The 229,878-nt window shown below is 43.1% G+C and overlaps 2 protein-coding genes and 1 long non-coding RNA gene across 23 annotated transcripts; 1 reads left to right on the top strand and 2 right to left on the bottom strand.

Annotated features, from left to right (window-relative positions):
• The first annotated feature begins 10,046 nt into the window (after window positions 1-10,046).
• Window positions 10,047-158,451, top strand: NUMB (NUMB endocytic adaptor protein). Of its 20 annotated transcripts, XM_043515689.1 has the most exons (13): window positions 10,156-10,238; window positions 19,520-19,621; window positions 101,546-101,651; window positions 107,599-107,741; window positions 124,001-124,075; window positions 130,501-130,578; window positions 144,112-144,186; window positions 144,781-144,921; window positions 146,282-146,483; window positions 148,748-149,050; window positions 151,591-151,740; window positions 152,692-152,835; window positions 156,539-158,451. In XM_043515689.1, the coding sequence occupies exons 4-13, from the start codon at window positions 107,616-107,618 to the stop codon at window positions 157,237-157,239; spliced, it is 1,995 nt and encodes a 664-aa protein (XP_043371624.1). In that variant the 5' UTR covers window positions 10,156-10,238; window positions 19,520-19,621; window positions 101,546-101,651; window positions 107,599-107,615; the 3' UTR covers window positions 157,240-158,451. The 20 variants fall into 20 exon arrangements, with proteins under 20 accessions (XP_038260356.1, XP_038260355.1, XP_038260352.1 ...); XM_038404423.2 differs by lacking the exon at window positions 101,546-101,651 and having other exon boundaries at window positions 130,546-130,578; XM_038404416.2 differs by lacking the exon at window positions 101,546-101,651.
• Window positions 154,796-155,821, bottom strand: LOC122460500. Its single transcript, XR_006281828.1, has 2 exons — window positions 154,970-155,821; window positions 154,796-154,931 (listed from the first exon to the last, which is right to left on the bottom strand). It is a non-coding gene; the product is annotated as an uncharacterized LOC122460500 (long non-coding RNA).
• A 3,583-nt stretch (window positions 158,452-162,034) lies between the features above and the next one.
• PAPLN (papilin, proteoglycan like sulfated glycoprotein) lies at window positions 162,035-228,033 on the bottom strand. Of its 2 annotated transcripts, XM_038404413.2 has the most exons (28): window positions 227,910-228,033; window positions 216,558-216,620; window positions 201,464-201,579; window positions 198,181-198,241; window positions 197,270-197,372; window positions 196,216-196,346; window positions 195,731-195,854; window positions 194,795-194,875; window positions 193,457-193,629; window positions 192,636-192,759; window positions 191,095-191,221; window positions 189,967-190,032; window positions 185,049-185,256; window positions 181,125-181,301; window positions 179,787-179,943; window positions 178,428-178,514; window positions 177,072-177,342; window positions 176,822-176,939; window positions 175,544-175,670; window positions 173,448-174,162; window positions 172,134-172,271; window positions 171,096-171,220; window positions 167,846-167,960; window positions 166,102-166,239; window positions 165,249-165,376; window positions 164,620-164,728; window positions 163,133-163,308; window positions 162,035-162,278 (listed from the first exon to the last, which is right to left on the bottom strand). In XM_038404413.2, exons 1-28 carry the CDS (start codon window positions 227,916-227,918, stop codon window positions 162,118-162,120), a joined length of 4,128 nt encoding a protein of 1,375 aa, XP_038260341.1. In that variant the 5' UTR covers window positions 227,919-228,033; the 3' UTR covers window positions 162,035-162,117. The 2 variants fall into 2 exon arrangements, with proteins under 2 accessions (XP_038260341.1, XP_038260343.1); XM_038404415.2 differs by lacking the exon at window positions 189,967-190,032.
• Window positions 228,034-229,878: the final 1,845 nt, after the last annotated feature.

Here is a 229,878-nt window from a genome sequence, read left to right as displayed (position 1 = left end):
ATACTATATCTGAATTAAAAGAATTTTATTAGCCTCTTGCAGTCGTGAATACCAAAGTCACTCACATACACAATAAACAGCTAAAGTTCATAAAAGTATACAGGACTCTTGTGTAGGATACTTATCAGGAGAGAGAGGCCCAAGATGCAAAATTCAGGGGTGAAATCCTGGCCCCACTGGAATCAGTTTTGCCATTGACTTCAGTGGGGCCAAGACTGCACCCCAGGTCTGTATCCAGAACTACACTTCCCCAAATTTCAGGGATGTTCAGAGCAGGAATAATGATTTAGTCCAATACAGAGATAAGATCTAGCTGCAAAATTTAAATCCAGATCTGGATCCAAAGTTCTTCATAATTCGGGGTTGTTGGGACTGAATCAAAACCCTAGATCCAATCTCTAATCAGAACAGATTACAATATGTTGTACTAGCAATATACATATAAAAGTCAAATTGTGCTTTATTTTGGTGTGTAAAGTCAAATGATGGGAAGTTTCAGCTTAAATTCATCTCATGATGACATTTCTGTCACTGTATGATGAAGCCAGTTAGAGTATCCACAAGGAGCTTCTGTCACAGTGAACAGTAAAGGCATAATTTCTGATACATATTTGTTGTTTGAAAAACAAATGTCAGCCAACAAACTTATGTCAGGTGTGATTGTAGGATAGCATTGTGAATACCATGGTCACTTATCAATGGCTAGTCCCAAACCATGCTACTTCAGCTGTGATATTTCTGACTTCCCAGTTCCACCAGTTCAGGAAACTGCCCTTGTTTATCAACAGTCACCGGTGATTTCAGATGTGCCCCAGAAAGCCTTGTGCTGGCTGCTACTGTGACCAGCCCAAAGGAATCTAGAGTGTATTTGAGAATTCTTAAGACACCTGCTGCAGTGAATGGAGCAAAAACAAGAATCACATTCTAGAAACAGAAATGACAAATAAGAGACCAAATGGGTTGTAAAGCTGCTTTAGAGAAGCGAGGGGATCAGAGGTAGGCAATTGTCTTCTTTGCTTAGAGCACTAGAAAAGATCTCATCTGTCTGTTCTGCCATATCCAGACACAGGTTTTGTACAAGTATAATTATTTCAGTTAGGGGTGTAATTTTTTACCAAAGTGGTTATACCAATACAACACCTAGTGTTATACTGATATAGAGGTGCCTTATATTGGTATAGCTTATTCTCCTCCCCAAACAGGAATAGTTGTACCAGTATAAAGATCCTTTATACTGACATAACTGCATCTATTCCAGGAGAATTGTACAGTAACTTCTCATTTAACGTTGTAGTTATGTTCCTGAAAAGTGCAACTTTAAGTGAAACAACGTTAAACAAATCCAATTTCCCCATAAGATTTAATGTAAATGCGGAGGGTTAGGTTCCAAGGAAATTTTTTTGGGGGCAGACAAAAGGCATTATATACTGTACAGTACTGTACTGTACTGTGGTTGGGAAGTGCCCCTGGCTTACCCCATACAGGCACAGACCGCTGCAGGCAAGGACACTAGGAAGTACCTTCGCAGCAGCAGTGGCAGCTTACCCAGAGAAGAACGGGCTCCAACTTTGCCGGGGGATGCTTCAGCATGTTCCCTAATTGAGAAGCGATGTAACTTTGAAACAACATTAAGCGGGAGGACATTAAGTGAGGAGTTACTGTACTGCTTTAACTGTATTGGTATAGCTAAAGCAGTACAATTTTTATGTGTAGACAAAACCTTAGTTTTGTCTGTAAGCTTGTTAATTTTCTGGATGTTTGAGGCCTTGCCTCTAGGTGGCAGATCAAGAATAATATTTCACACACTTCTTTGGTAGTCTATTCCCAGAATGTTTGAACACAATTCTTAGACCATTTTATATATATATATATAAATATATATATTTATTTAAACTTTCTTGGCAGGGCTGATAGTTTGCCTTGAAATCTGAGTGTCATGAAGGTGAAAGCAATGTGTGTGTGTGTGTATAACATTATATGGTTTTATAGCATGGTGAATACTGAATGTAGATGACAGCTAAGTATAGATCTATAGGAGGACATTTAAAAATCTCACCACCTAGATTATTATGTGGGAATTACTGCTGGAATTAGTCTAGTGTAATTGATTCTTCTGCAGAATAAGAAGAAATCTAGAGTACCTTTAATGAGTACATTGAAGTTACTCTAGATACCACTGTAACTGAGATCAGAACCTAGCTTCTCAGCTCTAACATTAATGTACATGTCATTTTCTACCACCATAGCTCTCAACTCTCCAAGACCCAAACCGATTGACACAGGCCTTTTTAATGTATGACCAAGACCCAAAATGAGGGCTATAATGAAATATAATAGAGGTGGAAGCTTGAAATTGATAGGGAGCTCTTGTCTTTAGTGGTGTAATGTTTTCTATGACCTGGTTTCAAGATTTTGCCTTTCTGATGTCAATAATTGACAGAAATAAAGAGGGAGTTAACTAGTTCTCTATGGGACAGAGGAAAATGTGAACCTTAGTTGAGGCTCAGTTTTACCTGCTGCATCTTCCTGATGGCTAAATGCCTTATACTTTTAATGTTGGCTATGGCGTGTAGATATAGTGGTTCAAACTCATCTGGAATGAATTTGGCCCTGTATTTCTGGCAACCTTTTCAGGCGACTGTACCAGTTCACCTAAAAAAATTCAGTTGTATCACTCAGTAGCATCCTATGCATCATTTGTGCGCACTCATATCTTCAAATGACCTTGTGCTGCTCCAGAGCTAGTCTCACATGAGGGTTTTGAGTAACCCTGGCTTCATAAAAGGTGGACAGCAGGAACACAAGATCCATCACAGAGGCTCATCATTAAGGACCAAAGTCTGCCTGCTCCTCTGTGTCATAGAAAGCTCCAGATGCAGCGGAACCAGTGGCTATCCAGGAGGACAAAGTTTATGGAGGTCACTAAGGGATCTGCACTCACTCTATGGTGTGGAGCTCATTTTATGGGGATATCCCCTTTTTTCTTGTGCAGCAGGGTTTGGGTGGGAACAGGAATGAGCCAGGTAAGAATTAGGAGTGGGACTAGATAATCCACCGCTACAGAGTTTCACCATGCGGCTTGACTCTCTGCAGCTGGAGAGTGGTTACAACTAGCGTGGTTGGAACCGGACAGCCATTGAAATGACTTGGTGCAGGAGAGATCATTTTGGTTTCAGGCAGGGAAAGGGAGCCTAGAGAACCAGTCACAAAAGCTGTGAACACTAATACTGGTGTAGGTATGAGTGGCTAAGAACCATAAACTCAGAGTTGGTTTTGCTGTTTTCATTCATATGCTGATATTTCAAGAAAAGTGGTTAAAGGGAAAGAATAACGTAACTTAAAGCTTTTTAAATAAATAGAGGGAAAGGAGCACAAAATTCCTGTGAATGAATAGGTAGTCCTCAGCTGTTGCTTGTACATACATACTGGCAACAGGAGTTTCAATTAAACATTCTAATTAGAGCTTAGCACAATGTTACTCCAATTTTACCGGCATATCAGCCACATTGCCAAGAGCCACACACATTTTATTTAAGAGGACGTAAAAGCATGTTGAGTAACTACTTATTAAAGAGCCACAAGTGGCTTCTGAACAGAAATAAATGACACTTCAAAGAGATTTAGATCTTTTAAAAACTCTATTCAATGTGTTCTCCTGAGAATTGAAATCTTGAGTTTTAAAATGCAACACTTAGCTCCCAGGGAGCCTGATCTCGCCAGGGTATGAGTGCCCTTCTCTAATGGGAGTGAAAATGCTTATATCTTGCAGGATTGGGCTCATGATCAGTCTAATTTTTTACTTCTTTATACACTGGAAGACCATCCTCTTTAGGGTCAAAATGCATTTGACAGGCCCAAAGTAAGCTTTATTTTTCCATGCCATAAAAGCCCTACTCAGCTCACTATAGAGCAAATGGCCTGGCACTTTCTCTTTGTTTCTGGCAAACAGTCACTTTTAGGAAGTCAAATTAAATTACATTCTTTTTCTCATTCTTACTTTGTTAGCAACCTGCACCCTACGCTATCATTTTTGCTCTGGCATCAAAAGCAACACCCACTATGGAAGAAGAACATTTCAAGCCTGCTGCAGTAGGTTTCCATAAACTAGAGCCCTGACAATCCTTTCCATTCAACCCAATGACACCCGCTGTGTCAGCACTGTAAGGACACTGGGCAGGATTGTGAAATCTGCTCCTTATTGTTGTCGCTGTAAAGTCCACAGCCAGATAACAAGACTAAGAGCTAATTCACAAGCCTGTTTCTCAAGAGCTATTCAGTAATTTCCACCCCCCCCCCCACAATCATATGAATGCACTCACTCAGTGAAGCATCTCTTACCAGTAATCTTGGCCTATCTCCAGCTGCATTTCTCTCTCTTAGGGATTTTTCTTATCCTCTGTTAGTTTGTGGTCTGTAATCCTGGTTATCTTGTACACAGCCCCAGCAAGAAAATAGGTTTTCCCTAAATTTGAACAATACAATTAAAATAAATTAAGAGAAATAATAATTAAAAGGGCCAGGGTCACTGTGAAATAACCAGATGGAAGAGGAGAGAAGTCTAAACAACTTCTTCCCCCCATCAAAAAGAAATACGTAAAAACTTGCAAGATAAAGCTGAAATTGTGCAAAAGATGTGAGCAGGATCCCCAGTTGAGTTGTCATGTCTCATTCCCAGTGGGATCCTGCAGTCTATTTTATTGGGATTTATTAAGGTTATTTTTATGCTCACAATACAGCCCATCCAAGGCTTGGTAATATTGAACAGATACCATCTGCAGTGTCTCTATAGCAAATGTGTAAACACAAAGCTGCAGACTCCCAGACTCCAGCCTTCTTGCTTTTCATGGGAGGGAGGAGGAGTATGTGTGCATGAGGGGGAAATCCACATAATAAAATGAAAGAGAAGAGAATCTGGAAGAAGTAATTGCACTATAGGATTACCTATATGCACAATTTAGACACAGGGTACAATCTAGCTGACCCCACCTCCATCCCACATCTAATATCAGCACAATAGACTTTTAATGTGCACAACGCATGTTCTTTACAAGCTATTTGGGCAAGGCTTTTTCTCCCAATAACTATGTTAAAGGCAATGGTTTCAGACCATGTGACGGGGGTTCCAGGGAGCCATGCTGAGGTTATTCAATTAGGGTGAACTGCAAAGAATGGGGTAGACAATCCCCAAAGCTGGTGGATATTCTAATACTTAGATTTACCAAACCAGCACAAAACAGCTTCTGTAATACCTTACTGGTTACCCAGAAGCTAACAACATAGTTTCCTTAAAGCAACCCAGCCTCAGGCCTCCACCCAGCCACCCAAGTCAACTATGATGAGGATTACTGAAAATCTTATTCATCATATAAGAAAGTTCTACCAATCCCAAAGGATCGGACACATTACCTCCCAGGTTAATGAATATTTCAGATCTTACCGAAATACATGCTTACAGCCAATCCTTATTATCTAAACTAAAGTTTTATTAAAAAGAAAAGAGAGAGAGAGTATTGGTTAAAAGATCAGTATAGATATAGACATGAATACAGTTCTGAGATCAGATTCATAGTAGTGATGGTGAGCTTTGTAGTTGCAAAGATTTCTTTTAGAATTAATCCATAGGTTATAGTCCAATGTTCATATTCAGGGTGATCCAGATAGAACTGGAGATCTCAGCCTTACAACTTAAGCTTCCCCTGCATGAAGCATCAAGCAGATTTGAGATAAAAAGAATTAGGACTCAAGGGTTTTTATACAGTTCCAGGCCTTCTTTTGACAGCTCGGAGTCCTTAGGCAAACAATAGACAATCAGGGAGACTTCGAAGTAGACCTGTTTTCTAAGCATCACCAGTAATTAGCTACAGGGGTTAACATAAGGCAATTGCCTGTTTTCCACCATTTGCAGGTGATTTGCTATACAATTCAAAGAGGGATGAATACAGTGATATCACTATTTTTACAATTCATTTAGATGTTAGGATTTCCTTTTGATCTCTGAATTAGCAGAATACAGCATAGATAGGGACTTCTCAATTACACTGTTAACCTCTAACAATATATATGTAAGCACACAAAAATCTACCAATATGTCCCTAAAGGTTGAATCTGGGTCAATTAGCCTGAAAGCTGCTTAACCCTTTCTGGCCATGCATCACAGACCGTTTTTTATCCTATCCCATGGAGGACATAAAAAGAGGAGCCCAGGATAGATAGGGATAGAAAAGTTTTGTTTATGCCTTAAGCAATGTCTCATGGCACAGGAATTATTCAAATTCCTTCTGTATTAACAATGACCAATTGCTGTATAGCAATTTATCATTCACTCTTTAAGCAAGTTTCTTAAGATGAAAACATCCTATGATTTTAGTGATCTCTGTTTTGACATGACTGCTGGACTATAAGATCTTTCACACATTAAGTAAGGATTTTCTGAAATCCTCCCACCACCCCTCTAGCATCAGTGCAGCTCCACCAGTTGTAGAAGTGTAAATGGGATGCTAGTGTTTTAACCACCATATCATCTAGATTTGAGCACAGCACAGTTCAATGCCATGGTGGTAAAAATGTCTGCTTACACAATGCTTACACCTTCGCTAACATCGGTGGAGCTGCTCTAGGGCTAGAGGAACAGTCAGAAATTTTGAAAAATTCTCACTGCTTATTCACACACATGAGTTGTACCATTTGAACTATACCAGTATAGTCAAAGTGGTACAACATTTCCCCCCTGCTCACCCTGTAGCGTGAACACAGTTATACTGGTATAAAGGTGTTTTCATTAGTTACATTATTCCTTACTGGAATACGCTTAAGTCCTTGCCCCATTACACTATTCATAATGTAATTAAAGAACTCAGATTTATGTAGTAACAATTCAGAATCAGAGTCAATAGAAGTATAGGTCTGGAAGGGACTTCAAGAGGTCATTTAGTCCAGCCCTCTGCACTGAGGCAGGACCAAGTACACTACTATATACTATACTGAGGTGAGTCATTTGGGCATCTAGCATACTGCAGTGAGAATATGGAGCTTGTACAATATGTTCATGCAGTTTTAATAAATTTGTGCAAATATTCTAAAGACCTTGGGGACAGGGTACAAATCTTACCTCTTCCTCTGTAACCAAGGAGTGCCCTGGCTGGAATGGAATTTAATCAAAGTACTTCCACTGGGTAGAAAAGGGCAGGATTTAAGGAGTGCCTAGTCCACATCACCTGCATGTCACATGGAGCCCTGTTGTGCAGGGATTACTCCTGGAGTGAGGTTTGGGGGACAAGACTAGGGACACTAGGGGTTGGGCTTTTAGATCTTCTGCTATGCAGACTTTACCAGTCATTAATTATCCCTAGAAACCATAAGCAATTGCAACTTCAGAACTTTGCTCCCAACCTGAGCCTTGAGGGTAGATTCCTTTCTCCCTCATCTGTGGAAGTCCTCTATATAAAGCTTGGCTACATGCTGCAGGAATTTGCTCTTGGACCACTGCGTGAGTGAAAGTGCAATTCTATGAAAGACTCCCTTTATAGCCATCTTTCTTCCTCCATCATATCCTCTCTTCCCCTTCTCTGTCATAAAACACTACATAGGGGAGCACAGTTCAACACCTGGTGGCACCAGCAGAGCCAAGAAGAGAAGCAGCAGTGAGTTAATTTAAAATCTAAAGACTGGCTTCAAGATAGATAGTTGTATAAATTGAATATAACCATAGTGTATATTTGGGCTTTTTTTTTTTTACATCTGATAGCAATACCCTTGATTTATACTTACCAACTAAATATGACATCACCTATGGAAGTGAAAGTCACCCCATGACATAAAGATAATATATTCCTTTGGAGTCCAGATTTAAAACTCAATGTTTAATCTCAAATTCTATGTTAGTGATAGTTAGTCCAGAGTCTGGCTTCAGTACATTGGATGTAGAACGCAAAACCAAAGCCACTTGGAACATACCATATTTGAGGGACGTCAGGTCAGAATTGACTTTAGATTTTGTAAAAATAAGATTTAAAAAAAATAAGATCAATAGATTAGTTTCCATGATTTATTAAAATTTCAGCTGAAACATCTAAAATATATGTTAACACATGTCCTTGGAATCCAAACCATTGGTTTATTGTGTTAGTGTATCAGAATAGCAACGTGAAAGTGACTAGAAGCTGACTGTAAAAAGTGAACTAACTAGTTGTTTTCACTCTCCAAGCAGAGTGATCCGCAAAGCGATAGTGAAAAAATAAGACTTTTTTCAGTGTTAGCACTGAAATGTTAATAATTAATGTTATTATGTAATTATGTTATTATTTATATAATAATAATAATGTTAATAAAATAATAATTTTGTGGTTAAGGCATTGCACTGAGGGTCAGGAAGTCAGAGTTCACTTCTCCCTTCTTCCACAGACTTCCTATGTGACTGTGGGCACCTAATTTAGCACAAAATTTTCATAAACCATCACTAATTTTAATTCTCATTTTTGGATGCCCATTTTGAGACCCTGTGGGCCTGATTGCTCCAGTCCTATACCTCATTCAGAAAAAAGTGGTGGGTGAGTTGCTTTAAATAACTTTTTCACTTCTTCTATTCTTGGGGCAGCTGGAGGCTCTGGGTTGCTGTAATTTATATTTTGGCTGAAATAGCCTCCGAGAAGACTTCAATAGATGAGAATAGCTACCGCACAATGTATTCTGGCCCTACCCCTCCCAAGTGTGTGGATCAGTTGGACACTGCATGCAAAACATTACCACATGTCACTTCTGCTTGATTTTTTGTCTCCTTGCTGAATAACACAGCTGCTACTCTGAAACTTGCTGAATTTAGCAACCGAAGATTGCAGGGAGGGACACTGGTTTTTGCTTCCTCAATTTAGGTGAGGAACTAGAGAGAACAGTGTCTTGAAAATGCAGAATCAAAAGGGTTAATCTACCAGTGGGGTGAATATGTAGTATTCCCTCTTGATCATACAGGCCTGGTCACAATGTATGTCAAGATCTGTCCTCTGGATTAATGGCTTCTTTGTTTAAAAGTATTCTATAGAATTTGTTATTGTGTTATCAAAACAGTTCATAATGCCCCTATGAGGTAGAGAAGTCTTATTATCTCCATTTTATAGATGGGGAAATGGAGACACCACTTATGTAACCTGTCATTCAGGAAGCCTTTGGTAGAGATAGGAATAGAACTCCGATACAGTACTTCCCAGTACTGTGCCTAAAGCACAATACAAAACTCCCTTTGAAGGTGGCTGCTATCTAGCGCATGCTGAGTCAGGCATGGTGACTCCTACTTTGAGAAAAATATGGCTACAAGTAGAAATGTACAAAATGGGCAACATTTTCTGTGAACTTTAATATGCGAGTGATCAGTTTCATTTTAGAATTCTTGCACCTCAAACATTTTTTTTTTTATTGCACAATTTGGTTTTGACAAAATAACTAGTTTGGTATCAAAAGCAAGTGATAATTAAAATTCCAGATCTGAAGCCCCTTTTGGTGGACAAGTGTCCCCTTTCAGAGTGAAAATTGAGAGAAACACGGCAAATTGTTTTGGGTGAATGGGCTGTTATTTGAGTTCATACATGTGAAACCCTTTATATTTTAATAGTTTCACCTTGCCTAGTGAATTTGAAACCCATCTAGAGCTCGACACCTTCCCCCCACCCCGCGAATTAAAACGGGTTGGAGATTTAATCCAGGAGCACATTAATATACTTAAAACCTCCATGAGCAGCCATAGCTCTGTGGGGACAGAGGAATTGCTTGAGCGAAGTGTCTCCCGCAAACAGATAGTTAATTATGTCCAGGTACTTTCTTCTCTCTCCTCCTGCCGCCCTGTCCCTCCCTGCTGTGCAACCAAACTCAGCAGAAGGAAAGTACACACACCTCTACTGCAGAGGAGGGAGGGAGGCAGGTGGGCGCATCGCAGCAGCTGGCATCCCTACCATCCTATCCTAACTCTCAGTCTCAACAGTTTGAGCCAATCAGGAAGACGTGGGGGAGGGTTCCAAACTCTAGAGTGAATAAAATACTGAGGGTGGGGTGGGGGGGTCGAGACCTTGACAGGCATCTGTTTTCCCCAATCACAATCAGCATTTGCGGCGCGGGCGGCCAATGGGATGTGAGGATGGGCGCGGAGGGCATTAGGGCGGGACTGGTTGTTAGGGACGGGAGGGGGCTGCTGCGCTGCTTGGTGGCGACCGGCGGCCGAGGCGGCGCGGAAGGGAGGAGGCTGCGGGCGGCAGGTGAGAGCGGCAGGGCCTGAGAAACTGGGAGGGGCCGGGGGCTCGGGGTGGGGAGCGGACCCCGCAGCCGGGGGAGGTGAGAAGGGAGGGTGAGACCAGGGGGGCTGAGGGAGGCCCTGAGCCCAGGGAAGGGGCAGAGGTGCCCCGGGACCGGGCGGGGCTAAGGGCCGGAGTCCGAGGCGGGTTGGCCAGAGCAGCTGGGGGAGGTTAGGGCCTGAGCTCCCGCGGCAGAGCGGCGGGGTTGGCTTGAAAAACTGGGGTGCGGGGGGCGCCCCGGTTTGCGCTCCAGCGCAGGGGGCGAAGCGCCTGATCCTCCGGGGGGAGGGGGTGAGTCTGAGGAAAGTGGGGGTCGAAGAGGGAGGGGACGAGAGTCCTGGGGAAGAAGGGGGGCGTTGAGCCCCCCCAGAGATAGGGAGGAAGTGGAGGGCCCCGGTCGCCGAGCCCCAGGCACCAAACCCATCAGCTTAGTTAGAAGAGTTACCCAGTTGGGAGTGTTTCAACTTCCTGATTCTCTCCTAGGGTTGCCTGGCACTTGGCTTTCTTTTGGGCCCTGAGTTCTGCCCATCTCTAGGCTTTGTGAAGGGGGCTTTTCCCAGTAACATTAGCCAGAGGGGCGCCTCTAAGGGTGTGTGCTTATGCCCTGCACTCACTCCGTGTGTGTGTGTGTGTGTGTGTGTGTGAAATGTTTCTGGATTCTAAGTTTTAGTACTTGGGAGGTCTAGGGTAGGGGGAGAAAAAGGCAAGTAACTTGGTTGTACTTGAATCTAGAGGAATATGTTCTCCCCCCCCCCCTTTTTCTTTGACTGTGGTTGTGGTTGTAAGAAGGGAGGTTAGAATATGCTTTGATAAATCTGAGATTAAAATCTTTTAAACCCTTCTGGTGAGAGCGATATAAAAATATTGGTGTCTGAGATAATGTAAAGCTGACTAGATTTCAAAATGTGTGTATCCCTGTAAGGGAGAGCATTGTTCTTGACTTCATAATTAACTCGTTTCTGTCACCTGTTTGTGTTCATGTAATAAATAGGCTGCAAGATGGTGCAGAAACATGTACAGGGTATTTTTATTTTTCATACAAAATGTAGCAGAAATTGAGGTACAGAGTGCATAATATTTAAAGGTTTCAGAGTAGCAGCCGTGTTAGTCTGTATTTGCAAAAAGAAAAGGAGTACTTGTGGCACCTTAGAGACTAACAAATTTATTAGAGCATAAGCTTTCGTGAGCATCCGATGAAGTGAGCTGTAGCTCACAAAAGCTTATGCTCTAATAAATTTGTTAGTCTCTAAGGTGCCACAAGTACTCCTTTTCTTTTTGCATAATATTTAAGACTTCTTTAAGTACTCTATGAACACTATTTCCTGATGTAACTCTTTTGATTATTAACCAATTAGCTACTGGAAACTTTAAGTCAAGGGTTAAATGCAGCATCTGTTTCAAGGAATTAATTTATTTTATTGTGGTATTAATGAAAGTGAACAGTCTTGAAGAATGAAAGGATATGTCTTCCTAGCTACAGCTAACATGTCTTGCAGCAGCTGTCATCTAAAACTCTGCTAATCCTCAAGATTTATGTAACCTGCTCATTAATGTTTTATGAAACTGTAAGGGAGCTTCTGGTTATTTCTCTTCTGTTTAATGAGTGCATTGTTATGTTTTCCAAGGTTAATCTTTGTCTTTGTTAAGTATCTGGTTATAACAAATGGTTGCTTAAATGTTTTGTGGTCTTCCTGCCTGTACCCATGTCCTCATCAGCACAGAGACCATTATAATGGGAGACAAGTTCATACAGTCCAGCTACGGTATTGCTTGTAGCATAAAATGTAAACTTAAATGGGTTAACTGACTTTATTACTTTTCCCACTCAATATAGGTCATCCATTTCTTCATTTATTGGCCATTTTTGGAAACTCTCAAAAAAAAATTTAAATGATATCAAATCATGTGAACAAAATTTAAACAAGTTGAATTAGGAGTGTGAGATCAATCATCCTTGCTGATTATCCTTAAACGGTTCTGCTTATCTCATCCTACAATGAACTTCATTAATTTATACTTGAATAAAATAGTGGCTTTAAGCATCAGTGAAAACTTTGATTTGCGGAACAAGACTGTAACAAAACTCAAAGATCACATAACAAAGAATGGATCCGATGAAGTGAGCTGTAGCTCACAAAAGCTTATTCTCAAATAAATGTTAGCCTCTAAAGTGCCACAAGTACTCCTTTTTCTTTTTGTGAATACAGATTAACACAGCTGCTACTCTGAAACATAACACAGAATGCTTTTTCAGGTAAGAAATGCAATTAGCATCAAGCATTTAAATCTGTTCACATTGGCAGTTCCTGCACAAAATACATTTTTCACACTGAGTTTTATTTCCTGAATTCTTAGGCCTGGCCTATACCTAAAACTTAAGTCGACCTAGCTACATTGCTCAGGATTGTGGATAATTTCACACCCTGATGCAGTTAGATTGACCTAACCCTCAGTGTTATCATTTGTCTATACTGCGGCTGGGAGCATGCCTCCTAGCCTGGGTAGACAGACATTTGCTAGCTCTGTTTGCTGTTTTTAGCACTTTCGCTTAGTGTGGACATGGTGGCAGAGATTAGCCATAAGCTTGCTCTGTTTGAGCTAGTGCTCTAAAAATAGCTCCGTGGATGTTGCTGGCAGAAGCTAGCCACCTGATTACAGACCCAGGGGATTGGGTGCTCTTGTACTTGGGTCACTAGCTTGTGCTGCAATGTCCATGCTGCGCTTTTTTTTTTTTAGTATGTTAGCTTGACCCTTATACTGTTCTTCTTTCCCATCTCTGCTAAGTTAGACATGGGGAAAATGAAGGTGTATCTAAACTAGAGAGTGTAGTCCTGTCTTTTAGTAATGGGGTAAATGCTAGTGTAGACAGCATTCTGATATCTTTTTGTCACTATGTCATAAAAAGGTTTTCATGGTACTATGGTAGCAGTTGCCAACCCCAGACATTCAAAAATCATGTCTGGCTCCTAAAAAAAAAAAAAAAAAAAAAAAAGAAAAAAAAATCTTAAGACTGAAATGGCAAAGGTTGATTTGCCTTCTGGTTTCTGAACTTTTGGGATTGACTCAAGTTATGTTTTCAGGCTCTTCTCTACAGTTATGAGGGCTAGAATTTTTTTTAACAAAAGCTGAAATTCTTGTATAATCACTTGCATTGTGGAGTTAGGGCCTTAAAAACCACTCAATGTTCTGAGTCTTGTGATAAAACTACAAGAATTGGCAACACTGCAATGGTAAGATCTCTTGAATCCTGCATACAGTTGTTCTTGTTCCATTTCCAGCACTGATGCAGTACTGGAAAACCAGTACTTTCCTAATGTAGACAAAGCCTTAATGTAGCTTCTGCCTTTTCAAAAAAGTAGGTTTCAGAATCTCTGAAGTTCATTTTTCAGTCTTCTGTGAAAATCCAGTCAGCTGAAAAAGGACTCATGTAAAGTATTTTGGACTATTCCTTTAAATCTAGTAAATGGTCTTTGGGCATAACCTTTGTCCCAGGCAGGTAACAGCCATGTCCATTCTAGGAAAATATAAGTATTTGTGTTAGCTTGTGGAGGTAAAGTCTAGGGTTTACCTTGACATTCTAACATTAAAACTATAACTGCCTTGTCTGCTAGGATCTTAATACTTGCTAGCTAATGTTTGGTGAAGACAAGACCAATATGTTTGATCAAATTACTGTAATTCCACAGTGCATTGGGGACCACTTTAGGACTGAAATGTCTGCTGTTCCTTGTTCTTGCAGTAGAGACAGCAGATGTTGATTAGAAAAGATTTTTCTTCCATTAACTTCCGATTTTTGCTTTGATGCTCAGGAGGAGACACAGCCCTATTTACTTTAATTGATTCAGAGTTTGTTCTGATAAGTTACTAACACTTGTAAGGTTTCTAGGGGTCATCTGGCATTTCATGGAATCTGGAGAAGCTCGTAACTTTATAGGACTTTCACAGCTTACTCTCTGATGTAGTCTCTGTTTGGCAGACCTTTAAGTCCATGAAAACTTGAGTCAGCTGTCAACAATCTGGGGAAAGCTTTGTATCTATTTATTTATTTTTTGGATTAAAGGCTGACCAGCACATGATCCTTAATATGTAACACACTGGAGAGTTCTGATGTCTTGGAGTTACCTTGTCTGCATCAAACCAATTCTGGACAGTGACTTATGTCCACTCCCTCTTTCCTTCAGGCCCATTGTTTTGAAGCATTGTGATTAAAAATGTCTGAGGAAGCAGTTTCTGTAGTAGAGGACAAATGCCCTGTACACCAACAACTGATTGGGGTTGCAAATGTCACAGTCTAAATCCCCTTTCTTGTTGAAGGTCTGGAGCTGAGCAATTGTCTTCCTCAGGCTCTAGAGAGGAAACAAACCACCTTAGTTATTCTAGATCCCTAAATGGCCCCCTCAAGGATTGAACTCACAACCCTGGGTTTAGCAGGCCAATGCTCAACCACTGAGTTCTCTCCCCTCCATCAGCCAATTCTGACCTCAACTCAACCACTTTTCCTAGTCAAAACAAACTAAGAGTAGATTGGGGGTGGGAAGAGTGCTTTTTTTTTTTCTTTTCTTTTTAAAAAAGAAGTTAGCTTAACAGTCTTAAAGGTGCTAAATTGTTAATCAAGTTAGCCTTGGTTCCATGCTAGGTAGATAACTTTTTTTTTTTTAAAAATTCCATTTCCTCTAATCCATACAGACCCTGAGAGATTTTGATTTTCCAAAGGCTACATGCCAAGTCAAGAGCAGAGGTGGGTCTGGAACCCAGCTTTTCTCATTCCGTGTGCCTAATCCGTGATCCTGCCTCTCAACTTAGGGCTTGTTTACACTTGAAAACAAAGTGGTGGTTTTCAACCTTTTTTTTGTTTGTGGACCCCTGACATTTTTGAAGGGAGGTGCGGACCCCTTTGGAAATCTTAGACATAGTCTAGCTACAGAGGCACAGCTACACAGTTTGAATACGCATTATCTATGTCAATGGAAGGGGGTTCTCCTGCTGGCACAGGTAATCCATCTCCCTGGGAAGCAGTAGCTAGGTTAATGGAAGAATTCTTCAGTTGACCTAGCACTGTTTACACTGGGGGTTAGCTCATTTTAATTACATCCCTTGGGTGTGGATTTTTTGTTCCTGAGTGAAATAGCAGGGTCAACCTAATTTTTTAGTGTAGGCCAGGCCTGAGTCTTTCCAGTAACAGTTGACAACTTGTAGCTCTAGCTAACCTAGATGCTAAGTTAATTTCTTTGGGAGTTGTTTACCTGAGATCATAGTGAAGATTGTCTTTGCAGACAGGCTTTCTTCCATCTATTTCAAAAGTAAAATTTTGTGTAGAAGGTTATGAAATTCCTCTCTCTCACTACAGAGTAATGATACAAAATAGCTTCTTGTTGCACAACTGGTGAGTTGGTACTGTTTTTGTTGGAAGCTGCCATAGAAACGTGAGCTCGAGGGAACTTTGTTTTACTTCTGTACCTATTTGATTCTTGATGGTATAACTTTTTTGAAGATCTTGAGGAAAAAGTAAAGTCCCTTGTAGTTTAGCTGTATAGTGTTGTAACTTTTGTTTTGGACTTTTCTGATATTTGAGCTTGGTATCATTAGAATATGTAGGTGAAGCATGTGGCTTGCCAAGTAAAAAACAAGTTCCCTCAGATCAGGTTGCTATATTGACTTTTTGCTACACTCCTTCCCCCGTCTCTTTTGTTCCTCAGAAAGAGCTGAACTAAGTTCTGTGGAAAATCACTAAATCAACTAATTCTTTTTCCTTGTGCAAATATGGTATGCATTTGACTTGTACTGACTTATGTGGTTTTGTGGCTGTAGAGTTCAGTATTTCTCAAGTAAGGTATTTTTTGGGAGCGGAGGAGGTTGGGTTTGTGGTCTGCTCACTTTTCTTAACTTTGATTTAAAATCATTTTGAATCACTTTGATGGGCAATATCCTTGGTGTGTTATATGAGGGTAGGTGTGTAGGTTTCCTTTTGCAGAGTTGACATGTTCTATGGTTAACTTGCAAGTCTGCTTTACAAGACTTTCTGTTCTGTTATCTATTTTTTTGTTTGTGAGAAGTTGTGATAAATGCCTTTACTAAACATTAGTAAGTATGTTGTAGAGATAATCTACTTCGTTTGTATAGTATGGGGTACGACTAGTATTTTAGGTTAGAATTCTGTTCTCATTTCTTGTTTCAAAATGTGTACAGAAACTTGCATCTGTGTTTTATGCAGGTAACCATCTGAGACACCCAGGGATGAGTTTAGAGACCAAAAATGAACACACATTTGAATTCCATATGGTTCTGTAGTTAGTTGTCTAATGACTTATGAGCTGTGTTTGAGTTTAAGCCTCAGTATGTGATCAGAATGTATGTATTTGGATCATAAATAGCACTGATTTGAAGGAAGTCAGTGACTGCAGCATTGCCTTTTACTGTTCTTCTAGCAAATGTTTAAGTACTTGATTTTTTTTTGTTTAAATTATTTGTTAGGATTATTTTTTCCTACTGTACAGGTATTTGCTTTAGTTTTACATGCTGTCGTTGTACCTTTTCATAAACTGGCATCTTCAGTAACAATGATTTGTCCTGTGAATTCTATCTGTAGTTAGATCACTCTTACTTCATCTACATAAACTGTTTTTTATATTTATAACAACTTATTTATTTAGAAGGTTGCAAATCATTGCCCAGTAAATGTCAACCAAAACCTATTTTGCTTAGAGAAACATTGTGCAGAAATCAAATCTTTCTGCTTAACATAGTGGTGATATATTACAGTATGCCACCCAGGATATATTTCTGGTAATTTTATTAAGTTGAGTGAAACTACTGACTCTACTCATATTTACTAAACCAGGTGTGTCTATCAATATTTTAAAAATTGACAGGCATGCTGGTTTTTCTGCAGGTGAATGTACTTTGTCTGAGTACTGAACAAATAGTAATTCATTTCTTGGGTGTATACACTTCCACTAGGAAGCCCTATAAAGATTACCAAAGGATGCTTTGTTGTGATATCCCACGGTCTGTGATATCTGGTACAAATCACATCAGTATTCTGGTCATGTCCACTACACATGCATAAAATCGTCTTTACCAGAGTTTCTTCAGCATTTATTCTCATTCTTCTTGGAGTAATTTGTCTGTCCAAACCACTTTCTATATTGTCATTCATATGGAAATATTTTTTTGTTAGGAAAGTTGTCTGCAAAGATTGATATAAATTAGTTATTTTTTGTTGTAATCATCCAGAAGTCATCACTTGTAATTAAAGTTAACTTTAGTACATAACTTTCCTAGAGAAGTTGAGAAACATAGTGCCTAACTTGAAGGTACTGGTACCATTTGAGAGTGAGTGAGTTAGTTAGTTAGTTTTTTTGCTATCTAAATAAGATAGAAAAGTTTCTTTGAACAGGTGGCCAACCATATGTAGTCCAAGGCTCTCCTAGGCCTTAACATTCTGACTTTTTTATTTGTATTTGCTTATGGGTTTATCTTAGTGGAACTATGATCATAATAATTTAAAAATTGTTGCATTCAGGTAAACATCCTGAGTAATCATCTCTAACAAGCTTAATTTTCTTCAACACTTTTATACTTGAGCAGATCAGATACTCTTCCTGTCTGTATACACTTTGGTGTTTGTTAAAACTGAAATTGGAACCTACAATGTGTAATTGGTAAATACAGGCAATATTATAAAAGAAAACTGGAATAACTGAGTACAGCATAGCAGCGCTAGATTAAATATATTCCTAGAATTGACTATGTATGGCCAGGCAAGGCCCTGATCTGACTTTGGGCCTCTAGGCCCTATGACAATGGGTAAATAGTCTCTATTGAATGGGTTAATGGGAAGTTGGGACTACTACTAGTTAAACTGAGGTACCAGTGTAAACCCACCTAAAACATAAGACACATCTTGCACATATACATGTTGAGAGCATAGGCAAGTAGTGCATCATGAGAATTCTTCAGTTTTCCTCTTTGCATTTGAGCAGCTTCAGCACTCCACCATGGATCCAGTTGTAGTAAAGAAAGCTCCAGAGGTTATCTGTGGGTTATGATGTCCAGGTAATGAAAGGTCACTAGAATCACTGGGTCACTAGTTCTTTCAGTACTACGAAGACTCAAAATTACCCAAGGCAGTTCAAGGAAAAATAGCTATGCAAAGTGAAAGGTTGTAAGATTAATTTGGCAGAAATGTATTTTAGGTAAAATGGTGGGGGGGGTTTTAAATATTTATTTAGACGGTAAACTCCCTCTCAGGTAGGGAATGTGTCTCTGCTGTATAAATGTATAATGCTACAAAAATTTTTAACTTAAAAATGCAAAGTCTGATTCTCAGAAATGACACTTGCTGTTTGAAAACTATATTTTTAGATAGTTATTGACATGGACAAGATTGAACTTCATGACAGTGCCCTCGCATGACAGCACACTGTCGGAAGCAGAAAATTAAATTAAAACACATTAATTATATTAAAATACTGCTTGTATTCCACTACTTGTGGATAACTGAATCTTGCTTCTGTGGACATGACACTTGCATGCAAGAGAAAAGGTTTTCAAAATAATCAGGATCCAGATAGACAAGACACTAATGGTTTGTCTACACTAGTGTACTTAGCCCATGTTGAAAAACTTAGCATAGCTTATATCTGCCTTTAGTTTGTTTAAAATGCCATATTTTTTAAATGTAGGAGACGATGCAATAAATATGATTACAAAGACAGCAGTATTTTTGTGATTGGCTCAGATAAATCAAACTGAGTCTGTTCCATGTAAATGATAAATGAAAATGCTGATCTATCAAAACTTTTTGGTGCTGTAGAACTCAGTCCTACCCACTTTCTTCCTAGACCCTCAGTGTGTCTGATGTATCCCATCACTATAATATCTGAATGCCTCACAAATACTAACCGATGTGGCCACCCAAAATCCATGTGAACTGAGAATAATCGGATGGTTAAGATGTGTCCACAAAGGTTAAGAGACATGGCTAAGGTTACACAGTCTTCAACAGAACCAGGAACTGAACCTTGATCTCTTGAATGTTTACCTTAACCATAAGACCATTTTTTGTCTCCTGGTTGGTCTCGCTATGGATTGAATTACAAAAGTATAATTTCTGCATCTCTGAAAGAGATGAGAATGTTACTTTACATGTGATGGAAGGAAGATCAACCAAGAGGTGGGGGAAAGGGAGGGAGTTTCTAAATTGCAGAGAGCTATTTGGGTCTGTTTGTGTCTCCTACCCACAGGAATTTGAACCATCAGGTGAGACAATCACAGAAACTTGTACCTGTGCTTTGCACCTCCTGCAGTTTACAAACCTGTTTGGGCCACTCAAGTCCACGGAAGAGGTAGGAAACTCTTGGTCTCTAACTTGTTAGATGTAGCCCTACTTCCACCCTTGCTTAGCCTCATTAAATGTGTTGAGCATTTCATGAGTTCTAGACCTATCCCATTTGACCTGGTTATTGTTATCTTTGTCTTAGCTCTGTGGAAAGAAATATAGACTCCTGGTTACTACTAGGTATGTAAATGTTGTTTAAAAAGTTAACCATTTAAACAATTACAAAATCTTTTGTTTAAACAGTTAACCAATTAAAGGGCTGGCTGGCATAGCTGAGGCTGCTCCGGCTGGGGGGGGGGTTAATGGTTAAGGCGGGTTACACAGTAAGACTAATGCTTACTGTTTAACATTTTACATCCCTAGTTACTACATGGCTTCTTAGAGTGAGTCAAAATGGTCAAAGCCATTTGGTTTAGGAGATTGGCAAAGCTCTGAATATCTTTAGGACCTCTCCTAGAAAAACAGCACCATACAAAAGGGTCACTACACTTACAGGGGTCTTCCAATATCCTATCTAAAGGCCATGCTTCTAACTTTTTAACAGTCTGGAATTTTCTAGGTTTTTTTTTTTTTCACATCTGGACAATATGCACCTGAAGCATCTTTTTTTCTATCATGGCAGCTGATGTAATCGCCTATTAAAGAGATCTCTGGAACATGACTTGTCTATAGTGAATACAGATACCAGTCTGTCGTAGGGACAGGTTCAAGCTGTCTAATTCTACAAGAAAAAAATATCCTTTTGGAGAAAAGGAAGTATATAAGTTAATCGGGATTGGGGGGAGGAGGTGCTTTAGCCTTCAAAGTCCTTGGTAGAGAAGACAATACTTTAGTTTCCCTGTCTGAACAAAAGCCTTTTCTACAGAGCTGGATCAATTTTATCTCTGTCAGAGAAAATTGTTATGAAGACTAATGATCATGCAGGTGCGACAATGCCTATATGATCTTCTATTGCTCGAACTGAAAGGACCAGGCCTATTGGTTCAAAGGTGGTAAAGACTGGCAAAGGTGGCAAAGCTCTAATATGGTCTAGCCACTAGAGCAGCATTTCTCAAATGTGGCCACTAGCAGACTTTTTGTGTGGCCACCACAGCCTCCAAAGTGCCCCAAAAATCACTGAGATGTTAAGTATTAAAGTTACCTTGTAAATGCCATAAATCATAATGCACACTCATTCTCTTCTAAGTATTATGGTACTGTGCAGGCAGAGCTGAACTACATAGGCTTGGTTTTCTTTCAAGTCACAAAGTGTATACATTGGCTAGTTACTGTTTACATCTCGTACTACTGTAGCTCTGTAGGCAACTACTGGCCAACGTCATCGTTGGCAAGATCACTGCATGGTGTTTGGGTAGGTTGAGATTGTTCGTGGCAGAAGGTTAAAGAGTTAAAAACACGAATGGATATAAGAAAAATTTCCCAAAAAATAAGTACCAGAAAATGACTCTGAATGTGATAGAGACCCTCCCAGAGGAGCCACCTGCTGCTAAGAAAGCAGAACATGGAAAGAAGAAAAACAAACATTTCAGGACCAGAGGGAAATGCAGTTTCTTGTGGTTCTGAAGCCATCTGATTTAGTTTCCAAGTTGCAATGTGCACTGTTTGTAAGAGTGAAATTCATCAAATTAGAATTAACACAATGCAATGTCATTATAGCATTCATGCAGGGGAAGTTGAACAGAATTACTACGGTGAGTTTCAGAGGCACAAGCTGTCAAATGATGCAAAAACAGTTTGGAAGGCCACGATGGCTCAGATTTTTTGAATAAAGTGGATCAGATACAAGTGGCTACTTTTAAAGTTGCACTACTTTTGGGAAAAGCAAGAAAACCGAAGAATTTCTGAAGAAAATTGTGCTGGCCATACAACCAGAAAATATGCTGGTAGAGAGATACCACTGAGCAACGACACATTGCAGAGGGAACACGAGATCGGGTGAATTTTTTCTACAAAATGAAATAGCTGAAAAAGTCTCGGAGAGCCCTTTCTACAGCCTGTGCTTGGATGAGAGCCTTGATGTCGCAAGGAATCCCAAGATAATCGTATGCGCTCTCTTTTTTTGACTGTGATTGCCGTTATTTTTCTGAAGGTGTTTTATGTCAGTTTCTCCATGACAGGCCAACTAGGAAACTCATTTTTAGGCGAGAAAGGAGGAGTGCCCCCATTCACTTTGATGGTCTGTGCAGCTTGACAGCTGCTGGGGCAATGGTTTTGCAAGGTACGTGAGTAGGGGTGCTGAACCGCTTCCAAGAAAGAGCAAACTTTGTTATACTGTCTTGCCCACCAAGAAGTACTTGCCATCAGGGCTTCAATGAAAAGTATGAATGAGGTTGGATCCATAGTGAAAAAGTGCATCAATGCTGTCAAAGCCAGCAGTCAATAAAGGGAGATACAAAACTGGCTGCGAGTCACAGGGTGCTGCTGAATTATAATTATCCAGTCTGCTGGCTTAATTTTAATGATGGTGTACAGGCTGTTTGAGCTCCAGGAAGAACTCGTTGAGGTTTTGAACATAGTTTCACTGGAACTGTCCCAAAAGTTGCAAGATCCAGAAGTACATGGTTGTGTGCTCCTTTTGAAAGAGTTTTTACCAAAGCTTGCTTTCTTGAATCTGGAGCTTCAGAAACCTCAGCAAATATTTGACAGTATTGAAATAATACATTCAGAATGACAATTGCTGACATTGTCCCACATCTACAAGAGGAACAGGACTTTTCAGTTTTTTACGAGCTTGGTCAGTTTCTCAGCTGTCAGGATGAGAATGTGAGCGAAAGCTCTAATGGAATACCAGAGTATCCTCTCGGAGGATCTTGAAAATAGTTTCAGTGAGAAACTCTTTCCATCAGTACCTCTTTCTGACTGACCCATTCAGCAATTCTGGTTCAGGTTTTTTGGCTGAAAACAAGCTGTCTTGCATGACAGATTAGCTTCCTTAGACTCTTTGGATTTAAGCAATCTCGGGTACCTCATGCTGCCAAATGCACAATGATGCAAGAATGAAAACATACTTCAGTCAGCCTGGTGTTACAGTAGAGGAGCTCTGGAGTAATGTGTACCTGTTTGAGGACACCCACAAGCCCCTAGCTAAAGTTGCTTTCCTTTTCTTGTCCCTGTTTTCTGCTACTCTAGAACTCCTGCATTAGAGGATAATGCTACCATGTTTTAGCATGGGATGGATGCACAGGGAAATCAAATAACTGATATTACACAAATGTCAACTTCACTTTTGAAAATGATAAAACTAAAATGTGGGTAATTAAGTGTCCTTTGAGAATTTTTCTCCCCCCCCCACCCCCATTTGTAATATCAAAGATGCCCAATGGGACATGCATGGGTTTGAGCACTAGTACCAGGCATTGTTTTGGAGCATATTCTCCCCCCCATGTGCTCCTGTTGAGTGACACTCATTAGATTTCCTTTGTTAGCAGGACAGGTTTGTATGAATAATTCTCTCTTCCCAAAGCCCCCAGGGAATAAAGATAATCTTCCACCATGCCCTTTGAAATCCCATAGGTGCTCCTTGTACCCAAGAGTAATTTTCTCTTGCCATTTCTCCAAGCACCTTCTGCCAGGTCTTAACTTCTTCTAAACAAAGCTGGGAGTGAAGACTTGCTATTGCTTCTGTACTCTTAGCCCTGGTCTGTACAGGGGCTGGGATCGATCTAAGTTACGCAACTTCAGCTATGTGAATAATGTAGCTGAAGTTGACTTACTCGGATCGACTTACCGTGGTGTCTTCAATGCGGTGAGTCAACTGCTGCCGCTCTCCCATCGACTCCCTGCGCCTCTCATGGTGCTGGAGTACCAGAGTCGACGGGAGAGTGCTCGGGTAGATTTATTGAGTCTATACTAGACACGATAAATCAGTTCCCGCTGGATCGATCGCTGTCTGCTGATCCAGCGGGTAGTGAAGCCATACCCTTACTGAGCCTGGCTGCTCAGTACTACCAGACTATGTTGCTAACACTGCTTTGTCAGCTGAGTGGAGGGGTCAAGAGAAGTCTAGAGGCTCTGCTGTACCCTGGCTTTATTTTCCTCCTAATTGTATGGACACCTGTCTGATCTTGCTCCTTTATCTGGCTTCTGTGGGGATATGAGGCCTGATGTACACCTAAAAATTAGATTGACCTAGCCAGGGTGGATTTGATTTAAATCAAATTGATTTAAATCACTAGTCTGGAAGACTCGATTTAATCATGGATTTCTACATAAAAGTGTATTCTTGTTGGTTGTTATAACCTTAATACATATTCTTCACAACTCACAGATGTAGGTTTCATTTTTAGAAGGTACACACTGTACATTTTTAAAGTGATTTATTTTGAAAACTTTTCAGATTAGTGTTACAGCTATATCAGAAAATGAATGATTGGTTATTTCAATTACCAAAGGTAATTGAAGCAGATATTTATCAAGTCATTGGGATGTGAACTATCTCCAATTCAACTGGCTAATCATTAACATTTGGAGGATTTTCTTGCCATGCTGTATTAGGAGGAGAACATCACTAGACAGACATCTACATTTTTATTTAACTAAAACGTTATATATTCAACAACAAACATAATTTAACAAAACAAGCATATGAATTTTTGAATTTAGTTAAACATTCAAGTTTTTTAAAATTAGGTTTGTTTTTAACTAAAATAGTTAAATGAAATATTTAAACAAAAAAACCCAAAAAATTAAATGGGCTGTCAGCCAGGTCAACTTAAAATATTGGCTTCTGCAGCTAACTCGGTCATCTTCACCTTCATTTTCCTATTTGTTCATAATCTGGAAAAGAAAAACAAGCTCTTCTGCTTTTTCAGGTCCCAAACGGTTTCTGAATTTGGAATGAATTAGTTCAAAGGAAGAAAATATTCTTTCTACACTGGCAGAAGAAGCTACTGCTGTTAAGTGAGATTATCACTTCAACAGTCTCTGAATCCAAGTGCTTAAGCGACTTTCACCAGTTTACTTGTGTGACTTTCTTAGCATCACCAGGAAACATGTATTTCTTGAATGGTTCACCCTTCGCTCTGAAGCTTATTATAGTTGGCATTATGGAGGGAGGATTGCTGGATGTCCATGTCATAGCCAACTCCTCTTCAGCAGTTAAGGTTTGACCCTGGTACCGAGTATTGAGAATATTAGTGCTTATCCCATTCGTTTTTTTTAATGCTTGTAATTTAACTCTGTCATTGCATATTTCTCTTTTTAAGATCTCACTCAGTTCCTTCCAGATTTCAACAGCGTCAGCAATAAAACAGCTATTTCCCTGCATTTTGTTCAAGGCTACAGAAATAGGCTTCAGGATACTCAGCATGTGTTGAATATTTCTCTTAAGCCCAATGTTGAGAACTTTGGCTAGGACAGTACCATCTATTTTTTCACGGTTTTTTGTTCACAAACTGTCATCAGATTAGGCCAGTTCTTGATCTAGTGCTCAACACAGTCCACTACTGAGTTCCATCACGTGTCTTGTGGGAGAGTTAGCTTGGTTCCTCCATTTTTTTCAGAGCGGCTGCTGCAAAATGGTTGTTACGGAAGTATTTTGCAATTTCAACAACAGTCTTTATTTCTGGAACACTGAAGTCTTTGGCTAGGAGGCGCATCAGATGAGCACTGCAACCGTATGTTGTTAGCTTGGGACTCTCTTCTAAATTTCTTATCTTGGGTGCGTTGTCTGTGACCAAGCTGTGTACTAAACATTTGAATTTTTTTTCCACAGTTTATTATAGCTTTTACTGCTGCTACTTGTAAGTATTCTGTGTGTGCATTTCCTGATGTATCAATTGTTTCTGTAAGGAAGATATTCCCTTCTGTTGTCCTATAAGCACATACAATAGGATCATTGTGGACATTGCTTCGCCCATCAAGACTCAGGTTAACAATTTCACCCTCTAGACCTTTTGCACACTACTCAATTTCTCTTTCATACACTTTATCCAGCAATTTGCCTGTGACATCTGCTTTGTTGGGTGGACTGTATCCTGGTCTTAATGACTGAACTATGTTAATGAAGTGTGGGTTCTCAATCCTACAGAAAGGAGAGTTTGTTGCATAAACAAACCTGGTAATTTTTTCATCAATTACCTCTTTTTTTGTAATCTGCTGGTTCTTATCACAAACTTATCTCTGTTTGTTTCCGGATGATGGAGATTTTTTTTTCTTTTTGCCACAGGTAATATACTGTGGCTATGTGACGTACATGATGCGACTGAAACACTATCATTGGCAGATAATTCTGAAACTAGAGAAAATGATGGTGATCTTGAAGGTGGATAGTTTTCAGAATCCTGTATGTTAAGGATGGATTCTCCTAAACAAAATAAGTCCGTGCAGTTATTTATTACCATACTGCTCATTTAGTATTACTCATTGCATTCACTGACACTCAGTACTAATTTAAAGGTTAATTTGTAAAAGGAAGATCTGCCTATTTCAGCTATTTATTTTTATCACAACTGCATCTAAAATGATAGTACCACAGGGTAACAACTATATTTGCTCAAACATGAGAATTCAAGAATAGTCCAGAAGGAAGAAGGCAGTCTGTAAAGAAATATGAAATAAAAAAGTGTTTACCAACCTGAAGATCCTGCATGTTCAGACATGTTCCTTTCATTATCTTCAACACAGCTTCCTCCTGAGAAGGAACACGTCTCATGATGTTTCATTTGGGCAACCAGGCCTTGCATTTTTTTATTGCACTGTTTGCATTTTGCACACATGCCTGACTGACCCATACCTAGATGAACTTCATTTAAAATATTCCCAAACTGGGTCTCTTTTACAGCCTGCTGCCATTACAGGTTTTCCCTTCTAGTGAGAGAATGGTATGATAGATCTCAAATCAATGAAGGCTACATTGGGAGAGACCTCAAGACTTCTGGAATGTGCTGCTCAAACAGTTTCACTTTTGTTTCTACTGCCTGCCCCTGCCTTCTCACATTTATCACGAGACTTTTGTCCAGATCTATTCCGGCTCCAACAATCTTCTTCTTCTTCATTGAACTTTTTGAAACTTTGCACTTTTAGAGAGGTAAGGGTTTGACTCTGTGTACACAAATTTGCAGAGGGACAATAGGGTTGAGGTCCGTTATTTCTCACCTCTCTATATATAATTTATTTAAAAACGTTGCTGTTAACAAGCATGTTATCTTGGGAGATGCAAATCCCAGTTTGAGAACTGCAAAACTAAGCATCTCTGGTATCTTCTAGACGGAGCACTGAGTCCCACTGGGTAGCTAGAAGGATTAACCTAAATCTATACAGAAGTCCCTGGAACCCCATTAAGATTGGGTCCCTAATCCATGAACTATTGGAACTCATTAACAAAACTTTTCTTAAACATTACATGAATATATTGTCTCATTATAGAATTAGAATGTATAATCGATATTCCATGATGAGAGCTTTTGAGCTATAATATATCTTTAGATAGGTTTTTTGTGTCAAAAAGTATTTTATAAAAAAAAAAAAGATTTTTATCCACTCTGGACCTAGCTACATTATGCAGAGCTGTGAAAAATGTTGTGCCCTGTGCTACGTATTTGGGTCAACCTAACCTCTGTTGTAGATGCAGCTAGGTCTACAGAAGAATTCTTCTGTTGATTGAGGGCTACTGCCTCTTGGAGAGGGGGATTTCCTACATCAACAGAAAACCTCTTCTGTGGACGTAAGAAGCATCTATATGACAGCTGCAGTGCCATAACTGTGCTACTGTAATGTACACATACCCTTACAGGGTTGAACGCTTTCCTTGGCTCCTATAGATATTCTGGTGGTTGGGAGCAGTGCTGTTGGTTCCCATCCCAGACACCTACAATACCCATAAATATTGCATGATGGTCTTTCTAAAAAAACAAAACAAATTTTGGATATAAGAGCCCAATTTCAGGCATGTGGGTTTTCATGATTTGTCTAGAAAGTTCATGTCATGGTAGCGCATGAGATTAAAGGCTTGTCTACACAAACATTTAATTTGCAGCGAGCTGGGCTGTAACTCTATCCTGCACTAACTTGCCGCACACTAAGTGTCAGTGTGGGCCCTATTGATACCCGCTAAAAGGTCGCTAGAGCACTTTGATCTACCCTTGATTAAAGTGCAGTACAGAGCTTTTAGTGTGCAGCAGCCTGGTCCGTGTGGCACTCTAGGGTATGTCTACACTTAAACTGCAACAGCAGCACAGCTGCAGCGCCATATTTGTGCCTTTGTAATGTAGACATACTCTTAGGCAGCTCTTCATTGTAGACATTACTGGACACACGCTGACAGGAGGCATTCTCCTGTCAGTGTAGGTAATCCACCTCCCTGAATGGTGATAGCTTGGTCGACAGAAAAATTCTTCTGTCAATCTAGCGCTGTCTACATTGTGGGTTAGGTCAGCATAGCTATATTTCTCAGGGGTGTGAATTTTTGTAAGTTCCCAGTGCAGACCGGCGGGGTAGAGTTACACCCCATCTTGCTGTGAACTAAGAGCTGGTTTATCCTGGGAATTTACATTGTCATAGCTGTGTGTCTCCAGGGGATGAAAAATCTAAACCCCGAGAGAGGTAGCTATCCTGATCTAACCCTTGATATATACAGTGCTAGGTTGATGGAAAAATTATTCTATTGCCTTAGCTACTGCTTCTCAGGGAGATGGATTACCTATGCTGACAGGAAAACCCCTTCAATTGGCATAGATAGTATCTATGCTCAAGTGCTGAGGGTATGTCTGCATTACAAAGGCACAACTGTAGGGCTGCAGCTGTCATTCTAGTGCTATATAATAGACACTTACTACTTTGATAGAAGGGTTCTTTTTGTCAAGGTAACTAATCCACGTCTCTGTGGGGTGGGGGGGGCGGCTCGAGGTTCTGCCACTGCTGGTGGGGGGTGCGCGGCCTGGGGTTTCATTGTTGCTGCTGCTGCTCTGAGTGTGGGGTGGTGGGCCGGGGCACTGCTGCTGCTCCCAGATCACTGCTCCAGGGCAGTGCCCAGGAAGAGCTGCATGGGACCATCGGAGCAGCAGCCGCCGGTGTGACTGTTCCTGGGGCCACCTCAGCTACTACAGCCCTGGGGTCAGCTGCATTGGCCACTGCAGAAATCATGGAGGTCACGGAAATCACGGATTCCATGAGTTTCCGGGAAAGACTTGCAGCCTTAGTTACAGTTAACAATAGTTACTAAAAAAAAAAAGCCAGACGAATACGACCTTTATTTTTCCCTCATGAAAAACGAAGGTCTCTTCCAGCTATAGGGAAGAAAGCTGGATAGAGACCTGGAAACAGTCTCTCTAGTATAGTACGTGTTCTGAAATGCCAAATATATTGGCCCTAAATTCCTCCTCAACTACAGTGCAACAAAGTACAGAACATTCTATGAGGTGTAATATTGCAAAATTACTTAAGAGGAAACAGCTGTTTAACCTTCTGTGTCATACTTATTCCTTATGGTAGAACAAAACTAACATTTTGTTGGCAGGTTTCAGAGTAGCAGCCGTGTTAGTCTGTATCTGCAAAAAGAAAAGGAGTACTTGTGGCACCTTAGAGACTAACTAATGCTCAGATAAATTTGTTAATCTCTAAGGTGCCACAGGTACTCCTTTTCATTTTGTTGGCAGTTGACTGACTCCCTGTGACACTTATTTGCCAAGGACTTTCAAAATGGAGAACCTTTCTTAATCTTGCATCTGAAGTTTCAGATACAGTAGTGTTTCTTCCTGTGCTAGCATCTTTAAATTTTCTGTGAATAGCAGAAGCTTTGCCTGTGGTCCTGGGCACAAGGGCTAATATCTTTTGGGGGTGGGGCAGAGAGAATACTCTTGCTTACAGTAAACTGATCATTCTTATTTTCAGCAGTGCCTCCCATGTTCTAGTTCTTTTTCAAGCATAAAAAGCATGGCCCCTGTTCCAAGGATCTTGTAGTCTAAAAGACAAATGGTAGGGGAAGGATCTGTCTTGAATATCTGAGGTCGGGTCAACATTAAAAAGTTAGATTGACTCAGCTACGTTGCTCAGGGTTGAAAAATCCACACACCTGAATGAGGTATTTAAACTGACTAACTGCTGGATCAACAGAATTATTCTATCAATTTAGGTGCTGCCTCTTAGTGAAGTGAAGTTACCTATGCCAATGGGAGAACCCTTCTTGTCACTGTAGTGAGTAGCTACATTGAAGTGCTACAGCAGTGCAGTTGTGTTGCTGTAGTGGTTTAAGTGTAGAGGGAGCCTGATATCTGATAAAATTAAAACTGAGTCATGGTTGTTCACTTTATAATGAGCTTAGAAGCATCCTTTTGTAAGGGATTGGCTAAACATCCCTTTCTAGGTCTGAAATGCAACTATCTCTAAAAAGCAACTGGTTTTGCTTCCTCACCCTCTAGTAAACAAATGGCCGTAATTCCTTTTTGAAAGGGTTTAATTCTCAATATTTTGTAAACTCTTGAAGCTCTTTTCTTTCTCAACTCAGTAGAGTTGCTCACCTTTTATCTTGAGTCCTCCTTGGTTACAGTTGAGTCTCAGGATATGTCTACATTTAAACTGCTACTGTGGCACACCTGTAGTGGTTTAAGTGTAGACCCTATCTATGCTGACAGGAGGGGTAGGGTCTTGGGACCCTTACTAAAGTTCCTGCAGGTCAATGGAAGAATTCTTCTCTTGGCCTAGCACTACCCACATTGGGGATTAGGTTGCCGTAGTTGCATCTCTCAGGATGTGGATTTTTCAAACCCTGAGAGAAGTAGCTATGCCAATGTAAGTTACCAGTGTACACCAGCATTCTCACTCCATTATAAATTCAATTTTGCCACTTCCAAAGTCTTGAATAATGTGGCTGAGCTTCTAGTCTTGTCTTTAGCTTAGTGACTCTTTGCCTGGGATCTATTTTTTCCAAGAAATGTTGCATAGAAGTCAGGAGGTTCTGGTGAATAAGGGTGCACCTGAGCTTCTGCCACTAGTGGGTCGGTGGTGAAAAACCTACAGCAGGCATTGTTTGCCTTTTCCCACCTCCACGCTGTTTAAAGGCATTCTGCAAAGGAATAAACAAAACTGGGCTTTTACCTTTTTTGCTTTATTATACATAAAGGAGATCTGGAAATTTTTTTCTCTTCAAACTTTCTGCTTTTCCAATATTAGAAATGATTATCTTACCTATCCTAGAACATTTTGGAAGAAACTAGAAAGATTATGGCAACACAGCTACCAAAGAAGTGAAACCAGAATTTATTGTAAGGGGAATTTATTTTTCTCTGGACTGTTCAAAACTTTTTAAATTAAGTTAGTGGTAAACATTAAGGATTCAACAATCTTACCCCTTCAATTAACAGCACTGCTTATTGCTCATTTTTGAGTCATCCAGTATGTTCTCAGGCAAGAAGAAAATACTGGTTATGCTTGATTTGTTTAAAAGGGGGGGGGAAACCTTTTTATTACTGCAGAAGCAAAACCCCACACACCTGGTTTATTTTGTTGCAGGTAAGCTTTTAAAAATCTTTGATTCTCAAGGTAGCTTGCAAATGATTCAGAATTCTTTTTTGATATACAGCAAAGGGATATTTTCTTTCTGTTACTTTGGGATGAATCATATGGCTGAAAGCAAGTACAGGATGAATTTAAATTCACATCTACTGGACCTATATTGGACATAGTTCACTGAAACTATACTCACTTAAAACTCCACCCTGCTGTTACAAGTTATATTAATATTGGTAATACAACACAAACTGTAATCACTTTTTACGTATCCCCGTAATCTAAAATAGACTTTCTCAAACTCTAAAGTGGTGCTCCACTTTCTAATGATGGTGTGACAGGTTCCCCTGGGTGTGCCACCTGGAACTGGGATACCACGGAGCCTTCTGACCCACCAGCCTGCGCTCCTTCTCACACTGTTCTGATGCGACAAGTTGCAAAGCCCTCCAAGCTTTCACTTTCATCAGCATTCACATGGGTAGGGACACACCCAGCTGCAGTCACATGCGGGTTATCTAACCACCAGCCTAGGATCTCAGAGCAGTACCATCCTGCTCTGGTCAAATCTGGCCAGTATATGGGTTTAACACCCAGTCCGCCTCTCCCTTAGTATGAAGAGGACTATGCACACTTGTGGTAACCACGCTGAGATTTTCCCCAGACACCTTAATCAAATGCACCCTGGTTTGGATTAAAACATGAAATAAGTTTATTAACTACAAAAGGATAGATTTAAAGTGATTATAAGTGATAGCAAACAGATCAAAGCAGGTTACCTAGTAAATAAACAAAACCACAAACTGATCTTAACGTACTAGATAAGTAAGATATGAATTAGCAAATTCGCACCCTGAGAGAGAAACAGACTGGCAGATTCTTAAGGCATAAACTGCCTTGGCTTTTCAGCTTGGGTTTCCCAGGTTTTCATACACAAGCTAGAAATCCCTTTAGTCTGGGGACCATCAATTCCCCCAGTTCAGTCTTTATTCCTCAGGTGTTTCCAGGTATGCTTGTTTTGTAGGGAGAGTGAGGTTCCCCCCATGATGTCATTTTCCCCCTTTTATATCTTCTTCCCACTCACTGGAAAGCTCTTCTGCTGTGACCTGGGTCAAATAGTTCCCATTGTATAGTTCTATCTCTGAGAGGTTTCTGTTGTACACAGTTCCTGGGGTAATCCTTGTGTTTGTGTGCACTTCCTCGATAAGCCATTAACATTTTACCTGAAAGGCTGCTTGCGGGTGTGTTTCAGCCTCACATGTTTCAGTAACACATGCATAGCCAAACTTCATAACTTCACGTACGACAATAGCACATACAATCCAATGAGATATTACTGTCTAGCAGATCAGGACTTTTAGAATTATACTTCACAAGGCATACTTTGTATAAGACATATCCTAATTACATGACAGTAGTGAATATTGGAGTGCCAGGGTGTTACGGATGGCTTTTCCTCACTCCCATAAATTTGCACTGACAGCTAAAAATTAATAAATTCTTCCTTAATACCATTTTGCCATGTAAACAGTTGGTGGACACACATGAGACCGAACAGAGGTGGTCCATGGGTTTGCATATGAGATGTTGGCCATAACGTGAATAAGTTTGATAAGCCTTGCTTTAAAATAACTGCCTGACCTATTCACCCTGCCTGGCATGATCACTGAAATGTCATGTTTTTGTGTTTGACGTTTCATGTATCTAAATATTTGCTCTGCACAGTTTTTTGGAGTGCATCAAAACTAGACATCAAAGAATTATTACTCTGTCTACCTACTCATCGCTTCTGAGGAAGATGGATTTCCTATGGTGATGGAAGAACTTCTCCTATCTGTTTAGTCAATATCTACACTGAAGCGCTACAGTGTAGCATTTCAAGTGTAGACAAGCCCTAGGAGAAAGTCACTTCAATCTGCAAAATGGGGATAATCCTTTCTTCCATTGTCTTTCTCTTTTCTACTCTGATATAAGACAAAAGTAAGTTCTTAATGGCAAACTGCCTCTTCTTTTGTATTTGTACAGTATTTAGCACAATGGGTGCTGATCTCAACTGGAGCCTCAAGGTACTATCCTAATCTTAATTTTAATCTTAAAAGCTTCCCCCCCCCAACTTGAAATCAATCTTTAGGGATACAGCAGCTGAGTCAGAGCTCTGCTTAGAGAAGGCTAGCAGCCAGCAATTGCAACTCTCAAATGTGCCCAAGGATATATGGGTACAACACACTTTGTCGTGTTGCAGTCAGTTCATAAAATGGCTCAGATTGCTGCATCCATTTGACTGTTAGAGATAATAAACTCTAATTCTTCTAATCTTAGTCCCATCTACACAGGGTCAGCTGTTCAAGTCCTTCTCCATTCCTTTCTGTCTTGAAGCTGTTGGAAAAGCCACAGCTAATCAAACTAATGCTTAACTCTGAGACCTCTAATTCATTAGACAAAAGATGGAAAAATAACTGCTTTGTAAGCATAACAAATGACTGCAGCAAATCTTGTAAGATTCTCCCAAGTTATCTCTTGGCCTTGAGCAACAGGTAAACACCTTGATGTAATAGCCCTCTTTTGTAGTGCATGGGCATCATGTTATCAAATAACTCCTATCTTAGTAGCAAATGGGATGTAGATATATCATGGTGGTTACTTGTGAATCAGACCTGCCAGTAGAGAACAGAGTTTCTGAAATGTGTAGCAGTTGTTAGTTTTATGCAGCTCTGGCATGGATACATAAGGCAAAAATGAGCCTACTTGGTTTTAATTAAGCCTTGGAAGTTTCAAAGCTAACTTCTCTTTTAGTGGAGCAACTGGCAATGTCTGTCTTGAGGTGCAAATCAATTTTAGCACTTGAAGCAGAAGTATGATACATCAGTTGCACACTCTACAGAGTGTGCACTACGTGTGTTAGGTGCGAAGGAAGCATTTAATTTCAATCTGTACTCTGATAAGCTTCTGCTCTGTTGTATGAAGCAAACATTTCAGGTTGAATCATAGTTTTTAAAACTTCAAGATGTTTGTGTTAATTGCATTTGCTGCTTTGCCTATTTATAAACTTTGTGTGTAATCATATTTTAGTTGTTTATCCTTCATATTTTTGCATTATATTTTCTAACCCAGTTCATAGTTCATTACTCTAGCTGCATATTGGGGAAAGTCAGAATTGCACAAAAAGCAACATTTGAAATGTGTAGCTTCAAGCTTTTAATTGTTTCCACATTTTTTTGCTGTGAATGCAGCTGATTTAGAAACCCTAACAGGTTTGTATTTAATTATATTCATAATTAGGAAGGTAGACTTGGTTTGATTAAGATGGTGATATTTTGCCAAAAATTTCTCATTTCCCACCATAGTTATTCCAGGTTCAGCTCTACCACTGGTAGCAATGGTAGAAGTACTAGTTGACAGGCTTCTGGCATGCTAATCACTGTCCTCTAACCTTATTGACTGTGTCTAAAAGGCTAGCAGAATTTTTTTTCAGTGCTAGTGCTCCCACTGATATTGGCATGAGTGAAACTGACCTTGTATTAGCAATGGTCAAATCTTTTTTAGAAGTGTTAGTGTGAAGACTCATAGCTCAAAATTCTTATTTTTTCATTTTTACTTGCTGATATCTGACAATGCAGGCACACTTATTTGCTTTTTGCTATAGATAGGAACCAAAACCAGTACTGTCGTCTTGAATTTGTCCAGTTAATTCTGCATTACTATATAACTCAGTTACTTAAGTCAGCAAGGTGTTTAATGTGTAAAATAGCATATACTTGGGCACAAAAGTAGGTACTTAAGTTTGTACCAGTGCAAGCTAGCTTGGACAGTGAAACAGAAAACCCACCTTTAGACCTGGGCTTAGTTTTACAGATGTGGCTCTAAAGTTTGAGAATTAAAGATGCATCTGCCAGGTGTCTGGGGGAAGGTGCAGGTGCTATAACTTTTTGAGCAGCAATTTTAAGCAAAGGACAAATTCACAGGATAATGTGGTAGTGGATAGATCTCAATTTTCTTAAGACATCTTTGTCCCACTTCAAAAAATGAATGGATAGATAAAAACCCCATCTGAGGTAGCGAAGAATGTAGTGAGTATGAAAGCAATTCATTTTAAAAAATACACTGAGGCCAGTTTCATTTTTCTAAGTTTCACTTAAAAACATTTAATTTGAAATTCTGGTTCAGGTTGCAGCACCTCTAAGGTGAGTCACTGTGGTAAAGGGTCACACCTTTGCTGCTGGACTGGAAAATGTTTGCAAGATGGAGATGTGTCCAAGTTTTGTAATGGAAAGTTTGAAATGGTAAAAGCTTATAGAGACTCATTAAAAGGAAAACTTAAACTTAGAAGGATCTTTTGAATTGTTGGGAGTTTCCTATATCTTCAGTTTTTCAATAGTCCTGACAATGTCTTGTACTCATTAAAGGTAACCTGCAAAGCTTTTTAAATTTATTCATGTTTTCAGCCCATGAAAATGCACTCTGTCAAAACCCTTGTCTTTATTATTCTTAACTTTAAACAGTGGTTCAGAACCCCAAACTCCTAGAGAAACTGAGTGACTGTCACTGCTTACTTAGCCTTTACAGAGAGGTAGCAATATTTAAGTCTTCGTCAACAGCGTTAACTCGGGCTCTTATTTGAGTGTGGCCCCTAACCTCTCTCCTATCTTTGGTGGTGCTTTCAGTCTGAGCTATCTGGCCCATCGTGGGGCATTGGTTAAAGATTAGGGTTTCACTTGGATTGGTAACTTGCCCACTGAATTTTCAGCAAGGATGTAGGTTAAATTAGAGTGCTGATAGTCCTCTGATGCCTTTCCACAATTCCAGTATGTGCCCAAAAGGACAGACAAGTTCTCCCACAATTAACTGGGAAAGAATCAGAGTGGCTCAGGTTACTGTGACACAAAGAACCATGGGATAGGAGCCCAGAAGTCCAGTCAATTCAGGATGCAGAGTTTGGGTATGGCTGCTCAGACCTGGGCTATGCTGATCTGGGTGCTCAGATCTGGGTGCCAGTCATCTGAGTTGCTTCTGAAATGAAGACAACCCAGAGTGCGGTAAGAGGAAAAAACTTGGACTTCTAGGAACTCTGACTACTGCTCTATGATTAGTGTGTGTATGGGGTCTTTGATATTTCTATTTTGTGAGCATAAAAAGGTGTGTACAAAATGCAAACTTTAAGGAATTAACTTATAAGTTTCTTGTCTTTAATTTGGGTCACTTGAACAAATGTTAACATATAAGGGTTATCTCTTATTTCAGTAAAGCTTTACAGATCATGGTTAATGGATACAAAAGTCATAAGATCTATCCTGATGCTTTAAAGATCTGTTTTTTGGATCACAAATGGGAGAAATTACTTGAGTCATGACTAATTGTGAAACCTACATGCAAGTTTACTCTTGTGATTAGTTGAAGTCATGTCAGCTGAAGCTTTTTAATCCAATAAATTTCAGTGTGCATATTTAACCATGTACAATTCCTGAAATACTGCATCATCTGGTTAAGGTATGTAGGAAACTGAAACTCTGGTGCAGTTATGGCGTAACTCATTGGTTCTTCACTGGGGGTCCGAGAGCCCTTTCAGGGAGGATGCAGGGCCCCACAGCTAAAACACAGTGCCCTGAGCCACGATGCCCCCCCTTTTCCTGCAGGGCTGAAGCCAGGAGCCCTGGTGGTCCCCCTCTTCCTCCCTGTCGGAAGCCGGGAGCAGTGAGGGACTGAAGCCCTGAGCCCATGGGCAGAGTTGGTGGGGGAGTGAGTACAAAAGTGTTGCCCCCACAAACTGCAGTGCCTTACCCAGAGTGGGGCAGTCTGGGGACAGCTCTGCCCCTCAACCTCCTCCTCTACCCCAGCTCTCTCAGGCAAGCCTATGGCCAGGTTGTTGCGGGGACACCAGAGCCAGGCAGTGCAGGACAGGTGCTTCTCTGGCTGCTGGTGCCATGGAGTGTGCAGCCATGGCATTTCCCCATCTGCAGCTGCTGCCCGGGGTTGCAGCTGCTCCTCAGCTCCCCAGCCCCCTTTGACGGCTTATGCAGCCAGTAAGAGCTACCTGGGTGGGGGGGACCTGTTTCTGTGGTTGGCAGAGCCCTCAGGGAGCTGCCAACACAGGGGAGACCTCCCTGCACACAACCCCTAGCTACCCCTCTCCCTGCACTGTGAGTGGTTTTCAAACTTTCTGAGCTGAGTCCCCCTTTGAGTTGTATTTTTTTCAGTTGTGTCCTCCCACAACCCAGATGGGCTAAGTGGCCTGCTGAGGGGAGTCAGGGGGTGGAGGTGGCACATTCTGCTTTGACCTAACTATGCGGAGTTGGCCCGAGTCCCACCGGCCCTTGGCCGCCTCCCCCCCAAATCAAACTATGCCTATGCCCAAGGGTCCCTCCAGGCTTGGAGCCCTGAGTCTCCCCTCTCCACTCTGGAGTTTTTATAGCATGTGGGGGGGAGGGGGGGCTCAGAAAGAAAAAGTTTGACAATCCCTGACTTAACTGACATAGAGGTTAGGACCATCCGACCAAGTGGCGTGATTCTTGAATGCTGGGGACCCTGGGGAATCAAAATTGTAAATTAGCAACATTTTTTAATCTAAAATTTCTTCTATGAAAGTGCTATAGACCTTGTTTTAAGTCCTGCTTATATAAATAAATGTTGCCTCTCAACTCAAACAAGGAGAAAGTTTAAAAATAATTTTTAAAACTTAGGTGGTATTCATTGTCACAAGATTACTGAGTCCTAGAATTTAGCAAGAGTCAAAAATATTATTTTAGGACCTAAGATTCCTTAACACAGCAGCTTTTGGGGAAACTTCCTACTTTTGCAATTCTGCCAGTAGCAGTAATGAGGTAAGCATTGGTACAGATCAGCTGATTGCATTTTTACCCTGCTGCCCTCTAATTCTGAGCAGGTCTGTATAATAGTACAAATAGTGGCCACCAGTCTGCTGTAGTGATTCTATCATTGCTGCCACTTGGTAGTGCAGTGGTGGGAGACTGCTTGAAAATATTCAATATGTAAAAGAATTAGCTGTGTTTTTAGGAGGACTGTCACCTTCTTCTGAAGTATAGATACCAGGTTTTGTGTAGCTCTGTATATGGCAAATTTATGAAAACTAATGACCTAACTTTCATATTGGTAAATTTGCATATAGCCATAGACACTTAATCTTCAAAGTGTGCCTTTACTGCTTGTGAAAGGGGTTGTTTTGACAGCCTTGGTAAAATAAAAAACACTCAGCAGCAGGACAAACTTCCTACGACTTGGTGGTGCTGGCAGGGCAACTTCGTTTAGGGTCAGTTCAGTCTCTGGCCCTTGCAGGACTTTACCTGTCTGAATCTGCCAGTTATTACTAAGTGTGGTGACATGGGACAAAGTTTGACTAAGGAGGTAAATTGAGACCCACCAAATGCCCTATAGATGGGAGCAACTTTGAATCCCTTCTGAGTTGGTCTGGATTGGTGATCTCCAGGAGAGAGGCTATAACTAGTTGAGGGATCCAGTGCCCTGATAAGTGCTAATGTTTCCTCCTCAAGAATTAGGGTATGTCTTCACTACCTGGCGGGCAGCGATCGATCCAGTGGGGATCGATTTATTGCATCTAGACTAGATGCAATAAATTGATCCCCGAGCGTTCTCCTGTCAACTCCTGTACTCCAGCGCCGCAAGAGGCGCAGGCAGAGTTGATGGGAGAATGGCTGCAGTCAACTCACCGCAGTGGAGACACCATGGTAAGTCTATCTAAGTATGTCGACTTCAGCTACGTTATTCACATAGCTGAAGCTGCGTATTTAGATCGATTCTCCCTCTCCCCCCCCCCCCCAGTGTAGACCAGGGCTAAGACTTGCTTTTTGGAAAGACAAGCTTCTAAATTCTGGTCTCTTTGGAGCTTACACACATGATCTTCTCTTCTTTGGACATATGGGCAAAGATTCCCTCGCACTGTACAATTAAGTAGCTCACAGTGGTCTTAAAGGGACTAACAATACAAACCATTAAAAATACACTAAAACGTTTAACACAACATCCTAATTCATTTTTTAAAGTGTTTTCAATATAAAATTACTAACAATTACTATTATTCCAGGGTCTTTACACTTAGGGGTCATTTTATAGAGGGAGACTTACATAAAAATTCCCCATTTTTTGTGGAGGAGATGGGCATAAGCAGGATTTGAATCTGTAGTATGGACCCATTTCCCTCTGGTAGTAGAAGCAGGCTGTTTATCCTATATGGGTATGTATACACTTCAAGCTGGGAGTGCAGTTCCCTCTAGCGCTCATCAAGATAGCATGGTAAAACTAGTGTAACTGTAGTGGTGGGACGTGCTAGCTGCTCTGAATAAATGCGTAGGGTCTTAGGTGGGTGTGCACTTGGGGCTGCTAGCCCATCCTGCTACTTGTGCTTCCATAGGATGCATTCTGTTTGTAGCATGCTAGGTCTGAAAGCTAATATGAGTGTGTCTCCTTGAGCTGGGAGTTGCACCCTGAGCTCAAAGTGTAGACATAACTTCTGTGCACCCATCTGTAGAGGGAAATGTAACCCACTTTGCCAGCGGGTTACAAAACTGTGTGCGCACATTATGGGAATTAGGATTTTCATCATGCTACCTAATTTAAAAGCAATTGAATTTTCCCCAGTTCTGCTGACTTCATCTCCAGCAAGTTTCCTTTATTTGCCTCGTTCAGTTTGATATTGAAAGCTACACCCTACTTAAGCACAGATGCATTGTAGGATGAGTTTCAGTAATAGCATTAGTAACACAAAAAAAGGAATGAAGTTTCATTTACTTTTAATCTAGCTTCATGGGCACACTAATGCAGTCTTCCATCTAACTTTCTTCTTTCATTTCCTTTAATTTATTTGACATGGATTTTTCTAAACCAAGTAACGCAGTAGTATTGTTCAAGTTTAGTTTTTGAAATTCTTGTATTGATAATGTAACCAAAAAAATAATCTCTCACAATGTGATCTGCCCTGCTCACTGTGCTAAATGGTGTAATATGTCTTGTAAATTTCACCTCGTTATTTCCTGAGTCTAGTGCTGAGTTTTCAAACACCAGTCTGAGGACTATGACCAAATACCTTAAACAGCTATTATTTCTTCTCTAGTGTGGGGATCTGCCTTGATCACAGCAACTGGGGGCAATATCTATGTAGCTCTCTATTGGACCAACATCTAGAATTGCAGCTTTGTCTATTTAGAGCAGTTCACCCTGGTTTCAAAGTTTGCCTAATTACGGTTGGGGTAGAAATATTCTGCTGGCTGTAAGTGAGGCAGGTTCAGACTGCACTAGCAAAATATTTAATCCAAAGAACAATGCTGGATTACTACCTCATCTTGACACTGTGCATGGACATTTTGTTCTAGTCTGAGTGTAACTTGCAAGATTGGTAGGCTTGTGGCTATTTTCTGGAGCTTTCTGAAAAGATGCAACTAAGGGTATGTCTACACTACGAAATTAAGTCCATTTTATAGAAGTCAAGTTTTAGAAGTCTATTTTATACAGTCGATTGCATATTTCCACACTAAGCGCATTAAATCAGTGGCATGTGTCCTCACTACTGTGGCTAGCATCAATTTACAGAGCGGTGCACTGTGGGTAGTTATTCCACAGTTTCCGCGGTCTCCGCTGCCCATTGGAATTCTGGGTTAAGCTCCCAATACCTGATGGGGCAAAAACTTTGTCACGGGTGGTTTTGGGTACATGTCAGCCCCCCTCCCTCTCTCTGTGAAAGTAACAGCAGACAATCGTTTTGCACCTTTATTCTGGGGTCCCGTCCACCATCCCCGCTCAGCCCGCTGCCTGCCTGGATGATCGGAACCCCAGGCAGGCAGTGGGCTGAGCGGGGACGGCGGACGGAGCCCCAGCTCCTGTCAGCCGGTGTCCTGGCTGCCGGCCCCGCTTACCCCGCTGCCATGCTTGCTATACCACAGCAAGCATGGAGCCCGCTCAGCTCACTATCACCGTATGTCTCCTGGGTACTGCTGGCAGACGCGGTACTACATTGGTACACAGCAGCAGCTCCTTGCCTTCGCGGCAGACAGTGCAGTAGGACTGATAGTCATCGTACGTCTCCTGGGTGCTCCTGGCAGACTTCGGTGAGGTCGATCAGGGGCTCCTGGACAGACATGGCTACCCTCCTCTTAGAGCACAGAATGGGAGTGACTCCAGTTGTTCTCCAAGTTTCATCTCAACGGAATATCATGCGAGCTGGAGGTTTCTGCCTTTAAGCTGCTCTCCCAACCGGCAGCACCGCGCGGTCACACCTATCCCAGCCTGCCCCTTGCTCCCATGGCTCATGAAGTCTGGACAGTAGTAAGGAGCAGTTCAACTTGTGGAATGACAAATCCATAACGAAGGATTGCACTCTATGGACCATGATAAGATTATTTTAGAGTCCTAGATAGCATTTCGTCCCTATAAGACTTCATGAAAATTTTCCCCCACCCCTAAGAAAAATGTTAATTTATCAGAGCAGCTGAAAGGGTAAGGAACCCAGGACTATAACTTAGAGACTGCTTCCATATTATTTAACTCAAAATTGATGATATAATTCAAAGTTAAAATTTCACAGTGCGGTCTGTTTAAGACTAAATACAGGAGGGGAGTCGGAAAAAGGAACAGTGACCTGTTTCCACCCGGTTTTGAACCAGGGACCTTTCGTGTGTTAGAAGAACATGATGATCACTACACTACAGAAACCCAACTTGAATGTATCCATTGCGTGGTCCCTATTATACTTTATGTAATGTGTAATTGTGTATTAATAGTTTGGTGTGTCATGGGGCTTCTTTTTTTGCCACAGACTTTGCCAAATGCACAGGAATGTTTTCTCTAGCTACAGAAGCTACCTAATGCAATGTCTATATCTATGGCCTTCCTGCAGAGAAAGCTGTCATGTCCCCGTCCAAGGCTGACACAGCGACCTGACTCGGACAGGATCACTAGCAAGGCATGATACTTTTGCTGTTAAGCAAACACAGCAATTCTTTCCTGGCCTCTGCCACTGAATGCCTCCATGCATTAAACTGTGCCCTATCAGTGCGGGAGGACTGCATGAGCTTGGAAAACATGTCATCGCGAGTGCGGTTTTTTTTCGCCTTCTAATCTGCGATAAGCTTAGGGATGGAGATGATAGGGGGAGTGTAGAAACATTCTATGCTCTATGATCCTGGGGGGACTGCATGGTCACCTGTGCTGCCAAGTTCGCCATATTGACCAAACAGGAAATGAAATTGAAAAGTTCCTAGGGATTTTCCTGTGTACCTGGCTAGTACATCGGAGTTCAAAGTGCTGTCCAGAGCGGTCACAATGGAACACTCTGGGTAGCTCCTGGAGGCCAATATCGTTGAATTGCATCCACACTACCCCAAATTTGACCCAGCAATGTCAATTTCAGTGCTAATCCCCTTGTCGGGGAGGTGTACAGACATCTGTTTTAAGAGCCCTTTAAGTCGACAAAAATGACTTCATCGTGTGAACGGGTGCAGGGTTAAATCTGCTAAATGCTGCTAAATTTGACCTAAACTTGTAGGGTAGACCAGGGCTTAATTGCTGTTTGTTCCAGATATATTAGGCTGTTGGAGGCTTAAGTCTATCAAAGCCTATTGACTGTGCCATGTAGGAGTTACCTTCTCATCATCTTTCTGTCAGACTGTAAAAATCACTTAATATTGTAGTCTCATCTCCAATCCAGTGGGATGAGATGGTGGGGAGTTTTTTTTTTCTTCACTGAATTATGGAAGATCTTAGCAGATAAGAACATAAGAATGGCCATACTGGGTCAGACCAAAGGTCCATCCAGCCCAGTATCCTGTCTACCGACAGTGGCCAATGCCAGGTGCCCCAGAAGGAGTGAACCTAACAAGTAATGATCAAGTGATCTCTCTCCTGCCATCCATTTCTACCCTGTGACAAACAGAGGCTAAGGACACCATTCCTTACCCATCCTGGCTAATGGCCATTAATGGACTTAACCTCCATGAATTTATCCAGTTCTCTCTTAAACCCTGTTATAGTCCTAGACTTCACAATCTCCTCAGACAAGGAGTTCCACAGGTTGACTGTGCGCTGTGTGAAGAACTACTTCCTTTTCTTTGTTTTAAACTGCTGCCCATTAATTTCATTTGGTGGCCCCTAGTTCTTATATTATGGGAACAAGTATATAACTTTTCCTTATTCACTTTCTCCACACCACCCATGATTTTTTTTTATACCTCTATCATATTCCCCCCTGTCTCCTTTTTTCCAAGCTGAAAAGTCCTAGCCTCTTTAATCTCTCCTCATATGGGATCCGTTCCAAACCCCTAATCATTTTAGTTGTCCTTTTCTGAACCTTTTCTAATGCCAGTATATCGTTTTGGAGATGAGGGGACCACATCTGTATGTAGTATTCAAGATGTGGGCGTACCATGGATTTATATAAGGGCAATAAGATAGTCTCAGTTTTATTCTCTGTTCCTTTTTTAATGATTCCGAACATCCCGTTTGCTTTTTTGACTGCCTCTGCACACTGCGTGATCGTCTTCAGAGAACTATCTACGATGATTCCAAGATCTTTCTCCTAATTAGCTGTAGCTAAATTAGCCCCCATTATATTGTATGTATAGTTGGGGTTATCTTTTCAAATGTGCATTACTTTACATTTGTGCACATTAAATTTCATTTGCCGTTTTGTTGCCCAATCACTTAGTTTTATGAGATCTTTTTGAAGTTCTTCACAGTCTGTTTAGCTCTTAACTATCTTGAGCAGTTTAGTATCATCTGCAAACTTTGCTACCTCACTGTTTACCCCTTTCTCCAGATCATTTATGAATAAGTTGATTAGGATTGGTCCTAGGACTGACCCTTGGTAAAGACCACTAGTTACCCCTCTCCATTCTGAAAATTTACCATTTATTCCTACCCTTTGTTCCCTGTCTTTTAACCAGTTCTCAATCCGTGAAAGGATCTTCCCTCTTATCCCATGACGACTTAATTTACGTAAGAGCCTTTGGTGAGGGACCTTGTCAAAGGCTTTCTGTAAATGTAACTACACTATGTCCACTGGATTCCCCCCTTGTCCACATCTTTGACCCCCTCAAAGAGCTCTAATAGATTAGTAAAACATGACATCCCTTTACAGAAGCTATGTTGACTTTTACGCAGCAGTTTGTTCTTCTATGTGTCTGACAATTTTATTCTTTACTGTTGATTCAACTAATTTGCCCAGTACTGATGTTAGACTTGCCAGGATCACCTCTAGAGCCCTTCTTAAATATTGGCGCTAATTAGCTATTTTCCAGTCATTGGGTACAGTAGCTGATTTAAAGGATAGGTTACAAACCATAGTTCCGCAATTTCACATTTGAGTTCTTTCAGAACTCTTGGGTGAATGCCATCTGGTCCCAGTGACTTGTTGTTAAATTTCTCAATTAATTCCAAAACCTCCTATAATGACACTTCAATCTGTGATGATTCCTCAGATTAGTTACCTACAAAAGACAAAGATTTTTGTCTAATTCTTAGCTTTTAAAATCTTGTAAAGTAAGGATAATTGCCTATTTTGGGGTGGAGGGAAATCAGTGGAATATTTTTTGTTAGCTCTGTTATGCTAAAGTTTTAATGAACAAATATTCTGTTTATAATCTGGAAACTTTCAGCTAACTATCCTTTTCTAATCAGATTTTTGATGCAGGGTTTTCTCATTTCAAATCCATAGCTTTGGTCACAGATCAAAATGAGTTTGGGCTGGCATCTCATAAATCCTAGAGAAATATTGTCCTATATTGCAAAAAATGATGCAATTGACTACTTTCCTAAAGTTTCCTATGCTTGTAGATTAAAACTGCTTGGATTGTGCAACCGAATGACGCTAGCCAATATCTCCAGTCCTAGACACAACCCTAGAAACCTCCGATATGTACCAGGCTTGTTATCCCAAGGGGATATGCTTCAAATGCACTGCTTCAGGTAGAATAAACAAATGAATGTATTAACTACAAATGATAGATTTTAAGTCATTATAAGTCAAAGCACAAGAATTCAGATTTGGTCAAATGAAATAAAAGCAAAATGCATTCTAAGCTGACATCAACACTTTCAGTGCCCTTACAAATTTAGATGCTTCTCACCACAGGCTGACGGTTGCCTTTCAGCCAGGCTCTCCCCTTTGATCAGTGCTTCAGTCTCTTGGTGGTGGTCTCTGTAGATGGGAGAGAGAGCATGGCAAACGTCTCTCCCTTTTTATCATGTTCTTTCTTCCCTCTTGGCTCCACCCTCCCCCCCTTCAGAGTTAGGTGAGCATTACCTCATCGTAGTCCCAAACTGATGAAGGGAAGGGGGGTGACTCACTCGAGAGTCCAACAGATCCTTTTTTTGCTGCCTAGGCCAGTGTCCTTTGTTCCTGTGAGGCTGGGCTGGGTTTGTCCTATACATGCCCTGATGAGGTGTGAACTGCTCCTGGAGAGTTTTGCCTGGGCTTGTTTTAAACCCTGAGGACACATTTTCAGCCTCATAACTATATACATAAAATTACAACCTATAACATTACTATAGCAACAATGCTCAGTGCATTATGAGCCTTCTGAAGACACCTGATGTGACAAACTTTGCATTGGATACCACACAATCATATTCTCAGGATGAACATGGGGGTGCGGGGTGCTCTCCCGAGGTACAGAGTGTCACAGGTGGTCAATGACAAAACAGCTTTTTTAAGAGAAATATTTTGGTTTTAGCTGTAGGATCAAAGCAATTAAAAAGACTTTTTTTAAACCTGCCAGCGTGCACAGGTCTTTCTGTCCTGGCATTGTCTCTTCTCCTTCAAATGATTGAGGAGAAATGGCTTGTCTCTTTGTTTCCTGAACGTTTTTCCCTGGTATCCCATATTAAACTGAACCAATATATTCATATGTTAAATCTCTTAACCAGATCAACATACATTATTCATAAATTATTACAGAGCAGCTCCACTTCATCACAATTACCAGTGGTTCTCAACCTATTTACCATTGTGAGCCGCATCCAGTGCTACCTGTATGGCCCTGAGGCTATCACATGGGCCGCAGCTCTGTGCTGATTGGGCCGCAAATGGCTGGTGGGCTTCAGGTAGAGAACCATTGATCTAGATTGATTTGTATAATGTAAAGCAAAGTATATCACCTATTAATTTCTGCATCAGGGCTGTAGTTTGAGCTATTACATACTTTTAAGAAGATGGCCAGTTGTGATTTAAAGATTTAAAGTGAAGGAGAATCTATTACATCCCCAGGTAAGTTGTTCCAATGGCTGATTCCCTCACTGTTAAGTTCAAACTGAAAATAAAGTGCAAAGTTTTTGTCAAGCTGCAACTTCCAACCACGGGATCGTATTGTGCCTCTCTGGCAGATTAAAGAGCCACCTACTACTTGAAATCCCTTCCCCATGTAGAAACTTGTAGATCGAGGTTGGCAACCTTTGAGAAGTGGTGTGCCAAGGCTTCATTAATTTAAGGTTTTGCATGCCAGTAATAAATTTTTATATTTACAGGGGCCCCCCAACAGAACCCCAGACTGGCAGAAAGCTGAGTGGTACCAGTGGCCAAGACCCCGGCCGGCAGGGGCCGGCGGCCAGAACCTCAGACGGGCAGCAGGCTGAGCCGCTCAGCATGCTGCCGGTCTGGGGTTCCGTCTGCCACTGGCACCGCTCATTCTGCTGCTGGCCTGGATGGACGGAACCTCAGGCCAGCAGTGGGCTGAGCAGGGCTGGTGGCGGGACCGCAGTTGGCAGGGGCCGGTGGACAGAACTCCAGACCGGCAGCACACTGAGCCGCTCAGCCTGCTGCCAGTTTGGGGTTCCATCCGCTGGTCTGGCTGCCAGCCCCACTCAGCCTGCTGCCAGCCCGGGGTTCCATCCATCCAGGCCGGCAGTGGGCTGAGCGGGGCAGGGACCCTGGCTGATAGCAGTGTGCCACTAAAAATCAGCTCGCGTGCTGCCTTTGGCATGCATGCTGCAGGTTGCCAACCCCTGTTGTAGATCATGGTCAAGTTGTTTAGGTAAACTAAATTGAGTTTCTTAAGTCTCACTATAATATGGTATATTTTTTTCAGAACTTGAATAATTTTTGTAGCTGTCTTCTGAACCTTTTGCAGCATCCTCTTTGAAGCATGAACATTTGAACTGGAGGCAGTATTTTCAGTAATGGTCCCATTAATACCTTATCCAGAGGTAATAAGTCTTCTCTGCTGTTGCTTGACATTCCCCTACTTATACGACAAAGGATTATGTTCTCCCTCTTAACTGCAGCATTACATTGAGAACTCCTATTCAGTTGGCTGTCATTTCCCTGAAGTACTTTCCACTGTCACTGGATTCCCAGCGTGACTTGCATTCTTTGTTTCTAGACATATATATTTACATTTGGCTATATTAAAATGCATGTTGTTCAAATGACTACATTTAAAAAGTGATCCAGATTAGTCAACATAACTCCTCTGTCCGCATGGTTTACCTCTCCAGTTTTTGTCATCTGCAAATCTTAATAGCAATTCTGTACTCCAGATCACTGATTGCTATTGAATAGCATTGGACCAAGAACTATTGGATGACTGTTCTCCATTTACAATTACTTTTTGCAGTCTGTCAGTTAACCAGTGTCTAGCCATTTAATATGGGCTGTTCTGGAACAATTGACATGAAGATGTGATGGATTCTTCAGTTTGAGTCTTTAAGATTGGATATCTTTCTAAAAGGTATGATCTAGCTGAATAAGAAGCAATATATGAATTACTGAGTGAACGTTATGGCCTGTGCGTTGTTGGATGTCAGACATAGTGATCATGATGGTCACTTCTGGCCTTAAAAATCTCTAGGACTTTCTCTTCACTATTAAAAGACTAGCAAAATTGTAGGCCAGGGCAGAAGTGCATTGGGTAAAGTTCTTTTGGCTGGTGCGGGGAGGAGAGGCTCTGAGGGACATGGGAGGAAAACAAAAGGAAGTGTTTCAGTGCCTGCCAGCACATGGTTTTGTTAATTCTTGTACTATTAACATGAGAAACAAATGTAAAAATAGGCACCTTCTTTATTTGACAGATATTGAATATAGTGTGATATTAAAATGTTGCTACAGGAGCTTTTCAAAAATATGAAGCAAATATATGAACCTGCAAAATGAGCCACCTTATTGCATATTTCATTCTCAATAAATGTAAGGTTCTATATACATCAGAAAAAGTGGTGTTTGAAAACTAGTTTCAGTCAGCTTACCAGGTAGCTTGTACAGATCTTGGTGAATTGTGTTCACCAGTTAAAGTCTACTCTAGGAGTGCTTCTACACATGTGTATAGTGTATCTTATGAATCTCGTGTAGTGTACAGTTCAAACTGATCCACTTAAGTTGGTTAAGGGGAATAGAACTGAGCAGTATTCTGAAGCTGTTTTACAAATTTTCAATTTCTCACTCTTCCAGAAGTAGAAAGGGCTAAGTCAAAATCAAAGTTAAAGCGCAAAATACATTCCAGTCTGTTTCAAAATCAGGCAAAAAACAGAAAACCAAAATGACACACAATGCTTTCAGACCTAAGGAATGAAATGTTGGGAATGTTACAAACCAAAACGTCAGTGGGCATGCTCCAATTAAAAGTAATAGTGAAGCAAACTAGTTTCAAAGCATTATCTGTAGTATTACTTACCCCAACCAAACTTCTGGGGCATGGGGTGGGTGGAGAAGATTTATTCTACATCTAAACTACTGCATGCATTAATAGTTTTCATATGAAATTACTAACCTGGTAAAATGTCCAGAGACAACTTTGGCAAGCTGTAACCCCATACACTGCTTCCTCCTATTAGGAACCTTTGTCTCCATGCACCTGTCAGCTAAAAAGAGAATAGTCTTTTGTTCATAAAGATTTCAGAGCCTGTCACCCAGATCTCAATTTGGTATAGGGCTAAATTTCTTCTTTAATGACAGATTCCGGAAATAGCAAAATCCTCACACTTCAGCTCTACTTCTGTTAAATAGGAAAAAGTGAAATCTTCAAAAATTAAATCAGGAGCTATAGGAAAACTGTATTGATGCAAGTATGATATCTACTGGGTGTAGGTTAACTGATATGGTGTATGCGTGGATACATTTTTGTGGATTAAGAGAAACCGTTCTCATTGCTGATGTGGAAGACTACAGTTGGGTAAACTCCAAATTTGAGACTGATGTCTCAGCTAACAGTGAAAGTGTCTGTCAACCTTTCCAGACTTCTATACCCCTTTAAGGAGTCTGATTTGTCTTGTGTATCCTAAGTTTCATCTCACTTAAAAACTACTTGCTTACAAAATCAGACATAAATATAAAAGTGTCACACTGCACTATTACTGAAAAATTGATTACTTTCTCATTTTTACCATGTAATAAAATAAATCAATGGAATATAAATATTGTACGTATATTTTAGTGTATCGTACTATATAAACAAGTTGTATGAAATTTTAGTTTGTAATGACTTTGCTAGTGCTTTTTATGTAGCCTGTTGTATAACTAGGCAAATATTTAGATGAGTTGATGTACTCCCTGGAAGACTCTGCGTACCCCCAGGGGTATGCATACCCCTGGTTGAGGACCGCTGATGTAGACTGTTTAGAAAGGAGGATCTTAGTAAATATCAACTACACCCACAGCCTTAATTCAGGAGGTGCAGTAGTCCATGTTGAATACCTGTGTGGTGGAATTGAGGAGTACAATAAGGCCTTGTCTAAACTATTCATATTTTTAAAACCTTTTCTGATAGAATTTTTAAAAACATTCCTACATGGTGTCTGGAGCCCAAACATTACAATTCTGTACTAGTGTATAAGAGCGTAGTCTGATCAATGAAAATCTAAGGGGGGGGGGGGGAAGACACCATAAAGGAAAATTTTATTTCTAAGAAGCTACAGTAGAAATCACAAAATAGATAGAAATTTTTAAGTAACCTAATCTGATGCTCTCTCCCTTTAAAAATAACTAAGCTATACCACTGTAACTGGTACTATAAGTACAAAAAAACTTGGTGTTTAACGTGGTTTTACAATATGTTCAAATATATCTCTATCAATATTTTAAAAGCTTGGTTATATATATTGTATAGTTGTGTCCAAAACAAATAGTAAACCCCAACACAGTCTAACAGGTTAAAAGGCCAATTAATTCATGGGATGTTTCTGACTTGTGGTTTGAAAGGATGCTGTCAGGTAGGTTAGGACCAATATTTTGATGGCTAATTTTATGCAACGTGTTTAAAGAAACATTACTAGTGCACTACTGTTCAAATATTTCCTTTATACTAGTTATAAGATTAGTGAATTAGAATTAACAAAAATGACTAAATGAAGCTAGTTTAGTTTTACTGACTTAAGTGAAGTGTAAAAGCAAAATGCCATATAGGGTAAACTAGATACCTTCAGAATTCCCTTTTTATATCTTCAGTTTTCAACTAATCATTGGAAGATCAGCAGGAAATTTAGCTGTAGTAGATATAGCTTGAAGATGCAAGTGTCTCTTGGTCTTGTAGTTCACTTTATGAAGGCTGCAGATTCTTATTTTTTAAGTAGTGATGATGGCCTTTCCACAGGTAAGGAAAACTGTTCAAAAATCTCTTGACATGGCTGCACAAACATCTTTTGGACCTGTATTGTGTATATTTGAAAGTAATTAATATAATCAATAAATACATCTCTGCCAACCATATTGCTTGATATTTACAAAGTACTGCTCTTCAGAACTAGCATTTCAGAATTTTTGGGAATGGGCACCCCAGGTGTTCCTGTGATATTAGCCAGTTGGCATTCCCGTCCTCGGTATTTCAAATTTGTAATTGCTGGTCCCTTTAGTGCTGTTTAGTATCAAATGTTTTTGTATCTGAAACAGAGTGGCTATTTAACGAAGTTGACTGTAAAACAAGTCTGGCTGCTTTAAGACAAAGATGAGATTTAAACTAGTGGTGGTAGATATGATGGAAAAGAAGGGGGGAAAATGGGGAACTTCTACACTGCCTCTGTAGGTAAAATATCGGAACTGTGCTGCCATGCTGATAACCTGACATCTTAGTTGGTAACAGGCAACTTCTAAACATTCAGTCTTGAAAATTCTATGGTACCTCATCCTTGCAGTATTTAGATCAGATTTACATTGGAAATGCTGCTACAGCAGCACAGCTGTTGTGTAGACACTTAATGCATTGACAGGGGTTCTTTTGTCGCTATAGTAAATCCACCTCTTCAAGAGGCGATAGCCTAGTCTATATAGAAGAAATCTTCCTTTGACCTAGCGATGTCTGTGTTAGGGCTTTCGCAGCCCTGAGAGAAGTAGTTGGGCTGACCTAACTTTGTAGTGTAGACCAGGCCTTAGCTTAGAGGGACTATTTACTGGAGCTGTAGAGTCACAAACTGGAGCAGCATCATGATACAAGCATCGCAGAACACAGGGTTGCTTCAACATGCAGTTTGATGCAAAAACTGTCATGTTAACACACCATGATTTTAGAGCACTTTTACTTTTAGGCATAGTGTTAATAAGTAATTCAATTTTGACTTTTATGCAGTGGATTGTAATGATGGAAGGTGATACGACATTTACACTGCTGTGCATATTTCTAAAGAAGAAAATCTTGAATGACTTTGTTGCCACAAAACTATAAGCTGTTCACTATTGTGCCTATACTCCGGTCATTTCCCTGTTTGCTCTATTATGAATAAGTTGTGATACTATAACTCACTGGTTCTCAACATCTGTTGGAGCCCCTCTTAGATAACTCATCTCTTGACCCAGTTGCTGTCTTCTCTCCCTTTTTTTTCCCTGCTCCTCTTTTCCATCTTTATTACATGATTTTTCTGACTCTACCATTTACCAGAAGACACTTTTGGATGGTGGTGAGGGCATTCATTTGTGTTGTCCAAAATTGAGGTGAGTGCTGTGGCAGCAGAAATGCCCAGGCTGATGCTGAGTCTGCAGTTTTGCATATGTGAACTGTTCATGCAGTCAACTACAAAGGCAACTTCTTTAAAGCAACCTCTCCTTGTCTTCCTGTTTTGGCCAGTCTCTTTACTTGCAGACATGCGAGTATATGAGGAGGAGGAATGGGGTAGGTGGTGGATCTGGAGTTCCTGCAGCTTCTGTCTCCACAATGAATCCTGTTCTTTGCCTCTCATTTGCTCTCCACCATGGGAGGTTCTACTATACTCTAAGGCAGTGGTTTTCAGACTACGGTATGTGAGTTCTTATCGGGGGGTACATGATAAAAATCCTGTAATGGCAGAAAACACGTTTTATTTAGTAAGACTTGGCGATCTAATAAGTATATTATGACCCTATCTCAGATGGGGGTACGTGGTGTACTACATTATTTGGAAAGGGGTATGCAGCCTAAAAACTTTGAAAACCACTGCTCTAAATGTATGTCTACAGGGCAGTGTAAGCCCAAGGTTTGAACTAGCGCTCAAGACTAATCCCCTTCCAGCTACACATACATCCCGATAACTCAGGGCTTAGATAGAGGGTCCCAGGTCTCTCTTCCACTTAGTAAAGTGGAGGGTGTGAGCCTGAGTCAAACCAGGACCCAGGGTTCAAGCCCTATTGCTTTGCAGTGTAAGTGTTTAACCCTCTGGACTTGTGCTCTGGGAGGCCATCAAAAGCATCCCACAGGATGACTTTGTCCTCTGGACAGTCAAGTTTGGTGGACAGTAAAGTTTTCTGACACTGCATCGTGAACAAAGGGTTAGAGCAGCCACATTTTGGGAAGGTGCTAGGAAATCTGGGATATGGGTAGTTGGACTCAGTCAGGCCTGCATAATTCAGTGTAGATGCTGGAGGCCCAGGTTACGACCCAGGATACAACAGTTACACTCATTTGTAACCCAAAGTTAGTAAAATCTCAAGCCAGGTTAACAAATCCAGGGTCTGTTAAGAGTTCTACTAACTCTGGGCTTACATTGCAGTGTAGAAATAGTCTGAGTCCTTTGAATTTTAATTGTTACCACATGTCATGAATTCATTATATGAAGTTGAAAATGTGGCATTGCTGTCTGTTCCATTCTTTCATGGTAGTATCTTTCACTCCCTGCCTCCTAGGCATCAAAGTTCTTATTCTTGTTAGAAATGTTAGAATCTACAGCTGCAGTTGAAAAGATTTTATACTAGTTAAATATTCCCAGGCCATTTCTGTTTGGTTCTGGAGCAAATCTAGCTTTGTCTTTTCCAGGACTTTTCTGTTTTGTTTTTTTTCTCTGCTGTCTAAGGGGTTGACTAGATGAAAGGGATGGCACTTTGAAACTGGAATAGATCAAAGCACACTAAGGTACTTCTAGTGCATGGTAGGAGCATACACATGGACAGATAATGTACAGCATTCTAGTATGGTGTAGATTTACACCCCAGCTTGTCATGCACCAACTAGTCATCTAGATGAGCCCTTAGTTTATTTACCATAGATTAAGAGCCACTACCCTAGTCGTCTGTTTTCAGAGAATTTATCATTAAGTATGTAACAAGTGACATTACAGTCATGGATCTTCAAAGATGTTGACATATCTGTTCATCTTAATAAAGTTAGCTTATAGAAGCATTGTACACCCTATAAGGACCAAAAAACCCTATTTTTGTGTATCCAAGGCAACACCAGCTTTGTTCAGTGGTAACTAATGGAATACAGTAAAGGGGTGCACTTATATCACGTGAGTACCCCCTGGCTGCGTGTGTACCTACAGGTTTTTTTCCTCAGTTTTTTTCCCTCTGCTCACAGTGCCCCCCGTTGGTTGCTCTGCTTGTCAGGGGGGTTTTGGTGACTCAGCCTTCTGGCCAAGTCGCGCACAGTTCATATTGAAAATAAACAAATCACTTCCAAAACGTCCTGCAGCCCTTCCCAGGCTCAGTCCTTTAAAAGTCCAGTTGGGCCCATCACTGTACCCCTCTGTTGGCAATGTTTCTGTTGCTCTCCCTGGGTTCAGTCCTCAGTCTGACTAACAGGGCCTATCTCAGTACTCGGCCAGCTTATGTGGAAAGGTTCCTGCTCTGGGGTGGAGCAGCACTCCCAGGACTTCCTCCCTGGAGGCTCTTTGCCTGTCCTTTAGTCCTCTGACCCTGGCTTTCCAGCTGGGTCAGTCTCAATTCAGCCCTTACAGCTCCTGCAGCCAGCCTGGAGCACCTCTTGCTCCCTTGGTCCCTGCCAGCAGACTGAACTCGCTCTGTCCCTGCAGCTCCTTTTTATATGAGCCTGCTGAGACCTGATTGGCTGCTCCCTGCAGCCTCTTTCATGATTGACTGCATCTCACACAGGTGCTCTAGGCAGGTTAGATGACCTCTCCACTGTCCTTTTCTAAGGCAGGGGACAGCAGGGCCACGAAGCATCCAGCAGGAAGTTTTAGGGCCTAATCCACCCCATTACAAATAAACTCCCTCCATCTTTGTGATCCGTTTTCATTTGCCTCAAGTACTGTATAGTATAAACATGTGCTAAACATTGACACTAACATGATGGCTCATTTGATACTCACCTAATTGTACAGCAGAGTGCATTCTTCTTCCCTGCCCCCCCATTTCTGTTTGCAAAACTACAGTGGCGAATCACAAGGGATCCAAATTTCTTTAGAACTGTCCCCTAGCACTATATTGTAATGTAAATTGCCTAGAGTAACTCCTCACTTGTTATAGTTATGTTCCTGAAAAATGTGACTTTATGTGAAACTATGTTAAGAGAATCCAATTTCCCCATAAGAATTAATGTAAATGGGGGGGGGGGGGGGAAGGTTAGGTTCCAGGGAGTTTTTTTTGCCAGTCAAGACACATGCATATACAGTATAAGTTTTAAACCATTTTAAACAAACAGTTTACTGTTGTACACAACAATGAATGATTGTGAAGCTTGGTGGAGTAAGAGGGTGGAATATTTCACAGGGAATGCCTTGCTGCTAAATGAACTAGCACTTGGCTGAGCCCTCAAGGGCTAATACACTGTTAATGTAGCCTCACGCTCTACAAGGCAGCATGGACTAAGGTAGGAGGGAGGAAATACAATAGATGCAGGGCAGTAGCTGCAAACACTTCCCTGCAAAAACTGAACATGATGATGAGCCCACACTATCCAGCAGGAGTGCACCACTCTCTCCTCCTGACAGAACATGCACAGGTGCTGACTTTCCAGAGTGTTGGGGGTATGCATGCATGAGTGAGAGAGAGAGAGAGAGAGAGAGAGATGTGCATTGCCCCTTTAAGTACGCTGACCCCACTTCAAGTACATTGCTGTTTTAAGCAGATCAGACAGGAACCAACAGCTTCCAGAAAGCTCCCTCCTTTCTGTTCCTGAGCCCTGTCCCCCCTCCTCCGCTTTATGGAGAGGGGGGATGGAGCGGGGGGGGGGGATGGGACAGGAACAGGGGGACATCCTGATTTCAGCACCCCTCTTCTCTTCCTCCCCCCCATCCCCCCAGCAAGCAGGAAGCTCCCAGGAACAGCTCCAAGGCAGAGGGCAGGACAGGAGCAGCAGGACCGTGGGGGGAAGGCCACCTGATCTGCTGCTGGGCAACTGCTGAGCCCCACATCTTACAGGGAATTTAGGGGAGCTGATGGGGGGGGGCTGCTGGCTCCCCCCCGTTCTAATCCCCACAAGAGGGCGCTGCTCTTCCAGAGAATCCTGCAAGCAGCGGACAAAGGGAGTGTTGTGCAACTTTAAACGAGCTTGTTCCCTAATAGATCATCAGCGAGACGTTAAGTGAGGAGTTACTGTATCTTAATTCTTCAAACTTTTATATTATGACTTACCACCTGCTACTTTAGGTACCTTTTGACTTTTAAACAGTACTACAAAAACAAAACCAGCAGTACTTTTCTGGAGAGATTCTAGTAAACTCAGTATATTGGAATTAAAGATCCTAAGTTGTCTTTTCCTCCCTGCAAATTTCTGTTGCCATTCCTCTTCCATTTGAACTCTTCACTCCACACGAGTGCAGTGTGACTTTACCTTAATGCAGGCAGGTAACCTAGTGGGAACACAAGTTGAAATACTTACAGTAGGATGTCCTGGCCATGTCTGAATCTCTCCATAGCGACTACCTGCTGCCATATGGTAAAACTGAACTCCCTGAATATAGCCTCTCGCTGAAATTCTGTGACTTGAAGGGTTGAGCAAAGTTTTCATTGCCCAATTAAAGCCATTCCTGATAGCCTATCTGGGTTGTCATGTGTGTGGGTGGGGCGGGGGGGAGAACCCTATTGCATTTCCAGTTCTTGAGAAAAGCTAGAGTTCTGGATACTTTTACTGTAACTGAAAATATAGAAATGCTCAGGATTAACAAGTGTTCATTAATGTCACAGCTTGAGTCATTAATTACATCATTACTGAACTATTGCTGGGCCCATTAAGTCTTAATTTTCTGGGTGACATTTTTTATCAGCAATATAGTAGTAAAGACAAATAGCAGAAATAATGAAACCCATTCTTTAAAATTTTTGTTACAGCTTAGTTTTTTTTTCTTTTGGCCTGTAACATAACATGTCTGGGGAGATGAATCTTTTCTTTCTGTGATGCAGACCATTTGCTGTAGCTGAAGTATTCTGGGTAGCTTGAGGTCCCTACATATAAAGTTCTTTTATTTGAAAAAGATATGTAATGCTGCAAGGCTGTTCACATCCACAATATAAAAGCAACTTTTCATACAGTTTTGAAAATTTTAACCCAGACAGTTGGTAGTAACATGGATGCTAAACTAAATTACTTGAATCTTTTTATTAGCAGAGTGCAAGTGATTCTATTTTTCAAGTTGTACATCTCTTAAACCACTGGCTAATACCAATCACTGGAAGGCATAGATGCTTTTAATAGTTTCAAAAGAAGTGTTTTTTCTTGACACATATGGGTTTTAGTAGAATGCTGGTTAGGTCTGATAAAGAAATTTTTGCACAGATTGTACAATTGATTCCAGATATCTTAATACTAAAAGAAATGCTCTCACATTGCTACTGCAAGGCAGAGCTTTTGTGAGGGATAAATTGATAAAAATGTTTCCTGTAAACATTCATGAAACTTGACTCATGCAGTTAAAATTTTTCTAAAGTTAATGAAGCCACTTGCCCTGTCCATGCCCAGCTGATGCATTGAGACGGAGGAAGTGCTAAGTTATCTGATTCTGTTCCTGTTTCCCTTGGAGGATCACAAGGGCAATTTGGTCAGAAATAACTGATAGGGTATTGCTAGTACTGGTCTCTGATGTTTGACTTCATCAGCAGTCTTGGCCAAAATTACTCCTGACCAGAGTTAAGAGGTCTTGGTTAGTTCAATACAAAACTTAATGAAGTTTAATATAAAGACTGCAATTTCACTTCACTTATTGGCAAGATTGCCAACAGTGAGGAGCCGCTTTTCATTGCTGGCTTCTATGAAATTGTATCTTTTTATATTATTGTTGAATATATGGAAGTTTAAGGTGCCTAATACAATAACTTCCTCTACAATTGAAATGTGTTAAATTTGTTAAAGATCCCTTATACTTTTTTGAATATTGATTCTAGTATCCATTCCAGGGAGCTTCAGACCATCCAGACCCACAATTGGAAATGGCATAATTGGGCAAATTCACTAGTAAAAATTGTGCATGACCAAGTATTTCTATTTTGCCAGTCCCCATAAAAAGCTTAAAAGCTTCTAATTCTGTCTTCCTTCCTGCATTATAAGAAGAAAACTTACTGAGAGTGAAAGTTAGGAAAGCATTTTATCTATAATTCTGTTCTTGTTGGGTTGGCTGCTTGAAATCTAGCCACTGTGGATCTAGTTAAGCAGTTCACTGTGGCCAGTGTGTTGTGGGGTCAAAGACCAGAAAAGCAGTAACTGTTGTGAAAAGTAAGAGAGCTTCACTGTGCTGCTGCTACGTAAATGTTCCTGGTAAAACTGTGCGTAGTCCTTATGATACGCAATTGTCTCTGAATGGAGCATTGAAAGTCCTCAATTTCCTTTCTTCAAAAGATTATTTGATCAAAATATTTAAAATTGTTAACCAGTGGTTCTCAAACTGTAGTTCGTAGGATGCTGGCTGATAACAATGGTGGTGTTCCTCTTCTTCCTAGCTGTTAAAGATGTTCAATCTACTTATGCCAGATGAGAACCTGGAGGTCTATAAAAGGAGCCTTATTAGGAGATGTTGACACAACTGGATTTGCACTCCTGAAAGGAGTGGACTTTCCAAGGGACAAAGGAGCTGGGCAGGATCTCCAGGGGAGTAGGAACAAAAATAACTATGGCTTGGCAGCATGTACTGGAGGGAGAGGAGCTTTGGGAGAGGAACATTCATAATGTATTAAAGACAGTTAAAATACAATTGCTATAGCTTCCACGGGCATGTCTTGTGAATGACTGGGAGGGAGAAAGGTCATGGCTTGGAGCCCTGTGGGGCACTCTACTCAGGGTTTTGCTATGTTGAAAATTGGCCATATATTCCTCCTTTTTTGTCTTAAGCGGTTTGTAATGTTAGTATTTTACCTTGTATTCCATGACTAGTTTTCTTAATAGCTTCTGTCAAGTTTTTGAGAGTTAAATATATCAGCTGTTTTTTATCAGCTATTTAGTTGATATGTTTAAAGAATCCGAATAGATTATTAAGGGAATTATTATTGTTATTATTATTATTATTATTTATTATCTTTATTTTAGAGAGGCTGTACTAGTGTGTCCCCTGTCATATCACAATTCTATTTTTAATGTTCAGTTTTTAATCTAATTTTTCATTTTGTCTTGTACTGAAATAAAGGTCATTGATCTAATTCCCAGGGATCTTTCCTGGCGCCTTTTAGACATAGGCAGACCACTTGCTATCCCCTGGAGTAGTGGCGGACTTTAATATGTGCACATTTGTTAGTAGCTCAGCCATTTCATTAAGTATAGTCAGAGCTTATTAATGCATACCATCTAGACCTGGTGATTTTTTTTCTTTAATATATTAGTTTATTCCCACACCTCCTTTTGATACCTCTGTGTGACAATGCCATGTCCTAATCATAGGCTGGGTAGCATTATTCAGGTATAGGGAGAAATAAGATATTTAAGGCTGTCTCTGCTACAGCTCTTATGATTCTATAATGAGCAAGAGGCATAATTACTAGGGTTGTCAAGCGAACAAAACAAATTAATCGCGTGATTAATTGTAATTTTACTGTTAATAGAATACCATTTATTAAATTTTTGGATGTTTTCTACATTTTCAAAATATTGATTTCAGTTACAACACAGAATACAAAGTGTACAGTGCTCACTTTTTTATTACAAATTTGTGCTGTAAAAAACAGAAGAAATAGTATTTTTAATTCTCCTAATACAAGTACTGTAGTGCAATCTGTTTATCATAAAAGTTGAACTTACAAATGTAGAATTATGTACAAAAAATAACTGCATTCAGAAATAAAATCTAAAACTTTAGAGCCTACAAGTCCCCTTAGTCCTTCTTCTTGTTCAGCCAGTCACTCAAACAAGTTTGTGTACATTTGCAGGAGATAATGCTGCCCGCTTCTTGTTTACAGTGTCACCTGAAAGTGAGAACAGATGTTTGCATGGCATTGTTGTAGCTGGCATCGCAAGACATTTACGTGCCAGATGTGTTAGATTCATGTCCCTTCATCTTCAACCATCATTCCAGTCCATGCTGATGACTGGTTCTGCTCTATAATGATCCAAAGCAGTGCAGGCTGATGCATGTTCACTTTCATCTGAGTCGGATGCCACCAGCAGAAGGTTGATTTTTTTTTTGATAGTTCTTGTTTTGTAGTTTCTGCATCGGAGTGCTGCTCTTTTAAGACTTCTGAAAGCATGCTCCACACCTTGCCTCTCAGATTTTGAAAGGCACTTCAGATTTTTAAGCCTGGGGTCAAGTGCTGTAGCTTTCTTTAGAAATCTCACATTGGTACCTTTTTTGCATTTTGTCAGATCTGCAGTGAAAGTGTTCTTAAAACGAACGACATTGCTGGGTCATCGTCCGAGACTGCTATAATGTGAAATACATGGCAGAATGTGGGCAAAACAGAGCAGGAGGCATACTATTCTCCCCCAAGGCATTCAGTCAAAATTTAATAAATTTATTTTTTTAACGAGCGTCATCAGGATGGAAGTACATCCTCTGGAATGGTGGCCGAAGCATGAAGGGGCATATGAATATTAGCATATCTAGCACATAAATATCTTTCAATGCCGACTACAGAAGTGCCATGTGTATGTCTGTTCTCACTTTCAGGTGACATTGTAAATAAAAAGCCGGCAGCATTATCTCCTGTACGTGTAAAGAAGCTTGTTTGTTTTAGCGATTGGCTGAATAAGAAGTAGGTCTGAGTGGACTTGTAGGCTCTAAAGTTTTACATTGTTTTGTTTTTTTGAGTGCAGTTATGTAACAAAACAAATCTACATTGGTAAGTTGCACTTTCACCATAAAGAGATTGCGTTATGTACTTGTATGAAGTGAAATGAAAAATACTATTTCTTTTGTTTGTTTTACAGTGCAAATATTTGTAATAAAAATGAGTACTGTACACTTATAATTTAAATCAATATATTTGAAAATGTAGAAAAAATCCAAAAATGGTTAATTTCAATTGGTATTCTATTTAACAGTGCAATTTAATTGCAATTTTTTTTAATCACGATTAATTTTTTGAATTAATTGCATGAGTTAACTGCAATTAATCGACAGCCCTAATTTCCTTAGCTGGCTAAAAGTAACAGTTCAATTTTCAGAAACAGAAGTTTTGCCATCATAACCACATGTGCACAGCTATCTAACAGTGTTTGTATCTGTATATTCTGCCTGTTTGTGGTGCAAAAAATGTGCTGAACTGGTTACAAAAAACCACTAAGTGCCAGCTATACCACTAGCTGATTACAGATGGTTTTGACATGCTCTTGCTGTGTTACAAATGCTTATACTTAAATAGAACATAACATGCATGTCAGTAATCTTTAATTGCTATTTCATTTGTTTTCAGTTTGATGGAACAGGATGGGGGTATAGCTTCTGGCTGGGTTTGTAGAAAAATGACACCAGGACAGTGGTCTTCATGTAATTCAGGAATCACGAGGTCAGGAGTAACTTTGGAGCTTGTTTCAGACTATTGGAAAGTGACTATTATAGGCTCATGACTCCCATATATTTTTAGTTTTTCAGGGAAGTATTGCTAAATCACACTGTATTGAGAGTGTGAATGCCTATAATAGACATTTTTTGAGAGCTGGGGGTTTAAAGTAAAATATGGCACCAGGATGGTAGGATATGATGATTATGGTAGCCATTTTTTCGGGGGTTTGGAACGGAGGTCAGAGCAGCTCCAAAGCAGTGGAACTGCAGGTTTTTGCCTGGAGCAGAGCCGGAGCACAGCTCCGAAGCCCTGCATTTTTTAATAGGTCACTTTCAGATTGTCTCTAGATAGAAAGAGGAGCACTGCACTAAGTTAGAGGAACTAACCCTGTTTCTGTGATGTTCTTTCCTTTCTCTGGAGAACAGAATACATATAACTGTGCTTTGACATGTAGGTAAAACTTAGTGGTATGGTAGTGCCTAGACACCCGTCCCCCTCAACTGAGATCAGGGCTCATTGTGGTAAGCAGTATACAAACATGTAGTAAAACATGGCCTCTGTCCCAAAGATCTTAGAATCTAAGTAGAGTAAGAGATAAGGGCAGAAGAGGTGCAATAACTTTCCCAAGGTCATACAGGAGGTCTGTGGCCCAGTTATGGCTAGAACCCAGGGCTCCTGAGTCTGGGCAAGAGCTGTATCCAGTGGAGCAGTACTGATTCTGTTCAGTCCTGAATCAGTGCCATGGAATCCCCTGCAGATCTGAGGGACCAATGACAATTTTAAGGTCTAAATATCTAGCTAACAGAGCTAGAAACAATGCTACAGAATACCATTGGAAAGTAGATTCTAGGTCTTCAGTTGGGTGCATATCGTGTTTCTAGTCCTGATGACTTCAGACCTTACAGCACTAACCAGAGTAGTGCAGTATCTTTCCTTGCTACCAAATTCCAACTTGAGTTTTTTACTAGCTGCTGTAGCAAAAACAGGTATGCCTAGAAACCAGTGTTTTATACAAATGTAAATTCCAGCTTTCATAGATTCTAAGCCCACAAGGGACCATTATGACTGCCTGAATTTTGCAGAAGATCAGATTAGATAGTTTTGCACAGTAATTGCTGCATTGACTCCAGTATCTTGTAATTGAAGTAGTGGAAAGCTGTATTCTATAAATACACAAACACAGTATTGTCAATTATGGTTAATCTACACAGAGCTAATACAAACTAAAAAGAGGAAATGAAAAATTAAAGCAACCAATAGTGCATGCTTTGCTCTTCCATTCAAACACTTTGCTGAAAGCACGATCGCCATACATAGACCTTTTCATAGACCTTTTCATAGAATATCATCATAGAGAAGGCTCAGATTTTTGTCAGTTATTTTTAGTAAAAGTCACAAGCAATAAACAAAAATTCATGGAAACTGTGACTTGTCCTTGACTTTTACTAAAAATAACTGACAAAATGGGGAGTGGGGGGATCCAGCACCTAAGGCAGCTGCTGCTGCTTCATAGTGTCCCCTGCCACTGTGGTGGCTGGGAGCTGTGAGGTTCCCCCTTCTCCACCAGTGGATGGAAGCTGCCATGGGGGGCCCCTCCACCCACAGCAGCTGGGAGCTGCAGGTTGACCGTATTTCCAAAGAGAAAATGGGACACGCACAGCCACTTGCCAGAGGGCCCTCCCACTCAGGAGGCTGTCGCCTGTTGCTGAAACCCAGCTCCAGTCCCGCAGCCCCTGGAGCTGAAGCAGAAAATGTTAGAGGTCTCTGGAGGTCACGGATTCCATGACTTCATGACATAAACGTAGCCTAATCATAGAGAATACACCACCATCTTAACTCTCACCCAATAAGTATGCTAGCTTTCCAGCACCCACCTCTCCAAATTCCATTGTCCCCACTACCATGCAGTTCAGACTCTCCAACCCTTCTGCACAGTTCTGAGACTACATTCCCTCAGGTTTGTGCAAGAGGATGCTTTTTGACTAATAAAAATTAGGTTTTAACACTAATCAGCTTGAACAAGGTGTTCTCATCTGTTTATAAAATTCTGGTTTTACCATTGTATTCTATTCCAGAAGATTTTGTTATAGGTATTTGAAGTGCTAGTGGAATGCTGTGCAACTGAGTGGGTAAGGTTCCATAGAGCTATATCAATTCTGAGGTAATATCAAACACTGAAGTTTGCTATCTTCATGGTTCTTTGGATCTGTAATCAGTTGGTTATTAGATGAGAAAGCAGTCAAATCTTGTAAGTACTTGGAGTATATATTCTTTGTTCCCAAATGGTACAGAAATTAGAGCAAATTTAAGGATTTTGTAATCTAAACAAGTGTACCAAAAATCCCTATTTTGTTTGAAAAGTTCTTAATCTTTGTGTCAATTTCTCTAGAAGACTAGTCTTGTCCTAATTTAGGACAACGACTGAAAAATCCAGACTTGCATGTCTTCCGCATCCATTAAAATACAGTTTACAAAATTTCAAGTGCTGAGAAACATACCACACTAAACAATTTAAGAGCTATCAAAGACAAAAGACACTGGAGGGAAGTTTAGTTAAAGGACATAAGAGAAATTGCTTTAAGTGAGTTTCATGGAAGGACTTGGCAGAGGAGAGGATTGTTCCAGGTATGTAGGATAGCATGATAAAAGAGAAGTAGAGTATGTGAGGGGATAAAGGAGCTAGTAAGGATGTGAATGAGAAAATGTTTAAAATGCTCTGAATGTTAATGGTGCTGTATAAATAAGCCATAATGGGGAGATAGCTGGAGCAGAGCAGTAGGTTGCAGGGGGTGGGGGTGAGGGGGGTCAAGATCACATAGGAATTTGTAAGTGAAGAACATTAACTTGTTGTGGAAAGAGATTCAAGGAGAGTGACCTGGATTGTTCGCTGTATCTAATACTTACAAAAGAAGTGATAGTTGCTTAATTTTGTCTGGAAGGTTTCCATATTTCTGTTTTCAGACAACATTCTGATCTTGTCAGTGCCCCAAGGGACTTTGATCAGCAATATTGCTAGTGTCAACATTGAGAAACAAATGTATGAGCGACCAACTCTAGGACAAAGGATGATGATTTTTGGAGAGCTTTGACACTACACACAGGAAGTAGTGGTCCTATCAGGCAGAATAGAGCAATAGGATGCCTTTAAATAAGGTTGAACATGAGTCTGCTGTAATATGTCCATGTAATAGGCCAGGTGAGACCAAATGACGCCTATGGATCTCTTTTAGCAGTGCAACATCTAACATTAGAAAGGACCGACTTTATCAAATGAACTATAACATCTCTAGAGTGGTGGTGCTCAGGAGTGTGCTTGAGGCAAGGTATTCCTTAGAGAGCAGAGTAATGGTGTGATTCTGCAGAGAAAAACATGAATGGCACCTCGCTAATCAATAGGTCTAATTCATGCATATGCAATCCTATCTGACTATATTTTTACTCTTATTAGTCCTGCAGAGAATGAGCTAAGAATGAGTGGATTCTGTTCCTTCTTGTGCATTACCAGCAGATGTGTTTAAGATCAATCAATCAGGTAATCAGGCTGCAGAGGTGTCAGTGAGCGCAGATAATATACTTTTAGAGAGAATACAGTCTTCAACAGAACAGCTGTTTGGGAACATCTGCTTTGGTCTAGCCAGGCTTTCAGGCTTACTTTTTCCCCAACCTTGAGCCTAGGATCAAAGGGGACACTAAACTTTTAAGTACTCTGTCCTAGAGAGGAAGGGGGTGAGTAGGAAGCAATGGCTGGAGGGAGAGATTTGATCACTCTGAGAATGCTGCAGGGGTTGTCTTGTCTCTCGCAGCTAAGCAGTAAGGATATCTGGGGTGAGTGGAAGTTACTTAAACTTCATTCTTTTCTTGCAAATTTGGGGCAAGATTATTATGCGTAAGCCTTTTTTGTTGTTAACCCATTTCTCTGACTGCTATGTTCCTGTTGAAGAATAAATGTGTCCATTTTTTTTAAAAGCTGAACTGTGTTGCTGCAAACATTTTCTGGTTACAAAGCTCCCAAGAGAAAAGGCTTCTGTATGGAGCCAAGCCAAACTGGCCCTGTTAAAGAAGTCATGGTGAGAAATGAGTGTGGAAGCCTAGGGATTCAGTTTATAGGTTTCTGGATCCCCCTTGACTTAAGTGAGGCTCAAGCCTATCACTACTAGGGGAATGGTGCACTCATGAGACTGCAGAGGAACACACAGCGTAGCACACCTTGTGATCCATGACTGTTAAAGAAGCTGTCAAAACACTACATCTCAGATCATGCCATGCTTCAGAATTCACTTTTTAGACAAATACACTTAATATACCAATTGGTTCTCTAAAGTAGATGCTGTAATTTTGTCCTGGGATTTTAATACTCTTTGATGTAGGGGTGTATTTTAGAGACATTTGATTATGGAACAAAGACTCAGACTATTGAATTGGGTTTTTGTCTCTTCAGCATCTGGTGTAGGATTTCTGTATGTAATGGTAAACTGTCCTTTCTCAGTTCTAAAGGCTTTTTTTGGGGTGAGGTGGGGATAGGGATGTTTATTTCCAGACAAGATCTCTACTACATCAGGTGAGATCTGGGGAGAACGTTGTCTCTCTAGTGAGAACTTTTTGTTTCAGTGCTTGTCTAAATACAGAAATTGCACCAATTCTGTTTTTAAATCAGTTTACTTAAATTTGTATAGCACTCTTGTGTTATGCTGTTAGAGCAATATTTGCTGGTCTTAAATCAATATTTGCTACTTTTAAACCGATTTATCTTTGGCTCACTGAATTAAGCTAAATCGATATAAGGCACTCTTAAACCTCTAGCATTATCTACGGTGGGGTTTTGCCTTGATTGCAGCCATTTGTGGCCACCATTGGGGTAGCAGCACTCGTATCTAGATCGGCCTAGTTACTATTTGTACTAGTGGTGCTCCACTGTAATAGGCAACCACAACTCCATGGAGTGATGCTGGGAGAGCCAGGTGCTCAACACTTCCAAAATCAGGCCAGTTATATTTTTTTAGGATTAAAATCGCTTTGAGATAACACCTCAGATGCCTTAAAGGCAGAAGGCATGTATATATTCATGAAAGAGGCACCTCTACTGTCTTGTGAACATAAATTGGTTCTTATACTATTTAAATTAGGCTGCCACTTGAAATTGCTGGAAATAAATCTTGCAATGATATCAGGATAGCAGGCATTTGACACAGTTTGGTAGGCATCTGGGAGTGGAATGGTCACTCCAGGCAACCAAATCTTGAAAATTTGCTCCAAAGGTAATTGCCTAGATTGGTCCCTTGAATATATATTACTCCTGGGGGAATTCTGCACCACTGCACATGTGGAGAATTTGTCCCCTGCATATTTCTTTGCTTCCCCACAGAAAAATGACTTTCTGACGGGGAAGCAAAGGGAAGCCACAAGAGTGGCCATGTGACCCTCACCAGCAATATGTTTTGGGGGCCTAGGGAAGCCAGCAGAGAAGTAAATCACTGTGGGGCAGGAGGCTGAACTGTGGAAGACATGGCTGGTGGTTCCTACCCTGCGCCAGGCTCAGCTGCTAGTCCTGGCTGGGCTGGGAGGACAGGACTTCCTCTTCCTTTGCATGGCATCTGGGGCTGGGGTCAGACCAACCCAGATTTCTCTCCCAGCTGAAGGAAGGTCTGCAAACTTCCCCCCCACCCCCTGCTTCCTGCACCCATCGCTCCTCAGTTGCAGGGGGAGGGATCCCTGTATAGGGAGCTGCTCTCCCATCCACCCAAGCCCTTTGCATCCAGACCCTTCTGCCAAGCCTCATTCCCCCTGCACTCAGAACCACCCTCCAATGAGTCCCACTCCCTCTACACCTGGACCACCTGGACAAGCCACCCGGATCCCCACCCCACCAAGCCTCAACCAGCTGTATCTGGACCCCCTACTAAGCACCCTCACACCCATACCCCCCAACTCAGCTCTCCCCCACACCCAGGCTCCCTACACTGAACCCCAATCACCTTCACCTGGTCCCCCCCACAGAATCCCTTTACCATTGCACCCAGAACCCCCCAATAAGCTCCTGTGCATCCAGATCCTCCACTGAGCTGCCTGCACTGATTTCCCCATGCAGAACCCCCTCAATCCACACCTGGATCCTCTCACACTAAGCCTGTCCACACTTGGATCCTGTCTTGCTGAGCCTGCCTGCCCACACCTGGTGCACCTGGCACAGAGGGGCCAGGGTCCTGGGGTGTTCGTGTCAGGGTAGGGTGCAGCCTCACCGCAGAGTCCGTGTCCTGGGGAGAGCTGCACAGTGATCTCCCATCTCCCACAGGGCCTGTGCCCCTGAATGCCATGGTGGCGCCTCCACATTCATTTGACAAATACAATGTGCAGAATTTTAAAATATTGTACAAAATTTTTTATTTTTTTGGAGAGAATTCCCGCAGGAGTAGTCTATGTATAGATTTAGATGCCTTCCTTGTGTTCTGATCCAAGTTCTGAAAATGTTTGCATATGTGTTCTAAAAACTCATTCTTTAGTTTTCTTTGGCTTTGATCCTGGAGCTTAAGACCTGTCTGTCAGGGAACAGTTAAGAAAAATAGCTATACAGAGATGGCTGTAAGGTTGTTCCTTGTTGAATATATCTGATTTCCAGATGCACAGACCTAAGCATAAATTATCCAGGTTTGAATGCCTTCTTTAAGGGATTATGATTAAGGCTATGTTTTAGTCACAGGTATTTTTAGTAAAAGCCATGGACAGGTCACGGGTAGTAAACCGGGGTACCCCCCAGAGCATGCACTGTGCCCTGGTTACCCCCCCAAGTTTTAGTTAGGGGTATATAATACAAGCCATGGACAGGTCACGGCACATCTTTGCATCTCATTATGCCATTACCCAACAGGCTTGAGACAACACCAGGTTTGGAAGAGCAGTGTTGCAGTCGGCATGTCCATGTACTCAGAACCCATCTCCTGAGGTACTGCTTGTGAGTCACCTAATGCGGAATGGACATGAGCAAGCACTTGAGGGGGGGGGGAAGGTTACTAACCTTCCATAACTGTTGTTCTTCAAGATGTGGTGCTCATGTCCATTCCATGACCAACAGAGGAGTAAGGAGGGTGGGTCAGAGTTGTCTGGCCAGAAGGAACTGAGAGGGTGCGTGGTTGGTGGCACTCTTTATGCTGGCACATGAGTGTTCAGCTCCAGAGGATGCTAGAGCCGGTCTGATGGATAGATGAGAGAAAAACCTCCAGCAACAGTGCACACGGCACAGACACCTAACATGAAATGGACAAGAGCAATACATCTCAAAGAACAACAATTATGGAAAGTTAGTAACCATTTTTTTTGTTAAAAAAAACATGTCAACTCTAAGAATGTTTGTTTTCCCAGGGGCTGTAAATTGGGAACCCCTTGTTCAAATGGCTCCAAATTTGGATTGCTGAACAAACTCTGGGCAATCTGAATACCTGTACAGATTTTAGAACACTTAGAGTTCAGCTGAATACCGAACTCTCGTCATATCCTTAACTTCAACACAGCTCTTCTATAGTGCAGCACTACACAGGAATAAGTAGTAGACTATAATCAATGTAGAATATTTCCTCTGCTGAACTAAGACCAAGAAATACAACTACAGTAGAACCCTGGAGTTATGAACACCTTGGGAAAGGAGGTTGTTCGTAACTCTGAAATGTTCATAACTCTGAACAAAACGTTATGGTGGTTCTTTCAAAAGTTTACAACTGAACATTGATTTAATACAGCTTTGGAACTTTATTATGCAGAAGAAAATGGTGCTTTTAACCATCTTAATTTAAATGAAAAGCATTGACAAGGAAATGTAATCTTTTTAACACTTTCCCTTTATTTTTTTATTAGTTTATAATTAACACAGTACTGTACTGTATCTGCTTTTCTGTGTATGTGTGTCTACTGTTGCCTGCTTGCGTACTTCCAGTTCCAAATGAGGTGTGTGGTTAACTGGTCTGTTTGTAATTCTGATAGTCTACTGTATTCAAAACAAACTTCAGTGTCGCAATTCAGAGGCATACCATTCTTGGTTCCCTTCAGCAGCAGGAAGTAAGAGCATTCTCCACAAGTTGCATCAGAGTAAGCAATGTACCCACATTCCCAGCTCATAATAATCTTTCTGGACAAAAGAAATAGCCTGCAGAATAATGTTGTCAATTTCTTCTCTTTTTTACTCACCTCTGCCCCCTTTTACTGCCTCCCATCCCACACCTTTATTACTTCCCTGGCAAACTATTTTGTAGGTTTAAGGGTGTGACTTTTTAATGGAAATGCTGGTATTTGCACTACGAATGAAATATCTTATGTTTTACAGTGTTGCAATGTTGAGATATAGCTGTCTGATAGTAAGTGCACTGTTAACAGGAATACTTACTTAGAAAGGCATTTGAGGAAGTAGCAAAAGGTATCACTGTGAAAGTCTAAAAGTTCACCAAATGTGGAATGTGTTCAAAACTCACTTCAGGAAAAAATTTCTATAAGAAGACCTTTGTCCTGTTCAGTTTAACACCTCCCATCTCTTAGTGGATGTAGCTATATTGTAGAACATGTTTAGCCTGCTCCATTTGAAGCAGCCAACCAAATTAAAATAAACTAGCAAGTCAGTCTTTCAGATCCTCACTTTGTTTTATATCCTTCACCTCTACATAGTCTGGCTAAAAGAAAAGGAGTACTTGTGGCACCTTAGAGACTAACAAATTTATTAGAGCATAAGCTTTCGTGAGCTACAGCTCACTTCATCGGATGCATTTGGTGGAAAATCCGATGAAGTGAGCTGTAGCTCACGAAAGCTTATGCTCTAATAAATTTGTTAGTCTCTAAGGTGCCACAAGTACTCCTTTTCTTTTTGCGAATACAGACTAACACGGCTGCTACTCTGAAAATAGTCTGGCTAGTAAGACTGTTACTGGCTTTATAACTACTTTTGGCTTTGAATGTATAAGTTGTAGCTTGATGTTAGAATACATCTCTTCAGGGAAGACTGGAATAAATCTGAAGAAATGTGATGTCAGAGGACTCCTCTGGCAGACTTTTTTGAATTGGAGGGTGTGGGCTCTAATCAAGATACTTTTCTTATGTGCAGGAACTGTAAGAGGAACTCACCACTTCCTTTGGGAATGTTCTTTCTTTCGGTGTTGGGTGGGATGAGAGAGATTACTAAATAATGCTACTTCTTGATTAATGGAATTCTCTCACTTCTGCAGCTGAGTGGAGTGGTACTAGTCTTATTTCAGTGAGTCTTTCAGTAAGACTTCTGAGAAGATTTTAGGGGCTATCTGACACACATAATACAGTACTACCTGGAATAATCAAGATAAAGCTCACTTTCTAGCTATAACCCCAAGAATTCTGAAAGGCAGAAAGGCAGTTTGAAAAGCGTGTACAGTTTCTAAGGTGTAGCTGTGTTATGGTGTGCATGGATTTGCACATAATGTCTTGAAAATGTTGTTTAAGGTCATATCTACACTTAAAAGCTTACAGTGGCACAGCTGTAAGAGCACTCGTGTAGCTGCATTATGCCAATGATAGACAGCTCTCCCATCAGCATAATAAAACCAACTCAACGAACAGCGGTAGCTATGTCGGTGGGAGAGCGCCTCCCACCAACAGCACTGTACATGCCAGCGCTTATGCTGGCAAAACGTACATCACTCGGGGTGCGGGTTTTTTTCACACCCCTGAGCGACAAAAGCTTTGCTGACATAAGTGCTAGTGGCCTAAGAAAGCTTAATCATGTTCTGCCTATAAGGTGACTGTCCTAATGAAACAGGCTTTCAGACAAATGTAGGGGAGCTGCCTTAACTAAACTCAGATGAAGGGATTTTGAATGATTTGTGTATCTAAATCATCAGAAACAAGATTTACAAGTGCTAAGCTTTCTTTTCTCCAAGTGATATAAAACGCTATGGTGTAGTACATTTAGTTATATTGGCATGTCCTGTGATTGAATAGCCATGAAGGAAATAAGGGAAAGTACAAAGTAGTATGCCTTTACCAAAAGGAGTAGCTACTCTATTCAAGCAGTAGAATATAGTAACAAAATGCCCATTAGAGCAGAAAATTGAACCACTGACTGCTAATACAAAACTAAGAGGATCGGCTGTAAGCTGGCCATTTATTTTTTGAAAGAAAGCTGCACACCTATTTTGCTTAGTGTAAAAATTACATATTTGTGCAGCAAGAAGTATTATCGCTTTATATATTTAACAGCTGAAGCTAAAATTTTCAAACCTGGGTGCTTAAAATAAGGCTCCTGCAATCCGTTTTGAAACGCTCAGCTGATTTTTTTGTAAACAAATCGGTGATGAATGCTCACAAAAATTGTGAAATCAGAGACAATGTCCTTTTAATAAATTGTGACTTAGTTTGCAAATATTAGACTACAATGTGTTTTAAGCCTTTTACCCTGGACATGGCTATATGCATATGCTATACTTTGGCACTGCACACTTCTTAGGAGTTTTACTAATAAAACTAAGCAGAAAGTGTCAATGGATACCTTGGGGAAATCTTTTTTTTGTTTTTGTTTTTGTATTTTAAGGAAATTGATCCAGTAATATTTGTATGCACTTGCTTAAAGCTACTATAAGCAATCTTTAAAAACACTCCTTCAGACTTAAGTATTTCTACAATATAGCTGCTGGTTAAGTGAAGTGTTGTCTGTACTGATGGAATCTTAATCCTGTTAGTAACTTGATGGGGGTTTATAGTTGTGATTTCCTATTGGAAGGAAATAATAACTTTGATATTGGCTCATGCAAGAGGGAAGAGGATGCCTTTCAGTGAGCCTTTCTGAAATATATAAGTAAAATGTTGGATCTTCCTTACTGGACTGATGCTGATTCTTGGATAAAGACAGTCCTTTCTGAAACATCAACTACTTTTCCCACTGATACTGAATGAAAATTAAGATTGAGAGGCAAATATTTCAAATGATCAAATAGCTGCATCTCTTTTTCCAGGCTTGGAGCTTGTTTTTGGTGCATGCCTTCCACAGTATCGATATCTTTGCTGTAGAGAGAGCCTGGGTGATTGGCAATTGGGTCTGAGCCTAGTCTGGATGTGAGCAGCCACACTGCAAGGCCATACACGAGTTTGTTTCCTCACTGGTGCTGCATTCTACTTTGTGTGTTGCCATGACTTTTAGGGGCATACTGTTATACAGTAAACTGAGGCACTTTGATTCTTTCCCAGTGAATTGTGGGAGAATGTCTTTCCTTTTGGGCACACTGCAGGGATGGGTAATTCTGGGATGGTATTGGAGGACGAGTAGCATGTGAGTGATCTAACCTGTGTCCTTACTGCAATATGAGTGACTTACCAATCTGAGTGAAAGTGGATTCCAGGTACTAACCCAGATCTCTAACTCTGCTAGCTAGCCCGGGTTGAAAGCACCACTTAATTCCAGTAAATGATTTTTGTGTATGGATGAAAGGAGGGCTAGGTGCTATACCCAGGTAAGAGCCCTAACTGTAGTGAAGACATCCTCAGTTGTAAATCCACATAGCATGGATATATTTTTGACCAAAACCTACTTTCTATCTTTTATGTATAAACACTGCTGACACAGAAGCCAAGGATCCTTTAATCTTTTGTTTACATAATAAACTATATCTGGTTAGATGTTATGCTCTAAAAAGCCAAAATTATATTTAAGTAGCCCCTCCTCTAGGATACAAATGAGAAATATTGGTTCCTACCTGTTTTGGATTGCAGGTGTGGTATCATTAATGATTCCGTCTCAGTGTTGTGTAGTTGCACAGATTCATTCAATAGAAATCACTTGTTTTCTTTCTCAAGCGCTTGGCTTTCTTTAAGATGTCTGGGAAATAAATGAATGCTGCTGTTGATCATTACACAGATGGGGAGGATGTTCCAAGTTGTACTTAGAACTGCAAAGTTTTCTTCCTGTTTCCATTATCTCTTATAAACATTTCATGATGAATGAGTTCTCTTCAGACTTCAGTATAAAATGCAACTTTTAGCATGCAATTAAATAGTAATTGGTGCTAGCAAAAGTATTTCCTGATTATTTAATGATGGGCTAGAATTAAGTGCTCTCAATCTAGTCAGTCATTACTGACCAGGCAATGCTTAACCTAGAGTTGATTTATTGTAGTTACCTAAAATGTTTTTGACCCAGTGTCTGTGTCAACGGTATGCTCTGAGGCATTTGCTTTTAATGCATTCTTGGTCTAGTGGCTAGAGTAGAACTGGCAGTTATGTACAGGTGGTGTTCTTTGTTACCCAAGATCACACATCTGTAGGAGAAGTCACTTCTCCAACTGTAAAATGGAAAGGCTTGACTATTTCCAAAGGTGGAGGCTAAATTCAGTTACTTTAAATTGCTTTTGGGTCCTCAGATGGATGTTACCATATCCTAGTCTTTTCCTAGGTGACTTGTATAATAATCAATAGGAAGCTGGGATTTCATTCTAAATTATATGTACTTTAGACAGGTTTGAGGAAGTTTGAGAGATCTGATAAGTTTGAAAGTTGAACCTGTTAATTCTTGGGGGAGAGTGTGTTTTTCTGTATGTGCCTAATGGCTTAGCCTGTAAACATCACTTAGAAAAGATCAGTTGACAGGTGCTCCAAATCCTGACATCTCTAATTTACAAATTGAGGCAGTGTGCCCGGTGTCCTTTCCACTGCTGATAAAGGTTTATAGCATGTAGTATTAAACTACTACTCTTTTGTTCATGAAAGTGGGCAAATGTATCCAACTGGCTACAATGCTTGTGGTCAAGGTGGGGAAGAAGAGCATTTTAAAAGAGCTTAGTCAGTTTGTTTTTGATAGAGAAGTTATCCTGCTGAGCTCCTGTAAAGCATTATCAGCATTCTGATGTGACGAGTTAGCTTGCTTTGGAGTCTATTAGTGAACTTACTTTAAGAAATCTTGCAGTTTAAAATATTGGCAAGGCTAAAACAAAATGTTGCTTGGGAACAGCATCATCAATTCCCTTCATACTACTATAAGTACTAGGTCACTCCAAATGGCAAGGCATGCCTCTTGGGTGGTGGTGGGGGGAACCTTGGTGCAGCTGGGTATATGCCTGTTGTATTCAGGCATTAATCTGGTTTTCTGTTTGGACCAAAGCACCAAACACTTCATAAGACATTCCCAAAATATACTGATCTGCCTAATATGTAGGCTGTCATTGCTAGCCTGTCTTATGCCCAAAGTATTTTTATTACAGAGGTCATTCCTTTTATTTTACTACATGTTAAAGAATTACATTGGTTGGATTTTATTCTTTAAAATGCATGTTATTGGTGGTGTTTGGTCAGGTGTTAATTGGAAAGGTTTTTTTGTCTTTACTACTCCAAAGTTAGAAGCATTTTTTTAAGTGACAGGCTAAATTCTGCAGAAGCTGATAAACCAGCTCCCATGCTTGTCAGATAAACCTTACCACTGAGTTTATTTTTCAAGCCCTGGATTTACTGGCCTCAAATTGTGGTGTGATAAACATTTTGTTAGTACTCTGTTCTCGGTCAGAGTTGCTCTGACCTTGTTTTTCTTGCAAAGTAGTCTTTACACCACTGCTTCCTTTGACCAGATGAGCAGTGTGAGGATCGTCCTCTAACTTACTCCTGGGGGAATTCTGCGCCACTGTGCATGTGCAGAATTTGTTCCCTGCAGATTTCTTGGCTTCCTCGCAGAAAAATTACTTTCTGTTGGGGAAGCAAAGGGAAGCCACAAGGGCGGCCATGCTACCCTTCCCAGCAGTATGTTTTTTGGGTGCCCAGGGCAGCTGGTAGAGAGGTAAATCACTATGGGGCAGGACTGGGGAAGACCCGGTTGGTGGCTCCTATCCTTGTGCCAGGCTCAGCTGCTAGTCCCAACTGGGCTGGGAGGACAGTACTTCCTCTTCCTCTGCACGGCATCCGGGGCCAGGTCAGACCCACCCCAGATTTCTTCCCCCAGCTGCAGGAATCTCTGCAAACTCTCTTCTTCCCTCCCCCGCCCCCGTGCTTCCTGCATGCATCACTCCTCAGCTGCAGTGGGAGGGATTCCTGTACAGGAAGCTGCTCCCCCATCTGCCCAAGCCCCTGCATCCAGACCCCCTCATACCCAGACCCTCCCACCAAGCCTCATCCCTGCCCCCCCCACAGAACCACCTCCCGATGAGCCCCACTCCCCCTGCACCTGGATCACCCCGGCGATCCACCCGTACCCAGATCCCCACCCCACCAAGCCCCAGCCAGCTGCACTGGATCCCAACCCCACTGAGCTCCCCACACCCAGACACCCCTGCCAAGCTCTATTCCCCCCCAACCCACACACCCCCCCCCACTGAGCCTCAACCACCTGAATCCCCTTCTGAGTCCCATTACTGTTTCACCCAGAGCCCCACAACAAGCCATTGTGCACCCAGATCCCCCACTGAGCTTCCTGCACCCAGATTGCCCCATACAAACCCCCTGAACTCACACCTGGATTCCCCCCCACATTAAGCCCCTCCACACTTGGATCTTGCCTTGCAGAGCCTGCCTGTGCACACCTGGTGCACCTGGCACAGAGGGGCGGGCACTGGGGTGTTTCTGGCCGTCTGTCTCAGATGACCCAGCACATGTTCATTTTAAGAACACTTTCACTGCAGATTTGACAAAACGCAAAGAAGGTACTGATGTGAGATTTCTATGTATAGCTACAGCACTTGACCCAAGGTTTAAGAATCTGAAGTGCCTTCAAAAATCTGAGAAGGACAAGGTGTGGAGCATGCTTTCATATGTCTTAAAAGAGCAACACTTTGATGTGGAAACTACAGAACCCGAGACATCAAAAAAGAACAACCTTCTGCAGGTGGTATCTGACTCAGATGATGAAAGTGAACATGCGTTGGTCTGCACTGCTTTGGGTCGTTATCAAGCCGAACCTGTCTTCAGCATGGACACATGCCCTCTGGAATGGTGGTTGAAGATGAAGGGACATATGAATCTTTAGTACATCTGGCATGGCTACGACACCAGCCACGACAGTGCCATGTGAACGCCTGTTCTCACTTTCAGGTGACATTGTAAACAAGAAGCGGGCAGTATTATCTTCTGCAAATGTAAACAAACTTGTTTGTCTGAGCAATTGGCTGAAGAAATAGGACTGAGTTGACTTATGGGCTCTAAAGTTTTACATTGTTTTATTTTTGAATGCAGTTATTTTTGTACATAATTCTACAGTTGTAAGTTCAGCTTTCCTGATAAAGAGCTTGCAGTACAGCACTCGTAATTTGGGAGTTGAAAGACTATTTTGTTTTTTACAGTGCAAATATTTGTAATAAAAATATTAAGTGAACACTGTACACTTTGTATTCTGTTGTTGAAATCAATATATTTGAAAATGAAGCAAACATTCAAAAATATTTAAATAAATGGTGGTATATTTAACAGCCTGATTAATCGCATGATTAATCACTTATTTTTTTTAATCGCTTGACAGCCCTAATTCTGAGATTCTTGCCAACTTCACAAAAGTACATTTAGGTTTCTGTACTCAACAGAATTTTCAATCTCGTTTTTCCTCTGAGGAAGAAGTCTTACAATTGTGTCCTGTGTATTTTGATTCTCTTAAGAGCTCTAGATTTCTGAGTTTTTACTGTCCAAATGTTTGTTGTTGCATGCATCTTGTAAGGACTTACCTGGGGGTACATCAACAGAGCTAGAGATTTGCCTAATTTCACAACGGGCTACTTTAAAAGAACTAGGCAAGTCAGTACAACCTAAAATTTCATACATGAAATGACTTGTTTATGCTGCTCTATATACTATACACTGAAATGCAAGTACAATATTCCAGTTTTTTTATAATTATATGGTAAAAATGAGAATAAGCAATTTTTCAGTATAAGTGCCCTGTCACACTTGTATTTTTGTCTGGTTTTGAGGGTACACAAGACAAATCAGACTCCAGAAGGGGTACAGTAGTCTGGAAAGGTTGAGAGCCACTGTACTAAAGGACCTCTTTAAAAGTAAGAGTGGTTAGGAACTTCTGTCTGAGCAGAAGAGTCACTTACTTTACATCTGTGGAGAGGACTAGAATCAGTAAAATGTCTGGGTTCAAATGTGTTCTCCATATGTGGTTGTTAGGTCACACATGAAACATGCATAGACAAAAACCTGAGCAGAGCAGTGAAGTTCAACTGATTGTCTATGAAGCTAACTTACCCATTCAACCAACACTGACTTAAATCTTGCTTCAGTGATGGGAGAGCAAATCTCCAGTCTCAATTTAAATTGAATCTTGCTCAGAGGATTTAATTTGCTAACTGACATATCTGATCACTGGATTCTTCTTGGTGCTTTGGCTCAGTTAAATAATGGGGGGAGGGGAGAAATTGGACCAGCTGATCAATATTAACTCTATCCTACCACTTTTAAATGCTAAGTTGCAAAAAATTAACTCCACCCTAAACTCTTGCAGCAACCACTGACTCGGGGTATGGCTACACTTGCAGATGTAGAGTGCTGTGAGTTACACCAGCCTTCGGAGAGCACAGTAGGGAAAGTGCTGCAGTGTGCTCTCACTGTCAGCTGCAAGCACACTGGCATGGCCACATTTGCAGCACTTGCAGTAGCATTGGGAGCAGTGCATTATGGGCAGCTATCCCACAGAGCACCTCTTCCCATGCTGGCGCTGTAGCTTGTGGGAAGAGGCGGGAGGGCAGGGCATTCTGGGTCCTGTCCCAACACCCCGTGATGCATCGCTTTGCATCCCAGCAATCCCTGTGCTTCCGTCCACATTTGGCACCATCTTTCAAAGTTTTTCGTACTGCTCGCTCTGTCTTCTCTTTCGGTCTGCGGGAATGGAGCCCAAAGTGCTGAGGAATATGCTGATGAATCTCGCCAGCATGTCACAGTCAAGTTACTCCTTATGCTACAGACTGACAGTGAGGACTCTGACGATGTCGACTCACATAATGAATATGACACGAGATTGCTTGTGGCATTCATGGACGTACTCACCACTGTGGAACGCTGCTTTTGGGCTTGGGAAACGAGCACTGAGTGGTGGGATCACATAGTCATGCAAGTCTAGGATGATGAGCAGTGGTTGCAGAACCTTTGGATGAGAAAAGCCACTTTCATGGGACTGTATGATGAGCTTGCCCCCACCCTGCGGTGCAAGGACATGAGATTGAGAGCTGCCCTGCCAGTGGAGAAGCGGGTGGCTATTGCAATCTGGAATCTGGCAACTCCAGATAGCTACTGATTGGTTGCTAACCAGTGTGGAGTGGGAAAGTTGACCATTGGAATCGTGTTGATGCAAGTTTGCAGGGCCATTAATTGCATCCTGCTCAGAAGAACTGTGACTCTGGGTAACGTGCATGACATTGTGGCTGACTTTGCACAAATGGGTTTCCCTAACTGCAGAAGGGCGATAGATGGGACGCATATTCCAATTCTGGCACCAGCCCACCTAGCCTCAGAGTACATTAATCGGAAGGGGTATTTCTCTATGGTTCTCCAGGTGCTGTGGATCACCATCAGCATTTCATTGACATTAACGCAGGGTGGCCCAGAAAGGTGCATGACGCACGCATCTTTCGGAACACTGGCCTGTTCAGGAAGCTGCAAGCTGTGACTTTCTTCCCAGACCAGAAGATCACCGTAGGGGAAGTCAAAATACTCATTGTGATCCTTGGAAACCCTGCTTACCCTCTAATGCTGTGGCTCATGAAACCCTACACAGGAGTCTTGACAGCAGCAAGGAGTGGTTTGACAACGGGCTGAGTCAGTGCAGAATGACTGTGGAGTGTGCTTTTGGCTGTTTAAAGGACTGCTGGCGCTGTCTGTATGGGAAGTTGGACCTGGCCTCCCCACGGTTATGTCCGCATGCTATACCCTCCATAATTGTGAAAGGTTCACTCAGACGTGGAACTCGGTGGTTCAACACCTGGAGACTGAATTTGAACAGCCAGAGAGCAGGGCTGTTAAAGGGGCCCAGCGCGGGGCTGCAAGGATTAGGAATGTCTTGAGCGAGCAGTTTGAGGCTGAAAACCACCAGTAATGTTTGGTGCCCTGCATGGGAGTGAAGAGCGGTGGTGCCAATGTTAGTAGGAATCTGTGTTTGCTATACAGACTTGCAGTGCCTGTTGCTTTCCTGGGCTAAGGTATTGTTTACTTAATGCAATAATAAAGAATGTTTTCAAAGCCAAAAAATCAATTTATTGAAAAGAAAATTAATTTATTGAGAAGAAATACAACTGCCTGGGAAACAAAGGGCAAGGGGGTGGGGTGGGGAATGATTCAATCACAGATTTGCATATGTCCTATTAGCATACTCTGCCTTCCTGTGTGGAGTGCGGTGCAATGAGTGCTGCACTTCAGGCTGGCTAAAATGCATGGTGATGGGGATTGAGTGCAATGGGTAAGGGTCATAGTTTGCAGGGCTGGGTGGTGAAGCTTCAGGAGTTGGAGGCAGCTGGTGGCAATAACCTGGATATGCGGGAAAGTGGGTTAGAGGTGACATGGGGGCACAAGGGAAAGTTTTGGGACAAGGGCTGAGGGGGATCCGGGGGTGGGGAGAGAGACATACAGTAGTGCTCTGCCTGCATGGCTACAAGTACCTGTATCGAGTCCGTTTGGCACTCCATAATGCTAGCAGCCGCTCCTTGCTTTGGTGCCGGCTATTCGCATTTTGATTTTCATTAAGGGACTGCTGCATTACTTCATGCAGCATGACCTCTGTTTCTATGTGGCCTCTTCCTAATTCTTTGGAGTCTTTCGGGCCAGTGATAACATGGACGGCTGAGATCTCCAAGGTTGCATCTGTAAAGGCAAAATGCAACACTTAACAGTGTTCACACCAGACAGAGCAATGATTCACCCCCTACTTAAAGACCAGCACAGTCTACGCAATAGCAGAATTTGCCCATCCCAAAGCAAGTGCACATAACCCATAGGAGCCCAAAAATCGTGAGTAAGCACAGGGCAAGGGGGACTGATTGTTTCACAGCCGTACTGCCCTCTGGGGTTCTGTGCCTTGGGGAGAGCTAACAGCTGCAGGGGGCCCCTATACTGAACACTTTCCCCACATTTTCCACAGAAGTTCGTCCTGGAAGATATCTGGCTGCTGAGGATGACCTGGGTAGCAGGGGAGGGCCTTCTACTACAATGCGGCTTCTGCCCTGGCCCATATGCAGCTTGCCTGTGTGCAGCAGTGGTTTTCCCCCCGCCCCTCACGGCACAATGGCATGGATATGTTGGCCTTACTGGGACAAGGAGGACAGTAGCTCTCCCAAGAAACCTGTGCAAGCGCATTGGCCAGCTTCCCCATAAGACCTTTGAAGAGATCACTGAGGCCGATTATGGCGATGTGAGAGAGCACATCAACACCCTATTCCGCATCTAGGAATGCATGCAGCCCTAACCCTCCTCACCCCAAGAGCCCACACCAAACAACTTCCTTCCCAAAATACAAGCTGCTTACTGGGCACCTCCTCTGGGTATGTTTGTCCTTCCCCAAGTACTGGCCGTTGCGACTGGCTACCTTCCTCCTGGCTTGAGAACAGCTCCTAGCTGCATGCATCTGGGGATGCCGGGGTGTCTCCCTCCTCCTCAACACCTTTGCTCCCACTTTCCTCCTCCTCCTCCTGACTTGTTGAACTGGGCTCTGAGGTGTCTATGGTGATCCTCTGAGTGGAGGTGGGGTCACCCCCCAAGTATTGCGTCCAGCTCTTTGTAGAAACGGCAGGTTGTGAGGGCAGCACTGGAGCGGCAGTTTGCTTCCGGGGCTTTGTGGTAAGCATTCCGCAGCTCCTTTACTTTAACCCTGCACCGCTGTGCATCCCAGTCATGGCCCCTTTCCATCATGTCCCTTGTTATCGCCTGAAGGTATCGTAATTCCTATGGCTGGAGTGCAACTGGGACTGGACAGCTTCCTCCCCCCCAAACACTGATGAGGTCCAGCACCTTGCCATTGCTCTATACTGGGGATTGCCTGGTGCATGGAGGCATGGTCACCTGGAAAGATTTGCTGAGAGCACTCGAAGCCTTGCTGAGCAAACAGGAAGGGGATTTTCAAAATTCCCAGAAAATTTAAAGGGTGGGTCTGATGGTTGGTCACCTAAGGGCAGGGCAGTAGAGTTCAAAATGATGGCCACAGTGGCTAGAACAGGCATTGTGGGACACTTCTGGAGGCCAATCAGAACGCATTAGAGCAGGGCATCCACACTGGCGCTGCGGCGCTCCAGCTGGGGCGCAGCAAGTGTTATGTCTGTCTTCAAAGTGGATTACCAGGAGCGCTCCAGCTGCAGAGTCCAGGCGCTCTACATGCCTTGCCAAGTGTGGACATTGTGAGTTAAGGCGCCTGGGGCTGCTTTACTGTGCTCTAACTTGCAAGTGTAACCAAGCCCTCAGGAGAATTGTCAGAAGGTTAACATAGTTTATATTTTTAGTTGAACAGTTCTAGGCATTATTAGTTCAGCAACCCATACTTTGATTTCTTACTGCAATAGTAGAATAGTGATCTTCTGTTTCCACTGTTGCAGCCGTAGTCCCACTCTGGACTAGACAAGAGAATTAAGAACTTTTTATTTTTGCAGAGTTGGGTCTATAATAAAGAGAATGAAAGACTGCTAGTCACCCTACCTAGCCCCACATACAATTCCTAGGAAACCGTGCTCTAATTGTTCTGTAAGGCAGTTTGCCACTAGATGACTAGACCAATTACCTCCCAAATCTTCTCCTCAGCCTTAATTTTATATTACTGCCTCACATTGCTTTATATACAGCTGTTTTTTGAGCTTATGTACAGATAATGAGCCAAAGGGTCGTTTCTATACAGTTAGAGGTTTACATCAAATGATTAACCAGAAGTGCACAATTTCATGGTAAAAGCAACTGATTCTGTACCCTAGTATCCTTCCTGTCAAGCCCAGGACAGTGACCAACTGTTGAATTTTGGCAAACATTATACTCAAGAGTGTAGTTCTAGAGAAGGCAGATAGCTTCAGTCATCTTGGCTCCATTACAACAATCAGTCACAGTTTATAAATACAAATTGTAGGCTATGAAAAAGCTTTTCATTCCAGGATATGAAATTGGTATGAACCTGCATTCCTTTTTTGCCTCAAAACCTCTTCGCATATAAAAAAATCCAGCTTTTTCTGTCATGTAATACTTTACTTTATTTGCAGTTTGCAAACCCCCAATTCTGCAGGGCAGAATTTTTTCTCCCCCGGGGGGCGAGGGGAGCATAGTAGAGGGGCCAGGATTCATTACGACTAGAGTTTGAGGGGATATTTTAATATCATTCTCAAGCATCTCTCTAATAACCTGCAATAGTAAATTAGGCTGCTGTGATTTAGTTTTCTTTTTTTAATATTGCTAAATGGGAGTCGGTGCTTTCCCTAGTTCCCATACTTCAGCAGGTAGCGTAAAAAAAAAAAGCTCACCCACTGTCCTTTAGAAGAGGGATCTCTCTTCATAGTAATAATTCTCTTTTCAATATGATTTATGCATCTCCACATAAAGCTTAAATTCTTCTCTTCCCCATTGCCCTTCTATCACTGAACATGAGCATGGAAGTAGAAATCAATCCAAATATTTGTCTGCAAGCACCATACAGAGAAGATATTGCTGTGCAGATCATCTCTGTGGAAAGGATTTCCAGAGCAGCACTCAAACCAAATTCAGTGAACAGTAATATTATGGGTATGTCCTCATTGCAGAGTGAGCTCAGGATTGCCTAGTCCTCATGAAGTGGTCCTGCTATGAAACCCTTCCTGTGCCAGACTCATGGAGCTGCATCCACACTGATGCTGTACTAACCCATGTACTTGGCTGGGCTTTTCGTGGGGTATCCCTTGGCTCTTAGTACAATGCCAAGGTGCACTGCTCTGTTAATTTAATTTGCAGTGTAAGATGAGAAAACTTGTCTTTCCTTTTTAGCTCCTGTGTGAAAATGCTCTTAGCCTGTGAACTCAGTACATTAAATCACTGGTGGCAAGACATGTATTCCACGTGTTTGTTCAAGTCACATTTCAAGAAAAAAGGGAGATAGAGGACATTTCCATATCGGCTTGTCACCCTGAGAAGGTAGCAGCATGCCTTGCTAAGCAGCGATTGCAGTCTGTGTGCAGATGTGGAACAGTAGAGACTAATGATGCAGATTTTAATAGCGCTGGAATGCTTCTATGCTGGCTGGAGTTCTGGACCGCAAGCACAAAGTGGTGGGATTACATTGTCATGCAGACCTGGAATGACTGGGAGTTGCTCCAGAACTTCTGAATGAAAAAGGCCACCTTTTGGGGAGCTGTGTGAGGCATTTGCCCCAGGCCTTCAGTGCGAGGTCACGGTAGCAGAAAAGGTCTTCTAGTGCACATGTGGGTTGCTGTTACCACCTGGAAACTGGCGACCCCAGACTACTATGTATCAGGTTGGCGTTAGTTAGCACGTCAACTGTCAGTGCTGTGGTGCTGGAGATTTGCAAGCAAATTACTGCTCTGGTTTATCTGTGTGTGGTGAAGGTTGCTAGTGTTCCCAAAGTCACTCTGGACATTGAGTGAATAGACTTCCATTATGTCCACAGCCTGCTCCCAGTGCTTCATATACATAAGCCAGAAAAGATATTACAGGGAGTCCTTGGACTTACAACGCTATTCGTTCCTCAGAATTGCATTGTAAGTCAAAACGGCTTTTAACATGGGAATCAATAGTATGAAGGGGGGATTGGTTCCTGAACCAAAGCTAGATACACTATTTTCATCGCAATAACCCAGTTTTTTGTACTAAATGAATTATAGATGAATGTTGCAACATTCATGTATTTACTGTACACTGTTTTGTAAACAGCATTCGACTAAACATATAAACTCTCATGCTGCTCAGAATGCTGGCGGCAACAGGCTCAGAAAGCCAGGGAGAATGGCACACATGCTGACCCTCAGCCAATCACAGTTCAAGCTTTCTGATTGGCTGAGCCAGGGGTCAGGAGCCAGTCAAAAACAAGCAGCAACCTATTGCCTGATCTGTGCCACAACATTTGACTTAGTTGAAAAGTAGCTGGGTAATGACCTTTTTCTCTTATGTGCTCAGATATTTTCTTGTCTGAGATGTACATGGCAGATTTCATGGAAAGATTTATCCATGTTTGGTTATAAGTAACTCAGTTGTCTGCTAACTTTATGTATAATCATACTGGAATTTACATTTTTGGAAGCTGGTGAGAGATCTTACATTAAATAGATGAAGCTGAGAAATATACTGTCATAGAAAAAACTGGTTTAATGCCTTAACTTGGGAGCCTTGTGGTTTTGAACTGTTGGTTTAAATCTCGGCTGCAATACAGTTCAGATGTTGTTGATCCAGTCATAAAATTGAGTGGCTGGGTAGTCATTCCAGATCAGAAACCTGACCAGTGTAGTTTATTATGCAGTCCACTCCTTCCCCCTATGTAGAGAGGACTCTCACTGGCCTTTGTAAACTGAGCTGAGATTTCCCAAGCACTTTGACCAAAACACACTGTTATAGGTAAAATATAAAACAGATTTATTAACTACAGAAAGATGGATTTTAAGTGATTATAAGTGGTAGTTACCAAAGAAAATGTAAGTGCATAATCTAAATGTTAAACATTATTATGAACTATTATTTGATTATAATTATATTATATTATATATATTATAATTATGGTGATATTTGAATCAAGCAGTTTTCTCACCCCACTGGACATTGCAGGTAGGTTATAGTTCTTAATACACAGGCTTTTCCTTTAAGCCTGGGACCAGTCTCTCTTCCGTTAGTCTGTCTTCCTGGCATTCTTGTTGCTTTCAGCGTAGGTGAGGGAGGAGAAAGGTAAAAGCATGATGCCACTGTCACTTATTTTAGATCCTCAGTCCATGTGCCTGGAAAACATTAGCTCAAACTTGTCCTGGTGGGTTTTGCTGAGTCAGAGTTGAGCAATCCCCCATTATGTGATTCTTGTGCAGCCCTCTTATATTATTGTGAATCCCTTGTTTGCAACTCCCTTGCTGAATAATGGGAGTGGCAGTAGAGACTCTCAGATTTACAACTTATTTCAGTAACAACCATGCAGCAAAATCTCCTAACTTCATACACTAGGGTTGCCAACTTTCTATTTGCAGAAAACTTAACACCCCAGCCCCACCCCTGCCTGCCCCTTCCGCAAGGCCATGCTCCCTGCTCACTCCATCCCCCCCCTCCTTCTGTCGCTTGCTCTCTCCCATCCTTGCTCACTCATTTTCAATAGGCTGGGGTAGGAGGTTGGGGTGCAGGAGGGTGTGAGGGCTCTGGCTGGGGGTGACTTCTGGGGTGGAGCCAGGGATGAGGGCTTTGGGGTGTGGGAGGGGACTGGGGAAGCTGGGTGCGGACTCTGGGGTGGGGCCAGAAATGAGGAGTTGAGTGTGCGGGTGGGGGTGAGGGCTCTGACTTAGGGTGTGGACTCTGGGGTGGGGCTGGGGATGAGGGGTTTGAGGTGTAGGAAGGGGCTCTGGGTTGAGACGGGGTGTGGGAGCATGCGAGGTGCAGGCTCAGGGAGGGAGTTTGGGTGTGGGAGGGAGCTCAGAGCTGGGGCTTGGGGTGCAGCAGGGTCTTCAGGGTGTGGGCTCTGGGTGATGCTCACCTCAAGCAGTTCCAGAAAGCAGCAACATGTCCCCCTGGCTCCTAGGCACAAACGCTGCCCAGGTGGCAATGTGCCCTTCCCCCCCCTCCCCGCAGCTCCCATTGGCCACAGCTGCAGAGACTGGGGGGGTGGGGCGAGGGCAGTGTCCAGAGCCTCCCTGGCTGCCCCTGCATTTAGGAGCCAGAGGAGCATGTTGCCGCTTCCAGGAGCTGCGCAGAGCTGGGTAGGGAGCCTGCTTGCACCACAACGGGACTTTTAACGGCCCAGTCAGCAGCGATCCAGTCGCAACCTGGACACCTGGCAATCCTAACGCTAACAGTATACGTATTTGGACAGAACAATGGGTTTCAACAGATCATGACTTTTCATATATCATGGCATGCTTTGTATGAAATATATTGCAATTTTATGACTGTGGAAAAAACTGCAAACATTCATCTCCTTTCTCTGCAGGCCTCATTCTGAGATCTTTAGTTCAGCCATCAACTCATTCTGCACTGATAGGCATTTAGTTATAGTAGCTTCGTTGGAGTGTTAAAGCAGCACACAATATTTCTGTAGCTTTCACATGGTGCTTTTGGATTAAAATCTACTTTACCAAGTGGCTTGGGATATTTCAGTCCATTCACAGGTGAACGAAGGTTGTTTCAATAGTTATAAGATGCAAGTGATTTGGAAAGTGTCATGCTGAAATGGAAAGCACTCTGAGTTGTGTCTTGATGTTTGCCGATTCTTGATGTCAAAAACAATAATCACGAACAGTTCGCTCGCTGTCATCAAAGAATTCTCTTAATCTTTTCTTCCACCCCATGAAAAACAATCCTGTAAATTGTTTTAAAAATAGTTTCTGTATCAATTCAAAAACACAGCTTTAATGTGTTTGCAACCTTAACTTTGGCCTTTCCTGATTTTGAGCGTATGGATGATCAACTTTAGTGCTCCCCTAGCAGTTTTTTGATGGAAAATTAAAATATTAAAATCTGGTTAGAAAACATGTTCATTGTCTTATTGCACTTATGACATGGGTTGCATAATGCTTTCAGCTTCACCAATTTCTAGATTATTCTGCAAAAAGCAGTTTCAATTAATGCAAGGTCATTTAAGTTTGCAAATCAATTTTGTTAAATTAAATCCTTAATGAAATTTAAATGTATTCATTGTTGAGTTTGTCTGAAGTGTTCATTTCTAAGATTTTTCGTAGAAAGAGAAAATTAACACAACTACTTGTATTGACATGAAAGAAGGGAGCTATTGACATAGGGGGATGGGCAAGAGGTATACTAAATGTAGGCTGCCAGAAGTCTCAAATAACATATGTGAAAGATAGTACTGATGGAACAGAACTACTTGATATCAAGTTTATATACTCATGCAACTAGAAAAATGCTGTAACAAAGGTAAGGCACTTATTCTCTTAACAGGTGACACTGATCCTGTAGCAACTGTAGGCCAAGGACTTGGTTACTCCAATGCAAATAATTGTAGATTAAATCTTGTCTGAAAGCTGACACAATGAAGTGCCCTTTGGTACAATTTACTGGATAGCTCAGGTCTATTGATCAGTACAGTCTGGTTCAGTTAGTGGGAAAAACAGATTATTCATAGGGTTTTTTGGTGTAATTTTATTAATGAACTAATTTGGACTGGCTAGTTAAATGTTACATAAATCTTATTTTCAATTTAGTATAAAACTGATCAAAAAACCTAAGACAGTTTTGTTGCCATGATGATGCAAAGGCAAAATTATGACGACTAATTACGGAAACTGTATCCATTGGTATACTGTCTACCTACATTCTGGCTATTCCTCCCATGCTTTGATTAATATTCGTATTTTTCGTAATATTCGTATACGTAACTTTCATATTGTAAAAGGGGTTGAGTTCTCTTGGTTCTATATAAGACATAATTACTCAACTAATCACCAGAAACAACGTTGTAGTAGGCTAAATGTGCAGAGGTGTGATGTCGTTAATTTTAGTTTAATTAGTTTAATTTTAATTTAGTTTAATTTTAACCAATAAACCTTTGTCATGGTTACTTGTATGAAGTGAATTAACTGACGAAGGGATACCCATTTCCTGAAGGTCTGATGCTTTGGGACTTGCTATATGAATAGCAATTGACATTTTTGTTCTTAAAATAAACGCCATAAACAGAGCTATCATGCTTTATTGTCAATAAACTTAAATACGGGAGGGTGGTGGGAGGGTGCTGTGCTTGTTTTCTACACTCGTGTCTCAAAGTAGCTTAACTTAGAGTTCTTTTAAAAAAGTACATCTATTGCCTTGTCTCCCTCCACATTCCTTTTATTTTTATTTTAAAAACTTCCACAGTTTAATTGAGGTGTCTTCTTCAGTGCTTTAGGGATTTATTTAATATACAAATACAAAAATAAGTGAGATGAAAGTGTGTTGGGCAACTAGGTTAGGTCTGAGATGAGCCTTTAGTATCTCTTGATTTCTGGTAAATTTTTCTCTAAAGAGAGAAGATTCAGCCCCAAAGAGATGAAGGTGTGATAGACTTGTAGAAAGAGTAAATCAGTTCAAACTCTGGGTAGATTCTCCAGAGAAGCGCATAAAAGGCTATGCAGTTCATGCTTTTATTAATTGTTTGATGCATTTAAAGGCTTACCACTTCACGTATAAATTAACTATTCTGTAGTTGAACAAGCGTTTTGAAAGGGCTTTTTTTAAATCAGCCTGCTCCATCTGTACTTTGAAGGATGGCTTATGAGTGATCCTCCTCCTCTAGGTGACAGCTTTATGTTCCATTGGGTTAATTCTTCGGGAAAGTCATGAAAGTATTCATGAAGCAGTGGTAGTAGTCTTAGGTATAAGTGTCGGTGGTTATCAATGTGGATATCCATTCTTAAAGTGATACTAGTTGCTTGTTGGATGCGGCTGTGTGTTGGGAGTTAGGGAATCCAGTGTTCAGAATCCTCTGATAGCCATCCTGAACAGGAGTATGGAGGAAATAGGGTGGCTAATTGTGGAGAAATATGTATTCTGTTTTCCTACCCATCAAATGTTGTCTAGATGCAGTAGCTGCCTTACAAGGAGGAACTGGGGTTGTTTTGAAGGTTGAGAGAACTGCGAAGGGAACAGCATTGGCATCCCTGTCAGGTGGGGAGAGGGGGCAGCAAACTTTGGGTTGGGAACGATGCAGGAATTTTTCTCCTGTTAAGTGGTCAAAAATCATAACCCAGGCCCCCAATAAACATGGGACTCTTAAACGATACATTTTGAATTTTTGCTTGCGTTCTGGGTTTTTGAGCCTTTACAGTTAATGTTTTCAGATTTTTCTCTACAACCAAGAGAGCTATCAACTTAAATGAAAGCTAAGGTTCTTTATGAAATCAACTGAATCAAGGAGATGGGATTTTAAGAAAAAACGCAAATATTGCAAGACTAACGACAAAATTGCAAAAGTTGGCATCACTTCCTGCAACTGATATAGGGCATATTAACTTCTCCTATACCATGCTTGACACTTTGGAAATATCTCTCAGTTCCTGCCACAAAACATCTAGGCCAAGACTTCAAAAAATAAAGGGTTCTTAAAGTTACTCTCAAATACTACTTAGGCACATGAATAAATGACATGCCTTTCAAAATTAAGCACCCCCAGCTCACTATAGTTGTATTCAGATCCCATAACTTCTGCATGGGTGGGGGGACTTAATGCATTTCACCAGTGTACATATGGCTGACATGTACATTAAGTTTAAGATCAGAGTTTAGGTTTTATGTTCTAGTGCAATCATGAGGAATGTAATGCGTATCATTACTATACATGTTGAGGCTATATGAAACTTTATTAAGAGATGTATCCTAATGTTGAAAGTGGTGAATATGATGTGCAGGGTTTAATCTTATTGAATAAGGATACCTTTATTGGGCACTTCATTTTTAACAGTTTGTGTGGATGAACGTTAAGAACCTCTAATCCTGTTTTAGGAATTAGATTCCTACCACTGAAAACATTATCTTTGTGCTCCTCTGGGGACTTGAAAACTTGGTGATGGAATTGTTGACAGTAACACCTTACAAAGTAAAGGAGTACTTGTGAAGGATGAAGTGAGCTGTAGTTCATGAAAGCTTATGCTCAAATTAGTCTCTAAGGTGCCACAAGTACTCCTTTTTCTTTTTGCGGATACAGACTAACACGGCTGCTACTCTGAAACCTTACAAAGTGGTAGCCGTATTAGTTTGTTTCCGCAAAAAGAACGAGGAGTACTAATGGCAACCACTTCGTAAGGTTTCAGAGTAGCAGCCGTGTTAGTCTGTATTTAAAAAGAGTACTTGTGGCACCTTGGAGACTAACAATGCCCAAATAAATTTGTTGGTCTCTAAGGTGCCACTAGTACTCTTGGTTCTTTTTAGTAACACCTTAGTTATTCACAAGACTAAAACTGCTTGCTGGGTCACTTCACTATTCTCTTCTGTTAGGTGTGGCTGTAGAGGAAGGTACAACTGTGATATCTCAATTAATTTGCTTTGTTAAGGGAAACTGACTTGAGAAATATTGTCAAGTTCTTGGTAAGTTTTCCAGAAAGAGGTATTGTGAAAGAGCTATGAAGCAAAGGATTTGCATTGGACAGGCCTAGAAATGTTAATGTATTTACTCATTCAGAAAATAAAATTGTTTAAATATTAAATAGCAAACTCTTCATGGCAGATACTATGTTCTCATGTCTGGAAAGTTCCTAGTACATTATGGACACTGTCCTAGCATAATTAAGATGAAAACATAGTGTAACAGTCTGCAGTTTTTACTAGATTTTCAGTCTTCTTGGAAAATGAGTCCATTTATCTTCAATTATTTTGACCATGAGGTAAAACTGATTTTTTGCTCCTTCAGTTGCTCCCAGATTTTTCTCCTCTCTAATCAGTCTCCCACAGTCTTGTGATCTAAGAATTGAATAGAACCCTTTTGAAGACCATTGTGTCTGTACTTTACACTTGTATCTATGGGGTTACTGTTTCTTGTCTCAATTACCCTCTGTCTGGGGACCTAGTACACTGGGTTCTGGGCTTCCTGAGTAGTGCTGCAGACCGCTGCTGCTATTTCAGTTGGCTGCCCCAAGGAATGGGAATTCTTACTCTTCGTATTCAGTTCTATTTCCTACATATGAAACTGAAAAACTACATACAGCTCACTGAAACCACCACATTACAAATTTGGTTGGAATGGGTTACCTTCTAAAACACATTAAGAACACTCCAGATTGTGTGGATTTGTGCCAGTGAGCTCTCACTTAGGATAGAGCTCCAGCAAGACCTTGGATGATCATTTCATTTCTGGAGTAAATGCTCAAACTGAAAAATGTTGACCTGACAAGCAATGCAAGGACATATGAGGGGAAGCATGCTTTGATGGAGTTCATGTCTTGCGGCATAGCTGCTGAGTAACCTGTGCTTTGGTTTTTTTTGTGGGACAAGCTTGCTGTTTTGGGAGGAAAAAACATCTCCCCATTATCAAGCTTTTTGTAAAGTTTGAAAACATAGAATAATTTCATTTGGTCAAAAAAGTAGAGTAAAATTTTACATGGGATTTAAGATAAATTTTAAAAAGTCATTAATCAGATTGAGCCTCTAAGGAGCAAAGCACTTGTCACACTGAGTAAAGTTTTTGTATTCCGTACAAAAAGCTACTAAGGCCTTGTCTATGCTACACAGTTTTGTTGGCAAAAGGCAGCTGCCCTGTGAGGTATTGCAATCCCTTCCCAGAATACCCTGCGACCAGCTGCACAGTGGGATAGCTGCCCCAGTGCACTGCTCTCTGTCTCAGTGCAAGAGCTGCTAATGTGGGTGCACTCTGCTGACAAGGAGCGTAGTGTGGACTTGCAACGGCACATTAATTAAGCGGTTGCTGTATGTTGGCATAACTATTGTCAACAAAACTCTGTAGAGTAGACAAGGCCTGAATGTTAAGATTGAATAGGAAGCACTTAAAGTGAGATCACAGTAAATAACTATGTAAAAATGGCATTGTGGGTCTTTTGGTTTCTCTCAGTGATTGCTATCCAAATTAAACGTGTTTAGTTTACATGTGAAAAGTGGAGTTAATCAGTGTTGCAAACTTGTGTGCATTTACTTTGAGGCTTGCCATATTTGATGATTTTTCTTAAAGCCCAAATTCCTGGAATCCTGTGGTTGGGAGTGTCTCTTCTTCCATTTAAGATACCTATCTCCCTTACAGCTTTAGAGAAGAGCAGAACAACATTACCTGAACATACCCTAAAGACCTAAACTAAAAAGCAAATAAAAATAAAACAATTTTTCAATTTTTTTATTTTTTAAAAAAAAAATCTCATGTTTTTTAGCCACTTGAGTCATCACATTTAAATGTGGGATTGCAAACTACCAACTCTACCAGCTCAGTCTGGGACTAATCTACACAAGTTCAGTTTACAGAGCTATACTGGTATAGCTATAAGAATGATCATGCTGGATCAGAACAATGATCCATCTAGCCCAGTATCCTGTTTTCCAACAATGGCTGGTGTCAGATGCTTAAGAGGGAATGAACAGAACAGGACACTTCATCGAGTGATATACCCCAGCTTCTAGTAATCAGTGGTTTAGGGGCTCCCAGAGCATGATGTTGCATCCCTGACCATCTTGGCTAATAGTCATTGATGGACCCACCTATCCTCTATGAACTTTTCTGATTCTTTTTGGAACTCAGTTGTACTTTTGGCCTTCACAACATCCCCTGGCAACAAGTTTCATGGGTTGACTGTGCACTGTGTGAAGAAGTACTGCCTTATGTTTGTTTTAAACCTGCTGCCTATTAATTTCATTAGATGATCCCTGGTTCATGTTATATAGAATCATAGACTTTAAGGTCAGAAGTGACCATTATGATAGTCTAGTCTGACCTGCACAATGCAGGCCACAGAATCTCATCCATCAACTCCTGTAACAAACCTCTAACTTATGTCTGAGCTATTGAAGTCCTCAAATCGTGATTTAAGGACTTCTTCAAGGTGCAGCGAATCCTTCAGCAAGTGACCCATGCCCCACGCTGCAGAGGAAGGCGAAAAACCCCTTCTATGAAGGGGTAAATTACACTTCCTTATTCACTTTCTCCACACCATTCATGATTCATAGACATCTATCATATCTCCCTTTAGTCATCATTTCCAAGTTGAACAGTCCCAATCTTTTTAATCTCGCCTCATATGGAAGCTGTTCCATATCCCTACTTGTTTGTTGCCCTTCTCTAAATGTTTTCCAGTTTTAATATCTTTTTTTTTTTTTTTTCAAACAAGGCAACCAGAACTTCATGCAGTATTCAAGGTATGGGTGCACAACAGATTTATATAGTAGCATTATGATGATTTTTTCTATTGTCTTATCTATCTTCTTCCCTATGGTTCCCAACATAATTTTTTTGAATGCCACTGCATTTTAAGCAGATGTTTTCTGTGTGTTAGTAGAGCCCCTTAGTGTAGATGCAGAGGTTTTGTTCCCTGGACAACATCAGTTATGCTGACAGAAGCACTCCTTTGTTGGCATAGCGTGTCTACAGTGGGTGTTTTGCTGGCATAGCTATGTCAGCTTTTATGTAGTTTTTTCACACCCCTGACTGTTATAGCCATGCATACAAAACTTTTTGTATTGTAGACATGGCCTGGTTCTTGATTCATGCTGGGTTGTTTCCATCTTTTCACATTGATGATGGTTCTGCCGGCCAAATTATGCCATTTGTGGCACCTATAAAACACTATTGCCTTCAAAGGTATTCCATGGATCTACATAATTTAAATTGAATAAACAATTCTGATTCATGAGATGAAATAAAATTCAGCTTGTTCTCCCTGGCTTTGTAAGGTAAAGGAGTTAGGGATAGTAAAGACTTTGATTACAGAAATTACCACACTTTGTTCTCCCTTATCCTTTTGTGTATTCAGTGCTGCTCTGAAAAGTAATTATTTTAAAGAGGCACTTTTTAGACTAGTCAGGAAAAGTTACGTTTTCATGGAGATTCTTAACTCTCTCGTCTGCATTTGATTTCCTATTTCTCATGCATATGTGACTTTTTTACCAGACCGAACTGTCAGTGGGTAATGGGGATTTTTATTACAGGATTTATTATTGTTTTGCTGTTCAGCTCATTTGGGGCTGTATCATTATCCAGAAAAGATGTTGAATAATGCATGTATGGTTCTTGCCCACTCAACTCTTTTTGACTTCACTTACTTCTTCCCAAAAGGCTAAGCAAAGGTCAGAGGTAAGATTTTTACATCCGTTTTAGATGATAAAATGGAAGCTAATTAAAACCAAATTACTTTTCAACATTTGATGGATCTGGCAGCTGCCACAGCACACTGTATAGCTAGCTATCTGTCTGGGAAAATATTTGAGGTATATTTCAGGCTGAGCATATAAAACAAGAGGATTGCTTCTCTAATAAATTCCCTCTTAGAGATGGGAGTGAGTCATACAGGACCATATGTCACTGGGTTTGCAAAAATAGTTGAATCTGATAATTTGGGACATTGCTTCAGAATAGTAATTTCTGGATAGCTTTTGGGTTTTCTCTCACTGGCTGAACTCCTTTTTCTGCATAGATTCAAGTGGGCAACTGGCTTCAATTATTTCATTTACGTATTGTTACATCTACAATGCGTTTAATCCTCTATCTTTCAAGAAGCATATTAAAGGTCTCTTGTAAACCTGCGTTTCTCCTGACAGTCTAATATACAAAGGTCTGGAGTAACTTTTTGCATTATGTCACTGCTGACATTTTCAAAATATCACTCTTATGGAATATTAAATGTTAAGCCTGAATTAGTTTGAATGCATATTTAAATCTGCCAACTCATTACTTGCTCCACCTACAGATTGTCAATCCTGTGGATGCTTGTATGATTATTCAGATGTACTGAGTGACATTCCTAGTTTTGTGGCAGGATGCCAGGTAGCTACCAGTATTTTAACGCATTGCCATTAATGCTGAATTAGTTTAATGTTTAATAACCTAATAACAAAATCCTAAAATTTTAGGAAATTGTATTCTTATCCATAGTTGCTATTGATTGTTAGCATTTTGCAAAGTTCAAGTAATGATCAATTATTTGGTATGTCATAAAGGAGATGTGACTAGGCCAGTCAACTGTGTTACTTTACCATCTTTTTCTGTGTTCTCACAGTGAGACTTTAAGCATAAGTTCTTCAGTTCTACCTAGGTCCAACCTGGACAGAGTTCACTTACTCTTCCCCTGTTCCCACAATTCATATGTGGATGTTGGTGTCTGGGGTGCTTCACAGCCACCATCAATCTTTCATGAGTAGTGTCATGCAGTCTTAGAATCATAGAATCATAGAATATCAGGGTTGGAAGGGACCTCAGGAGATCATCTAGTCCAACCCCCTGCTCAAAGCAGGACCAATCCCCAATTTTTGCCCCAAATGGCCCCCTCAGGGATTGAACTCACAACCCTGGGCTTAGCAAGCTAATGCTCAAACCACTGAGCTATCCCTCCTGCCAGAGTACCCCATTCCTTTGATCTGAATATAGTTCTATAACCTGTGCAGTCTTCAGCTCTGTGAGCAGCAAGAATCCTGAGGTTATTTTTGATAGGTCTCCCAAAAATCATTATGTGCAACCCGCTACTACCAAAACAGTGTTACTTAAGATTGCTCCCTTCATTGTGTACCCATTACTGGTTCGGTCCCCCCAACCCAAATGAAAAGCAAAAGTACTTTACTGTTTCAAAGACAAATCAAAACGTATTTAAAGAGTTGATCCAGATTTGTTAAACCAAAATACTATTAAAATGGAGAGAAGGGCAAATGTTTTGTCATCTTAGAGCAGAAAGTTTGCCCCCGTATGTACGTTATTGGATTTTAATTTGGTAATGAAAGGGTAAATGGGTTGGAAAGTTCTGTAATGTATAATGTGGTTAGTCATACTGTGATGCGTAAGTAGGACTGCTATGCTTTAGTGAGTGAGCGCTCATATGGTGCATCCTTCCATTTCCATCAGTATGACAGAGCTGGATTTAATTAGATTTTACAGTATCCAAGCCTCCAGAAAGAATAAACTAATTCAAAACAAAACTCAGCACTGAAAAGCATACAAAAAGAGAGTGAAATTGGTATAAAAAGCAAGGACAGATTCTTTCACACAATTCTTGCACTGGAGAATAATTGCAGTGGTGCTGGTAAAATGTAATTGTAATAAGGGTTCACTTTCCCAATAGATGTGGGGATGGGATAGCATCAGTTTTTCCCACACTAAACTCCATTGCAGACTGGACTAAAGAGAGAGAACCACCATGTATCACAACCATGTTTAAGAGTGGCTTAAGTGCTCTTGTAGAGGGGGAAAAAACAGTTTAGAAACCCAGTGTGGCTGGAGGCAAACTATTATTCTAACAAAAAGAAAAGGAGTACTTGTGGCACCTTAGAGACTAACAAATTTATTTGAGCATAAGCTTTCGTGAGCTACAGCTCACTTCATCGGATGCATTTGATGTATATAAATCTCCCCACTGTATTTTCCACCAAATGCATCCGATGAAGTGAGCTGTAGCTCACGAAAGCTTATGCTCAAATTTTAGTCTCTAAGGTGCCACAAGTACTCCTTTTCTTTTTATTATTCTAACCTGTTATAACATTTTCTTTAGCCTATATTTGTCTTTTATTCAATTTCTTTAATCTGTGAAGATTCTGGAATTGTATTGAAAAGCAAATAGTTCTGAAATTATTAAATTGACTGTTTCTAATGTATATTTTATATACTGATCAAACTTTTTATTGTTGTGCCTTTAGTATTTTGACACAAGGAAGTGGCTTCTATTAGAAAAAAATCTCCTGTTTGTGATGAACATTAGAAATACTGTCGTGAACAGAGTCTTTTTTAAATTAATACTTTAGTATAGAGGTGGGCAAACTACGGCCTGCGGGCCTGTCCTGCCTGGCTCTTGAGCTCCTGGCTGGGGAGGCTAGCCCCCGGCCCCTCCCCTGCTGTCCCTTCTCCCCCGCAGCCTCAGCTCGCTGTGCCACCAGCGCTCTGGGCTGCAGGGCTGCGTGCTCCTGCCAGGCAGTGTGGCGGTGTGGCTGGCTCCAGAGCGGCGCGGCTGCCAGACATGCTGCTCTGAGTGGCATGGTAAGGGGATGGGGAGCGGGGGGGTTGGATAAATGGCAGAGGTTGGGGGGGGCAGTCAAGAGTCAGGGATCAGCTGGGGTTGGATAGGGGCAGGGGATCCTGGGAGGGGGCAGTCAGGGGACGAGGAGCAGGGGGGTTGAATAGGTGGGGAGTTCTGAGCAGGGCAGTTGGGGGGGCGGGAAGTGGGAGGGGACTGGCTGTTTGGAGAGGCACAGCCTTCCCTACCTGGCCCTCCATACAGTTTTGGAACTCTGATGTAGCCCTCAGGCCAAAAAGTTTGCCCACCCCTGCTCTAGTAATATTAAAGCACCAACGATAAACTTTAGTTCTATAAGAGACTATGTAGCACACTTTGGTTGTTGCTTCACCTTATAAACTCTTTGTAGATTAAAATGTGAAATCTGGAAAACCAGAAATACATGCATATTTTCGTATGTTTACTTATTCTGCAATATTGATTGCATACTAAAATCCTGAAAGCTTTGTGGAGTCTAATAGCATTTCCATGAAACTTGAGATATCAGATATTGGCCACACTTATTACAGGCATAAACACAGACCACAAGGCTTATGTTGGGATGCAAATTTTCCTAACAATGTAGAAGAATGTCTCGTGTTTTTTCCCTTCTAAATCAGTTACACAAGTAGAACCACTCTTGCCAGATTCTCAGTGAGATTGCAACAGTTTGTATCTCCTCTTGGCTCAGAAATGTCAGATGACTTTGAAAAAAAGCAGTAAAAAGTACTTATTTCCAAACTTCTGACTATCTTACACCTAACATTGAGTATTTCCGGTACAAAGCATATTATAGACGAAAAAATAGAGAATGGTTGTTGCTCCAACTCTTATTTAGATTTTAATTTCTGGGCAGCGTACCTGTCACTCTATGCTAGAGATGGTATATGTTAATTTTAGCTATCAAAAAAGATCTATTGCTAGGTGGCAGTGCATTATTTATTTACTGGGCATGGGCATCGCTTAAAATTGGTGTAACCAAAACTGCAGAGTTTTTTTTTTCTTGACTTGCTTTAAAGAGAGACCTATCATAAAATGTGCACAGACTTGCAATGTAATGTGGAGGCTAGACTAGTAATGCAGTTCTAGAAGAATCCTTTCAGCAAAAACTGTTTTTAAAACTTGTTTTTTCCATTAGTTGAAATTTGTTTACTTTAGGAGTCGGACAGATGAGTGAATCTGACCTATTTTCTTCAAGGGACTTGTACTTGAAAAGGCTGGTTTCCCTTGCAAAATAGGAGGATTGCACAGAGAGCTTCCTCTCACATGACCTTCCTAATTACTTTTCTATTGGCTAAAGACTTTATTGGTATTTTGTGCTCCTATATGATGTTTGTATTTTGATCAAAGGGAGCTTGAAAACATTCAGTATTTGTTTAATCCATGGGTGTGGCAACAGGTGGTACCAAGCACCCTGAACAGTTTCACAAACCTTACCCATGATCAAAGACTTGGTCTAAAATGGATCATATCCCTTTACAGTCCAAGTGGAAAAAGTGGTGTTTGTATCTGGTTTGACTACCCCTGGTTCATGTTAGAATTCATTAGATTAAATCTTCATCAGATTTGTGGTTGGCTGTGTAGTCCTTCAGACTGAGAATGTAACTAGTTGCTCTCTGAATGAGGAAACTTGTAAGGCTGCTAATTTAAACTCTACTAAAGTTTAAAAGTAGTTTCAGGTGCCCACACCAGACCTGCCAGAGTCGCTCTGCCAACTTTTTCATTTTTATAGTTGCCTTTGCAGATTTTTCCTCTTGTCTGTTGCTGTGTGAAAGACCTATGGAAAGGGGAAATTTACGGGCTATTTACGGATAGTACATAACAGTGAAACTGACTATGCCAAGTGCACAAAATAAAATGAAATTTTTAAATTGGCTCATTATCTTGGATAACTTTTGAACTTAACCTCTGGTTAGTTTGTAGAAACTTGGGATTTAGTGGGGAACTGGTCTGTATTTATTTTATGGGGTAATCACCTTGATTTTTAGGAATAACTTCATTTCTATGAAAAAAGAAAAGGACTTGTTAGAGACTAACATTTATTTGAGCATAAGCTTTCATGAGCTACAGTTCACTTCATCAGATGCGTTCAGTGGAAAATACAGTGGGGAGAGTTATATACACAGAGAACATGAAACAATGGGTGTTACCATACACACTGTAAAGAGAGTGATCAGTTAAGGTGAGCTATTACCAGCAGGAGAGCGGGGGGGGGGGGAACCTTTTATAGTGATGATCAAGGTGAGCCATTTCCAGCAGTTGACAAGAATGTCTGAGGAACGGGGGGGGGGGGGAATAAACATGGGGAAATAGTTTTACTTTGTGTAATGACCCATCCACTCCCAATCTCTATTCAAGCTTAACTTAATTGTATCCAGTTTGCAAATTAATTCCAATTCAGCAGTCTCTCGTTGGAGTCTGTTTTTGAAGCTTTTTTGTTGAAGAATTGCCACATTTAGGTCTGTAATCGAGTGACCAGAGAGATTGAAGTGTTCTCCAACTGGTTTTTGAATGTTATAATTCTTGACGTCTGATTTGTGTCCATTCATTCTTTTATGTAGACTGTCCAGTTTGACCAATGTACATGGCAGAAGGGCATTGCTGGAACATGATAGCATATATTTGTAGATGTGCAGGTAAATGAGCCACTGATAGTGTGGCTGATGTGATTAGGCCCTATGATGGTGTCCCCTGAATAGAAATGTGGAGACAGTTGGCAATGGGCTTTGTTGCAAGGATAGGTTCCTGGGTTAGTGGTTCTGTTGTGTGGTGTGTGGTTGCTGGTGAGTATTTGCTTGGTTTGGGGGCTGTCCGTAAGCAAGGACTGGCCTGTCTCCCAAGATCTGTGAGAGTGACGGGTCGTCCTTCAGGATAGGTTGTAGATCCTTGATGATGCGTTGGAGAGGTTTTAGTCGGGGACTGAAGGTGAGGCTAGTGGTGTTCTGTTGTTTTCTTTGTTGGGCCTATCCTGTAGTAGGTAACTTCTGGGTACTCTTCTGGCTCTGTCGATCTGTTTCTTCACTTTTTGTAACAAATTGCAGTACATTTTTATGCATTAAACTTGGAAGTTGTCCATCTTGGCTCTTAAATAGAACTCTAAACAATATAAAATTTAATTTCTCCATAGTCCCCTATAATGGCCCCGACAAATTGGATACTTTCTTCTTCCAGCAGGTGGAAATTGGCTGATTTCATTTGTGGATGAAACTCTGAAAATGTAAAACACTAAACATGCTAAGTACAGAAACCAGTAACTGATGATTTTTAGCCATAATAGCCCCTGAGAAGGAGTAAAAGCCATTCTAGTGATACGACTGTATCCATCTATTTGGTACAGAAAGAATAAATCACCAGCCTGGGCTAGACTAGGTGGGTTTGCAGTAATGTTGTTGGATACATGTTACAACTATATGAAAATGCCAATCTGCAAATGACTGGGGTGGGGGCATTTTTTTGTGCTAGGTTTTTAAACTATTGTTTAGAGAAGATTGTCATAAGAATTTGAGCATTTTGTCACAGTGACAGCAATCTGTCTGTTTCCTGAATCTCAGATATGCATCCAGTGTGAATTACTTATTTAACATCTTAGTAAGTCTAAGCACTTTACCTAGATGTACAGACACTCTTTTCTTAACCTGTGTACTATATAATTTTTTAACATTAGCTATAATAATTTTAAATTGGATGGGACGGGGATGACGTGCATTGCCAATCAGGTGGCTGTTTGTAGGACAAACTACTTTGGGCTGTTGGGTGATTCTGATAACAGTTCAGTTTCTTTCAATTTTTCATTATTTTTATTTGTTGGGGCAAATAGTTGTTCTGACTAGTTGGACAGAAATTAATCCTAAGTAGGTAATGGTTTCTATTGCTGTTGAGCAGAGGTGGGCAAACTACAGCCTGCAGGCCACATGTGGCCTGCAGGACTGTCCTACCCAGCCCCTGAGCTCCTAGCCCGGGATGCTGTCCCCCGTCCCCTGCAGCCACACCGCCATGCTGCACAATGCTCTGGGTGGTGGGGCTGCTGATCCCACCCTGACCCGGTGCTCTGTGCTGCGTGGCAGAGCATGGCTGCCTGTGCAGCCATGCTGCCAGCCAACAGTGCTCCAGGCAGTGTGGTAAGGGGGCAGGGAGCTGGGTGGTGGTTAGATAGAGGGTAGGGGAGTTCAGGAGGTGGTCGGAGACGTGGGTAGGGGTTGGGGCAGTCAGAGGGCAGGGAACGGCGGTTGAATGGGGGCAGGGGTCCCAGGGGGGCAGTCAAGAAGGAGAGAAGGGGTTGGATGGGGCAACGGGGGGTGGTCAGGGGACAGAGAGCAGGGAGGGTGGATGGGGCAGGGGTCCTGGAGGGGGGGCAGTCAGGCAGGAGGGGGGTTGAGTGGGGTGGTAGGGGTAATTAGGGGCAGGGGACGGTCAGGGAGAAGGGGGGATAGATGGGGCAGGGGTTCCCAGGGGAGTCAGATAGGGGGCAGGGGCTGGGCCATGTCTGGCTGTTTGGGGAGGCACAGCCTCCCCTAATCGGCCCTCCGTACAATTTCATAAACCTGATGCGGCCCTCAGGCCAAAAAGTTTGGCCAACCCTGCTTTAAAGGGTCCATTTCAGTTCCTGCAACTAAGTTGTGAAAGCACATGATCATAGAGCTCACTGGGAAATGGACTTTTTTTTGCACAAAACGTTAATATTTTTGGTGAAAATTAAAAATATTTTGGTGAAAATGCTACCCTAGTTCCTCATGGGAGTTGTAGTTCAGGGACCTCATGTTCCCTTTCTCTTCTGTAGGCTGAGTTTTCTGGCTGAAATAAATCTGGTTGGAATAATGCACCAGTCTCCCATCTTGGCGGAGGAAGTGCATCATGGAGTCCCATAGCTGATGGGAGAAATCCAGGTGGGGAGCCTGATCCATAGAGGAGAATGGGGGAGATGTGGTAACCGAAGTACAACTTCTATGAGGCGTTGTGGCAAACAAAATAATTGGCCAAAATATTTTGGGGTTTGGCATATTTGGGTTTCTGACAGAAAAGTAAAACTTCTACAGAGACATTTTCAAGAAAAATTGTTTTGAACTAATCTTCTAGCAACAGTTGAGATGGAAAACTCTCAACCAGTCCTCCTCCTATGGTTATTGGTTAACTCTGCCTCTTAGTACAAAATAATCCTTAGACAAAATAATCAGCTGTTCTGGGCTGGCCAAACTCCTATAGAAATTCATGTTCCCTAAGGCTCTTGAGGCTGGAATTCTTAATCTGCATGTTTTTTATCTTAAAGGTGTTTTTCATGTGTAAAGCAAAATTCTAAGTTAGTTACTCTACTATCCTCTTTAGAACAGTTCTGCAGTTTTCTTTGCACACTCAGCACTCTTTTATTATTCAAAGAACTTTGAACTTACCTAGTTAGGACTTCATGAATGTGGAGGAGTTACTTGTTTGGAGTGATTAACTTTGTCAATAGCATCAGCAGAATTTGTGATAAGAAATGTGATCTCTTTGCACGCAGGTGCTGAGTGTGCACTCATTTCCACATCTTATTTTATTTTTAGCTAATCAAACCCATGTTTGATGTTGCTCTAGTTAAATCACATACGAGTTCACACTTTTCCTCTGCTGTTAAAATTATTTTTACTACCAAACTGCTTTACAGTTTTGCCAATCACAAATTCAAAAATCAAGTCAACCCCCATCATGAAATTCTTTAATGATTAAATCACTTTTGATCTGGTTTTTGAACTCTCCTTGCTTACTCCCAATATGTTTGATAAGCACAATTCTACTAACTCTTGCATATTTATTAACATTAAGGAGACTTTTGGGAGAGGAAAGAGCAATGAGGACATTGTTGTTTCAAGTAGCTGCTGGGTGAGGAATCATGAATTGCAGAGATGATGCATTGAAGTACCTCCATTGGAAAACATAATCCCAACCATACATATAAAATGATGGGGTCTCAATTGGTTGTTACCACTCAAAGAGATCTTGGAGTCATTGTGAATAGTTCTCTGAAAACAGCCGCTCAATGTGCAGTGGCAGTCAAAAAGGCAAACAATGTTGGGAATCATTATGAAAGGGATAGATAATAAGATAAGAAAAAAAAATACATATTGCCTCTATATAAATCCATGGTACGCCCACATCTTGAATACTGCGTACAGATGTGGTCGCCCCATCTCAAAAAAGATAATATTGGATTTGGAAAAGGTTCAGAAAAGGGCAACAAAAATGTTTAGGGGAATGGAAGGGCTGCCATATGGGGAGAGATTAATAAGACTGGGACTTTTTAGCTTGGAAAAGGGATGACTGGGGGGGACATGATAGAAAATCTATAAAATCTATAAAATCATGACTGGTGTGGAGAAATTTAATAAGCAAGTGTTATTTACTCCTTCTCACAACACAAGAACTAGGGGTCACCAAATGAAATTAATAGGGAGCAGTTTTTTAAAACAAAAGGAAGTATTTCTTCACACAATGCACAGTCAACTTGTGGAACTCCTTGCCAGAGGATGCTGTGAAGGACAAGACTATAACTGTGGGTTTAAAAAAAAGAAGTAGATAAGTTCATGGAGGGTAGGTCCATCAATGGTGGTTAGCCAGGATGGACTGGGATGGTGTCCCTAGCCTCTGTTTGCCAGAAACTGGGAATGTGCGACCAAGGATGAATCAATTGATGATTAACTCTTCTGTTCATTCCCTCTGGGGCACCTATTGACCGCTGTCGGAAGACAGGATACTGGGCTAGATGAACCTTTGGCCTGACCCAGTAGGTCCATTCTTATGTTGTCCCCATAACAATATGCTGTCCCCTAAGACAGGTTTCAGAGTAGCAGCCGTGTTAGTCTGTATTCGCAAAAAAGAAAAGGAGTACTTGTGGCACCTTAGACTAACAAATTTATTTCAGCATAAGTGCTTGTGAGCTACAGCTCACTTCATCGGACGAAAGCTTATGCTCAAATTTGTTAGTCTCTAAGGTGCCACAAGTACTCCTTTTCTTTTTTTTTTTTTTTCCCCCCTAAGACAGTGGTGGATGGAGTAATCTGATTTACCCCCCAAGATAGTGGGGTAGAGTGAGAGTAGGGAGTCAAACTCCCTTACTCCCACAAGACATACGGCAGATGGAGGAGGATTTTACCTTACACACACACACACACACACACACACACACACCCCTCCCCACTGAGAGCAGGAAGGGATTACTTCCCATCCCCATTATACAGCCCTGGTAAAGCTTCACTAGTTGGATAGTCACCAGATTGTTGTATTTGGGTCCTACCACACTGGACCCTTGTGCTCTTAAGTTTCTCTAGGTCTGAATAGGGAGCAGCACTCTTTCCTTGACCTGATTAGCACATTTCCTGGGCACAGGTTCTGTCATCTCTAGAAATGGGACCTCATGTCCCAGTTGCCTTAGACCTCCAGAACTAGTGAAGACCCACCAGATTTTCTAGTAACTTAGGCACACCCTTTTCTAGAGTTCCAACCTTGCGTGTTCTGGATTTATAGTTCACCTCTTCAGGGACATATGACAGTGAAAGCAGACGTAGGCTATGTAAGGATTCCAAAACCCAATCACTCTTTACTTCAGCTAGAACAAGATCTATACATACCTAGACACAACACCTATAGATTTTTCTGCCTTAGTTTCTTCTGCACTCAAGCATTCTTTGGGCTTAGGTCAGAGTCATCTGAGGAGTCCAGGATCATCCTTTCTATACATGGCTTCCCCTCTGAATCATGGTGAGTGTCTCTTCAGTGCAGCTAGTTTAATTCTTCCTCAACTGGTCCCATAGATAAATAGGATCCCTGTTCTTGTCTCCAGCTTAAGCTTCCTTTTATCTCTGTGGGTATGTCTACACCTAGTGTGTGTCTTCACCTAGTTGACAGACATGGAACAGCAAGGCTCATGCTCTAAAAATAGCTATGTATACAGCAGTGTGGGGATGGGTCTCAGACGCTGGGTTCCAGCCAAGTGGAACGTCTACACTACTATGTTTAGCCTCTTCGCGTGAGCCCCACAAGCCCAAATCAGTTGACCTGGGCTCTGAGACTCATTTCTGTGGAGTGTTGTGGATTTTTGTGTGTTTGCAGTATAGATGTATCCTCAGGCTCTGTTGCTTTTAAGACCTTTTTGCTCTGCTTCCTGAGGAAATTCCCCTGGTCCAAACCCCCACATTGCAGACCAATTTTGTGGGGCTGGTTTCAGGAGTGCCAGAAGCTCCATAGAGATGTTTGGGCGGGGAACAGATGCCCAAACCATGGTCCCGCCCTCATGCTGCCTCTTCCACTGAGGCCTACTTGCTACTCTCCGCTCTCGGTCACTTGCCCTTAAAGTGAGTAAAAAATGTTGGGGCCATGGCCCTCAGAGCCTGCCCTGGTTCCGGCATACCTGGCTGGTTTCCCTAGTCTTCAGCCCTTCCTTGATGCTCCCACTTGAATGGAGCTGTCAAGGTTGTGCCTGACAGCACAGGGATGACTCCATTTACGCAGTCATTCCATGATATAGCAATTTCATAAGATAAACCAGAATTCATAAGAAACACTTAAACAAATCCCCCAAATTGCCACATCCCAGTTGAGTCCTATGTGCAGGTGGAAGGGGGCTTGAAGGTTACCACCAAGGGGAGCTTTTTCTCAGTGACAGGTGGCATCCCTGCCCATATTTGGGCTACCCCCTCCCTAGGGAGTAATTCCTCACCCTCCTGGAGGCAAAGCTTTGTAGTACTCAACTGGTTAAAAGTGGAAGCCAGCTGTGCCAGCTTGCAGGATGGAAGGGATCCCCTCTCCAATGGTGCCTTCTTGGATTCAGGGCAGGGGGAATGCACTGTGCTTCCTTGATGGCCCCAAGGCAAAGGTGGAGGCACAAGCTGGTTAGTAACCCCAGAAGCCTGTAGGGGGATCAAGACCATTAACTACCCCGCCCCCCAAGAAGTTTCCCAGGCTGGGGGTATGGTTGGAGCAGTGGCAGTCAATGGGATTAGGGGACAGAAGTACTTTGGGAGTGGGGAGGGCCAGTGGCTGCAGGGAAGGTTCAGGACAGCAAGTATTGGCTGAAAAGCCCAGAGTGCGGAGGCTTTGGTTTGGGTAGTAAGTACCAGCCCAACATGTAAGTGGTGAGACATTAGGGCAGGGGGAGGGAAGGTATGTAAGGGGCCAGATTGCAGGGAGCTGCCAGTGCCTGGACTGTCAGTGGGAAGGAAGTGATCAGAAGCAGGAGCTGGGAACAGGGAGAGTGTGGAGCAATGTTGTGGAGTCAAAAGTAGGCCTGGGGAGTGGTGAGGAGGAGTCAGGATTGGCTGTGGGCAAGTGGGGAGGAAGGAAGGGATCATGGAAGCAGTAGGTATTTGCAGGGGCTGGGGAGAAGGGAATGGGAGTTGCTCCTAGGGAAAAGGTGAGTGCAGGCTTCTGCTCCCAAATTGCATGATGGCTGGAAGTCTCCATCATTTTGCGAGCACCTGCTGCAGAGGGCAAAATTATGTGACTGACCTGTGATAAATTTCTGAGAGTTGGCAATGCTAGCATTAACCAGCTATGGAAATTTTAGTTCCATGCTTGTGTTCTTTCTTTTCCCTCCTTCCCCCATTTTCATTCCCCATGAGTGCTTTTTCTTGTTTCTGAGGATTCAGGATTCATCTTCTAGGGTCAACCTAGGAAACAGTGTCGTTGCAGAGGAAGACTCTTTGGTGGTATGAGGAAGGAAGTCAGGCTTGGGAATTTATCTGTAGTGCTTCTTAAATCTTCCAATGAGATTGAAGTATGAGGCATTCCCTATTCCAGGAACAAGCATACTTCTTGATGCCTTATTGCTAGAATCATAAAGATAGCTTTAAATGATGATTTTGACAGTGTCACTTTTTAAAATAGGCTATAGGAAAATAAAGAATGCTAGGGAAACAAACTGGCAATCCAAAATTTCGTTTCCTTTGTCTGGGTTTATTAATATCACCACACCCATATAAAACAATAGAGAACTGCTTTGCTCAATTACCATATTAATTTATAACAAAGTGACAGTTGCACAAAGCTTGGGGGGGGGGGGGGGGTTAATGACAAAACTCAGACCTTTTGTCATTTGGAATGGCCAGAGTGCTTTAGTGTTGCAGATGGAAAGGGCTTGACATTTCTTCTGAAAACTAGGTTGACTAGGAGTGAGGTTGGCAACAAGTTACTTTAACTTTTAATCCCTTCCTGTGTTCAGTTATGTGACAGCTGTGGTTTTTGAGGATTTTAAGCCGTTTTGATGTCGGGAATTGTAAATACAGACAAAAGTGAATCATTTTCCATGTAGCTCAGTGTCTAATAGTTTTACTTGGAAAGCAAAAATGTCCACTGTGAAATTTTCTCCATATAAGTTTAATGTGGTGCTCTTTTCAAAATGCTTTTGAAATGAGCTTTCAAAGCCCCTCAGCTCACATATTTGGACATACAATCCCCATGCTTCCTGGGGCCACCCCTTGATCTAAAGAGGCATGTGCCTGGCTTGCCTGGTTTGGTTTGCATACTAAAACCTTCTGGTCAAAAGGGAGACTTCATTTTGGAGGTGTCTAGAAAGTTCAGGATGGAAGGGGGATGTCAAGGTTGTTCCTTCTAGATTACCATTACTTTACTCCATCTGATGTTGCTGTTGGCTAGTTGAGCATAATGCCCTTATACAAGCAGAGCCTTCTCAGATCCCACCTCTAACTGGCTCCTTGTTTACTAAGCCACTTTGCTTTGAGAGACTTCCATCTATTTCTGTAGAAGCACAAATTTTTCGCATAATAACATAGTGATATTGGTGGGCCTAAACTGTGGGAAAAACTTAATTTTGATACCTACTGAAATACATATATTTTTCTTCTCTAGGACGTGAAAACTGAGAAATGAACAAATTACGACAGAGTTTTAGGCGAAAGAAAGATGTTTACGTCCCAGAGGCTAGTAGGCCTCACCAATGGCAAACAGATGAAGAAGGGGTTCGCAGTGGAAGATGCAGCTTTCCAGTTAAGGTAAGAGTTTCTGCCTTTCTCGTACTAGCCCATGAACCCCAGTCAGTCTTTTTGTTGCAATGGATATTTTATTGCAGAATAGACATACCCTAAGTAGCTCCACAGTAATCTCTAGAAACTGGTCAGCTTCTAAGGTGTTGGACACCGAAGGATTACATGCCAGTACACAGAAAGGAAAATGACATTTTAAAGGCTCCTTTCAGAGACACAGGGCATTGTGCAGGAAAATAGTTCAGATGTTTTCTGCTACTTTAAAACTGTAATATATAGTATCCCCAAATACTGAGGCTTCTGAAGCATGTGCATGTCGACTATTTGTTAAGCTTTTCTATATTAAATGCTGTGTTTTAGCCTTGGACTAGAAGGGAGGGGCTGTCATAAAGAGCACATACATAATTCAGAGTTCTGATAAGATATTATAAGAGGCTAGGTATAAAAGCTAGAATGTCTCCTAACTTCTAGTCTGTTGAGCATCTGGATTAACTCAAAGTGAAACTGCTTCTGTGATCCCTACATGTTGCACTGGCATAAATAACTTTTCCCATGTCATACTTGTTATGCTACAAGTTAGGATCTTTAGTTGTAGTGGCAGATGTTTGTTTCATAGAATTATAAGATGCACCAATCTTTCTCTGGACATGTGTTCCCAAAGATTAAAAACAATGTAACAGTAAAGGAGTATCCTCTGGTAAAAAGGTAAGCAAATAAATAATCCTTTACATCAGTGGTCTCCAAAGTGGGGTGCGCACAGGAGGAGCGCCACCGAAGGAGTGCCACCAGCACGGCGCCAGCAGCGCTCCTGGACCTTTGATTCTTTGGTGGCATGCCGGCGGTAGCCTGGCTCTCCCCGCTCAGTCTTTGGCGGCACACTGGCGGCAGCTCTTTTTTTTTTTTTTTTTTTTTTTTTTTTTTTTCCGGGGAGGGGGGTTCCCTAGAGCTGGCCCTGGGAGTGCACGATCCAAAAAATTGAGACCACTGCTTTACATGATGATGTGTTGCTGGAGCTTTATCAAAGCCATGTTTTCCTGATCTGTGCTGTAACTAACTTGTAGAATTAAATCATTTTGGTGGTCTATTGGAAAAATTACTGAGTTAAAATACTTCTCGTGCATGTAGGTTGCCCTGTGCAGGCTTACTTGGCTCCACTGGTGTATAATGGAGTTCATATTTAAAATCAGATTTAAGATGAGAAGTTGAATTCTAATCGCAGAAGTTAACCAGACCTATTGATGATAGCAAATTGCTCTGATTGTGTCTCAGTACACTATGCATTGAGATGGGCAGTAATGGAAAATGGTTTATTAGCTTTGGGATGTAAAGTGGATGATAACCAGTATTTAACAGATACAGGCAGGAAATACGTCGTCATGAGCAAACAAGATAAACCAAATTTGAAGTTTAGTTTGGTGGGTGGAACTATATTTTGTTTAGAGGAATATAACCTTGCCCTGTTGAAGGAGAGCATCCTGTCAGACAATTCTTGGGGACTGTTCAATAATGCACTGTACTTCAGGAAAGCGTGCTGTTATATATGGGTTTATATCTAAATGGGTGTTCCTGCTTCCTGATGAACATCAGTGGAGAACAAAACATTTTAAAATAGACTTTTTTCCAGAGATCCCAACAGTCTGATACACTGTGAAAATAGAAACAAGACCTTCCCTTTCAATAACCCATAAGTGGATGTTGCAGAGAGAGACAGCATTTGTGTTAAAGTGTACTTATGCTGTGGAGACAATACTGCTGCCTCACTCTGCCATCAGCTTTTGTTTTGAGATGCCCAAAAGGTTACTGAACAATTAAGATGATTGATTCAGAGTCTTGAAAGGATTAGGCTTATTTTACGGAGAGCTGAGAATCATCCATATAGTGTTGTTACAATAGGATGTAAGAAGAAAAGGAGTACTTGTGGCACCTTAGAGACTAACAAATTTATTAGAGCATAAGCTTTCGTGAGCTACAGCTCACTTCATCGGATGCATTCGATGAAGTGAGCTGTAGCTCACGAAAGCTTATGCTCAAATAAATTTGTTAGTCTCTAAGGTGCCACAAGTACTCCTTTTCTTTTTGCGAATACAGACTAACACGGCTGCTACTCTGAAACCTGTCAATAGGATGTAAGATATCCTTTGCTGAAGTAAAACATACACTTGAAGCTATATGGAGCTTAGTATTTTTAAAATATTATTGCTAAACAATTATTTAATCTATATCACTGAGCTCTGTTTTGGAAATTGGCCTATTGCTAGCATAAAGGCTAACTAAAGCCAGTTAAAGTGTTTGCTATTTGTCTAACTTTTTCTTTGTAAATGGGATGAAATGTGGAGATTGAGTAAGATGTAGCTATCAGGCTCTACTTTTTTGACCTTGCGCGGAGTTCTACTTGCTTCAAGAGCAATCACAGGGAAGTGTTCAGATTCTAGAGTATTCAAATGGAATACAGGGTATATTCACCAGCAAGGTCCAAGTGAAAGAAACATGCAAAACTTTGCCACTTTGTATAAAAGTGAGAACAGAATGGGTTTACATTCTGACATTGGATCCTATACTGCTAGTGTCAAATGACTTAGGCTTTCCATCAATATTTGATTTTTCCACAGTGTTGATGACAGCTTACACATTTTTTAATTATATCTGCATCATTAATATATCAGAATTTTCATAGTCAGTTTTTTTTCTTTAGCTTTCTAACTAGCCTTCAATTTAGTGGGGAGACTGAGATGAAATTTTATTTTTATGCTCAGTGATGGCTAAAACAGGAAGGGAGGGAGGAAGGATGGACTGCATGAGTTTTATATTAAGATCTTAAGTTGACCATTTACACTACTTTTATCCCCATACAGCAGTGGTCACCAACCCATTGATCGTGATCAACTGGTAGATCCTGGAGCCTCTGCCAGTTAGTTGTGATCTCTGAGCCACTAAAATTCCAGGGGCGCAGCAGAGCTCAGGCAGGTTGCCTGTCTGCCCGCCCTGGCCCCACGCTGCTCCTGGAATCAGCTGGCTGCTGGCATGCCTCTGCAACCCCCAGGGGGAGGGGAAGTGGGGGGGCCGGTGGCTCCATGTGCTGCACTATTCCCACAGCTCCCATTGCCTGGTTTCTGGCCAATGGGAGCTGCAGGGATGATGCTTGCGGGCACAGGCAGTGCATGGAGACCTGCTGCCTCTTTCTTCCCGCCCCAGGGGCCGCAGAGATGTACCAGCATGCCAGCAGCCAGATGCTTCTGGGAGTGGCATGGGGCCAGGGTGGGCAAGCAGCCTGCCTGAGCTCTGCTGCACGCCTGGACTTTTTGCGGGGAGACAGCACCTTGCACCCCATCCTCTACCCCAACTCCCTGCCCCAGTCCAGAGCACCCAAATTCCCTCCCAGAGCTTACAACCCTCACTCCTACACCCCCAACCCCATGCTCAGCCAACACACACCCCACAGTTGAGAATGTTACACTAATTTGTGACAATCCCTGAAGGATTTTGGATCTATAAACCACAAATGACACTAGTGAGCGGGACGGGGCCTCGGGGAAGGGAAGGGGTAGATCCTGGGTTGATCTTAAATTCAAAAAGTCATCTTGTGTGTAAAAAGGTTGGAGACCACTGTCATACAGTAACAGATTTCTTTGATTATAGTATTCTAAACATATCAGATACAAAGCTATTCATATCCACTGTGCACAGACCTTTAACTATGAATCCACAGTCATGGCGGTGACACGTCCAATTGCCACCCTTCCTCTGTATCTAATTTGCCTGCAACAGTTTTATTGGTTGTAGTGACTCAGTGGTATGAGATACTAGTCACATGTCAGAGTTTTCATTAGCTAATTACTTGGCCAACCTGCTATTGCTCTTCATAGACTCCATGGCTACATGTAACTTGGACATTGATGCCTAGAAGGCTACACATGACACTGCTAGCTTGGCTTTCCTGGGCACTAAGGTACCACTACTGGAAAAGCTGATGTAGGAGCATAGGGAAAGTCCATAGAGCAAAGAGATATTAGGACTCTGGGATAAAGCTCTCCTGCCCCCTTTCAGATAATGCTAGTCTCTCCAGTGTAATCTTCTAAACCTGTATATCAGTGGTCTCCAACCTTTTTTAAGCCAAAGATCACTTTATGAATAGCTTATACGTAGAGCTTTGTGACTACTGCAGGGGCCAGTGTGGCTGACCCCAGGGCTGCCCAAACAGCTGGCCGCTGCAGGAGCGATTCTGCAGCTGCTGCTCTGGCAACTCTGGGCAGCTGGCCTTGGGGACCGCCCAAGCAGCAGTCCCGGGGCAGCTGCTAGCTCTCCAGGGCTCCCCACTAGCAGCTGCTGGCCTATTGGAATCCGCCCCTCAGCACCCACCCTAAAATTCAATCTGGTATTTATGGTATAAGTCATGGACAGGTCACAGGTAAGAAATAAAAACTCAAGGTCCATGACCTGTCCATGACTTTTACTAAAAACACCCATGATTAAATCATAGCCTTACTTTTATGTCCCCACCGGGCTTGACATCAGTAGCAAATCAGCCACTGTCCTCATGTTCCTGTGTTCCCTTCAACTACCATTTAACCCTTTTCCTGTTTTCTCCTTTCCTCATTCTTGTCTTTAATTTGCATCCTGAAATCTTATTGGTTAAAATGCCTTAATATAAAAATATCAAAAAAACAAATGTTGAATCAGTTTATTCAATGCCTTTTTAAGAATGAATTGGTCTTGAATGTCACTTTGCTGATCTAGATCAGAAGTATAGACTACTCTGCACAAATACACAGACCACCAAATATATAACTTAATATGCATTGATTTATATTATGACCCTTAGTGTTGATTGCTATTTTAAATAAAATCAGTCTGAAATATTAGTAGCAAGTTGAGCTGCATGCTAGCAATGTATAGGACCTTCTGGAACATGGAAGTTTTAAACTCTGCAACATGTGGGAATGCATTGTATTAAAAATAATAAAGGTTAACATTCAAGGGTGACATAATGTCTTAATTATGCTTCATATAAGCACTACTTTGCATTCCTATTAAAGGAGTAATGACTATCTTATTCTCTGTCAGCAGTGACTTATAACCACTTTTAAGAACAAGCACAGCAGCAAGGAAATACTAAATTTAAAAAGGGCCACAGCAATTACCATTTGAAAATTAATATAAGGAAACGGTGTTAAGGCTGTGGAAAAGAACTTGAAAGCCATATAAATAAATTTATGGAAAAGTGGTCAGCACTGGTAAGGTGAGTCTCATTATCCATTGTGAGCCTAACTTTGTGTCCCTCCTCTTTGGTCTATCACCAGAACGCAGTCTCAGATTTTGTTTAAAATTGTTGTCCAGGTAACCTATTAAAGATACAGGGCATGAAAAAGATTTGTTGCTTGTAGTTTAAAAATTCTCTTGATTTGATCACACCGTAGTTACAAAACAGCTGATTTGAGATTTTAAATAGAGAGTTTATATGAAAGATCATTGCATTTTTAGTGCACAGAATGAGATCCAGTATCTCTAACATCAAAAGTCATGAGTTCAGGCCCCCCAAAATCATAATTTTTTAAAATCAAGATTCTTTTTATATTGGCCTTTTGATTTTTGAACTTGTAGGTTATCCTGGGGTCATGTTTTCAAGCCTTTCTCTGTAACAGAGAACTAGAAACTTAATTTCTTAAATGAAAGCTGAGACTCTTGCCTCATCACAAGATTTCAGGAGCTCAGTGCTTTAAGGGGAGAAAAAAACCTGAATAGAAACTCACGATAAAATTGTGAGATCTGGCAACACTTGATATGTTGAAAATCATATTTTAAAGTTAGCCTATGCTGAGTTAGATATGTCAGAGTGTCACATAAGAGTCAAGTGCTTGGGAGCATGCAGAGTTTATAAGATCTGCAAGCTATGGTGGGACTTGGTGGTTTTCTTCTCTACACCCAAATTATTTTTACCTTCCTAGATATTGGACTTCCCAAGTGAAACTGATCTGTTCTTCTTCGAGTGCTTGTTCATTTTCCTTTCCATGGTAGGTGTGTGCGCTATGCATGCACAATCGCCAGCGATTTTTCCCTCAGTGATATCCATTGGGGCCCTCTGGTGCTGTGCGCTCATTTGCCCTTATAAGGGGCCTGGCCAGCCCCACACCCTCTGTTCCTTCTTACTGCCTTACAACAGCTTCTCTTACCTCAGCAAGGTATTAATCAGTAGTTCTTGTTGTTTTTGCTTTCCAAATTTCGTTCCCTTCCGTTTTTCTTTTTGGTAGTAGTGTAAATAGTTGGACCCTCACTTTTGTTTAGAGGGACATCCTCTGCCCTTGGGGCCAGGCATGCACTGGTTTCCATGCTTCAAACTCTGTGCATCCTATGGCAAGCCCATGCTGGTGAGTGACCCGCATTCCTGCTGTCTGGAGGAAGGTCATATGTGAGAGCGTTGCCAGATCTGCCACCAGTTCAAGCCTCATCTGGGAAAAGGACACAGAAGCTAGACTAAGGTTCATCCTGATGGAAGCTGCACTCAGACCAGCATCGGAGTCAAGCTGGCATAGGGTACCTTGGCATCTGTGCAGAGTGCTCCTCTGGTGGCATGTGTCTTTCTGCACTGTTCCCCTTCACTAGTGCCAAGGAAGAAGCACAAAAAGCAATGGTCCAATGTTCCCTGGATCCAAGGAAGGACAGTGGGAGTGTGACCTGTCGGGCCACTCCTCTTTTTTACAGTGCAAATATTTGTAATCAAAAATATAAAATGAGTAGCATACACTTTTTTTGTATTCTTGTTGTAGTTGAAATCCATATATTTGAAAATGTAGAAAAAAATCCAAAAATATTTAAATGGTATTCTATTGTTTCACTGTGCAATTAATTTTTTTTAATCTCGTGATTAATTGTAATTATTTTTTTAATTGTTTGACAGCCATAGGCAAATCACTGAAGAACTTAGACTACAATCACCCATTCATCATGTGCTTCGCTGACTACTTTAAAGTGTGATACTGTCTGACACAAGCATCTCTGGAAGGTGCTGTCAGACATGAGGATTTAAAGCCTCTTACTGGAAGTCACTACCACCAAGAGATCATGGTGTGAATGGCAGTAGGTCACAGTGAGTGGTTTTCCACTGGGCAGTATGAGAGACGAGGGTGTTTTTTGTCCCAAGCGTCTTTACCATATACCCAGAATTTATTATGAGACAAGTCTTTGAAGGTTTTGACAGAGTAGAAGGAGCTAGGATATCCATTGATGAACATGTCTTAACTGACCTCAGATAACATGATGAAACGATGCTCTTTGCTACAACCACCAATGCAATGAAACAAATATTGGAGTCTGTGTAAAAACAAAAAGAAAAGCAGTACTTGTGGCACCTTAGAGACTAACAAATTTATTAGAGCATAAGCTTTCGTGAGCTACAGCTCACTTCATCGGATGCATTTGGTGGAAAAAACAGGAGAGATTTATATAGACACACAGAGAACATGAAACAATGGGTTTATCATACACACTGTAAGGAGAGGTTTCAGAGTAGCAGCCGTGTTAGTCTGTATTCGCAAAAAGAAAAGGAGTAATTGTGGCACCTTAGACGACCCATCACTCTCGCAGATCTTGGGAGACAGGCCAGTCCTTGCTTACAGACAGCCCCCCAATCTGAAGCAAATATTCACCAGCAACCACACACCACACAACAGAACCACTAACCCAGGAACCTATCCTTGCAACAAAGCCCGTTGCCAACTCCGTCCACATTTCTATTCATGGGACACCATGATGGGGCCTAATCACATCAGCCACACTATCAGAGGCTCATTCACCTGCGCATCTTCCAATGTGATATATGCCATCATGTGCCAGCAATGCCCCTCTGCCATGTACATTGGCCAAACTGGACAGTCTCTACGTAAAAGAATAAATGGACACAAATCAGATGTCAAGAATTATAACATTCAAAAACCAGTTGGAGAACACTTCAATCTCTCCGGTCACTCGATTACAGACCTGAGGGTGGCTATCCTTCAACAAAAAAGCTTCAAAAACAGACTCCAGCGAGAGACTGCTGAATTGGAATTAATTTGCAAACTGGATACCATTAACTTAGGCTTGAATAGAGACTGGGAATGGATGAGTCATTACACAAAGTAAAACTATTTCCCCATGTTATTTCTCCTCTCCCCACCCCCCACTGTTCCTCTGATATTCTTGTTAACTGCTGGAATTAGCCTACCTTGCTTGTCACCATGAAAGGTTTTCCTCCTCCTTCCCCCCCCCCCCCCCCCCCGCTGCTGCTGATGGCTTATCTTAAGTGATCACTCTCCTTACAGTGTGTATGATAAACCCATTGTTTCATGTTCTCTGTGTGTGTATATAAATCTCTCCTCTGTTTTTTCCACCAAATGCATCCGATGAAGTGAGCTGTAGCTCACAAAAGCTTATGCTCTAATAAATTTGTTAGTCTCTAAGATGCCACAAGTACTGCTTTTCTTTTTGCGAATACAGACTAACACGGCTGCTACTCTGAAACCTGTGTAAAAACAGGTAGTGAGGAATATGGACTATTCCTGAATATGATTGAAAGCAAACATGCATGTTGACCAGACTAACAAAAACAGGATGCAAACAGACATCACAATCAATGGACAAGCTGTAGAGGCAGTAATGAATTTAATTATCCAAGATCATATATATCCAATCAAGGAGACTGTTCCAAAGAATTCTGAAGAAAAGTAGGGCTGACTTACTCAGCTATAGCCTTCCTTAAAGCGTGGAAAAACCAAGGCATCTCAAAATCTACAAATTTGTGACTTTTTTCCTTAGTGATTTATGAATGTGAATCGTGGGAAGTTAATGCTGACAAAAAGAAAGTTGAAGTTTTTGAAATGTGGTCCTGGCAAAGACTTAGATATATCCTGGATGGGGAAAAAGACAAACGCTTAGGAAATATTACTGGAGAGAAGTAGTTGATGTAGGAAATCAACAGACTCAAACTGTGTACATTTTTGGTCATGCTAGGCCTTGAGATTGAAATCGCTGTTCATTCCATTACTTTCTCAAGGTTGAGGGTCATGTCAGTATGGGACAAACAGCCAGGAGATGGATTGCATGTTCCCTTCTTGAAAGCATCCCCCAACCTTAAAGATTTTAAGCCTCACATTTTTCACACTGAAGGAATAGACTGACCCAGTTTGACTTGCCTCAGCATCATCTAAAGTCTTGGGGAGAAACTCTACTTACCCTGATACCGCTGTACTCCTCTTCACATATGATACAGCCACGGCTAAGGTTTAAATCTTGTTCTCTAGAGTGGAAGGTTCAGGGTAATAACTTGCTCCATCATCCATCCCATAAAGATTGGTTTCTGAAAATGTTCAGATACACTGGTTAAAATTTTGACTGGTTATTAGGACAACCTTCAGTGGTATCGTCTTAGGAACCTGTATTATACACAACATACTGTTTGAACTGGGCTCTGTCTTCAGGGATTTTAGCTTTCTATAAAGGCGTTGTCGGTGAAATCCTGGTGAAAAAGTGAAATGCATTGAGCATCTTAAGGCTGCAAGTTGATAGTGTGGTATCAGTCATTCCTGGTTTTGGTTGTCATGGAAGCTAAATGGAAATATGTTCAATACTGTATTTTTACTATTTACATTACTGGAAAAAATCCAGCTTTTTGCAGAGAGGTTAGAGATGCCATGATCCTTGTAACAATGACTGCCTTTCACCAATGAATTTGCTGCTTCTCTTTCAAAAAAAAATCTCATTCTGTGTAGACTTTGGTATGAAGAAGACATGTACCTCTTTTGTACAAAAGCACATTAAGCTTTTGCCTCCCACACTGTTTTTGAGTTCCTGAAGATTTTTAATTTCAGTGGAACTTTGTTGTAGATCTGTAAAATACCATGCAGACCTATTGTGCTGTGTAACAAAGAACAAGTCCCTGCCAAAGAACTTGACAATCTAAATGTAATGTTTCTCCCTCCTTCATGTGTTTCCCAGAATGGTCGTATTTGGGGACAGTGAAAGGTTGTGCAGAGAACAATTGGACTTCTTCCAGTTTTGCCGACTCTTGTGTGGCCCCCTGAATTTAGTTGGTTCTAACGCAATATACTGCTGCAATGCCAACAACTTCAGTGAATTCTGTTGCCATTCACCCAACAATGATATCTGTAGATTAACTTTCCTTCATAAATTTTAGGGAATAGACCACGTCTTAACCCAGTGGTTCTCAAACTTTTGTACTGGTGACCCCTTTCATATAGGAAGCCTCTGAGTGCGATTTCCCCTCCTTATAAAGTAAAAACACTTATATATTTAATACCATTATAAATGCTGGAGGCAAAGCAGGGTTTGGGGTGGAGGCTGAGAGCTTGCAATGCCCCGTGTAATAATCTCAGACGGCCTGAGGGGTCACGACCCCTAGTTTGAGTCCCCCTGTCTTAACCTAATTAGCAGTTTTTCATCAGAATGTGAAATACAGGTCTGCAGAACTATAATTGTTGCTTCATTAGTAGGTGTATTTAGCCATTTCTGTTAACATTTCAAATGTAAAAACAAAAGGAGTACTTGTGGCACCTTAGAGACTAACACATTTATTTGAGCATAAGCTTTCGTGAGCTACAGCTCACTTCATCGGATGCATTTGGTGGAAAAAACAGAGGAGAGATTTACACACACACACACACACACACACACACACACACACACAGAGAGAGAGAGAGAACATGAAACAATGGGTTTATCATACACACTGTAAGGAGAGTGATCACTTAAGATGAGTCATCACCAGCAGCAGGGGGGGGAAGGAGGAAAACCTTTCATGGTGACAAGCAAGGTATGCTATTTCCAGCAGTTAACAAGAGTATCTGAGGAACAGTGGGGAGTGGGGTAGGGTGGGAGAGAGAAATACCATGGGGAAATAGTTTTACTTTGTGTAATGACTCATCCATTCCCAGTCTCTATTCAAGCCTAAGTTAATTGTATCCAGTTTGCAAATTAATTCCAATTCAGCAGTCTCTCGTTTGGAGTCTGTTTTTGAAGTTTTCTTGTTGAAGGATAGCCACCCTCAGGTCTGTAATCGAGTGACCGGAGAGATTGAAGTGTTCTCCGACTGGTTTTTGAATGTTATAATTCTTGACGTCTGATTTGTGTCCATTTATTCTTTTACGTAGAGACTGTCCAGTTTGGCCAATGTACATGGCAGAGGGGCATTGCTGGCACATGATGGCATATATCACATTGGAAGATGCGCAGGTGAATGAGCCTCTGATAGTGTGGCTGATGTGATTAGGCCCTATCATGGTGTCCCCTGAATAGATGTGGACAGAGTTGGCAACAAGCTTTGTTGCAAGGATAGGTTCCTGGGTTAGTGGTTCTGTTGTGTGGTGTGTGGTTGCTGGTGAGTATTTGCTTCAGGTTGGGGGGCTGTCTGTAAGCAAGGACTGGCCTGTCTTCCAAGATCTGTGAGTGATTGGTCATCCTTCAGGATAGGTTGTAGATCCTTGATGATGCGTTAGAGAGGTTTTAGTTGGGGGCTGAAGGTGATGACTAGTGGCGTTCTGTTATTTTCTTTGTTGGGCCTGTCTTGTAGTAGGTGACTTCTGGGTACTCTTCTGGCTCTGTCAATCTGTTTCTTCACTTCAGCAGGTGGGCATTGTAGTTGTAAGAATGCATGATAGAGATCTTGTAGGTGTTTGTTTCTGTCTGAGAGGTTGGAGCAAATGTGGTTATATTGTAGAGCTTTGAAGGTAAACTTTGTTTTTCTGATCTAAAGTTGATTTTTCCCCCCTCTAGTCTTCAGTTCTGTTAAATGTTGGGAATTGTAAACTTACCTTCCAAGTTTCTAGAAGCAAAATTGAAGCCGTATGATTGCATGATAGCCTAAATCAGGTGATGTGTAAAGTAGTTTGTAGCTTTGGTTAAATATGGGTGTTATATGCCTCTCCTCTGAGCTGGAGGTGAATGCCACATTTAAGAGTTGGAAATAAGGTTTTTAAAGATGAATGAGGAGAGAACCAGCTGCTATTGTTCAGTTGTAAACTATTTTCTTCCAGGCTGAGCTAACAAGACAATAACACATTGGCTATGTTGTTGAAAGTTCTTTGCAGCAGAAAAGACAAATTTTTAAAAATTTTGTTCTATAGAGCACAACAAAGACTGCAGAAATGTTTTTTTTTTAATTTCACTTGTAGCATTCATCACTGAAGTCAATAGCTGCTATCTTTTGGTTTCTGTCAAAATATGATGAAAATAATACACTTCGTCTTTCATCCAAGGATCTTAAAGTTCAAGTGTAGAAAGTGCATTCTCTGTCCCTTTCCCGGTACATTTGCAGGAAGGCACAGGTGTGTTTTTTTTTTTTAAGTAATTCATTGACTGATGTCGAATGAAGTCTGGATCGTGCTCTTCTGGAGTGGGCAGATGCAGCTGATGTGTAATAATGTCCCATTCATTGATGTGAAAGTGCTATTGAAAACTGTTGCTGAAACTCATGTTCAAAAAAGCAGCAACAGAGCTGTATTAAAATCCTGGTGAAAATTGCACCATGTGACTTCTCAAGGAGAGGTTTGGCAACATTTTGGAAAATGGCTTTTTTGGAGCGGAACATGAGGCAATGTTTATCCTACTCAACTTCTCTCCTTTCTGAGCAAGGGGCAAGTTGCCAAGTACAGGAACTGAATTGGCTGGATCTATGTAGATCGAAACACTCTGCCTACACTAGTGTAAATGAGATGCACAAATAGTTCCAAGATTCTTTGAACTATTCTGTATCCATAAGTGCAGATTGGACATTTCATTGGAAATAAAATATTGGCCAAAATCCATGGATATGTGATGTGGTTTTACTAACTCAATTCTGATACCGTGATGGCATACCTTTGGTCCTGGCTATGCTGCCTTCTAAATAGAACCGAAATAGTTTCTAATCTTGCTTAAAAAGATTGATTACACCCCAACCTATTTTTAACACAGTTTGGTCAGTCAAATTACAAAATTCAGCTCATAATTCCCCACTGCTGCAGCTCCACCAGTGGTAAAAAAACATGAAAAGAAAGCATAGAAGGGCTCAGGCATTTTTACTATTGTCATACAAGTCATGATTGAGCTGGAAGCTCAGTCTGTATATAGCTGCAATATGAAACTGCCTGGAAGCATGCATTTATAATTAAATATAAATAATGTAATTGCTATTTGAATGCATTTTTACAGAAATATAATCATATTTAAGTAAACTTCCTGTTCTAGTTAGGGAGTTTTATGAATGCAGGGCACTTCTTCCTTAAGTTTCCACAAAGGCCAACTGAGGAGCATAATTGTAGTATTGCCATCTGTAAGGGATTGTCTACACTTAAAAGGCTGCAGCTGCCTCAGTGAAGATGCTACTTATCCTGATGAGAGCTCCTCCTGTTGGCACAGGTAATCCACCCCCTGAGAGTCAGTAACTATGTTGATGGGAGAAGCACCATCTGTACCAAGGGTTAGGTTGGTATAACTCAAAAAGAGTACTTGTGGCACCTTAGAGACTAATAAATTTATTTGAGCGTAAGCTTTCATGAGCTACAGCTCACTTCATCGGATGCATGTCATTTAGATATGTCATGGATTTTCCACATCCCTGAGCATCATAGTTATATCGACAAGCTACTAATGTAGACACAGCCTCAGTGATCAAAAATCTCGAGTTGGGCATGGGATTGGCATAAAAACTAGATTTAAAAAAATGTATTCTTTGTCGTCTTGGGTTGTTTTTCATTCATTTTCCCACATTCTCCTCAACCATAACACTTAATAACTTTTTTTAATGAAAGCTGAGATTCCTGCCTAATCAGATACCTTCCGGAGCTGGGGCTTTAAAAACGCCAAATGTCATGAGTTGACAACACTGTTTGGGTCTGTCATAAATATAAAGGGAAGGGTAACCACCTTTCTGTATACAGTGCTATAAAATCCTTCCTGGAAAGAGGCAACATCCTGTTACCTGTAAAGGGTTAAGAAGCTCTGCTAACCTGGCTGGCACCTGACCCAAAGGACCAATAAGGGGACAAGATACTTTCAAATCTTTATGGGGCGGAGGGGGAGGAAGGCTTTTGTTTATGCTCTTTGTTTATTGTGGTTGGTCTCTCTTGGGACTGAGAGAGGCCAGGCAGAAATCCATCTTCTCCAACCCATCCTAATCCAAGTCTCCAATTTTGCAACCAGTATAGGTAAGCCAGGCAAGGCAGATTATTTATCTTTTGTTTTATGTGAATTTTCCCTGTGTTAAGAGGGAGGTTTATTCCTGTTTTCTGTAACTTTAAGGTTTTGCCAGAGGGGGATCCTCTGTGTTTTGAATCTGAATACCCTGTAAAGTATTTTCCATCCTGATTTTACAGAGATTATTTTTATCTATCTATTTTTTTAACAAAATCCTTCTTTTAAGAACCTGACTGACTTTTCCATTGTTCCAAGATCCAGGGGTTTGGGTCTTTGAGGATTTTCTAACCAATTGGTTAGGATATGATTGCTGTCTAAATATATGAGGGATAGATACAGGAGAGGGAAAGGAATTATTTAAGCTCAGCACTAATGTGGACACAAGAACAAATGGGTATAAACTGGCCACCAGGAAATTTAGACTTGAAATTAGACGAAGGTTTCTAACCATCAGAGGAGTGAAGTTTTGGAATAGCCTTCCAAGGGAAGCAGTGGGGGCAAAAGATCCATCTGGTTTTAAGATTCTACTCAAGTTTATGGAGGAGATGGTATGATGGGATAATGTGATTTTGGTAATTAATTGATCTTTAAATATTCAGGGTAAATAGGCTTAATCCCCTGAGATGGGATATTAGATGGATGGGATCTGAGTTACCCAGAAAAGAATTTTCTGTAGTATCTGGCTGGTGACTCTTGCCCATATGCTCAGGGTTTAGCTGATTGCAATATTTGGGGTTGGGAAGGAATTTTCCTCCAGGGCAGTTTGGAAGAGGCCCTGGATGTTTTTCGCCTTCCTCTGTAGAATGGGGCATGGGTCACTTGCTGGAGGATTCTCTGTTCCTTGAAGTCTTTAAACCACGATTTGAGGACTTCAATAGCTCAGACATAGGTGAAGTTTTTCGTAGGAGTGGGTGGGTGAGATTGTGTGGCTTGCGTTGTGCAGGAGGTCAGACTAGATCAGAATGGTCCCTTCTGACCTTAGTATCTATGATATTATTCTCAAGCCTCCCCAAGAAAGGGGATGTGTAGGGTTTGGGGGGATATTTTGAGGGGAAGACATCTCCAAATAGTCTCTTTCCCTGTTCTTTTGTTTAAAATGCTTGGTGGTGGCAGCATACTGTTCAAGGACAAGGCAAATTTTGTACCTTGGGGAAGTTTTTAACCTAAGCTGGTAAGAATAAGTTTAAGGGGTCTTTCATGCAGGTCCCCACATCTGTACCTTAGAGTTCAGAGGGGGGAAGGAACCCTGACAGGGTCACTCTAAAGTTAAATCTTTAATAGTTTCACTATACCTACAGCATGGTATTTTGGCAAGGTGAAATCTTGTGGCGCTTGTAATACTAGATTAAAATAATTCTGATGTCCAGTTTAACAAATTTTAAAGTACTTAGTTTCTAAATATAAGTTGTCCTCTGAATTGAATGTATTCTATCTTTCATTTCTTAATGCCCTGTGAAATGGTAACTCCTTTATTTCTGACTGTGTAGCTCAATGGCAGACTTCTATCTTGTGTTATGCAAAATTTATACAACTGAAAGTTTTAAAGATACCTTACAATAAAATATTAAATGGTGGGAATGGATTGCTGAAGTGAAAGATATGGTAACCTGTGTTAACAGAATCATATAGCATTCCCACATTCTTCGCTGGTTAAGACTTTTAGCTTTGGTTATTGAAGTAAACTTAAGCCTCATCTTACATTGGGGGCTTTCTCTGAACATTTTAATGTTGCAATGGCAGTACGAGGTCTTAAAGTACTCTACTAGGTGGTAGGAAGAACATAAGGGGTAGAGCTCTTTACCATAGTGAAAGTGTCTTTCTGAGATGATTTGAGTTTAGTAAATGTTTGTCGTCTTGGTGCTGGGTCATCTTAAAAGTGCAATTCAGTATAGGCCTGAGTGACACAGAAAGCCGCTTATGCACCTGATCATTAATTCCTGTGCCCCGTACAGTAGGAATGCAAATCTGAGTCTCAACTCACCCAGTATTTTGTGTCCTTCATCTCACCTCTATTGGTATGGGTTGGAGGTGAGAGTGGCTTTTTGTAAGCATGTAAGTATTCAGAGGGGCTGCCATGAAGTCTAACTTTTTTTTCTCTTTCCTTGCAGTACTTGGGTCATGTGGAAGTGGATGAATCGAGAGGAATGCATGTCTGTGAAGATGCTGTGAAGAGATTGAAAGCTGTATGTATATCTGTTTCATCAAAATGTTGGCTCATGTGCTGTGAATGTTATGATTCTATTCTATTCTATGATTCTGGCAATAGCATTCCAGTTTCAAGTTGTGCACTTTTCACCTTATGTAAGAAAAACAGTTGGATCATTTACAAGACCCACTGCATGTGATTATAGAGGCGCATGTTAATCTGGGAGTCAGAGGGGAGAGAGTTAAGTCTATTCTTCCTAGTTGTAGTAGCTAGTAGATATTTTCAAAGAAGGGTTAGATAAAGAAAAATGGAGACAACAGTGACCCATACTGAATTGTTGTCCATAAGAGATTTTATTTTACTGGTATTGATTAGATATGAAGAATGGCCTCTCCCTCTGGAGTCTGCCACTTACCAGTACTATTGCACCCCTTAAACGGCGCCTTATTACACTCCTTCCACTCGTTATTACACACAGCACTACTGCTTGATTTGGGCTCCTCTTTCCTAAGCAAAATAGACTAGTAGCATTACTTCATGCATGCCAAGCTTGGATCTGCTCAAAATGGCCTAAAAGATTATGTGGTTGTGATGTCAGTATGATGGGCTGCTCTTAGTTTGGCTTCTGTAAACATTTGTTCCTGTGAACAGCACTTGTTCAAATGCTTTCTACTCCTGCATCTCACTTTAGGAGATTGTATCATCTATATCCTGTAGTGCTGTTGCCACAAAACCCTGTGAAACTAATGAAGTCCAGTCGGTCAATTTTTTATCTAGGAATCAGGCTCCAAAAATCTTGAAGGTTAGGAGGGAAAATAAAATTCACAACAGGAATAATCCTAACTGTGAAGGATACAGAACTCCAGTCCCTTTTATCATTTCCCCTATACATCTTGGCTGTGTAACTTCCTCAGTGAAGCAGTTTCATGGAGCTTATGTTCAGTAGCGCAGCAAAATTACTTAAAGCAGGTGGTGTTGCTGCACCTTTGCAAATTTAAGGCATCTGCTGCCAGACTTCATTTTTAGGGAGTGTCACATGGTTTCTCACTTGAGTTTCTTCTCTGCTAACATACATAAGAGTTGTTATAGATTTTCTTTTCCACGTCATGTTATGATATAAAGTTTCTGAACTGACTTCAGTGCTTTGATTAAAATTAATCTTAAATCTTTTATTTCATTTCTACCCCAGCCAATTTATAGCAACATGTTAAAGCTACACTCCATCCGTTCTTATTCAATGTAGCAGTGATTGGTTGCTATTTTCCTAACAGGGTTACAGATAATAATGTAAATGAGGCACATTGTCCTTTGTCAGATTGTTTTTTATGTAGCTAAAAACACAAATATAGACTGACCACACTATCGAGATGCATTCATTTTTGTCCTGTTCTGTCTAGGTTCTTATACTTCCCTCATTGATGTAATGTCGAAGCTCCTTCTGTTAGTATATTAAGTGACATGGCTAACATCTGTTGTGCAGCTTATTCTTTTACTTTTCCTCTCCCCCCCCCCACCCCCCCGAGGCAGAATTGTGTGCAGAATGGAGTGTTCTGTTCTGGTAGTTTTTAAAAAAAAAAAAAAAAAAAAATAAAACCTGAAGCCCAAAAGCCAGTTAAGTATGACTAAACTTAACTAGTAAAATATGTACCCATTAAAAGTTCTTAAAGCACAGTGCGTACTGTTTCTTTGGAATCCGTACAAGAGCAGGTATCCGATACTAGCTTGCTTGAACTACCTATTTATATACCAAACTTAAATTGAGAATAAAAGTTAAAGGTTTACCTACTTTTCCTGTGGACAGCTAAATATATTCCTTGTAAATAGTTTAATTACCTGAATAGCCTGATAGATTATTTTAAATTGTGGACAAGTTTCCAAACTTAATTCAGCATTCAAGGTGGAGATAGCTTTTCTGCTGGTAAGAATCTAAAGGAGGTATTTGAATTATTCATTGTGAGTCTGATACAGAAAGTGTGACAACAGCACATGCCTATTCCAATGTCTGTCGTCTTAGTCCTGTCTGCCAGCTTGGAACCTGAGAAACAGACATAAAATTCTCAGCCATGCTACCTACTGTAAGACTATTGAGCCTACTTTTGGCAGGGATTTTTTTAAATGGTGAAACTCCATGAAATTGACGTTCATTTGGAGTTTGTTGTTAGCATTTAAGACACTATCATTTGGGTTTTATTTTTGGAATATTTCCCTCTAATGTCTTAGGAATCGGATTATTTGAAGCTCTTTACTTTTTTTTTAAGGCTCTTGTGTGTGTCTGCCATGTGCAAGATTACTAAAATATATGGCTTATTTCCGGCAGTAGCATTTTGGCATCCAACAATGGAATTAATCCTTAAGAGGGATTCTTGCTTTCATCCTAGATTGGTAAATTGAGCCACTCATCTTCTGCCCTATAGCCAAATATAACAGTTTGGCCTACAATCCTCTGACTTCGTTTAGGGAATGTCTGACCTTGAGAAGATTTACTTCTCATATGGTTACAATGCCTTTAAAACTGTTGCCTGTTCTGATTTTATGCAACTCTGACTTTTTTTTTTGCAGCGAGTGTATTGTTTTCTCAAAATCCAGTCAATAGGAAGAATGGACATAGGATATACCTAGTTACAAGCAGGAGGGAACAGGTGATAGCAGTCTAGAGTTGTCAAAATGCTTGCTTGTCTGGCAGCTCATCAATAGTTACTTATTTTTTCTTTCTATATTTGTTTTAATAGTGTGGGATTTTTCCAAATTCCAGTTTTCTGGACTGTAATCAATAGAATCTAGCAAATACATTATGAATGGTCTTCCACTTCTTAGGCCTGACTCATCAGCCCAAACAAAATTTTATGGGATCCTTCAGGAAGAGTGTAAAACAGGAATCTCATTGAGAAAATAATTTTTAAATCTTTTTCTAATGTCCCCCCCAAAAAAAAAAATACAAATTGACTTCTCCAATACATTTCCCGATTTTTAGAGGGTTTTGTTGTTACCTCTTAGTTGATTGTAGCATATTGACCAGTGTATCTTGCAGAACTAAAATTCACAGGTCTGACTTTTCATTGCAGTAGAATAGCTTCAAGAGTCACTTCAGCTATATAAAGCCTCTGGATAGTGAGACCCCGCTAACCCTGATGTCTGCACTGTGCCCAACATTTAGTTTGTGACCTGATTAGTGATAACGCCTTCATTTTGAAACTTGAATACATGAGGAAAGTGTCAGAGAATCAAAGATCCCATTATAAATACAGTGCAGGATTAATCTTCCATGGGTGAGGTCATGGCCTACAAAGTGATTGCACTCGGAGAATGAATCTGAAGTGTTGCTTAAAACTGCACTTGGATGAGGAAATAGACTGCATCTAAACATATGATTTTATTTCCATCTCCATCCCATGAGTAGTCAACAAGAGGTACTGTAGCCAGAAAAAGATAAAAGCAGTACTACAGCTAAGATTGAGTGGTACTTTCATGTTTTGATGTTGGAAGTTTAGAAAAATAAATTTGAAAAAAAATATTCAAAGAAATTTCTGTAACTGTAGCATATTCTATTACTGCAAGTTAATAGTCAGGATGATTTTACTTAATGCCTCCCCGGTAGAATAGACACTTAAAGTACGTTTAGAATTTCATTGCTTTTGAAGCCCCTTGTCCTATTTTGGTGCAGTGGCACAGCAATCTTGTTTATAATTAAGGGGTCATTACATCCATTTGTCATCTTATTAATATTCTTCTTGTGGACAATGGGGCTTGCACTTTTCTATTGATGGGCTGTATTACCAGTTGGATTTAAATTGCACATATATTAGTGTTGATACTTAGACACTATATACAATACATACAATTTTTTTAAACCACTTTGTCAATTAAAGAAAAGTATAGTGCAAATTGAAAAATCAATAACTTCATGCAGGAGTTAAACTTGCAGATCTCTGTTGTATGCGACTCCTGTGCAAGGAGACAGTACAAAGACAAGACTGTACTTTCTTGTCTTGTGTCGTATCTGTTTTGGCTTTAAGTTGCTTTAGTGTGTACTACCAGTTTCTAACTTGCCATTTTTTATAAAAAATGATGCATTTCTTTTAATATATGTTCTTGTTTTAGCAGGTAAAAGAAACGTAATTTAATTTGTTTTTAAAACATACATTAGTTATCTCTAAACTATTAACTCTTAGTGCTGTTTAAAAAACATTTTGCATGTTGTCTTCCCATTAACTTTTTCCTGGGGTGTTTTAAAGAAAAAAAAATTTCATGTTTAACAAGTGCTTTGCTGAGAGCAAAATTAATTAACTATCCCTGTAAAAATGAGGTTGCTTCTGGTGAATCTGTTTAGCTTTTGCTACATCTTTTAAAAGCTGTTACTTAGTTTAATACAATAGATGTTACTCAACTTGGCAGCAGCATCCAGCCACTTCTCATTAGGTACACCAGTGTGATTAATTCATTAGTTCCCCTACTAATATTCAGTATGTCTCGTCCAAATAGAGGAGGTTTTGCTTTTAAAAAAAACTTTCTTTGGAGCCTCTTTGCTGATATAAACCTTATGTAAGAACATCTCCAAGTTTAAAGAATTTATGTACGTTTAAATAGTAAAATGTATAGTAAACATTAAATTACATCTGAAAAGAATCACAGGCTGAGAATGGAGGCAGGGGCAGCAGGAAGTCAGAAAATGCAAGGTTAAGATTGATGCTCCCTTCTCAGTTTTGAGTTTCCTGGCTTTAGTGGTGTCACAACCTTAGCTTTGTCTAAATATAGAATTTTGTGTTTTAACAATCAGTTTGAATCTCAGGATATGTATAAACATGCAGATCTTTAGTATAAAAAGGCTTAACTATTGGAACATTGGTATAGATGGTTTCTTAAACTGCAGTGGGGAATGAGATGAGATTTTTCCCTGCCATAGGTAGAGGTATCCTCTGCGGGTTACTGCTATACCATTAGATTGTGAGCCTTCCTGTAGGAAACCATCTTTTGTTGGCAGAGAGATGAGCTGAATTATCTAACATATCTTTCACCTCAAACTTGAATAATTCTATGACCTTGTGGCACAGTGTGCCACCTCTGCAAATAATTTAGAGGGATAGCAAAGGCAGCATCATGCTCTTTAGGAGCCAGCCATTAATTATTGAATGAACATGCATATAGACATGGGCTATGAGTGAGCAAGTGTTTGGGTTCTAGCTCAAGAAGATTGTACCTACCTCAGATGTATCTGAGTGTTAGTCTCTTGTTAAACTTTGGCACCAAAGATGAAGCCAGTAAAATATGAATGAATGAAATGGCTTGGCAAATTACACTTGAAATTTGCACATCTTACCCAATTAACTTGTCTATTTTTGTTTAACACCCCCACCACCAAAATCAAGCCCATGGTGTGAAGATATGCAGAGCACTGGAGTTCAATTATTTCACTGAACCACCTTCCCTCTGTGAGCTGACTTCTGTTGGATATACTTCAGAGGTGCCTTGTTCATCCTGAGGATCTGGGAAGTACAATGAATTTGTAGTGTTCCTCTTTTGTGTAAAGAGGTAACATTGAAAGGCTTCAAAATAAGTGTTGTGAGGAAACTTCTCTTGAAAGTGGGACAATTAAAGCACAGATAAAGAGGCTCTTCAAGATTCCTGGTAGGGGGTATAGGACACCCAGGATGTAGGGAAGTGCGAGAGAAGGGTGGGCACCAAAAATTATCCATATTGTAGAGTACTTACCAAGCTTAATTCTTTGTTTAGCTTGAACAGCTTCAATTTAAAAAACAGGCTTCTGAAACAGGTGAACTTCTTGGCCATCTAGAATTTAAAAAAAGCAAAACAAAAACCCCTTCAAAAACAGCAAAAATTTCTTGGCTTTCGGAGGAAATTGAGGGAGCACACGGAAGCAGACCTGCAGAACTTTCAGCCCAGAGCATGTTTTTTATGGCTGAGTTCTAAATACCAAAAACTGGTTTATAGTGGAAATGGGGTCCCAAAAGTGTCTGTCTCTGTATTTAACTTTGTGCTATATGGCCAATTTTAGATGTTTCTCCAGTTTGCAAATATTCGTCTTGGGAATCCTCATTTTAGTGTGAAGCAAACTCTTAGCTGTGATAAAAATTAAAAATTTACATTTCTCAGTGGTCTTAAACTACAGAAACTGGATTGTTTAATCTCCACACCTGCTGCCAAGTTCAATTTATAACCATACTAAAGAGGACTAAACAGGGAGACTGCTGCCGACAAAATAACCACTTTGCATGGAATTGGGTCTCGGGTTCAGTTCAGTTCTCATTTCCCTCTTTTCACCAGTTTTGGGGCTGTAGCTTCTGATCTTATTAGCACTCCGTGTAAAACCTGTTTATCTGCATTTTCATGGGATTTTTCACATTTGCCTATCGCATCTTCTATGGATAACTCTAAACTCCCCTTACTTTCCCTCTATTTCCCAACTCTTGTATGTGCTTGTTGGTTTGAAACTCTGGGACACTTTAGCTACCTACAGTAATAGCACTCGACTTGTCCCCCCTGTTCCTCCAGGAAAGGAAGTTCTTCAAAGGCTTCTTTGGAAAAGTAAGTTTAATGCCTCATTTGTGCTTGCACTATAAGGAGTTACATCCCTGGTATAGCACTGTCATAGATCAGAGTGTTATAGAAGCCACAACAATCAATTTCAGAATGTCTGCTTCTGACTGAGTTGACCTGGAATGACACTTGTCAAGAAAAGAATCTGGGTAAAAGGCAGCTCAAAATAACAATCTAATGACAATCCGGCTGATTATATGCAAAATTCCAGTTTTTAAATGGTTTGGTCTCCCTGACAAAACCACAGCACTAGATTGGTAATGCTGTTAATACTTCCCCTCTGGTCTCCTGAGCTCAGATTTGGACTAGGTCATATGGAAGCCAGACTGATGTATTAGAAGTTTGTCCACATCCTGAAATCATTGCAAACTTGACCATACTCTGCCCTGAACTGCCACTTTTGATAGTGTAAGGAGAATATACTCATAGGCACAGTGCTATATTATGCCTCCCTTTCCTGAGAACCAAATTAATTTAAGGCCATATGAGGACGGGGCAAAAACTTAGGTGTGGTTTTGTTTTATTTTTCTTACTGAAGTTAAGATAACGTATAACAGTGGTTCTCAAACTTTTTTTTACTGGTAACCCCTTTCACATAGCAAGCCTCTGAGTACAACCCCCTTATAAATTAAAAACACTTTTTAAAGTATATATTTAATACCATTATAAATGCTGGAGGCAAAGTGGAATTGGGGTGGAGGCTGATAGCTCACGACCCCCCATGTAGTAACCTTGCGACCCACTGAGGGATACTGACCCCCCGTTTGAGAACCCCTGATGTATAACACTTTGGGATTCAGAAACCTGCTGTCTGCAATATTTTGTTTCAGTGCAACGCTACTCAGGAAAGCAACCTCTTATGTCTAGGAGATTGGCGCTGTGTGTGTAAACATAAACTCTCCATGTTGGTGTACTGTACCAAAAGTTATTTTGCGTGGGCACACGTTCTTGTAGGGCAGAGATTGTAATCCTCTAACAAATCAAATTGCATTCCTTTAGTACATCAGTAATCTGTGCCTTCCTTGTACATGGGGAACAGCAGCTATGTTAAATCATTTTAAAAGGCTTTAACTTTGCTTTAATTTATACAGGACAAATAAGAGGATTTGATTTTCAGATGTCTTATAAATTGTAAGCTTAGCTTAAACACCTGTTAGTGGTTTGAATTTTAAAATGTTCTTATTTACTGCTTAAAGAGGAAAAGCTTTTATGGCAGATTCTCTGATCAGAAGTTTCTTCCACCTTGCTTGGGGAGTAAAAGCAGAATTTCAGTAGACCTTTGGAGAAAACTGAAGTTCTTTGAGTAGATGCAGCCATGTATTCCAATACACTGGAGCCAGACAATCTTGCCCAGCAGTACCTGTAGGGGTGGCAATTGTGCCTTGTAGCTGTAGCCACTCCCATAGCTACGAGGCTATGCTGCCCCAGCCACTCCCCATCCCCAGTTCCTTTTCACCACCCATGGCTGGAGTCAGAGCTCTGTGTGGTAGTCACCTCAAGTTTTCTACCTCCCAGTTTTCTGAGTTGTTTTTTCTCTTCATGTATATAGTCAGTAATACTATGGATAGTGTTAGTGAAGTTTAATGAGTTAGGATACTTGTAGCCCTGCGTGATGCACTCACCAGTGTTCAACACTGCCTGTCCGGGGGGAGGGGGGGGGCGGGATTTCTGAATAGCAATCCCTATATGTTACTTGCTGGGTTTAGGTGAGGGATACGCTAAGGAGTGGTGCTCCATTTGTAAGTTTTCCAAAAGAACTCAGGTGGCCAGAGACTTAAGCGTGAAGCAGTACTTTCTCAAGCAGGCTGTAAGGCCTGAGGGCCACATCTGATTGGTGGTCATCTTTGGACTCTGTGATTGAGGCACTCTGCTTTTCAGTGCTGGAGTCTCCCCCCAAGAGATGGAGGAGCCATTCACCCTCTGTGGGCGCTGAGGAAGAAGTCCCATAAAACTAATCAGGATCATCTCAGGGCTTTTGGAGTCTCCTCTTCTGAAAAGGGTACAGACCAGCACCATACCACTTTCAGCCCACAGGTTTGAGCAGGTCCATCAGATACTCTGGTACCAGGCTGAGACCACAGAGAACCTGTACAGTTGATTCCAGTTCCGGTTTTAGGGTGTCCATTGAGTCTGGTACTGATGCATCAACCCAGACACTGACTGTCTCCATGCTGGTGGCATATCAGGTGGCTACAGATTTACTCTGCCTGTCTGTTCCAGACTCTACACTTGTCCAGCACTTTTTTGAGGCCACAGCCTCCACCGTCTTGTCGACACCATCTGGTCATGTCATAGACACACAGGGTCCATCAACTCTGCAGCCTATAGAATTGAGGCCAGAGCCAGGCCCAGCACAGAGGACCTCGTTGGCACTGGTACACTCCTCAGCACCGACATTGTGTCCATAGGAAATCCCGCCTTCTGCTTCTGTACTGCTGCTGACCTGTGTACCTATGCCTTCCCCAGCACCAGAGGTGGGTGCCAAATATGCAGTACTAGCTGTGCTAATACCTCGTTGGCAAGAGTACTGTTGTCTGTGTATTTGCCCCGCAAGTCTCACTGCGTTCTTTAGGGATCGTAGAACCATAGAATTGTAGGACTGGAAGGGACCTCAAGAGGTCATCTTGTCTAGTCCCCCAGCACTCATGGCAGGATTAAGTATTATCTAGACCTCGTTCCTGACGGGTGTTTATCAAACCTGCTTTTAAAAATCTACAATGATGGAGATTCCACATCATTGTAGGAAACTTATTCCGGTGCTTAATCACCCTGATGGTTTGGAATTTTTTCCTAATATCCAACCTAAACTGCCCTTGCTGCAATTTAAGCCCATTGCTTCTTGTCCTATGCTCGGAGGTTAACGAGAACAATTTTTCTCCCTCCTCTTTATAACAACCTTTTAAGTCAGGGATGGGCAAACTACAGTCCGCAGGCCGAATCCGGCCCGCAAGCCGTTTTAAGCTGACCCTTGAGCTCCTGCTGGGGAGCAGGGTCTGAGGCTTGCTCTGCTCTGTCACTCCAGTCAGGGCACAGGGTCAGGGGCTGTTCCACGCGGCTCCCGGAAGCAGCTACATGGCCCCTCTCCAGCCAGGGTGCAGGGTCGGAGGCTGCTCCATGTGGCTCCCAGAAGCAGCGTCATGGCTCCCCTCCGACTCCTACGCATCTCCAATGACCCCCACTCCAATGGGGGTTGCAGGGGCAGTGCCTGTGGATGGGGCCAGGTGAAGAACTGCCTGGCCGCGCCTCCACATAGGAGCTAGAGAAGGGACATGCTGCTGCTTCCGGGAGCTGCTTGAGGTAAGCGCCTCCCAGAGCTTGCATCCCTGAGCCTCTCCCCAAGCCCCCACCCCTGCCCCAGCCCTGATCTTTCTCCCGCTCTCCGAACCCCTTGATCCCAGCCTGGAGCACCCTCCTGCACTCCAAACCAGTCATCCCCAGCCCCACCCAAGAGCCTGCACCCCAAGCCAGAGCCTGTACCCCTTCCCGCACCCCTTCCCACACCCTGCTCCAGCTCTGCACCCCTCGGTCCCAGCCCAGAGCACCCTCCTATACCACAAACTCCTCATCCCCAGCCCAGAGTCTGCACCCCTAGCCAGAGCCGTCCCCACACCCCATTCACCCTCTCCAGCCTGGAGCCTCCTCCCGCACCCCAAACTCCTCATTTCTAGCCTCACCCCCTCCTGCACCCCAACCCAAATTTTGTGAGCATTCATGGCCCACCATATAATTTCTATTCCCAGATGTGGCCCTTGGGCCAAAAAGTTTGCCCATCTCCGTTTTAAGTATTCAAAGACTGTTAATCATGTACCCTCTGTCTTCTCTTCTCCAGACTAAACAAACCTAATTTTTTAAATCTTTCCTCATAGGTCATGTTTTCTAGACTTGTAGTAATTTTTGTTGCTCTTCTCTGGACTTTCTCCAGTGTGTCTACATCTTTCCTGAAATAGAACTGGACACAATGCACCAGCTGAGGCCTAATCAACACAGAGCAGAGTGGAAGAACTACTTCTCGTGGCTTGCTTACAACACTCCTGCTAATATATCGTAGAATGTTGGCTTTTTTTTGTAACAGTGTTACACTATTCATGCATATTTAACTTGTGGTCTACTATGACCCCTGGTATACTCTGATGGTGCAGAGGTGCTATTATGGCAGTCAGCAGCAGTACCACTCATTGCACTTCATTAGGCAGTCTTTTTCCACAAGGCAGCAGGACTACCCTGGAAAGGGTCTTATGTCCTGGAGGCAAATACCTTTTGGTTCTGGTTTCAGCCAGTTGACTTGTCCCCGTCCCCATCCTCTGGCATCTACTAAGCACCAGTTTTGTCTTTTGTGTATCCAGGGCAGCGATCCTGTCGTGATTTTTACATTCCTGTCCTCTCCGTTTGGGGACAAGATGGCTCATTTTTATGATGTTTGGGACTTGATTACCACAGACAGCTGGGTCCTAACTCGATCTGATATTGCTTATGCCATCTAGTTCCTTTCCATCCTTTCTCCCCACCCTCTTTCCCATCCCTTTTCAGGAACCCCTTTAGTGAGACACTGCTCCTTGAATAGGTTCAGTCTCTGCTAGATTTGGGAGCTGTGGCATAGGTTCCTCTGCAGCAACAGGGTTGGGGGTTTTATTCCTGGTACTTTCTAATTCCCAAGCCCAAGGGAGGGGTGAGACCTGTAATATTAACGAATATATCAGGTATGTGAGGTTCTGGATGGTCACCCTAACAACTGCCCTCACATTAAATCACAATGACTGGCTTGCTGCCCTGGACCATCAAGATATTTATTTCCATGTAGCGATTTTCCCGAACCACAGGAGATTCCTATGGCTTGTTGTGTCGAATCAGCACCATCAATACACCAAACTCAGTTCCCTGGATCTTTACCCAATGTATGGTTGTGGTGACTCTGTACCTCAAGAAAAAGGAAATCCATATCCTCCATATCTGGAGGATTGGTTACTGAGAGGCAAATCCAGGAAAGATGTCCTCTCTTACATGCACATCTCTGTACACTTACTCAATTGCTTGGGCCTCACCCTAAACAGGAAGTCAGCATTGATCACTATTCAAAAAATCTAGTTCCTTGGGGCCCTAATAGATTCTAGTAGTCTGAGACATTTTTAGATGATTCGTCGCCTTTATCTGGAGCTCAACCCTCTACCACAGCTTGTGTGCCTGAGGCTGCTGGGTCACATGACTGTACACACATGCTCCATTTTGCCAGATTGCATCTTTGCCCCCTCCAAATGCAGCTGAAGTCAGTCGATTATCCGACCCATCATCCCTTGGATGATCAACTGGTCCAACTTCCTCTACCAATCCGGGGCACCTTATGGTGATGGAGGTTCAGGGTAGTGTACGCCAGGGCATTCCTCTTGCTTGGTCCCCACCGACTAGGATTATTGTCAATGACATCTCTTTAAGAAGCTGAGGAGCACATCTGGGGTCACTGAAAATTCGGAGCCTGTGGTCAGAACAGGAAGCTTCACTGCATATCAATGTCCTGGAGCTTCAGACCATCTACAGTGCCTGTCACACTTTCCAAGATCACACCAAGGGCTCAGTGGTTCACATACTCACCGACAATACACCACGATGTATTATGTGAACAGGCAAAGGAGGAGCACACAAGTGTTCTGTGTCAGGAGATCTTGCTCTGGCAGTTTTGCATCGGGAAGAACATTACTCCGGTGGCTGATTGATTCTTTACCTCAGGTAGAGTAATTTGCGGATTGACTTAGCAAGTGTTTTCCCATGAGTTATGAGGGGTCTTGGAAGTCCATCTTTCCAGTTTGGGGCATTCCAGTTGACCTATTTGCCACAAGAGACGAGAAATGCCATCTGTTTTGCTCTCTAGGAGCTATGTTTGGTTTGGATTTCCTGACTACTGCTTTTCACCTCAGTTGGGAATTGGCACTCCTATAGGCTTTCCCTCTGATTCTGATCAGTCATCCTCAAACTGAAATTGGACCATACCCAGCTCATCCTCATTGCTCTGGCATGTCTGAGGCAACATTTGGTTTTCCATCCTTCTTGCATTATTGGTTTGGCCTCCCACATCCCTTCCTCTTCATCCTGAGCTCCTGACTCAGCATCAGTCAGATTTTGCATCCCACAGCCTGATCTCTGCATCTCACTGCATGGCTGCTTAATGGTTAAATGAGGAGGAAGATCAATGTTTAGAGGCTATTTGACAGGTCCTATTCATAGTAGGAAGCCTCTACCAGAATGGCCTATTTGGTCAAATGGAAGCGTTTTTCGAAATGGTCATTGGCCTATGGAGTTCAACCAAAGCTGACAGGTATCCAGGGCATCTTGAAATACTTATGTCATCAGTTGTACTTAGTTTGTTGAGGAGACATCTGGCAGCGATTTTGGTGTTTTCAGGGGCAGTTGGTAACAAGATTCTTGAAAGGAGTCCATCTCCACCCACCAGTGAGAGAGAAGTTCCTTTGTGGACCGTTAATAGTCTTAGTGGCTGTGATGGGACCGCCATTCAAGCCTCGGGCATCTTTTTTTCCTCTCCTTATGCCAAAATATTGCATTTCTGGTAGCAATAATATCTGCAAGGAGATTGAGAGTTGTAGACTTTGATGGTAGAACCTCCTTACACGCAGTTCTCCAAAGACAGTGTCCTTGTGGTCACACACTAAGATTTTATCTAAAGTGGTTTCTCAATTCATTTTAACCAAGTAGTGTGCTTACCTAAGTTCTTTCCTCAGCCACATTCAACCCTGGAGAGCAGCATCTTCACATGCTGGATGTCAGGCAATGCCTAGCCTTTTACCTGGACAGGAATAAACCTCTTCATGATTCTCCATGTCTGTGTTGTATGCAGACTGAATGAAGGGACAAGGAGTCTCTTTGCAGATGATTTCTAGGTGGATAACTTCTTCTATCAAGACAGCTTACAAAATAGGTCTGCTACACACTCCCAAAAGGTGCAACCTCATTCTGCGAGAGCTCAGGCTATGTTGATGGCCATCTTCTGTTTTAATATTGGACGTCTGCAGGGCTGCCATTTGGTCAGCTGTGTGTGTTTATGAACCATAATGTCACTACCGCAGCATCCAGAGCAGACAAACTTTGGAAAGGCCATTCTGCAGTCCTTGTTTAGACAGACTCCAAGCCCCATCTCCTGTGAGTACTGCTTGTGTCATCTACATGGAATAAGTGGCTGCATCTGCTCAGAGAAGAAAAGTTAATTACCTGTATTGTAACTGTTCTTTGAGATGTGATGCAGAAGGATATTCCACAATCCTCTGTCTGTCCCTTCTGCATCAGTCTATGCTCTTGACCTTTGGTGTGAGGGAACTTAGTGAGGCTGGGGCGGTGCCCCCCGCAGATAGCTGGAGAGGAGCTACAGCCATGAGTACAACCATATGGGTACTGCTAGGCCAGATTCTCTGGCTGCTGGGCACGCGCGTGTGCACACACACACCCCCCTACAAAGAATACACTTCTGTATCATGTCTTGAACAGTTACAATAGAGATAACAGGGTAGCAGCTGTGTTAGTCTGTATTCGCAAAAAGAAAAGGAGTACTTGTGGCACCTTAGAGACTAACAAATTTATTTGAGCATGAGCTTTCGTGAGCTACAGCTCACTTCATCAGATGCATCCGATGAAGTGAGCTGTAGCTCATGAAAGCTCATGCTCAAATAAATTTGTTAGTCTCTAAGGTGCCACAAGTATTCCTTTTCTTTTTGCGAAGAGGGGTAAGTAAGTCTTTCACAGTACGTGCCACATACAGAAAGAGCTACTTCTCCATCCATATTTCTTCCTATAAGCTGAAACTCATTCTGCTGTGATAGGTATAAATAAGTGAGTCTTTGACTCAAGGCCCACGTATCATATGTGGGAGATCTGTCATATAGGACAGATGTAATTAGATTGCTCTGTTGTAAAAGCAATGCTTAGAAAAGACTCTGCCTAAAACAGCCTACAATGTTTTGAGTGGAAGTTTGTGCTGTTTACAGCTTAGAATTGCAAATATTTCTTAATGGCGAAGAGAGAAACCACAAAGTTATCACATTAAATGAGATGTCTGCTTTCTCTTTACTATATATTGGCATTTCTATCCAATGTCATGCTATAAATAACACAAGTAGAGATGTGATTGCGTATAGGAACATAAATTGCACACCAACTCATAAAGAGCAATATCTTGCACACACTTTCAGGAAAGAACTTACTAAATACTTGAACTCGTAAGACTCAGCAACTCCTTTTTCTGATAGGCACTATTTTGCTATGGTTTTCTCATCTTGCTCTTCGTTGTATTACAATTTCCAAAAAGAAAAAGATTTGGTTCCTTTTAGTCAAGCTTTCAATCAGCATTTAAAAACAGTTATACTAACCACTAGTGGTGTTTAAGAAATTGGTACGTTCACTGTCTAAATTATGACATTGAAGTCATCATGCAAATCAAGGGGAAAAATCTATTTTTCATATAACAAAGTATAGCTTTTACCAGGAATATCTGTAATAAATTGTGTTTAACATGCATCTTTGGCTATTTCATCTGCATGTTCCCTACTGATCAGCTTCCACTGAGACTAATTCAGGTGTTCCAAATCTTCTAGGAGCTTAAAACTACCACAAGTTTGTTTTTAAAAAAAAAACTAAGCAAAACACTTGCCTGCTGTGATAAGAAGTCAGACTTGGACCAGTGACATATGAGTAGATCTATCTTTCAACTGCCAGGGCTTGTGCCCCTAATGAGGGATATTACTTGTGGCTAACTTTGAAAGGTTCCAAGGTAGTACACCTTTAAAATCATAAAATGAAATATGAAAATTCTATTTTAAGGTCATTAAAAGTCCCTAAAGCTTCATTTTCTGAGCGCTGTGCAACACAAATTAATGTCCTGCCTTTATAGGTGGAAGGGTATAATTTTTTTTTAAAATAAAATTTGTCTGTGGTGGAGTTGTGATGAGTAAGCTTAGGTGAAATGGTCAGCACATGTATTCCACTGCCACATGTGTATTTATGTGTAAAGTGTAGGCATGCATATGTCAGGGGCATATGCCTGTGTTTGCCAAAAGCTGGGAATGGGCGACGGGACAGATCAGTTGATGATTAACTATTCTGTTCATTCCCTCTGGGACACCTGGCACTGGCCACAGTCAGAAGACAGGATGCTGGGCATAGAAATTACACACATAGAAATTATAAATTATCTGTATTTTTATATAGGGTTCAGACTTGACACTGTTGACACAGCAACAAAATGAATGAAAGCAGCTCGTACCTCTTAAGGTTTGTCTACGCTGCAATTAAACAGCCCCTTTCTGAGCCAGTTGGATAGGTCAGCTGCAAGTGTTTAATTGCAATATAGATGTTTGGTCTTGGGCTGGAGCCTGGGCTCTAGGACCCTTTGAGGTGGAAGGATCCTGGCAGCCAAAGCCCAAACATCTGTACTGCAGTTAAACAGCCCCTTAGCCCTTGCCCTGTGAGCCCAAGACAGCTGGCACAGGCCAGCCACATGTCTAATTACAGTGTAGATATACCCTTAAACTACATCTACACTTGGAGCTAGGAGTGTGATTCCTGGTTCACATAGACATGCACTAACTCTCATCGAGCTAGCATGCTAAAAATAGTGTAGCTACGGCACCACAGGCAGTTGTGAGCAGAAGCATGGGCTAGCCACGCTACGTACAAATCTGTGGGGTCCAGATGAGTTTGTATTCAGAGTGGCTAGCCCATGCTGCTGCTCACCTCTGCCTCTGGTGCTGTGGCTACACTACTATTTGCAGTGTGCTAGCTCAATGAGAGCTCCTGAGAGTGTTACACCCCCAGCTCCGAGTGTTAGATGTAGTCTGAGCTATTGTTCTAGTCCAAGGCAGTGCTAACTGGCTGACTTTCAGAAATCTGTCTTAATCTAACTGGCTGGAAACTTGTATTTAAAAATTAAATCTTTTATTTTGCAGTATCTGACTCAGCTAGATGCATAGTGGTCAGGATTGTTTTACTTTGCTGTTTTAAAGCTTTTAATGTCACAAAACTTGCATATAGACATGTGACTCAGTAATTCCGTATTGCCTCTTAATTTTAACACCTTAACTGCCATGAGAAACACGGTTCTTTAGAAAAGAACTTGCACTTCAGTCTGCTGCTTTCTTCTACTTACTGATGTCCATTTTTAGGCATTGATGTAACCCACTGGTCAGGGGTCTGCACTTTAACAGCATTGATATAATCCAAAAGCTACCTGTGTGGAGTTGAGAGGCTGCTATAGTCTCTGCATATATTCTTGGTGGAGATCAAGATGGAGTTCCCTAATAACGTAGGTTGAGACTTTTGGTCCAGCATATTTTCTTAATTTGTGTCTCTAATACTTTCAGTGCCTATAACTTTTGGCTTTTGCTCACTCTCACGCTTTGTTGATTATACTTGATGTAATACACTGGGGTCTCTGGCACAACTTAAGCTATATAGCCTGGTGAATGGGATGTCTTCTGTCATGGTGGAGTCAATACTTCATGCACTCTGTCTTGGCAGCCCCAAATATTGCTAACACAGTAAATGCCATGTGTACAGATACCCATATCTCTATTCTGACAATTGACACAATCCTCTCATTTTGCTCCACTAATTATGGGAGGAGTTCTTTGCACTTTGTGCTTTGTTAGGATTCAAGAATGCTGTAGTCATTCCCTTCACACAGTTTAGTATCCTGAACCAAGCTGGGAAGGATAGGCTAAGGATTCAGCAGATGGAAGAGCTGTAGCAAGTCCACATTTCTAAGGGGACAGAAAAGGAGAACGTCACTAGCTGAATTTTAGAGGATCTGGAACTGTGCAAAAAGGATAAACAAAGCTTTCCCATTTTTAATTGAAAGACTATCAAGGATCTCCAACGAAAATGGGAGTTCCTTGCTGAAGTCTTCCAATAATCAGGCTTCATTATCTACCCAATTCTTGACCAGATGATAGAATAAGAGTGCAACGTCCTTTGGAATAATTTTCAACTCGGTATAAAAAAAATAGCAAAACATCTTGTGCTATGAGACTGCAGGCTATGTCTCGCTACATTTGGAATACAGACTGCAAGGACTATAGTAAGAATTCTGTTAATTTGTTTTTGAGGTAAGTCTTAAAGGTGGGCTTTAGTAGGAAAGTTTCAGTCCTTGATTTAGGAGGTGACACTCCTATGCTGGCAAACTTGAGTTTGCGCTGTGCAAGAAGTGGCATACATATTCTCATCTTCCAGTCTCTTCACTCTGAGAAATACATGGTGGAGTATCATGGCTTCATTAAATTAGGATTTGGCAATATGTGAGTAAAGGATGAGGATATAGTTTTCTTGGTATCAATGCTTGCTTTTAGAAGCAAATGGCTGAGTTTGTTTTCTAAAAAGAGTTGTAACAAGTTTTTGCTTCTTTAGTAGATTTTGAAAAGACCCTTCCCTGAAGCTTTACTCTCCTGGAATGAGGTTGTATTTACTCTTTGGAGAAAGTTGTTTTCCTTATTCTTCCCACCCAGCTTCATCACAGACCTTATTTTTTCCTGACTTTTATATTTGCTGAAACAAAGATATTGATTAACATTATGGATGGTTTAAAAGAAACTGGTACCTGTTTTAAAAGAAGTCAAAGGAGAGACATCTAGATTTGTGAATTTTGAAGTTATGGAAGTTGTTGATTGAGAGCTGGGAGCACAGGCCCAAAGAGTGTGACTCTCCCATATTTACTGCCTTCTAAAACAAAGAATTTTAGAAATCACTTTATTTATATATTGCAATATTTTCTGTTTGTTCAGCCTGGCTGATAACCTACATTCTAAAACTGTGCCCCTTTCTGTAGCTTTCTTCCCTAAAGTCCTCTAAATTTAATCTTCCTTACAATTCAGTTCCAGGTACCATTATCAGTGCTGGTCTTCCACCTGTATCTCACTGATTCAGAGATCAGGGACAGTCGGTTGCGGTTACAACAAACTACAAAGTCCTCTTCTCCCGCTCCCCTCCCACCCACTTCATCTTTCCTCTGATAATGTAACCACTCTAATACAAGTGAAGGCTTACCACTCCAGCACACCCAATAAAATATCCTATCCATACACTGTAATTCTAAAATCAGTATTGCATAAATGGAATATTCATTGGCTTTAAATTGGGATGAATCGTGGATTTCAGCACTGTTCCAGTGTTTTATGTATGAGGATAAGTAACTCATGGAAATCCGTGATGTAGCCATAGAGGAACCATTTTAAAAACAGCAGTTCTTACACAGGAAGGCCACCAGAGATCACTCATTCATCCACACTTCTGCTGCTCTGCTCCATTGCAGTGGCCTGAGGGGTGATACCCAAAGGTCTCACTGAGATGGCTGTTTATAGTACTGACCGTTGTGGTGTGATGGAAGCGTAGTGTATAAAACAAACCAGGGAGAAAGGAAATTGCTTATCTGGCTGAGATGTGAAAAGAGTAGGTAGGCATGAAAACCTGAAGTTTAGGTCCTTTCTATTTTTTTTTTTTACTTAATTTTTTAGTCATGAGTAGGAAAATGCAATACTTTGGAAAAGAAATTTTTCTTCTAGAGGCATTTCTGAGTAACAACCAGCGAAATGGTGTTTTTAACTAAACCGAAAAACTGCTCATCTCTAATGTGAGATGTCATTCTTTAAAAATTGTTTTATCTGATGATGGGTGTTATGCAGTATTTTGCAATTTTCTCTTAAATGAAACAATTTAATATCCAAAAAATAAATGGCACTTTTAGCTTTTCAAGTTCTTCCTCTCAGCTTCCCATGTTTATGTTGGTTTCCACTCAGAGCAGGTAAAAGCTCCCACAGTCAAATTTTGGATGCTTGCCAAAGTGCTCCATGTCAAATATTAACCTTTTCATCTTGTAACACAGTGCTCTCTAGACATATTAAACATTTTAATAAAGATTTCCTTAAGTGTCACTGCATGTTTATTGCATAGCTAATAGCTGAAAAATATATTTACCGTTAATGCTAAGTGCAAGTATTATGCATTAAAGGTGCATAGCACTAATAACATTTTGCAGGTGATTCTAATACTATGATTTAAGGTGATGCCATGATTCTACCACACGATTATTGGGGGAGAGGGCTAGGGTGGTAGAAAGATCAGGTAAGAATTCTTACATTGTTTAAACTTGTGCTATAAAAGCTACCTGTGGTGTAACTCCTTATGCATTAGTGTTATCTGACTTTTTAATTTTCTTGGTTGATCTTTTTAAATGGGTGAACAATTCAATCTTGAATTCTTTGCCTATAAATGAATGTATTAACCTGTCTTTGATTTCACCTGTTCTATTCCTTTCCCTTCCCCTGTCCCCCCTCATTTGCATTGTGTTTCTGAAAGACTGGCTTTGGCTTGGTTCTCTGAATGTTTTGCCGTTTGATTAGAGTATCTGGCTTTGGGCATCTCTACTAAACTTGGACTTCATCTGCACTTACTATTATGGTTCTTGGAAAGCGGAAGTGGGTGTACAATCTGAAAACATTGCTGTAATACTCTGTTTTTCCCTTTTTCTTCCCTTGAAAGACTGGAAAGAAGGCAGTTAAGGCAGTTCTGTGGGTTTCGGCAGATGGACTCAGAGTTGTAGATGAGAAAACTAAGGTGAGACTTTGATTTTTACTTTGTATGAAAATGCCTCTAATCTTTGATACCCCTATTCTTTTTTGGACAAGTACTTGTCCACTGAAAGAGAGGCCTATATGCATGTGACCAGTTTAATTATTCATTACTTAGTGAAAATAAACTGAAATTTTCAGTGAACCATTTGAAATGCATCTTTTTACTGTCTTATTCTGAAGTGCACCCTGTGCTCAACTGACTAAACATAGCAGTTAATATGAGCCTGGAATTCTGTTTGTTCATCTGCCAGGAAAGCACATTTTCCTAATCATTTCTATCAATATAGTACATGCAGAGTTCCCCTGACCCTGATGCCCTTCATGCACTAGTAGAGATACATGAGAGATTAATGTATAAAGAAATTTATATTGATCAATCCAGTTTACAGTGCATCTGAAGTTCCAGATCATTGTATCTTATGAGCAAGCTTCCAAAAACGCAGCAAGGGAATTAAATAAAACGTACAGTAAGGAGAATCGTGTCTCTCTGAGATTTAGGTAGGTAACATGGAAATGACTTTTTTTAAGTAAGCACCTGTTTACACTCTTGTTTTTTTGGGGTGGGGGTTTCCTTTAGGATCTTATAGTTGATCAGACAATAGAGAAGGTTTCTTTCTGTGCTCCGGACCGAAATTTTGACAGGGCATTCTCTTATATCTGTCGAGATGGCACTACCCGGCGTTGGATATGCCACTGCTTCATGGCTGTAAAGGACACAGTAAGTTGAGTGTGATAGTCTGCATTTAGCTTCTGCTGTGGCTAGAAGGAGGAAGAGCTGCACCCCACAGATTTTTAAAGTCTCTATGTAAAAAAAACTTAAATTTACCTAGAGAATATGCTCTAAAGGGTTTTTACCCTAAACCAAAGTATTGTATAACTATTTGGTTGCAATTCTAATTCTTTGTTTGAACTGTTTGCTTCCCGATTTGTGGTAGCCTAGTCATCTTATGGAGAGAGATGGTACCCAGCTCGGTGTATCAATGGAAGGCAGTCAGAACAGAACTACACATTTAAAAATAAAGACAGAAGATACTTGTATCTGAAAATGTATACAGCTGAAAACTGAAATAGAAATGACAGTCTGAGGTAAAAACTCTATAGAGGGTAATTAAATATAGACCTGGTGGTAGTGTTTTGAGGCCTCTTGTGTGCAAAAACACATAGAAGGCAAAGTAATTCTGATCCTCAGAATTAAAATTAAACTGCATAAATTGTGATCACCTTTGGCTTATAAATATTAAAAGGGAAGCCAGTTACTTCTGTCGCAACTTATAGGACAGTAAGTTTTTTGAATTCCAGACATCAGCAGTAATATTGGAGTTGTCTTTTAGAAGGCTTGAAAGCTTTTTATACAATAATAAAATAACTTTGTGTGCCTACATCAGGCCAGCCAAGGTCAAACTAGACTGAGTCATGAAGATTCTTAGCATTTCACTGCTGTTGTGATGAACCTCCCTTCCTGGCCTCTCATTTTCTAAATAGGGGGATAAGATGTGGGGAAGCTCCTTTTGTATCACAGTAGCCTTGTTCTTTGTTTAGTAAAACTGGGGTTGTTATGGAACCATTGTAAATCTTAATCTTGAGAATATTATGGACAGCCATTTTTCAAAAAGTCTGCCTCTAAGTACTAGTTTAGGTTTGCAGTCAGGGTCGTTACAGGAACAAGTACTCAAGATCTGTGAGCCAGAGAGAGCCCTCTGAAAATTTTCTACCTCTGTAACAGTGGCAACCTTTTGGACTTGAGTGCTTGCTACTCCAAAAAATGGCTTTACGGAGTTCCTCTTAGTTGAACCCAAAGGCAAATTATTCCACTAGTATCTTAGTAGCAGTTGAACGAAACAGCATATCTGGAAATCTCTTACGCTGGGCTTTTCCAGCAATGTTTGTGTAGTAACAGAAGAGAATCTTTGTATGCAAAGGGTTAATTTAAACCCATGCAGTATGACCAGGCCTAGCAGTTATCTGAGGCTCCTTAATTAGATTCTTCTTGGGAAAGGCATCTGTTACATGTGTTTTGTGTATTACTCAGTATGTATGGTTGTGCCAGTTCCTCTATGATGCAGTGTCTTCTTGTACAGGGGGAACGGTTGAGTCATGCTGTGGGCTGTGCGTTTGCAGCATGCCTGGAGCGAAAGCAGAAACGAGAGAAGGAGTGTGGAGTGACTGCCACCTTTGATGCCAGCAGAACCACGTTCACAAGAGAGGGATCTTTCAGGGTCACTACAGCTACTGAACAAGCCGAAAGAGAGGAAATAATGAGACACATACAGGATGCTAAAGGTAAAGGACTGCAAGTTGTGATTTTTTTTTTTTGCGCTTACCATGGACAGTATGTACAAGTGACTCATAGTCTATGCAGAGAATAAAGGATTAACTTCCCCACAAACTCCTACAGTTCTGGGAAAAACGAGGCTAATTACATGGTGCAGCATGCTTATCATTCACTGAACATTTAATGTCCACGTAAAGATATGAAATATGATCCCAGCTGCCTTCACTTCCCTACATGCCCCTTAGAAAATCACGAAACCATGATCCATGTGTGAATGCAACTAGAAAAAGCTTCTACTTTTTTTTTTTTTTAAGCAGGTAGGTTAAAAGGTGTCTTGTAGAGGGAAGATGGTAGGTCCCAGGATAAAGGGATTTACAATGAAAATGGTCCAGGGACTTTTTTAAAAAGCTTTTAAAAAAAAAAAAAAAATCAGTAAGGAAAAAACATAAAACCCAGCCATTTTTTTTTTGAAGAGTTTTAAACTCTGGCTTTAGACCAAAAATATCTTTCTGGTTTTGATGATACTGTTCAGTTTGCTGGAAAACTGATGGCTTTATATCCAAAGAGAAAATATTGGAGATATAAAGGTATTCTTTGAGTCAGTTGCATTTGTCACGTTTTCTTCATTAGTCAGATGAATAAGTGATGATGGGGTTATACAGAATTGCACAGTCAGAATGAGGGACCTGAAGTAAAGGTGTTAAAGGGTCTAGAATGTTTTAGGGTTTGTGTAAGATGGCTCCATCTTCAGACCCCAATTTTTGTCAAATAAACTATTAAATGAGTTGGGGCCTTCTGTATTTTCTAGTAGCCTAGTAATATTACAAAAAGTAGTATTCTCCATAGTTTATTTGACAATTCAGTAGAAGTCATCTCTAATAAAAAATCCCATAACAAGTTTCATACTTCCACTCTGAACTTGCTAAACCTTAATCTTGATACATCTTGTAGTCTTCATCAGCTACCCACTATTCCTGATATATCAATTTTAAAACTTACTAACTGAAGCTTTAACTCAAGTCAATGCAACTCCAGGGCACGCATCACAGAAAATACTGTCTCAAGGTGTGAAATCTTTTTCAAGGAAGACTTATTAAAGTTTTTTCAGTTGAGTGAATCTGAGTAGTTGTGGCTAATAGGAATTGAAGGGGGCGGGACAGCCCAGTAAGTTCCTTCTTTTAATACTTCAGATATCTCCAGAGTAATGTTTGTCTTTCAGATCTCTATTTGTTCTGTTGATGCCTGTTGGAAGAAATGCACTTTTTTAAGAGATGCTTGAAAAGCAGCAGCACTGTATAGTTGAGAGGGTTCTATGCGTGTTGGTTTCTCTATTTAGTGATGATTAATTCTCCTAAAATGAATGACGTATGCCACAGCTAGAGAAGTGCATTTTTATACCATATCCCATCCATCATGAGTTGTAGCACATTTAATATTCTAGTAAAGGGTGCATCCTAGGCAGGAATAATTGTTGTAGTGGTTTAGTATTGTCAATCTGGTATGTGGACATTAGTTTGTAAGTGCATTCACTCGTGACCTAATCTGGGCTTAAACTTCTACATGTCCAAAACTAAGCTTGGTCCACTGCATCACCAGGAAGTAGGTTTCAAGTGACATAACTAAAAATTAAGCATCTGTGCTCTTACTTTGAGCAGCTTTTGGTGGAAATGTAACTAGTGACTGGCAGCTGCTCTGTCTGGAAGGGTAAATACAACTGAAAATCTGCCTCTTCATCCTGTTTTGAGATAAGCCCAGAGACTTTGGCTTTCTGGGACATATAAATTGTTTAGTGACTTAATTGAATAGAAGTAACACTAACAATTCTGTCCATATGCTGTTCACCTCACAATTTTGCACAAGTTTATAAAATAAGAATGGGGCTGTATTTTTAATCTTACAAATTTTTGTTTGTTTCAGGTTTTTTGAGCCACAAGTAAAACTGAATTCCTATTGGTTTAGGAACACTTGACATACTACCACCACCATCAAGCAGCTAAAAAGGAATATACATTTTACACAGTGCCTGTCCATGTAAAGTGCATGATCTTACTTAGTGTTAAATACACGTGTGCACAAACAGTTGCCAATGGTGAAATGAACAGCTGTAGAGAACTGATTTTTCCATTGTAATATTAACACTTTGATCGACAAAGGCAGGTTAACTATAATTGCAGCAAGTTTATCCTCTGAAAACACACCAATACTGCTGACCCAGGAAAAGCATTTAGCAGTGCTTCACTTTCCTAAACTTATGTTCTGTTTCTTTTCACAGCTGAAACAGAAGTGAAAAAAGCAGCAGCTCCCAGTGCTACACCCAGCAATACTGCCCCATCTCCTGGGTCCCCAACCTCTCCCACTGCTGACATCACTGCTTCTCTAGATAAAGAGATGAACCATCCCCATGCTATCCCACGAAGGCATGCCCCTATAGAGCAACTTGCCAGGCAAGGCTCTTTCCGAGGTTTCCCTGCCCTTAGCCAAAAGATGTCCCCCTTTAAACGCCAGCTGTCATTGCGAATAAATGAGCTGCCTTCAACAGTGCAAAGAAAGACCGACTTCCCCATGAAGAACTCAGGTAAAAGCAAGTGTGTGTTCTACCACAGTGGTTCTCAACCAGGGGTCCAGCCATGAGCAGGTTTCAGGAGGTCCACCAAGCAAGGCCAGCATTAGACTTGCTGAGGCTCAGAGCAGAAAGACGAAGTCCCACTGCATGGGGCTGAAGCCTGAGCATTGTAGCTTCGCAGGAGGCCCCTGCAGCATGGGGCCCCAGGCAGTTGCCCTGCTTGCTACCCCTTAACGCTGGCCCTGGCTTTTATATGCAGAAAAACAGTGGTGGTGACACAGGTGGCCTGTGGAGTTTTTATAGCATGTTGTGGGGGGCCTCAGAAAGAAAAAGGTTGAGAACCCCTGTACCGTAACATTGTCCTTTGCAAGTGCAGAAGACGAAAGCTTCCTGCATCCCTCTTACCTCCTGGTTTTAACCATGCAGCTAATTTGCCAAGTGCTGTTTAATGTGCCAGTTCCTTCTTTCCACTTCACTTCAGATGGCCTGCCACTAACAAAAGTGTCACAGCTCAGAAGAACCGTGTTGACAGGGAAGGGATTAGGGTTTCACATGTAAATCATCAGCACAAGGTAAACTGACTTGTTCTTGGTGTTTGAGACTTCCAAGAAAAGCTCAGGAAGAGGTGTTGGTGAATTAGTAGGTGGCACTCTTCCCTCTGTCATTAAACCAAAGCCAGGTGTGATGGTAGGGGGCTCTGTACTAATAAAGGCTTTTGAGATGTAAAATGCTAGTCTTGACCACTTGTGATCGTTATAGATCCTGTGACCTTTTTCACAAGTGTTATCCTAGAGGTCCCCTGTCAAATTCTGACTCCCTAAATTCTTCTTCAGAGTAGTTAAATGAGCTGCTTTTGCCTCCCCAAAGAAAACAACTTTGTTTAGTATTAAGTGGTGCAAAGTGGCTGTATTTCAGTAGTGTGTGGTACCATGTCTATTAAACTTTGAAGCTTTCACAGTAAATCATCCCAATACAAATGTAAGTAGTGATGATTATGCAATATAGTAATAAAATTGTATACATACATAGATACACACACACTAGAATCCAAGTAAGTAGGATATCCTGCTGCATGGCTTATATTCTGATAGCCCCATTTTAAAGATTTTTAACCTTAAAGTTTAAAAAAAAAATACTGAATAATGACACAAACAGGCAGTATTTGCATGTCTTCATTTTTTTAATCTTTTCATCTTTAAGCTCTGATGTTAAAGCAGAAGTTGCCAAATTTCATATCTGTTTAGCATTTGGTAATGAACAACTTAGTACTAGCTAAATACATTCATGTTAAGAATTTATTCTATTACTGTCCCATTTTTGCAGTTGTCATTTCCTTTCAGTATCAGGTTAAATGGGTTCTTTGGGAGGTGTCCCGATAAAGTACTGTCTTGATTAAGCATGTCCCATTTAAGTGGCATACACTCCATTTGCTTTTGCCCAGTCTTCCTGAATTTTTCAAGTCACTTGTAATCTCTGCAGTCCTGTTGTTTTGCTTCCATTGCTTGCATGTACTGCTGAATGGTGTAGGGCTGATATCCAGAGGCACTTTTGGAGAGCAATGCAAGTAGGAATATCTGGAAAATCTGACATTGCCACACCATTTGCCAAAAATACCTCTCACTTTTTCCACACACATACTGACACTGGGAAATGTGGTCAAGTCTAGTTATGGAATAGACATATAAAAGCTTAACTGTCATAGTTTTATTAAAAACAAATATACACACATTTAAGCTGATGTCGTAGTAAGGATGTGGCACAATCAAAGTGAGTTCCCATTATACATCAAATGAATTCTTAACAAATGATGATATTGAATTATACCACATGAGCTGTAATGCCTAGGCAGTGTCAATCTCAGTGTCAACTTCACTTTGTATATCCTGGCTTTTAACTGTCACAGCCTTAACGCTATACAAGTAAGGAATTGTCAGTGGTGTTCCTTACAGCTTCATTTTCAGGAAAACCCATCCCACAAAATACCTTTTAGACGGCAAAGTATGTGATCATTTCCTGAATGGCAACTACACCTACTGCTAATGCATCATCTTAGCCCCTGTGAGCTGCTGTCCTGCAGTTTGAAGCATATCATTTGAATAGTAACATCCATCTTGCATCTTGAATCAGATGCCTTGTGAGCCATTGATATGTTGCATAAGACAATATAATGTACAACTGTCTTATGTCTGTAACAAAGCTGTGTTAGAACTTATTTTCTGAACTTCCTAGGAACAAAACCTGATACAATTGCATGTTAAAAATGGATGGCCTGTCCTATCAGCCAGGAGATAGACCATGAGAAACTCACTTCAAAACTGGAAAACAAATACTCCACTTTCTCTCAAGGATAAAACTCCCCAAATATGCTGGATATGGCTTTGTATTTCTACTGCCAAGTCTTCACCATAGATTGAGAGGATGGTAAACCCAATCTACGTATAAGGCTATCCAAGTCAACGGAAGGAATATTTTGTGAGATAAGGACAATATTTACTTCATCTTTTCTGTATCCCTCAACTTTCCATGAGTAATGATCTGTGTTTAATTTTCAGTCCCTGAGATGGAAGGGGAAGTGGACAGCATTAGCTCCCTGTGCTCGCAGATTACTAATGCTTTCAGCACACCGTCAGAGGACCCCTTCTCCTCTGCTCCTATGACAAAACCAGTCACCGTAGTTGCACCACAGTCTCCTGCCTTTCAAGGTTTGTAACTTTTAAGGTTGCATGGACATGCTGGATGATGCTTGTATTTATGTAATGTTGCTTTCCAGTAGCATGCCATAACCGTAATGTCTCAAATTTCCTCTTGCACAACCATTATATCATCTGCAGTTTGAAGACACATTCTGCTTTATTCATCTCATGTGCATATAGCTGTTTGTTTCCTCTGTTTTGTTTATCTCCCAAAAAAGCTTCATACGCCATCCCAAAAATTGTATTATGTCCATGGGTTGGAGGAGGAGAGAGACAATGGCTACCTTACTATTCTGGCTACTGAATTGCAGTGTGGTCTTAAATGTGGTGCCAGTATATGCAAGTCCGATGCAGAGGGCCCCTCAAACTGGAGATCACAAATGAAGCGTGTATACGACACCCAAATCATCAATTTATTCTAAAATGTGGAGACATTTTATCATGAGGGGTGATGACTGGGAGTTGTATAGTTGTGTTACTGGCCTCAGATTTTTTAGTATATATGAAATCATGTGAATGGAATAGAGTATTATGGGAGAACTTCATTTTTTTTTAAGCACAGAGAAAACAATCAGTTGCATTTGAGTGTTCTGTTGCGACTTTCACTGCACCGTAATAACTTCCATTCTGATTCTCTCTGCATACCTGCTTTTATTTCAGCCAGTTTGAAACCACTTTATTCATAAAACTAGCTTCTTATTTATTAATAGGATTTTAAAAAATCCACAGTCCAACTGTGTAGCTAACTGTTGATTTGGTAGAATTAAAATAACTGGCTTTATAAAGTTTGAATGGGCTGTAAATTAGTCACTATTCCACACTGAGCTAATTTACACAAGCTTTTGTCATGTGTGTTTGTACAAGTGGTGTATGTTGGCAGGAATGACAAGGTCCTTTCCTCCAGTCAGCTGCATGCCTTGCATGAATTAATTGCAATGATGTTGTCTGCTCCCATTTTAGTTAATGGCACTGCCTCTGCCTTCTGTGTGCTTGCTGTTAAACCATCCCAAGCTGCTGTAGCACCCACAGCTATGCCAGTTCGTGAAACCAATCCTTGGGCTCATGCTCCTGCTGCTAATACTGGAGCTGCAGCCACATTCTCTGGTAAGATTGGGTATAGGTCCTCTGAGTTGTTTTGATTGAGCCCCTGGGACAGCTACAAATGTGTCTCATTTAAGGAGTGGAAGGGACAGTGACAAAAGCTGGAAGTAGAAGGTTTTTACCCAAGTGGTAGAGGGAAGCCATGAACTGGGTAGTTATGGGATCATAGGCTGTACTGTGAGTTTTGTTTTAGCACCTGATGATTTTCTTAAGTTGCCAAAAAGGTAAGGCATGGAAATTTAGAGCAAAGAAAATTCTGTGGTGTTTCTATACCTAAAATACCTTTTTATTGGCGCTAATAAGAGGAGTTTAATCTGGTGCTGTACAGTCTTTGGTGGTCATTATCTGACCCTTTTGGAAACTAAAGCTCCCCCTGAGCAGTTGATCTGGCCCTCGAGGTAGCCATGGCCTTGCATACATGGGAAAGGTTTTTTGGTATAAGCTATGGTGTGAATTTAAACCAATATAGTTATACCAGTACAACTACCCCACACATAGGCACTCTTGTTCCAGTCACTTTTTGATATAGCTTATGTTGCTTGGGAATAGATTTAAGCTAAATGAAAAAGCCATCTTTATAGCAGAGTAAATGTCTACATGGGATTGGAGGGTTGCTTTACCTGCAGAATTTTCCTAATAGACAGGCCCTAAACTGCTGCTCTGATAGCTTCCCAGGCAGCCAAGGGTTTAATTTTGCCACTCAAATGTTTTCAGCTGTTTAGCATCACATCCAGGGATGGATTATCCACAGATCCTGGAATGCAGGCCCTATGCACCAAGGGAGCTCATGTGTAATGACAGCAGTAGACTCTTGATCTGTGGATACAGTGTCTCCACTTATTTCTGCCAAAGTCAGAGAGCGCTCTCTGCCTGATTTTAGGTATTAGACAGTTAATAACTCATTGTTCACAGAGATTCTCTTCTATTTCAGCAAAACACTAAGCAGCATTTGCACTATAGTACTGCCTTCTTGCCTTCCTGGTTCCCCTTTCCTTCATGGTTGGAAAGTTGGCATGGGGAGAGGAAGAAGGGGACCAGGGGAACTTGAGAAGGGAAGAAAGGAAGAGCATGGGAGGATGGAGAAATGATACGGAATCTAAACTGTAGTGAGAAATGAGTTAAAAGTTGAACTGCTAGGGAAAATGTACTGAAATCTTGAGAATTGAACATTGCAGAAAAATTAGACAGAGGTTAACAGACTGAATGATGTAGGAAAAGAGTAAGGAAAGAATGGAGATGAAGGAAGGGAGAGAAGGAAGAACAAAACAAAGGTGTTATAGTAAGTACAGTTTAACTATTTTATTGAATGTTGCATGTTAAATACACATCCCAAAGGTTTGAGTGTATATATGCAATACAAAGAGTGTGTATCTTGTCTAGTATTTTAAAAAATACATTTGCAGTAATGGAAAATGAGTACCTTAGGAGGAGCCCTAAAGTGTTCATGAATTCCTAGTCCATCAGATCCAACCTCCTGTAAAAATCTTAAAATCCATCAGGGCAAGGATATTCAAACAACCACCCCTCCCCCCCGAGAACCCTCCACTAAATAACAGAATTTGTAACAAGTTCAATCTTAGTCACTGTGGGGCAGAGCATTTTGTCGCTAGGTCTCAGATTCCAGTCTGGCCTCAGTTATAATGCTAAAGTTTTATTGCCATCTAAAAACCTTGGCCTGTGTACAATTGGTGGTTGGTCTGAGTGTCCAGGATTTCTAGTAGGAAGGTTATCAGCACCCTTGTGGGCTGTAAGTAGAAAGACTAAAGCTTAAATTGGCTATGCAACAGAACTACCATCCTTACCCAACTGGGATGGTTCCTCCCAGCTCAGGGCTAATAGGCGGTGGAGAGAATTCATATAGTTGCCTGTCATCTACATGTTCTGTTGATGAATAGGACTTTAGTCTCCAGGGCTTCCAATTAAGCACTATTCACAGTCACTTAAATAGTTTTGGAAAATGAGGGACAAGAAAGAAGACAAGATAAAGAATAGGAAGCAGATGAAAGAGATTTTGTGATCCTGCTAATTAAGTAAAAAAACCAAATACTGTTGTTACCACCATAGCTTGCTACAGCTTGAATTCAAAGGCCTTGTCTACACTACAAAGTTTTGTCGGTAAAAGCTGCCTTTTGCTGACAAAGCAGGGGAGGTGTACACAGTACAGAGCTACTTTTGGCAGCAAAACTCTGCTGTTTTGCTGACAAAACGAAACTATGTTGACGAGAGGCACAGGGCTTTCTGTGGCAAAGTTGGTGACAAAGCATCAGTGTAGACACTGCTCTTTGTTTTGCTGACATAACTGGCTTCCACCAAAATCCTACAATGCTTGCCAGGACTGCATTGCTCACTGTTTTGAACGCTGCTGCCCTGCAGGCATGTGCCTCTTCCCCCCCCTTCCCCCCCATTTCAAAGCTCCAGGAAGGATCTGACAGCTGAGCGTGCTGCTCTGTTTGGGGAACAAAGAGCAAATCATTGGAATGCCCCTGTTCTGTCCTGCACTAGGGACACCGGCATGCAGACAGCTGCTGGGGGTGGGGAGGGAGGGACGGTTGTGCTGCTTTGACGTTCCTCAGCACAGAACTTATGGAGCTGGTTGCTGCTCCTGGCAGCTGAGGAGGCTGTGGGAGAACTTGGCAGGAATCGCAGAACCGCAGGCAGGGAGGCAGAGTGGGCTGCTTCAGGAGAGACTGCTGTGCTGAGCAGAGCCGGGGCCTGATGCTGGGGTGTGTGTGTGTGTGGGGGGGTCCCCCTCTCCCTGCCTCAGGATATGTCTGTCAGCCTGCTGTCTCCCCTGCCCCAGACACACCATTCTCCTCCCCCCCGCCCCTTTCAGTTGAAAAGTGGCTGGCAATCTAGAAGGATGCCTCCTGAACGATGGGATTGAGAAACCTGCATCATGTGACGCGGTACCTGCCCCATGAGGCATTGCAAACCCTTCTCAACGCATCCTGCAGCCAGTTGCACAGTGGGATACCTACCCCAGTGCACTGCTCTGTGTCAACAGAGCTGCTAGTGTGGATGCACTCGGTCAACACAAGAAGCTAGTGTGGACATGCAACAGCGCTTTTAATTAAAGCAGCATAACTTTTTCTGACAAAACTTCGTAGTGTAGACAAGGCCTAAGAGTCACCAGGCCTGACTGGCATGTTCAAAAGCTATTTTGCTCTGAACAGGGAAGTCTTAAATTGCCCTTTCCTATGCCAAAGTAGGAGCAAGTAGCAAGGGAAGGTAGTGCTACATTTTCCTGCTTGCCTCTCACCTTCCTTCTCCCTCTCCCTCCCTCCCTCCCCCCTCCTCTACTGGAAAACCATCCTCAGATCTCTGCTGTAAAAGGATGCTGCAGTGCTGCCAGTGTCCCCTCCTGAATGGAGGTGATGGGAGTGCTACTGGCAAATTTGTTAGATAAAATCTCTTCTGGAACAAGGGAATTCTTCTCTCTCCCCTTTCAGTTTGCCCAGGATCTATTTTCCAGTTCCTGAAGAGGTCAGTTTCCACAGGAGTTGAACAAAGTAGAGCAACATACTTGGCCAGTTGAGTACAAAAATGTGCTTGCAGAGATTGCAGCATCCTCACAAGCTTTGGGGGTTGAGAGCCTGGGGCTGCATTTGAGCGCGCATCTTTGGAACCCTTTGACTAGCTTTGATAAGGAGGTGAACATAGCTGGCAAACTGATGTTTTACTGACTTCACCATGGTTTTCTTTCCAGGTACTGAATGGAGCACCTCCTCCGGTGCAGCTTCACCATGTCTCTTCCAGACGACTCACAGACGCACTCCCTCAGAGGCAGACCGCTGGTTGGAAGAAGTATCCAAGACTGTCAGAGCCCAGCAGCCACCACCAGCGGCCCCACAGCCACTAGTACAGCCTCCCCTTGCAGCTTCCAAGCCAGCACCACCATTTCCAGTGAACACCTTTGTTGCTCCTCAGCCAGTGCCAGTTGGTGTGGTACCGCCAATGCAGCCAGCATTTATCCCTGCTCAGCCGTATGCTGTAGCAAATGGAATGACCTTTTCTGCTCCCAGTGTGCCTGTGGTTGGAATCACTCCTTCTCAGATGGTAGCCAATGTTTTTGGAACTGCAAGTCACATTCCAGCATCCCATCCCCATCAGTCACCTAGTCTTGTCAAACAGCAGACATTCCCCCAGTCTGAAACCAACAGTGCTACTGCCAGCCCCTTCTTCAAATCTTCTGCTCAGCACAATGGCTCCGCAGCTTTCAATGGCGTTGACAGTAGCAAATGGGCCACTGAGGACAAGCAGTTACAGCCTCCTGCATCTGGCCACCAGGTAGATCCATTTGAAGCACAGTGGGCAGCACTAGAAAGCAAGTCAAAGCAGCGCACTAACCCATCTCCAACTAACCCCTTCTCAAGTGATTTACAGAAGACGTTTGAGATTGAGCTTTAAACATGTATTGTGTGCTAGGTTGGAGGGAGCAGAGGACTAGTTCTAATTTGAACATTTTGATAAACTAAAAAGGTCCCTACAAATGAAGAGGAAGCAATCATGGGAAGGAGAAACCTATGATGAACCTGTTATGCAGTTATTAGACAGGAATCATGGAAACACCCCTTTCTGCCTGCCTGCCTGCCCTCCCTCCCCACTTGGAAAGCTAAATGGCAGAGGAAACCTAATAGATCTGAGGTAGGGGTTGGGCCCTGAAGCCCATTTGCTGGAATATCAAGAGATCTCACATGATAATCAAATGATCTACCTTTGTCTTTAGATTCTTTCTACTTTTCTGTGAATTGTGAACATTCCCCTGGAGGAAAGAGGAAGCAAAGTTTTCTAAGGTGGGGAAAGGAGTTGTCAGATGTACTAGGAGAGGGTAGTTGTCAACTGCCCAGCAAAAGCTGTTTGTGGAAAAAGTTGAGCTTCCATTTTGAGTAACAGAGCGAATATTATATATATAAAGAATAAAATAAAGCCAAAATCTTTATTTTTATGCATTTAGAATATTTTAAATAGTTCTGGCTATTAAAAGCTGTCTGAGTTGTAAGTAATCTTGCCAAAGGTAAAAAGGGGTGGGATGTAAGAAATTGTACATAAGATTGATTTATCACTGATTCTTATTGTAAGTAATACGGGGGAGGGAGGAGATGGGTCCCTAGCTTGTTCTTGTATCAGTTCATTTGTAAGTGGCATATTGCAACAACAATCATGAGTCATGACCAGTAAAGTCACTATAAAGTAGTTTTAAATAAAAAAAAAAAACAGTATTGCCATAGTTTGAAAACCATGGGGAAATTCTATTGTCTTTTTTTAATGGAATCAAACTAAATATATTGTATGTATTTTTTTCTTTCTTGTACTGCTGCAGTTTCCTTGTCTTAATTTTAACACTACTGTGATTTACTGTAACCATATCTACAATCTGGGGCTATCCAGGAACCCATTTTGTTTGCTCCATAGATTCGTGTTTTAACTTTGTTTGTGAACTTTGTGATTAGGGCTGCAGCTGTTCCAAGTTCTGCCTCTGGTGACTTGTGAAATCCATCTCATTTTAACTTTACTTTTAAACTTTGGCCTTACAAGCAAAAGTAAGTTATATATTTGTACTGATGATGATGATTTATAATCTGCTTTAACAGAAATAAATGTTGGTGGTAGAAACTTGCATTTAGCAGAGTTTTACTTGTTTTCCTTTTCTCCCTCTGCATGCCTTCTTTGTATTCTATGCACTCAGTTCATACCCTTACTTGCCTGAGAAGCCACTTCAGTGCCTGTGTTAAACAAAATATTGATTCTTTCAACAGCTAAATTCCTTTTCTCATATTTTCTACATACTATTAAAACTGGTTACCTAGAGCTCTTGGACCTGATTTTTAAATGTGCTGGGCACCCAAGGTTCTCATTGACTTCATTTGAAGTTTTGAGTATTTTGAAAATCAGACTCATAGTATTTTTCACTGCCTAATGAGATCCTTGATTTGCATCACTGATTCACATATCAGAGTGAATATCTCAGGCTCTTATTTGCTTCCAAGGGGTGGACACCCTTCTGTTCCATGGCAGTTATGCCCAAAGCTATCAGTCTTGCTGTGTCATGTAACAGAATGGGAGAGTAGAGGTGGTGTGTTTTCTCTTACTCAGCATAAAGGCATGAAGATCCTGGTAGCCCCTGGAGAAGGCAATCAATCTCTGTTCTTACTGTTCTCCATTTTTTCTGAGGTTCTTTGTATTCCACAAATATGTAAGCTGCTGCCTATGCTATTAAGGTAAGTGGTGATGCAATAAGAGCGTTGGTGAATGTGCTTAGATTTCCCTGTGCAGAGAGGCTAAGTATAAAACACAAGCCACTACAGTGGCTCATATTTCCCTTTTTAAAAAGTCCATCATTCTGCTGAATCCAATAATTTGTATCTTGAATGAGAAGTTTAGTCTCAAACACTAAACCCAGGTAAAGGGAACGTGCGCCTTTATTTTTCCATTTAAATAAATTGGTATTTTCTGTGACTGCTACAACCTGATGTGTGTCCATGGGGTAAGACGCACACTAGGCCATGTTCCTCAAGACTTAGCAAGTGCTACCTTTTTTTTAAAAAAAAAGTCTGTTTATAGTGGTGTTTTAAAGTTGCATGGCTAAGCACAAGATTGGCCATGCAACATTAACTCTGCCCCTTGTGTTGCCTAATACCATGAACATACCATTTCTCAAATACGTGACCACTTTTTCTGCAACATCAAATACAAATGCTACCATACGTGTCACTTTTTTCATTCCTCTTGTAGATGGCCACAGTCAAGGGGAATACAACATTCAGATTTGTCTGATACAGCTACACCTGCTATTTGATGTCAGTCCAAGCAAAATAATATCTTCCTGCAGTCCACTAACATTCTTCCCTGAACAGTGAACATATTTTACTTCATGATACTTAAAGACAGCCCAAAAAAGTAAACAACCTGCTAGTTTGGTTACTATACAATTAAAGCTTCAGCAAAATCTCATAGGGAATAAAATGAGTAGGGGAAAGGACATCTTCATTCAGTTTGTAAGGTGGTTGTATGTCTTTCTAAAACAGTGTGAAGTAACAGGTTTATTTAGGAATCCATTTGAAAAATCAAATACCTGGACAGCTGTTTCAAAATATCTATACTGAAACTGGCCATCATCCTTCTTTCTAGTGAAGAGAGTATGAGCAACTTGATGTAACTGACTCCACTTCATTAAATCTAGATGGTGACATCAGCTGCTTTAACCAAAAAAAGGCCTTTACTTCAAGCGGAACTTATTACCAATCTTGTGCTGCAGGAGCTGACCATTTACATGAATGCTACATAACTGTACAACTTAACCAAAGGTTGACTCTTGCTAACATGTTTTAAACATTATGCTGTGGAACTTGTTACACTGGTAAATCCTCTTCAGCTCAGCCTGGAGATCACTCAGTTTCAGATAAAGTTCTAACTATATTTTGTTCACTTTTCTGTATATGCTTGCTTCAGGGCATTGCTATAGTAAATCAGACGGGGCAGGGCTAGCCTCTAGTGGTGGTCTCATCCTGCTGCTGGTGCTCTGTAGAGAACATGCACAGCCCCTGAGAGGAATCTTAATATTGAGAGATTTAGGAATTGAATTTCACTAATTTAGATTTCTCCACATGGTGACTACCAACCAGAAAAGTGCTTAGCACACCTGTGTGGCAGGTGGTGTCCCTAATAGAGAAACTGAGGCAGGTTGGGATTTGCCTAATGTCACAGCAAGGCTAGGAAGAGAATGCAAACTTAAACAGGAGCAAAGAAAGTCTTGTTACAGGAAAGGATGGCTAATTTTGCTTAGTACCCTGCATGGGAGGAGAGAAGGTGATGGGATACACTACAATAAAATTTTGCTCAACCTTGTTGAAAAGTAGAAAATAGAGACTTTCCTACCAGATTGTTAGGTTAGTTTAGACCTCAGCATGTACCTAGCACACATTCACTACAACCCACATGAACTGACCAAAATCCAGCTTTAGGCTAGTAAAATGGACTCAGCAACACAGTGTGGGGACAGCGGGATGGGAGGGAAAAGCAGTGCTTCAGGGCCCAGCCTCAAATCAAAGAGGGAAATACCAAAGGTTGAATAACTGAGTAGGTTAGGCCTCTACACATGCTGGAACATAGTTGGTCAGCTACACTACTATGCTCACTCAAGTTACAGCAGGCACACTGGAACAAGGAGCTAGTACTCCATATACAAGTAATTCTCTCTAGGGGAAGCTTTATACATAATACACTAGTGTAGGAGGCAATAATTGTTCTGGGATGTTACCATGTCTTGGCTTGAGCAAGGCACCTCAGTTTTCTTTCACAGTCCTGTGTATACATACCCTTTGTTGGTCACAGAATGATGACTGCTTCTGTTCTATTTACACTGCATGTGGAATTCCTTATCTGTAGTACCACACAGCTGGAATGTCTTCCTCCACTGCTCTGAGAGGGTGGAGTCCTAAAGGACATGTAGTCTCATGGCAGTTAAGCAAGGATAGAGCTCTAAAACACTGATGAGTCATTGGCAGAAAGTAGTCTTTGCGCTGAGCCCCAGCATGAACTGTGGTGTTGGATGAATTATAAAAACCAGGATCCTGCTTTTCTAAGTGCAGGGATGGTTAAAGCACAGGGACTTGGCCCACCTGAAATTTCTTAACTGCTCACAGCAACAGGGGCATATCTGTTTCTTCCCAAAACTGGCCATGTTTCAGTGGAGGCTGAAATGACCTGTGTCTAGAGTTATGTTTGTAAAGTGTGTTAGGATGAAAGAAATAGCCTTTGAGAAACACTGAGGATTAAACACCATCTTTACATGCAATATGTTCTATTCCCCTTCCATGTCCACAGGCTTTTAGATGGAAACTTTCCACCCCCCTGTTCAGGGTATTAGTGGATGGTGGTGGTCTTTCTCCAAGGGGCTCACAGATTTTGTTTTTTAGGAAAGCTTTCTCTTGCTTGCATGAAGTGTGTGTGTCTCCCTCTCTTTCACACTGCCTGTAACTTCAGAGATGCTTAACAGGATTCTTTTGGTTCTTAGCACCTGCCTTCATTCACAGAAGAAATGCTGTTTCTTATAGCAAAGTGTGTGTGAAAACAAGGAGCTGTGATGTGTTTAGGACAGTGGAGCTTCTGCTGCCTCTGAACAATGGCACTGAGTAGCATTCATATATTGGCAAAACAGCCCACCTGAGTGATGAGCAGAACAAGGCTCCTAGAGTGCATTTTGGGAGTAAAAAGGACAAAGTCCCTGTTTCTGTCCAGTAATCTTCCTAGGCTGCCATCTCCTGGGAGCTGGGCTAGAGCTGATTCTCATCCCTGTTGGTGAGAAGGGTTGTCCTGGGGTTGGTACTGAGAACAGCTGGCACAGCAGAAGCTGGAGTAATACTCATTAGTGCAGAGCTGGGCCTGTATGATCAGATCACAGTTGGCAAGATGGGGCTGGTCAACACACTCGGTGGTCAGGTCCACAGCTGCAGCAAAACAAATGGCAGGAGGAGAATGACAAGTTAAATGGGGGAGGGAGAAGGCATCAGTGCCTGTTAAGTGCTGCACAGTAAAGGAAGTAATTGTAGTGGCACAATTTCTGACAAACATTTATATTTCTAAATGCATAATTAGTCAAAATTCAGTTGATCTGCCAGGACCTCGAGTCAGGATTTTATTAGTCTTTAAACACCATCAGCACCTAGGAGAGAGCACATTCCTGCCTGTCCCATGCTGACTGTGTAAACAAGTCTTTGCTACCTTCCCAAACTGTTCAGTTGGGCTCTAGAAATCCAAAGTTAGATAGCAAAGTAGGTAGCCTGGTTTGCTGAGCACCTGCAGCTCCCACCACATGCACAGGGAGTTGTGGGTGCTCAGCACCTCCTGAAAATCAGGAATGTCATTTATAGGTGCCTGAATATAGATTTAGGAGCCAACTTCTGGTTGCCCAAGTTGAACATTTTGGCATTAATGATTTAAGCCTCCCAGCTCCCTCCTGAAGTTAATCATCCTTGTTTCACAGCTGGGGGAACTGATGCTCAGGTCTGACCTGAGTTCAGTGTTACATAAACTGGGGGCAGAGTTTGGAACAGGACCCACAGTCCTGCTGCCCCCCTTGTGAGGGCAATTAGGGGAAGGAGAGGTGGGTGATGGGCAGGCACAGAACCCTGATCGGAGGGCTGCAAAGGCAAGCAAACAAATAGCTTTTTCTAGGGTACCCAAACTGTTCTAATCAGTCTCTTTCAAAGTAAATGTAAAACAGGCCTAGAAGTAGAACAATGTATTAATGAATCCAGGTGATGTTTGGGGGGAGAAGAGGGGAAGAACTGGTCTTGCTCACCTTCAGGCCTGCTCTTGATCACTTTCACCTTGGTGCTGGCACTGACAGAGTTGCTGCCCCTGTAGGCATTGCATGTGTAAGATCCCTCATCACCAGCCTGAGCATTGTTTATAATCAGGCTTCCGTCCTGTGACAGGTGGATGTGGTGACCATCTGCTCGCATTGGAACTCCATTCCTGTAGTGGAAAGCCCATTTTGCTAGTTACTATGATCAGAGTTTGAGGGCCTAAGCTTCCTTTGGCACTTGAACTGACTAATTTTTCAGGTGAATGACAGAATCCCTGTCTCTACCTTGATTTACTTTCAAAAGAAGAACACACTTCTGCCATGCCAGGGGCCCTATAATTACAGGTGTATTTAAAGCCTGAATCCACCAAAGGGGGGAAGAGACAGCAGCATGCTCTGTAAAACCATGGCTTCTCTCCAGTATCAAATGGCATTGAGTGGTTGGCTAGCAGTGATCAGCTGTGCTACCTGCTGCTCGCTATCTCGTACTCCTCCAGGCCCCTTCTGACCATGAGACCCAGGCATGTGGCCAATAAAGGGGGTGAAAGAATGGGGGATTGGCCCCTTTTTCTTCCTCCTTCAAGATGGCTTGCATGTTCGCTTTTTAACAGTAGAAAGTCAGATATTGGCTAATCTGTTTCTCCTGGAGTACGCTATACAGGACTGGAGAATAGTAAGTTATGAACTCTGTTACAAAAGAAATGAAACCTGATTCACTGAAAAGGGTGAGTTTTTAACACTTTTTGTTTCTTGTTTTGTAAATTCAAATACCTAACGCTCATGGAAGAAAATCTTTTATAGATTCAACAGTCCTGCCCCTTCAATTAAGGGTCAAGACCATTCCCAAGCCACTTCTCTGGGTCCTCCACCAAGAACACCAGCACAATGATATTGGTTTTTAAGCAGAAAAAATACACAAATTTATTTTATCAAATACACCTTGTAAAGTAGCCAAAAAAAGGGGGGGGGATGTTTTTCCCATTGTAATTGATCTTAATTCTTCCCTGTCCATAACTGGCGGGGATGGGCACAAATGGAGGAAGATGGGGCGCAGAATGGCTCCTTCCAGGGGAGCTAGGGGAATTCCCTGGCATTAAAGTGTCTGACAAAAGCTCTCTCAATTCTTCAGCCTCTACTTTTTGCTGAGGTAAATATCACTATTATCCATCATAGCATCTTCCAGTCTAGCCAGGACCTGAACTTCTCTGCAAGGGGTTCTTAGCTCTAGAATCTGCTTTCTTCCATGGCTCACCAGAGCCCGGATGTGGTGCAGGATGTACCTGTCCTTCCCCGCTTTTGCTGGGGAAGAGTAGGATTAATCAGGGGGGTTGAGATACTGCAGGAGGCTCAGAGCCTGGTTGGCTGCCCTGTGTTAATATTTCATGCAGGTTCTGCACCATGCCTAGAGTGGGAGATAAATGACACCATTCAGGGAGGAAAGAGGGACAGGAAATGCTGTTACCAAGGATTGTACTGCTCACCTTGACCATCTGATGTTCACATTGTTGCCTGTCGCCATGCACTGGAGCTGGGCATTCTCTCCCTCCGACACAGTGAGGCTTGGCAGCAGGCCCATGATCCTCAGCTCTCCTGGACAGAGGGGAGATCATCAATAGCAGGAAGAACCTTCTATCCTGCCACTGATGGTGAGGACCATTCCTTCATAAGAAAAGTCTTTCCACGGTGGCTCTAAATACTCAACCAACAGTTGGATAGGCTCCTGAGCTCCCAGCTGGGCCCTAGCATGTGGGACGGGGGGGTAGAGAAGAGGAATCCCCTTGATTTCTCTTCTGCAGCCCTGCTGAAATCTTGTCCACATTAATATCCTTTCAATGAACCACTATGGTACAGTTGTCAACCTACAGTCAGCAGCAGCATAATTACATGCTGCAGCTATTCTAGTCACATATGGACTTTATATTTACTGCTTCCCCAATGGATATAACTACCCCTTTCTCCTAGCTTAGTCCTGAATGTGACCTGACTGTAACACACAGTAGGGTCTATAGAGGCCAAATCCATGACTTCAGCTGGGGCACTCTACACTCTTTCCCACTCCCTTCTTTTAATAATCTAAAAATACAGTGGGGCCTTTTCCTCCTCTTGTTACCTAGAGTCCGAAGTTGGATCTGCCGTTGTTCCTGGTCACGGCCGTTCGAAGCGATGCAGGTGAAGAAGCCAGCATCTTCAGAGCCAACATGACTGATCACCAGGGCACCATCTGACTGCTGCCTGTGCCTGGGGACAAAAGCCACAAATTCCCCTGAGCGTCAGGAAAGGGAGAGGGAGAGCGCAGTCATGGTGGTAGGAGCAGTGCTGCACATGAGGTCTTAAGCAATGTTTCTGCTAACACCCTCTGGGCAAACATTCAGCAGCAACACAGATTTAAGTGGGCTACGCCACCCCTTAGCATAAGGGGAACTGTGCCACCACATCCCTCAGCCATTCCACAAAAATAGATCCTAGTGGTGTGATCTTCAGAGAATGCTCAGATCCATCCTCTAGGGGAAAGCTAGTACAAGGTGACCCCAGTAACTCTTGAAGTTCCCCTTAAATGTTCTTATACCTTGTACCTACCAGGTGAATTTATCCCCTTTCTCTGTGAATTCTCCACAGAAAGTGATTTTTTTTTTTTTAAATTAATTGGGTTGATCGAATGACAACATGTGGCAATCTTGCATCTGAACAAATTTCAGCCTCTGGCTCACTGGTGAATTATTCACCACATCTGTTCACTTGAAAATGATGTTCACAGCCTAAACTGTGGGCCATGCCACCTAAAATCACATGGTATTGTTTCTATTCCCTGATGGGATAGAATAATCGTTATAAACCAGTGCAAGGCCTGCCTCCATCATTAGGGCCTTGATTCTCTCAGGTAGAGAATGCATTATGCGCCAGGAGCCCCAGCGTTGTGATCACAGGTAGCCCTTGCACATGCCAACACAGCCGTATGAACTCACCTGGAAGAGGAGACAGGGTGCCCGTCCTTCTGCCATTCGATGGTTAAAGCAGGTGAGGCTTCTACTCCACAGGGCAGTCTGACTTGCTCCCCAATGTTGGCATCCACCACCGAAGGCTCATTCTTATCCATTATTAATCTGCAATACAGACCCCCACAAGCACAGAGAGTTACAGCAACTTCCTAGTTCAGCATTTGCAAATCAATCCAGCTTTGTTGCATCACTGCTTTGTTCCTCCCCCTGGGGAGGGAATGAGGACCTCTGCATTCCCCTCAGAATCTTGATGCTCCCAACCCTCTCCCCTTCTGGAAAAAATAGCCTCAGTTTAACCAGGAGCCAGCTGAGTGTGACTTGCTGAAATGCATTGTCTCCTCATTAAAGCTTTGGAGACTGCAGACCTACATACACATCCTCCTAAGCATTCCTTTGGCTGTTGGCCTAGAAAATATCAGGAGCTCACTTTGAGTGATGTTAGGCACTGATGATCAGGGAACTAAACGAGCTTCACCTGTAAGTGCCTGCCTGTCACACACAACTGAATACATTCATAGGTTTAAAGGCAGGCAAGAATAATTATTACACTGATCACCAGCTCTACATAGCACCAGCCATAGAACCTCATCCCCCAGGGAATGTCTGCATAAAGCCCTACCTGCTGTACTGTCTGGTGTCCTGTGACAGTAACTAGGGTGACCAGAGGGCAAGTGTGAAAAATTGGGATGGGGGTGGGGGGTAATAGGTACCTACATAAGAAAAAGCCCCCAAAATTGGAACTGTCCCTATAAAATTGGGACATCTGGTCACCCTAACAGTAACATATTTGCCTCTTCAGTCCGCATAAAGATCAGGTGATGCAGACAAACATCCTTTCAGAGGGGACTAAATCAGCCCTGTTTTATTCCTTTGGGATGGACAAACTAGGCTAGAGTAAAGGGAAAATACCAACTCCCATCCTTTACTCAAAATTAAAACCAAATCCTTCTTGAGCTTCAGAAAAGTTTAACACCTTCACCTTCTGTCTCCTGCTTGCAGGAAGAGTTGGGCTGAGGGTTTTGGAAGCCCTCAGTGACTGGGGGGTTTGGATCTGCAAACTTGAAAGTAGGGAAGGCTCAGGTCCTGGTCCCATTTTATCTGAGCCACCAAAATTGTGTGGTTAAGGTGAATAAAAAGTTTTCCCCCTTCTCTATTTACAGCAGGACCCAGAAGTATCCAAGTACCATGTAAGCAGCTGTTCTTGCCTAACGCCCAGCCCAGCCATTGGGAACCAGGCAGGACTAAAAGGCTCACAAGACTGTTTTTACAAGACTCTAGACGAGTGGGGCTGTGTTGGAGCTATAGTGCTGGGCTATTTTTTTATTCATTTTATTCAATGGGTCTGGTTTGTGCTTGTTTAAAATAGTCCTGTTTTGTTTTCTTTCCTGATGGCAATGAATTCAGTTGCTAGCCAGCACAGCCACCGTGTTCTTCTGTCATTTAAACCCTTCTCTACTGCCAGGCACCAGGTACTGCTCAGCCAGGAACATGGTTGTTATAAATGGAACTCTGAGGTAAAGACAGTTTGTTGCTCTCATAGTAGTGGGGCTGGGACCTTTGCTAAACTCCATTTCCACTCAGCCAACACTCCCAACCACCACCACCTCCAATCGCCCCCCAAAGCAAGAGGGCACCTCTCACCCTGATCTTCCCCACATGGATACCAGGTGGATGTCACTTGGGCATGCCAGATGACGGTTGCTGGCCTTACCTGTACATGAGTGGCTGGTGTACAGAGGAACCAGATGACTGTACAGTATTAACTCCTCTGGTGAGATCTCTGTGTTGGTGATTCAGACCATGAAGGAGCCGACCTCTAATACCCTCTATTCAAAATAAAATGCTGTATGTGAATAATACAATCCATCCCCCATGACCTCTTGTGCAGAGGTGGTGTGAACTTGGGAGAGTTAAAGCAGCTGCTGAACTGGAGCCAAGACCTTGCAGCATCTGTTCTCTGATTGATGAGTGCTATAAGCCTGCGATTCCTATTAATGGGAGCTACAGCCATGCAGGCAGTGGATATTAGACTCCTTCCTTTCCTCCATCAATGGGCCTGCAGCAGTATCTCTTAGGTAGGGAAGCCTTTTGCCATTACCACAAAAGAATGGCAGAGAGAAGCCGGATGTTTCCCATCCCCCTGCAGAGGCATGAGGGCACACTCTGGAGAGGTGAGGGGAGGCTGCTTAGCCTTCTTTTATTAAGATGTGCATTATAAAAAAATGACTTTTTTAAAAAAAGCATAATAAATAGTTTATTATCCAGGAGGCCCATTCTGGGCAAAACTCCAACATCTCCCACAGGGCACCAAGAGTCAAAGTGGAGCTGTCTGTCCCAGCAGAGCACATAACATGATGTGGTGTAGGACGGGCAGCCATGGCAGTGATTTCAGACCAAGGCCTGCAGGATTCCCCTTTTTAGAGCCCTCTCTGCACCCAGTACAGTGTTAGAGGAGAGAAGATGGCACTCCAGGATGAAAATATATTGAGGCAGCTTGTCCTACTGGAGCTGTGACTGGCAATTGGCAAGTCACTGCTCCAGTTATGATTGGCACTGCAACATTTCTCACTGCTGGCATCAGGACTAACCCTCGGCAGTCACTGCACTGAGGAAACGTATTGCTGGGATTATGGCTAGCACTCAGCAGGCTGTGGCCACTGCCATGGAAGAAGGTAGCAAGACACTGCAGTGGAGAAAAAAAACTGTTACCTACCTGTAAGTGTTGTTCTTATAGAGGTGTTATAGCCATGTATTCTAATTAGGTGTGTGCACACACCCAGTGTGCTGGAGCCAGATAATTTTGCCTAGTAGTACTTGTCAGGGTGGGGCACACACCTTGCAGCCATACCCCCTCCCCTGGCCAGCACTTCCCAACCCCCTCTGTTCTTTTGCACCAAACATCAGAAGTACAGACTCCGATGCAGAGACAACAAAGGTTGGGGCATACAATACATGTCTGCTTCACATCACCAAGAAAAAGAGTTACAGGTAGTTAACCATTTTGTTTCTTCTTGGAACAGATACAGCTGTGCAGTCTACTCAGGTGAGTTGCAAGCAGTACTTGTAGGAGGTGGGGCTTGGAGTCTGTTTACACAAGGACTGCAAAATTGCTTTCCCAACGTTTGCATCTGATCTGGGTACAGCAGTAATGCCAAAGCGGTTTGTACAGAGGATCAAGTGGCAGCCCTGCCCAATCTTGGAATGGCACTTAGGAATGCTGTCGATGTTGCCTGGGCTCTCATGGAATGAGCTTGCAACCTTTGAGGTGGTGTAGCTTGGGCTACTTTGCATGCTGTCATGTTACAGGAAGTTATATACCTCAAGACTGTTTGTGAAGAGACTACTTGACCCTTCATGTGGTCTGCATGTGACACAAACAAATGAGATGAGGAGCAGAAAGCTTTGGTCCTATCCAGATAAAAAGCTAAACATCGCCTGGCACCCAGCATGTGAAGATGTTGTTCCTCTGGGGTGGAACGTGGCTAGGGATGAACACTGGTAAGTATATAGCTTGTTTCAAATGAAACTGGGAAATCACTTTGGATAAAAATTTAGAGTGTGGCTGCAGGGTTACTCTTCATGGCAAGAGTACAAAGTCCCAAAGCATGGTAAAGTAGCTGAGGAGCCTTAAAAAGAGTGCAGGGTTTTGTCATTTTTTTTTTCTGAAAACAAAACCCATCTATCAAATGGTAATTCCTCAACAATCTGCTGCACATCAGGCTCAATGACTAAATTCTGCAGCCATGAGGCCCTCGTAGTCACAGCTGATGCCATAATTCTGACCATAGCATCTACCACGTCCAGAGCTGACTGCAATGAGGTCTTGGCCACTATACGGCCTTCCACAATGAGTACCATAAACTCTTCCCTAGAGGATTCTGGCAACTTGTCCTTGAACACAGACAGCCACCCAATTGACAAAGTCATATTTAGAGAGCAACACCTGCTACTTTGCGATATGCGTTTGCAGGGAAGAGGGGAGATAAATCTTCCTTCCTCCTATTAGTCCATCCTCTTGGACTCTTTGTTCTTAGAGGTAGACTTAAACCTCCCCTACCATGCCCTGTCATTTGCTTCAGTTACCACCAGAGAGTTAGGAACCAGGTGGGAGTGGAAACCCTTAGAATCTTGCATGGGAATGAAGTCCTGCTTCTCCAAATGCTTCACTGTGGGAGGCAACAGAATGCCTTTGCAGGCTTCAGAAGAGCCTCATTTATTGGGATGCTGACTCTCCCTGGAGCTGATGACTGGAGAATATCCAGCAGCTTGTACTGTATTCTCCTTCAGGAATTCTGCCTGGATACCTAGGGTAGTGGCCACACGCCTCAGGAAGTCCTGATCTGCTTTCAAATCATCTGTAAAATGGCCCTCCCACATGATGGACAATGCTTGAACCCTGGTGAGGGCAGCCAACTACTCCAATTATTATTACTCTAAAGTGTTACTTCAGTTATTACGAACTACTACATACAAGAAAAAGTCTCTCAGACCGAGACCAAGAGTGCGAGGTGAAAAACACCACATAAGAACAGCCATACTGGGTCAGACCAATGGTCCATTTAGCCTAGTATCCTGTCTTCCGACAGTGGCCAATGCCAGGTGCTTCAGAGGGAATGAACGGAACAGGTAATTTATCAAGTGATGATGGAGCTCCAATTCTAGCCACGGGTCATCAGAAGAAACTGAGGGGGCTGGGGTGATGCTGCCCTTATATGGCCAGAGGTGGGGCTAAGGCATCAGGGTGTGAGTGCAGTTCCTATGAGTATTGCTAGGCAAAGTTCTCCAATGCCAGTGCACTGGGCATGCACATACCTAAGCAGAATACACAGCTGTGTCTACTCAAAGAAGTTCCATTACAAGTTGCCTCTGCAACTGACTTTAATTGTTCCTGTTACTAATCCTCTTAAAAAGAGACAGAGAAGAATTAATGTCCTGGTTTTAAATGGAAGATAATGAGTTACCTTTGATCCTTAGCTGAATGTGTCGGCTCTCCATCTTCCCATTGGAAGTTATGCATGTGTACATCCCAGCATCCTCAGCCCTGACACGGCTGATCACTAAGGAACTGTCAGACTGGTAGGCATGCCTACAGATGGAACACATACAGTTACGTATGAGAACCTGGCTGTGGGTGCGGATTGTCCAAAGCCACATTCTGATGGGCCAATTGGGCCTGCTTATGTCACAGCTGCAATGACCTCCCTGTGGTGAATGGCTGGGTCCTCATCACTGGAATACAAAACTCCCCAGGTTATTGAATGGGTGAGAGGAGGGGAGACAGCGGTCAAGAGAGGAAACTGAGATGGGGAAACAAAGGGGAGGGAAGAGACACAGTGACTGTTCTAAATTGTCCCCTCCCCTGAAGTCCCAAGCTGCTCTTTCAGCCATAGTGTGTGGCCCTCCAGTGTAAAACAAGACTGGGAACTGTTCAATATTCCCACCTTAGTTTTTACAATAGAAAGTGACTTCTGGGCAACACACTGCGACAAGAGACCTCCTAGAAAACCCTGTAAAGCTGAGATTTAAGAAGTGTTTCTCTCAAAGGTTAAATTTTAAATGGGATAAGCCGCAGTCAGATAGCATTAAGGCTCCCCAAGGTATACATGGTTGGCTATTAATGCACTTACTGGGCAACTCTACCATCTTCCGACAACACTGAAAAGGGCTTCGCACTCAAAACTCACTTGTGTAACCACTTGTGAATTGGGTGTTGTTGCTGAAAGTTGGTGAAGTGATAATCCTTTTCTACCTGATAATACATAAGTGTTCAGCTGCACCACATCGAACAATTAACAGCCTATTTGTTATTGCTATGCCTAGGCCTTTCTGGTATCACTTAGTAGCAGGGTTCAGTTAGGAGGGGATTTTCCAGTTTACCACATTATTTTCTTTGTAGTTTGTTTTTTGAGAATGTCCTAGAAAAAAGATTCTGCAAACTAACGGAGGAGGGGAGAGATGGTGATGTCAGAACAGGAATTGCAACATGGGACCAGATTTACCTGTCAGATGATAGTGGCTTCCCATCTTTCTGCCATTCAATTCTGGGGAAGGGAGAAGAACCTGCCTTGCAGAGAAGATGAATGTTCTGTCCCAAGGCTGCCTCCACTACAGAGGACTCGGCTCCTTCCAGGATGACTCTGACAGAGATAGAGATGATTTCACTCCCTGTGTCCATCTCTGCTCCCCCACCCTGTCTCTGGTTTCTGTACGGGTATATCTACACTGAAGCTGGAGGTATAATCTCCAGCTTCATTAGATATACCCATGTTAGTTCTGATTGAGCGTGAGTGCTAAACAGAGAAGCGTAGCCACAGTGGCAGGAGGGACTCGCCGCCCATGTATGATCCTGTCTGAAATCATAGGTACCTACTTGGACAGCTATGCCCGCTCACTGATGTGGCTACTCTTCTATTTTTAGCACACTGGCTCAACCAGAGCTAGTGCAGGTATGTCTACCCAAGTTGGAAATCACGCCTCTAGCTCCAGTGTAGACATACCTGTAAGATAGCCCTTAAGGACAGGATGGGAGCTACACAATAGTGAGCTAAGTAACCCAGAGGTCAGTTATATATAGCTCTGTTAGAGACTAGAGGCTTGAGAGCCTGCACTTGGCAATCCAGAGCTAGACCTCTCTTGTGGGGGAGAAGACCGATCTTGACAAGCTGAAATGCTGTGGAAAGCCAATCGATGAGGTAGAGGCAGAGACCATTAAAACCCTAGTCTGGGAGAACAAAATCAAATCTGAATCCAGGTCCCTGAAGACACCAAGCTAGTGTTTTCTCTAGACTTACAATTGAACCAAATCCTGAAATCCAAATGCCTTTGATTTGTGGGGCGTTCATCAGCTGGATCTGGATCCATCTCCAGTATTAACCCCGTTTCTGTTCCCCTACCATGCCAAAATAAAGTCTTGAAATCACACACATGGCCAAATTTAACCCTGGTGTAAGTAAGCACAACTCCTGTTGATTTAAATGGGAGCCAGAGCTGGCCAACAAGGATCCCTGTAAAGTGCCCACTACATATAAAGGACAGAGATTAAGGGCCAAATCCTGCATTCCTTACACAACCAATACTTCCACTCAAATCAATGCCTGTATAAGATGTGCAGGAGTGGGCCCCAGAAGAGGTAAAATGGGTACTAGACATCCCCATTGCATGGACAGCTGGCTTTCCGCAGGGACACTATTGTAAGTAATCTGTAGTGGGAGATTTCAGGAGAGCGAGTTAGTTGTGGATTGGAAAACATTTCCCCCTGTAGAAGATGGCACTTGGTGCTTTGGTATCACAGTGAGATAGTATAAAAGCATCACCTGTACAAGCTTCGCTGCAAGGTGGAACCCGGCAAGGTTTGATGCCCAAGTCCATCCACCCTAGGAGTGTCTGCTCCAGAGGAACTCCGCCACTGCTCATGTTCATGCTGCACCACCTGCCCATTGACAGTTAGCTGCCTCTCCGAGTGCCCAGACACCATTGTTTCTCCCCTTCCATGCAGCTGGCTTGATTGGTCTGTCCTGCTTTCCCCAGGAGCTGAAGAGTGACGAGAGCCCCAGCGCTGGCTAACCAATGTGCCATTCCTCTGTGAAGATTTTGGCAGTATATCCACATTCATGGTCCTGCTCCAGCCATTCTCCCTGTGGTGCAGCCCTGTGCCCTGCCATGCTGTATGGCTATCAGGCTCAGGTTGGACAACATGGAAGGACCCTCGTGTTCCTCCTCCTTGGCTATGACTCTCAGTCCCTCTTGCAGATGGCTGCGGCTGACCTTGGGCTTCTCCCTCTCGTGGGTGGGAGCCAGAGTGGATGTGCGAAGTCCCCCTGTTGTGCTGGTGCCCCACAATGCTTGTTCCCATGGAGCCTTGGCAGGCCCTCATGCACTCCTCTTCTGAGGCAAAATTGTTTGTGTTGCCATGGCAACCACCATACCAGAACCGGTTGCACTTTCCGACAGCAGTTACAAAGTACCAGCGAGTGGTCCAGTCTGTACAGGGGCCCTGGGCACTGGGCAGAAGACACTTGACAGGATAAGCTACCAACAAACGGCAGAAAAGAAAAAGATCTGATTGTGAGGGTTGACTCCTGGAGTCCCCTTTCTACTGAGCACATAGCCCCGATAGCTTTATCACCATGCTACCCAAGGCTTATGTCTGTGGAAGGAGAATGATCTCATGAGTAGAACACCCAGCTAGGAGATTGGGATTCTGTTCCTAACTCTGTCCTTGACTCCCGGGGTAACCTTGAGCAAGACACTCTCACCTCTCTGTGTCTCAGTTCCTTATGTGTAAAATGGAGATAACACCACCTACCTCCCAGGGGCTGCTGGTGTTCATTTAGGTTTTATAGCCCAGCACAGTTACACTATTGTGAGTTATTCTTGTGCTCTGGGGTTCCTGCTATAGGACTGGAGAGGGAAGGTGTCATTCCAAGGTCATCCACCTGAGGCTTGGAACCAGAACTGGTCACACCACCTAGGGTAACACAAGGTGCTCTGGCCCCCACATGCTAGAACAGAGGAGTAAATGTAATCCCCTGACCCTATGAACCTTGGGATTTCTGCTGGCTCACAGGCACTGTTCTGACTCCCTAGAGCTAGGATGCATCAGAGAAGCAGCTTCAGATGCTATGGCCCAGATTACAAGTGGCAACTATAGGGGTGTGGAAGAGTGTGCGAGAAGTTGTCCCTTCCCGGGGATGGCTGGGCAGAAATGCTCCCAGTGGCTGTCCCTGTGCTCGAGAAGGGGGTTGGGGAAGGTGATGTAATAGCACACTCCTGATACTACTCTGCCAAGTACAGCTGATGTCCTGGGGGACTGAGCAGCTCTATCCTAGAATGGGGCACAAGGCACTTCCTCTGAGCTAAAGGAACAAAACCGAGTAACAATTTCCCTGGAGCTCCTCCTGGAGCACCATCGCTCTGCAGTGCCCCCTACTCAGAGATGTGGCTTCAAATCTTCAATTGAAGCCCTAAGTGACATGTTCGACCCCTAATTATAGCTCTGAAACCATACTGAGGTCAATAGGATTGTTTGGGGGGGTAGGATATTGCCCACTGATAATAGGATGATTCCTAGCTTGTCATGGATCAAGCCAACTGACAGGGATCAATGCAAGCAGGGATGCATGAGTGAGTCCTGGTCTGCAGAGTGGCCCTTATGAGGAAGTCCTCTAGACTCCAACAGAGATGAAATCGATAGGATTCTATAGAAAGTTAATAGGGGTTGATAGGAATTTCTCTAATGTTTTTTTCCAACCATCATACAGAATCCTATTGCAGGCAGAGTATTTTTTATTACATTTTACAGGATAGGTGAAAAACCCTATACAAAGCTTCACATTTTCTACTACTGTCTGTGGGACTTTCCTTTCAGGGGAGGCACATTTCTAAAGCAGGAAGCCAAAACATCGCTTACATTGGCTGGGTCTGTTGAGGCATCCTTCCCCTTGAGGTCCTGAAGCTGAAGCAATGTTGTCATAGCAGCAGCCATAGAAAGACCCTCGACACTCAGAAGGGTGCTGCTGGGACAAAGCTTGGCTTGCCTTAGTGAAAGGAATGCAAAGCCAAAAGTTACTGGGCAGCTACTGCTACCGCACCAGCTGCTACACATGTGAGAAATCATACAGTTTGCCCACTGGATTGGTCTAGCAGCTCGAGGAGCCGTTATCAACTTTGGATTTTCTATGAGTAAGTGTCATGCCAGCAGGGGGAGCTGGACTGACAGCCCTGGAGCCAAGAGATTCTCTGCTTATCTCCAGAACAGATACAGTGCAAGCCTCCCTATGCTGCCCACCAATGTGCCTGAAGGAATCAACTCTAGGGGTAAGAAGGGAGTTCTTTCTCTGTGGCCACTCCTGTCCTTGGCTACTCTGTTGAGACTGCGAAGAGGGGAACTGCCAGTGGTGATGGTGGTATTTTCCCCTGTCCACAAGGAATGGGATGGAGATCACGGTCTCATGTCACATAGACTACCGGATAATTGAATGGTATGGAATTTCAGTCATTATTCACCTAGGCTAGGTTAAAATGGGCAACTTCGAAGTGTGAAACTCTCTATATCTCCTAAGCCATCTGTCCCTGTTTGCGTTTTGGCATGCCCCGCTAACCTGTTCTGGACCACGAACCACCTTGTTAGCCCAAACTGACTCAACACAGGTCCGGAATCTAGCATCTCCCACTGCAAAGCCCTATCAACTTACATTCTCAGAAAAAAACAATCATATCCAAGTTAGCCTCATAGTATGGCAGGAACCCTACATCAAACACAGGCCGAACAATCATATACTTCCCTCTCCACTTGCAGTGCTGCTGATTTCCAGTTGCCTTGAAAGAGGGAGTTTGGTTCAGTGTCCTACAATAAGGAATATTGAGTCTCTTCCCCAAACCAGAGTGCTCCACTCGTCAACCTGGCAGCATAAGCTGCAGCTTCTGCACCACTATCCGGACCCATTGCACGAGGGAATTCCAGTGGGGCTCACTGAGCGGCAGCAGATAGGAATGTTGGCTTTGTGGGCATCTAGCATCCTCCCTCTATCAATTTCCCAGAGTTATTGTCAGGAGACATAAAGAAAGAGTAGAACAAGAGCCAAAAACCTCAGTCTCCAGGGCCAGAGCCAAACTCTCAAAACAATGGGCTATTTCAACCAGATCTCAATATTATTAGTAAAAGGTTCTAGAGAGTTCTGGCACTTACCGTTGGAGAGGCTGCAGCGGGCCTGTTTCTGCTCACATAAACATCACTGTAATATTGTGTGCAACCCACATTGTTGGGGCCCTGGGCAGCTGATATTTCATCAGGGCAGCATCCATACCTGCAGGGAAAAGACAAAGGGCTTAGCAAAATCTGCCTTATCTGGAACCCTGACCCAACAAAGGCAGTCTGTAAACATCAACTCTGACATAGAAGGTGGTTTCATCAGCCAAACCCCACTGTTTCATCTAACCTGCTCTGATGGCATGTGCTGAAGGGGCAGCCTTGCCCAAAAGGGCCAGAAGCCGGAGTGTGGCCATCTGAGCAGCAGCCATGAGGGCTCTGGCTGCAGTCCCGAAGGCCAGTCCCTGTGGCAATATCCTGATGGGAGCTGAACTGCCGGGATCCTGGAGAGCTTGAGTGGGATTCCCAACGAAGAGGCAAGAAGTTAGAGCTATGGTCTTCACTGGGCTGGAGCTGATGGTGTGTGGAGCTACCTTGGATTGTTCTTTCATTGCTATAAACTGAAAAGAAAATTCCTTAATGCATGCAGCCATTTCAGGTGGGCATCAAAATCCAGTCTCCGTTTCCTCTGCCTCTGTTCAAAGCACATTGATAGATGAAAGAAGTCCTCTACTAGTCTGACTCTGAGGCCAGACTTGTTAACGTACATTTTCCACCTGGGAGAAAGTCACAGGGAAATTCCTGACTGAAGCTTTGGTTCCCATTCACAATGAATTCTGGTTTCTTAAGATTACTGTGCTACCAGATGACCTATTACCCTTAAGAAATGGTCTCTAACAATATTCTTCCTGTCCTCCTACTAGTCCAGGAAACACTGTTAGCTACATCATATGGGCAGTTTTCCCCCTCAAATATTTCTATTATAAAGTGACTGAGGGCAAGTGTTTAGCAGGTTTCTCAATACACACGGACTGGCCTTCAAAGGAATGAGGACCTTTGTAAAGACTGAATATGGCATCACTCACCTCAAAACACTTGCTGGCTACTCCCTCCCTTCTATCAACCCACCCAGCTCAGTAACAGACCTGAGATGCCCCCCACCTGTTTCACTTTCTCCCCCAAATGAGGGTTCCCTGTTCTCTCAGATTCTCTGGGTGTCTTTAGTTCCCAAATATCTTTTGTATCAGCTGCAGCAGTGGTTCAAAATAAGGCACTGGAGCTGCCAATGCAAGATTCTGGGTCAGACTTGAAACCTAAAGATGCCTGCAGCACACAACTGAGTGGAAACAGGGGAACTCTTCTAGAGATAAGATGGGGAGCAAGTCTGCAGGTGGTGAAGAAAGGTTTGGGACTGGCCTGCTGGCAAGAGACCATAGTAAACTTATTATTCTCCTGGCAACCTCTTAGACATGACTGCCAAGGAGGCACTCCATTTATCCTATGCCTAATGCTGCCCATATCAAAGTCTAGGATTTATGCACACATATATACATTCCTTTTTAAATTTACATCTAGATACAACTCAATATAGATGTAAAAGGATCTGAAAATTGTTCCTTGCCCTACAATTCCTGGCAGCCCATGGAAGCCACATAAAGAAAACAGTGAAGAGGACATCATAAAAGAAAACTTAAGACTTCCAAACCTGTAGTGCCACTGTCTGGGTAGTAGCGGGTCAGCAAGTATTCTCGGCTGATGTCATAGCCTGTGGTGTCCTGCATACTGGGAACCTCTGCAAGGAGATGGACAAATGACAGAATATAGGCAGTGGGTTGGACTAGTCAGTGAATACAGGTGTCTGTATTCACCTGTGCCATGGGATTGGACAGGAGAAGAAATATTCAGATTGTCCACAAAATTATTCCAACTCCTGGGGGGACCCAGTGTGGGAGGAGCTTGGCATCATTCTCTGTCAACCTGCATACTCCACTGCCACATTCCTATAAGGCCAGAGGAGGGAGGGAAAGACCCTAGCCAACCAGATGACATGTCAAATCGTGGATCTGTCATGACACAGCTGTGGGCAGCAGCATCTCTGCAGCCTTTAGCTTTCAGGCCAGGAGGGGCAATATCCTAACTCTGGACATCTCTCACCGTGTGCCAAAAATCAATTGCCCTGCAGGGGATTGTGAGGCAGTAAGACGGATTAACAAAGATGCCTACAGTTAGCACTATTAGCAATGGTGAAACACTGTCTGCTTTGTCATGTGAGACTTCAGGTAATTAATTCTGGGGCCCATTGTTAGGCTGCTGTTGCTTGAAGCCAAACAGACTTGATAAATGAACCAATCAGGAGTGGGTCCTATGGCTTTGAGGGTGGAATCATAGCATTAATATAGCCAATAGGAGACCTCAAAGCTCCTGAAGCCAATGAGGAATTTTGTTTGCTCAGAGCATCCATGCTGATAGACAGCTTGGACTGCATGGAACGTCAAAGCAATGCCCCTAGTTCTGTGGTGATAGACCCAGTAGGGCAGGTTTTGGTACATTTGGTTTGATTCCCCTATATGGCTGGAGGGAGAAGTATGGAGAGCAAGTGTTTGTAACAACACCCTGGGCAGTGTGTTCTGTGCCCTTGTCTATACCTGATCCACAGAGGATGAGACTGTTACAGCCACCAGCTACAGAGCCATGCCCATGTGGCAGAGACTCACACTTTTAGTTCTGGTGGTCCCTGATGCAATCCTCAGTGTCACCAAGGACAGAGGCCAGCAGACAGGCAAGGGAAATACAGGAATTAAAAGCATCAGTCTCAAAAGGGGCAGGCACTGGTGTTGCTCACATGCCTGAGTAACATGTTTCAGACAACCCAGGTAGCAGGAAACCCATTCCAGGCACCGTGGGAAGATGGAGCAAACTAACTGCTCTATGAAAGTTGCACAAATGGGCAGGCAAGGGGTGGAGGCCTTGAAACAATCAGCCCTGCTGGCATGAGATACTGGGAATTTTTATTAAAAAACAGGAACATCCTAGGAAAATCCAGAGGTCTAGTAATGTCACTTACGCTGCGGCAGATAGCAGGGCTGAGTGTTGCAGCTTCCCAGCACAGCTGGGGTCTGCGGCTGGCTGGCCTTGCACGTCTCAGGGGGGTAGAATTTGGAATCGCCATCAGCACAGATGACCTGGCGTTTTCGGATGCCTGAGTCACAGCTCTTCGAACACTTGGGCAGAAAGATGAGATGAGAGAGCAGGGAGATAGAATACAGTAACCCCACAAGCCTGGCATGGTGACCAGGAACATGGTTAGCTGCTGGCAAAACATGCCAAAGCATAGCCCATGGCAGCCTGCTGAATGACGGTGTGACCAACCCTGAAGTGTTGAACATGACTAGGAACAATTTGTCTGTTACTGGGGTCCAACGGACCTGGTAGGCAGAGTCCTAACGTCCCCCTTCTCTGCGGCCAGGTACCAAATTTCAATGGGGCTGACAATGGAGCAACCAGGTTTGATGGTTCTGGTAGCATAGCTGACTGGCATTGCCACCCTTGCTAGGAAGTAAGGTGGGGGTGGCAGGGACGGATTGGCAGCAGCCAGGAATGAAGGCAAGGAAGTCGGGGAATAGGGATTAAGTATCTGTGTAACACATCTGGCCCAGCAAGACACTTCTTGCCTTTAATCAAATAGAGGACATCATTTTCAAAATTAGACACCCAAACCAAGCGCTCGTTCCCTCATTTTGTTGGAATCCTATGCACCAGACAGAACCAGATTAAGGCATAAGGGCTCACCTAGTCTTGTTAAGGCTCCATCTACATGGTGCCAGGAACCGTGCTTAGCATCTTTTAAGTCAGTTCAGGCTAACTCAGCTGGCACAGATGGGGCAAAATTGAGTTTGGGAAATTGCCTACTAGCTTTGGTGCTGATCCTGACCACAAGTCAGGCTAAACACAGTTTGGCCCTCTACCTAAAGGCAGGCGACCCTCTGTCTAAACTGGGATACCCTGAACCCTTTCAGAAACATACTTCAATTCACCAAACATGATGACCAGCAAAATAGAGATGGAGCCTCTCTCATACTCCATCTGTCACATTCAAATGGGTAGCTGTGATGTGGATAATGGTGTCACAGAAATGGGAATAACGAAGCAACAGGAGTGGATTGTTTCAGTGTATCAGCTGCATGCTGCCACAGTCACTGAAATGTTAATCCCCCCGGAGGGCTTGTTTTTGGAGAAGACACAAGCTGTGACAGTAAGCCATGGAGCTGATAACGAAGAAGTACGTGCTCCTGGCCTCAACAACCAACATGTGGACTGATTTAATCACAGCGCAATATGTGAGAAACACCGCATGAGTACAAGTTAACTGATGAAGCGAGCACCATGAGGGTATGACACTCACCAGACCCCAGACTCCAATGTGCCAACCAATTTTTTGGATGCAATTCTCCTTGCTGCAGGGCTGTCTGAGGAGTGGTTTAGGCTCTGTCAGGCAGGCAAAGTCTCGAGTTTGAGATCCCAACTCGTTTCTGCAGGTGACAGCCCGGGTCTGAACGCCCTCTCCACAGCTGGCTGAGCACTGCAAGAAGGGGCCTGATTATTACAGGGAATGCAGCTGGGTACCTCTGAGTTTCCTGGCTCTGCTCCCCAATTTCAGAATAGATGTCAGCTTTGAAAACGTACAGTATGAACCACCACTGGAGAAGCAGCCTAACGCATATATTACTGGGGTGCCATCATTCTTCGGCTGTATAGGAAGCAGAGTACCCTGATGGACAGGACCCTGGCCTGTGACTTTGGTTCTATTCCCGACTCTGCGACTAGCTTGCTAGGTGACTTGGGCAAGTCACTTCACCTCTCAGTTTCCCCTCTGATGAGGATATGACCCTCTTTGTAAAGTGCTTTGAGATCTACTGATGCAAAGTGATACACACGAGCTACAGGTTATGATGTTAGTGCAGGGGTAGGCAAACTTTTTTTGGCCCACATGTGGGAATAGAAATTGTATGGCGAGCCATGAATACTCACAAAATTGGGGTTGGGGTGCAGGCTCTGGTTGGGGGTGTGGGCTCCAGGGTGGGTCCAGAAATGAGGAATTCAGGGTGCAGGAGGGGGCTCCGGGCTGGAGTGGGAGGGATGCGGGGTGGGGGGGATGGCTCTGGCAGGTGGTACAGGCTCCGGGGTGGGGCTGGGGATGAGGAGTTTGGGGTATAGGAGGGTGCTCTTGGCTGGGATCAAGCCGTTTGGAGTGTGGGAGGGGGATCAGGACTGGGGCAGGGGGTTGGGGCACGGGGTGAGGCTCAGGGTTCCAGGCTCTGGGCGGCACTTACCTCAAGTGGCTCCCAGAAGCAGTGGCGTGTTCCTTCTCCGGCTACTACGTGTAGAGGCAGCCAGAGGGCTCTGCATGCTGCCCCGTCCGCAGGCACCATCCCTACAGCTCCCATTGGCCATGGTTCCTGGCCAATGGGAGCTGTGCTTCGGGTCGGGGCAGTGTGCAGAGCGGAGCCCTCTGGCTGCCCCTACATGTAGGAGCCAGAGAGGGGCCATGTCGTTGCTTCTGGGAACTGCATGGAGCGGCCCCCGACTCTGCTTCCTGGCTGGAGCGCCGGAGCGGGGCAAGCCCCAGACCCCACTCCCCAGAGGGAGCTCAAGGGCCAGATTAAAACAGCTGGTGGGCCAGATCCAGCCCAGCCGCAGTTTGCCCACCCCTCTGTTAGTGGCTCCTGCCAGAAATCAGCATAAGGTAAGGATTTCAGAGCAGGGAAGAGGACATAGGTTCTTGCATTGTCCAGATCCCGGGCCCAAAGACCTTGCTGCACTCAAGTGATCCACAGTCTGGCTCCTAATCGGTTTCTCCTGATGACAAAGGGAGAAGAGGAACTCTCTGTTTTTTCAGATGGTGGGGCTGTGTTGCGACTGCTATGCTAGAAATTACATTTTATATATATTTTTAGTGTTTTTCAATGCCACATTCCTCTTTTAATTTCACTGTCATGATTCCTAGTATCCAAACCACTCTGGAATCTGTGGCAATCTCCATATTTATATATTTTTCCTGCATCTTTCAAGACAAATGTAGAGTTCTGAATCTGTTTCAGGAATTGCAATGCCATGATGTTATGCCACACTGTCATATTACATTGTTCAACATCTTCATTAATGATCAGGATGATGGGATGGATTGCACCCTCAGCAAGTTCGTGGATGACACTAAGCTTGGGGGGAGAAGTAGATACACTGGAGGTAGGGATAGGGTCCAGTGTGGCCTAGACAAATTGGAGGATTGGGCCAAAAGAAATCTGATGAGGTTCAACAAGGACAAGTGCAGAGTCCTGCACTTAGGATGGAAGAATCTCATGCATTGCTACAGGCTGGCTAAGTGGCAGTTCTGCAGAAAAGAACCTGGGGATTACAGTGGACAAGAAGCTGGATATGAGTCAACAGTGTGCCCTTGTTGCCAAGAAGGCTAATGGCATGTTGGGCTGCATTAGTAGGAGCACTGCCAGCAGATTGAGGGATATATCAGAGGGATAAATACCACGGAGGGAGAAGAATTATTTAAGCTCAGTACCAATGCGGACACAAGAACAAATGGATATAAACTGGCCATCAGGAAGTTTAGACTGGAAATCAGATGAAGGTTTCTAACCATCAGAAGAGTGAAGTTCTGAAACAGCCTTCCAAGGGAAGCAGTGGAGGCAAAAGACATATCTGGCTTCAAGACTAAACTTGATAAATTTATGGAGAAGATGATATGATGGGATAGCCTAATTTTGGCAACTAATTGATCTTTGACTATTAGCAGTAGATATGCCCAATGGCCTGTGATGGGATGTTAGATGGGGTGGGATCTGAGTTACTACAGAGAATTCTTTCCTGGGTGTCTGGCTGGTGAGTCTTGCCCACATGCTCAGGGTTTAGCTGATTGCCATATTTGGGGTTGGGAAGGAATTTTCCTCCAGGGCAGATTGAAAGAGGCCCTGGGGGTTTTTCACCTTCCTCTGCAGCATGGGGCACAGGTCACTTGCTGGAGGATTCTCTTCAACTTGAAGTCTTTAAACCATTATTTGAGGACTTCAATAGCTCAGACATAAGTTAGGGGTTTGTTACAGGAGTTGCTGGGTGAGATTCTGTGGCTTGCGTTGTGCAGGAGGTCAGACTAATGATCATAATGGTCCCTTCTGACCTTAAAGTCTATGATTCTAAGTGATTATTCCCCTCTATTTGGCACTGGTGAGGCCACATCTGGAGTACTGCATCCCCCCACCCACCCCCACTACAGAAGGATGTGGACAAATTGGAGAGAGTCCTGCAAAGGGTAATGAAAATGATTAGGGGGCTGGGACACATGACTAATGAGGAAAGGCAGAGGAACTTGGCTTATTTAGTCTGCAGAAGAGAAGAGTGAGGGGGGGATTTGATAGCAGCCTTCAACTACCTGAAGGGGGGATTCCAAAGAGGATGGAACTAGGCTTTTCTCAGTGATGTCAGATGACAGAACAAGGAGCAATCGTCTCAAGTTGCAGCGGGAGAGGTCTAGATTGGATATTAGGAAAAACTATTTCACTAAGAGGGTGGTGAAGCACTGGAATGGGTTACCTAGGGAGGTGGTGGAATCTTCATCCTTAGAGGTTTTTAAGGGCCGGCTTGACAAAGCCCTGGCTGGGATGATTTACCTGGGGTTGGTCCTGCTTTGAGCAGGAGGGTGGACTAGATGACCTCCTGAGGTCTCTTCCAACCTTAATCTTCTATGATTCTATGGTGCACCTTTTCAGGCAATGCAATGTCTCAACACAGCAATACAAATGTTGCCAGGCTGTACTGCTGGACTGAATGTAAATTCAGGAGAATAAATTTCAGCCCTGCACTGAAGATGGACTAGATAGGATTTAATAGGTGTCCTCCATCTCTCCTTTCTATGCTTCGAGGATTTCAAATGTCTTCCTCATTGGCAGGCTTGCATGCAAGAGGTTCAAAGAGTTCCCCCTTGTGGAGACACAAATACAGCCAATCACCAACAATCCAACTCGCAATATCGTGTATGGGCTGAACTCTGCCCAGACATACAGCTTAATGTAATGCCTTTGTAGATTAAGGACCAAGGCAGGATTTAGTCCTCCATCTGCACAGAGTATGTTCTACAAGTCCCTTTCTCTGCCCAATCTGCACAGGATCTAAGTCTGTTGCAGCCCTAGATGGAGAACCTGTCTCTTTAGCTCAAGCTGTAGCATTTCACACTTCTAGCTCTGAAGGTCCCCCGTGCAATCCCTGGTGTGCTAGGAGGTGGTTGTCAGATATGTACATTGCATTCAATGTGTAAACTCACCTCTGACCAGGGCCCTGTGCTCCACGTCGCACACTGTCGCATGTTGCAGGGCTGCGTGCTGCGGGGCTGCTCCGCAAAGGCCATGCACTTGGCATCCTCCGCCACCCCCGGCGAGCCTTGTCCATTGTATGACATGCAGTAAACGGAACGTGTTTGGGTACCTCCCCCGCAGGTGGCTGAGCAGGCTCCCCACTCCCCGGTTTTCCAGCTGTAGGTAACAGAAAGCCATCACAGAACCAATGAACAAAGAGGGCTAGCAAGGAAGTCCCTGTACATGGAGCTTGCTGTGTCACAGCTGGTGCCCAAAGGGCCAAGGTTAATCCTTAAATCGCCAGTTCAACCAGTTAGGGGAAAATCTCTTTTTGTGTTGTGACATCAGCAACAGAAAGAAAGGAAGACACAAAGGGCCACCACAGCATGACAGGGCGTCACAGGGGCATATTTTTGTCTTTCACTCAAGAAAATTGGCAAAGGTGGCAATTTGAGATAGTGCATTATACCTGCATGTCCAGGAGGCAGCCATGAAAGTAACAGATGACTACACAAGCTGACCATATATTGAGTGAGTTTCACCATAACAGTCAGTGTGGAGCTGATAACCATTACATTACCAGAGGCAGAAATTCAAATGTAGCTGGAGTAAAGTTTCAGGTGAGTTTAAACATGAACAATTACTGCATAGTGTAGGTGGGCAATGGGGCAGCCCTGTGGAACCAATCCCTGAGTGCAACCCACTTGGCTTTCTGACTGTGTGGGGACCCCTCAGGCCTGGTCTACTGTTAAAATTTAGACTGACCTAGTTATGCCACTCAGGGGTGTGAAAAATTCATACTGAGTGGTATAGTTAAGCTGACCTAACCCCCAGTGTACATGAAGCTAGGTCGCTGGAAGAATTCTTCCATTGACGTAGCTACCACCCCCCGGGGAGGTGGATTACCTACATCAATGGAAAAACCATGTCCATCAATGTAGAAAGTGTCTACAGCTGTGCCGCTATAGTGCCTGTAATGTAGCCCTTAGAGCACCACTTTTATTTATTTCTAAAAGGAAGAGGGGGAAAAAAGGCATCTCTCCATCACACTAGAGTGCAATCCATGAAAACATCTCATACAGGACTGCACAATAGAAGACAAGCAATGCAATCAGCCTGACCACCTAACAAACTCCAGCCACAAGCTGCAGTATAGAGAAAAACCAAAACCCCATTCTGTCTCAAAGCCCATTCTTAGAGTGTGGGTGATGACCCCTTGCTGGCAGTCGGTGGATAGCTTGTCACAGGGTGCTGGCTTATGTCCTTATTTCCAGCTGCTGACTTGCATTAAAAAATACTAAAAATTCACTAGACAAACTCTTTGTCATGTAAACAATTGCAGTAGTTGCCACCGAGTTGAGAGTAAGGGGTCCTCACGATATTCCCACTGTTAGGATGAGGTCCACATTATGAAACTTTGAAAACCCTTGCCCTAGCCCTTTCCACCCATGCTCCAACCCTCTGCCTGGGAACACAGATGGGCCTTGCAGCACGCCTTGATAGAGGTTATTATTGACATAGGCACTGACTTCCCGATTTCTGCAGGGGGAGGTGTCGACCCCAGTTCCGTCACAGATCCTGTCCCCACTCCACCCCTTCCCCCAAGGCCCCACCCCTGCCCTACCTCTTCCTGCCCCCATTCTGTCCCCTCCCAAGGGCGCCCCATAGACAACTGTGCCTCCCATACTGGGAGGCATGATATAAAGGGGAAGTCACATGTCCCCTTGGCCAACCACTCCCCCACGCCCAGCCCTGGGCCACCATGCTCTCCCCACTGCACGTTACCTGCAGAAAGGGGGCGCTCTGTCCTCCCGCTGCTTCTGTCCACCCCCACCCCCCCAGCATGTCCTGCTGCTCTCCCTGGCAGGATGGAGCCAGGGCAGAGAGCAGAAGGGAGCCACTTCTAAAGTTGCCCCCTCCTGGTTGCTGCCCTGCAGCCCAACAGCAGCCTGAGAGCGCCTGGGCTGGGGAGGTGACTTCCGCTCCCCGCCTGGGGAGGTGGCTTCTGCTCCCTACCCAGGCTCAGCCACCAGGGACTGCAGCTGAGTGAATTGGAAACATGCTGGGAGGGGGAGCTCGGCTCGCTCGTCCCTGGTCTTGGCACCCAAGCCCAGGCAGGGAGTGGAAGCTACCTCCCAGCCAGGCTCTTTCAGGCAGCCACCAGCCGGCCACGCTGCAGAGCAGTGTCCCAGCAGCCGGAAGGGGTTGGTCCCTTCTACTCCCGAGCATCTGGGGAAATTTCCCCTGATGTCACCCAGCCCCACTCTCACCCCACCTCTTCCCGCCCTGCCTCTTCCTGCCCCATTCCGCCTTTTCCCTTGCCTCTTCTTGCCGCCTGCTCCTCCTCCTCCTCCCCCACAGTGCCTCCTGCACACCACCAAACAGCTGATCGCAGCAGGCGGGAGGCGCTGGGGAGATGGGGAGGAGCTGATTGGGGAGGCCTCCCGGCAGCAGCAGGTGCTGAGGTGGAGGAGGGGCCTGCAGGTGGGTGCTCAGCACCCACTATGTTTTTTCCATAGATGCTCCAGCCCCAGAGCACCCACGGAGTTGGTGCCTATGATTTTGGACCACAGTGGTGTGTGGAGCCCAAAGTCGGTGGTAGGGGGTGCCCATGGAGAACTTCCTGCCATCAGCTACATCCCAGTTAATCAAGTAAGCTCCAGCTAAAACAGCTCTACTGATTAGTCAAGAGGGCAGATATAATTTCTCCCATCTCCTTCTACTTGTTCCCCCAGCCTGCCATTATCATCTCCATCTTAACCAGACTGAGCCCTCAGCCCATCCTCCTCATTAACTCCACTCAGGAGTAACTTAAGTAAGTATACTTACTGAGTAAGAGAAGCGACACAATAGAATCCCATACAAGAATGCCTTCAAGGTCAATGAGCAATTTTCCAATATAACTCTGTGGGTCCTCTCAGCCAAGAAGGAACAGAGCCATTCAAGAGCAGCCCCATCAATTGTTCCCTATGCCTGTAGGCCAGTCCTAAACAACTCAAAGTCAACTGCAATTAAGGCAGCTGATAGATCTAATAGTATTAGTGTGGACACCTGATCATTCATTATCCATAAAGTTGTGTTTCTGTACCATACACAAGTCTGCAACCAAACTGACAAGGGCCAAGGACATCCGAGGCACCTAGATACCATAAGAGTGTCTTGTTGCAACCTTTTCAGTTATCTTGCCCAAAAGAGGGAAGATTAAAATGGTTAAATAATTGCTCATATTGTTAATGTCAAGCAAAGGTTTCTTTTGTAAAGGGCATATGCAAGTGTCCTTCAAAGCAGATGGCAACTTGTGCTCTTCAAAGGAGGCAATGACAATTTTCACCAACAATGGACCTAGTTCTTCCCAAATGACCTTTAGCAAAAAGGAGGGACATGGGGCTAAATCATAGACTGTGGTTAAAAGTTCACCCAACACCTCCAGTACCTCAACGAGTGCCATAGGATGAAATCTGAGCAAAGACGACCTTGTGTTTGTTCCCCACCAGATATAATTCTGTGCTGCCACAAATGCAAATAACTCAGTCTAAATCTGCAAAATAACTAGAAATTCCCTAACAGGAATCAGCAGCCAGGCACAGACTGTCCAGATTAATCAGGCTGCAAACCACTCAAAACAAATTCACTGATCAAGATTTTGCAGATGCTATAGTGGAGTTAAAAAACCAATTTTTCACTTCCCCATAAAGCCACAGAATAATATGCTTAATAGGCAGCAAGTTTAAAACAAACAAAAGGAAGTATTTCTTCGTACAACACAGAGTCAACCTGTGGAACTCCTTGCCAGAGGATGTTGTGAAGGCCAAGACTATAACAGGGTTCAAAAAAGAACTAGATAAGTTCATGGAGAATAGGTCCATCAATGGCTATTAGCCAGGATGGACAAGGATGGCGTCCCTAGTTTCTGTTTGCCAGAAGCTGGGAATGGGTGACAGGGAATGGATCACTTGAGTATTACCTGTTCTGTTCATTTTCTCTGGGGCACCTGGCATTGGCCACTGTTGGAAGACAGGATACTGGGCTAGGTAGACTTTTGGTCTGACCCAGCATGGCTGCTCTTGGGTTAAAAGGTCTTTATGATACTTGGCCAAATTCACCCAGAGGCTTTTGCAACTGGTACTCAAGGCATCTTCTGCCTCACTTCTTTCATCACAGGCCATCTGTAAACTGAGGTAACCTGTGAGATTGAAGCCATGAAAGAAGATGCCTAAGGGCCCCCCATTGACAGTAGAGGGCAACATGGTGTAAGTCCCACTCAGCCATTAGTAGAGTGGTTTGTTGGGAGGACAATTATTCTCTTTTTTGTTTCCGGTGTCAGGGTGAAGAGCCATATCATTGCAGTAAACATTGCATCCAGGCACTTTTGTGCCAGCACTGGAGCACATGCTGTTGGGAGAAGAGCTTTGGAGGAAACTTGAGGTTGCAACAAAGGAAGTTTGGCATTCTGACTAGTTATTAAAATAATCTGATTCACGGCAGTCTTACTGCATTTCTTTTTCTTTCTATGAGTTTATCATCTTGACAATTTGAGCAAAATCTTCAAAAGCAGCCGCCTTGCCCAAGGGAAATGGCAATGCTTATTTCAGGATCAGAAACAGAAAGATACAAAGAACTGTCTGTCCCCTCCAACAGTCAAATCAGAAGAGCAAATCACCAGTAGGGCTCACCACTATCTGAGCAAAGCACCCCCTTTTCTAGTCCCCAGGACCCTCCACCATCATTTGTGGGCAGTGAGAATCAAAAGCAAAGCACCATCCTAAACCATCACCAAGGATGAAAACACCCAGTGGGGTTCACCAAGCAACTAGATTTTCTAGGTGGGAAGTGGACAGAGAATAGCTGAAGCTCTGCTTTCTATAATCTCTATCTCCTTCTTGTTACCTCTTCATTTGAGAGCTCCAGGCTCCGCTGTGGCTCCACACTCCCGGCAGATAGATGTAAGATATCCTTTATACACAGAACAAAGGTTTTAGAGGACTTTAAGCAATATATAGAATTCTAGAACTACAGCCTATTGTGTAGGCAGAAATGTTTCCAGGTGCCCTCAAAACACAGGGGCTCCAACAGGCCTCACACTAATTCCACTGGATATACAGAGAGGTGACACCAGGGTGATAAAATGATACATGCTGCAGATTCCCGTGTTGGAGCCATGTGGCAGCCAACTGTAAGTGCAATGGAAGGGGGAGCTTGACAGCCACATAGGAGGAAGGATTGCAGGGCTCAGCCCTCTCAGAAAGGGCCAGGACCTGGGGAATGCAGCAAGTTAACTCCCTTTGCTTTTACATTTGCAGCTCCAAGTGAAGGGAAGAATGAACACTAAGTGAATCCTTCTCCTTCCCCAACTTTGACTAGGATAATATCTCCAGCAACTCTACCTAGGCAAAGTGAGAGCCCCTGGTTTTGGACACAGACTCAGGCCATGTAGATCCATTCCTTATGGGCACAGAAATTCATTCCCACATCTTGGGTAAAACATTTCAAAAGTGCCTAAGGCTACATCTACACTACAGCCCGATTGATGCTCTGAGATTGATCCACCGGTGGTCGATTTAATGGGTCTAGTGAAGACCTATCAATTCAACAGCAGACCCTGTACTCTACCCCCAGTGAGAAGAGTACAGTAAGTCAACAGGAGAGTTTCTCCCATCGACCCCTGACAGTGTAGACCTAAGTTATTCATGTAGCTGGAGTTGCGTAGCATAGGTCGGCTTACCACAATCGTGTAGACATGGCCTTTAGCAGCCTATGTCCCATTTTCACAAAGTGAGCAAGGCGCTAAGTCACATTGACCACTGTTCTGTCAGTAACAGTTCAAGTATTACCTAGCCCTGGGTGCTCTAGAAATATCTGTTTCCACTGACATGTGAAGTGTATGATTCTTTCATCATCTCCAGACTGGGGTGGCAGTGGGGGAAGCGGAAGGCAATCAGCATTCTTTTTCCTGGGTCTCAAGATACTTCACAAGGGGGTTGAAGAATCCAGAGAAATGGAAAGAGAAAGTCTCACCGTTTTGTCTGGGGACAGGCTTGAAGACCACATGTCCGGTTATTGGCTGGCTTTGGTTTGTCCCTGCACATATAGTCTGGATAGGCTTCATTGTCTATGGTGCAGAACATCAGGCGTGACTGGTAACCTAAAGGAGAAAAGGAAAATAATATTCTGGTTGAAGTGGCCCATCCATAAAAGGGATTTAAATGCAATGGTTTGGGGAATGGCACATTTCTGAGGTGACCTGTGGCCCCCACAGCATCTGCATGCTGCAGAGAGAACTGGGGCAGGTGCAACTCCAGGATTCTGTATACAACCTGTTCCCCCATAAATGGTCCAGTGGTTAGGGCAGTAGCCTAGGACTTGAGAGACCTAGGTTCAATTCCCTGCTGCTCCATGGACTCTGTGTGTCAGCTCTCCAACTGTAAAATGTGGATCTTAGTATTACCCTACTCCAGGGTGGTGTTGGGAGGATAAATACACAAATGATTGTGAGGTGCTCAAATACTCTGGTGAAAGAAGCTATAGAAGTATCTACCCTAGATAGCGGCTGGGCCCACAGGAAGGGTAAGAGAGACCGAAGAGGAATTTTCCTTTAGTTCAGATGGCTGCGCCCTGTGTTTTGGAAGTTGAAGAACCAGGATTCTAATCCTGGCTCCTGAGGGGTGTGCCCTGCCAGACGTAATTTATCTAGCAATTGTGTCTGTTGTCTGTAACACATGGACTTGTTACAATAGCAGAGCTGTGGGTCAGCCCAACAAGGCTGGGTCTAAGCCAGAATGAAAGTGGATCAGCCCCTGGGGAAAGGGGCAACTCTGCATCCCTATTCCAGGATTATAACAGCAGAGGAGGTGATGTCACCTTCTACAGAGGCATGTAGAACTCATATTATGGGCAAGAGAGGTAAGTCACTGCAACGGCCACCAGCAAAGAAGGCGAGAAAGGGAAGGCAGGAGCTCAGCATACCGTCAAACTAGTTTTCAATGAGAATCCATGAGTGTGTTGATGTGTACATGGTGTGACCACAGGGGAACTCTGGCAGCCTCTCTGCTGGATGGATGCTCCATAGGGAGGCACTAGAGGTGGCAGGCTCAGTCACATGGGGGTGGGGAAGCAAGGAGATGGGCTTGGTGAGGACGTGTTTTGGGTGACTCGAGGGGGCAGAACTATGTGTAAAGGGCTGAAGCTAAACCAAAGAAAATGTAGGCTGCCTGTCAGGAAGAAGTCCTTGACAGAGAGATCTATCAGTCTGGAAAACTGTCTCCAAGGGAAGCAGTGAGAGCATCATCACTCAGGACATAGAAAACTAGACTGGACAAAGCATCGAAGAACAGAATGTAGGGAACAAACCTGCAGTGAACCCTGGCCTGGCCTCCAATTTACAGACCCTTCATAGTCTACTGCAGCTGCCAATGCTCCTTAATCTCTCTGTGGGATAGCCCTGGGGTAGGGGCTGCTGACAGTTCTTCAGATGGCAGCATGTAGCGTCTTCCTTTTTGGATACTGGCTGTGCATTGGGAACTGTCTGCTGCTGGTAAGGGTGTCCCCAACCCTCTTACCTCCACCACACTCAGAGCTGCAAGCACTCCAGGAGCCATAGCTCCAGCTGTAGCCTGAGCTGTGCCCTTGCAAGGGCAGGTAGTATTCATACTGCACCCCCTGGTTTGGCTCCTGGCTGATGAGCTGCGAAGGAAAGAGAATGAAGTAAGAGCCAGAAAACAAAACAGTATTTTCTCACTCCTGGCCACTCTTCCTGCCCTTACCTCAGGATCCAAGCAAGGTAAACTCCCCCTTCTGCTCCCTGCACCCCTCTGTCCATTTATTTTCTGTGCTTTGTTTCCTCCCTAATAATCTTAGACTCTAAGGCTTAGAGAACTCTTTCCAGTGAAGAGAGAACGTGCATCTTCCTCAGAGCTGGTTGATTGTGCTGCTCCTCTATTAGGCAACATAGTATCCTGGGATGGCCTTACGCACAAGCATAATGAATAGCTAGCTACTTGGGTGCCCCCATACTATACCAGATCTTTAATTCATGAATTTCCCCTATTATCTTCTTTAGCTTCTTGACCAGAAAGAAGAAAGAGCTAGTCACTACCAGGTCTCCTTCTACTGCCTCTCTGGCATCAGGATCAGAGCAGAGAGTGGTGTGATCATGTCTTGATAGTTCCCCTTCTTACAGATGAAGGCCCCACAGATCAAAAGGCTGGCCCTGCCGATATCCCTGCTCACTGGGCTCAGTACAGGTGTATCGCCTCCCCTGAAATCTACTAACATTATCCTGTAGAAACCAAGCACATCATCTCTGCAAAATGTGATGTGCAGCCCAAGACCAACAACCATAGCATGACAATATTAAGAGAGGGTAAACACAGCCGCTTACCTCAATGACTAAGGGCTCAGTGGTGGGACCCCTGGAGTGAAGCAGTTCAGGGGCCAGGTCCCCTTCCGAGCCTCGATCATAGTGCACAACTGTGCTAGCGATGTGCAGGTCTCGGCTGAAGTCAATCGTCCAGTGCCCATTCAGATAGTATTCCCCCTGCACATTCTTGATGGCTGGACAAAGCCACAGAGCACAAAAAAGGAGGCGGGGGATGAATGGTTTGGAAGATCCACTATTCACATGACATGCTGACACCACTTCAAGCAGATGCCATACGACATGGCTTTACGCTCTGCTTTAGATCTCACAGGACATCAGCAACTCACAAAGCCTTCGGTTCAGCTTCTTGAAACCCAGCTTCCTCACACAAGCACCACAACTTTCCTGAAAGCTGTGAGTAACTGCTGGGATAACCAGTTAGACAGTGGCAACTGGTGCGTGCATCAAACATGGTAACTCACGGGAAATGAATGCCCTCTTGTGTTCAGTACTTTCTGCATTGGAGATAATCATCTGTGCTTCCCTTCAATGTTTGCTTTCAACAAATGCCAAGTGAAATCAAGTCCCTGAAGGAAATCATTATCCTGTGACAACATTCTAGCCCTACTGATGCTCCCTGCTGTCTTGCTCAGGCTCTCTGCTTTTCTGCACACTGAGCCTTTTTCACTGCATGGTCCAACTCTTTGCCACAGATTCCATTCCAGCATTGCTGTATTCTCCCTTCCCCACCTGATTATTGCATGTTCTGTTTGCAACATAAACACTTTTGCCTGCCAACGTGGCATAGAACATTTTGACACTGTAATGAAAACACTGTCATGTTTGTATCATACAAGAGCATGTCAGGAGACCACCCATAGAGCCTGGGGAAGATAGGGCCTAATGCACAGGGAACTGGACAGCCCAGAAGACGCCTGTGTGGTTGGAGCCCATCCCTAAAGTAGGGGTGGCAGGAGAAGTTTGGATTTGACTTTACCAAGCTTTGTGGCAAACAGACAAACCCAGACCCAAACTTTGCCATGTTTGTCAGACTCTTAGAAGTTCCAGGCTGAAGGTTTAAATAGGGGCTTGGTCTTTTTATCCTCATGTATGTAGAGTCACAGTAGTGGTGCTGGGCCAAGTCCGAGTCCCAGGTCTGAGCACTCCTAGTTCTCTAGTGGTGTTCAATATCCACACCTGGATTTAGAATGGAACTTTGTGCCCAGCTCCTCCCTCTGCAGAGGGCAGGAGCAAGCTTCTGCCCCTGAACTCCAGTGTGTTTGAAAGTCAGAATAGAATTTTGTGGCTTGAGTCCATCTCTATGGTGTAGTAATAAACTCATTATAATGTCAGTCTTACCCAGGAAGTTCCTGCTGGGCATAACTTCCTTAATGCGGAGGCTTGTGGCTCCCATGGGAATGATGAAGATTTGATTGTAACCTGAAGAAAATGACAGAAGCTGGTTAAGGTACTGACAGACAGTGATGGAGGATGTGAGATGGTCACCCATGTGCACAGGAGCTGTGCCCAGCTGTGCTAGTGGCTGCATGGATGAGTTATGAGATAACCAGAAAGAACTCAATCCAGCTGTTGCAGCTTCATTGATTTTAGGATGGCTGCACCCAGATTTGTTTCACCCATGGAGTAGTCCACCCACCTCATGGCTAAAATACATCTGAGAGCAGCATTATCAGAGCATTGCACCCTGAAAACAATACAGTCAGGGGCCTGTTTGGGCTTCCATTATAAACCTTGATTTTCAGGGTTTCCTATCTCGGACATTTCAAAATGCATCAGATTGAAATTCAGTAGACAAAGATTCATCCCAGTTCAATCATTAGGCTGAAGTAGTTCAGAGCCAGCCAAATGTGAGAGAGCCAGGTTCCAAGTCCTGGTCCCAGTCTCCCACTCCTTTTGGAGGTTCAACAGACCTTGGGTAACCAGCTCCATTGCAAAGAGCACTTCCAGCAGGCATGCTCTGAGGGACAGTTCAATGGAGCCTCTCACCTCTAGAAGAGTTGTGGCACCCACAAGAGACTAGGAGCTGGGGAAGATACAGAAGGAGTGGAAAAACCTTAGGGCTGCAGTGGGAACTAGGAGGGGACCCCCAGATAAAGGTGGTCAGTATGTTTTCTAGCTCTAGCCTGCTGTATGGGTGGCTTGGGTGAGTGTCTGGTCTAATGGCTCCAGTGAACAGAGAGAGCAGATAGCTCCACGCAAAGGGTCAGAATGAGGCTAAGCTTCACTCTGTCCTTCTCCCCTGTTCACCCTTCCAGAAAATCCAGACTACTGTACCTTTGGGGAGGTTGATCACATCAAAAGTGCCCTTCACTTCGTAACAGGCCCTGCCATCCCCTCCACACTGCAGGCACTTGTCTTCCTTCTTGGCAGAATTGAGCATGTTGTCACAGCTGACAGCCTGTCAGAAAACATGGCATTAGAGTGCTTAAATCAAAACCAAGGCATGGGGTGGGATGAAGGAAGAAAAGGCCAGGACCTAGACTGATCACTAGGAGGAGGATAAACTAGATAGCTCTGGGGTGCAGTAGAAAGGGGGATGATCAGGAGCTGGTGGTTAACTCACCCCAAGAGTCCACAGAAATGTATGCACATGCGCCCCACACTTCCTTCAGTTCCCCAAAAATGAAATGCATTTGCTGTGTTGTCAGATAACAAGGGCATTGTTTGGGAAGGGCTGGATAGGACAAAGGAAACTGCTAAGAAGACTGACATACACCCTCTCTCTCATAGAAAAGGGATGAGGTGATAGGATGACTTACTTGGCAGACTCCCTCGACACAGACATCCCGTTTGCCTGGCTCACAGGGCGTCCCATCAGCCACTGCTTCCTTGTGCCTGTAGTAGAAGTTCTCTCCCTTGGGAATACAGTTTAACTCGCATTTACTGGGAGCTGGAAGGGAAGAAAACAGCAGGTGTCATATGACATAGTTAGTCCCTTACAAACACACCATGAGCCTGAACCTGAAATGTGGGATTAGGCCCTGAGGAGTGGATTCCTATTAACATTAATGACTGGTTCCTGCAGAATACATTCCCATGTAGTATGAAGCTTTTCAGAGAACCAGAATAAATGTTAACACAGAAGAAAACCAGTAACATATCAACAAGCGAAGAGTGAAATTCTTCAGGTAAGCTTAAAAAAACCCAATAATTCACAGGTGGCTGGGTGAAAATGAAGACAGCAGAGTCCAGTGCTAAGAACAGAGAGCTAGGCCTTCTGATTTCTATTCCTGCCTCTAGACCTGGTTCTCCGAGTGTCCTTGAGCAAATCACATGCAGCAAGATTTTTGGCAGCGTTCACTAACATGAAGAGCTTTGATTTGAGGGGGTCCAATCTAAGATATCTTTTGGCTGATTATCAAAGGTGTTGAACAGCTGCTGGAGCTATAGATTTCTGTGCCTCAAAGGCAGCCCTTGCCAGAGATCTTGTGCAATTGTAACCCACACACCTTCTGGGTGTGGTGTTCTGTTCCATCTAGTGGCACTGAGACCACTGAGAGAGACAGATTAATGAGTTTGCTCTACAGCCTTAGCTAACAGGCAGTTGGCTTTTAGCTCACGCTGTAGAGGCTCATACACTAAGCTCCAGAGGTCCCCAGTTCAATCCCACCTGCCAACGACTGGGGTCTGTCGGCGTTACACAATTGTTCTGAAAGATGATCCATTCCAACAGACCCCTCTAGCTGTTCCAGAAGAGGACAATTCTGGACAGACACCTATGCATGTAGGACTCTTTCCAGACAGAGACCCCCTACTTTCACGCAAAGCCAAATACCCTCACATCAAATAAGTTTAAAACCTTGTATCTGTTACCTCCATAATAAGGCAGCCACTTGTATCTCTTTCCTTGGAATTCTGTCCCATCAAACTCAGCACACTGCTCTTCTCGGAAGTCCCTGGAGCCCTCAGGGCAGCTCTGTCGGGGAAGAGAGAACCCAGTTACACAGAGTTGGCACAGGAAGAAGGGAGGTAAAGGAAAGGATCTCACTGTGGTGTGTTCCTCACAGCTTCCCCACAGACTGGCAATGACAAAATCACTCCTGAATGCAGCTCTGACACTTGACAGCGCATTACACTGTCTCCAGGTCAGGACAGCTTCATTCTTATTTTAAAGCAGGTGATTAGGGAACTGCTTCTTCTGAGACAGAAGGTCTTTGGGTGGCTATCAAGCTATAACCATGAACATCAACAGTATAAGTGCTCCCTGATTCCTTTCCATGGCATTGTCCATAATAAACCAGACCCATCTCAGTCACAGGATTCAGACCCAGAACCCTAAACATTTTTCTCATATTGTCTTCCTGCTCTCTCTGCTCCCCATAGTCTCTCAAATACAACCTTGATGCTCCATATGTGATGGGAATCTCTGAATAGGCTGTGGATAATAGAAGGAATTCTCAGTGTAGTGAGCTGACACTGGGGTTTTCAGAAAACTGAGGGTGAGATAACTGTAACTATACTAATCTCTACATGCTGCAATCATCAGACAGAGTTGGTATGTGCCCAGAATCTATTGCACAAGGACACAAATTCTAGCCTGAGGCCTAGTCACCTGTGAGCGTCCCCAAGCAAACAGTGTCCACCAACAATACTGGCACAGGTGCTCCAGGGGAGGAGAAGAATCCCATTGGCACTGAGTGGGCTCAGCACATGGCTTCTGAAGAAAATTAAGTTCCTCCAGGAGAGAAAGCATCAGGAAGGAGAGAATATACTGGGCATTGTACCTGAATATTGCACAAGCGATAGTTTCGAGTTGGTCCAATACAGTTAGACCCACCATCTGTCCTGAAAGACAGAGAAACAACATGAAGTAGTTCTGAAGAGATTGTAAATATCATCCCCATTGCTATTTATTAATAATCTCCCAGGTAACACTGTGAATTTATCAGCACCTTGCACACAGCATGCAGCCCTAAGATACATTCCCTGTCCCAAAGAGCTAACAACCTAAGATATCCTATTTCTTTCCTACAAAACTGAACCTGGCATCTTTCAGCACATTCTGTCGCTGTAATCTTGTTATAGATACAGGTAGTGTATACACTATGTATTGACACAAGATGGTTTTTACATTTTCTGGGGGCAACATTTTCCCCCCACCAATTAGTGGAGGCAGTTTCTCCTATTCTTTGTCAGGCTTTTTATTAACACACAGCTCGAAATCTCTAACAGCACCTGTGTGATACAGCATGTCTACCTGGGGGTGAGTAGGAAGAGTGGGTAGGGTGGCAATGGATATGAAGTCAGTTTGTGTGCACACTTCAAACTACCCTGCCATTTACATTCCTGCTGTTATGGGACTCATTAGCTGGAAGAACAGAATGGCCAAAGGGAAGGGAGGTAACTGTCTTCCCTTATTCTGTACCTGACTCTTCAAAAGGGGAGGGAGAGGGATACAGCTCAATGCCTAACAAGTTCATATCCCAGGAGAAATTGGATTTGAAAATGCCATCTGTTGTACCCAGAGGCGGATTAGGGGTTTGTGGGGCCCTGGGCCAGAGCAAGTGGGGAACTTTCTCCACCCCCCCCCAGCCTACAGTTCCCCAACCCCACTGCCAGAGAAATGGGATCGGGGTGCAGGGGCTTGTCCAGCCCTGTTCCCCCCCCAACCTGGCACTCCTGCCGGGGAGCAGGGTCCAGGCATGGGGGCTTCCCCTGCTCCCCGGCAGGAGTGATGGGCAGGCAGAGCAGGGCAAGCCCCTATACCCCACCTGGCAGGCAGGTGGAGCAGGTCGGGACTTGGGGATGCCCATTTTTCCAGGGGGCCTCCAATTGGCCGGGGACCCTGTGCACGGCTCGTTGGCCCAGTGGCTAAATCACCACTGGTTGTACCCCTCCTGCTTCTCTCTCTGTCCATCATCTCAGCACTCATGACACAGCAAGGTGGGTCTCTAGGAATGCTGAGTCATCACAGAGAGAGACAGGCCAGATCATGAAGCAAAGAGAAGAGGCATACTTGGAGATTTTTTTTTTTTTTAAATATTGCAGAATAATCAGAACTCTTATAAAAAGCCTATTTAAAAAGGAGATTGAGGAGCCAAAGGGAGCAGAAGGGAGGCTGCCTACTTCAGCTTGTGTTCTTTTTGGCTATGTCTACAGAAGGATTTTTAGACCTATCATTATCAATGGGGGCAGCTCTACCTGCTCAGGGAGATTCATTCATTATTACCATCTACGCCTGCTCAGAAGTGAGATGACCATGTTAACAATGCCTGAACAATGGCCACCTTATGGCTTCTGCTGGTAGAGCAGCACCTTTTGGGAATCATGGGTCTAAAATAGAGGCACTGGCCAGAAAATAGAAATCCCCTCCCGTGAAAAATGTCACATTTTTGGGGAAAAAATTGTCCCGACATCAAAAATGCAAAATTCTTCATGGGAAGGGATTTCCAGAACAATTCCATTTGGGGAGAGCTGAAGGATTTCATCTAAGAAGCTGACTGAGGCTGCCAGAGGCCAAGCGCCCCTATTCTCCGACTTCCTGGCTCTTAGCCTCCCCACCTTCTTTCTCTGGCAGCCAGGCAGCAGGGAGAAGAGAACCAGGGCGGCTCAGCTTCCCTACCAGAGAGACAGCCAGGTGGGGGGATGGCAAGAAGGCTGAGCACTGGGGAGGTGGAAGGCCTGGGAACTCAGGCGCCAACAGCCTGCCTGGGAGGCTCTTGTCAATTTTACTTTCTCCCTGAAGCAGAAAATGAAATTGACAAGAGCCTCTCTGGCAGAGAGTTTGTTTCAATTTTCCTGATGGACAATCAGACTTTTTCTAGAAATCCCTTCCGGGTGGGGGAGTGTTTTTGACTTTTTGTCCCAATTTGGGATGAAATTTTTTTCAAAAACGTGAATTTTTTTTTTGCAGGAAGCAATTACCCTTTTCTGGCAAGATCAGTTTCACACCATGATTCCCATTAGGTGCTGCCTCACCAAAGGAAGCTGACATGTGGACATATCTTAGGCACCGTTAACATCATGTCATCAAAAATCATTCCAATGGAAAATTTCCCACCAGCTCTTGTCTGAAAAAGCTTAGCATAGACATGGCTTTCAGCCCTCAGGAGAATGATAGGCACAGTGCTGTGCATATTTCCCTCACAGGGCTGCCAGAATACCATAATCCTGACCAGAAAGACACCCTTTTGCCATATCAAACTTGTGCCCCAAACACAACTTTTCTTGTCCAGTTAACCTCAAACTTTCCAACGATGCCATTCTCTTCTAGCATGGGCATTTCAGACTGAAGAGAGCCCTGTTCAGAAAGTTAGAGGAAAATCCCCATCAGATTTATAATGAAAACTATGTGAAAAGCTTCCTATATAATGGAGTTTTTACTGTGACTCCATTATATATTAGAGTTGGACCCAAACTGTAACCTCATATAAGAGCCCCCCGCAAATCCTCCTTGAATGTGGGGCAGTTTGGATTTGTTCCCCTGGATCTGAACCCACCACCATAATTTTAGCTGTTGTTAGGGCTGAAAACTGGAAAAGGCCTATTTTCTGGATCCAGTGGGAACAGCTGGTTTCTCAGGATTTAAGATATTTGGGCTGAAATTTTGACAGAAAAGTAGATGCAATTTTGGCATTACCAAAACCAAATTTTAGCCTTGTTCAGCTTTGAAGCCACACTCCAAACCCTAATAAAAGAAACCTAAGGTCAGCTCCTAGGCTGGTGTAAATTGGTGAAGCTCTATTTAGGTTAATGGAGCTATGACGATTTACAGTTGCCCCATTCTGGATCCAAACTTTGCCTCCCAAATTCATCTTATTTATATACACTATATTCCACTTCATCTAGATGAACTCTTTTGGGGGAGAGCTGCTTATTAGAGATGCCTTCCAGAAAACAGATTTAGCCTCATTTCCATACAGGGAATAAGAGAGATCAAACTTTCTTTGGTAGGTGATTGACAGCTCATTTCACCAAGAGACATTAGAAAGCTACCCTGAGCTACCTGGTGATGCCTCTTATGGGAGGAGAAAGAGTGCAGTAATATAAAAAGAAAGCAGCCCTCACCTTTGCGAGTAGCAGCGCCGTTGCCGAAAGCTGATGCCTCCGCCACAGCTCCGACTGCACTTGCTCCATTCTCCCCAGCCCCCCCAGAAATCAATCTGCCGCTTCGCCTTGCGAGCCTGTGAAAACCAAACATTCAAGCGAACATGGTGAGACAGAACAAAAGCAGCAAAATTGAACTAAACTACAGCATGCTGTACCAAGCAAATGTGTTACCATTCCCTCTCCCTAGCTAATGGGTAAGGAGATAGAGGAAAAGGGACAAGAGCCAGGTACAAAAAGCCTTAAGTACTAGAAAAAGCATCTAGTGCCCCACCCACACATGGGATCTCAAGCCCGAACATCTAAACTGCAATTTTATGGCCCTGCAGACCAAGTCCTGCGAACTTGAGCCAGCTGATCTGGGCCCGCCATGGCTGTGCCACAAGTCTTTTATTACAGCATAGACATACAGGCCAACTCTATTCACCTTCAATCCATTCGGCTGCCTTCTAGAAAGGATCCCAGCTCCTTCGGATGTTACCTCTCTTTCTCAACACTCTAAACCAGCGGTTCTCACATTGTGGGTCAGGACCCCAAAGTGAGTTGCAACCCTGTTTTAATGGGGTTGCCAGGGCTGGCGTTAGACTTGCTGGGGCCTGGGACTGAAGCCAAAAGTCTGAACCCCTCTGCTCAGAGCTGGAGCTGAAACCTGAGGGCTTCAGCCCTGGGCGGTGGGGCTAAGGTTTCAGCCCTCACCCGCCCAGGGCAGAAGCCCTCAAGCTTTGGTTTTGCCCTCCCAACCCAGCGGGGGCAGGGCTCAGGCTTCAACTTTGACCCCTCTGCCTGGAGCGGAGGAGTTTGGTCTTCAGTCCCCGTTCCCAGGGTCATATAGTAATTTTTGTTGTCAGAAGGGGGTCGCAGTGCAATGAAATTTGAGAAACCCTGCTTTAGACACAAAGCACTACTTCCCAGATTAGACAAAAAGATATGCTGACATAGGCATCACCATCCCAGACAGATCAATGGTGCCATCTACTCCTTCATCCTGTCTCAAGGCCCAATTCTTAAGAGAAAGGCATAAAACACCTACAATGCAGCTGTCTGCAATGATTCCAGGGAGAGACACATTTTCCTGACTATCCTTGCTGTGGGCATCAGCATTGATAGCCATAACAATTTTTGTATTCTAGATGGTATAACTGAGGTATGGTGTCAAGGGAACCCACAGAGGTACTTTAGAGCAAGATAAGATATTGTTACTAAGTGCAATGCTTCCAGTAAGAGAACATTGCCCCAGAAGGATATAAAATAATGGGCTGGGGGAAACCTGGCTCATCACAGTCAGCATGATCTGTACAGAGAAGGATGTGGAACTCGGAGAGGAGGGAGATATTCTGAGAAGGAATAATGATTGCAGGTATGCAAGGAGATTACTTACTATGAGATTAATTGGAAGGAAGAAAGGGGGAAAACAGTGCACCCCATGGAGAGACGGGAGTCCTAGAGCAATAATACATTTTGGATTTCGAATGGTAATTGAAAATAAGGTTTGTAACTAGGGTTGTCTGTCTGTGTCCATAGGGCTCTGTTTGCAAATCCCGTGGTTAAGAGGGGCTAAGTGTGCTGCTTGGGCAGTGAACCAGTGTTGCTACCGAGAGGACAATGGAGCTGAGAGAGGTATAAAAGGTTGCAACAGGAGTCAGGAGCTGTCTTTACAACCCCTCCATTTCTTTTGCCCTTTAATGTTAGAATTCTATCCAAAAAGCAACTGAGTTTATCTGGCAGGATTTATGAATCCAGGATGCCTTCTGCTAATGATTACATCACTCTCAAGGGCCCAGAGCCTGGACTGCATCCAAGCTATATTGGGTACAGCTCAGGAAAGGAGGGGTGCAAAGGTGACGGTGTCTTTGGGAATATATCCAGAGCTTCCCTAAACATTCCTTGGTACTTTAAATATGAACACATGTAATAGTCAAATCTTAGACTATTTAAAGACTTGCAGAAAAGAGCAGCAAAAGGCTATTAACCCCCTGTGTGCTGACTGAAGGCATGTGTGTTCTTGATAAAGCTGGCATTACCCTGCATCCAGACATTTTCTTCCAGTCGCACTCTGGGAATGGTCTCCTGCTGAAGAACAAGCTGTTGCAGGCTGGCATCTCAGCATGATGACATCACTCATTGTGATTTTATGTTGTAACAGAATAGTTGCTGGGTTGGGTCGGATCAGGCTGATCCTAAGACAGTTGTTTCAGATCTCCAGTACAACTGTTGGCCCAGCCATAGCTTGACCCGGCCCTTGTAAACTATCAAATTAGTCCTTCCCCAGAAAACTGGGTGTGTAAATTCCCCCTTGTCTCCTGGAGATGGCTTTTTTATTTTCTACCTATATTTCCCTGCTTGTATACGAGTCCTTGGTGTAACACCTGTAGCTGTCTCTCCTCCTCTTTCCCTCCTGTACAGAATGTTTCTCCCTTTGCTGATACAACTGTCACAGGAATCATCCCACTATATTCCTGTAACTGTTACCAAATCACATTCATGATTGTCTTGCTGCAGCATCCCCTTGAGTTCTTCCTACCTATTTCCTGTGATGCCCTAGCATTTGTAAGGATGCACTAAGAGGAGTCATTCCTTCTCCTTGCACTTTGCTGTCCTGTTTGCATCATACAAGCTATGTACAACCCTCTTCAACCTCTTCCCCTACAAGTCTACAATCCAAATCCCTTGAGATGAATCCCTTGGTGCTGACCATCTCTCCCTTCCCAGCTACAGCATGCCTGACTCAGTGAAACTGTTCTCTCTGCATTACAGGCACTTCCATGAACTTTTCCCCTTCTAGTCAATATCTCCCTGGCCAGACCACCCATTGCTGGTGCATAGGGCCCAAAGCTGATCTCTTATTCATCAGTCTGTCTCACTCATTCATGCATTTCCCCTCGGTCAGAAATAACCTGCTGGACGTCTGTTTCTTTCCTTCCCACCTCACCATTTTAGGAATTGTCCCATCTGTGGAGTTTAGGGCCTCTCAATCTTTTAAATTGATCCTCCAGACCCCTAATCCTGTCCTCTGAACTGTTATCAGTCTGTATACTCCCTCTCTCTCCTCCTACCTCCTCTGTCATATACACAGATGAATGAAACATGCTACAGTTCTGTTGCTCTGCAGTTTTTCTCCTCTCTACCCGCTGGCTGATTCAGAAACAGCATTAATTCACTCTGGAAACAAAGGATCTTTCAGTCAGCAGAAAGAGGAAGAAAACATCTAGATCAAATCCTGACACAGGGCAGCTGAGAATCAGATAACTCGGAGGGGGGTAGAAAGGCAGCAGCTGCCCTCAAGCCCTCCCGTAGCACATGGCCCTATGCGATAAATATTCAGGCTTTTCTGCTATAAGTGTATTATTGTTCTTTCTTCTCTGTACACAAATGGACATCCCCAGGGGTGCTTTACATTAAGGTTTATGGGCCTGCAGAGCCCAGGAGCAAGAGAGCTGTAGCTCACGAAAGCTTATGCTCTAATAAATTTGTTAGTCTCTAAGGTGCCACGGGTACTCCTTTTCTTTTTGCGAACACTACTTCGTTTAGCCACAGTGCAAAAGGGATATCTCAGCAAAAGAGCCCTTGCTGAGCAGTACAGCAACAGGGGAGTTTCCCATTCCAAGCTCACTGTTCTCATATATTCAAAACAATACACGGGGCTTGTTTTGTGTGCATGTGTACAGACTTGCGTAAATATAGAGATATTTTATAGGTCTGTGTATTTATGACAAATACGAAATCTATTATTATAGGATCCTTATAATGAGCTGCTTCTAGATGCCATTATCCAGTTTTTGTCCCAACAGCCTTCCTTTGCTCTGGTATGCTTTCATCTATTGTCAGCCACAATGACTAAACCCCTGTCCCTGCTGGACCCTCAAGCAGAATCTACAAAGTTCATTATTAGTGTACCACCCAGCTCCATTTTCCTGCCTTCAGCAACACACATCCACAGAGTTCTCTAATTTGCAATGGGTGTGCCTAGGAGAGCATGTTTTAACATGTCAGAGAAAAGAGATACAGAGAACAGGGTACAGAACTGCCCTGTCTGATACATAAAGGCATCAGAAATACAAGCCCTGGTTAGCTCTCCTTGTTGGGCAGCTGTCCATTGGGTTAAAGCAGTAGAATGACCTATGCCCCCTTGCCAACTGTCTCCTCTGCTTGGACATCTTGTACTCCAGGGACATGGAGGATTTTAAAGAGTCAGATTACTCAGGAGACTGGGATATTGGGGTGACATGCTCTCCATGGTCTGTGGCAGAGTAAATGGGCTGCTGTGCTCCAGAGCCAGCACTAGGCATAAGCACCCTAAGCAATTGCAGCTCAAGGGGCCACTTATTAGATTATTATGTTTTAGTGTGGGGGGGGGAGGCAAAATATTCCTGCTTATGGCCCCTAATGGGCTAGCAACCCCCCTGTTGTGCTCTGAACAAGTGGAACTTTTAAAGGTCATTTCTAAGTTTAGTGTAACATTTGTAACTCCTGGGTTAGGGTGTTGCTGGCCTGATTTGTGTCATCTTCTGCTTATAAAGACAACTGTGTCCAGAGTAACCAGTTAGCAGTGTAAAAGGGTTGCCTCCAGCTCGCATGAGGACTGGTACACACCCTGCCTCTGAGAGCAAGTCCAATATACACAGTGCTTTAAGGAGCCTGTGAACCAATCAGGATACAAACAGAACTTATAGTACAAGGTACTGGGGGGAGGAGGTATGAAACCCAGCTGGGAGGTGTAGAGAACGTCGGCAGTACCTGTGTGGTGTTGGCCTTTTGGGGATTTCTCAGCTGCTCAGGGAGACGAGAGATAGACAAGTAAAGAGAGATTTACTGACTCTGCGTATTTCAGACAGATAAGGTGGGTGAGGTAATATCTTTTATTGGACCAACTCCTGCTGGCGAGAGAGGCAAGCTTTCGAGCCACACAGAACTCTTCTCTGAAAACTTCATAGAAAGCTTGTCTCTCTCACCAACAGAAATTGGTTCAGTAAAAGAGATTACCTCACCCACCTTGTCTCTCTAATGTCTTGGGAGTGACATGGCTACAACTACACTACATATTGCAAACAGAGACGGCACTGGCAGGTATCAGGCATAAAATTCCTGTTGGAGACGCAATGGTTTTATAATTATAGCATCACTTTATGGCTAAGAAGGAACTTACATTCTAAGGTCCTATTTTTCAGCATTTAGGGTCCAATCCATGTCACTAGAAAGATTTTCATTGGCTTCAAAGAGCTTTGAATCAGACCCTTTAGAAGTTTCCCAAAGAACTGCACTGGGTGCTGTATTTAATCAGCCTTGTTCTCCACTAAGTTGGCAACTTTATATTGTGAACTGCTGTTCAAAACTCCTTCTTGGAAATTCCTTAAAAAAATCTGTTACTTGAGCCACAGTTAGCATTTCTGGGGCTTACTGAACCCAATAATCCAATTGTTAGACTCTACATTGATCTGGTACAAACCTTGCTTATTTGGGTGCACAAGCTTATTTCCAAAAAAAGAGGTGATGAAAAGTGCTTTCACACTGGAGGATTAGCTACAAGAGTCTGCACAATGTTACCTGCTGGAAGAGAAGGTATGGCTACCCACTTCAGTGATAAAAGATTAAAGTGGACTTGGATCCCTAAGTCTCATTGTCAAGTCACGTAGACCATCTGTAGCATAAAACTACGATCATACCCAGAGACTGCATAGGTCATTTCTCATATCCAGTTTGATCTTACAGTACTTTGTATTTCTTAGATAACTTTCCATGCTTTTATTTGCTAAGTCTGTTTAATGGCATCAAGTTTATCTTTGTATTGATACACACTAGAAGTCTAATCAAGGGCAAATGTTTCCATTTGGCCATTGTTGAGATATGTGATTGTGGGGTTGGGGGAACAGTTATTTCAACACACACAAAAATGTTCCGATTCTGCAGGTTGATCTCAGTTTATTTCATAATGGATTCACTGCAACAGTCCATTCTTGCTGTGCATGGAGTCCTCAGCAAGGAATGTGACTTTGCTGTGTTTGCATAATAAGTTGCTGAGAAACAAAGAAGTTATCAATGAGAAAAAAATGGTGTTAATGGTCTTGGACCAGGTCTTCCTCCACATGTGGAAAAATCCTCGCGTCTGTGGCGCATTATGATCATCTAAGTAATAATAATCTGCATGTCATTTTCCTGAGTGACTGAAGGCCCAATCCTACAAGGTGCTGATATCTCAACTCCCATTTACTTCAAGGGGAGTTGATGGTGCTCAGCTCACAGGCCTATCCTACAGAAACATGACAAGTGCAGTTATCTGGGTATTGATATCTGGGCAGATGGATTGATTTGGGATATGGAACTCATCTTAGGCTATCGATGTAACAAAGCAAATCAGAAATAAATGGATGTTCTATATAAATAAGGCAAAAGAAAAACCCTCAACACAGAGTGCTGCAGGAAGCTGGTGCTGTAAGTGAAGGAGCAGATTGACAGAGCCAGAAGGGTATCCAGAAGTCACCTACTACAGGACAGGCCCAACAAAGAAAGTAACAGAAAGCCACTAGCCGTCAACTACAGCCCCCAACTAATCCTCTCCAGCACATCATCAAGGATCTACAACCTATCCTGAAGGATGATCCCTCACTCTCGCAGACCTTGGGAGACAGGCCAGTCCTCACTTACGAACAACCCCCCAACCTGAAGCAAATACTCACCAACAACTACACACCACACAACAAAAACACTAACTCAGGAACCTAACCCTGCAACAAACCCCGGTGCCAACTCTATCTGCATATCTATTCAGGGGATACCATCATAGGACCTAACCACATCAGCCACACCATCGGGGCTCGTTCACCTGCACATCTACCAATGTGATATGTGCCAGCAATGCCCCTCTCCATGTACATTGGCCAAACCGGACAGTCTCTATGCAAAAAAATAAATGGACACAAATCTGACATCAAGAATTATAACATTCAAAAACCAGTAGGAGAACACTTCAACCTCCCTGGACACTCAACAACAGACTTAAAAGTGGCAATTCTTCAACAACAAAATTTCAAAAACAGACTCCAATGAGAAACTGCAGAACTGGAATTAATTTGCAAACTGGACACCATCACATTAGGCCTGAATAAAGACTGAGTGGATGGGTCACTACAAAAACTAATTTTCCCCCTGCTGATACTCACACCTTCTTGTCAACTGTTTGAAATGGACCACCTTGATTACATTGAACTCATTAGCACTGCAAAAGTGATTTTTCCTCCCTTCTTGTCAACTGTTGAGAATAGCCCACATCCACCTTAATTGAATTGGCTTATTAACACCCCCCTCACACTTGGTAAGGCAACTCCCATCTTTTTTTATATGCTGTGTATTTATAGCTCTACTGTATTTTCCACTTCATGCATCTGATGAAGTGGGTTTTAGTCCACGAAAGCTTATGCCCAAATAAATTTGTTAGTCTCTAAGGTGCCACAAGAGCTCCTCATTGTTTTTGCTGATACAGACTAACATGGCTACCATTCTGAAACCTAGTGCTGCCTGCCTGTATGTATTGCACACAACAGCTAAATCTCTGCTCATTCTGGCCATGAGTCTCAGACGCTTTGCTGAGGCTAGACCCAGGCAATCATTTCCAGTAATTCTGTCTTAACTCCTTATTATTCTTGCCTCGGAGACACAACATGTTTGTAAAGAGCTTTAAAGGAAAAAAGTGCTAAGTATCATTATTATGAATAATACAAAAGTCATCAAGGAAATGCATTCAAACAAAACAGGAACAACTAAAACAAGGTAGAGTGAACAAGGTGGTGGCAGCAGCAGATGAAACACTGAATGGTACAGAAGTAGTAAGCACCAGATTAAAGAACTTCACATTAACCTATGCACGTAGGTATAAATCTAGAGATACCAGTGGAAGGCAGGAGTCTCCAGATTAAATATACACTGGGCAGAATTTTCAACCAGGCTTCAAAACAGTCTCCTGTTGCAATTCAGAGTGGGGGCAAATATGAATCATTAGACATCCTCTAACTACCTGAACGGCCAGATTGTATACTCCTTACAATGATGAGCAGTTACATACTGAAATAGCCTGAGTGATTTCAGAGGGACTGCTTTGATGACTGGGATTGCCACCAGCATGGGTAAGGGGTTTGTAATCTGGCCCAAAAGATGCAAAACATGCAGGGTGCAGTTATTTTCAGGCACAAAATTACACTTGCAAAAATGGAAGTCAGGACAAGGGCTGGCTAGAAATCAGGCCCATTATGTGCCAGACAAACCTCAGCAGGATAATCAAAATCTGCATAGCCAAGAGGGAAGGATTACTCATGTGCAAGACCTTGAGAAAGTGGCTTTCATCTGAGGCTTTGTCTACAGCAGGAAAATTCACTCTAGTCTCCTGTGGCACAGCTCCACATGCAGTAGAAGTGGTGGAAGCTGTTCTGTAGACAGAGCTCAGCAGTAATGAGCTGCCAAAATCTTAACGGGTTCCCTCCTCACCCCACGAGGGGGTTGTTGACCACCCCGGCCCCCCAGGATCCCTGCCCCATCCAACCCCCCAGGACACCTGACCCATCCACCCCCCTGTCCCCTGACTGCCCCCCAGAACCGGGCAGGAGGGTCTCGTGGGCCACCATAGTGGGTGCCCACCCCGCCCCTAAGAGCCAGAGGGACCTGCCGGGGGGTGAGGTGGGGAGTCCCGGCAGTGCTTACCTGGGGCAGCTCCCAGGAAGCATCCGGCAGGTCACTCTGGCTCCTAGGGGTGGGGGAGCGGCTGCTCCCCCACTGTTCACATCAAAAGTGGCGTCTAAGGGGCCGACTCCCTGGCTGCTCCGGGGCTGGAGCACCCACGGGGAAAATTGGTGGGTGCAGAGCACTCATCGGCAGCTCCCCGCCCCACGCCCGGCCCCAGCTCACCTCACCTCACCTCACCTCCGCTCCGCCTCCTCCCCTGCTTTTCTGCCCCCTGCTTCCCGTGAATCAGCTGTTCGGCGGGAAGCCGGGGAGAACTGAGAAGCAGGCCACGGCTTCCCGCTCAGGCCGAGGAGAGCTGGGGCAGGGAGCGGTTCCCCTGCGCCCCCCCCGGGGTTACCTGCTGCCACGCGGGTGGCCCTCCTCGTGCCCCCCCCGGGGTTACCTGCTGCCACGCGGGTGGCCCTCCTCGTGCCCCCCCCCGGGGTTACCTGCTGCCACGCGGGTGGCCCTCCTCGTGCCCCCCCCCCGGGGTTACCTGCTGCCACGCGGGTGGCCCTCCTCGTGCCCCCCCCCCCGGGGTTACCTGCTGCCACGCGGGTGGCCCTCCTCGTGCCCCCCCCCCCGGGGTTACCTGCTGCCACGCGGGTGGCCCTCCTCGTGCCCCCCCCCCGGGGTTACCTGCTGCCACGCGGGTGGCCCTCCTCGTGCCCCCCCCCCCGGGGTTACCTGCTGCCACGCGGGTGGCCCGCCTCGGGCCCCCCCCCCGGGGTTACCTGCTGCCACGCGGGGGGCCCTCCTCGTGCCCCCCCCCCCGGGGTTACCTGCTGCCACGCGGGTGGCCCTCCTCGTGCCCCCCCCCCCGGGGTTACCTGCTGCCACGCGGGTGGCCCTCCTCGTGCCCCCCCCCCGGGGTTACCTGCTGCCACGCGGGTGGCCCTCCTCGTGCCCCCCCCCCCGGGGGTACCTGCTGCCACGCGGGTGGCCCTCCTCGTGCCCCCCCCCCGGGGTTACCTGCTGCCACGCGGGTGGCCCTCCTCGTGCCCCCCCCCCGGGGTTACCTGCTGCCACGCGGGTGGCCCTCCTCGTGCCCCCCCCCCGGGGTTACCTGCTGCCACGCGGGTGGCCCTCCTCGTGCCCCCCCCCGGGGTTACCTGCTGCCACGCGGGTGGCCCTCCTCGTGTCCCCCCCCCCCCCGAGCTCATCTTCGCCTCCCTGGGCCTGAGCAGGAAGCTGTCGCTTGCTTCTCAGCCCGCCCTGGCTTCCCGCGCCAAAAGCTGATTCGCGGGAAGCCTGGGGTGGCGGCGGAGAAGCAGAGCGGGGCGGTGCATTCAGGGGAGGTGGCGGAGCGGAGGTGAGCTGAGCTAGGGCCGGGGAGCTGCTGGTGGGTGCTCTGCACCCACCAAATTTTCCCCTTGGGTGCTCCAGGGCTGGAGCACCTGTGGAGTCAGAGCCTAAGGTGCCACTTTGGGCCGGTTAAATTTAGAAGCCCTTTTAGAACTGGTTGGCCCTCGCGGAACAACCGGTTCAAAAAGGGCTTCTAAATTTAACAACCGGTTCTAGCGAACCGGTGCGAACTGGCTCCAGCTCACTACTGGTCAGCTCAGGAAGTTTTACTGTTGTGTTATCTCCCCCTGCTCTGAGTCTCAGTGATAAAAAAACACACTCAATCCTAGCCTCCACCATCACTACCATTGATCCCAAGTTTCCTAGAATAGAAGCAGCTTTAGGGCTTGTCTACACTGAGGTCTTTGTCTGTGTTGTCCATCTGTCTTGTCTTGTCTGACACCTAGAGTGTAAGCTTTAGGAGGCAGGGACTGTTGTCTTTGTTACTTGTCTGTACAGCATCTAGCACAATGAGCCTGTATCCTGTACCCTGTACCTAGGCACTGCTAATACAAACAACAACAGAGGAGATGCTGGCAACTGGGCTGGTCTCCTCCCTGGTCCCCTCTATGGAGCCTGGGGTCCCTCATGTGTTGGGAAGAGGAGGGAGAGATCCTGCGAGTTCTGCTTGGTACTAGCATGTTCTGGCTGGCAAGGAGGGGAGGCAAAGCCTGGGACAGCAGGTGCTGCTGAGGATGGAGCACTGGGAGAGAAACTCACATCAGACAGCTGGTGCTGCAGGCAGACAGTTCATCTGGGGAGCTACCTTCTGCTAGCTATTGCAGGCAGCAGCTAAATCTGCAGCTCACTCTGGCCATGAATCTCAGACACCCTGCTGAGGCTGGACCCAAACAAAATGCTCAGTTGTTGCCTATGCCAGCATATCCCCACTCGGTTATCTGCTGCCTTCCCTGGTCTGACAGTTGATGTCATTAAAATAAAAAAGTTTGCCTACTTCAGACTAAAACCAGGAACATGAAAAGAGAGAAGAAAAGGAAAAGAGCAGCCACTAGGACACACCCTTCAATCAAATTAGTTTAAAGGAGTGCTGTTCAAAAGCAGGTACACACACGTATTGCACACACCCCTGCCTGCAGCTCACACCAAGTTGATTTCTATATGTGCATCATCATTACTAATTTGTATCGTTTCCAAGTCCATGCTCTCAAGCCACCTCTACTGAAGGCAGTCTGTTTTAAGGCAATGTATCACATAGAAGTGGTCCCAATCAGCGTAGCCAGGCAGCATGCATCGTTTAGGGCATGTGGTTCATTGTCAGAAGGTCTTCTTCCCAAATTCCCCTCCCACCCAATGATACCCGGGAATTTCAGAAGCCAGACGACTGTAATTTTTGTAGAAAGTTTTGTAGATTTGTGTGGGCACATGCTCAATTTTGGAACGCACTGGGCCCACTCCTACTCTCAGTCATGTCAGCGGTCAAACTCCCATTGACTTCAGTCGAAGCAGATTCAGACCCATGATGTGATTCATCAACCTCCACTCGCTGTTCTCAGAGCTGAGACAGCTGGATTTTCCACAACATTCACAGCTACTAAAAAGCCGGGGGGTGGGGGGGTGAAAGGGGGAAGGAGGTAAAATCCTTGTGTCCGCATACACCCTTTTCAGCACCCCTGCACACATCCTCCTTATGCGCTTCTCCTCATATTGTTAATCCATGAAGCCTTAAGGGGTGTGCTGTCATATGCTAGTCTGTCCATGTACCCATTCAGCTGGGGACTCATAGCATTCAGCCAATGACACTGTGGGAGTGGGGCAGGGCCTGTAGATTCTTTTTCAGGCACTGGTGTGGGAGGCAGGAGAATTAATTTGATTAATTTTATTGTCCATGAAAGAATGAAAGGCAAATACTGTGCAGTGCAGGAAGGCACAACACAAGCCTCTCACATATAGCTCTCCCACAGCTCCTCCAACTGAGCTGCATCATCCCTATTATTCAATGCCCTACACAGCTCTGGCAATGGACCTCTTTATTGACTTGACACCCCAATTATGTTTTCGATCCTAGCATATTGCCCACGAGGCAGTGATAGGAACGCTGTAAGTAACTCTGTAAGTTCCTATCAAGCTGACCCTCTAATGCCCCTGCTATTCCACCTCTGACTCCTCTCAGAGTTTTGTCAATATATCTCCTGCACTGCAGTACCCCATCTCTTCCAAACCTACATTTATTCTGAGCAAAGACTGGCCAATAATATAGACATGTTGGATTTGAGACTAGGTAGGGACACACGTCACTTATGACATATGTGAAGCATGAAAATAGGTTTCAAGAGGTAAAATATTAATTATTATTATTAAATTATACAGCAGCAAAAGTATACTTGTGTTTTAGGGAGCTACCTTCTGCTAGTTAGCCCCTTCTAAAAGACTACATATAGAGAGGTTTTAATTCATTTCCTGGGTTTAGATTTCCAGCAAATGTGAAGGTAACTCCTAAAATTTTATCCTTCTGGCACCTACCAGGGAATGTTCTAAATTTGGGCTCTTTTAGAATAGCAAAAACCCAGTGTCAGCTGGTACAGCATGGACTTTTGACCTGGGGCTTCTATAGAAGAAGAAACATTAGCAGTAACCTGATATTAGTGGTTTTATGGCTCAATGGAAGATATGCGCTTGACAGTAGTGATTAAAGGTGTTTATCCAGATGTTTTTGTCCAAGGGCCCTGGTTTGTTACTCAACCCTTGACAGAACATTGTGCATTTGTATAACACAAAATGTCAATAGCCTCCAGCAATGACAGTTGCCTATGCTCTGATTCATCAGAAAAACTTCTGTCTGAATTTCTAGGCAAAAGGTTGAGAACGGTTTACAACAGAAAAGTTACTGTGTCTACAATGAAGCCCACACATGATGGTTAGTTTTTTTTTTTCATGCTGCCATGTCACTGGACAGTCCTTTAAGCCCCTTTTGGAGTACTGTTGACTCCAGAGGTCCATACTACTCTGGCAAGGCTGAGGGGTGTATTACCTTTATACAAATACAACCATCTCACCTGACTCCTATTCTGCATGTGACTTGTTTGACAGCGAACACAAAACAACTGTTCCTGCCTCAGCAGCAGGGCTGCTCTGGAATTAGCTCCTACTACATCAGAAGAGGAGTAACAGAGCACCACCATTTTAAAGACAAAATACCTTTCATTAGAGGAAAACTGTGCCTCCTGCAAAATGTTTAAGTGTACCTTCCAGTTCAGTTATTTTCAAATTCTCACTGATCTCTGTGATTGCAAGAATCACAAATGGGGGAGGGACATTTTTAATGCCACGTGAAGCAGATTAAGTGCGACATTCCCTTTATGATTATGAGGAGTTATGCCTTTAATCGGTCATGGAAGGAACTAGGAATGACCCATCTGAATGCGTTGGTGCTTCCATTCCTCTCTAGGCTATTAAAGAGCATCTCCGCACACCTCCTTAGCTGGGCAGTTCCAGCATCCAATGTGGCTCTCACACCACAGAGGCACTTGACAGACTGTTAAACTTTCCCTCTTCTACAGATGCACCACCGTTTCCATCCATTACACATTCTTTCAAGAGAAGTTACTGACTTTAGGACACATTGTCTAATATCAGAGACGAGCAACATAAAGCCATCCCCCAGAGATTCTCCCGCTTCAGTTTCATGGAACAATGAACTTTTTTGGCTCTTTTTTGGCCAAGGATGCTGGTTTTGAGCCAATTGTGTTAGCAGCTAGCAAGGAGAGATTGTGTAGCATACCCACCTACCTCATGGACCTTCTAATGCAATGACTAGCATGTGTGTGTACCACTATCCTCTATTGTGGGGATGGCAAACTTTTTGGCCCAAGGGCCACATCACAGTTGCAAAACTGTATGGAGGGCCTGGAAGGGAAGGCTGTGTCTCCCCAAACAGCCTGGCCCCCGCCCCCATCCGCCCCCTCCCACTTCCGACTGCCTCTCTTAGAACCTCCAACCCCCCTGCTCCTTGTCCCCTGACCACCCCCTGCTGGGACCCCCCACCCCTAACCGCCCCCTGGGACTCTGCCCCCTATCCAACCCCCCCCGCTCCCTGTCTCCTGACTGCCCCGACCCCTATCCACACCCTGCCCCGACAGGCCCCCCGGGACTCCCACACCTATTCAACCCCCCCGCTCCCTGTCCCCTAACCAATCCCCCACAGAATGTCCACCCCATCCAACCGCTTCCTGTCCCCTGACTGCCCCCGGGGACCCCCTGCCCCTTATCCAACCCCCCACCCCACCACTCCCTGCCCCTTTACCACGCCGCTCAGAGCAGCAGGAGCTTGCAGCCCCGCCGTCTGGCCAGAGCCAGCCACACTGCCGTGCTGCCCAGCAGGAGTGGCAGGCCTTAGCGCTGGTGGCATGGTGAGGTGAGGCTGCAAAGGAGGGGCTGGGGGCTAGTATCCCCGGCCGGGAGCTCAAGGGCCTGGCAGGACAGTCCCGCGGACTGTAGTTTGCCCACTTCTGCTCTATTAGATACTAGAAAGTCAGACTTGCTCAAGTGTAGGTGATCTAGTTTCCTGCTATTGGCTGGAAGTGCAGAGCATACAATCCTTATGACAGCTAACAGAGATTCTCCCTTATCTTAAGTGGCAGAGGCCTGTAGTTTTGGAGCAGAAGGTTCACAGTTCTAACCCCACTGATGACAACCATTAGGTCTAGGTGGCATACCTCATGATGGTTTAGTTCCATGTAGCCACAGAATCACTATCAGTGACTTACTATTAAAACTGCCAGTATAGACTTTCTAACATATATACCTCAGTGTGTTTGGTGACTGGGCCCCAATACCTTGGTGGAGACATGGAGGACAGATACAATATCAAGTGTATGTCAGTCAAGTATTAACTTTTTCAAGTGCATGTATGTAGTCTTTTTCAAGCAGGATACCCATTAACCTTAATTCTCTACAAACACTTTGGCTGCCAAAGTTGAAACCCTCTACTCCAAGTTTCATGCCATCCCTGGTAACAGCCACTCTTGAGAAAAGGTGCTTAACTTACTGAAGATGCAGGAAGTGGCATCATTGTTAGCGTGAGCAGGAAGAACAAGTTCTTCATCATCTTCTGTGGAATAAAGAGAACATTGATCAGAACTGCTGGTTTCTTGCTCTTTCATGGCTAGAACTCTCTGTGGAGCACAGGTCAGAGATGGAAGGGGACAAGCTGGTCTGGTGGGAGATGTGATGGAAGGGACTATGGAATGAAACAGAGATTTAACTGGAAAAGATGATGGACTGAAACCAAAGGCAAGTAAAAGGTAGTTTGTCACTATGTATCCCAGACAAATCAAAGCAACTGTGAAGACTGAAATTATCTTCCATAGCAAGCCAGCATGTAATTACTGATCCCCAGCATTTCTCCTAAGCTTGCCTTTGGCATAATGAGAACACTATCACAGGGCATAGAGGGGAGGGGAGAGGGAGAGACAGAGGGAGAGACAGAGACATGCTGTTTCTTGTCCTCCCACCCACCCATTTATGCATACAACATACTTTTAAAAAAAAAACAAAACAAAAAAACGTATTTAAAATAATAATGTTCTGACTTCAGCCAATCAAAACCAGGAAATTCCCAGGTTAAAGATTCTTTCTGCATCTGAATCACCCTATTTGAGTTGGAGGAGTTTCAGGAGCAGGGTCTTAGAATACAGGAGGTGATCTTGCATGTCTAAAATCTTCAAATTTTAGATCTAAAATCCATATTTAGGCATCTAAAGATCTAGCCTAATTTTGGAGAGGTGCTTACCACCTGCAGCTGCCTTTGAAGTAAATGGAAATTGTCAGATATCTACATTTATTTAGATGCTTAATATGGAATCAGGTGTCTAGCTTTAGGCACCCAAGTTTAAAAAAACGTGTCCCATATGAGCAGCACCAAGATACAAGTGATTGAGTGAAGGGCTGAATATGGAAAGTTTAGAGGGAACTTTGCTACAGCAGGATCAAACACCTGACTAGATGAGATATATTGTCAGGTGTGGGCTCCTTAGCAAGGTGCCCCATATTTAAGATGCTCAAGCTGCATGAGTATTATTTGCCAAGCCCATCCAGCAGCGTCTCTGGCCTATAGGGCTCCAGAGTCAAAGGGCTTGCTTGCATTAACACAGTCAGCAAGTAAATACAGCTCACATGCTGTTCCTGCCTCCAGGTTTCCTCAGAGACATTGCTTAGTAGTGAGGACAGTATGGGGTCTCTTCATCATTCCAGCACAGGCCCTACCATGTCAGTTTATATTTCTCAGAGCAAACTTCCTCTTTTGAGCATTAATGCCATTTCATTCCTTCAAACTGCCCTGCCCTACTGTGCCCTGCCCACAATAGCCATGACAAGGCTCATTCCAGCCACCGGGGATTGTCAGCAGTGCTCAAATTTTAGGAGGAATGCGGGGGGGGGGGGGTGTGTGAAGGGGAGAGAGATTGAAACCAAGCCACCTTACTACTTTTAGGGTTATCTCACTTTGTCTAATGGCCCTCTTACTTCTCACTGCTGTTTAAATAAAATCAAGGCACTGGACATTCAGGGCCCCCCTACTTTTTTCTTCAAAAGTCAAGCACTGATTGTCATAATCCAAGGATGCTTTGGTCAAGCCATCTTTTCTCTTCATCAGCCCCAGGAAATAAAGGTGACATAGGAGCTGCTACATGGATTCAATGCCTCCAAAGCATCTCTTCCTTCGTGAGCAAGACATGGACCTAAACCATAATTTTTAGCCTGTCACTTTAATTCTCTGTCCCTTTAATATTAATACTTAATACACACTATTAGTTCCAAGCTCCCAGTTGGCTGAGATGCAGAATTTATAATATTATTGAGAACCGTGTTGATATATAATAAATATTATCAAGACTAAAACTTTTCCTGCAGGAAAGTATCAAGTCAAGAAAGACACCTGAAAGTAAGGCAGTCTAGAGTAGCATCTTTTTTTCTAGATGCTCCCAAAGTTGCTTTGAAACAGGAAGCTGCTGTTCTGGGAATTTCACAGCTGCTGCAAAACTTCCATGGTGCCATGTCTTGCGTCTGGGGAGAATCTCACTGCTCTTATCATTGACACATAGCCGATAACATAACATACAACAATGTACTCAGAATATGCACATGGGTTCTGGTAATGCCCACTATCCTTGTATACTGGGGAAGAAAGGTTTACTTTTTAATGTTTCTTCCATGGGCCTTAGAACTACAAAATCCCTGCAGAAATCCAGTTATACAACATTCCCAGGGCAAAATAATAGAGTAGAGGGGAGAGGAAACAGAGAAAACATTTTTCTCCCTTTTCATTCTGTGCTGGAACTGCATGGCCTCTCCTTTCCCCTTCCTCAATCCAAGATGCAACAGCAGAATGTGAAACAGCTGTTGAGACACTCCCTATATGAACATTTCTGCCACAGTGCTGAATCCTGGTCCCATTAGGAACAGGGATAAGAGGAATCAGTTCAGCAAAAATAAGCAGCCTGAACCTTTGCCCAGAATTAGAGAAGGCCCTGACCAAAACCTCAGCTTTAAATATTGCTGAAGGTTGGGAAGAATCCAAACTTTGTGACTATCTTTGAAACTAACACCTCAGATTAGACTGGTGAAGGGGATGAACTAATGCTTTGGATCCAATCACTTAAACTTGGTTGAAGTTTGGATCCAGAGCCAAACTTTGAGACTTTCTTTCTCCGTAATGGATCAAACCAACATCCCAGAACCTAACACCTTGAATGTTGGACAAGATCAGATCTGGGTGTGAATTTAGAAGCTCAGTGCCACCTGTCTCTATCCTGAGAACTCAAACTGAGCCCCAATCTGAATTTTTTTGAGATTTGAAAGGGTGGGCCTGGAAGCAGAAATGCCAGAATACTAAGAGGGGCTGCTTGGTTTGAATCCAACCTGGCCAGAATGAGATCCTACCAATTTCATGAGAGATGGCACTGGTGAAATTTGCAGCCCAGCTGTGCAGTCCCAAGAGGCTGGGATAAGCATCCAGACTCTCAGGTTTAACACTGAACTCACCCAACACTGAAGATTTTGAGGTTCGCCCATTGCTAGCAATTAGGAGGCCTGGAAAGAGCTGATAGTCTGCATTGTAGCAGTACCTCCACTGTAGCTTTGACTACACCAGTGGGACACTGTGGCAATGGAAACTAGAAACTCAGTGAATCTCATTTCATTGCAAACTCCAAACTCGGACCAGGCTCAGTAATGCTCAGACCTTTCAGCAAGCTCGGGTCTATGTTCTGACACAGCCTCGATCCAATTTATAGCTTCATGTAAAATCCTGGGCACTTTTACCCAACTCCGTGAGTGTCTGCCTAAACAGCTTGTGCAAAAATCATATCTGCATGTGCAAATGAGGCCATAGGAGCTCAGGATGAGTCACTGCACGCCATGCCCTTTTGGTCATGAGGAAATGGCTGATATGATTTAGGCAGCTGCTTTTCAAAATGGTTTACCCATCTCTCTTTTTAAAGCTATATCCTTTCACAAAATCATTGGACAGACAGCAATGCCTGGTTCTGCTTTACATGGTAAAAGTCCAGACAAGAGCAACAAAAATGATTAAAGGTCTAGAAAACATGATCTATGAGGGAAGATTGAAAAAATTTGGTTTGTTTTAGTCTGGAAAAGAGAAGACTGATTGGGGATATGATAACAGTTTTCAAGTACATAAAAGGTTGTTACAAGGAAGAGGAAGAAAAATTGTTTTTCTTAACCTCTGAAGATAGGACAAGAAGCAATGGGCTTAAATTGCAGCAAGGGAGGTTTAGGTTGGACATTAAGAAAAACTTCCTAACTGTCAGGGTAGTTAAGCACTGGAATAAATTGCCTAGGGAGGTTATGGAATCTCACTCATTGGAGATTTTTAAGAGCAGGTAGACAAACACCTGTCAGGAATGGTCTAGATAGTTAGTCTAGATAGTTGGTCTAGATACTTAGTCCTGCCATGAGGCAAGAGACTGGACTAGATGACCTCTCAAGGTCCCTTGCAGTCCTAAAATTCTATGCCAGGACAGATTTTCTGGGAAGTCTGGAAGAAAAAGAAAAGGAAAAAAAAATCCCAAGAAACATACCAACCAACCAATCAGAAAGGGAGTTTTAAAATTATGGAGCTTGATTCTTAAACTGGTTTAGTCATAGCTGAAAAGTTTACACGAACAGAGAATCTGGCCCATGATGTTTTAAAAAAAGTTTCCCTGTTTATTTCCTTAAAATGTTCCTAACTTTTGTTTTGATCACCATATCCCCAAAATGGCTCAACTCCATGGGGTTTTTTTTGGTTTGCTGGCCTTGCCAGGGAGAATCAGGTACCTTTTTTAGGGTTTGTGGAGGGATTAGCATAGGAATTAGAGATTTAACATGAAGAGCGTGAGATGGGGTGAGCACGTCCTATACAGAGATAGGCAACTAGGGGCTCACTAGAGCAGCGATATAAAGAGGCTGGGAGAAGCTGTATGAGGGTTAGCTCTCTCCTGGCTGGAAACAGGGTTGGGAATGTCTGAGGACCAAGCCAGGAAGCACTGAGAAACTGATCCTTTGCCTTAGACAGGAGGATTAAACTGGGTCCAACAGACTTCTTAACTTAATCACTGTTTTTTTTCCTCCCCTGCCTGAAGCAAACTGTCTTTTATTTTACATTTCTATCTCTGTTTTTGACCAAGTCAAAGCAAGCCCTGGTCCTGACTCCCTTTGAGCCAAAGTGGAAAAATACTCTGTATAGAAAATGAGCAAGCGTGTGTTAAAATGGTTGTATTGTGTTTCCCTTCCCACTCTCCTGTTACCTGCAGCTAAGGCCTGGGACACATTCAGACAGAGCTACGTTTAAAATTTTAAAATGTCTGTACATATAAACTGGCTGGAAATGCTAGGAGAGAATGGAGGGATTGAGCATGACTAGGAGACCAGAGGGTAAACAGTGCTGTGACTTGGTGCTTGAGAAAGGTTTACATGGCAGCGGGGAACTGACTGGATCCCCTGACTCTTCATTTCCATACTCGTTAATGTTTGACCTTTTGTAAAAAGGTGCAGGATTCTAAGAAAGTAATTTTATTTTTGTATTAGTCATCACTGAAACACGCTTTCAGCTGTAACTTTTTTCTTAAATGAAGTTGTTACACTTTTAGATTTGAGGTGAATTCTGAACTTAAAATAAGATACAGACGATAGCAGCAACAGTGAGAGCACTTTCTTACTTCATGGTTGAGCTCAGGTGCTTTATAAGTTTCCCCTGCACAGCTGTCAACATACTTTAATTTCAGCCTGCAGCATTGCCTGCTATTCCAATCCATGCAGCTCTGCCAACACACCTCAATCCTGACCTGCAGCACCTCATGCTATTCCAGTCCTGTCCACCCCTACAGCTCTGCCAATGCACTTCAGTTGTGATCTGAACCATGCCTGGCCATTCCAGCCCTGTGAGTAAAGCTACGTTTGTGGTTTTGTATTAAGGACTAAGGACTAAACCAAGACACCCATACAAGCTTCTGACCCAATTAGTACAGAGGTCTCCAGTAACTACCCCATCACTCTGACACCCAAGTCGCCTGTAATTTGGGAGGGAGAGATGGTGAGATCTGGGGCACTGTTCACAATAGACATATGATTATATCTAGATCACTGATAGGGCCCACCCAAGCTGGCCACATTATCACAAGGGACTCTTACAACAATGCCAAGCTTGACAGAACATTAGGAGAATCGATCAAGAGTAACTCATGGCAGACACTGTTGGACCTGAGAGTCAGGAACAGGCGTGGACAGGCAGACAAGAAGCTTGTTTCAATCCTACCACGTAGGGACTGTGAAAAGAGAAACTGAAAAATCATCAGCTACAACAGCTATGTCAGATTCTGGCACCTCCTGACCAAGAGGATTCCGCAGTGAGGCTTCACCCGCACACACCCACAAGGGGTGGGATGGCAATGCGAGATGAGGCTTTGTCTTTGCAGAAATTGCACATCTGTGGTTTTCCCACCCCATGAAATCCACAGTACAGTCATATTAGTGATGTAGATTGAACACATTTGTAGGTATGCCTTATGCATCAGAGAAGAGATAGTGGTTGTCCCAGCCTGTAATGTTCCATTACAAGGAAAAATACAATATTTCATGAGGATAGTAATAGGCAGACAATAAGCTATCTATCTGTTCAGATTTAGCCCTCTGCAACAAGCCTTCCAGAGTTAAGGTTGCAACCAGGGTTCCATTACAAATTTCTTTAAAAAAATAAAGATTTAATTGTAACTTGTAGTTTAGTAATCTCACTGACTTGTTGATTAAGTCTCTATTACATTCCCCCATGTAAAAAATTTAGACAGCTACAAGCCACAATAGAATAAATCTACAGAAAATATATGACAAGAATTAAAATTAAAAAATCCTAAGCATTAAAAAGAATGAAAGAGACTAGCTAAGGATTTACATTCATATTCTAATGCTATGGGTCATTAATTTGGGGTTTGGATACATTAGGAAAATGAGTGGTATTTTAAAAGTTTTAGCTAACGTGTATTAACTATCATGATTTTAAACACTAGCACTGAACGTAGGCAAAGACAGTGATGTTTAAAAACTTATCTGGCTCTGGTTAACACACTTAACTTTGGGAAAGTTCTTGAGAAGCTAACTAGAGTCTAGATGCTGGGTAACTACTTCCAATTAAACTATTCCTCCCTCCTCAACAACAACAACAAAAGACAATTTTCTCAACCATACAAGTATTGTAATAGTCCAAGTGTAAACTTAAAAATAATCTGAAGTTTTCTCTCTCTCTTTGCGCCTGTGGGGCCCGAGTCTCCTCTCCCTTAGTGGTGTAAATCAGAAGTATGTCTGAGGAAGTAATGGAGTAACACCAGTTTTACATTGCTGTGCAAGTGGCAGGAGACTAAAGCTAGCAGAATTGAAAAATCCTTTTGACTCCACTAAAAAAAAGTTAAGAGGCCGTACCTGTGCTAGGAGAAACAGAGCTTCTGTCTCCAGGGCTGCCAGTCCAGCATCTTTCAGCAGTTGCTAAAAATTAACTTTAAAAAAAATAGCTTTATGAATGTGTGATCACTCCTGGCACTGCAGTGTGATATGAAAGGAAGTGCATATGGGACTGTGTGATCAGAGAAAAATGATAACTGTGTCATCTAAAAATAAACCTGCTGTTTGTTCCGCAAAGACCCATCACTGTGCTTCCCCAGTAGCAGCCAGAGCACAGCAGTCACTGCTCTAAAAACAAAGTAGCAAATTAAACAATCCATGGGTGGTACAGTTTTTCCAGACATCATCATACATTTGCATGTTGAGTGTGTTTGTGCATTTGTGTGAGCGAACAGGAACACATGGCGTGTACATATGCACAAGCACATGTGTAGTTAATCATCCAGTTCCATTCATATATGCCCCTCTTCAGAAACCAGGGATGCCTTTTAGTCACTGTCAGAAACAGGATATTGGATTTAGATGGACTATTGGTCTGATCCTAATGGAGTCAAATAAGAGACAACCTTTGGGTGGATACACACACAACGAGCTCCTGCAGAGCAAAGATTACAATGGGAGATGGCTCTATTATCCTCACAGAACAGTGTGTAAATTCCTCAGGATTAAGGGACACCTTTAAGGATTTACGAATGTATGTACTGGATCAGATCACTGGTCCATCTAGCATCAGTATCCTGCCATTAACCATAACCAATATTGGATGCTTCAAAGGAATCCATGTCTACACTGCAATAAAAGACCCAAGCTGCCAACTGACTCGGGCCCACAGGGCTTGGGCCAGGAGCACCAGAACCTGGATAGAAGTGGGCTGACCACCAATGCCAGAACCATGCCCCCATCCCTGCTCCTCCTCTTCCCCGAAATGTCCCGCCCCCTACTCCTCCCCTTTTCCCCAAGGCCCCGCTCCCTAGGCAGGCCGGATAACCAGAGCCAGGCCATGGTAAGAGCTGCCCAGGGAGCCCGTGCCACTGTGGGGAGCCCCAGATCCTCCATCTGCTCTGGACAGGGAGCCGGAGAGCAGCCCCCAGCCCATGTTCTTGCCCCCTGGTGCACACCACCAAAGGCAGGTGGAGGGTCTGGGGCTCTCCACAGCAGCCTGGGTTCCCAGGGCAGCTCTTACCACAGCCCAGCTTCAGCTTCCGGCCTGGCCTGGGGGCAGAGCCTCAGGAAAGAGGAGGAGCAGGGGTGGGGCCCCATAGTGGGGGGGGACTAAGGCCCACCTCAGCCCCCGCACCAGGAAGAGGCAGGCACTGCTAGCCGGGGCTGCACTTTATGGCAGGGGAGCTGATCACCTCTTCAGCTCCCCTGCCGCAAAGTGTAGCCTCTGCCAGGCCTGCCTGAGGCTACTACACCCATGTTAAAAAGTGGATCCGATGAAGTGGGTTGTAGCCCACGAAGACTTATGCTCTAATAAATTTGTTAGTCTCTAAGGTGCCACAAGTCCTCCTGTTCTTTTTGCAGATACAGACTAACATGGCTGCTACTCTGAAACCTGTTAAAAAGTGGGAGGGCATGGCCCCCTGCACACACACCCTGGTTCCGGTGCCCTTGGCTTGAGTCACAGGCTATAACATTGCAGCGAAGCCATTCAGGCTCTTGTTGAAGCAGTATTATGCCTCTGGGAGAAAAATTATTCCTCCTGATCCCAACTGGGGATGAACCTATAGCCTAAAAGGAGAGGATTGATAACGCTCGTAATCCCATCCTAGGTACTGTAATGCCAGATGCTATTCTTATTCACAGGAACAGCTCTTTCTTTTATGAGACTTACTATTTGCACATGCTGTGCTCTGAAGAATCATAAGGCACAGACTTGGTTTCTTTAACGAAGTGCTTATCATTTTACAGATAGACTCTAAAGAGTGAGATAGCCACCAGCAGCCTAAGGAGTGAACCCTTCAGGACAGGGATTCTCTCTTTTTTGTGTTTGTACAGCACCCAGAACAATAGGGCCTCAATCCAGATTGGAGCCTTTGGGCAATACCATAATTAAAGTGTTATAAATAATAAAAAAATTCCCAAATTGCTCTACAGAGCAGCTGGGTCTCTAGACTAAACACAAAGGCAGCAACAATGTATCACCTTTCCTAGCACATCATGCAAATTGGAACACAGCTACTCACATGCACTCCAGCTGAGTCCACGTGCATATCTTGTGAGATAACTAACTCCTTAATGACTAGATGAACTGACACTACAGAACACTTACATCAGACTTGATAAACACCTGGACCCAAAAGGGGGTGAGCCAAAACCAGAAACAGACTGCATCAGAAGGCAACTAGCTTTTAAAACACCACCATTACAGGTTATCCATTCTCTAACTTCTGTCTGATGCTGCATCCCAGCCTCAGAGTTGCCATCCTTCTGTTTAGAGAGAGACATTCATTTACAGATTATTTTTAAAAGCAAACAAATTCAAATGTTTTTTTAAACTATTAAAGAGAGAGAGTATGAGAGAGAATATGGAGAGAACTAGCAACAACATTTTGCACCCCTGCTTGACATTTGCCACAAATCATTTGGAGTTCTGTCTCACAGGTTACATTTACAGGGGATGTCTTACTAGCCTATCCTTCGGGTTGAAATGTATAGATTCTATGGAATCAGAGTCTCCAATATCAGGGGGTCAACTCAGGCCTTTATCCATCTGATGCAAGTACATCAGGTTCCACACAATTTATTGTGTGGATGCAGTACGACCTTACAGGGTCATTGTAAAGGCAAATTTGGCCTCAAAGTTGTTTTTGTTGTTGGCTTTTTTTTTTGGGGGGGGGGGGGGGGAGACGACACAGGACACTTTTACAAAACTGAAGAATCTGAGAATGAAAGTGACTTAAAAAAAAGTGAAACATATCTTCATTGTCCAACCAGAGAGAAATAATAAAGTAAACACAGAACATCTATAGTGGAAATTTTAATTTAATTTTTGAAAATTTTCATTTTAATCTGTTTTAGAAATGTAGGTAAAGCAATTTCTCTTTTTAAAATGATGTTTAAGTTACTATCCCTTTAAAAACCATGGTCCTATAAGTTTTGGTAGGCATTAAAAATCCTCCAGCACTTTCTATAAGAGCAGCATGTTTGTCCTGCTATCCCGGGACAACACTGCCTACCACACACACACATTGTTGTACAGTGGACTGTGCTCTTGCTTGCTGACTTCCACCTCAGAAATAGCTGCATTTCACGGGACCTGTGACTATACCATTTATGAAACATTCCAGGAGCTAAAAGTATTACAGAAAGAGAGGGGATCACATCTATCAAAGTACAGAGAGGAATGGGAGTATGAGTCCTAAAGCTGTCTACAGACAATCTTGCTGAAGGGCTCTGCGCTGGTGCAATGTAGAAATGGGGAGTGTACAACCTAAATGTAGTGCAAAAGTTTCCAATATCACTGAGTACAGAGGTACAAATCCTTTTAATCAAGCTTTACAAACAGACCCACCTAGCCTTCGTCTCCCTCCCCATGGTCCTATACCAAGTCTAGTACCTCCTGATCTTGGGAACTCCTTGCTGGACAGCCATGAGGGTTTTCTGAGCTGTGTAAGTCCTTTAAAGCAGCCAGCCCCTCCCCAGGGAATACCATGGCACTTTGCAAATCCTATGCCTTTAGATTTAGCACAGCACTTGTCACAACAGTAGCCATTCTTTTACTATCTCTTTCTCAGAGTGAGCTCCCAAAGTAGCCTTCTCAGCTGACATGTTCACTTGCTTAGCAACAGGAAAACCACAAAAGATGTCAGCGTGGGGCCTGATCCTGCAAACCCTTCCTTGAGAAGAGGTCTGCAGGATCAGGTGCAAGTTCTGGACAGGTGAAATAGGTGTGTAATGATCAGGATAGAGACACACTTCCTCTGGAAGTAGGCAGGTGCTCCTTCAATCCACACAGCTGTCTCCCATAGTAATGGTTATTTGAGTATTAATTGCCAATAGGCACAGGAATCCACTGGCACCAATACAAGCCCTGCTAAACTTATATTGCTTTCTACACTCATGCTGGCAGGATCTATTTAGTCACTTAGCCCCTAGGCTCATCCAACATTAACTGATACTTCTTCACTCTCCCCCAAGAATGTTAGTAATGGCTGTTTGATTATGTTAACCCCTGGACTAATTAACTTGGGAGTGGAAAGCAGCAGGGATTAACATTCACTGAATATATGGGTGCCTTCTCCTTCCCTCTCTGCCAGGAAATCTGATTTTGCAATCACAGGACTCCATTCAGCAAACATCTCTCTTGCCCTTTAAACTGTAGCCAGGCTGATAAAAAGTAGTTGGAAATAAAAAGTCATAAACAGCAAAGGAAAGACAAATAGACAAGTGGTAAATGAGATGAAGAGGAGAGGAAAGAAGCTACCCATAATGCAAAACTAACTCTTACCTTCTGCATCAGTTTGTTTGAAGGTGGGTGTAAGGTTTAGAGGCACTAAAGCCACCCTGTAGCCCAGCTGTGTGTCCACTTCCCCACTTCTGTAGCTTAATCAGTGGCTCCAACACTCTCCTCTCCCCAGCTTCTGTTTGGTTACTAATCCTTACTGCACAGGAAAAGGAGAGTTGGATTTCATTTAACCCCTTGAGCCTCAAAGTTTCTTCATGAGTTTCCTGTTTTGCTTTTGAAAGCCAGAGTTGTAGCCTTGCACACATGGAAGAGCCTGATTTGGGATGATTTCCAGTTCCCTTTGAATGTGTGCGTGCTTTAATTGAAAATTGTGCTGCAAGTTATTGCCTGGGTGGAGCCCTTCATAACTAGTTTTATTGTAACTGCCAGCAGCATATCAAGAGACACGTACAGTAATTCCTAGTTCCACTTACTGTTATTCATTTTCAATAAATTCCCAAGTCTAAACAACAAAATATTGAATTTAATCACATTTTCTTTGAAACTAGAGATGGGCCAGAACCACAAGTCATCAGCCAGGCATCCCCCAGACCGTGGGAAATTTGAATCCAAATCCAGTTCACAGCTAGCCTCATCTCTATGACGGGCTTAACCAGACCCTCAGATCTGAAGGCCCAAGCATTTTGGAGGAGTTAGGCTATATCCACAGATGAATATAGCAGCTCGGTCCATCTCTATTTGAGATGCTCTTTTCTCCTTTAACATGCACCATGTAGTTCACATCCCTTGTGAAAAACCAGCAGGGAGAACAACTTAGTAACAGTAAAAACTGCTCAGGAGGAAAGAAGCTGACAGAATGCCAGTGTAGCTAATGGAGGACAGTGAGTTCTTGCTTATAGTTCATAGAATATCAGGGTTGGAAAGGACCTCAGGAGGTCTAGTCCAACCCCCTGCTCAAAGCAGGACCAATCCCCAACTAAATCATCCCAGCCAGGGCTTTGTCAAGCCTGACCTTAAAAACCTTTAAGGAAGGAGATTCCACCACCTCCCTAACTAACCCATTCCAGTGCTTCACCACCCTCCTAGTAAAAAAGTTTTTCCTAATATCCAACCTAGACCTCCCCACTGCAATTTGAGACCATTACTCCTTGTTCTGTCATGTGCTACCACTGAGAACAGTCTAGATCCATCCTCTTTGGAACCTCCTTTCAGTTGAAAGCAGCTATCAAATCCCCCCTCATTCTTCTCTTCTGCAGACTAAATCATCCCAGTTCCCTCAGCCTCTCCTCAAAAGTCATGTGCTCCAGCCCCCTTATCATTTTTGTTGCCCTCTGCTGGACACTTTCCAATTTTTCCACATCCTTTTGTAGTGTGGGGCCCAAAACTGGACACAATACTCCAGGTGAGGCCTCACCAATGCCAAATAGAGGGGAATGATCACGTCCCTCGGTCTGCTAGCAATGCTCCTACTTATACAGCCCAAAATGCCGTTCGCCTTCTTGGCAACAAGGGCACACTGTTGACTCATATCCAGCTTCTCATCCATTGTAACCCCTAGGTCCTTTTCTGCAGAACTGCTGTCTAGCCACTCAGTCCCTAGTCTGTAGCAGTGCATGGGATTCTTCTGTCCTAAGTGCAGGACTCTGCACTTGTCCTTGTTGAACCTCATCAGATTTCTTTTGGCCCAATCCTCTAATTTGTACCCTATTCTTACTCTCCAGCATATCTACCACTCCTCCCAGTTTAATGTCATCTGCAAACTTGCTGAGAGCACAATCCACACCATCCTCCAGACCATTAATGAAGATATTGAACACCACCAGCCCCAGGACCAGCCCTTGGGGCACCCCGCTTGATACCGGCTGCCAACTAGACATGGAACCATTGATCACTACCCATTAAGCCAGATAATCTAGCCAGTTTTCTATCCACGTTATAGTCCATTCATCCAGCCCATACTTCTTTAACTTGCTGGCAAGAATACTGTGGGAGACCGTATCAAAAGCTTTGC

Source organism: Dermochelys coriacea, chromosome 6 (assembly GCF_009764565.3).
Source record: "Dermochelys coriacea isolate rDerCor1 chromosome 6, rDerCor1.pri.v4, whole genome shotgun sequence".
Lineage (NCBI taxonomy): Eukaryota > Metazoa > Chordata > Testudines > Dermochelyidae > Dermochelys > Dermochelys coriacea.
This window is presented reverse-complemented; position numbering and strand designations above follow the sequence as displayed.

Bases quoted from the DNA above. Each gene is read 5' to 3' on its own strand.
- NUMB (XM_038404418.1), top strand. From the start codon at position 107,616: ATGAACAAATTACGACAGAGTTTTAGGCGAAAGAAAGATGTTTACGTC. The intron at 144,187-144,780 runs GTGAGACTTTGA...GGTTTCCTTTAG, and splicing joins TTGTAGATGAGAAAACTAAG to GATCTTATAGTTGATCAGAC. The intron at 149,051-151,590 runs GTAAAAGCAAGT...TTTAATTTTCAG, and splicing joins CTTCCCCATGAAGAACTCAG to TCCCTGAGATGGAAGGGGAA.
- PAPLN (XM_038404413.2), bottom strand. The intron at 174,163-175,543 runs GTAAGCGATGTT...GTTTGTTGGTAG, and splicing joins CCTCAACAGACCCAGCCAAT to CTTATCCTGTCAAGTGTCTT. The intron at 172,272-173,447 runs GTGATGCTTTTA...TATCTCTGTCAG, and splicing joins TTGCAGCGAAGCTTGTACAG to AGTCATCCTGGAAGGAGCCG.